General features: G+C 54.5%; 5 protein-coding genes across 20 annotated transcripts; 1 reads left to right on the plus strand and 4 right to left on the minus strand.

The window, feature by feature from the left end:
- Positions 1–3,218: 3,218 nt before the first annotated feature.
- On the plus strand, positions 3,219–118,591 carry OTOF (otoferlin). Of its 7 annotated transcripts, none has more exons than XM_065055469.1 (46): positions 3,219–3,868; positions 10,425–10,483; positions 22,098–22,186; positions 41,513–41,612; positions 47,888–48,099; positions 68,137–68,210; positions 70,747–70,873; positions 71,171–71,225; positions 73,972–74,103; positions 74,567–74,629; positions 75,669–75,753; positions 77,241–77,400; positions 78,605–78,791; positions 79,674–79,860; positions 80,478–80,701; positions 81,811–81,919; positions 82,391–82,574; positions 85,174–85,294; positions 86,528–86,628; positions 87,526–87,616; positions 88,885–89,001; positions 90,170–90,322; positions 90,801–90,990; positions 91,764–91,888; positions 92,392–92,526; positions 93,010–93,171; positions 94,133–94,252; positions 96,284–96,445; positions 96,738–96,900; positions 97,854–97,924; positions 99,943–99,972; positions 101,069–101,206; positions 101,545–101,611; positions 104,678–104,832; positions 105,471–105,605; positions 107,469–107,606; positions 107,956–108,083; positions 108,659–108,829; positions 110,111–110,271; positions 110,938–111,080; positions 111,561–111,649; positions 114,515–114,613; positions 116,288–116,529; positions 116,871–117,049; positions 117,223–117,323; positions 117,470–118,591. In XM_065055469.1, exons 1-46 carry the CDS (start codon positions 3,328–3,330, stop codon positions 117,648–117,650), a joined length of 6,456 nt encoding a protein of 2,151 aa, XP_064911541.1. In that variant the 5' UTR covers positions 3,219–3,327; the 3' UTR covers positions 117,651–118,591. The 7 variants fall into 7 exon arrangements, with proteins under 7 accessions (XP_064911541.1, XP_064911544.1, XP_064911538.1 ...); XM_065055466.1 differs by having other exon boundaries at positions 3,220–3,868; positions 97,794–97,924; XM_065055471.1 differs by having other exon boundaries at positions 3,220–3,868; positions 104,708–104,832.
- On the minus strand, positions 118,536–127,282 carry LOC110356082 (uncharacterized). Of its 5 annotated transcripts, none has more exons than XM_065055476.1 (8): positions 127,052–127,282; positions 125,842–125,929; positions 124,834–125,059; positions 124,124–124,252; positions 120,809–120,909; positions 120,513–120,701; positions 120,118–120,287; positions 118,536–119,848 (listed from the first exon to the last, which is right to left on the minus strand). In XM_065055476.1, the coding sequence occupies exons 5-8, from the start codon at positions 120,860–120,862 to the stop codon at positions 118,762–118,764; spliced, it is 1,500 nt and encodes a 499-aa protein (XP_064911548.1). In that variant the 5' UTR covers positions 120,863–120,909; positions 124,124–124,252; positions 124,834–125,059; positions 125,842–125,929; positions 127,052–127,282; the 3' UTR covers positions 118,536–118,761. The 5 variants fall into 5 exon arrangements, with proteins under 5 accessions (XP_064911548.1, XP_064911549.1, XP_064911550.1 ...); XM_065055477.1 differs by having other exon boundaries at positions 127,040–127,282; XM_065055478.1 differs by lacking the exon at positions 120,809–120,909 and having other exon boundaries at positions 124,834–125,929; positions 127,052–127,273.
- A 370-nt stretch (positions 127,283–127,652) lies between these two features.
- Positions 127,653–129,875, minus strand: LOC110356084 (uncharacterized). The gene is made up of 4 exons (XM_065055481.1): positions 129,689–129,875; positions 129,408–129,581; positions 128,164–129,184; positions 127,653–127,813 (listed from the first exon to the last, which is right to left on the minus strand). The coding sequence occupies exons 1-3, from the start codon at positions 129,845–129,847 to the stop codon at positions 128,183–128,185; spliced, it is 1,335 nt and encodes a 444-aa protein (XP_064911553.1). The 5' UTR covers positions 129,848–129,875; the 3' UTR covers positions 127,653–127,813; positions 128,164–128,182.
- A 17,018-nt stretch (positions 129,876–146,893) lies between these two features.
- On the minus strand, positions 146,894–178,891 carry SELENOI (selenoprotein I). 2 transcript variants are annotated; one of them, XM_065055479.1, is made up of 11 exons: positions 178,732–178,891; positions 174,203–174,496; positions 160,700–160,768; positions 160,324–160,432; positions 158,721–158,795; positions 157,994–158,256; positions 155,437–155,545; positions 154,492–154,540; positions 153,097–153,277; positions 152,359–152,541; positions 148,515–148,580 (listed from the first exon to the last, which is right to left on the minus strand). In XM_065055479.1, exons 1-11 carry the CDS (start codon positions 178,777–178,779, stop codon positions 148,515–148,517), a joined length of 1,446 nt encoding a protein of 481 aa, XP_064911551.1. In that variant the 5' UTR covers positions 178,780–178,891. The 2 variants fall into 2 exon arrangements, with proteins under 2 accessions (XP_064911552.1, XP_064911551.1); XM_065055480.1 differs by lacking the exons at positions 160,324–160,432; positions 174,203–174,496 and adding an exon at positions 175,365–175,638 and having other exon boundaries at positions 146,894–148,580; positions 178,732–178,848.
- Positions 178,892–187,208: 8,317 nt separating this feature from the next.
- On the minus strand, positions 187,209–200,129 carry LOC106146087 (interferon-induced very large GTPase 1-like). 5 transcript variants are annotated; one of them, XM_065055458.1, is made up of 3 exons: positions 198,968–200,129; positions 197,929–198,063; positions 187,209–195,338 (listed from the first exon to the last, which is right to left on the minus strand). In XM_065055458.1, exon 3 carries the CDS (start codon positions 195,334–195,336, stop codon positions 188,053–188,055), a length of 7,284 nt encoding a protein of 2,427 aa, XP_064911530.1. In that variant the 5' UTR covers positions 195,337–195,338; positions 197,929–198,063; positions 198,968–200,129; the 3' UTR covers positions 187,209–188,052. The 5 variants fall into 5 exon arrangements, with proteins under 5 accessions (XP_064911530.1, XP_064911531.1, XP_064911532.1 ...); XM_065055459.1 differs by lacking the exon at positions 198,968–200,129 and adding an exon at positions 198,550–198,831; XM_065055460.1 differs by lacking the exon at positions 198,968–200,129 and adding an exon at positions 198,314–198,516.
- Positions 200,130–270,193: the final 70,064 nt, after the last annotated feature.

The following is a 270,193-nucleotide window of genomic DNA, read 5'->3' on the forward strand; positions in this document are numbered from 1 at the left end:
TGTCCCAAAGCACATTGTCCCTAAAGAACACTGTCCCCAAAAATTATTGTCCCCAAAACTTTTTGTCCCCAAAGCTTGCTGTCCCTAAAGTCCACTGTTCCCAAAACTAATTATCCCCAAAGCACACTGTCCCCAAAGCACAGTCTCTAAAGCTCACTGTCCCCAAAACTTATTGTCCCCAAAGCTTGCTGTCCCTAAAGCTCACTGTGCCCAAAGCTCACTGTCCCCAAAGCACACTGTCCCCTAAGCTAATTATCCCCAAATCATGCTGTCCCTAAAGCTCACCGTTCCCAAAACTTATTGTCCCCAAAGCACACAGTTCCCTAAGCTAATCATCCCCAAATCATGCTGTCCCCAAGGACACTGTCTCCAAAGCCTGCTGTCGCCAGAGGACAGTGTCCCCAAAGCCTGCTGTCCCCTAAGATAATTGTCCCCATAGAATGCTGTCCCCAAAGCACACAGTTCCCTAAGTTAATTATCCCCAAATCATGCTGTCCCCGAGGACACTGTCCCCAAAGCCTGCTGTCACCAGAGCACAGTGTCCCCAAAGCTAATTTTCCCCAAAGCCTGCTGTCCCCAAGGCATGTTGTCCCCACATCCCACTGTCCCCCTGTTACGCTGTCCCGGGAGTGATCGGAGTGGATGTTGCCGTGACACGGGATCCGCTGGGACACCCCCCACCTGAGAGCCACCTCCTGTCCCCACCCGGCACGAGGAACCCCAGTGATTCCATCCAAACACCAAATTCCTGCTCACAGGGACTCAAGACGCATCCCGCGCTGATGCGGGGACAGGGGGTGGTTCTGGCGCCTGTTAAGGTTTTCTGTCAACTGGAGTAAAATTTGGAGCAGATGATTTGTCACATTGCTGGCGGGTTTGTCACTGAAGCAGAACTGCCTTCCCAGCCCGTGTCACCGCAGCCCGGCTGTCGGGATCCTGCGCATCTTCCGCAGCAGCCTGGATGGCACGAGAAGAAAAACATAGCGTGGGACAATATACAGCTCCGTATACACACACACGCACCCCCACAGTGCATTGTCACCCCCATCAGCATCTAAACAGCACTCAGAGCCTGTCCCAGAGGTTCTGGTTGATGAAGAGGGTCAGGATGGGCTCTGGGGGGCGATGCCTTTGACTCTTCAGGCAACACAGAAAGACAAAATCACAGCGACTCTCTGTAATGAATATAAAGGATTTTAGTGGTTTGCCGATGCGATATTACGATATTGCCAAGCGTGGGGAGAGAAAAGCTGGGGGAAGAAAATAGAGAAAAAGAATTAAGAAGAGAAAATGTCATTAATTTTGGACTTCACGGTCTGCAGCATCATCACAAGACTATTGCTCCAGCATGGGCAATTGGGCTTATTTTAATGGGACCCTGGTGGGCGGCATATGGGGGGGCGGGTTGGGCCTGATTCTGCCGCTGCCAGCAGTGTCTTTGGTGTAAACCTGTAGTAAATAAGAGCAATCAGCAGTGATTCAGAGGTGGGCGTGTAATTTTACTCACATGCGGCGATGCAAAAATTGCAGAAACTGTGCAAAAACGAAATGAATGTTTATCAAGGGCGTTTTCTCATCTTCTGTTAATCGCAGGCAGGTCTCTTTAGCTCTCGAGCTGGAGAGAACGTTTTTCAGCCATCGTACTTTGACAGTCCTTGTGCTTTGGTGACTTCGGTGCCATTGGGTTCCAATGCTGCTCCTGCTCATCCTCATTATCCAATTTATGGGTATAATGGGTGGATAAATCACCAGGGGTGCAAGTGCAGAGCGTTGAGCTCTGCAGGTCTCTTCAGTTATGCACAGACAAACTTTACAGAATCATAGGATTGAAACTTTGCTGGGTCGTGGCATCCTAAGAGGACGCTTCTGTCCAGCAGTGAAGGGCAGCAGGTCCTTGCACTGGTTTCAGTGATTACAGTCACCACATCGCAGCCAGATTTAATGCATTGTATTAAAGACCCATGTGTACATCATCTTCTGCCTTAATTTCTCCTTTCTTGCTTTGCTGTGCCTCTCTATTTAAATCTGGGAGTAAAACTATGGGTTCCCACTCCCCAGCAGCCCTCCACCTGTGCTTTTGTACTACAGTAAGAACAGTGAAATCATGGCTGGGATTTCCTATAGAATCAACTCAGGAGCAAAGAAGCCACAATCCTCATCAGGTCCTTCAGGCTGATGTTTTGATGTGGCCACGTAGCATCACTCCCCTACCACACGTTGCAGCTCTAAGTCAGCCGTCCTACTGCCTCTGGCAGTGAGTATCTTCAGTCAACACCCTTACGCTGGATTGTTTTACTTCATTATCCACTTTCTGATACTGAGTAAGAGGTTTACAATTAACTACGTAATGTAGAAGGTGCTGCTGCCTTATGGCCACCTCCTCCCTCGTGCTGGAGCGTCCTTGCCTCTGGGCCGTGCTGCCGGGAGCTAATTATGAACCTAATGAGAAACAGCACACACTGTTAATCCCACAAGTTTCTTCCCTCTCATGCACTTATGAATGAGCATAATGATCTTTTCCGCTGGCAGGGGGACAGCAATCCAGCCTCTCTGACAGAACCCGACGTGCTAGATGGAAAACAATGCCTTATTTCCAGTGTTTTATAATACATTTGTGAAGGTTTCACCTTTGTTTTTCTCTCTCTGATGCTGACGCAGCTCTCCTGGGCTCACACTTCACCATAGATGGATTTTTCCTGGAAGTGCCCAGGCAGGAAAGGAAGACATGCGGTGTCCGCAGACCCTTCCCCGTCCCAAATGCATGCGTTAATCGTCTTCCTGGAAACATAAGGCACGTTTAAGACCTCAGGAAATGCATCCACATGCAACCCTACGGGCAAGACCTGCTCAAAACCGAGCCCAGAAGTCCAGATTCTAAAGCTATTATTTAAACCTGGAAATACCACTTGAGCCTGTTGAGATTCAGCCCAAACACGGCACAGAGTGGAGCACGGGGCAGGTTGCAGCTCGGACAAGCGTGCAGCACCACGCGGCGTTGCCGGCGTTCTGGCCCTTCCAGGCTGGGATGCTGCAGCCCCGCGGTTGCACCAATGCTGCCAGGACCTTCCCACACCGTCCTCCAGCCCCAACTTGTTGATGGTCCAGCAGGGTTGTGATCTAGTGGTCCAACTGCTGTCACCATGCCGGGTAGTCTCGGTTCTGCCTCCCACCCCCCAGCTGGCATCGGGATAACAGCGAAGAGCCCCACCACCTCCTATACCTCACCCCAGGAGATGCTGTAGCAGTGTGGGATTCCCTTGGCGGTCCCGGGCGGTGGGGGGTGACTTCGAATCTTTCTGGGCACACCCCAACTCCCCTCCCCGTCACATGTTTGCAGGGGGGTTACACCCTCTTGTCCCACAGGCTCCAGCCGGGGTGTGGGGGGGGGGAAGGCCGTGCCTCAGTTTCCCCACCCACAACCCCCTGCAACCGGAGAGGGAAGCTCCGCGCAGCCCGCGCCCCCCCCCAAACACCCGCCTTCCCCGGGGAGCGGAGGGAGGGCGGCCGGTGCCGCTGCTGAATTATTCAGTGTTTAGGCGGGGAGGGGGGTGTGGGGTGTGCACCGCCCCGCGGGTTCGCGCTGTGCGCACCTCTCCGCGCATCACAGCGCACACCGCGCATCGCACCGCACCGCGCTTCGGAGCGCAATTGGGAGGGCGGCACCGCGCACCGCTCCGCGCTCCGCACCGCACAGCGCGCATCGCGCCGCGCATCGCACTGCGCACCTCACATCGCCCCGCGCTCCGCACCGCGGCCCCGCCCGGCCCGCTCCGCTCCACTCCGCGCACCATGGCTCTGGTGCTGCAGCTCCGCACCGTCTCCGGCCTCCGCGGCAGAGCCGATCGCGTCGCCAAGGCGGCGTTCCGAGGTAGCGGGGAGGGGGCGACGGGGGGTCCCGGGACGGGTTGTTCCGCCCCGTGCCTCAGTTTCCCCACCGCGGCCGCGCTTGGGTTGGGCGGGGGGATGCGAGTGTGCCAGCTCTAGGGGCTGCCCACCCCGCCCCGTCTGGGGCACGACCAACCCCCACAAAGCAGCTTTTCTGGCCCCCCCGCACCCGGACACCGCAGCCCCCACGTTCCCTCCCCCACGGGCAGCCCCTGCGGAGGGGGATTCGTCCAGGGGAAAGTAGGTGAAGTCGCAGGGTGGCAAATTTGCGCCAGCTGTGCCCCAGCTGCGGGGAGCTCAGCTCCTGCTGCAGGGTCAGGGGCTTGGTCACTGAGCGGTGCCACCAGCAAAGTGTCACTGGAGGGGCCAGCCGCAGAACTTGCCGTGTCCCGGGACCCGCTGCGAGCGCCTGGATTGTTTCTGAGGATGCTGCAGCTCTGGGTTTTCTGGTCGGGTGTGCGCCAGCTGCAAAGCTTTCCGAGGGGAGCTGCAAAAGGAGCAGGAGCTCTCAGGGGTTCGCACCCTCAGCAGCAGCCAAAGCTTTCCTGAGCCCCGCGGGGGCTGGGCCAGGCTCGGCGCCGGCTCCGTCCCCGATCGCAGTCTCTGTGCAGGCACAGGCGGGTGCGGGATGGTTTGGCAGCGCCGGGAGACAGGAATTGCGATCCCTTCTCTGGGCGAACGCGCTGCGGGAGAGCAGGGCAGCGGGGGTGGGCACCACCCCCCAGCCAGGCCAGCCCGCGCAGTCTCAAACAGACTTCCCTGTGCTGCCCTAATGACCAGAGTGTCATTAAAAAGGTGTCGTTACCTCCTTATTTCCCCGTCCCTGTGTCTCGGCATCAGCGCAGGGGCAGTTAAATAACCTGTGCAGGAGCAGGTCGTTTCCCTGGCTGACAGTGAAGCCTGGAGTGGTCCCGTCCCAAAGCCACCCCCAAGCAACCCCCCCTTCCTCTGGCAGTGGGGACAGGGGATCTGCAGAAGGCCCAAAAGCCACTACGGGTTTTCTTGGTGAGGACCCACATCTCCAGTCTTGAGCATCCCTGGCCCTGAGCCCAGCACACGGTGCTTGTTGGATGGGCAGGATCTGTCCCTGCCTCGAGACCTTTGTACAAGAGCCACTGTGGGACCCCACAGTCCAGCTGATGGGGATGACACCCACTTTGGGATGCTCTGGGGTCAGCGCTGCACCCGCTGTGCTCCTGCCTGTCCCCTTCTCAGAGCCCCCGTGGGGCACCAGGGTGTTTCTCCATTCCCCCCTTGGTCCTGTTCCCATCGTCCTCCCAGGTGTGAGCGGGGTTGTCGTTGCTGTCGCAGGGAGGACGATACGAAACTTCACAGTGGTGTTTCCATCCCTGGAGCTGAGCTGCGAAGAGCTGAGCTCCTCACAGATGTTTCTTCCCCAAGGAAGAAATTTGGTCTCATGTCTAAGGAGAGGGTTTGGAAATTTGTTTCCTGGTGGTTTGCTGCAGCTGATTACTGTGCAAGGAGGAGGTTTAGTCTCATGCTGTGAACGTTTAGTCTCGCTGCTGTTTAGTCTCGCTGCTGTATCACAGGCAGGGATGTCTCTCCCCTGCTCGTCCTAGGCAGCTGTGGAGCTGGTGACCGGGACACCCGGTGCCATGACCTTCTCCAGGCTCAGTCCTAGAGAGGCCCCGCTGACCAGACCCAGCAAGGCTGGGTCCTCAGGTCCTGGCTGGAAAAATCCTGTTGCTAAAAGGGTGGTGGAGGTGGATTAGAGGGTGATCTCACATTGGTTGGGTTGGTGAAGGCAGCAGCTGGGTGGGTTAGAACTGACCCATCCCTCAGGTGCAATGGCAGGTGGAGAGGGGTTTGGTCTTGTGTCCCATTCACGCCACTCTGTGTGTGTCCCCAAAGCCATCACAAGCCTTGTCTGTACAGGGGCCTGCAGTTTAACGCCTTATGTTAACGTTTAGCTCCAAAGCCTGTCTACATGTTACCCAAAGTCCTTGTCCCAAAAGAGGAACAAGCGGAGGCAGCTCCATGTCTGCCCTGCACATGGAGACGTCCAGGGACAGAGCCTTGGACATCACGTTGGGCCATGGGACACACTGAGCCTGGGGTCCCCACCAACATGAGACATCAGTCCAGGGCAGGACCTGGCATGGGGGACAGGACCTTGTTCTGAATGAGGGGACCAGAATTATCACTCTGTGAGGAGCACAATCTTCATGGAAAGGTGACCCACTGTGGAGTTCAATAGCTGTAGCAACAGTAAAGTAGGAGCTCTCACATGGTCTCAGTCTTGATGTGTGAGGGTCAGGTCATGGTGCTGTTGCACTAAGGGGTGTGTAAGGACACCCCGGAGATGGGGACAGGGTCTGGTCCCCACCGGGTCCACGCTGGGGGTGGCCGTGAAGTGTCCCATGGGATGGGATGCTGCCCCAATGGATGGGGCAGAGCTCCTCCGGTGTTCAGTGTCTCTGTGGCTCTGGCAACGCTTTGCTGTCCCCTTGTCCCTTGAGAATTTGGGAATCATGGGCAGCAGAGTCGTGCCACGGCAAGTTCAATGCTGTGGCGAACCTGCGTTATTTGTCCCACTGGCTGCCTGATCCTCTCCGACCCACTCATTAAGTCTCTGGCTGTATTTTTGGTGTTTAATTAAAATGATGCTGTGCCATCGCAGCCCTGATCCCCATCCAGGCTGCCCAGGGCCTCCTCCAAGCAAGGCTCAACCGATCTGCCCCTGGGGTGGGATGGGATGGGGTGGGATGGAGCCAGGCACGTTGTCCTGGATCCCCAGTGCCAGACCCAGGGGAACATCCCAGTGTGGGTCATTGGGTTCTGGTGCCAAGGTCACCATGGGGAAGAGTTTTTCTCCAGTGACTCTAGAGGGAGCGTTAGATGCCGTTAGCATGGAGGAGGTGACCTCCACTCCCCCGATGCTCCTCACAGCGACTCGGGTTGAGTGTTGTGCTGATACTCCTCAGTTCTCTGGTTCTCCAGGAGTTTGAGCGTTGCAGGGAGGGTGCTCTTCACTAGTCAAACCATTCAGCCTCTTCCTCCCTCTCCTCTCCCACTGGCAGCACAGCCTGGGGGTTCGTGCAGAGCTCCCCAAGTGGGTGTTTGCTCGTTCAGCCAAAAACATCTATTATTGCACCCAAAGGAATTAAAGAAAGAGCTCGACTGCGGTGTGACAGGCTGCCGCGTGCATTCCTGCAGGTGGGCAGCGCTCTGAAACGTGGCTTCAGCTCAGGTGGGAGACGAATAAATCACAACGGTGATAAAAGCGTTCCTGAGATAGGGCTGAGACTGGCAGGCGTGTGGGATGGCTACGGAATAACGCTGCTCCCCTTCTCCCAGGGATTCCACACTCCCAGCAGCCCCTGTGAGCCGTAGCCACACTATTTGTGCTTTGCAAACAGGAGAAACTGAGGCACGGGGAGGAGCTCTGGGTTTGTGTCCCATGGGAGCAGCCGGGTTATCCGGCTCCTGGTCTAGAAGCGGAGGGGAGAGGTGGGTTCCACCCAGCAGGGTGGCCAAAGATCCACTCCCACCGCTGAGCATCAGCGACGTGTTTCCCACCGCGGCGCTGGATTTGACTCACCAAAGTCCCAGGGGATGCTCCTACCCTGATGGGTTGGGGGTGGGGGTTCAGCAACAAGATCCTTTGCCTGTATGAGCCTCCCAGTTGTCCACAGGAGCTTTGGGGCTGGTTTCGAACTTCAGCGACTTGTCAGGTGCCCTCAGTCCCCAGCACCACCCTGTTCCTGCTCCAGCCTGGCTCAAATGGGCTCCAAAGCCCCACATCTGTTGCCATTGCAACTCTCCAGCTCTTTGCAGGTGAAACTCAGCTATGGGCACATTTGGGATTTTCTGCAAGCTCTTGCTCTTCAGGCTGGCTGCAGGGGAAGAGCAGAAAAGTGGTGAATTTTGGTCAGGCTGCCCATTCCGGGGGTGCCCCCTCCCGTCCCCCAGCAGGGTCTGAGCTCCCACAGCGTCGCTTGCCCATAGCAGACTTTCCACCCTTAGCCCAGCTGAATTGTGTTTGGGAAGGAAGGGACTTGTGCCCCGGTGCAATTAGAGAGCTTGTCAGCTAATTGATCACAGATGGAGTTAGAAAGAGCTTGTTGGCGAGGCTCCCTCTCTGGATTAGTGTGTGTAAATGAGGGAGATCATTCACAGATGCCTCCTGGAGCATCTCTAGGCACCAGGGGATAATGATACCACTGGAATGAAACTGCTGTGATGCTCGCTGGGCTGGGAGAGAACGGAGCAGGGTGACCCACCAGGTTGGCTTGTCTTAAGTCATACTCTTAGAAATATTTTGGGTGGCAGATTGTCCTCCTTGGAGTGTGTTCTCCAGATATTGCTTCCTACATGTGTTTGGTTAGAGCTGATTCACCCCCTGCACTGTGCACACCTCCTTGTTAGTTTGGTCCCATATCTACGTGAGGATGCTCTGCCGTGTCCCTTGAGCCACAGCCAGGCTGAGATGCTGGTTGTGCCTCTGGCACATGGGGTCTGTTCCGTCACCTCAGGGGCTGGGGGGTCCTGGAATCATCGATCATGGAATGGATTGGATGGGAAGAGACTGTTAAATCTCCCCCAGTTCCCCCTGCCATGACAGGGACATCTTCACCAGCTCAGGTTGCTCAGAGCCCCGTCCAGCCTGTCCTGGGATGTCTCCAGGGATGGTTCATCCACCACCTCTCCGGCCAGCCTGGGGCAGCTCCGATCCACCCCGTTTAAAGCAAGGAGAGAACCAGCACTTGCACTGGGAGGCAGCCAGTGAGGTTTGGGGGTCACCTGGCGTGAGATAAATACAGTTACTTACACATATCCCCAAGAAATCCATGTGTCCTTTGGTGAAGTGATTCATGGCATGGAACCAGAAGGGTGGTAGGGAACACAGAGCTCACCTTCTGGGCTTCCTTTACCCAGGTCGGATGCTGCAGACAGCAGAAAGTCCGACAAAATGATTTTCTGGCTCTCCTGGTGTAATAGTTAAATTAGAAAGGGATGTGGCACTCACTTGCAAGAGCTGTGTCACTGAGATATCTCAGTCTTTGGTAAGATCAAGTAAAAGCTGACCCCGCAGCAGTAAGGGGTGCCCCTGGCATCCCCGTTCCCCACCACAGCTTGTCTGTGTGATGCTGGGAGCATCACACACAGAGATGTTTTTAATTACCCAGGAGACAGTTTTCCTTTCTGGAAGGGCAAGTCTCACTGTGATTCAGTGATTAAATATTAGCATTTTTATAAGGTTTCTTCCTTCAGCGTTATGAAGTGGATATTAACTAGAAATATTGATTCGGCGGGTGTGGGTGGGGAAGGTTACCCTGCTGAGAGCTACCTGGGGCTCCTCGGAAAACCTGATTATTTCAGTAACTAATGCATGTGCTTGGCTGCTCTCCCTGGGCTTCCCTGCATGGCAGCTCCTCCTGTTACCCCATCCTGCTCCCAGCTGAGCATCCTGGGCTCCTCATCCTCCTCCAACCGGGAACAACTTCTGCCCCAAAGGGCTGTGGGGCATTGGAACAGGCTGCCCAGGGCAGTGCTGGAGTCACCAGCCCTGGAGGGTTGGACAGACGGACATGAGGTTCTCAGGACATGGGGCAGGGACAGGGCTGGGGAATGGTTGGACTCCATGAGCTTGAGGGGCTTTTCCAACCACAATGACTCTGTGATCCTCTGCTTTCTGGGGTGGTTTTCTTGGGGTAGCTGGTCCTAAATCTCATCCCTGGGGTTCAGACACGCTCCTGGGGTGTGGAGACCTGCAATCCAATAATCTGAAACTGGACGATCCTCTCTACAGCCAATGTAAAGGAAACACCTGTGATTCCCATCCCCTTGCTCTGTTTCACCTGCTTTTCAAGAGAACCACAGAATTGTTTTGGTTGGAAAAGACCTTTAAGACCATTGAGTCCAAGCGTTCCACATCCCCGGCACTGCCCCATGTCCTGAGAACCTCATGTCTGTCTGTCCAGCCCTCCAGGGCTGGTGACTCCAGCACTGCCCTGGGCAGCCTGTTCAATGCCCCACAGCCCTTTGGGGAAGAAATTGTTCCCACATCCAACCTCAACCTCCCCTGGGCAACTTGAGGCCGTTTCCTCTGCTCCTGGCGCTTGTTCCTGGGGAGCAGAGCCCGACCCCCCTGGCTCCAAGCTCCTTTCAGGCAGTTCAGAGATCAGAAGGTCTCCCCTCAGCTCCTGTTCTCCAGCTGAACCCCCAGGTCCCTCAGCCGCTCCCATCACACTTGTGCTCCAGCCCCTCACCAGCTCCGTTGTCCATTGTTGGACGTGAAATGATGGAACAAGACTTGAATGCTCCAATTAAATGCATTTGGAAAAACGCTCTTAATTAGCTCTTCAGGCAGGTTAACGTGGAGTTTAGCAGAGCTGAAGCTGGGTTCACCCTCTTGCCTGGGCTGTGTCCCCCCTGCACCCCCTTTGCACACCCAGCCACCCCTTGCAGACCCCAACCCCAGGTGTCACAGCCACCGGGGCTGTGCAGCCCCCCTGTGTCCCCCTTCCCAGCTGCCCCTTGCTCCAACCAACCTGTTTCTCCTCTCCCCTCTCCAGGTCTCTCATTCTACACCCGAGTGCTTGAGAACTGTGAGGATGAAGCCAGGTTTGATGAGGTAAGAGACGACGTGTTTTCCTCCTGGTCTGTCCCCCACATCGGGTTTGTTTTGCTGCGACTCCCTGTCGTCATGAATATCCCCCTTCCCTAATTTAAGTGTGTCGGCATCTTCATCGTCTGCTCCAGGGTTTCTCCTGGCAGGTACCAAACGGGTCTCTTGGCCATGGTCTGGCTGGGGCTGAGGACACGGGGTGTGCTGTGCCACGGGAGCAGCCCAACAGCATTTCCCCGTGGGGTAATTAATTGCAAAAAAATAAAAAATCCATGTTGTTTGCACTGAAATTTCAGGAGAAATTGCTGGTCTCCCCTGGGGAAACCCCGCTGGGCTCTTGGCTTTCCTTTTCCTCGCCCCAGGGGGAAAAGCTCTGTGTTTCGCATCCCTGGTGCTTCAGGTGATGCTGCTCCATCCTTCTGCATCCCTTGGCTCATGCCGGGCACCAAGGTGATGGATCTGCTTTGGGTGCTGATCGGATGGTGTATCGGCCTTTAGCGCTCAGCTTTGGGCTGGGAAAGGGAGAGAGAAGGAAACAAAACCCAGGCTCTGTGTGGTTTTAAAATACAGCCTTTTCTTAAGCAGTTACCAAGAAAATATGCTGAGATGATTGAAATAAGGTCACCCACACAAGCAGGGAACAGAGGCGCTGCTAAGAAGTCACATTAGAAATGGAAATATGCGTTCAGAAGGGAACGGATGTTTCCTCTGGTTGCTTTCCGTTTCTCCTAAAAGATAAACCATTCCCAGGGGCTGGAGAATAAAAGAAGCTAGGAGGAATATTAAGATCTTTGAATTGTTTATTGCTTTCTAAAGCTTTTTCTACCTTTAGAAAATAAGGTTGTGAGATGGGATGTGTTTGTGGGGTGATAAATCGCGTGGTGTTCCTGCTCAACCAACTCCTCTGTGTCCCTCACACGGGTTTGTCCTTGCTCCAGGTTTTAGAGGAAAAGCTTAGTCTCAGGCTCCCCTAAATAAGTGTAAGGGGCAGGGGAACCCCTGGTGTGGGCAGGGCGGGGTCTGCCACCGGTACCCCCAGGGCTGCCCGGGTCAGCGGGGACACGGAGCAGGTTGTTTGAGATGTGGCTCCAAGCAGGAGGCAGCCGGGGAAGCTGCTGCTGTTAGTGGGATGCAGGTCTCTATAGATCTGCCCACAGCAATTTGTTAGTCTGATGTCTGATTTGAATGACAACGGTGGCGGTGTGCACTGCTGGAGCTGCCTGCCTCTCAAAACTGTGATTTCAAGGGTGAGATCCTTTCCTGCCGGGGCTGGGGGGCTGGGGGCTCCGCTCGCTGCCTCAGGCTTGGTGGGTGTCAGGTGCCAGTTGCTCTGGGTGCTTGGTGCTGCACGGAGATCTTGGAGCATCCCAGCTGAGCTCTGGGCATCCCAGCTGAGCTCTGAGCATCCCATCTGAGCTCTGAGCATCTCAACTGAGCTCTGGGCATCCCAACCGAACTCTGGGCATCCCAACCGAACTCTGAGCATCCCAGCTGACCTCTCAGTGTCCCAACTGAACTCTGAGCATCCCAGGTGAGCTCTGGGCATCCCATGTGAGTTCTGGGCATCCCAGCTGAGCTCTGGGCATCCCAACCAAGCTCTGAGCATCCCAGCTGACCTGTCAGTGTCCCAACTGAGCTCTGGGCATCCCAGGTGAGCTCTGGGCATCCCATGTGAGCTCCGAGCATAGCAACTGAGCTCTAAGCATCCAAACAGAGCTCTGAGCACTCCAGCCGAGCTCTGAGCGTCCCAGCCGAGCTCTGAGCCCCCTGCAGTCCCAGGCAGCGTGCAGGAGAGGAGGGGCACTAGTGCATATCAGGACAAGGACTATAGAGCTTAAAAGCCAGCAGATAGAGGAGAGCCTTGAGCCACAGGTGTATACTGGTGAGCATCATAGCTCCTTCTAGTGCCTCTTACTGCATCTGTGGGGCTGAGCCGCCGGCTGTCCCCATCTCTCTGTTTAGATCATGTTTATTACAGTTCCTGCTGTGAAAGCCTCATATAAACCTGGTTTAAAATCAGCCTGATAGGATCTACACAGTGAATTGCAGTGAATTGAGGCAAGGTGATTTGGAGGAACCTGGTTTGCCTGGACCAAGCTTTGGGCTCTGCTCATCTCCTCGTGTTGGGCGATGGGTGCTGCTGGGTGATGGACCCAGCTCCCTGCTCCCCCACACCGCAAATACCCCGATTTTTCTCATCAGCCACTTGGTTCCGGCCAGAGGAAACCCCAGCATGAATCAGAGGTTCCTTTGGCACGGAGCCCTGGCAGGGATGACACGAGAGTGTGCAACGCCGGCTGCTCCAGGGCTTGGGACCTGCCCAAAACGAGTAATCCCAGCGGGCTGCAAGTTAAGCACATTCGTAGGTCTTTCCTGTGCCCGTAGGAAAGTGTTTGTACCGCAAGCGATGCCTCATCAGCCAGGTTTTTATCTTCTGGGTCATGCAAGGTCTTCAGAGCATCTAAGAGCTGAGCCTGGGTGTGCGCAGCCGCTGCACGAGACATTTGTTTACCTGGACGTGACAGACACGGCTCCTGCTGTGGCATCCGTGACGTGATACTGTCCCAACTGGTCCAAAACATGATAGACTGAGGTGTTCTGGGGCTAATGAACAATGCAGAAAACATGTAGGCAAACCGATAATTTTGGGTTCAGCTTTCCAGCTCTGCTGTGGACTCGCTGGGCAGGGGACGAGCCACAGCAAGAGGTGGCAAAGGTGCTGTCCTGTTTGTTCTTCCCTTATCCAATCTCGTTGTCTCACGCTGCTGAAGGGCTCCCCGATGCAATGGTCACGGACAGGACACCTGTGCTGAGCTAGAGAACGTGTCTGGTGCTGCCTGGAGTCACCAGCTGATGAGTCTGTCCGGGAAAGCAGACGTTTCCCTTTGAGCGCACGCACAAGGCAAGTCATCCTGCCATTGATGACGAGCCCTGCCGATGAGTTTTATTGAATAAAATTGTCCTATTGCATCGTCAAACTCTTCCCCAGCTGTTCCCCAGCACGGGGCTGTCCCAGGGGAGCTCCGATGGGTGCGTGTGCTCTGTAATGCTCGTCAGACACAACATTCAAGTGTCTTCCAGATGAAGGTCTCCCTGGGGACACTGAGTTCGGGATGGTTGGAGAGGAGTGGGAGGCTCTGTCTGCCCTCCACCGAGTCCACCTGAGGCAGCTTTATTCCCTCTCCAGCTTCCTCGCTCTCCTTGCATTTTGTGATGAATTTATCACCAGCTGGGAGAGGTGGGGGTTTATTTCATGTTACTGTCTGGTTACCTGGGCACCCTCCTGCTGCTCAGGTGGCTCCTTGCACCGATCATTTACGGAGCAGAAGCTTCAGAAATGACCCCATTTCGTCCTACTTTCCCCTCAAAATGGGGTAAAATAGTGGTCTCATCCCCCATCTGGGGAAGGTTTTTGAGGCTGATCTCTCATCTCTATGAGAGGAGATGAAACGGGCTGAGGATGCTGAGGGTGCTGAGGGTGCTGAGGATGCTGAGGATGCTCCTTGCCTCATCTCAGAGCTGGGGACAAGCAGAAAATTCATGTTAGCTTCACAGAAAGCCAAACGGTGGGGTTTTTTGACAGCGCTAACGAGGACATCAGCCTTTCTTACCACAGCTTAACATGCATGCGGACCTGAATTTGGGCTGCCCCAGTGATTTCCGTTTGTTTGGTTGCACTCTATTTCATTTGCAATTATTTTTATTCATTGCTTAATGAATTATGCAAAAGCTGTGCTTCTCCTGAGCCTGGGGAAGAGCTGCTGGCTATTCCGGAGGGTCGGTGCGGCTCTGCGGCTGTGTTTTATTTAGCCAGCAGCGGGTGGATTGTGTCCTGCCTGCACCCCGAAGGGTTTCTTCTTGGGGCGGCTTGTCCTGCGGCTCTCCTGCGATGGTGCTGGGCACAAAGAACTGTGGGTGGCTCCTGTGTGGTCTTCCTTGCCTGCATTTAGTCCCTCCCAAAGGGACCAGGACAGGCTGAAGTGCTGCTGTCAAGAGAGCGGAGACCCAGGGCTGCAGCCTTGACCCAAACATCTGGAAATGCCCCTGATGCCTCAGGCTTGGAGATGAGAGGCAGGATGAGCATCCAGCCAAGGCTGCCAGGCGCTGCAGGAAAAGCGATAACGTGGCTTAAAATAGGGTGACATGGCTTAAAAAGGGGTGACACGGACATTGGCCCAGGTTGGCCAGAGAGGTGGTGGCTGAACCATCCCTGGAGACATCCCAGGCCAGGCTGGACGGGGCTCTGAGCACCCTGAGCTGGTGCAGATGTCCCTGCTCATGGCAGGGGTTGAACCAGACAAGCTTTAATCATCCCTTCCATCCCAAACTATTCTATGATTCTATGAAAGAGGGATGACATGGCTTAAAAAGGGGTGACATAGCTTGCAAAGATGCCCTTTCCCAGGTCCCACAAAGCAGTCTCACTGGGATCATCTGCCTTTTCAATTCTGCTGAGCCTTTTCCCTGCCTCTATCTTTTCTTTTTTCCCCTCTGTTAGTAAAAACAGATACAATTGACCCAGCAGCTATCACTTGCTTAGCTCTGCACGGGGCTTCTAAATGGTTTTTAAGAATAAAAGCACTAAGGAGAATAAACAGACAATCAGCCAGAGGATGAGGAGGGTGATGGGAGCAGAGAAGTTGTCCCCCGGGGCTGGGTTTCTCCTGGTGTGTCCCGGGATAGGAGGGGGTGGCAGGGGCTCCTCCAGCCCTCCCACCGTAACACAAACCCCCTTCACACCAGTGGATGGTAGCTGAGGATTTTGTTCTTACGTTTCTGTTGTTCCCTTCAGCCTTAAATGTAATCTGGTTGCCTGTTTTCACCTCTTTGTTTGGTGTTTCATGCTTGTCTTTTCTCCCATGACCACATTGTCCATACCTTTCTCTACAAAAATGAGAAGAACAATTTCATAGGATCACAGAATCACAGATGGTTTGGGTTGAAGGGACCGTTAAATCTCCCCCAGTCCCCCCTGCCATGAGCAGGGACATCTGCACCAGCTCAGGGTGCTCAGAGCCCCGTCCAGCCTGGCCTGGGATGTCTCCAGGGATGGTTCAGCCACCACCTCTCTGGCCAACCTGGGCCAGGCTCTCACCACCCTCAGCACAAACAATTTCTGCATCATGTCTGACCTGAATCTCCCTCCTTTAGTTTAAAACCATCCCCCCTTGATCTGTCGCTATGAGTCCTACTGAAAAGTCTGTACCCAAGTTTCTAGGCAGATCATAGAGAAGGAACAAATATATAAAGGGTGAGTGTCAGGAGGATGGAGCCAGGCTCTTCTGGGTGACATCCAACAGTAGGACAAGGGGTAATGGGTTCAAATTGGAACACAAAAGGTTCCACTTGAATATGAGAAGCAACTTGTTGGGGGTGAGGGTGGCAGAGCCTGGCCCAGGCTGCCCAGGGAGGTTGTGGAGTCTCCTTCTGTGCAGACATTCCAACCCGCCTGGACACCTTCCTGTGTAACCTCATCTGGGTGTTCCTGCTCCATGGGGGGATTGCACTGGATGAGCTTTCCAAGGCACTTCAACCCCTGGCACTCTGGGATTCTGTGAATAAGATAGGCTTGTGGCTCATACTGTCACTTTAATAATGATGTAGGACTGGGATTGTGCACAGCTGGAGGAATTCCCAATGGATGTAAGATCATGAATCCCATGGGATCAGCTGTGGAGAGCCGGGAGGGTGGGAAAACGTGAGGGTCCTTGTCCACCACAGTGCTGCATGAGCGACCATCTGACTTGGAAGGAGATGGAAAACCTCACAGGTGGCACACTGGGGATAAACCACTGTCCCCACCCAGCGTCCCTTGAGTGCGTCCCTGGGTAGATGTATAGTCAGGGTTTATCATTATTTGCCTTGTTTCTCAGCTGGCACCTGCTGTGACATTGCAGGGATGGTTTGCAAAGTGCTTGGATGTTGATCTCTCTGTAAAAATGGGCTGAAAGTTTGAGTGGAGCTGCTGCCAGGGGAGGAGGAACAGATGGATCAGAGAATCGTGCTCTCAGATGTCCTCTCAGAGACCTTCCAGCCTCAGTCCCTCAGCTTCTTCAACACCCTGGGCCATCAGACCGCGTCACTGCATCAGATCAATGCAAAGTCTGTGGCTTTCACCCTGCAATCCAACTCTGGTGCTCGTGCTGAAGCTGAGTGGCCATCGCAAGCTTTTCTGTGGACACAAGCCACATTTTAGCAGCCACCTCCTGCCGCAGGAGCCCTCTGCCGTGGTCATGGTCATGGAGGAAGATGGTGAAGTGCGGCCTCAAGGTGGCATTCTCCAAGGCGAGCCTGGAAGGATGGAGGGGTCACCTCTGTGTGTGTCACATCTGGGAGCACTTTAGGGCCGGGGGTGCATCCGTGCCCCCGATGCTGCTGGTTTTAGTGGTTGGGTGGAAAGCGGCGTGGGAGTCCCTGCAGACACTGAATTACTCCGTGGCACAGTTGTGTTGGCTTCCCAGCTCCACACTGGAGCACAAGTGTGATGGAGCGGCTGAGGGACCTGGGGGGTTCAGCCTGAGAACAGGAGCTGAGGGGAGACCTTCTGATCTCTGAACTGCCTGAAAGGAGCTTGGAGCCAGGGGGGTCGGGCTCTGCTCCCCAGGAACAAGCGCCAGGAGCAGAGGAAACGGCCTCAAGTTGCCCAGGGGAGGTTGAGGTTGGATGTGGGAACAATTTCTTCCCCAAAGGGCTGTGGGGCATTGAACAGGCTGCCCAGGGCAGTGCTGGAGTCACCAGCCCTGGAGGGCTGGACAGACGGACATGAGGTTCTCAGGACATGGGGCAGGGACAGGGTTTAACAGTTGGATTCCATGTTCTCAAAGGTATTTTCCAACCAAATCTCTTGATTCCATGATTCCATACCACACGGTATTGCCCTTCAGCCCAGCACTCTGCACTGGTAACAACCAGTAGTCCCTCAGGGCCAGTTATAAATTAACCAAGCAAACTTCAGCTGCAAACCCCTTTTTACATGCAGGGCCGGTCCCTGCGAGGGCACCGAGGGAAGGAGAACCCGCCTGCACAGAATTGCCAACGCAGAGCAGCTCCCGGGTACCTGTGGCTTCAGTGCCGGGCAGGAACCTGCGGAGAGAAGATGCCCTGGCAGAGATTTCATTGGGGTCTCTGATCACCATTCAGGAGGTTGACAGACCAGGCTGGGACATTGCTTTGCCCTCCGTGTTGCAAAGGGCAGTTCCCTTGGTGCATCTCCACTGACAGCAAGGAACAGCCTCTAAAAAAGCAAATAAAACGATTCAGAGAGCGCCTGAGCTTGGTGGGAGAACACAAGGCAGAGGGCAGGGAGCTGAAGGCCATAAATGCAAAGAAATATAGTGCAAATGTTTATCGCTCAGGGCAATCAGCCGTGGAAGGCACTTCTCTGAGAGCGTCGTTAAATGTTGTTGCTTGAATTCCAGAAGGTCTTTTTTTCCTTTTGCCCTGTTAAAAATATGTTCTGACTGAGCTAAAACACACATCTGTGTTTAATTTAGGAGCCTTTGAACGAAATGCGAAAATCCATGGACTGGGTTGTTTAAGAGGTCAGGCTGAGCAACTGTGATAATCCTTCCTGGGCTTAAAAAATAAGACTACTGATAAAAAGATCTATATTCGGAGAGAAATGGTATCACAGAATCCCAGAGTGTCAGGGGTTGAAGGGCCCTGGAAAGCTCATGCAGTGCAATCCCCCCATGGAGCAGGAACACCCAGATGAGGTTACACAGGAAGGTGTCCAGGCGGGTTGGAATGTCTGCACAGAAGGAGACTCCACAACCCCCTGGGCAGCCTGGGCCAGGCTCTGCCACCCTCACCCCAACAAGTTGCTTCTCCTCTTTAAGTGGAACCTCCTGTGTTCCAGTTTGCACCCATTGCCCCTTGTCCTGTCCCTGGTCACCAGAGACACCAGGGTCACCAGAAGAGCCTGGCTCCATCCTCCTGACACTCCCCCTTTCCATCTTGATCCCCAGGAATGAGTCCCCCCTCAGGCTCCTCTTGTCCAGCTCCAGAGCCCCAGCTCCCTCAGCCTTTCCTCCCACGGGAGATGCTCCACTCCCTTCAGCATCTTGGTGGCTGCGCTGGACTCTCTCCAGCAGTTCCCTGTCCTGCTGGAACTGAGGGGCCACAACTGGACACAAGATTCCAGGTGTGGTCTCCCCAGGGCGGAGCAGAGGGGCAGGAGAACCTCTCTGACCTACTGACCACCCCCCTTATCACCTGGTATCACCTGGTTCCTTTGAGCTGTTTAGTTTTTGCTGAGGCTGAGGTGGCTGCAACTCGGAGAGACAAACACAGCAACATGTGTTTTCCTTTTGCCGCCGGGCTGGCCCGCCACTGTCAGACCTGCACACACAGGGTTCTCGAGGTGCTCTGGGTGCTCCGGATCCACCACCTGTCTCTCCAAAATACTCAGAATCATGTGGCATTCAGAGGAGCAATGCCCGGGGATTCACTAGTGCATGGGACAGCACGTTTGTAAAATGAAAAGGAGGAAAAATAAGTTAGTAAAACTCAGAGCTGGGTGCCACAAGGGCAGAGTGTGACCCCCTCCAAACGTGAGCCATGGCTCGGTTTGGATCCAGGACGTGCCAGAGTTTCTCCAGTGCTGGAGAGCCCAGACGAGGGGTGTTGGGTAGGCAGGAAACCTGCAAGTGGAGGAATCCCAGCCCTGATTCTTAAGCACCAAACTGAGATCATCTGCTCTGGATTCTGTCCTGAACAGCTCAGCTAAATCAGGGGACCTGCAGCAGAATTCAGATCTGAGCCCCTTTCTGAAGCTGTTAAGAAAGACAGGGACAGACTTTTGAGCAGGGCCTGTTGTGATAGGATAAGGGGTGATGGTTTTAAACTAAAGGAGGGAGATTCAGGCCGGACATGATGCAGAAATTGTTTGTGCTGAGGGTGGTGAGAGCCTGGCCCAGGTTGGCCAGAGAGGTGGTAGATGAACCATCCCTGGAGACATCCCAGGCCAGGCTGGACGGGGCTCTGAGCAACCTGAGCTGGTGCAGATGTCCCTGTCATGGCAGGGGGGACTGGGGGAGCTGTGAAGGTCCCTTCATCCCAAACCATCCTGTGATTCTATAAGCTCAGCCCTGAGAAACCAGGACTACACCACGAAGGTGAAAATGTTTCCCTGTGTTTCATTCCCCAGGATTTTAGGCAAAACTCCAAGTGCTTTAAACAAATTGCATTAGTGGCTCTGGACAGGAGGGTCCCTGTGGCACTGGGGGTGTATGAACACGTGTGTGGGGATGCTCGGGGGTGAGGGCTCGGCACAGAGCACAGCAGATGGGACCGTGCTCCTCCACCCTTCATCCCGTCTCGGCCCCTGGGGTTTGCTGCGGCAGCAGCGGATGGGCTGCGGTGTGAACATCCCCAGGCGAGCTTCTCGGTGCAGAAATCTGTCAGCAAGGCTGTTCAGGGGGGTCCTGGGAGCCTTTCTAGGCCAGCACACTTTCCAAATGACTTTATAGAATCATAGAATCATTTTGGTTGGCAGAGACCCTTAAGATCATCAAGTCCAACCATAACCTAAATCCAACACTAAACCGTGTCCCTAAGATCCTCATCTATACATCTTTTAAACACCTCCAGGTGTTTGTCTGTTGTGTTGCTTCCTGACAAAGCTTTAACCAAGGTGGGGGTGCTACACATCGTCATTTCTATACCTTATCTTGCTAGCCACACCTGAGTGCTGGGATCTGCCCTTTGGAGAGGATTGAACCATAGGGCAGGACATCCCTGTGCTCGGTGTGTACCCGGAGAGCAAGAGGTGCCCTCTGCCCTCTGCCCCGCAGCCCCAGGGTGGGCAACAGGGACTCACCCCAATGCCTTTCTGACCTCTCATTCCAGTTTCTCCCCCAAATCTGGTGTGTGCACAAATGGAGAATGGTATTTCTGAGGAAGGGAGAAAGAAACAAACCAAACCAAGACCTGGCTGTGTCCAGGAATGAGCTCTGCTGGGGTTCCAGGAGGTGCTGCCAGACTTGTTGGAACTCCCAGTCTATGTCAGATGTGTGTGAGAGAAAAGAGCCTGGACCTGGACCATGGTTTAGGTTTCTATGGGGGTAGCGGAGGGGTTTGGGTTGGTTTGGTGCTGGCCAGGGCTGTGGCCAGAGGGGTCAAAACTGGGACTGTGCTGGTTGGTGAGGTGCAGAGACACCAGGGATCAGGAGGGACCAGGAGAATCCTTTCAGTGCTTGAACAGGGATGAAAGGGGGATTATAAGAAAGATGGGGACAGACTTTTGAGCAGGGTCTGTTGTGACAGGACAAGGGGTGATGGTTTTAAACTAAAGGAGGGAGATTCAGGCCGGACATGAGGAAGAAATTGCTTACACCGCGGGCTCTCCATGGTGGGGATGTAACCAAATAAATGCAGCTGCAGAACGGGAGTGAGGCTGGACCATAAGCAAAATGCTGCCACTACCATGGAGCCATTTCTAGTTTTCTTCTATATTTCGGGATTTTAGTAATTTGCTTCCTTGACTCACTGCAGAAAACTTCAAAGTGGGAAAAAATAGCTTAAAAATGAGTGTTGGCATCTTTGTGAAGAGTCACTAATTTCTTCCTGTGAAGTTGCTTGATAAGCGCTTTCCTCTCCAGACCCTGAACGCGGTCCTGCCTCTCCGGGCAGCGCCGTGGGCTCAGCCGCGCTCCTCGGCAGTTCACCCGGCCTGCCCGCGGTGCACCGGCGCAGATCGGCCAGGGCTGCGCTTGGCTTCGGGGCACAAGTGGTGACCCGCGGCTTGGAAAACTGGAGGCAGCTCAGGTGGTTTAGCCTGGTGGACTGATTCCTTACCTTGGGAAGAAAAATAAACACAAACGGAGGGTTTTATATATATAATGTGTTTATATATATACTAAAAGGGGCTGAGAAGAAAGATGGGGACAAACTTTTGAGCAGGGCCTGTTGCGATAGGGTTTAGTAGTGGAGTTCTGTGTCCAGCTCTGGGTCCTCAGCACAGGACACACATGGAGCTGCTGGAGAGGGGCCAGAGGAGCCCCAGGAATGACCCGAGGCTGGAACAGCTCTGCTGGGGACAGGTGAGAGAGTTGGGGTGTTCAGATGGAGAAGAGAAGCTCTGGGGGGACCTTAGTGCGGCTTTTCAGTGCTTAAAAGGGGCTGATAAGAAAGATGGGACAGACTTTTGAGCAGGGCCTGTTGTGACAAATCAAGGGGTGATGGTTTTAAACTAAAGGAGGGAGATTCAGGCCGGACATGATGCAGAAATTGTTTGTGCTGAGGGTGGTGAGAGCCTGGCCCAGGTTGGCCAGAGAGGTGGTGGCTGAACCATCCCTGAGACATCCCAGGCCAGGCTGGACGGGGCTCTGAGCAACCTGAGCTGGTGAAGATGTCCCTGTCATGGCAGGGGGGCTGGGGGGCTGGGAAGGTCCCTTCAACACAAACTATTCTATGATGTATACTATCTAACTATCTAGAAAATATTTGGCACTGAGTCAGAATCTTAGTGAGACCCCTGTAAAACGGTCCTGCCCACCATTTTCCCGGGGAAAAGGCATAATTAGCCTTTTTTCTATGGTGATCTCAGCTCCATCCTCACCACCTCTGCAGCAGCTCCCTGAAGCAAGCCTGACCTCTCCCTCCCATCCTTCCTCCACAGACTTTCCGCTGGCCAGTGGCGAGCAACATCGACGGCAATGAGATCCTGGAGATCCAGGTCTTCAACTACAGCAAAGTCTTCACCAACAGGTGAGCCCGTGGTCTGTCCTTCCCTCCCAGCCACCCCCAGGTCCTGTCCCATGGGAAGCGGGAGCTCCTGCTTGCGCAGGATCCACGTCCCGGTTGGGTTTGGAGAGTGGGGGTGAGGAGGAGGTTGGTGGTGTCTCCTGGGAAGGGTGGAGATGCTGGGGTGCAATGGGACAGCTCAGTGAGCGAGGCTGGTGAGCACCAGCAGCGGGATGGTGCTCAGCACCATGTCCACACCGTGCTTTTCCTTGGTTCAATACCATTTGCATGCGACTAAGAGAAACTGAAATATTTTGGCTAATTATCAAGGTGGAATTTGATTCCTAAATGTAGTCTACAGCTTCTGCAAGTTCTGCATGTGTTTATTTCTTATTCTTGTAGTTTTTTCTCACATAGATACTGTGGTGGTTGCCAGGAATTATGTACGTTGTTATGAACATATTTAGAGGCTTATTACAGTCTAACTTCTGCCCCCACATTAATAATGAACATGAAAGAAGGAAAATGTGTCTGTCCCTTCTGTCATTTCTCCATGCTGTCCTTGCAAAAACATGGGAGCATTTCACGAAAGACTTGAGTGACATATGTGACTTGTCCTATAGAACATTTACACTGGCACCAAAGAGGGGAAAGGAGAAAAAGAGCCAAGAAAGGGCTATTGCTTGAGATTGGACTTCGCACTGACGTTTTCGCCTGAAACCCAGACTCCGGAGCTCAGCAGGGTCTCCTGAGCATCTGCCAGACATGTGTTGGTGGAAAAACTTGCTTCAGAGCCCCAAAAATGAGGAGACAGAGGGCATGCAGGGCAGGCATGCTAAATATACAACCAACACAAACCAAACCACAAACAAAAAACCCAAACTGAGAAAAAAACAATCCTGACCTTTGTCTTGCTCCTTGTCTTGCTTTGAAGTAGGAGCTTGAGTAGAGGAGAGGTGAAAAAAGCTGCTTGATTGAGTTGTTGTTTGGGAGGGGAAAGGCCAGGAGCCCCCCGAGGGTCCCAGCCCAGGTGGGTGTGTTGGGTGGGAAGGGGTGGCAGGTACAGGCAGGAGAAGTCCGGGGCTCGTGGGGACATCTCAGCTCTGCTGCAGGGTCCATACGTTGTATGAGCCACTTGGGTTGTGCTCAGGCACCTCCTACGGGCACCTGTGTTGAGATGGTGCGGTTGTGGTGGTCAATAAGTTCATGAGTGATGTGCCCATGGAGTAGGAGATCTGAATATTTTCTGCATCCATGAAGTGTCCCAGGGTCTGTGTGAGAAGGGGCCCCCGGGGGCTGCAGGCAGCAGATGGGCAATGGCAGCCTGAGATGGAGAGATGGAGACCTGGAGATGCAGCACTATCCCCTGCCAGTGCCAGATCCCACCCCTGGAATCTGCTCTTAGAACCACAGAATCGTGTTGGTTGGAAAAGCCCCTCAAGATCATTAAGTTGAACCGTTTCCCCCACCCCTGGCACTGCCCCATGTCCTGAGAACCTCATGTCCGTCTGTCCAGCCCTCCAGGGCTGGTGACTCCAGCACTGCCATGGGCAGCCTGTTCCAATGCCCCACAGCCCTTTGGGGAAGAAATTCTTCCTAATTTTTCCTCATATGCGATCTGAAAATCTGAACCTTCCATCCTCATGCTGTACCCATGGCAGCAGTGGTTCTCCTTGCCTGGACGCTCTTTCCGCGCTCCCCTTCATGTTGTGCTGCCCCGGAGCTGCCAGCCATGTGCACAGGCTGAACGTACCCGGCAGCCGGACGATGCGAAGGGACAGACCGTCCCTCCATCCACCACGGCTCGGAGCTCCAGGTCTGCATTACCCAGCAGAAGGGAACACAAACATGCCAGCCGAATCAGAAGCTTTTTGCTCTAGAAACGGTGCATCACGACGTACCAATTTACCTCCTGGGCAGCAATTCCACATGCTCTGCATGCAAAGAAACAATCACATCTCTGTCTTAAAATCTGAAAAAAATCCACTTGAAAGACGCAATGAAGTGCAGAAAGTGGTGTTTCTGTGTCTGGCAATGAAGAACCGTCGCTGTTCCCCCGTTGCACTGGGAACTGGAAAGGCCAGGACAGAGCAGCAGGTTGCGGTTGGAGGCTGAGGAGGGGTCGCTTGGGCAGTTCTTCTCACTTTCCAGGTGACTGGAGTCTCTTAGAAATTTCCAGATACCCAACACAAAATCCAGCCAATTGTGCTGAATTGCTGAAGGCAGCTCAGGTGGTTTCACCTTGTAGACTTGCCTTGGGAAGCAAAAAAACCAACAAATCAAAGTTTATATATATATAGCAATATGTGTTTATATACATAATAAAATGGGTCAATAAGAAAGATGGGGACAGACTTTTGAGCAGGGCCTGTTGTGATAGGACAAGGGGTGATGGTTTTAAACTAAAGGAGGGAGATTCAGGCCGGACATGATGCAGAAATTGTTTGTGCTGAGGGTGGTGAGAGCCTGGCCCAGGCTGGCCAGAGAGGTGGTAGATGAACCATCCCTGGAGACATCCCAGGCCAGGCTGGACGGGGCTCTGAGCACCCTGAGCTGGTGCAGATGTCCCTGCTCATGGCAGGGGGACTGGATGGGCTTTAACGGTCCCTTCATCCCAAACCAGCCTGTGAATCGATGACCTGCAGTGAGCAGGACTCTAGTTCCAGCTCCCCATGAGAACTGGCTTCTTCCACCAATTTATTTCCCCCTTGGCACAAAGAAACCCCCACATGTTGAGGTTTTGTCCCAGGGGCTCAGGAGCCTGAGCTGGGCCAGCTGGGCTCCCCCACCGTGCTGTCCACAGCACGTGAACCCCAGAGCATCCCTGCCCAGCTGTTCTCTGCCCTCCAAAGCTCTTGCACATCTGTTGTCACAGCACCTCCCAGTCTTGTTTTCGAGAAGGCCGTTCTTGGCGCCTCTCATTGCACAGTGGTTTTTAACATCTCAAATTGCCTTTGCAGATCTTTATCCCCCTAATATTCAACTTTCCGCCCCACGTCTCCCCAGGTCTGCACACTTGAAACAGAGAAATAAACCTAACGGCAGAGTCAATTCTACTCTTAAGTGGCATTCTTCATTTTATCAGTGCTGGGAACACCGGGGATCATCCTCCATAAGTGCTCCAACGACTGGATGCTCTTGCATTGCTTATATTCACATCATTATTACATATGCATTATAATTTTTGAAAATTTTGGTATATATCTATACTAAGAACTAATTGATGATGTTAGTTATAACTGTTTATTTTCTTACTTACAATACGTCTATTAATTATTAGTTAAATATAAGCTAAGCACTCTGCTCCTAAACATGTCTCACTCAATCTTCTGTCTCCTCTTGTCATGCAGAAGGATCTAAAGCTTGAAAAATATCCCCTTGTTTTGCAGGTGGTCAGAAAGCACAGATCACATCAATCAGTTAATGATGGGGATGTCTTTTGTAACTTAATCACAGTGCACATTAATTTAGCAGCTTCTCTTCACACTGAGGGTGAAACACATCTCCCTTCTCCCCATCCTCCTCCTTTCCTCCAGTTATGAATTATCTGGTTGTTTATTCACTGGGCTGGGTGGCCAGCGCACCAAATGCTCCGGAGCTCTTGTGTCCATTGGAATCTGTTCCACGTTCTCCCAACCCGAGGTGCGGATGCTGCTTTTTGGCGTTGTTTTTGGCCCGTGAGCGCCCTTTCTGTTTGGCCCAGGCGCATCCCAAGGTCCCCGCTCTGCGGAGCCGACTGCCCCCCTTGACTGCTCTGTCAGCTTTAACATCAATTTAAAACTTGATCGTAAGTTATTTTTACGTCCCAGTCACTCAAGTAGCAGTCATGGGCTCAGCAGAAAAGCTGCGCCGTGTCATTCAGAGCTGATTCCCAGCCGATGACCTGTTTTCTGAGTTTCCATTATCGTGCGCTCGTTAGCGTGCCGAGCTGACAGCAGGCAGCGCTCAGCCAAACACGGCGACAAACCCGCTCCTTTCATCAGTCGCCAAACAAACTGGCTCCAAAGAAGCAAACTGAGTTTCTTTTGACAGGCTTTACCTCCTCATAAACACGCCTGGGATGTCATTGATTACACACCTGTTTTAATCGCTCATTCATTGAATCCTGTACTATTTCCCCAAGCTCCCGCCGGGTCAGGCTGGCTCCCTCCGCCCACCTGGATGAACCCGGGGATGTGCTGGGCTTTCTCTGTTATTCCAGCTTTGTTAAATATTGATATCAGTGGACCAGAGGCTGCTGGTTCATTTTCAATGATTACCCATAAACTACCAACAGAAACGTTTATCCAGTATGGTGTTTGCATCATTAAGGGCTGGAACAGGAGCTGCTGCTCCTCTTGCTGGGGTGCGTTTGCCTTGAAATCATAGAATAATCTAATCAGAGAATGGTTTGAGTTGGAAGAGACAGTTAAATCTCCCCCAGTTCCCCCTGCCATGACAGGGACATCTGCACCAGCTCAGGTTGCTCAGAGCCCCGTCCAGCCTGGCCTGGGATGTCTCCAGGGATGGTTCAGCCACCACCTCTCTGGCCAACCTGGGCCAGGCTCTCACCACCCTCAGCACAAACAATTTCTGCTTCATGTCCGGCCTGAATCTCCCTCCTTTAGTTTAAACCATCACCCCTCGTCCTGTCACAACAGGCCCTGCTCAAAAGTCTGTCCCCATCTTTCTTACGCGCCCCTTTTAGGCACTGAATGCAGAGCTCATCCTACCCAGCAGCCAGACCCCAGTCTGGGATCCTCTTGCCCAGATGTGGGACACAGCTGGACCAGCAGCACTTCTGAGCAGCATCAGCGCTGGAGCCTCCGGCAGCTCCCTGCAGATGCTTCCCAGAGTTTAATTACCTGTTCCACCTCTCTCTGCTAAATTAAACAGCCCTTCAGGTTAGAAACAATTTCCTCACGCTGGCATTTACAGGCAGTGGTGGAACGTGTCCGCGGTAGCGCACATCCAGCCTGGCCCTCGGCAAATATCAGACCCGGCACAGTGCTCTTGGTGGGAAGTTCCTTTTCCCTGGGTTTCCTGCAGCAGGGACCCAGGCCTGGGTTCCAGAAATTCTTTGAAAGAAATCATTTATGTGCAAGGTACAGCCTAGAGCAGCTTGAGCTGGTGCCTCCTGAAGAGGGACCCTCAGTGCAACAACACTTGGACAATTCTACCCCCACACTCCAGCTTCAGCCCCCACCCCCCGGGCATCCCTTCAGGCCAACTGCAAAATTAGAGTCTGGGGTCTCCCCATTCTTCATTGTATCTCTTCATTTTCATCAGCTGGGCTGTCAGTCAAAGTCATGACCTTCAGCTGCTATTTTGCACCTGCAGCTGGAGAAAATTGGTTCTAAGCAACAGCCAAAACATTCTTCTGTTCGAGGCAGTTCTGTCCCTTTACTTCTCTCCTGGGACCAGCTCCCCCGATCTTCCAGCCATTTGAGTGTCCAGCTTCTGGAAGGATCCATGTCTCCTGTACATCCCAAGGTGTGTCTTCCAGCTCTGTGTTTGTCTCAGACATCCCATTGACAACCAGTGACAGGACAAGGGGCAATGGGTGCAAACTGGAACACGGCATGTTCCACTTAAATTTGAGAAGCAACTTGTTGGGGGTGAGGGTGGCAGAGCCTGGCCCAGGCTGCCCAGGGGGTTGTGGAGTCTCCTTCTGTGCAGACATTCCAACCCGCCTGGACACCTTCCTGTGTAACCTCATCTGGGTGTTCCTGCTCCATGGGGGGATTGCACTGATGAGCTTTCCAGGGCGCTTCAACCCCTGACACTCTGGGATTCTGTGACATCTGTGCAGCAGCAGGTTCTCATGTTTAGGTGATGGAAACGAGCCCCCAGTGCTGGAGAGGGGTCTGGGGGAGCCGGGAACACCCAAACGTGACCTGGCCCAGGGCAATGGGCTTTGGGCACAAGGATCTGAGAACTGGCTGTGGCTGAGGATGGGCTGAAGAGGATGAAGTTCCCTGAAGCAAAAGACAACCAGGAGCCCAAAGGAGGCAACAACAGGAGAGCCTTAGTTCAACCCTATAAGCTGCCTATGGATGGAGGAAAGAGTACATTTCAGATCATCGATGGCAGGAATCAGCCTGCAGAGTAGACTGCTCCAAGTCATAAATATAAAGGGATTATCCAGGGATTTCTGTTTGGACTCACGGCATTTCTCCTGCTGGATGAGAAATGTCCACACCAGAGTATCAGTGCCAAGACACGGGCAATGGCCACATCCCACCCCCCGCAGCTGATCCTCCCTCAGGGAAAGCGGGGGATCTGTGGTAAAAAGTAAATAAAATCAAAGCCCAGGGTCACAAGGCAGTGCTGTAAATACAGCTGTAAATACAGCTCATCCCTCTTGCACAGAAATGAGTTGGAAGAGGAGGATGGACAGACAGACAGAAACCTTGGAGAGGAGTGAGGAGCAGCAGAGCCCTGGTCTGGGGTTGGAAAGCTGAGCCACAGGCTCTGTGAATAATTGACATGCAGCTGATTAGTGCTGTTTATCAAAGCCCCAGATAAAGGCAGGACACCTGATGCAGGTCCACCCTGAATAATGGAGGGGCCGGTGCAGGGAGGTGGTTCTGTGGCTGGTTGACTTGCTTTTGTTTCCTGCCTCAGTGGCCATCAGCGTGCAGCTAATTAGCAGGTAAGATAATCCTTTTGTGGCCCAGCCAGGTGTCTCAGCCTCCTTACAGCAGCCAGGTGGGTGTTGGCTCCTCCTCTGAGCTGGGGGCTCTGGTGGGTCGAGGATGCTGAGGCGTCTGGAGCATCTTTGTGATGAGGAGACCGAGAGAGCTGGGGCTGTTGAGCTGGAGAAGAGAAGCTGAGAGAGATCTTATTTATGTTAGAAATTCACATTCAAAACCCACCTGGATGTGATCCTGTGTGATCTGCTCTGGTGACCCTGTGTTAGCAGGGGGGTTGGACTGGGTGGTCTCCCGAGGTCCCTTCAGCCCCAGCCAGGCAGGGATTCTGTGATTCTGGGGTTCCGTGGGTCTTGGCTTTGGGTCGTGGCTGTTCCGTGGGGCTCTGCGTGTCTGAGTGCCTAAAGAAAGGAGTGGAGCATGGAGGTGGGGAGATAGTTCATGAGAACAACTCCAATGGGCCAGACCAGTGGTTCCTCCAGCCCAGAAACTTTTCTCCAGCCCCTGACCAGACGTGCCCAGGCTGGGAAAGTCTCCCCGCCAGACAAGACCCATCCAAACCACCCCAGGGCTGCCCTGTCCCGGTGTGGGTGGATGAGGGGCAGTGACACATGAACATCCTGCCCATGGCTCATTTAGTGGTGTAGATGCAGACTCAAAGTGCTCCACACAAGAGAAGGACCAATAATGATGGGTCCTGTGCACCCATCCTGCAGATGTGAGATGCTTTGTCTAATGCTACATATCCCATCCTGGAAAGCAGGTGGTGAAGCCAATTAACTGCTGCATGGTGGGATGACCTGAGTGGAAAGACGGAGTTCCTACTGGAACTCAGTTCATCTCTGTCCTTTCTCTTCTGATCCCCTGAGGAGACCTACAAAATACCTTCAAGATGGGTGAAAAGTCGTAGCATGTGGTTCCACAGTGAAGGGCCCTGGGAGAAGACATGAGCAGGATTCGGGTGCGTGGCGATTTACACAGAGGGTGGTGAGAGCCTGGCCCAGGTACCCAGAGAGGTGGTGGCTGAACCATCCCTGGAGACATCCCAGGCCAGGCTGGACGGGGCTCTGAGCACCCTGAGCTGGTGCAGATGTCCCTGCTCATGGCAGGGGTTGGATTGGTCTTAGTCCAAGACGTCGAGATGTCCACTTTGTCCCTTCCAATCTCAACCATTCTGTGATTCTTTGTGAGGTCCCGGATGCGGATTTGAGTGTGCCTGAGCAGGAGAAGACACTGTGGGACATGTATGAGAGATGTGAGATGGAGAACCGTATGCACAGGGGAGGGTAGAGATACAAGAAGCGGGTGGAGGCAGCAGCCAGGGCAGCACGACATGCTGGTGGGACATCAGAGAGGATGGTTGTGTGGCCCAGCATCATCCCTGAGGCAGGAGCTCTGATCCTTCTGCTGCTCCCATTCTGCTGGGACAGCCTGGAGAAGCCTCTTCTGGGCCATGTTTTCCCTGTGCATAAAACAAGGACACCACCAGTCAGTGGCCGTATCCCTGAAGGATGAGGAAGGCTGCACAAAAACCCAAGAGCTTTTGCTTCAAGGTGGTTTGTTTTCCTCTGTGTCACCGTTTTCCTCTCCAGGGTGAGCAGCAGTAACTGGATCTGGCCAGAGGCCAAAAGTCACGTTCCAAACCCGTCATCTCCCCGCTGGCCTGATGGGCGATGCAGGGGTGGGGGCACAGATAACATCCCCCCCCCGAAAACCGATCCCCACGGGGAGGAGGCAGGAGCTGGCTCCTCTTACCTGACACAGACAAAGAGACTAATACCAAAGGCTTCTCATACCGCTCTGTGCTCTCTGGGATAAAAATAGAGCTTTGTTTTGTCCTTTGTACCCCGGCTTCTCCAGCAATTAAGATCTTGGCAGAATTCATGTCTTTTGTATGAAACTGCCTCCAACCTGCAGGGACCAGGGTGCTCAGCATTTCATCCACAGAAAATAATCCGCTGCAGAACTGCTGTGGAAAGAGTATAATGGAAACATTATTGACTTGCGTGCAGCAGGTTTCCCCTCTTGTCTGAGTGCCCTCCCCAAGCAGAGAAGATTCTGGGCAGGTAGGATGTTGCAAGAGCTGCATTTTGCAAACCAGAAGGTGCCTGGGTTTCCTTGCGATGGTGCTTGGATCACAGTGGGGCAAGCCCAGAGGTTCAGTTCCTCAAAGCATCATCAGGGATGCAGGAGGTTCAGTTCCTTGGAGCATCATTGGGGATGCAGGAGATTCAGTTCCCTGGAGCATCATTGGGGATGCAGGAGGTTCAGTTCCCTGGAGCATCACTGGGGATGCAGGAGATTCAGTTCCCTGGAGCATCATTGGGGATGCAGGAGGTTCAGTTCCCTGGAGCATCACCAGGGATGCAGGAGATTCAGTTCCCTAGAGCATCATCAGGAATGCAGGAGATTCAGTTCCCTGGAGCATCGTCAGGGATGCAGGAGATTCAGTTCCCTGGAGCATCGTCAGGGATGCAGGAGGTTCAGTTCCCTAGAGCATCATCAGGGATGCAGGAGATTCAGTTCCCTAGAGCATCATCAGGGATGCAGGAGATTCAGTTCCTTGGAGCATCGTCAGGTGTGCAGGTGACTCAGTTTGTCAGAGCATCATGAGTGATGTCAGAGGTTCAGTTCCCTGGAGCATCACCAGGGATGCAGGAGGTTCAGTTCCCTGGAGCATCACCAGGGATGCAGGAGGTTCAGTTCTCCCCAGTTTCTTCCCTCCTGGTGTGGAAGATCCCAGGGATACCCCGAGGTGGTATCCAGGGCTCTGTGTCCCTCTCACCAGGCCGCTGCACGAGTGATGCCTCTCTGCATGCGTAAAGATGTCCTTTTAGCCTAGAGAACTGGGAGAAGGCAGAAAGCAATAAAATATCTTTGAAAGAAATGGAATGTGCCTATAACCCAGACAAAACGCTTATGAAAGATTGTGCCATGCCAGCCTCATGCTTGGATCGCTTCTTTCTCGGTCCAAACCAATTTTTTAAAGTCCCTTTCTAATTTTTACCGTAAGCAAAAAAATAACATGAGAATATTTTAGCAGGATTTTGGGGCCTTCTGCACAATTTAAGGTTTATATTTGTCATTTTCTTGTGTGATTTGAGTCCCCAAACTTTATTAGATGAAATCCAGACCGGGCAGATCTCCTGGAGGGTATTTTACACCTTAGTAGCTGGGAGCAATCCAGTAACCGTGGTTATCCAAACAGCACTAAAACACGTTTTTCCACTGATCCTTTCAGCGCTGAGAAGACAGAAAGTTGCTTTTCGGTGTTGTTGTAGGCTGTCTGTGCAACACACTATTGCTCATAAGGGTCCTTTGGTTTTGTGTTGTTAACTGTGCAGGAGCAAAAAGGATCCAATAGAAGAGACGAAAACACTGGAACAACTTTTATATGAGGAACTATAAATTAAATTAGTCCTCTTCAATTCATAATCAATAGTCACAAGGTTAGAGTGGGGAGGAAGCAGTTTCTCATCATCTATTTCAGTAGGAAAACCTGGAGGACATGAAAACAAAGACAGTCCTCTTGATCATGGGCTGCACTCTTCATGTTTTTTCTACAAGCAACCCTTCTTTTCCTCTCCAGTGTCCATTGCACTTCTTGAGCTGTGGGATTATTCACCTCAGAGGAAGTTCCTAGTCCAGCTCCTTTTCCAGTTGATACAGACTGGGTGTGGTGGGGATCAGTCCAGTGGGCAGCATCCCCTCTCACATACCCCTCCACAAAGCAGGGTTTGTGGCAGGTCCTCCAGAGCCTGAGGTTCATAAAGCCCAGCTTAGCTTCCTGGTTCTAGGGACCGGCTGAGAGAGTTGGGGTGTTCAGCTGGAGAAGAGAAGCTCTGGGGAGACCTTAGTGTGGCCTTTCCAGACTTAAAAGGGGTTGAGAAGAAAGATGGGGACAGACTTTTGAGCAGGACCTGTTGTGATAGGACAAGGGATGATGGTTTTAAACTAAAGGAGGGAGATTCAGGCCGGACATGATGCAGAAATTGTTTGTGCTGAGGGTGGTGAGAGCCTGGCCCAGGTTGGCCAGAGAGGAGGTGGATGAACCATCCCTGGAGACATCCCAGGCCAGGCTGGACAGGGCTCTGAGCACCCTGAGCTGGTGCAGATGTTCCTGCTCATGGCAGGGGGACTGGGGGAGCTGGGAAGGTCCCTTCAACCCAAACTATTAGATGATCCATGACTGGTGTCTGTGGTACACATACAGCTGCCTGGTGCACAGGTGGACTGTAGAATGTCCTGAGTTGGAAGGGACCCACAAGGATCATCAAGTCCAGCTCCTGTCCCTTCACAGGACAACCCCGAAATTCACACCAGGTGTCTGAGATGTGTCATCTACCCGAAACCTTTCTCCTCCACGAAGCCCGTTGCAATGGGATGGCTGCACCAAGCTAGTCTGAAATCTCATTAAGAATTTCCAGCATCAGCTTCGGCGGAAAGTAAAAGAGAGACGGACAGGGCGTGCGTGGTTCTGACCTGAGAGGCCTGATGTCACCAGGGGCAGGAACCTGGAAAGGTAGAAGTTTCCATACCATGTCGGAGATGCAAGCTAATCAGCCGAGAAGTCTACAGAGGTATCAGCTCAGCCTTTCTGAGAGTGATACCGTGTCGTACAACTTGTCCGGTTGTGCGGGCAAGGCCGGCACGTGAAAAAGGAGCTGAAACGCTGAGCCCCGTGGAGGAGGGAGGGCTCAGAGACAGACGAGCAGAGTGAGGAGGCGCTGTAAATCATCTGGTTGGGTTAGTGCTTGGCCATGATGATCTTGACGGTCTCTTCCAACCAGATTGATTCAATGATTCGATGACTGGAGCAAAGCAAGGAGGGGAGAAGGCAGCTGGGCCGGGCGGCTCAACTCACGTTGGGCACGGCCAGCAGGCAATGACGGGGCTTGTGTGGTGTGGAGGAGCAGGTCTGACCCTTTTCTTTAATTTATGACCTCCTGAGGCAGGCTGGATTTTTGAGCCCTAAGGGAAATGATAAAATCCTTTGCTGGCTTGCAATCTGCTTGCTTTTTGTGCTGCTGGAAGTTCAGATCCTCTGCCTGCAGGTCTGGAGGGGTTTGTATTTGGTGCTTTCAGGAGCAGACCTTCCTTCTTCACACTGGTCCCCACCAAACTCATTTTGCATCACCAGAAAAACCCGTTTCATGGAGATCTCTGGCAGCAACAGGACAATCCCCCTGCCCAGCTTGCCCGTCTCTAACCTGGGCATTGGCTTTGGGTCAGCAGAGAAAGACCAGAACCATCCATGAGCATTTTCTCCCCAGCGCGGATCCATCTCAGGCATCTGGGGCTGGTTTCCCTTGGGCTGGGACAGAACCTTTGTCTGAGCTCAGGGACTAACGGTGACCTGCAGGACATGTAGCAGTGGGTGTGATGGACCCTTCCCTGGGGAGAGGGGAAAATGAGCAAAAAAACCCCAAAACGTGCATTTTAAACCCTGATGATTTTGAGCTGAGTCAGGGCTTTTTGCTTTTTGAGGTTTTGTTTAACAGGTTTTTGGTTGTTGAGCGAATTCTATTTTGGAGAAAGGGAGTCTTTGAAGATCCCTCAGCTTTACATTTAAGTTTTAAAAGCAGGCAGAGCATAGGTGGGCTTCCCCAAACCACAACAAGGACCAGATCTGATACCTCTGAACAACCTGGGTGCCTGCAAAAGGAAAAATGAAAAAGGAAGGGAACATTCCTGTTATTCTTTATGCAAAGACACAAATATACCTGACCTGACACCTTTTTTTTGCATCTAGGGTAGCTTTAAAATGACATGTTGGTGGGATCTCCATGGAGAAGGCTTGTGCAGCAGAGCCACACCAAGTGGTCCAGCCCTGGTCCCAGCGCGAGGGCGGTGTGGTTGGTCACTTGGAGGTGGCTCTGCGGTTCCTGTCATGTCCCGACCCTCTCACTGTGCACAGTTCACGTGTGATGGGTGTTGTGCCTCAAATCCTTCCCTGCTTCTTCAGAGCTGGGTGGGTAAAATGGCCTTTCACAGGTTGCAGTCATTTCCATAGAGCTTCTAGGTGTTTAAGAGACATGTAGATGAGGCTCTTAGGGACATGGGTTAGTGCTGGATTTAGTTGGACTTGATGATCCAGAGAAGAGCGGCAAGACTGGGGAAGGGACTTGAACACAAGCCCTATGGGGAGAGGCTGAGGGAGCTGGGCTTGTTTAGTCTGGAGAAGAGGAGGCTTAGAGCTGAGCTCAGCACTCTCTAGAACTACCTGAAGGGCAGTTCTAGCCAGGTGGGGATTGGGCTCTTCTCCCAGGCATCAGCAATAGGACAAGGGGCCATGGGCTTCAACTCTGCCAGGGGAAATTGAGGCTGGCTATTAGAAAGCAATTCTTTGCAGAGAGTGGTCAGGCATTGGAATGGCTGCCCAGGGAGGTGCTGGACTCACCGGCCCTGGAGGGTTTTAAACTGAGACTGGACATGGCACTTAGTGCCATGATCTAGTCAATGGACTGGAGCTGGACCAAGGGTTGGACTGGATGATCTCTGAGGTCTTTTCCAACCCAGTCCATTCTGTGATTCTGTGATCTCTTGGGTTTCTTCCAAGCAAAATGATTCCATGATTGTAGATGGATGCAATCGAAGCCCCAAGCCCTCCATCACCAAAAGTGAGCTGAAAAGTTGAAAAGAATGCTTTATTTTTCCAATCAATGTGGCACTTTCTAGCATTGTCATTCCTCTGTCTCCCAGAACGTGAGGATGCGTGTTCTGGTGGTTGCTGTTGGTTAGCTGGTTTCTGATGGTGTGTTTGGAAGCTGCAGCACTTGTGTTTATGTACGAAGCAGCATTTGGGCAATACTAATAAACGCAAAGCGCTTCCTCTCGCGGCTCCTGATGAGTGCCCTGGAGCTCGAACAAAAACCAAGAGCCTTTTTCACTGCTTAGACAAATCGCAGCTTCGTCTGTAATCATCTGAGTCTTTAAGTGAAAGCTTCCTAAATCTCTTCCCTCCTAAGTACCCCCTTAGCACCGAGCCTGTGCGGTCGGCAAGTCAAGCCTTACGCTGCAAGCCTATATAGCTATTATTGTTTTGTTACTGTGTGGATAAGATGGTGTAATGTAGGACACAACAGCGGTGCCAGCTCAGCAGCCTCGAGATATTAAAAGTTGTTTCAATGGATTGACTTTTTTTTTTTTCCAGCAAACTCTTGCAAAAATTCTCATTAAATATAAATGGATTTTCTTTTCACCCTGGAAGACAAGTGGAATAGCATAATGAGTGCCAGTCAGCCCTGGTGTATTGAAATATATCCTGTCAGGTAACTAATTTGGGATGAAATTACAGATCTGGTTGCTAAAGTGGTAATTGGGGTAGACGTTTGCACGGTGTTTGAACTGGTGTCACGCAATATTTTGATTAAGAAATGAAAGTTCTGTGGATATTTGACATGATGAGTGCTGAAGGTGTTACACGCGTGAGCAGCGCTCAGGGAGGGGTTTGTGACTGCGGATGCTGGTGGAGCCCTATGGGGACCAGTTTCAGAACCCACCAGCCTGTGCCCAGGTGGCCAAGAGGCCACCAGCATCCTGGATGGTCCCAGCACTGGTGTGGCCAGCAGGCCCAGGGCAGTGACCGTCCCTGTGCTGGGACCTGGGGAGGCCAAACCGCCAATCCTGGGGCAGTTCTGGGCCCCTCACGCCAAGAAAGGCCTTGAGGTGCTGGAGCGAGTGGAGAGAAGGGACCGGAGCTGGTGAGGGGCTGGAGCACAAGTGTGATGGGAGTAGCTGGGGGACCGTCCCTGGTAGTCACAGAATCACAGAATCCCAGAGTGTGAGGGGTTGAAGGGCCCTGGAAAGCTCATCCAGTGCAATCCCCCCATGGAGCAGGAACACCCAGATGAGGTTACACAGGAAGGTGTCTAGGCGGGTTGGAATGGCTGCAGAGAAGGAGACTCCACAACCTCCCTGGGCATTGGCCTGGCCAGCCCTGGCAGGCAGCACCCCGGTGTGGATGGGTGAAGGATGGTGCCCAGGCAGCACTTAATTCAATGATTTAAATGGAGCCAACAACTCCAGGTGGTTGAGGAGCAGGAGCCTGGCTCTCCTTGCTGTCTACCACTGCTTGGAAGGAGGCTGGAGCATGGAGAGTGTGGGTCTCTTCTCCCAAGGAGCAAGTCATTGGGCAAGAGGGAAAGGCCTTGAGTTGCACAAGGGGAGGTTTAGATTGGATATTAGGAAAAAATTCTTCATGGAAAGGGCTGTCGGGCATTGGAACAGGCTGCCCAGGCAGTGGTGGAGTCACCATCCCTTGGGGGGATTTAAAAGGCATTTAGACGAGGTTCTCAGGGACAGGGGTTAGTGCTGGAGTTGGGTTATGGTTGGACTCAATGATCCTGAGGGTCTCTTCCAAGTGAAATGATTCTACGGGGTCTTTAAGTGCAAGCTGGATCTTTCCTTGGGCATCTGAGCCTTCATTCCAATCTCCTGGGCTCTTGCAGGCCTGGCAGTGGGTTAAAAGCAGTGGCAATGAGTTAAAAGCAGTGGCACCCCTTCTGCTTTCCCACCTACCTTGTGAGGGGTTGCTGGAGGTGGCGACCAGAGATGCCACAATTTGCCTTTTGTTACTTCCCTGGATCTGATGACGGATGGATGGATGGATGGATGGCCACCCCCACACCATAGGCTCTCCCTGGCTACAGTAGGGACACTAAGCAGAGAAGAGGGGACGGGACTCCATGGGCTGGAGGATGCTCTTAGCAAAGGCAGACGCACATCTTGTCCGCGGAGCCCTTGCTCAGAGGGAACAGGCACTTCAGTGCTTGGCCATGCCTGGGGGGTCACTGTTCCCATGGCCACCGTCCCTCCTGAACCGCACCAGGGACACGGATTGATTGAAAAATGGCACGTGCCACACGGGCAAAGTGTGGCATGTCACAGGTGTGCAGCAGCCCCAGACTGCCCTGATCCAAGGCTTTGAACAAGCTCTAAGCACCAAACCAGCCAGGCTGGGCTGGAAGTAAGAGATGTTCCTACAGTCTGATAAAATTACGAGTGACCCAGAAAAAGTCCCGCTCTTTCCATCAGCAGAAATGCCGGGGAGGAGAGCAGGGTGCTTGATGAATTATGGAACACTTGGAAATGAAAGGCTATGTAGACAAGTGCTGAATATTTCATTCCCTTTTGCTTGGCTCTTGCCTGCCAGGGCAAGTGTGTCCAATGGGTGTGAGGAAGGAGCGGGTGATCCAAGCCCAACGCTGATCCGTCTTCCCAAAAAATCCACACTCTTGCAGATGAGCTGGGCTGAGGTCTGTGAGCAGAGCTGGGGGCGACAGGGGGTCTGGAGCATCTTTGTGCTGAGGAGACTGGGAGAGCTGGGGCTGTTGAGCTGGAGAAGAGAAGCTGAGAGGGATGTGATCAATGGATCAATAGCTCAGGGTGGGTGTCAGAGGATGGACCAGACTCTGTTCAGTGGTGCCCAGCGCCAGGGTGAGGGGCAACGGGCACAGACTGAAACACAGGAGGCTCCATGTGAACATGAGCAGAAACTTGTTTGCTGGAAGGTGCCAGAGCCTGGCCCAGGCTGCCCAGAGCGGGTGTGGAGTCTCCTGCTCTGAGACATTCAAACCCCCTGGACCCACCTGTGTGATCTGCTCTGTGACCCTGTGTTAGCAGGGCTGGGGCTGGGGGATCTACTGAGGTCCCTGAAACCCCAACCAGACTGGGATACTGTGAATGCACGAGCACCCAAATCAGGCTGAAAGTGTTGCAAAGATGTGCTAAGAGGATGGTGAAAGGACCTCCATCTCACCATCTTCAGGAGATGGGAACATCTGCTCTTTGCCTGTCACCTTCCAGATACTGCAGCTGGGGAAAAGCTGCCACAGGGTGGGACTGGCTCTGACATCCCAGCTTCTGTCTGCTCCCGTGGAGCAACAGCCTGCGATTCTGAGCCCTCACGGGCAGCGTGGGCTTTCGACTGGAGCTCAGCTGGGGAGAGCATCACCGTGCTGGAGATGGACGTGATGCTGCTCCATCCTCTGGGCTTCTCTTGAGTGACCCTGTCCCAGACAGAGGCAGCACCGCAGCAGGTCACAAGAGCAGGAGGTGTCTGACAAGTCTTTTTGGGGGGTCAGGAGGGTCTCCCGGCTCTGCTGCAGCTGGGACACGTGCTCTCCTGATGGGTCCCTGTGCCTGGGACATCCCCATCTCATGCGGAGATGTCGCCTGACTCGGGGGTTCTCCATCAGCCCCAGCTCCCCCATGCCACGGCCACGCTCCAGAGCAAGCACAGGAGGGCTGTGCATGAAATGCCTCTTGGAGATGTTCGCACTCTCATTCCTGTTTGGTTTTTGTTTGTTTGTTTGTTTGTTTGTTTGTTTGTTTTTTCCCCACTCTTTTTGCTATTTGCTGTGACAGGACCAGATCCAGATGCTCTCAGGTAGAATCATAGAACATGTTGGGTTGGAAGGGACCTTCAAAGCTCATCCTCCCTCAGCCTGAGGTACTGAAGTGGAAGGAGGGCTGAAGTCTCATGTAAATCAGGTTTTCTAGAGCATTAAATTGGTCAGTAAAGTCCAGTTATCTGTGTGAACCTGGTGCACACACTCCTGGTGTCAGACACAAGTTTGGTTTATGGCAGGTGAGCTTTGAAGACTCTCTGTATACTCATAGCCCACTGCAAAACCAGGTGAAAACTTGGCTGTTCCTGGGTCCCACGGGTGTCACACCGTGTCCTTCAGCAACATGCCTGGCCTGGCAACCATGGCGCTTCCTGAGGGTGATTCTGGAAACCAGAGTTGCTGGCAGGGAGCCTGAGCCCGGGGCAAGTTCTCTGGAGATCCAGCTGGTTCCAGCTCAGTTTGCATTTCCCATCACAGCAGTGGGGACTTGCTTTGTGTCTGAGAGGTGTTTCCACCTACAGACACATCTGCCATTGCTGTGTGCATGCAGGAAACTTTCGTGCCTTCCTGAGGTCACTCTGGGGCAATCTGGTGAGACAAAGGTCCCTGAGTCTTTCTTGAAGCACCTCGAATCCTGGGTCAGTTCTGGGTCCCTCACGCCAAGAAAGGCCTTGAGGTGCTGGAGCGAGTGAAGAGAAGGGACCGGAGCTGGTGAGGGGCTGGAGCACAAGTGTGATGGAGCGGCTGAGGGACCTGGGGGGTTCAGCTGGAGAACAGGAGCTGAGGGGAGACCTTCTGATCTCTGAACTGCCTGAAAGGAGCTTGGAGCCAGGGGGGTCGGGCTCTGCTCCCCAGGAACAAGCGCCAGGAGCAGAGGAAACGGCCTCAAGTTGCCCAGGGGAGGTTGAGGTTGGATGTGGGAACAATTTCTTCCCCAAAGGGCTGTGGGGCATTGGAACAGGCTGCCCAGGGCAGTGCTGGAGTCACCAGCCCTGGAGGGCTGGACAGACGGACATGACGTTCTCAGGACACGGGGCAGTGCTGGGCTGGGTTATGGTTGGACTTGCAGATCTCGAGGGGCTTTCCAACCAAAATGATTCTCTCATTCCAATATCCCACCTCACAGCATGGGGAGTTCTTGTCTCCCTCTCTGAAATCATGTCTCTATAAATCAGCATCACAGTAAGCGATGCCTTAATGTTTGCACAGAACGAGTTTGATCAGCAGCAGCTTTTCGCTGGCCCAGTTGGCAGAGCAGTGCTGACGTGGTCCTGGTGTGCCGTGTAATGGCTTCTCTGTCACCTGGGGTCACAGCGCTAGAGGTGACATCCAAGGCAGGTGTTGTAAGGCAGCTCTGCATTCACTGTTTCAGGGCTTTTTCTCAGGCTGGGAAGGTCCCTCTGGTGCAACAGCAGAACATGAAGAACATAAAGCCACAGCTCCTTGACAGGCTGGCAAATAAGTAATGACTTTTATTAGAGAGCGCCAGGCTTCTGCACGATCTGTGGTAACTATTTGGACCTGTAATTTAACAAATGTGACTGATTTTAGTGCGCACGGGGCTGCACTCCCTGGCTGCAAGAGCAGGAGGCTGCAGCGAGCTCGGGCAAGAGCCACTAAAACCAGTTAGATCATAGAATCATAGAATCATTTTAGTTGGAAGAGACCCTCAAGATCATGAGCAGGGACATCTGCACCAGCTCAGGTTGCTCAGAGCCCCGTCCAGCCTGGCCTGGGATGTCTCCAGGGATGGTTCAGCCACCACCTCTCTGGCCAACCTGGGCCAGGCTCTCACCACCCTCAGCACAAACAATTTCTGCATCATGTCCGGCCTGAATCTCCCTCCTTTAGTTTAAAACCATCACCCCTTGTCCTGTCACAACAGGCCCTGCTCAAAGGATCCATTCTTTTCAGTGCTGATGACAGCAGGACCTCCCCATCCATGGTCCTGACCATGTCCTGGTGCAGGTGGGTGAGGGACATTCCCCTGGTTCATGCCATGTTGGATTTACTAGTGCAGACAGAACTGCAGACGTTCATGGTGGAGGAGACCAGTCTGGGGTCCGTTAGTTGCATCCCAGTAATTCAAGGGTGCCGTCCCAAAGTCTCTTTCCCTCCTTGTCCCAGCAGTGTTACCTTGAAGTGGCTTCTCTCCTGGCTTCTCCTTTGCTCACCATCTCAACTGGTGGAGCTCCTGGCCACGCTCTGATCCTGCATCTCGTGTCTGTCGTCTCCTCCTGTGGCAAATGGGAAGCAAAACCAAGCTCTGGTGATTTGGCCAGCAAAGAAAGCCCTTTCCCGTTAAAAGTGAGCGGTGATGGGCCCTCAGCACAGCTCGCCTGATGTTTCTTCTCTTTGCTCTGTAGGCTCATTGGCACTTTCCGGATGGTCCTGCAGAAGGTGGTGGAGGAAGGGCAGGTAGAGGTGACGGACACGCTCATAGACGACAACAATTCAGCCATTCAGGTGGGTCACAAGGAACAAGCAGCTGCTGCTGCCCTTTGGTCGCTGGTCCATCCGTCCGTATTTCTGCTGCTGCTGTGGGAACACAGAATTCCCTGTTACATACCTGAATCCCCAAATCCTCAACCTTTCCTTCATCCCTCTGTCCATCCATCTTGCTCTGAAGGACAAGGGCTGTCCTGAGGGTGCAGAGCAAAGGCCGGTTGCTCCCCACGCCGTGACCAGCGTGGGACGGGGCAGAGCAGGGAGGGATCAGGTTTAATCCGCACACGGACAGGGTGCAAATGCTCTTGCACAGCTCAGAAATAGCCTGAGAATGTCCTGTGGCAGCTCAGAGCCCAGCGTGGTCCTCAGCTCCTGGCAAGGATACTGAGCAGCTGCTTGGACCGCAGTCCCATGCTGGGCTTGGCTCCCAGTGCTCCCAGTGCTCTCCTGCACCTGAGCAACCCTATGCTGGCTCTTCCCCGGCCACTGGTGTGTCAGATTTAACCCACACCAGTAGTGCTGGGTGTTTGAAATGCTCGACATTTACAGCATTTGATCTCAATGCTGCTTTTATCTGAGCCCTGGAGCACATGAGCAATACCTGGTGCAGCAGCTCGCCCGGCGTCCTGCTCTTCATACCCCTCTGGGTAAATCAGGATAAAAACTGCCAGCGGGTGGGGGTCTGCACCCCCAAACAGAGCCCCTGATGCTGAGGAAGAGGCTCGTTGTCCGCGGAGCAGCTGCTGTGCAACCCACTGCGTTTCCATCTGCTTAACGCACCCCTGGGAGCCGCGTCCGTGGAGACTGAGTTTATAACGCACGTGGACATACAGCTCCTTCTGATCTTTCTGGCTGTCAAAACACTGGTGTTTTCACTGAAAAAACAGAAACTCAGGCTCTCCCCTCCCCCTGCTATTTATTCCTTTACAGGCGGCTTCCTGCACTCAGCATAAAGGAAAAATGCAATTGTGTGTGACCCTCTGTGCTGACAACGAGCAATTAGCAGTGAAAAGAGGAGTGGTTTCATTAGGAAGAGACAGGAGGTGACTTCTGTGAGGGAATGAAAGCAGTAAAAGTACAAGGAATACAGTGCTGAGGAGGGAGAAAAGAAATGGAGGGGATGCAGACCTGGGGTGCAACAATATTATCAGGAAAATAGCTCCTGCTGTTCTCTTGGGTTATCGGACTGAGAAGGTGCCTGATTAAAGTCCCTGGGACCCTCCAAAGGAAGAAGATCCCCTGTTATTAAGACCCTTCAGTGCCACAAGGGGGGACAGAAAAATCAATGGATGGAAATGAAATACATGCAACTTCTTGATGGTGAGAATGATGAAATTTTTAGAAGGAACTAACGCAGGACTGAGGAGGTACCTGCCCTGCCTGGCGCCTTGCAGCCTGCCCGGGAGCTTGGAGTAGTCGTGTAGTAAGTCAAGGCAAATGTTTTGCTACCCGTCGCCTCTTTATAAGCCATTTGTTCCTATCTGGAGGAACCTGGAGGAGAAATGACCTTCCCCAGCCCATGTCCAACGTGCTGGACAAGCTGTGCTCGTCACCGGCCCTCTGAGGACCTCATGTCCCCGTCTCCTCTGTGTCACGGCAGCTCTGCTGGAGTTGGTTTAGTTGGTATCCACAGAGTGCTCTGGAAAACAGAATTACTGAGCGTTGTCTGTTGGGGCAGCCTAGGCAAGGCAGGTATTACAGGGGTTCGGATCTCCCATGGATAAGACCATAAATCCCCCTGTGTTCTGCACGCTGCGAGCCATATGGATCACATGCACAAATCCTGCATTTCTAGTGCTTGATGTGGGCAGAAATGCCAAATCCCTCGATTTCTCCGCATTTCTGGGGCATCATCTTAGCCCCAGGTCACCCGTGTTCAAACCAGAGCTGGGAGGTGAGGGTACACGTTTGCATTTTGGGCTTTCAGAAAGGTTTCGGGTCCCTTCTCCCATGCACCATCCACCGCAACTTCACGGGCACAGCGACAACTCTGCTTCATAAATTCTATCTCCAAACCACTCACTCGCTGCCTTTGCTCCAGCACGAGGATAAATTTGGACTGAAGGAGCCTTGAGAAAAGAGAATCCAGACGGTGACATCTGGGACATTTTGCATGGGGCAATGTTAGTGGAAATATAATTGTGGGCTATCTCCTGATGGGCAGCAGCGTCAACCCTCCTGGAGATGTGACCCGCTTTCTCCTGGACTCAAAAGATGCTGATTGTTTAGTGGGCACAGGAGCGGGCCATGGCCAGTGAGGGCTGTTGCAGGAGGAGAAATGATCAGAATGAAAAATGATCAGACATGTGGAGGAGGCAGAGGTGGGCAGGCAGGGAAACCACTGCCTGGCAGATGAGGTGGGACAACCGGCCAACTGCACTGCTCTTCCTTTGAGCTGCATGGAAAAAGATTTTGCTTAGAATCATCAAATCGTTTTGATTGGAAAAGCCCCTCAAGATCATTGAGTTGAACCATTCCCCCAGCCCTGTCCCTGCCCCATGTCCTGAGAACCTCATGTCCGTCTGTCCAGCCCTCCAGGGCTGGTGACTCCAGCACTGCCCTGGGCAGCCTGTTCCAATGCCCCACAGCCCTTTGGGGAAGAAATTGTTCCCACACCCAACCTCAACCTCCCCTGGGCAACCTGAGGCCGTTTCCTCTGCTCCCGGCGCTTGTTCCTGGGGAGCAGAGCCCGACCCCCCTGGCTCCAAGCTCCTTTCAGGCAGTTCAGAGATCAGAAGGTCTCCCCTCAGCTCCTGTTCTCCAGCTGAACCCCCCAGGTCCCTCAGCCGCTCCATCACACTTGTGCTCCAGCCCCTCACCAGCTCCGGTCCCTTCTCTCCACTCGCTCCAGCACCTCAAGGCCTTTCTTGGCGTGAGGGACCCAGAACTGCCCCAGGATTGGCGGTTTGGCCTCCCCAGGTCCCAGCACAGGGACGGTCACTGCCCTGGGCCTGCTGGCCACAGCAGTGCTGGGACCAGCCAGGGTGCTGTGGCCTCTTGGCCACCTGGGCACATGCTGGCTCATGTTCAGCTGTGGTAAATGAACGTTTCCAAGCATAATTTGATCTTTCTGTAATCAAACACAAAGGAAGGGTTGGAAATTGTTTTCTGGGCTGGCTGTAGAACATCACCAGCAGCTCCAGCCAGCCCTGATCTCTTGACCTGCCTCAGCAAAGGGATTAAAAGAGCCAGGAACTGTAAAGCCAGGAGGGACATGACAATCATGTCACTGGGCTCCTACAAGAGAGGGGCTGGGACATCTCAGAATTTGTTGTTATCTCCTGTGGTGAAAAAACAAGCAAACAAAAATACCCCCAACACCCCCCACCAGCAAAAAAGCCAATTAAATGATTTTGACAGCGCAATCCACCAGCCCTGCATTGAACCATTCCACCCCTTCATTTTCTTTGCTTTGAAAAACAAGGGGTTTGTTTCCAGAGTGAATTTCTCTTGGTTTCAGCTCACACCTACTAATTTTCCTTTGCACAAGTCATGATTTTATTCAGCCCAAACCGAACTCTTTCAGTTCATTACAGCCACAATGCTTAATTTATTTTGAAGGATTTTTAAACCTTTAAATATAGTTTAAAGGTGAGATTTCAAGATCAAATGTTTCACGACAGAGTTGAGGCGGTTTGAGAAAAATGTGAAAACTTGCTGTTTCCCCATGGACCTCTGTCTGTCCTCTGCATTTGCCTTTTTAAACGACCCGAACCAGCTTGGTGGGGTCAGCACAGCGTGGCAAATCGTTCTGATTGACTCCAGTTTGTATGTTGCTGCACAAAGAGAAGAAACAGTCTAAACCTTCCACAAAGCTCATGGTTTGAGTCAGCCCTTGGCTGGCGTTTGCTGAGTAAACAGCACCTTTCCAGGCCACATGTTGTGTTTTCCAGCCCTCCGTGGTCCCGCTGACAAGCTGCGGTTGGAGCAGGTCAGGATGCTGCTCCCCTCTATACACATACATGAACAAGAGGAAGATTTGGTGATAAACCTCCCCACTCGCTCTTTGACAACCTTTTTGTTCTGTCCTCGTGTCCAGAAACAATTGCCTTTGCATATTAAATAACTTATAATTTCTCAGTGGAAGCCAAGTGGAGGCTGTTTCTGTTTTGCTTTGATCTGGTTTTTGGTTCTGCTTTGATCTTTGTAGCAGCTGTTTGCCTTTCAAAAGAGTTACGTTTCTTAGCAGAGGTATTTTTCCGGCTGTTTTGCCCAAGGCGGTGGTTTTAGAAGGGCTTTGGACTTCAGGGCTAAGGTAGGGCCAGTGGCTTTTTGCAGCAAGATGAACTCACAGCTTTGATTTGTAATTAGATACAGAGAATGATTTTTCAGGGAATTTGATGCAGTACCCTGGTGCAATCTTGGGTGGGTAAGTGGAGCACGACCATATAGAAGAGTGAGAGGACCTTCTCTTGGTTCGTTCAGAAGAGGCTTGAGATGAAGCTTGGCCAGACCCAGTGGCAGGTCCCTCCTGTCCCCATGACCCAGCCAGGCTGGTCATGGCGAGGCAGAGACACCCCCTCCCCAAACCAGGGTCTACCCAAACCTCCCCAGGGACGCCCATCACTGGGCAAACCCTGCCCGGGGTTGGGCCAGGTAGGAGCAAGGCACCAAGTATAGAATCGCAGAATCATTTTGCTTGGAAAAGACCCTCAAGATCATTGAGTTGAACCGTTCCCCCAGCCCTGTCCCTGCCCCATGTCCTGAGAACCTCATGTCTGTCTGTCCAACCCTCCAGGGCTGGTGACTCCAGCACTGCCCTGGGCAGCCTGTTCCAATGCCCGACAGCCCTTTGGGGAAGAAATTGTTCCCACATCCAACCTCAAATTCCCCTGGGCAACTTGAGGCCATAGAATAATTTTGATTGGAAAAGACCTTTAAGATCATCAAGTCTGATTGTTAGCCCCACATTGCTGAGTCCACTTCTGAACCACATCCCTAAGAACGTCATCCATCAGTGGGGTTTGGCAGCCCAGCACTTCACAGCAGGGCACAAATTCTTCACAAGGTGATGCACTGCAGAGGAAAACCCACCAACATGATGCGGCTTCATCTGCTCATGGTGCCTTCAGCTGCTTGAAGGGTTTGTCTGCTGGTTGAGGCTTTTGGTGTCTCTTTTTGGTGTCTGTAGGTCGAGAGAGGTTCTCCTGCCCCTCTGCTCTGCCCTGGGGAGACCACACCTGGAATCTTGTGTCCAGTTGTGGCCCCTCAGTTCCAGCAGGACAGGGAACTGCTGGAGAGAGTCCAGCGCAGCCACCAAGATGCTGAAGGGAGTGGAGCATCTCCCGTGTGAGGAAAGGCTGAGGGAGCTGGGGCTCTGGAGCTGGACAAGAGGACACTGAGGCGGGACTCATTCATGGGGATCAATATGGAAAGGGGGAGTGTCAGGAGGATGGAGCCAGGCTCTTCTGGTGACAACCAGGGACAGGACAAGGGGCAATGGGTGCAAACTGGAACACAGGAGGTTCCACTGCAAGAGGAGAAGCAACTTGTTGGGGGTGAGGGTGGCAGAGCCTGGCCCAGGCTGCCCAGGGAGGTTGTGGAGTCTCCTTCTGTGCAGACATTCCAACCCGCCTGGACACCTTCCTGTGTAACCTCATCTGGGTGTTCCTGCTCCATGGGGGGATTGCACTGGATGAGCTTTCCAGGGCCCCTCAACCCCTGACATTCTGGGATTGTTGTGTGTGGTGTAGCTGGTCTGGGATGCACCAGCAACTCCAAGTGAATCCCTGAGCAGGAGAAAGGCTGCAGCACCGTGCCAGGTCAGACACAATCACAGAATCCCAGCCTGGTTGGGGTTGAAGGGACCTCTGGAGAGTTCCCCCAATCCAATCCACCTGCTCACACAGGGTCACAGAGCAGATCATGTGGGGTCACCAGAGCAGATCACACAGGGTCACCAGAGCAGATCACACAGGGTCACAGAGCAGATCACACGGGGTCACCAGAGCAGATCACACAGGTGGGTCCAGGGGGTTTGAATGTCTCAGAGGAGACTCCACACCCGCTCTGGGCAGCCTGGGCCAGGCTCTGGCACCTCCCAGCAAACAAGCTTCTGCTCATGTTCACATGGAGCCTCCTGTGTTTCAGTCTCTGCCTGTTGCCCCTCATCCTGGCATTGGGCACCTCCTGAAGCCAAAGACCTGCTCTCCAGCTGTCTCTTGCATAAGGAAAGAAGAGACTTTGGGGTCAATAAAGCTCAGAGATCAAACCAGCTCTTCCTGCCTTCCAGATTTTGCAGGACCTTCCTTCCTCCCTTTGGTGGCTGATTGTGTCTTCCTTGTGTGTTGCAGACCAGCATCTCCATAGAGATCAGGTACCAGGCTCTGGACGGGACCGTGGGCGCGTGGAATGACAAGGAGTTCCTGGAGACCCCCAGTGTCCACTCAGAGGGGGACGGCAGGTACCCCTTAGAGACAGACAGCCTCCTCTCTGGCCACCGGCAAGGCTCAGACATCTCTCCGGGCAAATCCAACCAGCAGTCCACGGAGAGGAGCTTCAGAAGGTAATGTGGGGCTGATCACTTGGAGATGTGTGAGGGCAGCGGGCTTGGGGAGGGCTTGGCTTGTCACAAAAGGACAGCGTTGCCCCAGGGCTCTTCTAAGGTGGGTCACATCTCCTGGCTGTCAGAAGAGCCATTAGCACAGCTCGAGGTGAGGTTGGGCTGTCAGTGTCCAACCCCGGTGCCAGCAGGTCCTCCACACCTGCAATGCACTCAGTTGAACCTCCCAGGAAGTGCTGAGGTTTGTAGCATGATGCAAATGTAATTAACTATAGATTCGGAGAGGATTAAGGGTCTGGTTTTTGGTCAGGACTTGTATTGGATGGGATTAGAGCCACATGGGGAGTAGAGCCATGTGTGGGGTGTAGAGCCACGTGTGTGGTCTTGCATCTAGATGGAGCTTGTGGTGACCCCAGAACTGAGCTGCAAGCGTGCTGAGGGGCGAGTGCATGTTGGCCAAAGAACCACACCAGTGTGGTGCTTCTGGGGTGGAAGGTGACAGTGCCACTAACCTGTGTCCCTGTGCTGGGGACATCATGAGTGCGCACATCCCATGTCCCTGTGCTGGGGACATTCTGAGTGTGCACATCCCATGTTGACATGGTAGAGGCTGGGACGCCATGGCAGGAGGAGGGGACGAACCCTTGCTCCTCCCTTGCAGCATTAACGCTCAGACAGACAAGCATGAGGCTTCTCTGAGATATTTCCATGGCAGCATGTCAGGACCTCTGCACCTCACCAGCCTTGACTGAAATCCTGTCCCGAAGGCAGCACCTGGACCAGAGCCCTGTTGGGGTTACCTGAGGGACCCATCACCCTGTGGTGGCAGGTGGGGACACCTCCAGTTCTTCTGAGGGATGCTGCTACCAGCTTTATATTAATTTAACAGTCCTTAGCATCACCCTTGTGTCTTCCTAAGCTCATGGGACCTGACACTGGAAGAAGACAAGCTCAGGGACCGTATCCTGCTGTTCTCTGACCCAGAGCTGCTGTAACCAGTTGCAAACCCTCCTGGTGACTGGGACGGGTGGAGAGGGCTCAGGACTGGGGACGCTGCAGTTGGCTGTCCATGGGATGACGTGCAAGCTGGGACCAGTTCTGCCACAAGCTGTAGCTTTTGAGGCCTCGGTGGGAGGAATGACCCCTTCACCACCTCATATATAACCATGAGGCCAAGGTGTGCATGGGCACTGAGTGATGCTGGGCCAGATCCAGCCCAGCCCATCATGGATACTCTCAACCCCGTGCTCAAATCCCCACCCAGCTCACCAGACAATAGAGTTTTGCAAGTGTAAAACCACTTGTCTGTAAATATATTGGGCTCCCGGGCTGCTAAGCCAGATTTTCAAGCAGGTTTACATAGTTTATGCAGTTGTGTTGTCCACAATAGTGACTTTTTTTCTTTCCACTCCAGTAGTTCTTCAACTCATTGGCTTCTTTCAGTTGGCAGAGTGGAAACATCAAAGTCCTGAAGTTGCTAAAAGTCTCGTGGAAAGAGATAAACTGGTGGAGAAGAGTGACTGTGAGTGGGACAGGCAGAGTCCCCAGGTCACCCCCGCTCTCCTGGGGTGAGCACAGCCCTTGTTCAAGGGCTACAGTCCCAAAGGTGTCCCCAAATCCACAGGGGATCCCAGCCGGAGCTGTGATTCCAAACACGCTCCTCGGAATCGGCTGCTTTTCACGCAGCATTTACAGGGCAGGCGCTGCCGCAGCCATACATCCCTCCATGGGGTTATGCAACTGTGTTCTTCAGCAGCGTTTGCTTTCTGCCTGCGTTTAGCACTTCATTGTGGCCATATAAGGGCAAAATTTCTCTTTCCCCATGGTGTGGAATTGAGGGAAGATATTTCCAGCCCCTCGCATTGCTCTTAGGCAGTTAATTAACTGTGTGAATTGGGCTGAAACCTGTGAATTTTCAAATTGCAAGTGCAGTTTGGTTTCCTGGCTCAGCGGACCGCGATGCTGCTGAGCAGGGAAGATGCTGAAGGATTTAAGGAGGAGCAGAGCCCAGCACAGCCCGGCTTGCAGAGTGGCTTTCAGTCTGTCTGTCCACCCCATATGCTGGGAAATCATTTGGAGACGCGGGCAGCAGGATGCGCACGTGGCTTTGCTGTCGCTGGCGATGCCGTTAATGGCGCGCGGCTGATGCAGCGCTTGCAGCAGGCGGGCGGATGAATGGAGGCTCCGGATGAGGTTTCCAGCGATGTAAAGTAAATCTATAAAGCTCAGCTCAGCTGGAGGTTGAGCACAGATGTGTTTAGCCTGGAAGATCCCAGCTGGGTGTGCAGTTTGCTGAGCTCTCCTGCCCGGGTGCATGTTGTGGCTGCTGAGCTGTGCTGGAGCAGAAGGACTGTTTGAGTTAGTTTGTACATCACTGGTGAAAAATCCTTCCTGTTGGAGACATGAAATAATGCAACAGTTTATAAGCAGGCAGCGGGGCTGTGGGGAGGTTGAATACCACTGTGGTGTCCGCATGTTACTGTGATCCTTGCACTGCATTTTTCCACAGGTCAGCAGCTCTTGGCATGTGGGTGAGTGGCTCCTGGTGGTCACAGTTGGGTGAAAGTCCCTTGATATTTGCCTTCAGTGTCTCCTTCAGATCCCTGATGCTTTAAAAAATAAAATCCCTTTGTACACAGGACTTTTCCACCACTGTTTCAAAGGAGGAGAAAGAGGAGAGTCCCTTAGCCAAAAAAACAGGCATGCAAGTCCTACTGTCCCAGGCTTAACTTTGCATGTAGACAATGGCCTCAAGTTGCACCAGGGGAGGTTGAGGTTGGATGTGGGAACAATTTCTTCCCCAAAGGGCTGTGGGGCATTGGAACAGGCTGCCCAGGGCAGTGCTGGAGTCACCAGCCCTGGAGGGCTGGACAGACGGACATGAGGCTCTCAGGACATGGGGCAGTGGTGAACTTGCCGGTGTGAGGTTAACAGTTGGATTTGGTGACCTTAAAGGTCTTTACCAACCAAAATGACCCCGTGATTCTGTGAATTGCACTAAAACAGGTTTCACCTGCTGCTTTTGTCCCAAGGAGCTTCCCCAGGTCCTCTGCTTTGGAGCCTTGTCCCCCAGGAGGTCATTTGAGCTCAGGGGCTGTCAGGCTTGGCTGGATCTTGCTGCCCTGCCAGCCCCAAGGGACCTGCTCATTAATGTCACCACCGCGTCTGTTCCAAACACTGACGGAAAGGGCTGATGTTTTCTGTGTCACCGCCCTGGCAGGATGGAAGAGGACGAGATGTATTACCACAGTGAAGACGAACTTTTGGGAGAGGGGGACACCCTTAGCCAGGGATCCCTCAACACAAGGTAGGGAGCTGGTCAGCACCCACTCTTGCTGTGCCTGTGGGGTTTGCAGTGCTGTGTTGCTCCTGCCCTGTCCCTTTGGATGGCCCACAAGCGTCACCCCTGGATTTCCATTTCTTGGCCGCAGGAGAGCTGGTGGGGAGAAGAAATGGAGCGGCTGGAAAAGCATCCTTGGAAAGGATGCTCAGGAGGGGTGCTGGGATCCAGGATGGAGGAGGGGCTGGGGTACCACGTCACCTTTGAGGTCCTCATGCTTCTCCAGGTCCCACCACACACCAGGCACAGTTGTCCCCAGCGCCAGCTCGGCCGTGTCCAGCTCCTGTCGATGTGCTGGGGACCCCAGTGCTGTTTGCGGTGGCTGATCTTGCGGTGCGGGGCTGTGTGTCCTTCCCACCCCGTGCCAGGAAGAGCTTGAGGAGCAACTGCACAAAAGAGTTCAGGCAAAACCCAGGGACCAACCCGATGAGTTGGGAGCAGCTCAGCCAAAGGAAGGAGCATTTTTGGAGGGGATTCTCAACTCGTGTGGGTCCAGCGATGGCAGGAAGCTCATGGGGATGGTTTTTCCTACACACGGCTCTTCTGGGGAGCTCATTTCTCACAGCATCTCCCCACACAGCCTGTTGCCGGGTGCCTCAAGCTTCACTAGCATGAAGATATTGACTCTGTGTCATGGGAATTGACGGCCACATCTGTACTGGTGAACACCTCTGTTGAGTCTCATTAATCAGACAGTGCCAGGCCAAGCACCTGAAGTGTCCGCAATGTTAGTAAATTATTAGGACGGTCTCTGAGAAGGTTTTGACTGCCTGTCCCTGACCCAAATGATCCCCGCTCAGGGTTGGGGGGTACAACAGTCCCAGAGAGCACATTAGGGGTTGCCCATCCAAACCCGTCTTTGGGTTGGAAGCATTAGCATGGGTGTGATGCATGCCAGGGAGTTTGGCTTCAAAGGCAGGGTGTGTGGCATTGAAATTGTAATTTCATAGTGCACAGGAGGCTGTAGCACACACCCCATGAGCAGAACACCCCAGAACAACAGCTGTTCCTGCACGTGCCCCGGGCGGTAGCTGCATCTGGGGTGTCTGGGTGCCTGGAGATGGAGGGACAGTCAAAGAGCCCTGACAAGGCTGCTGGATGCCTGGGGTCCCCAAATGCTCAGATGCCACTTGGGCCAAGCCCAGATGCGGGAGATGACACACCATGCGTTGAATGGGACATCGAGAGAGCAGCGCCCAGGAGAAAGACTTGGGGTGCTGGGGGTGAGAGATTGGCTAAAAAAACACCCGTGTCCTGGGCTGCGTCCCCAGCAGTGTGAGCAGCAGGTTTGGGGGGGATCCTGCCCCTCTGATCCTGTAGTGACAGGACAAGGGTGATGGTTTTAAACTAAAGGAGGGAGATTCAGGCCGGACATGATGCAGAAATTGTTTGTGCTGAGGGTGGTGAGAGCCTGGCCCAGGTTGGCCAGAGAGGTGGTGGCTGAACCATCCCTGGAGACACCCCAGGCCAGGCTGGACGGGGCTCTGAGCACCCTGAGCTGGTGCAGATGTCCCTGCTCATGGCAGGGGGGACTGGGGGAGATTTAACGGTCCCTTCAACCCAAACCATCCTGTGATTCTGTGATCCTGTGGTTCTATGATTGCTGTGCAATGCCTTCAGCTTCCCGTGGTACCACTGCTCAGTTTGGGGACTGAGATGGGACAGCCCTGCTGTGCCACACCAGCCGTTGGGCCTGGCCATGCTGTGCAAGTCCAGTTCAAAGCCAAGTCTAGCTCCTGCTTCGCCTTCAAGGTTTGGGTCAAGTTGGGAATGAACTGCTTATCATTTTGGCATAGGACAGCCACAAATTCAATGTCTGTGAGGGGCAGTGAGATGAGCTGTAAGGACAAGGGGAGAGAAACCCCAGGTGGGACTGGGAGGGGGTTCAGCTCCCAGCCCTGGAGATGCTTAAGTACAAGCTGGATAAATATCTGAGGAATGGCTTGGGGTGAGCTGATCCCCCTTGGGAGAGAAGTTGGACTTGAAATCTTCTTGGCAGCTGCTTTGCCTGTAATCCCGTGTGTTTGTTCCCATCCTCTGTGTCCCCCTGGGGGGGCTTTGAGTCTGAATGAAGGTAGTAGAAAGGTCACCCCAGATTTCCACGGGCTCTCTGTCATTGTCCTCTCCATCACAAAGCTGTTTACCTCCTCCCCTGGCTCATTAGGGACGTTATTGTGTTATTCCCTTTCCTGAGGGGATGGAAAAAGGGAGGGAGAAACAAACAGACCTTGAAATGGGAAAAGCAGCAGCAACAACAAGGAATAATATATAAAGAGCGCGGGGCTTGCCAAGCACTTCTCAGCCATTCGCTTGCAGCCTGATCGAGGTGCCGGCAATGCTGGCGAGACGCGTGTCGGAAACTAGTGCTGGCAGTGGGGTTATAGCAGAATTATTTGCAGCCAGGATGAGTCCCCGTGTTCCAAGATCCAACCTCACCCTCCCCTGGGCAACTTGAGGCCGTTTCCTCTGCTCCTGGCGCTTGTTCCTGGGGAGCAGAGCCCGACCCCCCTGGCTCCAAGCTCCTTTCAGGCAGTTCAGAGATCAGAAGGTCTCCCCTCAGCTCCTGTTCTCCAGCTGAACCCCCATGTCCCTCAGCCGCTCCATCACACTTGTGCTCCAGCCCCTCACCAGCTCCGTTCCCTTCTCTCCACTCACTCCAGCACCTCAAGGCCATTCTTGTAGAAGATATTTGGGATGTCACAGCACTGAGCTGTGGGAAAGGGATACTTCATTTCCCTTCTCTTTGTCACTCTGGGCTTTATCTCCCTTAGCAAAGTGAGACCCACAAGCCCTGAGCTCAGCCTGCACTCGGCAGCAGGAACAGATCCCTAAGGGATGGTAACTCACTCCCCATGCAGGATTCCTGGCAAGAAAGTGCAGATGCGAAGCTCCTTTTGCAATTTTTTCCTCCATGACAAGGAAAAGTGTCCCTCCCTGCTAATGACTGGGGCAGAGAGAAAGAGCACGTTGAGAAATAAGGCTGCAGTCGATAGAGCTGCGGGAAGCAGCGCGGTGGAGGCTGCTGCCTCGCTGGGAATACTCTCCTTAAAACAGCCATACTGGATTGGGCTGCCCAGAGTGGGTGTGGAGTCTCCTGCTCTGAGACACTCAAACCCACCTGGACCCACCTGTGTGATCTGCCCTGGTGACCCTGCGTGATCTGCCCTGGTGACCCTGTGTGATCTGCCCTGGTGACCCTGCGTGAGCAGGTGGGTTGGACAGGGTGATCTCCAACCAGTCTGTGACATGTGGGAATGACTCAAAGCTGCACCAGGGGAGCTTTAGACTGGACATTAGGAAGCATCTCTTCACTTGAGAGGGTGGTCGAACCCTTGAACAGGCTCCCGTAGAAGTGGTTGATGCTCCATGGCTGTCAGTGCTTAAGAGGTGTTTGCATGATGCCCTTAACAACATGATTCAGCTTTTGGTCAGCCCTGAAGTGGTCAGATGGTTGTAATAGTTGATTGTTGTAGGTCCCTCCCAACTGAAATATTCTATATTCTATTATATTGCTTTCCATTCAGTTCTGTTCTATTCTACAGATGCTTTAAAGAAGCTTGGAGCCAGGGGGGGTCGGGCTCTGCTCCCCAGGAACAAGCGCCAGGAGCAGAGGAAACGGCCTCAAGTTGCCCAGGGGAGGTTGAGGTTGGATGTGGGAACAATTTCTTCCCCAAAGGGCTGTGGGGCATTGGAACAGGCTGCCCAGGGCAGTGCTGGAGTCACCAGCCCTGGAGGGCTGGACAGACGGACAGGAGGTTCTCAGGACATGGGGCAGTGCCAGGGCTGGGTTATGGTTGGACTCCATGATCTTGAGGGGCTCTTCCAACCAAAATGATTCTATGATTCCATTCCATTCTGCCTTTGCCTGCCTGGGACCAAGGGCTCTGTCTGCAGAGCAGAACGAGAGCTGGACCTTCATGACCTGCTCCAGGACGCCTGGGCAGCGCCACCCTTGCTTGGTCTGGCTGGGCAACTAGTGAGGATGTGAAGAAAAGGTTGGAGAGAGGGAGATTCCAGCAGTTGAGGCGGGTTTTTCAGGGATGATGGGGCTGGATCCATCCACACGAGCTTGCGCAGGAAGGGAAAGATGCAGAAAATATTGGCGCGACACCTCCCAGGGCCAACCCCCAAACCAAATCTGCTTTGGGATCAATCCCCAGATGGATTGCAGCAGCTCTGGAGGCGTTAATGGCATTTTAGCACTGTCTGTGTTTCAGCTGAGCTCCCCTGGTGCCAGGAGGGTTTTGCACAGGAGGACACAATGCCCAAGAAATGTCGGAGGAATTGAGCAAATCCGAGCCTGGCTTGGGCTGCGGCAAACCTGCACCGGAGTTTAACGTGAATCAAACGGGGAAAAAGGAAAAAAGAGAAGATGTTTCATATTCAGGTGTTTGGAAAGAATCGAAGAGCACTTTGATGTGAACCATCCTCTTAATTCAGAAAAAAGTACTTGTTCTTCATATAGAATCAATCAAGATTGGGTGAGGGCAGGACGTTCCGAGGGAAAAAGAGCTGATAATTCGTCTTATGTCCTTCCAGGCAGCCTGGCACAGGGTACAGCACCGACCCAGTGAGCCTTTTCCAGCCTAGACTGCTTCTGAGCAAACTCACCCCCAGCAGAAGGGAGGAGGAGAATTGGGATGTTGGGGCGAAGGGGACCAGTCCCTTCCACACTTGACCGGTCCCCAGGCACCCAGATAACCACAGCAAACCGGTCTGGGCCATAGTGGAGCCTGCAGGCACAGCGGGGGGTGGCGGAGCAGGATCGGGCCCGTGTGGGGTGGTGGTGGGTTTGCAGACGTGCATGGAGTGCTTTGCTGTGCTGGTGTGTTCTGATGTTCTCCTCATACTGAAGCAAATCATCCTGGTGTGTTTAAATACTGACACAGTAGAAGAGCCCTTTGTTTTTATATCACAGAGGTTTTTTTCCTCTCTCTGTAAACGCCCCAGCCTTGGAGACGATGCAGAAGAAGATCAGCACGTTAGGTAAATACCCACCTCAGCCCTGAAGTCCTGTCCCTGCGGTGCTGAGACACCTTCCAAGCCTTGCTCTCCAGAGAGCGCTTCCTCAAAGCCAGGCTTAAATGTCAACACTTGGAGGCCCAGATCTGTCAGGTCTAGGTTTATGCATTTCACTGGGGCTGGTGTAAGAACCTGCTCACCCTGTGGAGCATCCATGTGAGGAAGGAAGCCTGAACACGGGGTGGCACCTTCCCATCTGTTGGCTCATTAGCGTGGTCCCTAATGAGGCTTTGGCTCAGTAGATGCCTGGGATGGTTTATGATAGACCAGGGACTATGATGATGTCTACAACTACCTGAGAGAAGGTCATAGCATGGAGGGTGTTGGTCTTTTCTCCCAAGGAACAGGTGACAGGAGCAGAGGAAACGGCCTCAAGTTGCGCCAGGGGAGGTTGAGGTTGGATGTGGGAACAATTTCTTCCCCAAAGGGCTGTGGGGCATTGGAACAGGCTGCCCAGGGCAGTGCTGGAGTCACCAGCCCTGGAGGGTTGGACAGATGGACATGAGGTTCTCAGGACATGGGGTAGTGCCTAGATGTAGGTTATGGTTGGACTCGATGATCTTGAGTATCTCTTCCAACCAAAACGATTCTATGATAGAGCAGGGACCACCCCCAGCAAGTTGCCTGGATGCAGTTTGTTGGGAGAATGGACTTTACCTGTGGGACACAAGCCCTGTTATGGCCAGAGAATGGGCCTTGGTCCATTTATTTACCAATAGAGATGTCTCTTTACATCCCCTCTATGGCCAGTATAGAGAATGGGGACCCCACGGGATGGCCACAATTTGTGTGGGACAGGGCTGTGCACGTCATGGCTCCCGACCAACGTGAAACTGAGATCCTGGGAAGCATCACCCGATAGCTGTTGACCTTGAAATATTCATGGGCAGGACAGAGCTCCACAGCCGAAAGCAATCTGGTCACGGTGAATTATTGATGGTGTCTTTTCTTGTGGGGACCTGGTCGATCCAAAATGTATCTGACTGGGTTCAACCCTCCACCTGCCACTGAGGATCCCCACGGGTCACTGGCTCCCGAGCTGGGGTTGTTGCCAAGCACTGGAATTGAACTTAGTGATGGAAATACCCCTGACAGGACTCTGGGAGCAGCAGAACTCCCTTCTTCTGGTCAACCTGGGCTGGTCAATGGTGCAAACATGTTTGCTTGGTACTATTGCTGCTCACAGTGGCTTTCCAGAGCTGCTGTGTCCATAAGAACGAGTGAGGTGCATCCCAGCACCATCTTCCATGGCCCCGGGAAGCTTAGCAAGGCTCTCGTGATGATCCCGATCTTCCCAGGTTGTCTCTATAGTCAAAGGAAAGAGGGATCTCCTAAGGGATGGTTACCCACATAGGACTGTGTGTCTCCATCCTTGGCTGGCATGGGAGACCGGTGTAGACACGTTCAGAACCTCCATGGCCAAGTAGATAAGGAGGGTCTGAAATTGCTACCTCAAGTGTGGCATTTGGGCACATATCTCAGGGATGTCCCACACCGGACCAGTGCCTCCATCAGCACAACTGGGCAAGTCTGGGGTCCTTTTCATCCTGAGCAAAGTGAAATCATCTCCTGAAGACAAGCAGCCCCTGTCAATTTTCTCCCATCCTTCTTGCAACCCTTCCAATGTACCATTCAATTGCTGGGTGCACACAGCTGAAGTCACCCCCGTCATCTGCCACAGCACCCTGGTACCACCGCCCCCCCTTGGCAGGGATGTCCCTACACCCACCAGGTCCCTGTGTCCCTTGCTGCTGTGAGTAGCCTGACACTGTGGTATTTTACATTATTTCTTTTCTCTCTCCGGTGCCTCTCTCAGGATTAAGTTTAACGATGGATACAAGTCAGTAGCAAGGTACTAAATGTCATCACTGGCGGGATCTCGGTTTTTTGGAGGTGGGGGTTGCCCTCATCCCAGCTCATCCCCGTCACCCATGTCCCGTGAATACGTGACTGTCCAGGCATAAACCAGCCCAGGATTTGGGATACAGGCCAGTCTGATTTACACTCCAAATCTTCCTTAATCCCAATTAATTCCCAGTTCTTGAGCCAGGAGAGCAGGGTGTGTGGTCCAGAGCTGGATGAAGCCAACGCTTCACGCACCAGCATCCCTGCAGGTGCAGGACAACAGACGTGAGCACATGAGCCCTGGTCTCCAGGAGCCTTCTGTGGGACCATCCACACCTGCAAACCTCCTCCGGGTCACGTCACAAAGGGGAGGCAGGTCCTGTGCATCCTCTACAGCCAAATCCCACAAACCAGGGTGATGATCGCGCTGTCTATAGGGCTAGTGGACTCCCAAGGGCACCATGATTAAGAATACATCTGCATAAATACATTTATCTGGCATGGGTGAGTCCAGGACAATGGTGCCAGCCCCAACCCATCCCAGTAAGTCTGATTTTCATTGCTGCTGCCTAGTATTTGGGGGGAGGTGGAGGGGATGGAGCAGAAACCCCCAGAAGAGCGCTGTGGGACCTGGGTGGTGGCAGAGCTGTGGGACAATGTCCCCTCAGTACCTGGCCACGCAGTGTTGGCCAAGGCTCTGATGTGCATTGCACTGAATGAACCTTCTCAGCACCAGCCCAGGAGGATCCTCCCAGGGGGTGGTGGCAGCCGTGAGCCCCTTCCCCATCCTGGCTGCTCCCCATGTGCCATTTTGGGGGGTATATCTGGGTGGGTTTGTTTCTTCCTCACATTCATCCTCCTGGCCGTGTCTCTTCCAAACAGCGAAGATCCTGAAGATCTCAGGTACTGGGCATGGTGTCCCCGCTTGGCTCAGCCCTTTGGGCATGGTGTGTGCATGCGTGTGGTGCTGGGTACTGAGCCCTGCATGGCATTTGGACCCAGGAGAAGGTCCTAACAACTTCCTGTCCTCTTCTTGTCAGGGGGTAGAGCTTTCCTTTGTTCCCCTTGTCCCAAAAGAGCAGGGCTTCTTTGAATTCAGTCTGTTCTCCCCTGTGCTCAGCAAGACACATTTCCTTCTACTCAGAGGTCTACCAAAGGAGTTTTGAGGATAATATTTGTTTGCCTGCTTAGCTACCCACCCATCCACCCATTCATCCCAGTGCAGTTCTCACCATCCACCAATCTGTCTGTCCATCAGTCCATCTCAATACAATCCTGTGCATCCACCCATCTCACTGCATTTCCATCCTTCTATCTATCACTCCCATTCTCACTACCCACCCACCCATCCATTCATCCCAATGCAGTTCTCACCATCCACTAATCTGTCCATCTGTCCATCGGTCCATCTCAATACGATTCTATGCATCCACCCATCTCACTGCGTTTCCATCCATCCATCCATCCACCCATCTGTCCATCCATCCATCACTGCCATTCTCAGCATCCATCCATCCATGCATTGCAGTACAGATCTATCTCACTGTCTGTTCATCCCAGTGCTATTCCTTCCTTCCATCCATCCATCCATCCATCCATCCATCCATCCATCCATCCATCCTGCTGTGATACTCTCTGTCCATCTGCCCATCCCTAACACCAGCCAGCCTAATGCCCTACCATTTATCCATCCATCCATCCATCCATCCATCCATCCATCCATCCATCCATCCACCCATCCCAAAGCAACTCTCTTTTCCTGTCTGTTCTATCTTGTTCACGCACCCTCTCTTCTCCCTGCTCATCCCAGCACCACCAGTACTGCCACTGTCTCTGTGCCCAGTTCCCTGGGTGCTGGTGGGTTAGCCAGTTGTGTTGCAGCAAGATCTCACTCGGGCCCATTTGCGAGTTGGGTTTGGGTGGCTGCTTGATGCATGTTGGTGATGGGGGCTTGGGGGAGAGAAGGTGGGCAAAAATGGTCTTTGTCACCACAGCCGCATGAATCTCGTCTGAATGAATTGCTCTTTGTGATTACAGAGCTAAGGCCAAGGGGAAAGAGAAAAGACACCTGGCATTACCGTTCAGGTACCCTGGCCCCCATCCCTGGGCTCACTTCCCAGCCCCAGCCTCCATCCCTGCTTTGCTGCTCCCCCTGACGCGGCTGCAGGACCACACGTTCCTCTGTGCCAGGCAGGGTGTCTAAACCCACGTTGCTTGAAGGCATAAAATGAGAATTCTCTGGGGGTGTGGGGAAACTGTGCCCTTTTCGGGCACCCAGAGCCCAGCCCGCAGCTGTTTGCAGTCACAGAGGCACCTTTTGCAGGGAGGGTTGGAGTGGAAGGCGCCAAGGATAAAGGAGGGGAGGGAGAAAGGGTCATCTGGTGTTAGACCCCAGTGCCCAGGACCAGCAGCACCATATATTGCTGCACGCAGGAGAGCGGAGTTGCATGAGGAGGGGGATGCTCAGAGCAAGGGGGCAGCTGCAGATACATCCCTGCATCCCTCCCCCAGCCCCATGGGCAGATGAGCAGGGGGATGCAGGCTCAGGCACTGCCCCGTCCCAGCCCCTGGGGATGCTGCTCCCCATCCTGGCGTGGGGGGAACCAGCCACTCCAGCATCCTCAGGGCAGTTTGGTTTGGCACAGTTTGGTGTGGAAGGGAGAATTTCCCAGCCGTGGCAGGGAAGGGTCTTGCGCCAGCGAGACAGTTGGGGAGATGCAGCTGCTCGTCCCTCCAGGGTTGCAAAGGGCTTGTGTGTCCAGAGCGGTGAACCAGCCACATTGCAAGGTGACGAGCCGCGGCTTTGCAGGGAGCTCTGACCGCGTCCACCAGCTGCAGGAGAAAGTGGGGAGTGATTTAAATCCTCTCCCTGCGCTGGGCAGGGGCACTAGGGCAACTTTTACAATGCAGATGAAGCAGCTGAGCCTCGGTGTTTGCTCTCCCCTGCCAAGCTCAGCTGGCAAGGGGATCATTGCTGCTGGTTTGCTTTCAGAGCAAGTGTGGGTGCAGGGAGAGAGCAGGGCTGCTGCTTTCAAAGCAGCTTCTGCATGGGTTTCTCTGGCTGTCTTCCAGCCCAGGCTCTGAGCTGATCGCTGCCCGTGCTGGGCTGAAACCAGCTCTTCCAGACTCCCGCCCATGCTGGCTCCTGCCTCTGTCTTCTGCTGGAGCTGCTTTTCTGGGCTTCACCTCCCAAAAAACCCATCCAGCAAGACATTACACTTTATTTTCTGGGTGGTTTTCCATCACCGGGGTCCATGCTCTGCAGCCTCATGTCCCCAGCACAGGCACGGCCATGGGGTGGAGTAACAAGCCACAATTAAGAAAACACACCTCCTAATTACTTTCTAGAGGTGGTTAATTGCTTTCTTCTCCCCACTTTGCTGATGCAAAATGGGGGAGATTAGCCAGGAAAAAAAAAGGAGTGACTGGGGATGAAAACAGGGAGGCATGAGCCAAGTGGAGAGATTTAGGAGCCATGAGAGAAGGAAAATGGGTTTGAAATGCCAGAGACAGAGCAGAGGTCTGCAAAGCAAAACAAGGAGGTGAGGAGCTGGTGCCTCCTGGGTGGTGTCAGGGCAGGAGGAGCCCCAGACCCAACCCATCTCCAGCTGAGCCCTTTTGGGAGAGAAGATGTGAATACATCTTTGTGGGAGGACAAGACTGCTCACCTCTGTTAAAAAGAAGCCTCGTCTCCTGCACCAGGAGCATCTCTGATCTGTGCCCATACCCACTCACTCGCGTGCCTGTGCAGCTGCTTTCCTGGCCGCAGACCTGCACCCAGGGGTCGCCCATCACCTCCAGAGGGTCCCACAGAGATGTTACCCACCCAAATCACAGCTGTGGGCAGGACAGGGCTGCTCGGGATCAGCCCCGCTGAGGGGAGATGCCGTGAGCACAGCCTGGGGATGGGGCACTTGGAGCTCTGGTGAGGAGCAGGGAACTGCAAAGGGAAGAGCAGCTTTGGATTTGATGGTCTGATTTGAAACACTCGGTGTGCACTGAAGCTTCTTTGCCTTTTGTTCCCTTGACGCGTGGCCGCCGGCTCCAGCAAAGGCAAAGAGAAGACGAAGGAGCACAAGTAGGTTTGCTCTCCTTGCTGCTTCTCCTTCCTCTTCTTTATTTCCAGCTTTCCATGCTTGTGTTGCATCTGATCCGGTCGGTACCTGGTGTGCCCTCCCTTTCTCTAAAGCTGAGCCTATCAGCCCTGGAGGAGCTTGGCTCTCTTGGATGTGTGGCCTGAGACCTCGGAGCCTGCAGACAATATTTATCTACAGCAAAAGCCAAATGTTAAAGAGGGGCTTGGGCCAGTCCCTGGTACAACTGGAAAGGAGCAGTGAGGTCCTGAGAGAAGCCTGGCTCCTGGCAGGATGGGCTGCAGGGCAGGAGCAGCTCTGGGTGCAGGTCTCAGCTCAGGGCCGAGCAAATGGGACTTAGCACCAGCTTTACAGCTCCTGCTGCCACATCATCCATGTAGACCAGTTTCTTCAGCTCCTGCCTTCCTTTTATCCCCAGCTGCTTGCGTTGGCACCAGCCCAGGCTGTGTCTGAGCTCCCTCCCAACAGCAGCATCCTCTGGCTTAACAAAGCGGCTCAAAGTTAAGCTCGAGTCTCCTGCGAGCACAGGCTAATGCCCCGCTGCCCAGGGGACAATTCCCAATCCATGAGGTCTTTTCTGGCTCGTATTTATTGCATTGCAGCCGAAGGACCAGTTTATGGTGGTATCTGACTGATAGACCCTCCTAATTAATGGTGTAAAGCGAGGAGGAAATGATGAAGTGGGGAAAGGAGAAAAATGGGGACAGATTTTTTGAGCAGGGCCTGTTGCGATAGGACAAGGGGTGATGGTTTTAAACTAAAGGAGGGAGATTCAGGCCGGACCTGAGGAAGAAATTGTTTGTGCTGAGGGTGGTGAGAGCCTGGCCCAGGTTGGCCAGAGAGGTGGTGGATGAACCATCCCTGGAGACATCCCAGGCCAGGCTGGATGGGGCTCTGAGCAGCCTGAGCTGGTGCAGATGTCCCTGCTCATGGCAGGGGGCACTGGGGGAGCTGGGAATGTCCCTCTGACCCCAACTATTCTGTGATTTTATGATTCTAAATGTCTTCAAGCTGTCAGTGAGGAGAGAGCAGCATCAAGATGGGGAGAGACGTCCCTGCACCCAGCAGCCTGGTCCTTGCTGGTTCCCTCCCCAGTTTGGCTGTGTGGGAAGGGGAAGAGGCAGACTGGTCTGCGGGTTTGTGTGCAGGGTGACCCATGGGGTCTGTCCCCAGTATGGGTGGCAGAACTGGAAGTCTCATTAGCACGGGGGTGACAGAGGCAGCACCCACCTGATGGGAATAATTCCTGTAAAGAAATGAGCCGTGGAAACCTGTTCCCTGCTCCCCAGTAAACAGCAATGATTAAAATGTTCTCTTTAGCCATGAATAATTAACCAATAACCTGCAACCGTATCTTTAACTAGGAGCTGGCCAGGAGAGAGACTGCTTCCACCTCCCAGCCCAGGTCTCAAACCTGCCTGTCCGTCCGTGCTCCCCTCCTGGAGAACCACATGGGGGAACCCTAAAGGACAAATCCAAGTCCTTCTGGGAGCAGTGAACTAAGCAGAGATGTGCTTCACCATCAACTGCAGATAATTAATCTGCTTAATCCCACCTTACACACCAGAAAGCCCAAGTGGGGAGCACTATGGGAGGCTGGGTGGATGCTCTGTTGTCTAAGACAGGTTTGAGCTTGCTTGGTGGCCTGTCCCTATCTTGGGAACACAGGTGACATCTTCAGCCCCCTGCTGCCAAACTGGTTTGCGGTGGGCCAGCACCTTGCAGCGTTTTGGAGGGGAGCAGATCACAGAATCCCAGAATGTCAGGGGTTGAAGGGCCCTGGAAAGCTCATGCAGTGCAATCCCCCCATGGAGCAGGAACACCCAGATGAGGTTACACAGGAAGGTGTCCAGGCGGGTTGGAATGTCTGCACAGAAGGAGACTCCACAACCCCCTGGGCAGCCTGGGCCAGGCTCTGCCACCCTCACCCCCAACAAGTTGCTTCTCCTCTTGCAGTGGAACCTCCTGTGTTCCAGTTTGCACCCATTGCCCCTTGTCCTGTCATTGGTTGTCACCAGAAGAGCCTGGCTCCATCCTCCTGACACTCCCCCTTTCCATCTTGATCCCCAGCAATGAGTCCCCCCTCAGTCTCCTCTTGTCCAGCTCCAGAGCCCCAGCTCCCTCAGCCTTTCCTCCCACGGGAGATGCTCCACTCCCTCCAGCATCTTGGTGGCTGCGCTGGACTCTCTCCAGCAGTTCCCTGTCCTGCTGGAACTGAGGGGCCACAACTGGACACAATATTCCAGGTGTGGTCTCCCCAGGGCAGAGCAGAGGGGCAGGAGAACCTCTCTTGACCATCATCTCAGTTCTTTAGGAAACCAGGCTTTGGCAAAGGGGGGGCTCTCGGTGCTGCCACAGCCTGTGTCAGCATCTCAGGTTCGCAGGTCCTCATGTAAAATTCATGTGGGGCCGGTGTCAGCTCTCCGCCGGCTCTGTCTCCCCATCTGCGCCGTGGGGTGCCTGGTGGGAGCAGCGCAGGGTCGGCACCACCTTTGCTTAATGCTGCAAAGACCCCACTGTGCTCGGAGAGGAGGTTTGGCCGGGGTCCCCGTCCCTACTCGGTCCCCACCGGGATGGTCCCCCCATCCTAGACCCGCCACCGGCCGCTCTCCTGCCTCGGCTCAGCTCTTCCAGCATCTGCTCCTGGGGAAGCCAGGTCCTGGATGGCCGGCGGGTGAAGGTACCACCCCAAGGATGGGAAGGGGGGTTGTACGGGGTGTGTTGGTGCTCACCTGGCTTGGAAAACATGACTGTGGGGCTTGGGAAGGGGCTGGGGGGTGAGGGTGGGTCACTGGGCATCTGTCTCTGAAGCATCTGCAACTGCTTGTTCCTCAGCCTGCGTTTGCTTCTTCCCTTCTTTTCAGCATTTACTGAGTATGTTGTCAAAATCTGCTTTCGTTTTTATTTTTATTTTTATTTTTATTTTTATTTTTATTTTTATTTTTATTTTTATTTTTATTTTCTCAGTGATCTCCACACTCCATTGTTTCCTGGGTATTTGCCTCCCCTTGTAGTAACACCATTAAAGGCAGCACTAAAGGAAGGAGGGGGCACCAGGTGTTGCAACTGGGGCTGGGAAGAGCATCAGGGGCATGTGGTATGGGGACAACACCAGAGGTTTTATGGCACCGAGAGACTCTGCTCTCCAAACTGCAGCTCGTCTCAGGGATGTGCCAGAGGCTGTCGGGCTGCCTCCCATTGCTGGGGCCTCTTCTGCAGTAAATCTGCCTTTGGGGACACGCAAGAGGCTCATGCAGCCGATGTCCCCATAGCACGTTGACCAAGGCTGAGCTCTGGGAAGGGACAGGGGTGACACAGCTCCCATGCGCACCCTCTGGAAGGAGCTGGGTGGGACTGGTGCTGCTGGGATGGGTCTCTGTGCGTGTTGCTTGGACCAAGTGCTTAATCCCGGTCTTGTTCAACATGGCCCCAAAACAGCTTTGCTGTTTTATGCTAGGGGCATCACTTGCTGTGCTAACCCAGTCCCAACGCATGCTCAGGATAATAACAGGACCCTTGTTATTTTGGGTCCTGCTTGAGGGCCAGCACAGCCAGTATCTTCCCCGCAGAGTCCCACTGGCTCGGCACCAGTTGCTCTTCTGTTTTGTTTGACTTCCCAAGGAACCTCAGTAATTCCTGGGACAGATACAGGGATTTTTCTCCCCAACCACGTGTCAGTAAATTGCCGGTTCTGGGGCTGCTGGGATTGTTATTTATTTTTCTCCAATTTTAAGAAATTAATTGGGAAGGAGGGAATGTGATGGAACTGTGTTTCTTTTTGCGGAGGGACTGTGTCTGCTGGGTTTCCCACAGCTCCTAGAAGGAAACTCAGAGCTGAACAGTGAGCTCGGAGCAGAGTTTCACGGCCTGAGCTGTTATTACAGCATTTACTCATAAAAAAATGAGTTTGCAAATAGCTTAAAAGTGTTACTCTCCCCATAGCAGGAAAGCCGGCCCTTGTCTTTCCTTCTCCTATCCATTCAGAAACTGCCCTTTCACCGAGGATCCTGTGAATTAATCACGGCTGCCTGGAGACCCAGACATCGCTTAGTCCCAATTAAACCTCACCTATAAATAGTTCCTATACTTTATGCTGGCTTCATGCCCCAGTTGAATTCCCCCTCCCTTGGTGAACACATTATCTTCCTATTCTCCTTAATTTTCTTCTTGTTTGCTCCAGTTCCATTGTCAGCCTGCAAACTCCCAGTTCTTACAAGACAACACAAGCATCAGGCTGGCTGCCATGCCAGGATTTATCGGCTTTGCACAAAAAATATAATAATAATAATAATAATAATAATAATAATAATGATAATGATAAAAGGTGCAACTTCATCCGTTGGCCCCAGGCAGATGTGCTCAGAGCTGAGGGATCCGAAGTTCTGGCGCCTTCGCTTGGCTCACGGGCAGCACATCCCAGTTGTGTTTCTGCAAAGAGCAAAACTTGCAGGTCATGGGAATTTTCCCATTAAAAATTCCCCCCTTAGGCTCCCGCTCTGGGCACAGTCACAGCCCGTTGCCTTCACGTTGCTCCCCAGCTGTTTGCTCTTTAATGATCTTTAGTTATTGCACGCTCTGGCTTGTGCTTCGCGCTGGTTTCAGTTTTACAGATGCTACGGAGTTTTAGATGCTATGGAATCTTAGATACTGTGAAGCTTTACATACTACGGAGGTTTTTTGCTACTGAGGATTTCAGCTTGGTCTTTGGGCTAAAAATGCACATTATGTGCAGACTCCACAGCTTTCCCTGGGGTAACAGGACCTCCCGCCTCCTGCAGCGTGGACGTAACCTCCGAACGACAGGGAACAGTCTCAGGGCTCTTATTGACTTTAACAATCTCTGCCCGTTTGCTGGAGCTGCATTGGAGAGCAATCCCGTTTGCAGTGCAGAAATCCTGTCACTTACTGAATGCTTTAGTTCTATATATTATGGATGTGACAAACACCAAGTAACTCAGGAGCCCAGACTGTTGAAGCTCTTGTGGTTGCACGGGCTGATTTCTGCAGCATCTGGAGCTAGAATCTAAATTGCTTAAACTTACCTTGAAATGATGGGTATTTTTAGAAAGCAACCAGCAAGCCATTTGCAAACTTATTTTATCAGCTGATCAAGCCCAGACTGCCCTGAGTGCATTTGATCCCAGCCTAGATTGCAGGCGGGGAGCTAAAGCTGACCTGACACTGGTATTTACCGCACTGGAACTGGAAAAATCGTGTTGTTTTACTGTGCTGGAAGGGGAAAGATGTTTCTGCAACGGGCTGCAGAAAGACCGTAGGATCTGCACAGGCTTGCTGCTGGTCTAGCCAAAGAGCTTATTGATTTTTCACAGCAAGGCGGTGGGGGAAGCGGTCGGATGCTTTCATTTTTAGTTAATGGTTTTAGGTAGCTGGGGAGCAATCGCACAAATGGGTCGGGAGAGGTGGGATGGCTGTTCGCAGCGGAGGCACAGGCTGCGGGAAGTTTGTTGGCTGCTAACATTATTCTCCAGCCCTGCATTTTATCCCAAGTTGGGGCATTACCTGAGAATAAAGCCGAGACCCAGGGCTCCCCGTGGCTGCGATCTTGCCCCTGTGCTGGGCATCTTTGCAGCAACCCCGGCTTCGTCTTTCTGCTGATATTTCTTCTCTCGCTGTCGAGCTGTGGAAAGGTTCCTCTTGATCCCACCCCCAAGTCCCAGAGAACAGCACTAAAAATACAGTGATTAATGGTTGGGGTTTTTTCTCCTTCTCTTCTTCCAGGGCTGGGAAAGGAGTATTTTCAGCCATGAAGCTCGGCAAGACGCGTCCATCAAAAGATGACCATCGAAAACAAGGTACGATGTTCCTGGGGGGACGTTGTTCCCTGCCCTGGTGCTGCTTTCTGGCTGCCCAGAACATCACAGGGAAGCACAGGAATTATACACAGAGTCACAGGATGGTTTGGGTTGAAGGGACCGTTAAAACTCCCCCAGTGCCACCTCTGCCATGAGCAGGGACATCTTCACCAGCTCAGGGTGCTCAGAGCCCCGTCCAGCCTGGCCTGGGATGTCTCCAGGGATGGTTCATCCACCACCTCTCTGGCCAACCTGGGCCAGGCTCTCACCACCCTCAGCACAAACAATTTCTGCATCATGTCCGGCCTGAATCTCCCTCCTTTAGTTTAGACCCATCACCCTTTCTCTTATTGCTGCTGTGACTCAGGGATTAGATGGGGAGCACTGGGAGCTGGGCAGGAGAGCTGGGCCTCCACAGGGAAATGAGAAATAGGAACTGATGGAGAGTCTCCAGCCAAAAGCTGGATCAGATATCACCCACCTTGAGCAATGGTGGCAAAAGCAGGGACTCACGCGAGGCAGCTCCTGGCTTATTTTGAGGGAAGATGTGCAAATGTGACGATGCAAAGCGGGACTTTGCGCTCGCCCTCACTGGGCACGCGGTGCAGCAGCTCAGCGGGAGGAAGGACTCGGCTGCGGCAGCGCTGCGTGTCCCTGCGCCCGGCACCGCGCTGAAACCAGACGCCGTTCTGGAAACGCACAAAAGGGTCAGCGATCGGAAATTTGCTGTTGTTTCCATTCGGACCAAAGGATTGGGTTTCAACAGCAAAGAAATGGGGGAATGGATGTTTGCAGGTGAGGACAGAGCGTTGCTTTAGGCAGTGTCTCTGGGTGAATCTCCACCGCTTTTAAGCCATGTTTGAGGATGGGAAAAGGGGAATTTGGCTTGGGATGCTGGTGTGGGTAGAGGCACTGACAGTGACCGTCCCTGTGCTGGGACCTGGGGAGGCCATACCTCCAATCCTGGGGCAGTTCTGGGCCCCTCACACCAAGAAAGGCCTTGAGGTGCTGGAGCGAGTGGAGAGAAGGGAACGGAGCTGGTGAGGGGCTGGAGCACAAGTGTGATGGAGCGGCTGAGGGACCTGGGGGTTCAGCTGGAGAACAGGAGCTGAGGGGAGACCTTCTGATCTCTGAACTGCCTGAAAGGAGCTTGGAGCCAGGGGGGTCGGGCTCTGCTCCCCAGGAACAAGCGCCAGGAGCAGAGGAAACGGCCTCAGGTTGCCCAGGGGAGGTTGAGGTTGGATGTGGGAACAATTTCTTCCCCAAAGGGCTGTGGGGCATTGGAACAGGCTGCCCAGGGCAGTGCTGGAGTCACCAGCCCTGGAGGGCTGGACAGACGGACATGAGGTTCTCAGGGACACGGGGCAGTGCCAGGGGTGGGGTAACAGACTCCATGATCTTGATGGTCTTTCCCAATCAAAATCCTTCTATGACTCCTACCCTTGTTCTGGCAGCTGGTGATGGGATGTGGTGGATGTGTTGACACTCTGCCTGTTGGCCAAGCCGCCATCTTTTTGTGCCATGGTCTGCCCTGCTGTGCAGGCTGCTGGTCCCGCCAGGTCAGACAGACACTGAATCCCCAAAACCCAAGCTGGGAGGGGCCGAGTGGGTCTTTCCCGGCTGGTTTGGGTGTAACTCAATCCTCAAAACTCCCAGTTGAGTCAATGACACCCTTTCCCCACCCAGCCTGCAGCCCTGGGTATCTCCAGCCTGGTGGAAAGCTTTTCCCAAAACCCAGCCTAGATCTCCCTCGCTTCAGCTGAAGCCCATATTCTCTCAGAAAACCAGGCTAGACTATGGTGAAAAACCTGGTTTCTGGTCTCCTGGAGCACATCAATCCCCTGGAGCACACTATGAGCTTCCCCAGCTTAGTGAAGAGACGAGGAATGTGTTTCCCAGGAGCCACATCTGTGCCATATGAATGGATTTGGTGCTACCCTGCTGTGCCACCTGAGCAAACCAGTGACCCAACAGCTACACTGGCATGTTTGGCCCAACAGAATAAAACCATTGCTGCTTTGTGTGATGTGCACATGGGAACAGCAGCATCTCAGCAACTTCTTCTGGGAGAAACACAGATGGAAGGGCAACTCAGCTGTGTCTCAGTGCCGGTGGGATCTGGGGTCTCGACCCTTCCTGTAGCAATTTTTCATCATGGGAAATGACCCCTTTGTCTTGTTTTTTTCGGGCCTAGGTGGCTGGTTGTCTTTGCAGCTGCTCGTCTGGTAGCTAGAGCTGCAACGCTTGCTCAAATGCTCTTTCACCCCTTGACGTCTGGGGTGTTATTTTCCATTTTGTTTCTGCCTTCACAAAGCCGTATCCAGGCACGCTGCCCTGAGGAATAATGTGTCCCATGAAGCAAAGCTCTTCTTTTAATCCCTTTTTAGACCAGGTTGCCTGTGACCTGACCTGGTGACCATTGTTCTTTGTATTATCAGGTGAGGCTGATAGGATGCATTGGTTACCTTTCTCTTCGCCTTTAATTATTCACCGAGTGGAAACCATAAGAGACGTTTCTTTTGTCTCCTTTGTGCAGACGAACCTGCTGTTTTGGAAGCAGAAGACCTGGACCGAAAAGCCATGAGGCTGGGAGGCAGACTGGAACCAGACACCATCTCCTTGGCCTCCGTCACCGCTGTCACCACCAATGTCTCCAATAAGAGGTGAGCTCCAGATGTGACCTTGTGCGAGCCAGGAGGTGAGGGCACCTTCTCCTAACCCTGACCCCACAACCGTGTGTCCCCCAAGATGGGGTATGTTGGAAGTCACATTGCCCCGTGCCAGAGGTGCCTTTTTGGAAATACCTGACGTGCTGCAAAAAGCACCGATGTTCAGTATTTTGCAGCCCTCGGGGTTTATGTTCCTCAGGCTCAAAGAGGGCAGGAGCTTCAAGGGGTGACCTTGCAAATGCTCCGTCCCAGACCTCTGGTTTGACTGGGCTTTCTTCTGCCCCTCCACAGGTCCAAGCCTGACATCAAAATGGAGCCAAGTGCTGGGAGGCCAATGGATTACCAGGTAGGTGACAATGTGGTGGCCCCAACTTCAGCTCACAGGGGTCACTACCTGGGGGTGGGGGGACAGTTTTGCAGGGAACATGTTCACACTGAGTTTTAAGGCGCTATATTTACAAAGCTCGACTTCCCGAGAGCTGGCATTTAAATGTTGGAGCAACAAGTTTGAAATTAAGTAATTAACTGGTTTTGCTCTCCGTGGTGTGGAGCCCAGGAGGCACAGATGAACCTGCGGTTGAACCAGGCTGTCTCCAAGGCATTTCTCTTGCCTCCCAAGAGCTGTCAGGGTGCTGTTTAGCATTCAAGATGGGTGAGCCCTGGCTGGCAGTAGGTTGCTCACTGGCTTTCATCAGGCTGGTACGTGGCTGCTCATACAAACATTGAGTCGCAGAACAGTTTGGGTTGGAAGGGACCTTCAAAGCTCATCTAGTCCAATCCCTGCCATGAGCAGGGTCATCTTCAATGTTAGCGATGCTTCATTCCTGCCCCTTCATATTGAGTCAGAAGAACTGCACATGTAGTTCCCCAAGGCTCAGACGCTCCATGCTGCTCCTTTCTCCCTTACTAGTCGGTGCCAGCGTTTCATAAATTGGGTCCTTTTCTCATTTTCAACAAGTCGTGCTGGTTCAGCAGAGATTGAGCTTTATGTCCTCACCTCTCAGCACAGCAAAATGTTCCTGGGGATAGCTCGGAACAATGCAAATAATGATTTTTTTGGTTAGAGATTTATTGCAGAACATTTGCAGCATCCAGTACAGACCAAATTGTGAGGATTACAGGGAAGGAGTCTGCTTGGTTCAGGAGGGAGAACATAAAGAACATAATGAGGAGGGGGAAGACGCAGAACAAATGCCAACCAAGGGGCAGAAGGAACACAAGGTCCAGTTATTCGGCCACTGCAAAGAGGAGGATCCCAAGGCCAGTGTTGATGTGGAATGGCTGATTTCTGGAGTATAACAGGATTTGCAGCGCTAGGCTGGTTCACGAGTGACGTACGTGCCTGGCTGACCTCCATACATCTGCTTTCCTTTGGCAATTGGCTCTTGGGGGACATCTGAGAATCATAGAATCGTTTTGGTTGAAGAGACCCTCAAGATCATCGAGTCCAACCATAACTCACCCCTGTCCCTGCCCCATGTCCTGAGAACCTCATGTCCGTCTGTCCAGCCCTCCAGGGCTGGTGACTCCAGCACTGCCCTGGGCAGCCTGTTCCAATGCCCCACAGCCCTTTGGGGAAGAATCAGAGGAAAGTACTTGATCTTCCATCCCTGGGAAACCTCAAGACAGCGCCTGGCTCTGCGGCAGCAGAGGGCATGGAGGGACAAAGTGTTAACGAAGGTGGTGCCCAGCAAAGTCATCTCCAGGGGCTGAGGAGGCACAGAGGAGCAGTCTCAGTGCAGAGGAATGTGTTCAGAAGTTCTTTGGGGTGTTTCCATGCTCTTTACCAAAAATTTCTCCCCGCAAAGGGCTGTGGGGCATTGAACAGGCTGCCCAGGGCAGTGCTGGAGTCACCAGCCCTGGAGGGCTGGACAGACGGACATGAGGTTCTCAGGACATGGGGCAGGGACAGGGCTGGGTTATGGTTGAACTCAATGATCTTGAGGGGCTTTTCCAACCAAAAGGATTCTGTGATTCTGTGCTGTATGTGAGGAATAAACCTGAGCTGAGTTCTCTTTTCCATTATGATGTGATTTAAGGTAAAGCTAAGTTCAAGTTACAAAAATAATGAATGATAGCTGGAGAAGACGTGTGTAAATTAACTCATCTGTTGGGCTTCAAGGCAGCCAGGACTGAGAGCTCAGGTTATTTAAAACAACAAGAGTTTTAAAGGATACCCCAGTTCACTGTGCTTTGAAACCTGGAGGTTACCTGTCCCACCAGATTTTAAAGAGATGAGTCTGGAAAAATGGCTGCTGGGAATTGAAAAGATTTGGTACCTACATGAAATTACACCTTGTAGTTTTTAGTTACATTAAGAAATGTTGGTGTAATCCAAGCGCGAATTCCTAATAGGAATTGAGTATTGCAAGGAAGGAGTTTAGATATGATCTAAATCCCTATTATGAATTTAATGTCGCAAGGTGGATTGAATTGTGAATGACAAGCTTCTGTGTCATAAATACATACGAATGTTGCATCTGAATGAATTGCTCATGTTCTGTTGAAAGCAGGTGAGTTTTCATAGGCCACATACAGGAGGACTTCCTTCAAATAAAATGGGATGTGTGTAAGGATGCAAATAGGAGCTTCGAACCATGAAATGGTGGAGAATGCTCTGTAAATAGCAAAGAATGGGATGGGATGGGATGGAATGGAATGGATTGGAACGGAATGGATTGGAACGGAATGGAATAGAACGGAATGGAATAGAACGGAATGGAATAGAACGGAATGGAATAGAACGGAATGGAATAGAACGGAATGGAATAGAACGGAATGGAATGGAATAGAATGGAATGGAATAGAATGGAATGGAATAGAATGGAATGGAATGGAATAATATTTTAGTTGAAAGGGGCCTATGATGTGTTTTCTAGCAGAAGCACCAGGGATGCCCAGGGTCTCCACACTGCGTTGCATCTTGCTCAGGCTTGTCCGAGCATCCCGGTGTCTCTGGTGTGACCAGTGAACCCCGGAGCTGCCACCATTGCACTGAAAAAGCCTCAAACACCCAGAGCTGGGGAGCCAGGGGTGCAGGCAGCACCTGGCGCTGCTCTGGGGGCTGAAGGTGCGTGAATCCCTCTCCCCAGGTCAGCATCACCATCATCGAGGCCCGGCAGCTGGTTGGGCTCAACATGGACCCCGTGGTCTGCGTGGAGGTCGGAGAAGAAAAGAAATACACGTCCATGAAGGAATCGACCAATTGCCCGTACTACAACGAGGTGGGTCTGTCCTGCGGTGATGCTCACGGTTACGCGCTCCTCAGGGTCTACACTGCCGTTGATCAATTAAATGCAATTTCTTGTCACTTGGGGTTTTTTTAATGATTTTTTTCTTCTGTCGCCTCTTGTCGGAACACGATGAAGTCTCAAACCATGCAGACGGAGAAATGAGGCCTTTGCCCTCTGCTATTTGGCAAAATGGTAAAAAGTGCACTTGCTTGATCTGTGCTAAATTCTTCTACATTTTCCCAAGAAGTTAGTGCTGCTTCCTCGCTCCTCAGACTGCAGAGGTTGTTGGTGTTGGGGCTCACGCGGATCCGTCCCTGCTGTGCCGTGTGCTCCAGGATGCTCCTCTGGGCACTCACAGCTCCTCCAGCTGCAGCGTGCACTGCAGTGTTGTCTTTCAACCCCAAAGGAGCCCATCCCGCCTCTCCTGCCTTCACGACTGTTCTTTCCCTTTCAGTACTTCGTCTTCGATTTCCATGTCCCCCCAGATGTCATGTTCGACAAAATCATCAAGCTGTCGGTAAGTGAGCGTGGTTGTGTTGTCCTCTTGTAAAATCACAGGATGGTTTGGGTTGAAGGGACTATTAAATCTCCCCCAGTCCCCCTGTCATGAGCAGGGACATCTGCACCAGCTCAGGTTGCTCAGAGCCCCGTCCAGCCTGGCCTGGGATGTCTCCAGGGATGGTTCATCCACCACCCCTCTGGCCAACCTGGGCCAGTGTTTCACCTGTATTTACCACAGGGCTTTGGAAGAAACCAGCCCATTTTGCATATGCACTGGGCATGGCTTAAAGTTCCTTGATGTGAGACCCAACAGCAGCCCAGATGTTCTGTCTTACAAGCATTGCCTCTTATGCAGATCCCCGGTCCCTCTTTCCGTCGCTGACCTTCATGTCTGGGTCCATGCAGCTCCACTCCTGCATTCACCACCTCCCTCGGTGGCTGATCTGGTATTCCAGAGCCAGGCAGAACTCAGCCTGTCTCGGGATGTGTTTAGGCTGGGCAGAAGCCAGACCTTCCCGAGCCTGCCAGAGGATCTCCCGTGGCGGCACCTGCAGATGCGGAGAGCAAAGCAGGGCCTGCAGCCCTCCCCGCGGCCACAGAGGAGGGCGAGGATCAGGATTTTCACATTAACTAACCAAACCACACTAATTAGGAGTATCCATATCTCTCCCATGCACAGAACAGCTGTACAATTTCTCCCACAAAGGGCGTTAGACCATAGATTTCGAGCATCCTAAAGACCCTTCCTTCAGGTGAATGTCCCAGTGGCTGTTGCCACAGTGGCTGGAAAACTTAATCAAGTTTCAAATATTAATTTGTTTGTACTATTTTTCTATTCAGTCCGAGTCTGCACTTGCTTGTAATACTGCTAAACAAGAGCTGCCAACCCCATTGTGCCTCTTAGTGTCCTTATACAGACCCAGGTCCTGCACAGACCAAGGAAAATGCATCAGCTTCTGTCCCATCTGACACCGAACACCCTGGAAAGAGCCTTATGGCTCCCAGGGCATGGAAAAAAACCCAAATCTGACCTGTTTTCCCCTCTCAATTTCCAGGTGATCCACTCAAAAAACCTCTTGCGCAGCGGGACTTTGGTGGGTTCCTTCAAGATGGACGTTGGAACCGTTTATACCCAACCTGGTATGTAAACGCTGTTTGCAACCAGTCCTGTGTGCCCACCTGCACCATTGAATGAATGTCCTTGCAAGGCAGCCGGACAGGTCCTTGGGTGATGCTTATCTAACATAATTTTAGTGGCTTTAGTAACTTTAGTAAGTCAGTCACCTGGGCTACCCTCTGCAGTCAGGAAAGAGCATTCTGGAGAAGGTTGTGTGTCCCCTCCTAAAATAAGGTGTCCAGCCAAAGGGTGAAGTTGGTTGGAGCTGCTGGTGTGTTGATTGCTGATGACAAACAGAAGAGGTGGCACCACGCTGGAGCTGAACACACAACCCCCTTCAGACAAGACACCTCCAAAATCACATCGATTCTTGTTTCCCTTGCCCCCATGTCACACCCGATGCTGTGCTCTGCCTCCATGCATAACCCCAAGAGCTAAGAAGTAAATAAAGGCTCCAGAGTTTGCACTTCAGGGGTGCTCAGCAGATGATGCTGGGGGGGTCTTAAGGGAGCGACTAGTCTGGTTCCCTGCTCCACAGGAGGATGAAGCCTTTCTAACACCATCCAAAAGGCACATAAGGCCTTAACGACTTAAAATCATAGAATCATTTCTGTTGGAAAAGACCTTTAAGATCATAGAGTCCAACTGACAACCTCACTTTACTAAGTCATAGGATCACAGGATGGTTTGGGTTGGCTGGGACAGGATGGCTGGGACCTTCCCAGCTCCCCCAGTTCTCCCTGCCATGAGCAGGGACATCTGCACCAGCTCAGGGTGCTCAGAGCCCCGTCCAGCCTGGCCTGGGATGTCTCCAGGGATGGTTCATCCACCACCTCTCTGGCCAACCTGGGCCAGGCTCTCACCACCCTCAGCACAAACAATTTCTGCATCATGTCCGGCCTGAATCTCCCTCCTTTGGTTTAAAACCATCACCCCTTGTCCTATCACAACAGGCCCTGCTCAAAAGTCTGTCCCCATCTTTCTTCTCAGCCCCTTTTAAGTCCGGAAAGGTGCACTAAGGTCTCCCCGGAGCTTCTCTTCTCCAGCTGAACACCCCAACTCTCTCACCTGTCCCCCAGCAGAGCTGTTCCAGCCTCGGGTCATTTCTGGGGCTCCTCTGGCCCCTCTCCAGCAGCTCCATGTGTGTCCTGTGCTGAGGACCCAGAGCTGGACACAGAACTCCACCACTGATCCATGTCCCTAAGCACCACGTCTATACATCTTTTAAATACCTCCAGGGATGGTGAATATCTCCCGAGCTGGTGACTTGCAGTGATGGAGGCTCCACCACCCTTCAGGCAGTTCATCCCACTGCTTCCTGATCTTCAACATGAGACACATCCTCCTAATGAATTTTTCAGAGGTTTCTGTCTGAATTCCTCACACCTAAATATGTGTCTCTTACACATATGTGCAGGTTCCTCCACTCGAGTGGAAGGATGTTTCCAGTCCTCACAGTAATTGCTGTGTCTCATTCTGATAAGTGACTGTCCTGTCCCTTGGCTTCCAGAGCACCAGTTCTACCACAAATGGGCCATCCTTTCTGACCCTGAGGACCTCACCGCCGGGCTCAAAGGCTACCTGAAGTGTGACATTGCTGTGGTAGGGAAAGGGGACAACATCAAGACACCACACAAAGCCAACGAGACAGAGGAGGATGATATTGAAGGGTAAGGGTCTGCAGAGGCAACCTCACACAGCCTCTTCACTGTCGATTGAGCAATGAGGGCAACATCCCTCCTGGATGGGGCTGGTAGCCCTTCTGGTAGCCATACTTACCATCCGCAATGAAAACAGAGGGACTAGAGAGGTTGCTGAACTGGCAGCAGATCACTGGTGCAAATTTGTGTCATCTCAGCACAGACCAGTCATTTCTACCAGGTCAGACCATCTGCTGGTTGCTGAGCTCTCTATACCAGCACCAGCCTGACGACAACCAGCCTGATGTCCCCCGTGTTTACCTACTGCTCCTGTTGGTGATTGGGATGGGATGGGATGGGATGGGATGGGATGGGATGGGATGGGATGGGATGGAGTCAGGTCTCATCACCCGTTGCCAGGATGGAGCAGGGCTGTCAGGACGAGCTTCCCCAGGCTGTGGGGGTGAGCAGGGCTCTTTGGCTCCCCAGAGCATCTCAAAGTCTGTGGAGGAAAAATCAGGAGAGTTTAAAACTCAGTTCCAGCCTCCAAAGGCTTCAGACTAATTAAATATCTCTAAGTACAACCGTGCTACCTCCGGCCTCTCTCCACACAGTCAGAAACACAAACTAGCAGCAAAACACCTGTGCGGCTTGCTTTTCTTCCTGGGGACCAGTGAGCTCGAGGCAGCACCTGAGCTATTTTGGGTCAGTGTTCCACGCTGTAGTGGTGATATTATCCCACTTTTTCACTGACAACTCCAGCAATTCGTCTAGAAATTGTTCTGTTCACAGCAACTCCTGTGGCTCTTGTTTCTTCCCCCAGAAGACAAAAGCCAAATATGCCAAGAAAACCAATTTGGTGGAGCTGCCCTTGTACCCTGGTAAAGATAAAAGGCTCTTCTAACATCTTGTTCATCTAACCTGCTTTAGATGTCTAAATTAGGCCGAGTTTAATTGTTCCCCAGACTCCACTGACAATAATAATGATATCTCTTTAGTGGGATGTGCTTTGTCCCAGGGGCATGTCAAGGGACTCCTCTAAGACTTTGCTTATGAAACACCTCTCCCCACCCCAAAACAGGATGGGCAGAAACAGAACAGCAATAAATCATACAACTGCAGAAATTATCATCTTTCTACGTCCACAGAACCGCTGAAAGTGGGGCAGCAAATCACTCCTGACAATCCTGCCAGCCCCAGCAGCTCTTTGCAGCTCTGTCTGTTGACATTGCAGGAACCTTCTCCTCCCGGACGGGGTCCCTCCAGAGAGGCAGTGGGCTCGTTTCTACATCAAGATCTACCGAGCGGAGGGGCTGCCCCGTATGAACACCAGCATCATGGCCAACGTGAAGAAGGCTCTCATTGGGGAGAACAAGGACTTGGTAGATCCCTACGTGCAGGTGGTCTTTGCCGGGCAGAAGGTGAGCAAGTTGTGTGCAGTACCAGGGTGACCCTAGGAGGTACCATGAGTGGGACCAGCTGTTGTACAGGTGGCCAGAGATGATTCAGAATATGATTCAAAGAGTCAGAATAGATTTAAAGAAGAAATTTTTGACACTGAGGGTGGTGAGAGCCTGGCCCAGGTTGGCCAGAGAGGTGGTGGCTGAACCATCCCTGGAGACATCCCAGGCCAGGCTGGACGGGGCTCTGAGCAACCTGAGCTGGTGCAGATGTCCCTGCTCATGGTTGGGGTTTGGATTAGGTCATAGAATCCCAGCCTGGCTGGGGTTGAAGGGACCTCCAGAGATCACCCCGTCCAACCCCCCTGCTCACGCAGGGTCACCAGAGCAGATCACACAGGGTCACCAGAGCAGATCACACAGGTGGGCCCAGGCGGGTTTGAATGTCTCAGAGCAGGAGACTCCACACCCGCTCTGGGCAGCCTGGGCCAGGCTCTGGCACCTCCCAGCAAACAAGTTTCTGCTCATGTTCACATGGAGCCTCCTGTGTTTCAGTCTGTGCCCGTTGCCCCTCACCCTGGTGTTGGGCACCACTGAAGAGTCTGGATGACCTTTGAAGGTCCTTTCCAATCCAAACTATTCAGTGATTCTATGACCTCAGTTGTCCAGCACGTAGATGCTGAGATGCATGGCGAAGCCACCTTGTTTGCTGCGTGTCCCCCGTTTTGTGCAGACAATTACAGGCTTGCAGCACTCTTCCAGGTGAAGAAAGGAGCTTAGTATTTGGGAGAGGAGGGTCACAAGATGGAATTCATGTTTCAGTGGTCATTAGCAAGTTCAGGTTGTGCAGGGTGGCTTGGGAGCTCAAAGCCATGTCGAACATCTCTCTCCTCCCACTCACAGGGGAAGACGTCCATACAGAAAAGCAGCTATGAGCCACTGTGGAACGAGCAAATCATCTTCACGGAAATGTTCCCCCCGTTGTGCAAGCGGATCAAGATCCAGATCCGAGACTCGGACAAAGTCAATGATGTGGCCATTGGTACCCATTTCATTGACTTGCGGAAGATCTCTAACGAAGGAGACAAAGGTAAAGCAAAGGCAGGAGGCAGGCTGAGCCACCATCCCTCTGGTAGAGAGCTAGCGAAATAGCCCGGGCTCCTTCCCCACGCCTGGAGATCACTGCTCCTTGGTGCCCAGCTGCAGAGAGGTCACTGGACACGCTCTCTTTGCAAACCAAGCCTCATCACAAGCCTCCAGTCCAATACCAAAAGCAAAGACACCCAAGAACAATTTACCCTTTCAAAATGTTCATTGCCATGAATGGATTAATATCTGATAGGTTCTCCTGTTCACACACACATGAACACACCAGCAAACACAGGCAGAACCAACGTGAAACCAAAAATGGTTCTAGAAAAGGGACTGACAGGAGGTTCTTTTTTCTTGACTCTCACATTGGGAGACTCACCCAATGGGAGAATCACCTCCAACTTTGGGCTGGCAGACTGCACCTCCCCATCACTGTGAAATGGTCTCCATGTATGATTGCACACATATTTCCACACACGTGTGTGTATTCACACCTGCATCACCTTACACAGCCCAAGAAAGCGATGCCAACCCATGAGCGAGTTTGTACCCTGGGGCAAAGAAGTGCCCTCCTCCTTGCACATCCCACCTACATGCACGTCCGATCTCCTGCAGGTTTCCTGCCCACTTTCGGCCCCGCGTGGGTGAACATGTACGGCTCCACTCGCAACTACACCCTGATGGACGAGCACCAAGAGCTGAACGAGGGGCTGGGCGAAGGCGTCTCCTTCCGGGCCCGGCTTCTGATGAGTCTTGCTGTGGAGATCCTGGACACCACCAACCCGGAGATCAACAGCTCCACCGAGGTGCAAGTCGAGCCGGCCACGTCAGTTGCTGATGTAAGTCACCCCTGACCCCACAGCTTTCAGTCTTGGGGCTCGGGCCTCTTGGTTCATTATCTTTGGTCTCACAAACTGAGGATTTTGTTTAGTGTTGTCCTAAGTGCTTGGGATTCCTCAGCATGGTGAAAGCAAATTTTGCAAGGATTTCAGATTTTATGATGGTTCAAATGCTCACCTCTCTTAGGAAGGAATATCCAAGTGAGGGAGGACCCTGAACATTGAGATGTTTCTCCAGTTGGGAGTTACAAAAGACAGAGCCATCTCCTAATGCCAGCTGTCTCCTATCCTGAAGATGGGTTTCAAACAGAAGCCAAGAATCCAATCCATTTCCCAACCAGTCCTGGTGGGTGGAAGTGGCCAGAGGGGCTGAGCGGCTGTGTCCTGGCAGAGGAAGCCCCACAGCTTCAGTCCTGATGTGCAGAGCCCACAAGGGTGTTGCTAGTGCTCCCCATCAACAGGCCCACCCAGGCTTGTCCTACCTGGGGCTGCCCACACAAGTCAGTCCATATGAGCCACGGGTGTGAGGCTGAAATGGAGAAATCTGCTGGCAGTGGGCCCTTGGTGTGAAAGCTCTCCTGCAGAAGTAAATCACCTTAATTCATAGAGTCATTTTGCTTGGAAGAGACCATTAAGATCATTAAGTCCAACCGCAACCTAATTCTAGTATTAAACCATGTCCCTAAAAGCCTCATCTATACATCTTTTTAGCACCTCCAGGGATAGTGACTCCACCACTTCCCTGGGCAGAAGCAACTGAGAAATAAAGCCATCCCAAGAGCATCTAAGCAGATGGTTTGGTGTGGTTTGATTAGTTCAACTGGTGAATGAACTCAGGCTCATATTCCTGAATGTCCCTCGGACAGTCCCTCGCATGCAAGGGATGACTGAGCTCAACACATTTAAAAGTTAGGCTAAACATATGTAATTAAACTCTTTTTGCAATGAACCCAGAGATGGCTCAGGGAGAGAAAACCCTCGTGGTCCTCCTGAAAGCTGGAGCAGTGACTTCTCACCTTCAAAAAGCCCAGGAGGGTGCTCAGAGGTGCTGGGTGATGTGCCGGTCCCTCTGGCCAACCTCAACCTGCTCCCCGGCATTCCTCCTGCAGAACTGCACCGGGAAGATGGAGGAGTTCTTTCTCTTTGGAGCCTTCCTGGAAGCTACCATGATCGACAGGAAGATTGGTGACAAACCCATCAACTTCGAGGTCACGATAGGTTGGTTGTGTTTCGAGGAGGGTGGTTTGGAAGCATATTTGGCAGGGGATTCAGGGTATGAGGCCAAGAGCCGGGTTTCTTCCCCATTTCCCATGCTAACACATGCAGGGCTCTCAGCTGAGGGAGAAGGTGGTGGCTACTTGGCTGGCACACGCTACGTGAGGCCCTAAATCATCTGTTGTGTTTGTGCTGTGGCCGGTGGAGCTGCTCCCTCATCCACCCTGGCTTTGTGCCTCCTGAGGCTGAGCACCAAAGGATGGGGGTGTGTTCCTACGAGCTCAAGAGGGGACATGAGCAGAAGACAAACACCCATCACTAATTTATGGTTCCTGGGCATGGTTGCAGAGATTTGAACTCAACTATCCCACATGGTTCCTGCAGAGAAAACTTCTCCCCAACCTGAATTAAAGCTGAGGTTGAGCCCAACTGGAGTTATAACTGTGACTTAATTCCTTCTTCTCTTTCCTTGAGGTAACTATGGGAACCAGCTCGATGGCATGAGCAAACCTGTCCTGCGGAGGAAGAAAGACGGAGGGGATGGGGATGAGGAGGAGTCTGAACTGCTCCAGAACTCAAGCGAGGATGAAGGTGATGAGGATGGAGAACTGGTCTCCGTTTCCTCATCTCAACCTGTGAAGCCCCTGGTCACAGACAGGTACGTGTGTCCCTCTGGCCACCGAAGTGTCACTGGGCAGAGCCGTGGCTCTCGATTCAGACGTGGTCTGGTTCTCACATGCACTGGCTGTCCAAGCTGAGGTGAAGCCAGAGGAGAAGTTGGAGCCGTCACGGGGCCTGGAGTCATTTGGCCAAACCAGACGTGGGAGCAGCAGTGGGGACCAGATCTCTGTGCCCTGTTAAGGGGGATTAGATACCACGTGTAGATACCTCACCTCAGATCCTGCAGTCTGCCACCTGTACCCCCACCCCGTTCCCCACAGTTCTGAGCACTCCTGTGTGTTCTGTGATGTCCAGCAAGGGCTGAATTCACCTCCTGGGCTACCCTATGAAGGACATCATCCTTCATCCACCCGGCCAGACGTGCACCCAAAACTCAAGGCTATGTGATTCCTTCGGTGTTCTTCTCCTATGGCAAATAGGGATGAAGCTAATCAGTGGATTAAAAAAATCATTGTTGAGCACTGAAAAAAAACCAGTCTCACTCCTGTACATACAAGTTTGATACATTTAGGAAACCAGTCTACAAACAGGTCCTTAGGATCGCTGCCGGCCTTGGTGGCACAACCCAGTCCTGCACATACAATCATTTTAGGTGAAAGAGACCCTCAAGATCATCGAGTCCAACCATAACCCAGCCCTGGCACTGCCCCATGTCCTGAGAACCTCATGTCCGTCTGTCCAGCCCTCCAGGGCTGGTGACTCCAGCACTGCCCTGGGCAGCCTGTTCAATGCCCCACAGCCCTTTGGGGAAGAAATTGTTCCCAAAATCCAATTTTTACATCCCCTGGCACAACTTGAGGCCACTTCATCATTGGGAAGGTGATCTGGGCTTTGCCTCTGTGCTCTCTCCAGCTGCTTGACATATAGAGATCTCATGGGCACCATGTGGAGAGAGGCAAAGTCCATCTAGAGATAAAACAGCTTTCAGCAGGGAAGGTAATTTGTGCTGAGATGAGGTGCAATTTCTTCATCACTTTGGATCTTAAAGCCAGACAAGGTCACAGACACCCGCAGAGGAAAGGATGCAAATAACTGCTGGAAAAAGGTCTTGAGAAAGCGTTAGGCAGGAGACTGGGGTACAAGACTTAAGGCCTTTCAGGCTCCCTAAGTTGCAGTGTCCCTCTTTCGGTCAGTCTGTCCATCCCCATTGCTTACAGTCACCAACAGCCACACTGGTGTTGAATAGAGCCAGGACTGGGGAAACTGGTTTTACACCAGATCTGTTGGTGCACAGCTGGTGGTCAGTGGACACATTGCTTCTGTTTTCTCTGCCTCAGTTTCTCCAGCTGTAAAATCCTGAGAATTTTTTTTCATCCGCTTTACAAATTGCTTTGACGTGCAGGGAGCCCCCACCCTAAAGCACAGACAGGACCCAGAGAGCTGCTCGCTATTCTGGTGGGTGCTTTGTCCCCCAGGCAGCTGGATCAGAAAGCCCTAAACTGAACGGGATCAGCTCAACGTGTCTTGGGATGTCTGGGCTGCCATCACAGCCGGGATTTGAATACAAAGGACTAGTACTAAAGAAAGCTAATTGGATTGAACCTGATGAGATACACTTCAAGTGGATTTTAAATGTTAAATGAGTAGATAGTAGAGTTAACTGGCTGACTTAATTCAACTGGGCAACGAATTGAGGGTGTTCTTGCTCCAGACAGAAGTGTGTGCCTGGGTTCCCTCCCTTGTTCAGCAGCTCCTTCTCAGGGGAAAGTCAGCGGAGATGAGAAGCACCGGCGTGTTTCTGACTCTCCTGCTGTTCACGCAGGTGTCTCCGGCCCCTGGGTGCCTGGAGCCCCATGCTCAGTGTGGGGTTCTGCTGACACCTCCTGGCTGGAAGTGTCCCCGTGGCTTCGGAAGGATGAGCTGAGGCTGGTTTTTAACTAAGGCTGATCCCGGGTGCAGCAGGATCTGCAGCGGGTGGGTCGCAGCTCACAGGCAGTGCTTTGGAATCTTAGCATAGAATCGGAGCATCGTTTTGGTTGGAAAAGCCGCTCAAGATCATGGAGTCCAACCATTAACCCCCCCGGCACTGCCCCATGTCCTGAGAACCTCATCTCCGTCTGTTCAACCCTATGTGGATGGTGACTCCAGCACTGCCCTGGCCAGCCTGTTCCAAGCAGCGTGAACCTGTTCTTCAGCCTTATCCTCCCTTTAAGTGTCCCATGACTGTTTCCCCTTCGTCCCACCAGCGCATGTAAACCTGTCACCTCTGCAAAGGGCAGAGAGCTCTGCCAGGGGACACAGGAGATGCCCACCAGGCTTCGGTTTCCCTCGTGCCCCTGCTCGCGCTGGGGATGTTTCCTCTCTGCTGGGCTATGGGTGAGACCATGAGATCTTCCCTAATTTATCCCCGCGCCACCAGGTCTGAGATGGTAAATTTGCCGTCCCTGGGCACCGCACACGTCCACCCTGGGTCTGGGTTGGGAGGGGTGCTAGGAGAGCTGGGGCCTCTGTTCTTCAGGGTGCAATTCACATCAGCCCCCTCTCTCCCACCCCTGGCCTCCTGTATTCCCCTGTGGGGAACGCTGTGTGGGACACGAGCGATACCACCACGGAGCATCTTCTGCCTCCTCTTGCAGGAACTACTTCCACCTGCCGTACTTTGAGAAGAAGCCCTGCATTTATATCAAGAGCTGGTGGCAGGACCAGCGCCGCAGATTGTACAACGCCAACATCATGGACAAGATTGCGGACAAGCTGGTCAGTACGTGCTGGGAGATGGGATGGAGCATGGGCCTGGCATGAGGCACATCCAGAGTCCTTGTGCCTCTCTGCAGTGTGTCACAAAACGGGGACAAATGGTGCAAGGACCCACTAGCAAACTTGTGACAGAACAGGGGAAGTTTCCTGGTGCTAAATGGTCCATGATTTGAATGTCCAAAACCTAAGAGCTCATTGAGTTTTCTGGGGGTTGGACCCGGGTGTCCCCAGCACAGGGAGCAGGAGCAGGGAGGCTTTGTCCCCCTGGACTCCTGGGACTGAACCACTTGTGTGGCAGAGTCTCCTTTATAGTCTCAGCTCATTCTCAAGGAGCTTTTGTGACAGCTCCACATTGGTGGGGTCACAGCAGGAGCAAAGGGAGAGCCTGGCAAGTCCAGCCAAAGCAGTGTGGACATTGGCCAGCAAGTGTCATGGGGAGTGGTGGAGACTTTTCCATCACCCCGAGCTGGTTCCCCGCAGCCAAATATAGAAACATGGAATTGTTTTGGTTGGAAAAGCCTCTCAAGATCATTGGGTCCAACTGTTCCCCCAGCCCTGTCCCTGCCTCATGTCCTGAGAACCTCATGTCCGTCTGTCCAGCCCTCCAGGGCTGGTGACTCCAGCACTGCCCTGGGCAGCCTGTTCCAATGCCCCACAGCCCTTTGGGGAAGAAATTGTTCCCACATCCAACCTCAACCTCCCCTGGGCAACTTGAGGCCGTTTCCTCTGCTCCTGGCGCTTGTTCCTGGGGAGCAGAGCCCGACCCCCCTGGCTCCAAGCTCCTTTCAGGCAGTTCAGAGATCAGAAGGTCTCCCCTCAGCTCCTGTTCTCCAGCTGAACCCCCAGGTCCCTCAGCCGCTCCATCACACTTGTGCTCCAGCCCCTCACCAGCTCCGTTCCCTTCTCTCCACTCGCTCCAGCACCTCAAGGCCTTTCTTGGCGTGAGGGACCCAGAACTGCCCCCAGGATTGGTGATTTGGCCTCCCCAGGTCCCAGCACAGGGACAGTCACTGCCCTGGGCCTGCTGGCCACACCAGTGCTGGGACCAGCCAGGATGCTGGTGGCCACCTTGTCCTGTGTGCCAGACCTGAGCCCTGAGGCTGACAGCTCTGGAGAAGCAGCAGATGTTTCCCTCTGGCAGCCCCCCAGGGCTGCTCTCTGTGGGGCTGGACCTCAGGGGGGCCTTGTCTCACTGCAGGGCTCTGTCCCAGCACCCCTCCATCGCTGTTGCAGGAGGAAGGTCTCAATGATGTGCAGGAAATGATCAAGACAGAAAAGCCGCATCCTGAGCGCCGGCTCCGAGGGGTCCTGGAGGAGCTGAGCAGTGGGTGCTTGTAAGTAACAGATGGGCAAAGGTGGCACACTGCAGAGCCCTGCACCCCTTGGGGCTACGGGCAAGGTTTTGAGGTCACCTTGCCATTTCCTCTGGATGATGGGAAAGCATTTCATCACATTGGCACAACATAGAATCACAGACTCATAAAATGGTTTGTGTTGAAGGGATCTTCCCAGCTCCCGCCAGCTCAGGTTGCTCAGAGCCCCGTCCAGCCTGGCCTGGGATGTCTCCAGGGATGGTTCATCCACCACCTCTCTGGCCAACCTGGGCCAGGCTCTCACCACCATCAGCACAAACAATTTCTGCATCATGTCCAGCCTGAATCTCCCTCCTTTAGTTTAAAACCATCCCCCCTTGTCCTATCACATCAGGCCCTGCTCAAAAGTCTGTCCCCATCTTTCTTCTCAGTCCCCTTTAAGCACTGAAAAGCCACACTAAGATCTCCCCGGAGCTTCTCTTCTCCAGCTGAACACCCCAACTCTCTCACCTGTCCCCAGCAGAGCTGTTCCAGCCTCGGATCATTTCTGGGGCTCCTCTGGCCCCTCTCCAGCAGCTCCACGTGTGTCCTGTGCTGAGGACACAGAGCTGGATGTCATATCAGCTGCTTTCTGGCTCTGAGCATGGGAGAGATGGTGCTCACATCCGTACCCCAAAGACCCCAACCCAGTGGTGAAAATCTTGATCTTGTGGCCTCCAGAGGCTGGTACATGATCAGCAGCTACTCCCACGCATGACACTCAGCTGTGGGTTCAAACAGGCCACTTGGGCATGGTTGCATTGTAGACTGGAGGGAACAGGGACATTCCCTCTGATGGCAGCGATGCAGACGGCAGTGGCTCCTTGGGGAGAGCCCATGGGCCACCATGGGATTCATGCTGCTGACCCTTCCCACCAGGCGCTTCGTGACGTTGGCTGACAAGGACCAGCACCACTCGTCCCGCACCAGGCTGGACCGGGAGAGGCTCAAGTCCTGCATGCGGGAGCTGGTGAGTGGGATCTGGCCGGGCAGGGAGGAGGATTCATGGACAGGAGCTGGACCTTGTCACTGCAATGGGGAATTTGGCCCTTGGGAGAGCTGACTTCCAGTCTCTGTGGACTGAAGGTTTGGGGTTTATTTCTGAAATGAGGAGCCCAAGAGCATTTGGGTCCTAGAATCATAGAATCATTTTGGTTGGAAAAGACCCTGAAGATCATTGAGTTTAACCATTCACCTCATACTGCCAAGTCCACCACTATCCCATGTCCTGAGAACCTCATCTATGTGTATTTTAAGCCCCTCCAGGGCTGGTGACTCCAGCACTGCCCTGGGCAGCCTGTTCCAATGCCCCACAGCCCTTTCATGCAGACGTCTTGCACAGGTTCCAGGTGGCACTTGGGTCCGCGCCGCTGCCTCCCCATCACCACCCTCTGCTTTGCCTTGGAAGGAAACCCAGGAGTGCAGGGGAATATTGCTGTCAAACAGCTGATGGAACTGGGAAGGAGTAATTTGGGGAACCCTGCAGAACACAGAGGTACACGGAGCCCAGATGTTTGGGACTGATGGCCCAGTCCTTTGCAAAGGAATTACAGTTGTACAAAGAGCAGGTGGCTTATGCAGCTGGCACAGCCAAGGACACCGGCTTAGCAGCAGCTGCATACTAGAGAGTGATGAATTTAACACGTGGAAGCCTCCACATCCCCTCTTCTGAACTGCTGGGTGCTGAATTACAGCAGGGTCAGCAGAAAGGGAGAGACTATTCTTAACAGCAGGCTTGAAGCCACCCCAAAGTGCCCTAAGCACACCTGACGCTGAGGTTTAGATTCGTTATTAGCAACAATTTCTTCCCCAAAGGGCTGTGGGGCATTGGAACAGGCTGCCCAGGGCAGTGCTGGAGTCACCAGCCCTGGAGGGCTGGACAGACGGACATGAGGTTCTCAGGACATGGGGCAGTGCCACGGGTGGGGGAACGGTTGGACTGGATGATCTTGAGGGGCTTTCCAACCAAAATGATTCTGTGATTCTATGACACGTTTCTGTCCTGCGTATCTTCCGCTGGAGCAGACGTCTCTGCCCTGTCAGGGCCTTCCCTGCATCCTTCCAAGGTTGATGAATGGTGTCAGAAGTACCATCACCAGGATGCACATGGTGGGATTAAGGCATCTGCCTCCTCACCACCCCTTCCCAAACGTCGGGGACCTCCCTGGTGCTGCTCCCTTCTCTGTGTTCCTTTCTGCTCTTGCTAACGTGGCATCCTGGGCTCCCCTTTAACCACAGGAGAACATGGGCCAGCAAGCCACGACCCTGCGGTCGCAGGTGAAGAAAAACACAGTGAAAGACAAGCTGAAGCTAGTGCAAAACTTCCTGCAGAAACTCCGGTTCCTGGCGGACGAGGTGAGTCCCTCTGCAGGGAGAGCGGGCGTTGTTGGGGTCAGAGCATGGCGACATCAGCCTGGGATGGATGGAGACCTCTCTGCAAACCCTGTTAGTGGGTGTCCCTGGTGTGCAAGGAGCCATCCAACCCTGCACGCTGCCCTGTGCCCCCAGCCTTGCCCACGCACGGCTGGGCTGGAACGAGTCAGCGCTTAAACAAATTAAAGAGCTTTTCCCGACTGGTGACAGAGCTGGGTCCTGCTGTGGCCCAGCGGGAGGCACCTCTGGCAGCCTCAGCCATGGCAAGGCCACATGGTTCCCTGGGGCATTGGTCATCAGAAGGTGACACGTGTCCACACAGCGTTAAATCTGGCAGCAGGGAGCCCTTCCTGATCCTGGGGGCGGAACTGTTAAAGCCATTTTCAGAGGGCTGTGGGACAAAGCCCTGGCCTCTTGCAGAACTCAAACCATCTAATTTCTATCAACACACTGTGTTCTTGCTTCACTCCAGCTCACGGCTAAGAGATAACAGTCCAATACGTTAGAGTTGCTCACAGCACTTGCAAAGGGATGCTCTTTTTCTGCAAACTATCTTTTCCTTCCTTTAGAACCATTACTCTGGTATTTTTACCTCTGAGGACTGGCACAGCCCCTGGGGGTTACTGGCCCTGTGGGAGCTGTAGTTGCCCCTCCTGTTCTCATTGCCCGCACAGGCTCCACCCCAACTGCACATCCCTCGTTACAGCAGCGCTTTCCTTGGCTTTAATCACCACAGCAGAACACGAACCAGACTATAAGGTGTGATGGCACCTGTCCAGTCAGGGAGCATCTTCTGTAGTAAGGAATGAAGGTGTGGGCCCTGCCCTGCACTCCCTGTGGCCACTGAATGAAAAGGAAAATCTTTAGTCTTCTCATCTAAAATTATTATTTTTCTAAACTACAACCAATGTAAATCCCAGTTTCTTTCCTGCTAGGCACCACCCCACTGAGTTTAGCTCTGTGCAGCTTTTCTTAGGCACAAATTCTTCCGCAGTGGGAGGCTCAAAACCATTTCAGTGGCCCAATGTGGCACCAGGTACATCCATCTCCTGTGGCATCTGCTGGATTTGCCTTCAGGTCTCCAGCCCCGCTGGTGCCTCAGTGGTCAGAAAGAACTGAGGCGCTAACAGGGCTCTGGTGGTGTCCACAGCCCCAGCACACCATTCCCGACGTCTTCATCTGGATGATGAGCAACAACAAGCGCATCGCCTACGCCCGCGTCCCGTCCAAGGACATCCTCTACTCCATCGTGGATGAGGAGATGGGCAAGGACTGCGCCAAAGTGAAGACCATCTTCCTCAAGGTGCTGGTCTGGCTTCTCTAGGGGACCGGCAGCCAAGAGGAGGGAGGTGGAGGATGGAGATGAGAGAGCTGGGTGTCCAGTTTTGCTGGGGCTTGAATACCAGGCAAAACATGCTCTGCTGGTAGGGGTGGAATTCTGCTGCTAGGAAGTGCGAACCACTGGTCGTACCCAGTCTGGTAAGTGAGAAAAGTCTGGAAGAAGAGAGATGTTTGATCCAGCTGGCCATGAAGGAGATGTTTGATCCAACTGGCCACGAAAGAGAATGCTGTCTTAGAAAAGAGCAAGCCATCATGGTGGGATGATAATATATGAGCCAGACTAGTGTCACCATCCCAAACAACGAGGGCTGGGTCCCTGCTTTTAAGGGGCAGTGGCACAAGGGATGCACCAGGAGGAGTTGAATGCTGCAAGAGGTGGTCTGGCCATCTCCAAAGCCTTCCCTATGTCCATGTAAACTCTTCTGTCACTTTGTCCCCAGCTGCCTGGGAAGAGGGGCTTTGGACCTGCTGGCTGGACGGTTCAGGCCAAGATGGAGATGTACTTGTGGCTGGGCCTCAACAAACAGCGCAAAGACTTCCTGAGCGGCCTGCCCTGCGGCTTTGAGGAGAAGAAGACCGCCAGAGGCCAAAACCTGCCATCCTTCCCACCCATCAGCCTCCTTTACACCAGTAAGAGTGTCCTGCCTGCTGTGGGTCTGGGGACAGGGAATGGAGAGGGCAGGGGGAGCCTGGCCTGACACCACATGGACCAAGGGCTTCCAGGAGCTAAGGGGAAAATCACAGAATCATAGAATCATTTGGTTGGAAGAGACTCTCAAGATCATCAAGTCCAACCATTACCCAGCCCTGGCACTGCCCCATGTCCTGAGAACCTCATCTACACAACTTTTAAACCCCTCCAGGGCTGGTGACTCCAGCACTGCCCTGGGCAGCCTGTTCCAATGCCCCACAGCCCTTTGGGGAAGAAATTGTTCCCACATCCAACCTCAACCTCCCCTGGCGCAACTTGAGGCCGTTTCCTCTGCTCCTGGCGCTTGTTCCTGGGGAGCAGAGCCCGACCCCCCTGGCTCCAAGCTCCTTTCAGGCAGTTCAGAGATCAGAAGGTCTCCCCTCAGCTCCTGTTCTCCAGCTGAACCCCCCAGGTCCCTCAGCCGCTCCATCACACTTGTGCTCCAGACCCCTCAGCCTTGCTGCCCTAAATCATTCCAGTTGTCCCAGTCTGAGGTCCCCCACTGCTCCCATGGGGAGCTGGGGTGTGGGAACGGTGAAACCCTCCCATATCCTGTTCATAGCTGTCATTCTGCACAGCAGGATGCCGAGGAAGTCTGTATCCATTCAGGAGTCATGTTTTGAGCCTGTGTCCTGCATCAGTGCTGGCCCTGAGCAAAAATGTGCCCCGGGGACCTCGTATCAACCTGTCTCACCTCCCCTCTCTCCTGCAGAGAAGCAGGTTTTCCAGCTGCGAGCCCACATGTACCAAGCCAGGAGTCTCTTTGCAGCTGACAGCAGTGGCCTTTCGGACCCCTTTGCACGAGTCTTCTTCATCTCCCAGAGCCAATGCACCGAGGTAAACACCATCTCCTCACCTGCGGGGCTGGGTCCTGGTGTTGCGTGTCCCATCAGGTCCAAAGGTCTCCTGACTGCTCGTGAGTCGTGGATTAGGTTGGTCACGGGGTCCTGGGGTGGTACTGGGGCTTGACTGTCTCCAGGAGCCCCTTCTCCAGGAGCACCTTCACGACATGTCCCCCCACACCAGCACACAGCTGTCCTGTGTCCCTGTGACTGTGGTTCATCTGCCTGGTTAGGAGCATATTGAAGTGGGTTTTGTGTCTTCCCTTCTGAGCTGAGGGCTGCCAAGCTTTAGCAAGCCTCGTGGATGTTGGGAATAATTGGTGTCTCCTTGTGCTGTTGGGTTTTTGTCTCAGAAGAGTCCTTGGGAGACACCCCGTGCAGCAGAGAGGCAGCAGCCCACCAATGGTGCCAGGCAGCTGAGTCCAACACCTGCTCTGCTGCCCTTGCAAAGGCCTTAGCCCTGATCTGAAGCAGTAAATCTCTCTTCCATTCTTCCAGGTTCTCAATGAGACCCTTTGCCCGACCTGGGACCAGCTGCTGGTCTTTGACAATGTGGAGCTGTATGGAGAAGCCCATGAGATGCGGGATGACCCTCCCATCATTGTCATTGAGATCTATGACCAGGACACAGTGGTAAGATGAGTGCCAGCAAAGGGAAGTGTTCATTATTGAGATGCTGCAGCCACTCCTGAGTTGGAGTCCAGGCAGATGGTGGAGAGGGTGTGAGAAGCAGCTTCTCTCCTGACCCTTGGAAGATGTTCCCCCTGACATCTCCCATGGCATGAGCAGCCTCTTCTGCTCATTAGATCTCAGCCTCAATGATACCTTATTTTTGGAGAGTGAAGCAAGAGCTTTTGTGAGGCTTGAGACAAGGAGACATTACCCGAGTCTTTCCCTTTAGAAAAGCTGCTCAGCCCTGGCCTCCTTGCTGTCCCAGCCCTGGGCCATCTCCTTTACCTTATTTGAAGAAGCCAGGAGAGCAAGCTAGCACTGAGCTTTGGTGTCCCAGGTCCACTGGGCTGGTCCCAGTCTGACCATGATGGGGAGAGCTGTGGGATGAACTTAGGAGACCTCATGTTGGGTCAGCAAACCCAAGTGCTCTCTTTACTTCTCCAGGGCAAAGCTGACTTCATGGGCCGCACCTTTGCCAAGCCGGTGGTGAAGATGTCAGATGAGCACTATTGCCCCCCACGCTTCCCCCCACAGCTGGAGTACTACCAGATCTACCGGGGCAACTCCACCGCCGGGGACCTGCTGGCTGCCTTCGAGCTGCTCCAGGTGCCTGCTGGCCAAAGCCACCCCAGAGCCAGGGAGGGAGAGGATGCGTGGGATACAGGGTTGCAAGGTGGTTCAGCTGGAGAACAGGAGCTAAGGGGAGACCTTCTGGTCTCTGAACTGCCTGAAAGGAGCTTGGAGCCAGGGGGGTTGGGCTCTGCTCCCCAGGAACAAGCGCCAGGAGCAGAGGAAACGGCCTCAAGTTGCCCAGGGGAGGTTGAGGTTGGATGTGGGAACAATTTCTTCCCCAAAGGGCTGTGGGGCATTGGAACAGGCTGCCCAGGGCAGTGCTGGAGTCACCAGCCCTGGAGGGTTGGACAGACGGACATGAGGCTCTCAGGACATGGGGCAGTGCTAGGGCTGGGTTTATGATTGGACTCAATCATCTTGAGAGTCTCTTCCAACCAAAATGACTCCATGATTCTGTGATCTCCATTGCCTGCCAGGGCAGGTGCTCACCCAAGCCCTTTTTTTCTCTAACCTGCCTTGCAGTGGGCTGGTTTCTCTAGGACTGGCTTATGTGGGATAATTTATATTCTTCATGCCCTGGTTTGGTAACAGGACCTGAAAAGTGCTCCTGGGCTCAGCTCTTGGGCCATTTCTGCATCTCTTCACACTCAGCCCAGGGAGATGAAACTCCTTGCAGGAATAAAGGGAAAACCCTGGGCTGGGGTGGGTTGATGGGCTGAGAATTTCTCTTTGCTGCTGGTTGTGTCCTGCGTGGACACAGAGCACTGCCCAGCACCTTCTGCTCACACATTTGCCTTTTCCCAAAGCACCTGCAGGGTTCAGTCAGCTGGATGCTCAGCAACCCTTGTTGCTCCTGCACCTTCTGAGACAACCCAGGCCTAATGCCCAAGGCCAGGCTGTGCCAGTTACAGCCAAGACTAAGAAAAACCTGCTTCTTAGCAGCTGAGCACCAGCTCTAAAGAGGGAATCCTAATCCATGCTGTCTCTCTTCCAGATTGGCCCTGGGGGCAAGTCAGACCTGCCCCCAATCGATGGACCCACAGACGTGGACCGAGGCCCCATCCTGCCAGTGCCGCTGGGAATTCGGCCGGTGCTGAGTAAATATAGAGTGGAGGTAATTGCCCTGAAGCACCAAATGTTACTGTTCAGTATTGTGTGGGGCAGGAGAGCCTGTGCGTGGGGGTCTGAAGGCCAGGAGGGTCTTCCCCTGAGTAAGAAGTGATAGGATGAGAAGAAATGGCCTCAAGTTGCCCAGGGGAGGATGAGGTTGGATGTGGGGAACAATTTCTTCCCCAAAGGGCTGTGGGGCATTGGAACAGGCTGCCCAGGGCAGTGCTGGAGTCACCAGCCCTGGAGGGCTGGACAGATGGACAGGAGGTTCTCAGGACATGGGGCAGGGACAGGGCTGGGTTATGGTTGGACTGGGTGATCTTTAGGGTCTCTTTCCACCAAAACAATTCTATGATTCTGTGAACTTTGAGGCTCTGATGACTGGTTGGGCACTGAGACCAGATGTCTGCACTGCCAGGATCTGTCTGCACTGGTTGCACTGGGACCTGGGCTGCAGCAGCTCTAAAGGAACAGGGAACTGGGTTGCTCCTGGCTGTCTTAAATGTGGGAGGCCAGAGAAATGATCTGAGGCTGGAACAGCTCTGCTGGGGACAGGCTGAGAGAGTTGGGGTGTTCAGCTGGGGAAGAGAAGCTCCGGGGAGACCTTAGTGTGGCCTTTCCGGACTTAAAAGGTGCCGAGAAGAAAGATGGAGACAGATTTTTTTAGCAGGGCCTGTTGTGATAGGACAAGGGGTGATGGTTTTAAACTAAAAAAGGAAGAAATTGTTTGTGCTGAGGGTGGTGAGAGCCTGGCCCAGGTTGGCCAGAGAGGTGGTGGCTGAACCATCCCTGGAGACATCCCAGGCCAGGCTGGACGGGGCTCTGAGCACCCTGAGCTGGTGAAGATGTCCCTGCTCATGGCAGGGGGCACTGGGGGAGCTTTAATGGTCCCTTCAACCCAAACCACCCTGTGGTTCTGACGCATTTGGGCTGAGGTGCACCGCAGGGCATATTAGGGATGTATGTGTCACACGTCCCCACCCGCAGCAGTCGGGTGAGCTGCATCCCACCGGTCTAAAGCATAAAGGGCAGAATCCTTCTCGTCTATCTGTAGGCATCTAAAGGTTGATGTATCCGGTCAGGGTCCCTCTCCCTTAGTTGCCTTCGTGGTGATGCAGGTGATACAGCAGTGACGTTCTGTGCACCATTCACCCATGGCTGTAGGTATCTCTGCTCAGGTGAGATGCTGCTGACCAGATCTCCAGTTCTCTGAAAGCATCCTAGCTCCCGGTGTTGCACACCTTTGCAGCTGGTTAAATATATTTCTCTGATGTGCAAGGTGAATACAGCCACGGGGGTCAGAGCGTGGAAATATCTCAGTTTAGGGTTTTTTCTGTGGTGCCCAACGCCAGGGTGAGGGGCAACGGGCACAGACTGAAACACAGGAGGCTCCATCTAAACTTGAGGAGAAATTCTTTGCTGGGAGGTGCCAGAGCCTGGCCCAGGCTGCCCAGAACAGGTGTGGAGTCTCCTGCTCTGAGACATTCAAACCCGTCTGGACCCACCTGTGTGATCTGCTCTGGTGACACTGTGTTAGTGGATGGGTTGGACTGGATGATCTCCAGAGGTCTCTTCAACCCCAACCAGTCTGTGACTCTATGATTAGGGGAACTGTTGGTCATGGTGACCATCTGTTATCCCAAGAAGGGAGAGACAAGTCTCCCCAGTGATGCTGGTATCATTTTGATACAATTATGCCAGCACTGAATCAAGAGCCACTGTGGGTGGACACAGGTGCTCTGGTCCTTCTCTATGGATTCCCATGGCAGAAAATGTCTCGAAAGGGAGAAAGGCAGAAAAGGAGTCAGGGGGCAGCAGGTTGCAGACCTTAGGCTGCTGCAGATCAGGTGTAGGATGGGTTATGTGGCGTGTCAGAGAGGTTCTGAGCCAGAGGGAGGAGGAGGAGCTACCTCGGGTCCACCACTGCCTGGGTGATGACATCTGCAGTAGGTCCCTGCTCCTGGGGGATATGGAGAACCAGCCAAGGTCAATCCGTCTCACATTCATGTTCTCCCTTCTCCTCCTCCTGCCCTAGATCTTGTTTTGGGGGCTGAGGGATCTGAAGAGAGTGAACCTGGCGCAGGTGGACCGGCCCCGGGTGGACATCGAGTGTGCTGGGAAGGGGGTCCAGTCAGCCCTCATCCAGAACTACAAGAAAAACCCCAACTTCAGCACTTTGGTCAAGTGGTTCGAAGTGGTGAGTGTCTCCTCTTCCCCCTGAGCGCTCAACCAAAACCCAGATCTTCTGGAGCCCGGACAATGGCTCCCAGCCCCTTGCCTCAGTTTGCCCACAGCAACAGAAGATATGAGCTCCATCCCAGTTGGTGATGGCCTTTCTCGGAGGGCTCCCAAGCCATGCTGGAGCTGCTCCAGCTCTCTTCCTCCAAAATGATCCCTCTTTTAGTCCCTGCTGGCCTCTCCAACCACCGCAGTAGACATCCCAGAGCCCACATCCAACCCGTGATAACCAGCTCACCTTTGCTTCCCAGGACCTGCCAGAGAATGAGCTTCTCCACCCACCACTCAACATCCGCGTGGTGGACTGCCGGGCTTTCGGGCGTTATACGCTGGTGGGGTCCCACACCGTCAGCTCCCTCCGAAAATTCATCTACCGCCCCCCGGATAAGAAAGCCCAGCACTGGAATATGACAGGTACTTGGGCCACGGGGACCTGGCTGGTGTGGGGCATCCATGGGGCATCACCCATGGAGAGGTGCATGGAGGGTTGTAAGGGTTATTGGTTATTGCCTGCTCGTTGGTGAAGCAAGGGGTGATGCAGGTTTTGGACCAAGGGTTTGAGAAGGCACAGGGTGTGAAGCTGATTCCCCTTTGATTTGTTGACCTGTGGGTCTCACTGTGATATCCGTGTGCTCCCCCTGAAGCCTGTAAGACAAGAAAGTCTGGTTCACCTCTGACACCTCTGCGCCTCCATGGCTCTGCGTTCCCCAGTTGTTCCTCCAGACTGGGAGGTGAATTTGCCGTGGTCCATGCCTGCTGCTGCTATTATTTGAGTAAAGACTAAAAAGCCACAGACTGAGGCCACCTCCTCAGTCCCAATCACAGCCCCATCGATCAGCACCCACAGCAAAATCCACCACAAACCCACCTTCCTTGCACCCAACACAGCAGGCGAGGGCTCGGGGAACCGCAGGAGCTGCTCATCTCCTCCCAGTCCTTGGCAGAATTGGAGGCAGCCTTGGTCTGGGGGGATGGCCAAGGGCCACCCCTGCTTCCAGCCACAGGTCTGGACCTGTGGTTGTGTCCAAGCCAGCAGATAATTTCAGGACAATCATCTTCTCTGCCTCTTCTCCTCTGGAGACTGGTGCTGGTGAAAAAACCAATCCTTTCTCATCCTCTGCTTTCCTTTGCTAGGGAAGGGGGTTTTAATCACGCTGGAAGGGTATGTGCTCATTTCCACCTCTTCTCTGGCCAAGGTGGTCACACATCACTCCTGCATGAATCCTGTAGCATCTCACCTGAGCTCTCAATTTCTCCTCTACACTGTCCTTCTCTCTTCTTCTTTTTCTTCTCTGTCCTCTGTCCAGCTAAACACCTCAACGGCTGTCTGGCAATGGCCAACAGGGCCCATCGCTCTCGCCCCACAGGGGAGATCGTTGTCAATATGGAACCCGAGGTTCCCATCAAGAAGATGGAGACGATGGTGAAGCTGGAAGCTGTGAGTATCTGTGTGTCAGCACCACTTTAGTGTCTCTTTCCTCACTGAACTGCCAGTCTCTGAGGGATTCCACCTGAACGGGGTCCGCCTCGTCCTGTTGAACATGAGGTTGGGCTGCTGCCTGGAATGAAGCACTGTGGGTCACCGTCAGTCCTATAAATTGTTCTCTTTCTGTCCTGGCTGAGATGAGCTGGTACTTTTTTCCTTTTTACAACAGTTTTGAGACATTCAGATGGCTACATCAGCAATTTGAAGTGCCCGTTCAGCAGCCTGGATGGGCGGCCGCTGTACAAGTCTGAGCCACACGTGGCCCATGGCCCATGCTCATGGCACAGGGCTGATTCACACACACAATCTGAAGCAGCCAAAGCTCTTTACACCTGTTGTGCTCGCCCTGAAAATTTGGCACTGGATGTGCTGGACAGGCGATGTGTCCCAGAGGCATCGGGCTTTCTTCGAACACCAAATGTGCCTGTGCCAGTTTTCTTGCTTAGAACAGGACTTTCAGCTCCTCCTCACACCCTTCTGCTCCACAGCTTCCTCCACAAAAGGAAACAGATTTGTTTTTGCAGGAGGCTCTTTGCAGCAACATACTCTCACAACCCCAGACCAGCAGCGCATGTGCACACATGTGCCTATAGGTATTGTGTGGGCTCCAAATACACACGACCCCTCACACGTGCGTTTACAGAAAGGCTGCAGCACATACAAACCCTCAGAAGCACACATGTGAAGATCCACACACACCCCCCACAAGGTCCCTGCTGCATTCACATGTGCACCTGGATGCAGAGTTCCTCCTCTGTGCACAAGAAGCTGTATCATGTACATCTGCTCGCACAGCTTCATAAAATCATTTCGGTTGGAAAAGACCCTCAAGATCACAGAGTCCAACTGTTACCCCAGCCCTGGCACTGACCCATGTCCTGAGAACCTCATCTCTGCATCGTGCAAGAGGAGCTGTACGTGGGTATGTCTGGAACACCCCAGCACCCACACCCTTCTTGGGCTCTACCACAGTAGCTTCCAAGATAGAATCATAGAACACTAGGGTGGAAGGAACCACAATGACCACCTGATCCAACCTTTCTTGGCAAAGCCTGGTCTAGCCAAGCTGGCCCAGCACCCCATCCAGCTGGATCTTCAAAGTGTCCAACGTTGGGGAATCTACCACTTCCCTGCAGAGATTATTGCAACGGCTGATTGTTCTCAGCACGAAAAATACCCCTCTAATGTCCAATTGTAATCTCCCCAGAGTAACTTGTACCCATCGCCCCTCGGCTTTTCCACATGACTCCTTGTACAAAGGGAGTCTCCATCTGCTTTGTAGCCACCCTTTTTTAATTCACAGAAATACAGAATGTATCCTGGAAGGGACCCACAAGGATTATCGAATCCAAACCCTTTCAATACTGGAACATGGTGATGAAGTCCCCTAAGCCTTCTTTTCTCGAGGCTAAACAAGCCCAGTTCTCTCAGCCTTTCCCAGTCCTTGGGTCGTCTTTGGGTCCTTCTCTGGACCCTCTCCAGCCTGTCCACAGGGTTTTTTTGTACAGTGGGTACCAGAACAGACCACAGTGTTCCAGGTGTGGCCTGACCAGCGCAGAGCAGAGCAGGATAATGACTTCTCTGTCTGTGCTGGTGATGCCCTCGCTGATGCAGCCCAGCACCCTGTTGGCTTTCTTCACATATAGACAAGAGAAGCTCCAAGAGAGCAGAAAGGTGTTGTCTGAGCTGAAGGCCAAAGTGTCTTTCCAGACCCAATCCCTTGCTGTCTGGGCTGGGGTTCTCCCCTAGCAGAGCGACATCTCCCATGTGGAGATGGGTTTGGTGTGTCACAGAAACATGCCCCCTGCATGCAGAGCTGTCCCAGGCAGGGCTCTTCATTCAAGGCATTATGTTCCTCCATCCCTTGGGAGCTGCCTGTGACTCCTAATGCGTGTGTGTGCTGGCGTGTATTCGTACGGGCTGAGGCCGCGCTAACCTGCTCTCCCTGTTCCCTTCTCCCCGGGCGGCAGAACTCCGATGCGGTGGTCAAGGTGGACGTGGTAAGTGATGGATCTGCTCTGTGTCCCTGCTCTGAACCTCCCACACCCCGTCCTGCTCTTCTGTGCGGCTTTCAACGCACCGTGCAGCCCCACCAGCCCCGAGATGGGTCAGGACCAGCATCCGTTTGTCCCGAGGCAGAGCAGCTTTGTCTCATAGAATCATAAAATCACAGAACAGTTTGGGTTGGAAAGGACCTTCCCAGCTCCCCCATGAGCAGGGACATCTGCACCAGCTCAGGGTGCTCAGAGCCCCGTCCAGCCTGGCCTGGGATGTCTCCAGGGATGGTTCATCCACCACCTCTCTGGCCAACCTGGGCCAGGCTCTCACCACCCTCAGCACAAACAATTTCTGCATCATGTCCGGCCTGAATCTCCCTCCTTTAGTTTAAAACCATCACTCCTTGTCATGTCGCAACAGGCCCTGCTGAAAGGTCTGTCCCTTTCTCTCTTATCAGCCTCTTTTAAGTACAGAAAGGCCACAATAAGGTCTCCCCTATATCTATATCCGTCGATACAGCAGTGACCTGGTCCTTGCAGATGGAGAAGCTCTTCTGGGCCAACAGTGCTGTGCCAGGAGGAGCAGGGCAGGCAGCACCTTACAGAATAGTTTGGGTGAGAAGGAACCATTAAATCTCCCCCAGTCCCCCCTGCCATGAGCAGGGACATCTGCACCAGCTCAGGTTGCTCAGAGCCCCGTCCAGCCTGGCCTGTGGGAGACATGCTGGTTCTTCCCACCACAGCCACACATGGGCTGCAAAAGGCTTTATTGCAGCACTGAGGGCCCAGGGTACTTTGCCGGGCAGAGGGGAGGCTGCTACCATGTGAGATTCAGGTGCTGTAGCCTGGAAAATGCGTGGATGAAAGGGATGATGGAAAGGAGGGGATATCTCGGGACTCTGGATCCTGGGGCATCTTCCTTTGCTGCTCTGTGCCTCAGTGTCTGCGGCTGTCAATGGGGAAAAGTGCTAACGAGGCCACCCAGCCTGGAGGGTTCTGCCTTCTTAGGTGCTTCACCCACCACCTTTGCACTTCGAGAGCCGTTTCGTTTTCATCTGACCACTCTTCTTCTCTGTCTTTGCTCCCCTGGTCCCTGCAGACTGAGGAAGAGAAGGAGAAAAAGAAAAAGAAGAAGAAAGGAGGAGGAGGAGGGGAGGACGCAGAAGAGGAGGAGCCAGATGAGAGCATGCTGGACTGGTGGTCCAAGTATTTCGCTTCCATTGAGACTATGAAGGAGGTGGGTGCAGAGCAGAGGAGGGGTGCACATAGCGGGAGGGAGGAAAATACTTCCTGCCTGTGAGGTCTCACGTGTTCCCAGCTACATCCAAAGGCTTTTTCTGACCTGGCAGAGCTGAGCAGGATTCCTCTTTCCTGGCTGGACAGGTTTGTACTCAGATCCAGGTATTTAACAGCATCGGTGCTTGAGGCTGCACCGGGCAACCCTGATTTGTCCAGCACCACCAGAACCTCGGTCGGGTGGAAAGAGCGAACTGTGACCCTGAATTAGGCACTTCCACGGGGCACAGGGACCTCGGCACGAGCACCCACTCCCTGTTCGCTTCGTTTCTCCCCCAGCAACTCCGGCAGCAGGAAGCAGCCGCGGCAGAAGCAGAGGAGAAGGAAGAGATGGAGATCATGGAGGGTGAGCATGCTGCGGGCAGGAGAGGGAGCGTGGCAGGGAAAGCTGGGGCCAGGACTCCTTTTGGAGCATATTGTGGCTCTTCTGCCAAACCAGGTGCTCACGGCATGTTGCATTTCCCCATGTAGGATCAATATTTGCGAATGCGAGGCTGTGGTGGGCTAACGTGTTAATGCCACGTGAACCCAAATCCAAGCGTGGTGGTGTGGCAGCCTCCGACCCACCCGCACTGGGAGGAAGGTCATGTGCAATATAAGTGCATAGGTGAGGTTCTTAGGACGAGATATAGTGACAGTGTTGGGTTGACGCTTGGACTTGATGATCTTCAAGGTCTTTTCCAACCACAACGATGCTATGACTGCAGACTAGTGACCGGGAGCACGTCCGAGGACATTTTTGTGCAATCACAAGTCAGTGTGTCATTAGAAGTCCTGTCGCCTTGGCCGTGCAGATGTTTTAGCTGTAGGACTGTGTGCTTGAAGTCTGTTGAGCATGCCAAGTAATAGATACTTCTAGATCACCTTCATGGGGTTTTCCATCCTCGTTTTGCTCCAGTTTTGCAAGGGAAGATTAAACCAGGCAAAAGGTCTGGGATTCATCTAATCTGGCTGCTTTAACCTGTATGTACAGGCTTCCTTGTCTGCTGTTCCAGCACAGGCAGCGAAGAAAAACATGCACTTGTAGGACAAGTTTTCTGAGCTATTTTCAATACCATGCTAAGATGAATTGTGCCCTAAATGTGTTTTCTCTGGAGGAAGTCAGGGGGTCTGTAGCTCAGCGGGATGTTGCTCAGGTCTAAAGTTGTGTGAGACAAATTCTGTACCACAGATGATGTGGGCCGAGAACAATGGTGAATTGGGACCTGTTGTCTGATTGAAGCCTGGAGGGTCCTCACCAGTCCCACCAGTGGGTCTTGGGGGGGTTTCCCTGAGGACTTTCCCCCATGCTCTCCATGTGCCCCATGTCCCCATGACAGCCAGTTGCTCTTGTGCCCAGGCAATGCAAAAACCATTAGCTAGAACAATACAGATCGTGGTTTCTTTGGGAAGACTGGTCTTTATACGACAAGAAAGATGAATCTGGGTCTTGCTGAGCTTGGAGACAACTCTGAGCAGCTTTTCCCTGGGCTTGCTGCCACAGGGCTGCTGGGGGGGTCTTGTGTCCCTCGTTGTTTTCTGTCTTCTGAGAAAGGTCCATTTCCCCTTGGCCCTCCCATTCCTTCCCCCTTTCCTCTTCCACGTTGTCTTTGTCTGTTGTCCCCTGTCTGTCCCCACCTGCATTGCCCAGCACTCATGAAAGCCGGCAGGACAGCAAGGACAGAGAGTGTAGAAGGGTGGAAGAAGTTCTCAGGATGTGGTTTAGAGGTGGACTTGGCAACATGAGGTTAACAGTTGGACTCAATGATCTCAAAGGTATTTTCCAGCTAAAACAATGCTATTATTCCATAAGTTTTCTTTGACCGTGCCTGTTCCCAGTGCAGTCGATGTCCATGGCTGGTGGTTGCTCTGAACAGAGACCTTAACAACCCGTTATTGCAGCTGGTCATGGGCAACACCTCCAAGGGCAGCAGCCTGTGCTCTGGTGCTGAGCATCAAGCACAGTCCTGTTTGCACTACCTAGGCCGGGGTTTTGCTCTCCAGGCTGGATTCAGCAGCAAAAGTCTCCAGTAGAAGGAAGAAAAGGAGATGCTGTGGGCAGGATCAGGTGCATTAGGAGGAGTGTGAGCAGCAGGTCGAGGGAGATGAATCCTCCCTGTCTGCTCTGCCCTGGGGAGGCCCCATCTGCAGTTGTGGGTCCAGTGCTGGGCTCCCCAGTTGAAGAAGGACAAGGAATTACTGGAGAGAGTCCAGGGAGGGACACAAAGATGCTGAGGGGTCTGGAGTATCTTTGTGAGGAGGAGACTGAGAGAGCTGGGGCTGTTGAGCTGGAGAAGAGAAGCTGAGAGGGATGTGATCAATGGATCAGTATCTCAGGGTGGGTGTCAGAGGATGGACCAGACTCTGTTCAGTGGTGCCCAACGCCAGGGTGAGGGGCAATGGGCACAGACTGAAACACAGGAGGGTCCATGTGAACATGAGCAGAAACTTGTTTGCTGGGAGGTGCCAGAGCCTGGCCCAGGCTGCCCAGAGCGGGTGTGGAGTCTCCTGCTCTGAGACATTCAAACCCCCTGGACCCACCTGTGTGATCTGTTCTGGTGACCCCACGTGAGCAGCTGGGCTGGACTGGGGGGTCTGCAGAGGTCCCTTCAACCCCAGCCAGCCTGGTGTTCTGTGACTGTCACTGCTGTTGAAGCCAGACAGGGCCAGCACTCTCAGTCCATGTTTTGTGGTCCTCCAAGTGACTTCTGCTCAGGTCAGCTCTGGAAGTTCCATGCACAGAGACCTCTGGGCTCCTGGAGATGCTATGACCTGGGCAACAGTGGCTGTTGTCCCAAAACCAGGGTTCTTTACCCATTTTGCATACAAATGAGTCAAATTCAGCACACAGAGATGAGATATTGTTTATTACAGAGTTATGCAAGCCTGGAAGCTGGAACAAAGCCAGCACGCCAGCAAGAAAAGTAAGAGCCATTATATACAAAATCTTATCAGTGTGTTCAAACCCTGAAGAGCTGATTGGGTAAACATTTGCATATAGCATTACATAATCCTTATAGTGGGCAACGTTCAGCTAAAGGACACTTTATCCAACAGTCTCGAGATGTGCGTTAAAGTCACTCAACTGCTTGTGTGGCCTCAAAATGTTTAAAGCTGCAAGGTCAGTATTGTCTGTAGTTCATGATCAGGTGTTTTGCAAGTCACTCTTATCTTTGTCAGACTGACCTAAAACTGAAAGGATTTATATATCTATAGGTTAGCAACTGCAGACAGGATTCATTCTTTTGAGTGATGACAACATGGCCAGTCAGTGAAAGGCGGGAGAGGGCTGGGATGGGAGCTGCAGGCCGCGGCAGCTTTCATGTTCCTCCTGTTTGAAGGACTTGGATCCAGTCCCCGCTCCCTGTGTCCTCCACCCCTCCTCACCCTCATTTCCATCTCCTCCCTCCCCGCCGCTTCCCCTTGGACTCAGAAATCAAACTCGATGACTTTCCCATGAAAGGCTCCAAGGGCCAGGCGAAGAACAAGGAGAAGTCCAAGGTGCCCAAAGACGATAAGAAAAAGAAGCAACAGTCGGCCCCTGAGCTTCCTGAGAAGAAGAACAAGCAGAAGATTGACGAGCTGAAGGTGCGTGTGTTGGCAGGGGAGGAGGAGACCCTGCTCGGGTGGGCTGGAGGGCTGGCAGGACGACAGTCCTGGCCAGCTGGAGATCAGAGCAGGATGCATCAACCCCATCGAGGCACCTGATGGGTGTCTCACCCTGGGTGAGATGTGCCTTGGGCTGCCAGCTTCTCTCCATAGTTTGGAGGAGCCAGAGGTACAAACTTTAGAGAAAAGGGTCTGCCCTGGGATAGGATCATCCTTGGGGCAGCTTGGACGTGCCCTGGCTGGAGGGGAGAGGTTTCCAGCCTGGCCATGGCTGGTCCAGCAGGACCTGGGGCAGGGATGGGCTCTGGGTCAATGTACTGGCCCGTGGTGTTTATGAGGATGAACATCATCTGTGGTTCTGGGGCTCAGAGGGGGTTTGAACCTGGGAGGACAGTCACCTCTCTCATTCAGCTGAGCTTCCCTCTTGTGTGTTAACACTTTGGGGAGGTGCTTGTGGCATCAAGGTCCAACCCAATGACCCTGGAGACCTTTTCCCTTCCTAGAGAACTGGGCATTGGTGTCCATGGTCCCTCTGAGTTGCCGCACACAGTCACCATTTCTTTTCCTCACTTATTTTTTTAAACTAATTGTCCTCCTTCAACTTTCTGTGGTCTCAGGTCTTCAACAGAGAGCTGGAAACCGAGTTCGATAACTTTGAGGACTGGCTGCACACCTTCAACCTGCTCCGTGGGAAGATCGGGGACAACGACGACAATGCCACCGAAGAAGAGCGGATAGTGGGGAGGTTCAAAGTGAGTTTGGTTGCCGAGCCAGGTCAGGGTGGAGGCAGCTTGGGGAGAACTTGCCAACAGGTTTCTCTGCTGAAGCTGGTTTAGCAGGAAGGGGATGGATGGAATAGAAATGAATCTACGTTGTCCTAGCCGCAGGCACCTTGCGGGGAGGAAAAGGCTACAGGGTTAGTCCCAGAAATCAGGTGGCTTCAAAGAACATGTCCACAGAGGTGCTCATCTGCAGGCAAGGAGATCCTCGATGATTCTTACAGAAGGCCAAGGGATAAGCAGCTCCTCTTTCGTGCCCAATGTGGCAATAAATCATGCCCTGGGTTATCTCTGTGAACCATTTCTCACTAATAGCAGTCACCTGGGTTGACGGTCCAGTTACACATTGCCAGTCCCCACATCCATCAGCTGGAAGATTCTTGGGCAAGGACCTTTCTGAGGGTGTGATCATGGCCAGGTGAAGTGCATTGGTGCCAGTTTTGCCCTTGGTTTGCATAGCAGAGGAGCTGTGTGGGCAGTTCCCACCTTTGCTGGGATCCGATGCTGAACTGCTGCAGAGAGTCCAGCGCAGCCACCAAGATGCTGAAGGGAGTGGAGCATCTCCCGTGTGAGGAAAGGCTGAGGGAGCTGGGGCTCTGGAGCTGAACACGAGGAGACTGAGGGGGGACTCATTCCTGGGGATCAATATGGAAAGGGGGAGTGTCAGGAGGATGGAGCCAGGCTCTTCTGGTGACAACCAGTGACAGGACAAGGGGCAATGGGTGCAAACTGGAACACAGGAGGTTCCACTGCAAGAGGAGAAGCAACTTGTTGGGGGTGAGGGTGGCAGAGCCTGGCCCAGGCTGCCCAGGGGGTTGTGGAGTCTCCTTCTGTGCAGACATTCCAACCCGCCTGGACACCTTCCTGTGTAACCTCATCTGGGTGTTCCTGCTCCATGGGGGATTGCACTGGGTGAGCTTTCCAGGGCCCTTCAACCCCTGACACTCTGGGACTCTGTGGTATGTCCTCCTGCCAGTTTTACGCATGGAATTCCCCGTCCATGAGTACCCTGCTGGTTTGATTCCTCTGCAGATCTCCTTCCGTCTCTCCAGTTTCCCTGCTCGTGGTTACAAGCCCTGAAGAGGCGCTTGTGCTGCAGAGCAGCAATTACTTTACAACCTGTGAGATTGTAAAGAGGTGTGTTTCTTTACAGCCCTGGACACACCGGGGATAACTCCGCCTAAGGCGTGTGTAGATTTCCAGTAGCTGTGAGCTTGGTTAAATGCTGTAAAGTGTTACATATTCATGAAAGCTCTAGGAACGCCTGTACATATTCATAACCTGTCCCCAAGAAGGCGGTTCTTATTACAATGAGTTCTAGGCAATCTTTTCCATAGTCTGCACCTCCGGCCCCTCCTGGTTGCGCCTGCGCAGTGACCGTGAACCGGGATCTTCTTGGCTGTACACGGTTACCTGGGGTGCTGAGCTGGCTGGGACTCAGACTGCTGAGCTGGTTAGAACTGGCTTATCTCCCATCCTGTGCCCAAGATTCTGTTCTCTAGCCCACCCAAGGATGCAGCTAGGGGGTTTTTATCTTTGCAAGGCCTGTGAAGCCGTCAGCGAACTCCTGTTTCTCATACAATAAGTTACACAAAACTCCAAGCTAGACAATCCTATGTGGGTTAAGGGTTAGCTCTCCTAGTGTTAGTTCCTTAGTTCTTTAAGTGTCAGTCAGTTAGTTCCCTGTATCAGTGCACTGGAGAAGTTTTCCAGATCTGGCACGCAGCTAGAAATGAGGATATGGACCCCTTATGGCTCATAAGGGTGGTTTGGGATGGGTCTGCTGAGCCCCTGGGCAGCAGGACGCTCATCGGGCCCTGCGCTCCCTCTCCCCAGGGCTCCATGTGCGTCTACAAAGTGCCGCTCCCTGATGATATCAGCAAGGAGGCAGGATACGACCCCAACTTCGGCATGTTCCAGGGGATCCCCAGCAACGACCCCATCAACGTGCTGGTCCGAGTCTATATCGTGCGGGTGAGTGGAACTGCGTGGTGTGGCAAGGCGCGATCCTGCGCCCCCTGCCACAGCTCAGACCCAGGAGCTGTCCCCAAAACTGTGGGGACGTTGGATTTTAGGGATCAGTGCATCAGGGCTGAGGACGCAGCACGAGGACTGAGGCAGCTCTTTGATGGGGACCTGAATGGTGTCCCCACAGCCATGTGCTCCAAACACTGGGCGCAAGCCAGATCCAAGCTGCTGCCTGATCCAGAGACTTTTCTTCTGGTGTGTAGGACGGGCAGGCGTGTCTGTCCTAGGGCTGAGCTCAAGTGAATAGTTTAGATCAGCTTCCAAATCTTGCTTCTGTCTCGTCTGTTCTCTGCAGGCCACGGACCTTCACCCAGCTGACATCAATGGGAAAGCTGACCCCTACATTGCCATCAAACTGGGGAAGACGGACATCAAAGACAAAGAGAACTACATCTCCAAGCAGCTGAACCCTGTCTTTGGGAAGTGAGTTGGCCAGCCCTGTTACCTGTCTGCACCTTTTCCAGGGTGAGCTAAGCCTGAGCTAAGCTTGCCAGCCCTTGGACCTGCACCCCCAGTGCCCCAGAGCTGCTGCTTGGGCTCGAAAGATGAGACTCAGCACACAGAACTTCCCTTGCGAGCAGTGTGGACAACCTCCTTTCAGCCGTCTGTCCTTCCTTGCCAGCCGCATGGTCAATATTGTAAAGGGTGTTTAACAGAGGTCCATATCTGATTAAGTACCTAGTTTAGGAACCATTAGGCCTAGAGTTGAGTGAGATTATGGCCCGGCTCTCCAGTGACACACAGACTTAGTTCCAGGCTTATTGACTTCCAGGTCAAGCACTTGCTCTGTGCCACCTCCTGTCCGGGGCTGCTGATCTGAAACAGCTCGAGCAGAGGTTTAGTTAAAACCCCTCCCTCGAATGTCCTGCAGTGGGAGATGCAAATTAAACCCTGTCCACCAATGGAGCAGACGAACCTCACCCATGTTTGTGTCCTGAGCAGCAGCCAAACCCTTCAACAGCTTTTGTCTTTCCCCTCCCCTGCTCTCCCTGCCCTAGATCCTTCGACATCGAGGCCACCTTCCCCATGGAGTCCATGCTGACAGTGGCCATCTACGACTGGGACTTGGTGGGGACTGACGACCTCATTGGAGAGACCAAGATTGACCTGGAGAACCGCTACTACAGCAAGCACCGAGCCACCTGCGGGGTGTCCCAGACCTACTCCATGTACGAGCAAAGATTTCTCTGCCCAGCCTTCTGCCCGGACCCCTGTGCCTGTCTCATCTGCCACCTCAAGTCTGGATGTCCTGCAGGAATCTCCCTCCTTTATTGTCTGCTAATGAGGGGGTCGGTGCTGTACCCTCCCTGCTCTCGTGACCATCACAGCACGGCAGCAGCGGAGTGGGTTGTAAGGAGCCCAGGGCAGGGAGGAAAGGACTAAGGGGCACTGGTGGGACTGGGGAGATGGGTGAGGCTGAAGCTGAATTATAACAGCAGGACCAAAGGAGCAATGCTGGGCAAGTGAGGTTCATCAAGGCCAAGTGCCAGGTCCTGCACTGTGGGCACAACAACCCCATGATCACTGCAGGCTCAGGGAAGAGTGGCTGGGAAGTGCCCAGCGGAAAAGGCCATGGGGGTGTTGGTGACAGTGGCTGAACATGAGGCAGCGTGTGCCCAGGTGGCCAAGAGGCCACCAGCATCCTGGCTGGTCCCAGCACTGGTGTGGCCAGCAGGCCCAGGGCAGTGACCGTCCCTGTGCTGGGACCTGGGGAGGCCAAACCTCCAATCCTGGGGCAGTTCTGGGCCCCTCATGGCAAGAAAGGCCTTGAGGTGCTGGAGCGAGTGGAGAGAAGGGAACGGAGCTGGTGAGGGGCTGGAGCACAAGTGTGATGGAGCGGCTGAGGGACCTGGGGGTTCAGCCTGAGAACAGGAGCTGAGGGGAGACCTTCTGATCTCTGAACTGCCTGAAAGGAGCTTGGAGCCAGGGGGGTCGGGCTCTGCTCCCCAGGAACAAGCGCCAGGAGCAGAGGAAACGGCCTCAAGTTGCGCCAGGGGAGGTTGAGGTTGGATGTGGGAACAATTTCTTCCCCAAAGGGCTGTGGGGCATTGAACAGGCTGCCCAGGGCAGTGCTGGAGTCACCATCCCTGGAGGGCTGGACAGATGGACATGAGGTTCTTAGGACATGGGGCAGGGACAGGGCTGGGGAATGGTTGGACTCAATGATCTTAAAGGTCTTTTCCAACCAAAATGATTAAAAAAATGGGGTGCACTGGGAATTTCAGGTGTGAGTGAGCACAGAGCAAAGGGGCTGGGGTGGGCGTCAGCAACGTGCAGAGAGGGGGCACAGAGGGGCCAAGTCTGCTCTGATATTTCACAATTGCTGCTGCAGATCCTTTCCCTGCCAGTCCTGGGTCCTTCATGGCAGCAATATTTACTTTGCTGGCAGAAATCGCTTTTTCCTCCAAATTGTTTTACTGCTTCACTGACTTTGCCCCTCCTGTTCACAGACATGGTTATAACACCTGGCGTGACCCCATGAAGCCGTCCCAGATCCTGTCCAAGCTGTGCAAAGAGGGCAAGGTGGACGGGCCGCACTTCGGGCCAGGAGGAAGAGTCAAAGTTGCCAACAGGGTCTTCACCGGCCCCACGGAGATTGAGGACGAAAATGGTACCTGTCCCCATGGGATGGAGGCTGTGGAGGCGGGAGGGGTCTGGAGTTTCTCCTCGTCATGCAGGGTTGGAGACAGATGTAGTGGCCTTGTCACCATAAAGCAGCAGTGCAATCACTCTCTGTCCATCACCTGAAATGGACCTTCCAGTATGTGACCAGTGAAACAGTGTCTTCTAGACACCCAGGCCAGTGGGTCGCTCTCGGAATCACCCATGGGCGCCTGTGGCTCAGTGCCACCAAAGCTGCCTTGAGAACTTCCTCCTGGAAGTGTTTGTCCAAGAGCAAGGAAAGGTGCCCACCTTGGCCCTTTGGGGGTTTAGGAAGCCATTCTCCATGTAACTGCATCCCAAATCAATGGTTGTGTCCCAACACACTCACTTGTGCTCAGGAAAGATGAAGGCAGAACAGGAAGGGGGAGGAAGAGGAGAACATGGTCAATGGATATGGAGCATGTTCAGACTGGGGACATGCAGAGGGGCAGGAGATCTGGGTCTTCTGTAAACGACTGGGCTTGGAGAGAGGAGGACGAGAGCAGTGAGGAGGTGTTGGCCGAAGGACAAGGTGTACACAAGGAAATGGAGAGGAGTAGCTAGCAGGCCGTTTGCTGTCGCTGGTATCTCTCTGCCCCGTTCTCCAAGCTCTGCCCTCCTTTTGCCCACGCAGGTCAGAAGAAGCAGACGGACGAGCACCTGGCCCTGACCGTGCTGCGTCACTGGGAGGACATCCCGCGGGCAGGCTGCAAGCTGGTCCCGGAGCACGTGGAGACGCGGCCGCTGCTGAACCCCGACAAGCCGGGCATTGAGCAGGTCCCCAAAGTCCCCGAGCAGACGTGGAGGCAGCTCATGCTGCAAACCCTCCAGAGCCTCCCAGCTGGGAGCAGAGATATCTACTGGGCAGGCCGCCCATAACCCATCTTGTGGGCAGCAGAACCTGCAAAGGGTGGCACTTGGGTGTCAACCAGCTTAAGAATCACCTGGTGACCCCAGCAGGCTGGATTTTCAGCGCCTCTCCTGCTCCAGCCTGCATCTGTTTCATATCCCAATGGCCCTGGTCCTCTGGATGAGCCTGTGCACCCCGACCTCACACCATGCAAAGGACGCTTCTGCAGGGGGTGGGGAAGGACTCGTGACACATCTGGTGGGGTTCAGTGCTGCGGGCCCTGCCCCACATCTGGCATGGCCAGACTGATGTTGAAGGGCAAGAGGAGCTGGGGAGGGGAACATTGCCGGGTGGGTAGGGGGACGGGAGGGACAAGGGGAGCTGACTGCACCTCTCCAACCTTGCAGGGTCGCCTGGAGATGTGGGTGGACATGTTCCCCATGGACATGCCAGCGCCCGGCCCTGCCATTGATATTTCCCCCAGGAAACCAAAGAAGTAAGAAACCTCCCAGCCAAGCAGCCCCGGGGAAAGGTCCAGGCGGGATGGAGCGATGGAGACCCGCTTCTCCCCAGCCCTGCCCCTCCATGGCCCAGCCCGGCCCTCTGCCTGGGTACCCCGGCCACACTGGCACACCCAGAGACTGGAAGCATCGAGTGGTGTCTTCCCCTTCCAGAGCTGCTCCTGGAGGGTGGTATATTTCCCGTTCCACCCCCTGCAGCTCCTGAGCTCTCTCCTCTGTGCAAACTAACTAGGAATTTAAATTGTTCTCCAGTTCAACCCATGGCAAGGCACCCCAGGGCAGGGGAGGTTACTGGGACAGAGCGGTCAACCCAAGTGGGACAGAGCGGACAACGAGCAGCATAGTAGAGTTCTTCCCACCCCACCCTGCCCTCTCCTGATATTTAAAGAGAAGAAAGACATTTCTTTTCTCACCATCCTTCCCAGCCCTGCCTTACCCTGCTCCACTGTGTCCCTGGGCCCCTTTTCCCACCCCCAAGGCTGGGATACAGAGACAGCACTGGGCATCCTACTGGGGCCAATATTATTCAATATATTCATTAACGATTTAGACGAGGGAATAGAGTGTACTATCAGCAAGTTTGCTGACGACACTAAGCTGGGAGGAGTGGCTGACACACCAGAAGGCTGTGCTGCCATCAGAGACCTGGACAGGCTGGAGAGTTGGGCGGGGAATAACCTGATGGAATTTAACAAGGGCAAGTGTAGAGTCCTGCATCTGGGCAGGAACAACCCCAGGTTCCAGTATAGGTTGGGAAATGACATATTAGAGAGCAGTGTAGGGGAAAGGGACCTGGGGGTCCTGGGGACAGCAGGGTGACCATGAGCCAGCACTGGGCCCTTGTGGCCAGGAAGGCCAATGGCATCCTGGGGTGTATTAGAAGGGGGGTGGCTAGTAGATCGAGAGAGGTTCTCCTTCCCCTCTACTCCGCCCTGGGGAGACCACATCTGGAATATTGTGTCCAGTTGTGGCCCCTCAGTTCCAGAAGGACAGGGAACTGCTGGAGAGGGTCCAGCGTAGGGCAACAAAGATGATTAAGGGAGTGGAGCGTCTCCCTTATGAAGAAAGGCTGAGGGAGCTGGGGCTCTTTAGTCTGGAGAAGAGGAGACTAAGGGGGGACCTCATTAATGTTTATAAATATATAAAGGGTGAGTGCCATGAGGATGGAGCCAGGCTCTTCTCGGTGGCCAACAATGATAGGACAAGGGGTAATGGGATCAAGTTGGAACACAAGAGGTTCCGCTTAAATTTGAGAAGAAACTTCTTCTCAGTAAGGGTGGCAGAGCCTGGAACAGGCTGCCCAGGGGGGTTGTGGAGTCTCCTTCTCTGGAGACATTCAAAACCCGCCTGGACACCTTCCTGTGCGACCTCACCTGGGCGTTCCTGCTCCATGGGGGGATTGGACTGGATGATCTTTTGAGGTCCCTTCCAATCCCAAACATACTGTGATACTGTGATACTGTAATGATTTCCTGGAAAGGGCTGTGGGGCATTGGAACAGGCTGCCCGGGGCAGTGGTGGAGTCACCATCCCTGGAGGGGTTTAAAAGGTGTTTAGATGAGGTTCTTAGGGACACGGGTTAGTGCTGGAGTTGGTTGGGTTATGGCTGGACTCGATGATCCTGAGAGTCTCTTCCAACTGAAATGATTCTGTGATTCTATTAATCTCTTGCACTCCCGTGCCCAGCAGACGATGCCGTGGCTGGAGAGAACGTCCCCTGATGGCAGCGGGCTGCACATGGGGTCTGGACAGCAGGGCGGGCAGCTGCTGGAAAGCTGAGGCCAAGGACAATAGCCAGACAGCAGCGTGGACTGGAAAAGCAGAGGGCTGTCACCAGTGCAGCCTGGGACAGCCCTGCTCAGTGCTCACCCATGAGCTGGGATGTTCCTACTGATGGGCTGAGAGAGGGTTGGCAGGTCGATAGCCTGTTTCAAGCAAGGTTATGCCTGGTTATCAACGTTTTAGCCTGGAAAAGAGGAGCTCTGGGGACACCTTAGTGCAGCCTTTCTGGACTTAAAAGGGGGTCATAAGAAAGATGGGGACAGACTTTTGAGCAGGGCCTGTTGTGGTAGGACAAGGGGTGATGGTTTTAAACTAAAGGAGGGAGATTCAGGCCGGACATGATGCAGAAATTGTTTGTGCTGAGGGTGGTGAGAGCCTGGCCCAGGTTGGCCAGAGAGGTGGTAGATGAACCATCCCTGAAGACATCCCAGGCCAGGCTGGACGGGGCTCTGAGCAGCCTGAGCTGGTGCAGATGTCCCTGCTGAGGAAGCTGTTATTCCCCTTCTCCTCACCTGTAGGACGCCCTGGTACCCGCAGCCATGTGTTGTGTTGCTGCCTTTCTCCGTCACCGTCCCCCAGTGTTCCTCCAGCCTTTCCACATGGCAGCTGCACCCTGCGAGGAATCCAGCACCAAGTTTCCCAACCAAGCTGCACACAAAAGGCAGTGCTGGGAATATCTCTGAGTCTCTGAATGTGCTGCAGTCCCAAGAAGGACGGTGATGCCCGTTTCTAGCAGGGGACAGCCCTGCCGGGGGGTAAACCAGGAAGAGAGTTGGGCTCAGATTGTTCTGCAGACCCATTTTAACCAGAAATGTACCCAAGGCCAAGCCTGGGCTGTGCCCGCAAGCCTTTGGCTTGGGCCTTGCAGAGGTGCAGAGCAGAGGGAGGTGAAGCTCCCTGTGCTGCTCTGAGCTCGTGTGGAGATCCCCCCTGCTCCTGCGCTCCTGTTCCCTCAGATATTGTCCCCTTGAGCAGTTCCTGGCAGCGTCACCCCCATTCCCTCCTGTCCCTTCGCCTGCCCCCATGCCTCACGTCCTTGTCTCCCTTCCTCCTGCCAGATATGAGCTTAGAGTGATAGTGTGGAACACAGACGAGGTCATCCTGGAGGACGATGACTACTTCACTGGCGAGAAATCCAGTGACATTTTTGTCAGGGGGTAGGTACAGTGTGGCGTGCCAGCACCGCCCCCTCCGCTGCTCCTTTTGGGGGGTTGCTTGTGCTTGCTGGGGTCCCCAGGGTGGTTTTGGGGTGGGAAGGGGGGTTACAGCATGGACCGGGCTGCAGGGTCAGATAGTGCCAATGTTGCTGTTTTCTGTGCTGTTTCTTGCCTCTCTGTCTCTCTCTCGCCTGGCTGCCCAGCTTTGAGCTGCGGGTTTTAATCTGGAACACTGATGAGGTGCGTTTTGGAAGATGATGCTTTTCTGGCGGGAGAGAAGAAGTCTGACATCTATGTCAGGGGTGATGGCCACGGCCTCGCTGCTTGGTCCTGTCTGCCCCTGTTTTCCTTGTCATGTTTGTCTTGATGTCCTGACTTGGCTTTTCAGCCCCGCAACTTCCAATTCCAGCATCTGGAGCCAAAGGGGTTAGTTCCCATCTCCGCTTCCCTGTCACCCAGCCGCAGGGGGAAACCCCTTCCAAAACTCACCCAGTTCTTCAAAGGACCTCAAATCAACGCAACAGCACTTCAGGCTGGTGTGGTGATTTCCCAGCCATGGTTAAACTGCTCGGTGCTTCCTCTGCAGCTGCACCAGCTCAGGCCAGGTCTCCTCCATGTGCACCTCTCAGAAAACTGGGTCTGTTTTGGCACCTTGGGTCCTGCCAGCACAGCAGATTTTCTGCAGTGGTTCTCAATCTGAAATGCTTCAGCCCTTCCCCATCAGTGTGAGGGGGGAATCACTTGATCTTGGTGTTTTGTGGAGCAAAGCAGGGGATCAGAGGCCGAGAGAATGACCCTGCATTGGGTGCCCGAGCATGGAGTCGTGTCCTGCTGGCTTCAGGACAGACACACAGAAACCTGGGGAACGGAGGTGCCTTGGCTCATCAGAGAAAGGGGCTGGCAGTACCCACAGTCTTTAAAACAAAGCTGTGTTCCCCTGGGGCCCAGACTTGCTCTTAGGGACCATTCTCTGTGTCCCTTTTGCCCTGGGAATCCTGCTTACTGGAGACAGAAAATTAGGGGCACAAGCCCACATGATGGCAAGTCCCATGGCCACCCGCTCCGGCAGGGCTGGGATCCAGTGACACGGTGCCTGAGCTGGGCACTGCCGGTCCCTTCAGACGGGGTCAGCAGAGCCAACCCCACCCTCGAGCAGAGCCGGCAGGTCCTAAATACCTGAGACAGGTCGGATAGACGTGCCCTGACACAGGGAGCCTGCGGTGACCAGCACAGACCGAGCTGCCATCAGGACAGGCCAACCCCTGCCATGGTGGAGCGAGGTCTCTACAGCCTCCCTGGGCCTGTTGGCTCCACAGGCGTGGGATGGGGACGTCCTTCCAGCACGCTCCGCTCCAGACTCCCCAGCAATGCTCCTTGCTCCTGTCCACCTCTTTAACACCTCCCTGCCCAAAGAAAGACCTCTGACAACCCGCTTGTGTTTCTTGCTGTCCAACTGCCCCTGTTCCCTCTAGGTCCCTTCTGTCCCCATGTCACCCCTCAGAGATGCTGCTGCAGTGATTTGAGCAGCCCCAGCCTGTTGCTGACGCCTCTCAGGTGCTTGCAGTCCATCCTGGAGACATCCTGGCTGCACGGGCAGGATGGTCCTGTGCCTTGGTGCCTTTCTCCTCCCTCCTGTAACGTGTGCCACCTCTCTCATCCCTCTGGGCTCTGCAGGTGGCTGAAGGGTCAGCAGGAGGACAAGCAAGACACGGACGTCCATTACCACTCACTCACTGGTGAAGGCAACTTCAACTGGCGCTACATCTTCCCCTTTGACTACCTGATGGCGGAGGAGAAGATCGTCATCTCCAAGAAGGAGTCCATGTTCTCCTGGGATGAGACCGAGTACAAGATCCCAGCCCGCCTCACCCTGCAGGTCTGGGACGCTGATCACTTCTCGGCCGACGATTTCCTCGGTGAGTGGGGGGTCCAGCGAGCTGGGGCAATGGGCTGGACAAGTGGGGAGCAGTGTGGGATGAGACAAAGCCTATATAAGAGAAGAACCCAGAAGGGCAGCTCTGCTCTTCAAGTCCACAATGTCCTACAAACCTCTTTAGATGCTGCAGATAGGATGAGAGCCCTTGTCTCCACTGCTACTGTTCAAAAGCTGCTCCTGAAGCAAAGATGTCAGCTTGTTAATTCACAGAACTAGCTCAAAGCTGCTCTCCAGGGCAGGACATGCTGGTCCAGCCCATCTCCAGCCAAGGACTCAGCATTTTGGGGGTGCCAACATCTGTCCTCCCCTTTCTCCTGCCAGGGGCCATCGAGCTGGACCTGAACCGTTTCCCCCGGGGAGCAAAGACATCGAAACAGTGCAGCCTGGAGATGGTGACGAATGAGGCAGAGCTGCCCATGATCTCCATCTTCAAGCAGAAGCGGGTGAAGGGCTGGTGGCCGTTCGTGGCCAGAGATGAGAACGATGAGCTGGAGGTCACTGTAAGGATGGGGAAAAAGCAGGGATTTTGCATCCTGGGGCTTGCGCTCTTTGCAGAAACCCCCAATCCCTGCTCTTGCCTGTGTCCCCTCAGGTCCCCTCTTGTCACCACGTCAGGAGGGGCTGAGGCGGGGAGCACTGCCTGGGTCTCAGCACAAGTCTCTGCTCCTTGCAGGGGAAAGTCGAGGCTGAACTGCACCTTCTGACGGCAGAGGAGGCGGAGAAATCCCCTGCTGGGCTGGCTCGCAACGAGCCTGACCCACTGGAGAAACCCAAGTGAGTAGGAAACCCCACTCCCCAGAGGACACCGGGGTCCTGGGACGTGCTGTGGGGTGGTCCCTGGGGGGACAGCAAGGCATGGGGAGGTGAGGAGGGGCCACCATCGCGTTGGCATTAACAATGGGTATTTGTTTCCTCTGCAGCCGCCCAGACACGTCCTTCATCTGGTTCCTGAACCCACTCAAGTCCATCAAATACCTCATCTGCACGCGCTACAAGTGGCTCATCATCAAAATTGTCCTGGCCCTGTTGCTCCTCATCATGATCGCCCTCTTCCTCTACAGCATGCCAGGCTACATGGTCAAGAAGCTGCTGGGAGCATGAAGCACGGGAGCCTCCCGTGTCCCCAGCGCTGCGCCAGCACCTCCCCCGGTTCTGTGCCCTTCTCCTCCCCACAGCCTCAGGGGACATCTCCTCCCTGCTGCTGGGCCCCCCCTTTTCCCTTCCTCCTCTGTGGGCTCCATTTGTGGCTTTAGTCCAAGAGAAACAAGGCTGGAGGACAGTATCGATCTGGGGCTTGTGAAGGTGCCCAGCTGGCTACTGCGGGGCAACCAGCCTGGGAGGCTTGGAACCCTTTGCCCACCAGAGCCATGGCTGGTGTAACCCCAGGAAAATCAACCCCCAGCGCCGGGGGAAGGGGAGCGAGAGCTGGGGCTGCATGGCTGGGGCGGTGGGGGTGCTCCCGAACAGCTCCTCCTTGGAGGGACATTCAGAAACAAGGATGGAGCAGGGACCTGGGACAGCTGGGGACGTGCCAGCCCCCGCAATGCCTGTCCCCTCTGCCAGCACCGTCCCTGCTCCACTAATAGCTCTGGAGGTCACTGTCCCCCCATATGGGTGCCCATCCCACCACAGGGACATGAGGTATTGTGTCCTGGCAGCCACCAAGGCCCTGCGCTCCCCTCCTGTGACTCTGGCACAGGCGGGGCAGCGTCCAGCAGCTAAAACATCTTCCGAAAGTCACTGACCAAGCTGTGGTGGCGGCTGGACAGCCAGAGGGCTCACAGGGAGCCACGTTCTCTGGCAGCAGGAGCTCCCCGTGGCCTTTCTGATTCTCGGTTTATTTTTTTTGGATTGATGCATATTGTGGCTGGAGTCTTTCTTGCCACGTATATTAGAGAAGGGCTCAGTATACAGCTGTCGAAAAGCCACCTTTCTCAGCTTCAAGTCTGCAAGATCCTCTTAGAAAAACTGAGGACATCTCGGGAATGGTTTTAAGATACTACAGTTTTAATGAGTCAATAAAAATCGGCTTTCACTTCTGGGTTCTCTGCTGAGGCCTCACATTAGTGGGGAGATGTCTCACTGCTGCCTGCTTTTCCAGACAAGTCCTTTCCTCCTCCACTCTGCCCCACTGCTTCCCAGTCCCAGTCTGTTCTGCCGCTGCCTCTCCCCAGTTCCCCATGCAGGTGGGAGCAGGTGTGCAGCCATGTCCTCACACCACCGCCTCCGTGGTGCGTGTGAGCGCGCCAGCCCTGCGCTCGAGATCCAGCCGCACCATCTGCTCCCACTCCGCGGCATCCCAGGAGTGCTGGATGCGCTGCTGCAGACTGAGCGCCGGCCCCAGGTCCTTGAACCACACCGCGGGCAGCGGCTCCAGCCCAGCCCTGCGCAGCCGCTCCAGGGCTGCACGGGAGAGGGGCTGTGCCCATGGGGGCCAGGGATATTTGGTGACCGCACTGGGGAGAGACTCCCCCTGCCCAGCCGGTTGCAGGTCTGGAGCAGCCCTTGTGTCCTTCTTGCCCAGTCCTATCTGTCCCTCTGGTGTCCCCTGGGTGCTGAGGATGGGACATGACACCTGCGAGGTCTCACTGTCCCCAGGGCTCCTGGACCGCGTGGAGACCGCACTGTGGAGAGACCCCCCCTGCCCAGCTGGCTGCAGGTCTGCGCTGCCGGCATCGCTGCGTTCTGTCCAAAGCTGCTGTTCAGGAGCAGCCCTTGTGTCCTGCCCATCCGGTCCCATTTGTCCCTGTGGTGTCCTGAGGACAGAATGTGGGACCTTCAAGCACTCGCTGCCCCAAAGGCTCGTGGGCAGAGAATGGTCACAGTCCTTGCAGCTCATCTCGGGGGCAGATTCAGGGAGCACCTGCATTCTTTCCCATGTGTAGACCATCTCCCCACAGAAGAACAGCTCAAACTTCAGCTCCAAATCCATCTCTACCAGTTTCCCCTCGACCATCATCATGTCCAATCTGTGGAGGATGACAACCAGCACAGGCAGGTCCTCGGGTTCATCGCAGTGCGGGCAGCTGCTCGTGAGGCATCGACGGCACCGCAGGCAGACCAGATACTCTCTACTCTTGGATTTGTGCAAGACTGGAGTCCTGCTATTCTGAGATGTTTCCTTCAGCTCCTCCATCAGGTCATAGCAGATTGAGATGATGTCCAGGGAGTCCACGAGGGATCTGCTGAGCTCCTCCATGTTGCCGATGGAGTGCCGGTTCCTGGGGAGCTGCCTTGTAGAGGCTGCTTCCCCATCGCAGCTGCTTCTCCACAATTCTCCTTGCCGGGGAATGCACTGGCTGTGGGGGAAATAGCGGCTGGACTGTGGGGGCTGCTGTGGGGCAGGACAGAGCCAGCACCCTCTCTCTGCCTTCTCCCGTCCCATGGGAGATCTCCCAGCTCCCCGGTTCCAGCCCTGCCAGCTCTGGGGTGGCTGGCTGAGCTGGGGACCTGGGGACATGGGCCAAGCCCAGCCCAGCAGCGCGAGGGCAGAGCGAGGGGCTGGGCACCTGCAGCTCAGGGCTGGGGCTCCCGAGGGGCTGCCCCTGCAGGGAAGGGCTCTCCTTACCCAGACCTGGAGCTCTCTGCAGACACCTCCTCGCCTTCACAGGGCTCCGGCTGCGATGGGCTCCCTTGGCCGGGAGCCGCAGCGGAGCCCCGGGCAGCTCTGGGACAGGGCTGCTCCCCCATGGGGTCCGTCCCGCTGCTGCTCTGCGGGCTCTTGCTCACACAGGTGCCCTGTCCGCAGGAAGCAAAGCCCGGGTTAGTGCAGGGTGTCTCCTCTCGGCCAGGAAACAAGGACCCGGGAAGGGGGGCTGGAGTGACAGGGACAGGAGTGGCCCAGCCCCAAGCCTGGTGCCCAGCGGAGGTGGCTCGGTGGCTCCAGGGCAGGGGCCCGGCTGGGTGGGCAATGGCCACTGCTCACTGTTCCCTCCCAAAACGGGGCCCAGGACAGACACTGACCTTCACCTTGGTGGTGTTGGCCCAACGGGCCATGTAGATGCTCACACCCATGATGCCCAACGAGGTGATGGTGCGGGGCAGCAGGATGTTGCACAGGACCCAGACAGTCAGGAATAAGATGAAGGTGAGCAGGGTCAGCTGCCATTCCCCCATGTCCCTGACACAGCTCCAGAATCTCCTCTGGGGTCTCTGCAGGACGAGGGAATGTGCAAAGGATCAGCTGGGGAGGCCGAGACACCCGGCGAGATCCCCGGGGTGAGGAGAGGTTGGGGTGACACCGAAGCACCCGCTCCTACCTGCGCCTTTGCTTCTCCTTCCATCTCTGATGTGTTTTCCACACACTTGCCCATCTCGCTTGCTCGCTTGCCCACTGGCTCGCGCACAGTCAAAGTGACACCTGAGCCTCCCCGAAACCAAGTGAAATAAGGGCCACGTTTGTGATGCAACGGTGACATCACATTGACACACAAGGGCTGCCCCGGTGCCCCAAGTGCCACAGGGGATGGTGCAGCCGCCCCAGAGAGCCCCTGCGTCAGGGTTTGGGGGACACAGCCCAGGGCCTGCAGGGAGCAGGAAAGTCCTTCTGGGCCACCCACCTGCACCCCTGGGCACAATGGGCCACTGTGCCAGCCACCTGGGCCTGGAGGCACCACCGGGCTCTGTGTGTCCCCAGCCGGCCCCGCTCGCCCCAACGCTCCCCTGCACTTCGGACCAGCAGTGCTGCTGCAGAACATGAAAAATCTATTTAGGCTGGTGATAAGCACCAGACTTTATTCTAAACAGGACTGTTTAGTTGAGAACCAAATAGAAGTGGAAAAGGAAGGGAAGAAATGAGAGAGAAAGCAACAGAAAGAAAAAGAGAAAGAAAGAGGGAGCGAGAGAGATAGAAAGGAAGACAGAAAGAGAGCAAGAAAGAAAGACAATGAAGGAAAGAAAGAGACAGAAAGACAGGAAGAAAGACAGGAAGAAAGACAGGAAGAAAGACAGAAGGAAAGAACACACCAGCCCTCCATCAGCAACGCAGAGAGCTCAGCAGATCCCATTTTGTCAGCCCCATTATTGGTGCTGAAATACGGCCCCAGGGGCCCTGTGAGAGATCGCTGGGTGCTCTGCTCTGCTGGTCCTGGCTGAGTCAGCAGAACCCCTGGTGCGTCGTGTCAGCCCCATCCAAACCAGCACCAGCAGAGGCCACCCCGTCTGCCAGCGCCACCCCAACGCTCCACAGGACCTCGTCCTGCAGAAACACCTCCTGACCAACCTGGCTCCAACAGCCGCCCGGCACAGCCCGGCCCTGGCCTTCCACGCTGCGCTGCCCCTGCCCACGCTCCTCCTGGTCCCACCTTGTCCTGCCGGAGCTCTACGCCACCACCTCTGCGGTGTGCAAGGGCGCGTGAGCCCTGCGCTGGACACCTAGATGCACCATCTGCTCCCACTCCACGGTGCCGGTGGAGCTGTGGGAAGCAGGAAGGTCCTTCTGGGCCACCCACCTGCACCTCCGGGCAGACTCCAGAATTTATTCTAAGCAGAACTGTTCAGTGAAAAGCCAAATAGAAATAGGGAAGGAAGGGAGGAAGTGAGAGGGAAAGGGAGAGGGAAAGGGAGAGGGAAAGGGAGAGGGAAAGGGAGAGGGAAAGGGAGAGGGAAAGGGAGAGGGAAAGGGAGAGGGAAAGGGAGAGGGAAAGGGAGAGGGAAAGGGAGAGGGAGAGGGAGAGGGAGAGGGAGAGGGAGAGGGAAAGGAGGAAGGAAAGAAGGAAAGGAAAAAAAGAAAGAGAGAGGAAGACAAGAGAGGAAGAACGGATTACCAGCCCTCCATCAGCAACGCGGAGGAGCTCAGCAGATCCCTCAGGGAGCCCTGGACATGACCAAAATCTGCCTTGAGGTGCTGGAGGAGCTGCTGCTCCAATATCAGTGTGTCAACCCTCAAACCCCATGAGACACCAGGAGGAGGGAACATCCCGTGTGCCTGCGGCGCCGCCGATGCCTCCCCAGCAGCTGCCCGCCCTGCAGCGAGCCCGAGAACAACAGGACCTGCCCGCGCTGGTCGTCGTCCTCAACACCCCGGACATGGAGGAGGATGACGAGGAGCAACTGGACGTGGAAATGTGGGTGGAGCTTGAGCTGGCCATAGGTGGGGAGCTGGTCTGCAACTGGGAGACAAACGAGCTGATCCCTCGTTCCCCCCAGGCAGCGCTGCTGGGGCTGCGACAGACGCGTGATCAGATATGTCGGGATAAGGCTGGATGAACAGCAACCGGGCCAACGGGACAGGTTTCGCAGGAGAACACGGAGGCTTCTGCAAAGGCACCTTGCACAGGGGGATCTCACATCATCCGCTTCCGAAGGGGATTCTTTTGACCCTTGTTTTCCCGTTCCCTTGTTTTCCTTGTTGTCACCAGAAGAGCCTGGCTCCATCCTCCTGACACTGCCCCTTTCCATCTTGATCCCCAGGAATGAGTCCCCCCTCAGTCTCCTCTTGTCCAGCTCCAGAGCCCCAGCTCCCTCAGCCTTTCCTCACACGGGAGATGCTCCACTCCCTTCAGCATCTTGGTGGCTGCGCTGGACTCTCTCCAGCAGTTCCCTGTCCTGCTGGAACTGAGGGGCCACAGCTGGACACAATATTCCAGGTGTGGTCTCCCCAGGGCAGAGCAGAGGGGCAGGAGAACCTCTCTGACCTACTGACCACCCCCTTCTAACCCACCCCAGGTACCATTGGCTTCCTGGCCACAAGGGCCCAGTGCTGGCTCATGGTCACCCTGCTGTCCCCAGGACCCTCAGGTCCCTTTCCCCTACACTGCTCTCCAACAGGTCATTCCCCAACTTACACTGGAACCTGGGGTTGTTCCTGCCCAGATTCAAGACTCTACACTTGCCCTTGTTCTAGTTCATTAAATTTTTCCTGCCCAGCTCTCCAGCCTGTCCAGGTCTCTGGTGGCAGCACAGCGTCCAGTGTCACCACTGCTCCCAGCCTGGTGAATCACGGGGAGGAAGAGCAAGCCTGGACATGAAGCCAAAGCTCAAACTGACTGCAACTGTTTGACTGTAGAGGTACTGATTTGCATCAACACCTCTATTCGTTTTAGAGGCTGTGAGGTATTGAACAATAGTTGTTGCTGACCTGTATTTTTGACCATGTATGATCTAGTTTTAAATATTTCTAGAGGCAGTTTGTTTTCCTTTATAAACTTAGCAGGTGTTGTTCCCGTTGTGGTTGTACCCGGTATGGTTGTGCTCAGCTTATTGACATCTGTTCTACCTCTGACTCTTCTCATCACCCTCTACCATTGGGATTCTCTTCACAAGTTGCAACCGCAGGTTTCATTACAATGAAACTGCACCAACGGTGCGGCTCACTTGTAAAGATAAAACCGTTTTCACATTCAGCCTCCCGTTCGTTTGGAACGTAACTATGGACAGCTATCCGAAATGCCTTCTCGTGATGGATCCAGGGATCCTCCCACATTCTATTTTAACTTTGCATCCTGCTCCTCCCCAAAGCCCGGGCACTTCAATAGCAGCCTCATTAAACCCCTGTCTGCCTCCCACTACCCACCTCCACTCATTATTTAAGTAAATCGCATTTCCGTGCACGAGTGCAGTGGCAAGATTCATACCTGGCTCATTGGGGGGAATTCTTAATTCCTCCCCAGCTGGAGTTCAAAGCCGTGGCCATTTCAGAGTTGACCATGGGCTGGGAAGAGCTGGACCAGCAACTTGTTTCTTGTTTGCCATTCCATGGGGTGCTGTAAGAGATAATAAATAGACACTGAACACGGACTTGTCCCCCTTTTTATTTTCTTTACCTATAGTCATTGGTTAGCTGGTTGGCTCTTCACTATTCACTTGGTATAGCCAATTTTCTATGCCTAGAACTTTAACAGCAGAATGAGATCACAGTTGGACAGGATACAGCCAGCCCAGCCCGTTTAGGTTCTGATTTCTATTTGTATGTGAACACTCTGACACCTCGTCCCAGCGCCTGCGGGGAACATGAAGGGAAGGTGCCCCTGGGCCACCACCTGCACCCTGGGCACGATGGGCCAGTGTGACAGTCGCCTGGGCCTGGAGACACCGGGCTCTGTGTGTCCCCAGCCCCCGGCGATCCCCGCACCCTGTGCACAGTAACACAGACAAGCTACCCAGGCTGCAGCAAGCTCCAGACTTCATTCTGACCAGAACCACTTAGTGGAGAACCAACGAGAAACAGGGTTTACGCAGAAGTACTCAACACTCTGACAACACTAAACAACACAGATTCGGGTACTGGTTGGGAGTTTAATTACTAAAGGTGAGGAATCTCAAGGATCCCCACAAGATCACTCACCACATCAGTGAGATGGCTGAATCCTCAAGGAACATTCTCCAGATGCCATCCCGCTCCAAGCACAATCTTCCATCACAAACGCACCGCTCCAAGGTCATCGACTCACAGCAAAGGCTGAATCTGGCAGCTCCATTTATACCCTCAGTCCAACCTAGGCTGTTGTCACTTATGGCAGTTGTCCAGAAACTTCTCTCAGCTCAGGAGTTTCATTGGGCAAGGGCCCCGTCTGTTGACCAAGGGGCGGGTACATGGCCATAGTGGTCTATGGGTGAAGAAGCTTCTGGTGCTTTCAGGGTGGTGGTTGGGGGGGTGAACCTGCCACAAATGGGCCAACCCTGGAGACATCCCAGGCTGGACGGGGCTCTGAGCACCCTGAGCTGGTGCAGATGTCCCTGCTCATGGCAGGGGGAACTGGGGGAGATTTAACGGTCCCTTCCCACCCAAACCATCCTGTGATTCTGCGGTTGCTGGTTGTCTCTGCCCGTTCCCCACTCCACCTGCTGCAGGTCACCGATGAGCTCGTTCTTTTCCAGAAGCCGCGTGAATTCATATCCCCACACTGAGGTGCCTGTGCAGACCCAAACCCCTCGTGTTTCCACACTATGGTGGGGTTCGATGGGCACTGCAAGGACATCCATACCCTCCGGGCTCGTCCCTGTCCTGTCAAACCCTGCAGGGCAGCAGCACCAAGAGGAATGTGCTGAGAGCACCTGCTTATTTTGCTTCCCCTGCGTGTGCGGATGGGGCTCGGGATTTGGGCTGGGGTTTGGATGCACAGCGACAGTCCCAGATCCTTCCAGCCCAAGGGCTGTTTGTCCCAGGGGACTCATCTCGCAGGATCCAGCCCAAGAATCACCCCCCACTCAGTCCTGAGGAGTTTCTGTCCCTGCTTCTTCTCCCATAAGCGCTGCTGTGTGACACTGAGCACCGCACGGAGCTAAAAGGAGGGTAAGGCCGAACATCTAGAGGTCAGGGACACGAGAGGACCTTCCCGTCCTCCTGCCGCACCTGCCCGCTCTCCTCTATCTCCTTATGGCTCCTTCTCTGCTCTTCCTCCTCAACCGCCTTGGGCTCCGCATCTTCTCCAAGGGCCGCCCTGGGCAGAAAAGGGGAAAACACAGAACATTTTGCACCCTGCCGCTCGGAGATGCCCTTGGATCTGGGATCCCAGCCGGGCTGCACGTTCAGCACAGCACAATTCGCTCTCTGTCCCCCCCGCTGGGTTCAGTCCCAGGTGTGGCGGGTTCACTCGACCCCCAGCCAAAGCAGAGCAGTTTGGTCCAGGCTCCAGAGGAGGGAACGGCCTGAGCCGCAGCCAGGCCAACAACTCCCGCCAGGAGACCCACGGGAAGCAGAACGGGAACCGAACCCCAATAACTTGTGGGCTCAGGGAGTCCCGTGCAGACTTTTCCTACCGTGTGCAATTTGGCTACGAGTCAACTCTATAAATACAACCCTTTACTCTATAAATACAACAGCCTGGATGAGCTACTGTGAGCTCTCCCTGCTGAATAAGTGAGCTGGGTGGCCATGGTTTTACTGCTCACAGGTCAGTGGATGAGCCCAATTTAAGTGTAACACTAATAATTTAGCTTAAGTAGATGCACACTAAATATAATGAATTATTTAGAGATATAAGGTTGTATGATTTTTAATACACTCCCTGCTTCATGTTACTTACTAGGCTGGATGTGCCTCCATGACAGAAGTCCCTGACTTTGGGCTGAGCTGGGATTGCGGGGGTGGTCCCTGACCCGCTGCCATTCAGCAGGGAGTGGGGGGGTCTCTGCCTGGCTCAGGATTCAGGGTGGTCCCCGGCCCAAGGCCACTTTGGGGGGAGGTCCTGGGTGCCAGGAAGGCTGGAAAGGCCACGTTGGCTCCCTGCCCCCCGCCAGTTTGTGGTAGGGGTGCTGACCCAGGGCTGGTGTGGGGCGGGGCTGCTCTGAGCCCTGGGGACGGTCTCCCAGCCTGTGCCGGTCCTGGGGGCAGCTCGGCACGGGGTGCCACTTTGGGGTGAGGGGACTGTTTGGGGGTGGGGGCATGAACTCCAGTGGCAGTTTGGGGAAGAGGAGATCACCTGCGAACAGACAGAGTCTGGGGAGAAGGAGCGGGACCTGGTGCCGGCGTGGGGCAGGGAGCGGCCTGAGCCCGGCTCTGATTAGGCGGTGCACGTGGGTGTGCAGGCGGGGGCGGGGGAAACACGAACCCCGTTTCTCACCGGCGCTTGGCATCAAGGCGGGCAGACATGCGGCGGCGGCGGGCGGCGATGCGCTCCTGGGGCCCGGGGTCGCTGGGGGCCGGGCCCGGTGCCCGCCATCCCGCACCCGCGCCCGCTGCCCGGCTCATGGAGCCCCGGCCCGCCCGGAGCGGCGGCTGCTGCGCATGCGCACGGCGGCTGCGGCGTCCCTGCACTGCTTAGCAACGCCAACACCGCGCATGCGCGTCGGCGCTCGTTCCCTCGTGTAAAAACGTCGCAGTGCGCATGCGCGGCGCTTTCCTGCCTACTCCCAGCGACCGTTAGGGACGGGGAACGTCTGCGGACCCGAGCTGAGGGGAAGCGGCGATAAAGGGGGTCAGGGCGGAGTTCTTGGTGCTGCAAAACGGCCCCGAGGGCCCTTCGAGAGCTCGCTGGGTGCCGTGTGCTCTGCGCGGCTGGTCCTGGCTGGGTCAGCAGAACCCTGTGAGGCAGCACGGGGCCTGTGCCAGGATCCCGCTGTGCCCAGCGCCCGCCCCCCGCCAGCCCCGCGGAGCCAGGAGCTTGTTCCCCCGGTTTAGTCCACAAATGAAGAGCTCCGGAGGCTGTTTCAAGGATTGCAGAGTTTTATTCTGACAGAAGCGTGGTGTCAGCGCTGAGCTCTCCGCTCACAGCTGCTCTTCGGGGCTCTGCTGCTCGAGGCCTCCAGGGGCGACAGGCGGGTCTTTGCTCCATCCCAGCAGAGCTCCAGGCGCTTGGGGGCTCCTCCTGTCCTTGGTCCCGCGGCTGCACAGGGAGCAAACGAGTCGGGGGTGTGAGCAGCAGCATGGGACGTCCCCTGGACCCCAGCAGGGTGGGGGCAGCTGGCTCAGCGCTCAGGGAACCAGCTGCCACCTGCTGCAGCATCTCCATGGGCCAAGGGGGCCCAGCCAGCGGGGAGTCAGCACTTTGTGTCAGCCCCATCCAAACCAGCACCAGCAGAGGCCACCCCGTCTGCCAGCGCCACCCCAACGCTCCACAGGACCTCGTCCTGCAGAAACACCTCCTGGCCAACCTGACTCCAACAGCCGCCCGGCACAGCCCGGCCCTGGCCTTCCACGCTGCGCTGCCCCTGCCCACGCTCCTCGCGGTCTCACCTTGTCCTGCTGGAGCTCTTCACACCACCTCCTCCGTGGTGTGCAAGGGCACGTCAGCCCTGCGCTGGAGATCCAGATGCACCATCTGGTCCTGCTCCACGGTGTCGGTGGGTTCCGAGCTCCCTGTGGTGCACAGACAGCCCAGTGCGGCCCCAAGGCTCCTCATCACGGTGGCCCAGGAGTGCTGGATGCTCTGCTGCAGACTGAGCCCCCGCCCCAGGACTTTGAACCGCACCGGGGGCAGCGGCTCCAGCCCAGCCCCGCGCAGCCGCTTCAGGGCCGCAGGGGAGGGGGCCTGTGCCCATGGGGGCCAGGGATACACGGAGACTGCGCTGGGGAGAAACTCCCCCTGCCCAGCCGGCTGCAGGTCTGGAGCAGCCCATGTGTCCTTCTCGGCCAGTCCTGTCTGTCCCTCTGGTGTCCCCTGGGCCCTGAGGATGGACTGTGGGGCCTTCGAGCACTCGCTGCCCCAAAGGCTCGTGGGCAGAGACCCGTCACAGTCCTTGCAGCTCGTCTCGGGGGCTCTTTCTGGGAGCATCTGTATTTTCTCCCATGTGTAGACCGGCTCTCCACTGATGATGAGTGCAAAGATCAGCCTCATTTTCACATCCAGTTCTGGCTCCAGGCCACCAATGTAAGACACCAGGCCCATTTTTTGGAGAACAACAACCAGCACGGGCAGGTCCTGTTGTTCCTCAGGCTCGCTGCAGTGCGGGCAGCTGCTGGTGACACATCGACGGCACTCCAGGCATACGGGATATTTGCTCATCCTGTCTTCAGGTGGGACATGAGACTCGCCATCCCGAGATCTTATCCTCAGCTTCTCCAGCAGGCTAAGGCAGACTTCAGTCATGTCCAGGGACTGCATCAGGGATCTGGCGAGCTCCTCCGTGTTGCCGATGGAGTGCCGGTTGCTGGGGAGCTTGGAGCTGCTGTCAGCACAGGCGGCTATGGGACAGGGCTGCTCCCCCATGGGGTCCGTCCCGCTGCTGCTCTGCGGGCTCTTGCTCACACAGGTGCCCTGTCCGCAGGAAGCAAAGCCCGGGTTAGTGCAGGGTGTCCCCTCTCGGCCAGGAAACAAGGACCCGGGAAGGGGGCCTGGAGTGACAGGGACAGGAGTGGCCCAGCCCCAAGCCTGGTGCCCAGCGGAGGTGGCTCGGTGGCTCCAGGGCAGGGGCCCGGCTGGGTGGGCAATGGCCACTGCTCACTGTTCCCTCCCAGAACGGGGCCCAGGAGACACTGACCTTCACCTTGGTGGTGTTGGCCCATCGGGCCTTGTAGGTGTCCACACCCAGGATGCCGAACAAGATGCAGGGCAGCAGGATATTGCAGAGGGCGGCAACAGGCAGGATTACGATGAAGGTCAGCAACCATTCCCCCATGCTCCTGACACAGCTCCAGAATCTCCTCTGGGGTCTCTGCAGGACGAGGGAATGTGCAAAGGATCAGCTGGGGAGGCCGAGACACCCGGCGAGATCCCCGGGGTGAGGAGAGGTTGGGGTGACACCGAAGCACCCGCTCCTACCTGCGCCTTTGCTTCTCCTTCCATCTCTGATGTGTTTTCCACACACTTGCCCATCTCGCTTGCTCGCTTGCCCACTGGCTCGCGCGCAGTCAAAGTGACACCTGAGCCTCCCTGAAACCAAGTGAAATAAGGGCCATGTTTGTGATGCAACAGTGACATCACATTGCCACACAAGGGCTGCCCCGGTGCCCCAGGGCTGAGCTGGCGCAGGGGATGGTGCAGCCGCCCCAGAGAGCCCCTGCGTCAGGGTTTGGGGGACACAGCCCAGGGCCTGCGGGGAGCAGCCCCACGGGGAGCCAGAGCGGCCATCCCCAGGGGCAGCGGTTCTGAGCAGCCAGGGACCCTGTGCTGGTCTCTCGGCTCCTCTCCTGCCCCAGGGATCCTGGCCAGGCCCTGGGACACCCTGTTGGGGCCGCAGGGAGGCCCGAGGGGGAAGGATGGGGGCGGGTTGGGCCAGATCCCCTCAGGTCTCCTCAGGGCAATTCCCGTCTGCCCACAGGAGCCGTCAAGGTGACTTTTCGGGCCAGCGCTCCCTACGCTGCCCTGGCCTGGCTGTGGAAGAGCCCGTTGACCTGGGACCGGCCATGGGCCGGGGTGGCCGGTCCCCTCCCGCGGTGCCGGCGGGTGCGAGTCTCTGTGTCCCCAGCTGAACCAAATAGAAACGGGGTTTATGCAAAAGAACTCAACACTGACAACATTAAACAACACAGATTTGGGTACTGCTTGAGAGTTTAATTACTACATAGCTGGTTGAGACTCAAGTGATCCCAAAACTCTGGGATGATGGTTTGAAATGTGTGTTTTTCCCACTTGTACAAAGGGAGAACTCTCAGGGGTCCCCAGGTCAGCGAGATTGCCGAATCCTCAAGGAACGTTCCTTAGATGCCATTCCAGTCTGAGGAGGAGAACCTTGCACTGCAGACCTGCTGCTCCAAGGACACCAACTCAACGGTGGTCTCCAGCACCTCCAGTCCCTCCTCTGCTGCCACCACGCGATTTTGGAGGGGACAGAACAAGTGTGCCCATCACCGTGAGCCAGGCCTTGCCCTGTGTCCCTGCCTGTCACCCATGGATGTGCACAGGTCATGGGTGACGCAGCAATGCGGGAAGAGGCTGGGCCACTGTGGTGATACAGGGAATTGACAATTAACTAATTTAACACTTAAAGAACTAACCCTACCCCACATCGCTAAAGACACTTAGAGAGCCAACCCTTTAACCCACATCACTATTGCCCAGCCTTGCTTAGCTCTGTGTAACTTATTGTACGAGAAACAGGACTTCACTTGCGAGGATAATAATCCTTGGTGCATCCTTGGGTGAACTAGATTACAAAAGCTTGGGCACAGGACAGGAGATAGGCCAGTTTTAACCAAGTTAGCAGTCTGAGACCCAACCAGCTCATCACTCTGGACCAAAGGTGAGCGTGTACAGAGAAGAGGACCCGGGGTCACGCTCACTGCGCAGCTGCAACCAGGAGGAGCCAGAGTTGGAGACAATGGTCTCCTGAACTCATTGTAATAAGAACCGCCTTCTTGGGGACAGGTTATGAGTATGTACAGGCGTTCCTAGAGCTTTCATGAATATGTAACACTTTACAGCATTTAACCAAGCTCACAGCTACTGGAATTTTACACACGTATTAGGTGAAATGATTCCCCGTGTGTCCGGCACCGTAAATAAGTACATACCTTCCTTATAACCTCAAGGGCTGTGAGGTCATTCCATGCCTCGGTGGCCAGTGGGAGCAGGAGAAACGCAACCAAGGAACAAGTTTTGGAAGGACGAAGGGAAAGTGTAGAGTCCTGCATCTGGGCAGGAACAACCCCAGGTTCCAGTATAGGTTGGGAAATGACAGAGAGCAGTGTAGGGGAAAGGGACCTGGGGGTCCTGGGGACAGCAGGGTGACCATGAGCCAGCACTGGGCCCTTGTGGCCAGGAAGGCCAATGGCATCCTGGGGTGTATTAGAAGGGGGGTGGCTAGTAGATTGAGAGAGGTTCTCCTTCCCCTCTACTCCACCCTGGTGAGACCACACCTGGAATATTGTGTCCAGTTGTGGCCCCTCAGTTCCAGCAGGACAGGGAACTGCTGGAGAGAGTCCAGCGCAGGGCAACGAAGATGATTAAGGGAGTGGAGCGTCTCCCTTATGAAGAAAGGCTGAGGGAGCTGGGGCTCTTTAGTTTGGAGAAGAGGAGACTAAGGGGGGACCTCATTAATGTTTATAAATATATAAAGGGTGAGTGCCATGAGGATGGAGCCAGGCTCTTCTCGGTGGCAAACAATGATAGGACAAGGGGTAATGGGATCAAGCTGGAACACAAGAGGTTCCGCTTCAATTTGAGAAAAAACTTCTTCTCAGTGAGGGTGGCAGAGCCTGGCCCAGGCTGCCCAGGGGGGTTGTGGAGTCTCCTTCTGTGCAGACATTCCAACCCGCCTGGACACCTTCCTGTGTAACCTCATCTGGGTGTTCCTGCTCCATGGGGGGATTGGACTAGATGATCTTTTGAGGTCCCTTCCAATCCCAAACATACTGTGATACTGTGATACTGTGACAAGGTGCCAGGCAGCACAGAGCGCAGCGAAGCAGCAGGCGGGGCCAGGGGCCCGCTCCGCAGCCCCTCGCCGGCTCCCGCGCCCAGGACGCTCCTCAACACGCTCCCAGGAGCTGCTGCACGGGGCCACGGCCCCAGAGAGACACGGGACACGATCCAGCCGCCCACGGGCACACTCAACCATCTTAAACGTCTTTTCCAGCCAAAATGATTCTGAAGAGAAGCTGCTCAATTAACGTACACTGTGATGAAGTTATAAAAGATGTGCCCGTCATTAACCAATTGACATGATCGATGCTTTCTGCAAAACAAGGGGATGTTTTTCAAGTTTTAGATCCTTCCGCATAACAAGGGGAAGACAGAAGATGGTGACACATTGTTTAGAAGCAGAGTGCTTAGCTTGTGTTTAACAATTAATAGATATATTTTAAATAAGAAAACTAATCAGTTATAACTAACTTCATCAGTTATTTCTTAGTATAGAGGTATGGTAAAAATTTCTAAAAATTGTAATTAATATGTAATAATGATGTGAATATAAGCAACGCAAGATCAGCCAGTCGTTGGAGCGCTCATGGAGGATGATCCCCAGCATTCCCCAGCGCTGATAAAGTCAAGAATGCTGCTTAACAATAGAACTGACTCTGCTGTTTGTTTTCTTCCTTCGTTTCAGTTCCAAGATTCCATGTGCTGCCACCGGACCAAGCGCAGCCTGACCCCTCAGCACCACCTCCAGGGTGTGTGGAAGTCACGGCTGGGAGGCCCTATCGGAAGCTCCGTCTCTAAATTTCACAGTATCACAGTACCACAGTATCACAGTATCACAGTATGTTTGGGATTGGAAGGGACCTCAAAAGCTCATCCAGTCCAATCCCCCTGCTGGAGCAGGAACACCCAGGTGAGGTCGCACAGGAAGGTGTCCAGGCGGGTTGGAATGTCTGCAGAGAAGGAGACTCCACAACCCCCTGGGCAGCCTGGGCCAGGCTCTGCCACCCTCACCCCCAACAAGTTGCTTCTCCTCTTGCAGTGGAACCTCCTGTGTTCCAGTTTGATCCCATTACCCCTTGTCCTATCATTGTTTGCCACCGAGAAGAGCCTGGCTCCATCCTCATGGCACTCACCCTTTATATATTTATAAACATTAATGAGGTCCCCCCTTAGTCTCCTCTTCTCCAGACTAAAGAGCCCCAGCTCCCTCAGCCTTTCTTCATAAGGGAGATGCTCCACTCCCTTCAGCATCTTGGTTGCCCTACGCTGGACTCTCTCCAGCAGTTCCCTGTCCTGCTGGAACTGAGGGGCCACAACTGGACACAATATTCCAGGTGTGGTCTCACCAGGGCGGAGTAGAGGGGAAGGAGAACCTCTCTCGATCTACTAGCCACCCCCCTTCTAACCCACCCCAGGTACCATTGGCCTTCCTGGCCACAAGGGCCCAGTGCTGGCTCATGGTCACCCTGCTGTCCCCAGGACCCCCAGGTCCCTTTCCCCTACACTGCTCTCTAATATGTAATTTCCCAACCTATACTGGAACCTGGGGTTGTTCCTGCCCAGATGCAGGACTCTACACTTTCCCTTGTTAAATTCCATCAGGTTATTCCCCGCCCAACTCTCCAGCCTGTCCAGGTCTCTGATGGCAGCACAGCCTTCTGGCGTGTCAGCCACACCTCCCAGCTTGGTGTCATCAGCAAACTTGCTGATAGTACACTCTATTCCCTTGTCTAAATCGTTAATGAATATATTGAATAATATTGGCCCCAGCACTGCTCCCTGAGGCACTGCACTAGATACTGGCCTCCAACTGGACTCCGCACCATTGACTACCACTCTCTGGCTTCTCTCCTTAAGCCAGTTTGCAACCCACCTCACTACTCTATTGTCTAGACCACACCTCCTCAACTGAGCTGTGAGGATGCTGTGGGAGACTGTGTCAAAGGCTTTGCTGAAGTCAAGGTAGACCACATCCACCGCTCTGCCATCATCCATCCACCTTGTTACATTCTCATAAAAGGCTATGAGGTTGGTCAAGCACCACTTACCCTTGGTAAAGCCATGCTGACTGCCCCTAATAACCCTCTAATCCTTGATATGCCTTGAGATGGCACCAAGAAGCTGTTCCATTACTTTCCCAGGGACAGAGGTGAGGCTGACCGGTCTATAATTACCTGGGTCCTCCTTCTTGCCCTTTTTGAAGACTGCAGTGACATTTGCTTTCCTCCAATCCTCGGGCACCTCCCCCGTTTCCCAAGACTTGGCAAAGATGATGGAGAGCGGTCCAGCAGTGACTTCAGCCAGCTCCCTCAGCACCCGCGGGTACATCCCATCTGGACCCGTGGATTTATGGATGTCCAGACTATTTAATTGCTCCCTAACCCAGTCCTCATCGACTAAAGCAAACTCCTCCATTTCGCTGCTTTTTTACACGTAGCCACAAATTCCACAAAAAGAATCACTTCTGGCAAGTATCCTGTGATTAAGAAAGTCAATATATGTGCATCAAGCTATTGCCAAGTATTATCAGCGATCAATAGTGTAGCAGCAATTATTTATAGCAACAGTTAATTAATAGCAAGAATAATAGCAGCAATTGAGAACAGCAGCAGCCAAACCCAGCAGCAATCAAATATAGATAATATTACAATATTACAAAAGATTAATACAATCTTAGCACTGGAGAAGCAAAATTGTCAATAGTATAGCAGTAGATACACTGAGGATGGATGACTTAAATGCATATAAATATATGTATGTTTGCTATATCAGGTACCCCAGACAGAGCCCAGAAGGGGACCTGCCTGTCCCAGAGGGGACGGAACAGACTGACCCGGCCCCAGCGCGCGGCCCAGCGGGAATTGCAGCTGCGTTTGGGTAAGAATTCAGTCGTTTTTATAACAGCGACAAGAGAGGGCGCAGGAAACCACCGCTCCGAGCAGCTAATACCTGCTGTTCATTTCGACTTCTCACCTGCAACAGCCAATAGACGACTTTTCTCTCTGACCAATTTTATTTATCCAGACCGTTTTCCCATTCCAGCCATTGGAACAGCTGGTCGCAGTTACCGATTCTTACTTTCTCAGGATGTTTCCCCGTTTTTCCAGATCATCTTTCACCTTTTCAGGCCTTAAGTCCCTTGGTTTTGTTCTTACCGGTGCTGTCTCAGGACCTCTGTTTGCTCGGCCCCAGCGGCACCTCTCCGGGATCCCCGGGGCCCGTTCCAGGCTGGCAGCGCCCGGGACTTCGTGCTTCCTCGTACTTCCTCGTGCTTCCTCGTGCTTCCTCGTGCTTCCTCGTACTTCCTTGTGCTTCCTCGTACTTCCTTGTGCTTCCTCGTACTTCCTCATACTTCCTCTCCTCGTACTTCCACAGGCAATTTCTTCTCATCAGTGTTTTCCCCTTCCAACCAGGTCACTTTTACAGCTGCTTACATCAGCCCAGCCTCACCCAGCTCCCGCCTTCGGGACCCTGCACCTGGTTCACCTGCGCACCAAATAACAACCAAAATGGGGCAAATTCAGGTCTGGGCTGCAGACAGGTCCCTCTCCAGCACCTGAACGTCACCCATGTGGCACAGAGGGACAGGGCAGAGGGCTGCACATTTCACCCTGTTTTATGGACTGATATTGAGTAGTTGCAGAACCCCAGGCTGGCTGGGATTGAAGGGACCTCTGGAGATCCCCAGCCCAGCCCTGCTCACGCAGGGTCACAGAGCAGATCACACAGGTGGGTCCAGGGGGTTTGAATGTCTCAGAGCAGGAGACTCCACACCCGCTCTGGGCAGCCTGGGCCAGGCTCTGGCACCTCCCAGCAAACAAGTTTCTGCTCATGTTCACATGGAGCCTCCTGTGTTTCAGTCTATCACAGAGAGGTTTGCCCTCACCAGCGTGCCGGGAGGATGCAGGATTTGCTTTCTGCCTCTCCCAGAGCTGCAAATGTCTCTGCACAGGCAGGACCGAACTCCATCTCCCCCGTCACCCGCCCATGACGTTCCTGCAGCCCCAGGTCTCTGCAGCTCTTGGACCCGCAGTCCTGGACACACACCCGTGAGCCCAAAGGTGGGTGAACGCGCAGATTTTGGTGCCCTCGGGGTGGGGGGGCAAGGGTGTCCCCCCTGTTTTGGGAGGCTGATCCCTACTGATGGGGAGTGAGTGGAGGGATGTGAGAGCAGCTGTCGGGCAGGACTGTGCCCATCCCCATGGCATCAGGGGCCGGAGGAGACCACGGCTGGGTCGAGAGAGGGTCTCCTGCCCCTCTGCTCTGCCCTGGGGAGACCACACCTGGAATATTGTGTCCAGCTGTGGCCCCTCAGTTCCAGCAGGACAGGGAACTGCTGGAGAGAGTCCAGCGCAGCCACCAAGATGCTGGAGGGAGTGGAGCATCTCCCGTGGGAGGAAAGGCTGAGGGAGCTGGGGCTCTGGAGCTGGACAAGAGGAGACTGAGGGGGGACTCATTCCTGGGGATCAAGATGGAAAGGGGGAGTGTCAGGAGGATGGAGCCAGGCTCTTCTGGTGACAACCAGGGACAGGACAAGGGGCAATGGGTGCAAACTGGAACACAGGAGGTTCCACTGCAAGAGGAGAAGCAACTTGTTGGGGTGAGGGTGGCAGAGCCTGGCCCAGGCTGCCCAGGGGGTTGTGGAGTCTCCTTCTGTGCAGACATTCCAACCCGCCTGGACACCTTCCTGTGTAACCTCATCTGGGTGTTCCTGCTCCATGGGGGGATTGCACTGCATGAGCTTTCCAGGGCCCTTCAACCCCTGACATTCTGGGATTCTGTGGTTCTGTAATACAGGTGGGCAGGCGGCCATGGTGCCAGGGGCAGGTACAGACCTTCCCCTCCAATTAAGTGAGTTCTAATCTTAGCCCAGTCTGTACCAAGGGACTCGAGCCCTCATTTGCTTTCTTTCCTAATAAGCATATAAAATACAGTTTAATTTACAGACGGTGTTGTCCTGTAAACCTGAGATGCAAAGGGCGCGTGGCAGCAGCCTGCGCTGCCGGCACAGGGCGTGCTCCCCAAATGCTATTGTTATTAACACTCCCTTAAGTATATTACACCTACCGCAACAATCCTCTTAGGGGAAGCTGTTGAGACGCTGATAAAGGACGAAGCATCGTTTAAATACACCGAGGCTTTAGTGCAGCACCCGGGACGAGGCCACAGGGCTCCTGGTTCTGCCCAAGGCTTTGCCACCAGCCTGCAGCCTCCTGTGCGCTCCCAGGACAGCTGAGTCCTCAGTTCCCTGTCCCTGCTGTCACCCTGTGTCCCCCACGCTGCTCTTTGTCCTGGACAGAGATGAGCTCCCCCAAAGCTGGGGTGCCACAGCCCAAGGGTTTCAGACCCTCTGCAGAAGCTCAGGGAGGTGTGTGGTGGGGCAGAGCCTGTGACAGCTGCCATGTCCCACTGGCTGGGGGACGGTTGTGTCCCAAGGAGCTGGGGGATCACAGAATCACAGGATGGTTTGAAGGGACCTTCCCAGCTCCCCGAGTTCCCCCTGCCATGACAGGGACATCTGCACCAGCTCAGGGTGCTCAGAGCCCCGTCCAGCCTGGCCTGGGATGTCTCCAGGGATGGTTCATCCACCACCTCTCTGGCCAACCTGGGCCAGGCTCTCACCACCCTCAGCACAAACAATTTCTGCATCATGTCCGGCCTGAATCTCCCTCCTTTAGTTTAAACCATCACTCCTTGTCCTGTCACAACAGGCCCTGCTCAAAAGTCTGTCCCCATCTTTCTTCTCAGCCCCTTTTAAGCACTGAAAGGCCGCACTAAGGTCTCCCCGGAGCTTCTCTTCTCCAGCTGAACACCCCAACTCTCTCAGCCTGTCCCCAGCAGAGCTGTTCCAGCCTCAGGTCATTCCTGGGGCTCCTCTGGCCCCTCTCCAGCAGCTCCATGTGTGTCCTGTGCTGAGGACCCAGAGCTGGACCAGCACTGCAGGGGGGTCTCACCAGAGCGGAGCAGAGGGGCAGGATCCCCCCAAACCTGCTGCTCACGCTGCTGGGGACGCAGCCCAGGACACGGGTGGTTTCTGGGCTGCCGGCGCACATGGCCGGGTCATGTCCAGTCTCTCACCCAGCACCCCAAGTCCTTCTCCTGGGGCTGCTCCCCATCCCTGCATCCCCAGCCTGGACCGACACCGGGTTGTTCCAACCCAGGTGCCGGGACACAAAGCAACCCCTGCCCTTTGCGGGTAAAACGGCTCCTGGGGCTGTTCCACACTCACAGTTTCACAGCTGGGAGAACCGGGTTCCTGTCCCAGCAGCACCGTCCATCGCACACCTTCATTTAGAGCAATTCTCGCTATTTTCCACGGACATGCCAGCGGGTGGGCTGTCACCGGGGTCACTGCACACCCCGTGTCCCGGTGCAGGGAGGCAGAGCTTCCCCAGTGCACAAAGGTCCCGGGCACGATGGCATCGGTCTGAAGGGCAGGGGCACGGGGTGACCTGCAGGAGGGGGACGCTGGGGCTGAAACCCCCCCCACGCCAGCCCTGTTTTCCCTTCAGCCAAGCAAAGGGCACAGAGGGGGAATTGGGGCATGGGACGTAAATCCTGCACCTCTCAGCCGCTGTGCTGAGACTGAACAAGCTGCTAAATTAATGTAGACTGATGAAGTTACAAAAGATGTCCCCGTCATCAACCAATTGACGTGATCAGTGCTTTCTGACCACCTGCAAAACAAGGGGATATCTTTCAAGTTTTAGATCCTTCTGTGTGATAAGAGGGAGAGAGAAGATTAAGTGATACATTATTTAGAAGCAGAGTGTTTAGCTTCTATTTAACTAATAATTAATAGATGTATTCTAAGTAAGAAACTAAGCCATTATAACTAACACCATCAATTATTTCTTAGTATAGATGCATGTCAACATTTTCAGAAATTATAATGCATATGTAACAATGATGTGAATACAAGCAACGCAAGAGCATCCAGTCTTTGCAGCGCTTATGGAGGATGGTCCCCAGTGTTGATAACGTCAAGAATGCCGCTTAACAGTATAATCAACCCTGCTGGTAAGTGTATTTCTCTGTTTCAAGACCCCCAGGACCTCCTGGAGCGGCAGCATCGCTTTCTGCCCTGGGACACCTACCTGGAGACGGCCACAGGTGCCACCAGCCCGTCCCTGCGCCCCCGTGTGCCTCCCCAGGCGCTGGAGCTGCACACGCGGAGCAGCGACTCGCACCTCCATGTCCAGCTGAAATGTAACACAATTTGGTGGCCACAAACCTTTCACAGAATCACAGAATCACAGAATCGACTGGGTTGGAAAAGCCCTCAGAGATCATCCAGTCCAACCCTTGGTCCAACTCCAGTCCATTGACTAGATCATGGCACTAAGTGCCATGTCCAATCTCAGTTTAAAAACCTCCAGGGCCGGTGAGTCCAGCACCTCCCTGGGCAGCCATTCCAATGCCTGACCACTCTCTCTGCAAAGAATTGCTTTCTAATAGCCAGCCTCAGTTTCCCCTGGCAGAGTTGAAGCCCATGGCCCCTTGTCCTATTGCTGATGCCTGGGAGAAGAGCCCAATCCCCACCTGGCTAGAACTGCCCTTCAGGTAGTTCTAGAGAGTGCTGAGCTCAGCTCTAAGCCTCCTCTTCTCCAGACTAAACAAGCCCAGCTCCCTCAGCCTCTCCCCATAGGGCTTGTGCTCAAGTCCCTTCCCCAGTCTTGTTGCTCTTCTCTGGACCTGCTCCAGCACTTCAATGTCTTTCCTGAACTGAGGGGCCCCCCAGCCTGGGCCACCCGCCGCTGCGAGGACCGTGTCCCAGCCACCCCCCGTCCCCGCGCAGTCCTGACCGAGCCCGGGTGACCCAGGAGGGCCGTGACTCCACTTGCCCCCTGCAAAAATCCAGTCTGGGGCTCACGAGGCTGTTCTTCCTAATTCCTGAGCTCAGCCTGCCGGGCTAAATCGGGTGCGTGTGGTGTCCTGCACCACCCAGAGCAGCTTATTCCCCGTGCGCAGCCCCGGCCGCGGGGATAAGACGGGGATCACCCCGATTAGCGCCGAAGCCGACAGCGCTGGGAGCTGCTGTGATGTGGGGCAGATTTGCTGGGGCAGAGCCGAGTCCGGGCTTGTCAGGGCGGCCACGCTGCCACCAGGAAACATCATTCCCAGTGACGTTTCTTGGGGCACCTTCCCCAGCATCACATCAGATGAGCTGCGGTTGAAGCAGAACATGATCCCGGCTCCAAGGATGCAGGAGAGGGTCGGCGTCACCCACTGAAATGCAGCATCGCTGCCCGCTCCATGTTTGAGGCCCCACATTTTGGGGCAGATCATCCTCAGCACATTGTGGCCACAGCCCCAGCTCTGCCCGTGGGAACGCAGCACCGACTCTAAGGGTGCTTTAGAGATTTAATCCCTGTGTGGGGTTTAGGGCTGAGCCCAGCGTGTGATGCAGAGCAGGACCCGCAGCAAGGACGGATCCAGCCCCCGCTGCCCGAGGATGGAGCTGCCCAGGGAGCAGCTTCACTGCAGGGTCTGGGGGTCCGAGCAGCAGCCAAAGCCCTGAGAAGAGGCTGGTTGGGGACAGGGACTCTGGTCTCCTCCAAGGAGCCCCAATTCCTGCCCTGGGCAGGTCAGAGGTGTCACCTCTTTCCCCAGAGCCCAGCCGGGCACAGGCAGGGACAGGGCAGGAGCTGCTGCCCCCTTGTCATAGAACCACAGGATGGTTTGGGTTGAAGGGACCGTTAAATCTCCCCCAGCCCCCCCTGCCATGAGCAGGGACATCTGCACCAGCTCAGGTTGCTCAGAGCCCCGTCCAGCCTGGCCTGGGATGTCTCCAGGGATGGTTCAGCCACCACCTCTCTGGCCAACCTGGGCCAGGCTCTCACCACCCTCAGCACAAACAATTTCATTATATCCATCCTGAATCTCCCTCCTTTAGTTTAAAACCATCACCCCTTGATCTGTCACAACAACCTTGTATCCCAGAATCCCAGAGTGTCAGGGGTTGAAGGGCCCTGGAAAGCTCATCCAGTGCAATCCCCCCATGGAGCAGGAACACCCAGATGAGGTTACACAGGAAGGTGTCCAGGCGGGTTGGAATGTCTGCACAGAAGGAGACTCCACAACCCCCTGGGCAGCCTGGGCCAGGCTCTGCCACCCTCACCCCCAACAAGTTGCTTCTCCTCTTGCAGTGGAACCTCCTGTGTTCCAGTTTGCACCCATTGCCCCTTGTCCTGTCACTGGTTGTCACCAGAAGAGCCTGGCTCCATCCTCCTGACACTCCCCCTTTCCATCTTGATCCCCATGAATGAGTCCCCCCTCATTCTCCTCTTCACCTTTCACGCCCACGTCCTGCTGCTTCCCCACAGCCGCCCCCTCCAGCTGTGACCGACCCCTCGGTGCTCCCGGCTGCTCCACCTGCCTTGCTGCCAAGGAGCGGCCGGCAAGCGAAAGAGCAGCTCTGCACGCCGGCCAGGCTGACCTGCCTCCCGCCACCTCCTTCCCCTCCACGTGCCCCCCAGTCTTGCTGCCGGGGTACAGGATGACTCCCAGGGAGCCGGGGGTCAGCGCTGGTTGCAGAAGTGGCAGAGCAAAGGGGAGAAGCCCACGTGTGAGAGCAGAGCTGTTGGGATGGCGGCGGTTCAGCTAAAGGACGATGCTGCACCCCCTGTGCACCCCGGGCCAGGGTCCCGTTAGCCCCGGAGGGGGGTCCCTGGGCCAGCGCTGCCCATTCCCCGCCACGTCCTCCCTTCCCCGCGGCACAACCGCAGCCGGGCAGCGGCTGAACAAACCCCATCGCTGCGGGGAGAGCGCAGGGAGCTTCTCCACCCGTGCCAAGGAGAGAGGGTGCTCACAGAGGGGCTGGAGTTCCAGGGGAGGTCCCGCGGCCCAAACCTGCCCCTGGTGCTGGGCTGCCCGCTCTGCAGAAAACAACGAGAAACACCATTAAAAGACTTGGAAAATTTTATTCCTTACTGAACTTGAATAGCTTGTTGTTTGGTTTAAACACAATAAATATTTCAGTAATAGCATTTCAAACCCACTGCAGTACCGAAACTCCCAGCGCCGGGACTCTGGGAAGCCAGGGGGGTCCCGGGGCTGCTGCTCACGGCCGGGTGGCTTCACCTGGTGTCTTTGGGGACAACCCTGCCCAGAGGGACCTCGGCTGCAGGGGGGAGCCCAGCAGAGCCCCCCAGCCCCAGGGGAGCCAGGACAGAACTGAACCACAGCAGCAAGCGCATCATTTCCCGGCCCCGGGAAGCCGAGGGCAGCGGCAGCGCCGGCTCTGCAGCCCCGCTGTGCCGGGGGCGGCGGGGACCGAGGTGCAGAGTCCCCTTAGTGCCCCAAAACGCGGCTCTAGAAGGACGAGGCAGCATCAGCAACTCCTTCCCCATGAAAACTGAACAGCAGGTGGACACAGATCACTGAAGATGCCCCAAGGGTTGCAGAGAATCTCCCTGTCCTGTGTTAATAGTGGTAGGAGCCCAGAGGGCAGGGACTGTTTGCAAATCCACCCGGTGCAAGGTTGGGGTGTGAAATGCTGCGGCTCACCCCGTGTCTGCGGTCGATGCTGCTGCCTCAGGTGCAGGGGCAGAGCTGGAGAACGGGGCGATGCAGGACTCGGGCAGAAGCCCAGAGTCAAAACCAGGCTGGGACCACCACCCCTCCCTTCTCCCTTCCCGAGGGGCTGGAGCCAGCGCGGCGGGACCCCGGCCCAAACCAGCGCAGCACAGACCCCGACCCCAACCAGGGTGGCAGGGACCCGGACCCAAACCAGGGCAGCGGGGACCCAGACCCAAACCAGGGCGGCGGAACCCTGACCCAAACCAGGGCAGTGGGACCCCGACCCTAAACCAGGGCAGCGGGGACCCAGACCCAAACCAGGGCAGCAGGGACCCAGACCCAAACCAGTGTCCGCTCTGGTTGAAAGCTTGAGGATGGAGCAGGTCAGGTTCTGGGAGGGAGGGAAGGGGGAGATTCTGGTTAACAAGGTCTCCAAACCTGAAACGCAGCACCAGCTCCTACCAAAGGTCCAGGGCAGACACCGCTGGCTGAGGTGAACGGCACCTTGGAGGGCAAGCGGCGAATTTCACCGAGAAGCTCCGCTCCTGGGGCGCTGACGTCCCAACCGCCTCCTCCAAGACCAGCCTGGAGCCCTCTGACCACACCAAAGGGTCTTCTAGGAACTAACAGAGGCCTCGTCGGGCAGCACAGAGGTCAGCGCAGCGCCCGCCGACACCGCGTCCCACCACCAGCAGCCTCCGCGTCACCGCGACACGGCACAGCGAGGGGGGCAAAAGCAGAACGAGCCAAGTTGGCAATGCCAGGCCAGGGCTGCAGATCCGCGTTCAGCAGAGAATAACGGAGCTCTTAGGTGACCCAGCTCTGAAACCCCCAAGGCGAGGCCGACACACAGCACTGGAAGGTTTGGGGATTACGGTTGCACACGGGGAGGCTGCTGAGCCTCCCACTTCTCAAGCGAGCGATGCACCACAAGCAAAAAGGGACAACTGGGAAAAAGCCTCCACCATGGGGAGGTTCCTGCAGGTCTCAGGACACAGAAACCCCCTGCAGAGCTTTGCTGTGAAAGGAGGTGCCCAGAGCTCAGCTACAGCTTGTGTTTGCAGCACATCAACCGCTCCCTTGGATCTGGGCAGGGAAGAAGAAAGTTCTGAGCTGCTTTCCACGCAGCTGCTTCTCAGAGTCGCCAGGTCTGTCACGAGCGGGCGCAGACGCTCTCAGGGGCTTTGCCAGAACTGACCTGAGCTCAGAACGGCTCCGGGAGCACAAAGCGCAGAACGCGGCGCAGCCGGGAGGTAACGCCAGGCCAGCGCTATTTAAGGAGCTGAACGATCTGTTTCAGAGGCTCAGGAGCTCCCGCTCACACCACGCTGCGCCCCGGCCGCACCTGCGCCAGGTGGCCGATGTTTGTGAGCGGAGAACCCGCTGCTGGGGATGGACGAGGGAGAGAAGAGTTCATGGTGGCACAGACACGCCGGGGGAAGGAAGAAGCTAAAACCACAGTTTGCATTGTGTTTGCACAGCCACGGGTCGGCCACAGTGTTTGGACAGAATCCCAGAGTGTCAGGGGTTGAAGGGCCCTGAAAAGCTCATCCAGTGCAATCCCCCCATGGAGCAGGAACACCCAGATGAGGTTACACAGGAAGGTGTCCAGGCGGGTTGGAATGTCTGCACAGAAGGAGACTCCACAACCCCCTGGGCAGCCTGGGCCAGGCTCTGCCACCCTCACCCCAACAAGTTGCTTCTCCTCTTGCAGTGGAACCTCCTGTGTTCCAGTTTGCACCCATTGCCCCTTGTCCTGTCACTGGTTGTCACCAGAAGAGCCTGGCTCCATCCTCCTGACACTCCCCCTTTCCATCTTGATCCCCAGGAATGAGTCCCCCCTCAGTCTCCTCTTGTCCAGCTCCAGAGCCCCAGCTCCCTCAGCCTTTCAATTATTGTTCACCAACATTGTAAAATGTTTTCAGGGTGACTGCCGCTCTTACCCAAACCCCAGGAGGTTGCAAAACCTGCGCTCGATCATCAGCCCCGGCTCCGCTTGTGAATCCCTGAGCTCGGTCCCTGCGCTGGCACAGAGGCCGGAGCTGTGACACGACCCACGAGAGCGAGACGGCGAAGGCTGCGAGCGAGGCTGCCCCTGCGGCCCACACCGACGTGCTGGGGTGTCCCAAGCCCCCCAAACCCTGCTCCAGAGCAGGGGTGGCGGCACGCGGAGCTGGCAGCGCTGTCACCTCTCCGTCCCAGCGGGTGTGCGGGGGCCGCAGCCCCCCACAGAATCACAGAATCGACTGGGTTGGAAAAGACCTCAGAGATCATCGAGTCCAACCCTTGGTCCAACTCTAGTCTGTTTACTAGATCATGGCACTAAGTGCCATGTCCAGTCTCAGTTTAAAAACCTCCAGGGCTGGTGAGTCCAGCACCTCCCTGGGCAGCCATTCCAATGCCTGATCACTCTCTCTGCAAAGAATTGCTTTCTCATCTCCAGCCTCAGTTTCCCCTGGCAGAGTTGAAGCCCATGGGCCCTTGTCCTATTGCTGATGCCTGGGAGAAGAGCCCAATCCCCACCTGGCTAGAACTGCCCTTCAGGTAGTTCTAGAGAGTGCTGAGCTCAGCTCTAAGCCTCCTCTTCTCCAGACTAAACAAGCCCAGCTCCCTCAGCCTCTCCCCATAGGGCTTGTGTTCCAGTCCCTTCCCCAGTCTTGTTGCTCTTCTCTGGACCCGCTCCAGCACTTCAATCTCTTTCCTGAGCTGAGGGGCCCAGAACTGAACACAACACTCCAGGTGTGGCCTCCCCAATGCAGAGCACAGGGGAAGGATCACTGCCCTTGTCCTGCTGACCACGCTGGTTTGGATACAGGACAGGACACCATTGGCCTTCTTGGCCACCTGGGCACACTGTTGGCTCCTGTTGAGCTTCCTGTCCATTAGTCCCCCCAGGTCCCTTTCTGCCTGGCTGCTCTCCAGCCACTCTGTGCCCAGCCTGGAGCGCTGCAGGGGGTTGTTGTGGCCCAAGGGCAGCACCCGGCACTTGGCCTTGTTGAACTTCATCCCATTGGAATCAGCCCCCGCGCTGGTTCTGTCCTGGTCACGCTCTGTATTGAGATAAAACGTGCAAAACGGATTTAGGAAAGCGTAAGACAGTCTTATTATCAACTCACCGGATCCAACAGTAATTAAGGAAATATGATTAACGCTGTCCCTGGAAGAAGAGACAGCGCAGATCAGCCCTCATACACGGACAGGGGACACGTCCTACCCGGCCTGTCCACAACCCCGTCCCACCGCAAGGACGGAGTCTCAGCAGCAAGGCAGCCACCGTAATCCATCACCCTCAGGCGCTGCTAGCCAGGAATACATTCATTCTTAAGACTTCAAACCATAATTATTAACAAAGAGTTTGTTCCTCAGCAGGCCCCAAGACAATTTGGGCTTTCAATCAAGTTTTTCCATCCCCCCCCAGATTCTGGGAGCAGAAATCGCTTGATTTCTCACAGCCCAAAGCAACCACCCCCCCAGCTCCGCAGCACGAGCGGAGAACAGTCGGGTGTGCTGAGACCGGTTCTGCTCCCGCCCCGCTCTGACGCTACAGACAACAAACCTGGTTTCCAGCACTGACTCCAGGACATATTGTTCTAGTTTCAAGGTACAATAAACGAAGGCACCACAATCTCAGACTCTCCAAAGATAAAGCCCGTGCGGATAAGAAATGGTTCCAGTTTTTAAAGGAGATCTCTCTCCTACAGCACGACAAATTTGCTGCTTTTTGGAGGGGAAGCGCTGCTTCCACACGGTTGCAACTTCACAAAGGGGTTTTTCGGGGTATATTACGTGCCACAAACCAGCTCATTGCCAGGTGAAACAACGGACAACCAGCGTGTGACCGGGCAAAGCCACAGCCGAAACTTTGAGATGATCCACCCAGTGACGGATGGGACGGGACACACTCAAGTCGGGGCTCAGCGATCCCCTGGTCCTGCAAACACACAACTAGAAAGTGAACCGACCAACCTCCGCTTTTTATCAGTGCTGGGCGCACGACTTGGCGACCTGAACGCGTCCCGTGGACAAGCACTGCGTCCCGTTTTAAGACTCCCTGGAATTCTTGTGCGTGACTTGAGTTCATCTCCCTTCACCATTATCACATTTCATTAACCCACAATAGTGAAAAACTCAAGCGCAGCCCGGTTCGTTTGTACACTGTTTGTTTTTTTTTCTCTGTACAACATCAGTAAAATAGGAGTAAGCTACTTTATCAAAGAAACTCTGGAACCCGCTTGTCCCCTCTCCCGGCTGAGGCGCCGGCCCCGCAGGACGTACCGTGACCCAGCAGCGTTTCAAGCCTCATCGTCTGCGCGACAACGATGCCGATTTACAAAAGAAAACACAAAGCATTAAATAGTAGTTACAGTTGGAAGGTTTCCCGAAGCAGGAGGAGCCTTCACCTGCCGGAGGAAAACGCAGCGACCAAGCGTCTACGAGCCACGTTGCACAATCATCAGTGTATAAGCGACTTTGTTCCCATGGTAGATTATACATATGCACAATCTGCTGTGCTTGTTCGCTTCGGGATGCAGCCGTTCCAGAGCCTGGGTTTAAGCTACACTCTTCATTCAAGCACAGGTCTTCATTAAATAAAGCGAATAGAAAAGAAAATCAGCATTCGGTCTTCACCACCCCACTCTAACTCAATTACAAAAACTAATTAATTAAAAAAAAAATAAATCAATGCAAACATGTCTGTTACAAACGCACAGTAAACACATCTATCCCTGGATGAGACGTGCAGCCGCCGAGGACGCCGCCTGCGAAAACAAAAGCGGTATCTGGAAAGGACCCCGCGACGCGCGCCCGTGACTCTCGGAAGGTGCACACACGACACTTAAGGTGCTTCTCCACGCGGGGAACTTGCTGCCCTGGGTGGGCGGTGGATGGAAGGGGGATGTGCGGCCCCAGCCCGGCTCAGGCAGCGCCTAATGACCCGAAACAGCGAGTTCATCCTGGTGGGAAGGGGGGCAGGCTGGTGTAAACCAATTTCTGCCGCTGAGCCCCCTCCCAGGCGGGGAACACAGACAGACGGACAGGAACGCGGCCAAGATGTGGTCCTGGGTACCCACAGCTTGAGCTGGGGAGCCAGCAGCCGCCTTCCCCCTGTTACAGGAAGCTGAGCCCTGGTGTTTCTAAGCCCAACAAGTAGAATATTACTAGGATTTTTTTGTGTGTTCTTCTTTAAAAAAAAAAATAAGAGGCGCAAGTATTTCCCCGAATAGGTGAGTGCAGGAAGGCAGAGACCGGAGAGGGTGGGAGAACTGTCCCCATCTGCTCCCGAAGCCGGGACCGGGGCTGTCTCGCAGGATTAGGGACAGACAGGACCCCCCGAGCGCCGGGACGTTCCCCTGACCCTGCACACATCAGCTGTTCCGTTGGGTTCGGTGACAGATCACGACGCTTCGCTCAGGTAAAGCCATTTGCACCCCCAACCGGCTTCACCTGAGCGAGAGCTGCAGTTTGAGGTTTCACTGGGAACATTCAGCTGGTCTAATATACAGTAATAGTGACCCGAAAGGCTACCCCTCCTTGTCCAGTTTCACCAAAAAACGACAGTTTGCATTCATCGAAGAGCAGCGGAGGCTGCGCCGTACCAGTCCTGCCCGGCTGCACCGGGTACCGTGCGGACTTTGCCCTGATGTCTGTCCAGAGGATCGGTTTAGATCTGTGGCGATGGTTGAAGTTATTTACAGGTATTTGCAGCAGTTATTTACAGTACTTCTGCGGATCGCAAGCCGATTTTCTCTTCTTCCACTCCTAGTCAATCTGGCGTGGGCTTCTTTAGCGAGAAGGGCCGTATATTGAAGTGCCTGCTCAGCTGGCTCACCTGGGGACAAAGAACACAACGGGACGGCGTTAGAGAGGCTGGAGGGATGAGCAGGAATCACAGGGCGGTTTGGGTGGGAAGGGACCGTTAAAGCCCCCCCTGCCATGACAGGGACATCTGCACCAGCTCAGGGTGCTCAGAGCCCCGTCCAGCCTGGCCTGGGATGTCTCCAGGGATGGTTCATCTACCACCTCTCTGGCCAACCTGGGCCAGGCTCTCACCACCCTCAGCACAAACCATTTCTGCATCATCTCCGGCCTGAATCTCCCTCCTTTAGTTTAAAACCTGTCAGGGATTGGCTCAAGGAGCGTGGACATGAGTCCACCGAGCAACTGTACGAGCAGAGCCCATTTTAGTTGACATAAGTGGGCCTTAGTTAGCTTGTCTATTAGGCCATGGGAAAGGGGGGAACAGAAAAGTACTAACTAAGGCAGGGTCAGGATATCCTTGAAGAGATAAGAGTCAGAAGAATGCGGGATGCGCATAGCTAGCTAAACCCAAGTAGGTGGAGTAAGTAAATGTAAGCTTTTAGTGCTTAGCCTATTAGATAGAGACAAGTATGCATAATTATGGTATTTGGTATAAATGCACACTATCTCGGGCAATAAAGTTGAATCATGCTTTATCACTCATATTGAGTCGGCCTGCATGTTTTCTTCAGCCGCGTACTCGCAAAAACCATCATCCCTTGTCCTATCACAACAGGTCCTGCTCAAAAGTCTGTCCCATCTTTCTTCTCAGCCCCTTTCAAGCACTGAAAGGCCGCACTAAGGTCTCCCCAGAGCTTCTCTTCTCCAGCTGAACACCCCAACTCTCAGCCTGTCCCCCAGCAGAGCAAAGCGAGCAGAGCACCAGACCAGTTCCCTGTATGGCTGACAAAGCTCTGCCACCTTGCCATACCAGCTTCCCCACCATTGCCCACCCCACATGCACAGCAGACCTGGACCTGTGCTCTGGGGCCAGCCAGGCTGCCCTGCCCCGGACCTGAGCCCTGTCCCAGTGGGGGACAAGCAGGAATGTGGCCCCGCGAGGTGCAGCTTTGCTCCCCCAGCTTCCCAAGGGACAGGCCGTGCTGCCCAGGACCAGACTCACCTGCACCCTGTGCTCCTCAAGAGCAGGAGGCAGAGACATCAGAGCACAGGGTGAAACCCTGCGTGCCCGGGCTGCTGCTCCCTCGCTGCCCCTCCCAGGAGAATTGTTAATATTTTGCATAAATTAATTTGCTAATCTCAAATATGAATGTGAAAAAATGCTCCCTGACTCCATTTACTCCCCTGTAGTGACAGGACAAGGGGTGACGGTTTTAAACTAAAAAAGGAAGAAATTGTTTGTGCTGAGGGTGGTGAGAGCCTGGCCCAGGTTGGCCAGAGAGGTGGTAGATGAACCATCCCTGAGACATCCCAGGCCAGGCTGGACGGGGCTCTGAGCAACCTGAGCTGGTGCAGATGTCCCTGCTCATGGCAGGGGGCGATGGGCGAGATTTAACGGTCCCTCCAACCCAAACCATCCTGGGGTTTTGCAATTTGATGATTTGCAATTCAAACTGGAGGTCGAGTACTTTGCATTGCCCATGAACACACACGGGAGGGTCACAGAGCGGAGGTGACCCCGGCGCCAGGTTTTTGGAGCAGCAGCAGCGGCTGAGCTGGGCACAGCGTCCGGGCAGGTTCATCCCCAGTCGTTACTCCCAAAGTCAGAGCAGTTTGGGATTATGTTCCACTCACAGAGCCTTAGAAGGCTCTTCAGCTCAATAAAAGCTCTTATATCCTAAAATAGAAGACCGCCCAGATGGGCACTTGGAAAACTGGAGGCAGGGGGAAGGAGAGGAACAGAAATTCATGGGAGCAGAGCACCCAGCAGCTCGCGGCAGCGGCCGGGCGAGCCCGGGCAGGCAGGATTACACCACCCGGTCATCCCTGTCTCCAGCTATGATCCCGAGACCCAATTTATTTAAGCTTCTTAGCTATTCAAATCCTTCTTGCATAGAAACCTCATTACGCTAATTGGAAAGACAAGACAACCTGGCTATTACTTCTTTGCTGTAATTACAGTTCAAACTGGACTCTGGAGGGTCCACATTAAGAGCTGGGGGTCCCAGGGGATGGGGCTCCCCAGGAGGGTGTTGGTCACAGACCCCCAGGCTGGCTGGGGTTGAAGGGACCTCTGGCGACCCCCCAGTCCAACCCAGCTGCTCACACAGGGTCACAGAGCAGATCACACAGGTGGGTCCAGGGGGTTTGAATGTCTCAGAGCAGGAGACTCCACACCCGCTCTGGGCAGCCTGGGCCAGGCTCTGGCACCTCCCAGCAAACAAGTTTCTGCTCATGTTCACATGGAGCCTCCTGTGTTTCAGTCTGTGCCCGGTGCCCCTCACCCTGGCGTTGGGCACCACTGAACAGAGTCTGGTCCATCCTCTGACACCCACCCTGACATATTGATCCATTGATCACATCCCTCTCAGCTTCTCTTCTCCAGCTCAACAGCCCCAGCTCTCTCAGTCTCCTCAGCACAAAGACGCTCCAGACCCCTCAGCATCTCTTTTAAGCCTTGCCCAGCTCCTCAGCAGCTTCGTGGGACATTCCTAATGGGACTTGGTCTCCTCTGAGTTTGTTTTCTCTCTTAATCCAAACTCAGGTAGTCAGCATGGGGAGCAGAGCAGTCCCTGGATCTCCACGCAGCCCTTGCAGGAGCCACTGCAGCTGCGGTGTCCCCATGTCCCCTTGCAGGGACGCCCCCCATCCGTCCTGGCTCTCCCAGTGACTCCAGCGCAGAGCACGTCTGCGAGGTCACAGATTGGACTCAGCAGCCAGAGTAACAACAACAGACATTTAACTTTTTATACCAAAGCTCCCAAATTAAGCTGTCCTGCCCCACGTGCACACATGGCATCTGCTGGAGCCGCCCCTCCCATGGCCCAGGGTGCGGGTCACCCACGCTGGCTCAAATACACCCACGCTGTTCCCCAAGCTGCAGCCAGACCAAGTTAAACACGGCAGCAGAGATGTGAGTGCTTCTTTTCAACTAATATCCGATACTACAGCCTCTCTGTCACACAGTGTGAAGTGTCTCTCAAACCCCTGTGACAAGCACAGCACGGCCAGCCGGGCAGGGGGGATTGTCCCGCTCTGCTCTGCGCTGGGGCGGCCTCACCTGCAGCATTCACTGTGTGCAGGGCTGGGGACACAGGAGAAAAGGAGATACAGCTGCTGGAGAGTGTCCAGAAGAGGCTGCGAAGTTGGTGGAGGTTTGGAGGGGAAGCCGTGTGAGCAGCGGCTGCAGTCCCTGGGTTTGCTCAGCTGGAGCAGAGCAGACTGAGGGCAGAGCTCATGGGCTGCAGGATCCTCAGCAGGAGCAGGAGGGGCAGGCTGAGCTCTGCTCTGTGACAGTGACAGAGCCCAGGGAACGGCAGGAGATGTGCCAGGGAGGGGCAGTGGGACATGAGGAAAAGGTTCTTCCCCCAGAGGTGCTGGACACTGAACAGGCTCCCCAGGGAGGTGTCACGGCCCCAACCTGACAGTGTTCAACAAGAGACTGGACACCGTCCTCAGACACACGGGGTGACCTGTGGGGTGTCCTGTGCAGGGACAGCAGTGGGACTCCATGATCCTGTGGGTCCCTCCAGCTCAGGACATTCTGTGATTACACCTCGTGTCAGGAAGCAGCTCCGGTTTTGCACGGCCACAGCCGGCACGAGCAGAGCTCGGCGCTCCCAGTTATCCTCCGCAACATTCCCATTTTTAAGCACCAAGCCCCAATCCCCCGCGCTGAGTTCACCTACCACGACCACCCCGTAGTGGATGTGCGCCAGGGTGAGGAAAGCGGTGAGCAGGTAGAGGAGAAGCGTTTCGCTGTTGGGCGCGAGCCCGGCCAGCACCACGGCCAGCACGGCCGCGATGGGGAGCAGCATCCAGTTGAGAGGCTGGCAGCGCGTGCTGCTCATCTGACAGACGATCAGTTGGCACTGCGGGAAGAGAACGTGGTCAGAACTCACGCCCGGAGTCGATTCTGCAAGCCCAGAGCTGTCCGGAGCGCAGAGAGGCTGGTCGCACACCTACACGTATTGATTGTCAGTGCTTACAACTACCATCACGCGGTTTCCCCGAGCTTCTCACTTTCTTTGCTTTGTTAAGGCCTCCAGCAAGCACAGGCGCAATATGCAGCAAAATCACATTTGTACTAAAGCTTTAGCCCCCCAGTTTAAAGTTTATACCCCAAAAGAAGCAAGAAGTCCTTCTGTATTAGCAGTTTGCCATTCACAACACAACGCATGTGTGTGTGAACACACTCAATTTAACCAATTCTCTGGTTTCTCAAGAGAGAACTGCAGCACAAAATTTGCAGATCCCAAGCCCTGTCTGCTTCCCGGTTTGTTCTCTCAATCATAGCAAAAGAGAAGTTAGATAAATCTTCACATGTCCCCTCCTCACATTTGAGCTGGTCCTTTTTAATCCCTGCCTCCCGAGGGTCCTGACACTTGTCAGGGGATAAACCGGAGCAGAAAGCAAAAGCCACTTACAGAAATGTTAGCGAAGGCTGTTCCAACCATGAAGTAGAAGAGCCTGGGATGGACCTCCAGGATGTCTGTGGGGGACATGAAGATCCACGTGGTGCAGAGCAGGAAGAGCAACACTGGGGACACCAGCGGCAGCATGATCTCATACACAGAGTGGTGCTTCAAGGTGTTGTTTTTATAGGCCCTGAAATGCAAAGGAGTGAAAATAGATGGAGCCGCAGCCCACGCTGCCTTCAGAGAGGGCTGCAAAGTGTCATCGGCTGTTCTGCTGCAGATCATAGAATGATTTTGGTTGGAAAAGCCCCTCAGGATCGTCGAGTCCAACTGTTCACAGAATCCCAGAGTGTCAGGGGTTGAAGGGCCCTGGAAAGCTCATGCAGTGCAATCCCCCGTGGAGCAGGAACACCCAGATGAGGTTACACAGGAAGGTGTCCAGGCGGGTTGGAATGTCTGCACAGAAGGAGACTCCACAACCCCCTGGGCAGCCTGGGCCAGGCTCTGCCACCCTCACCCCAACAAGTTGCTTCTCCTCTTGCAGTGGAACCTCCTGTGTTCCAGTTTGCACCCATTGCCCCTTGTCCTGTCCCTGGTTGTCACCAGAAGAGCTTGGCTCCATCCTCCTGACACTCTCCCTTTCCACATTGATCCCCAGGAATGAGTCCCCCCTCAGTGTCCTCTTGTCCAGCTCCAGAGCCCCAGCTCCCTCAGCCTTTCCTCCCACGGGAGATGCTCCACTCCCTCCAGCATCTTGGTGGCTGCGCTGGACTCTCTGCAGCAGTTCCCTGTCCTGCTGGAACTGAGGGGCCACAACTGGACACAAGATTCCAGGTGTGGTCTCCCCAGGGCAGAGCAGAGGGGCAGGAGAACCTCTCTCGACTATCACCCCACCCCTGTCCCTGCCCCATGTCCTGAGAACCTCATGTCTGTCTGTCCAACCCTCCAGGGCTGGTGACTCCAGCACTGCCCTGGGCAGCCTGTTCCAATGCCCCACAGCCCTTTGGGAAAGAAATTGTTCCCCAGACCCAACCTCAGCCTCCCCTGGCACAAACTGAGGCTGTTTCTTTGTGGCTGTTCTCCAGGCTGACCCCCCAGGTCCCTCAGCTGCTCCCATCACACTCATGCTCCAAATTAATGAAGCACCTGCTTGTCTGGCTTGTGACCAACAGGACAAACCCAAAAAAGCTGGAGGCCCTTCTGCAAGACCCAGCTGAGCAGCCCGCCAGCCCGCTGCTCCCAGTACACCCTGCAAACTGGGACTTGCTGGTGCATCAGAGCCACTTTACGACACTGAGGACACTCATCTGGAAACGATTAAGGAAACCGAGTTCTCAGAGGCTTTGGAGGCTCTCACAAAGGTGCTGGGGCAGGTTGGGAAGCTTGAGGGCAGAAAACACTCACTTGTAGAAGTTGTAGAGGCTCATGGGCAGCGTCACGGTGAGCGCACAAGCTGGAAGAGAAAGAGCCGCGTTAGTGGCCCGTGACACAGGCAGCCCATCATGTGCAGCCGCAGCCGGCTGGGTGTGCTCTGCTCTGCAACACATACAGCTCCGAAGCGCACCAGGAACAGCTCGGCACGTTTAAAAGCAGGCGCTCGGAACTCTTGTCCAAAGAGTTTTAATTACAAGTTAAGGTCTGCTGTAAATGAAAGACATTGCCATTTTTAAAAGTTGCGTTAATGAGCCCAGTATTATGCTTCAAACAGTTTAATTACAACATTGCCTTCAATGAGACAAACTCCACAAGTGGCGTGGCTGCGCACAACAGAGTTTTCAGCCTTCACAATAAAGCCCATTTGCCATTTCTCCCACAGTTCTCGTTGTGCAAAAAAAGGAGTTCTTGTCATTTAACTTGACAAATGATACAAAGAGTCTTAGACTTGGAAGTTCTGGAGCTCAATAGGAAACATCTGCTACACTCAAACCCCTCAGAGTCTATCGCGACCCTTTCCGTGTTTATCTGCCTTTAAGTGTTTTACCAGAGCTGCAAATAGTCCTGGTTTTAATAACCCAGCTCCTACCCAAGCGCACAAGAGCAGCCAGTGTAGGCACTGTGCTCTTTCATAGGGGAAAAGTGTGTTTACTATTAAAATATGATGTTCTTCAGCTACCAAAGGCAAGCTGGGAATATCCACCTGATTAAGAAAAGTGCAAGCATTACATTTAACACAACAATTCAATTCGATTTGAGATTAAGTAGTTACAATTAACGCCTAAAAAGGCAAACAGATGAAGCAAAATTAAACAGAGCAAGAACATCTGAATAAGCGTTATCATAGAATTAAGACATTTGGTTGCGTTAAAAAGGTGGAGTTTAAAAGACAGGCTTCAACATGGAGTTTCTTACCAATAATCATTGTAGTGAATAGGTCTCTATATAAGAAATTAAACAGGAAAGGTGCATACCAGGCCTCAACTCCCACAACGGCTGTCACTATGTAGACAATTGAAATGGTCTGAAAGAGAACACAGGACAAACCGGCGTGAGTGAGAGCACGGGACGCCGGGGAGCACAGCAGGACAGGGGCTGCGGGAAAGGCAGCTCCGGGAGCGGGTTCTGAGCTGCACCGGGGCAGTGCTAACCTAGGGCAGCAAGGAGAAAATAAAACACAGAACTAAAAATCCACAAACACCCCATGTTACAAGATGAGGTCTAATAAGTGCAAGAGCTGCTGAGAAGGACATAGAAACACACGATGGTTTGGGTTGAAGGGACCATTAAAGCTCCCCCAGTCCCCCTGCCATGAGCAGGGACATCTGCACCAGCTCAGGTTGCTCAGAGCCCCGTCCAGCCTGGCCTGGGATGTCTCCAGGGATGGTTCATCTACCACCTCTCTGGCCAGCCTGGGCCAGGCTCTCACCACCCTCAGCACAAACAATTTCTGCATCATGTCCGGCCTGAATCTCCCTCCTTTAGTTTAAAACCATCACCCCTTGTCCTGTCACAACAGGTCCTGCTCAAAAGTCTGTCCCCATCTTTCTTCTCAGCCCCTTTTAAGCACTGAAAGGCTGCACTCAGGTCTCCCCGGAGCTTCTCTTCTCCATCTGAACACCCCAACTCTCTCAGCCTGTCCCCAGCAGAGCTGTTCCAGCCTCGGGTCATTCCTGGGGCTCCTCTGGCCCCTCTCCAGCAGGACACGAGCAGGAGCTGCTCCTTGAGCGGGAGCCAAGATGCCCTCGCACAGCTCCAACTCACGAGGTGCCTGAAGCACAGAGAGACACAAATTTTATATCACGAACTGCAGTGACCAACTCTGGCGGCTTTGTCTGGGACTCTTTCTTATCCATCTGCTGAAGCAATCCCAGGGAAAAGCTCACGAGCTTTAACAGGAGCCCTGCAGCGGGTGAAACTCGCTGTAGGGTGGCTTAGCCCCCCAGCCCCTGCCTTTCTGCAACAGGGAGAGAGCTGAAAGCATTAGGGTTAAGCAATGTTTTTGGAGAAAGGGGTCAGAGCATAGTCAGAGGGGACAAGCTACAGTCTCTTGTTACTAGCAGAGATGATTACTGCAATTAATGCAATTGTTGCAGTTCCTGGCTAGGAAGGACGGCCATCAGCAGTAAAGGTGAACTGTATCATCCAGAGCTTATAAGCACAGAATCAATTTGGTTGGAAAAGACCCTCAAGATCATCGAGTCCAACCATTCCTCACTCCTGTCCCTGCCCCATGTCCTGAGAACCTCATGTCCGTCTGTCCAGCCCTCCAGGGCTGGTGACTCCAGCACTGCCCTGGGCAGCCTGTTCCAATGCCCCACAGCCCTTTGGGGCAGAAATTGTTCCCACATCCAACCTCAACCTCCCCTGGGCAACTTGAGGCCGTTTCCTCTGCTCCTGGCGCTTGTTCCTGGGGAGCAGAGCCCGACCCCCCTGGCTCCAAGCTCCTTTCAGGCAGTTCAGAGATCAGAAGGTCTCCCCTCAGCTCCTGTTCTCCAGCTGAACCCCCAGGTCCCTCAGCCGCTCCATCACACTTGTGCTCCAGCCCCTCACCAGCTCTATTCCCTTCTCTCCACTCGCTCCAGCACCTCAAGGCCTTTCCTGGTGTGAGGGGCCCAGAACTGCCCCAGGATTGGCGGTTTGGCCTCCCCAGGTCCAGCACAGGGACGGTCACTGCCCTGGGCCTGCTGGCCACACCAGTGCTGGGACCAGCCAGGATGCTGGTGGCCTCTTGGCCACCTGGGCACACACTGGCTTGCTCCCAGCTCTGGTGGGCTCTTCAGAGCTTCGCGCAGACAAGGGAGAGACGGACACACCAAAGGGTTCATCACTGTCAGTCCCAACAGCCACTGCCCGGTTACTGCGGCACAGAGGGGCAGCTCCCCAGGAGCCTCTGCTCCAGGCACAGTGATTAATGTGCCAATTAGTTACTGTACTTCATTCTGACACACATCCTGCTCGGCCCACAAGATACCCCAAACTTCTAGACTTGAATGTGTGCACGTTGGCCTAATGCAGGAAACTAATTAGAGCAATGATTTAGGTGGCCAAGACCTGCCTCTTAGGGCAGCAGAAGCCAGGCAGAGGAAACACAATGCAAGATCCATTCTTTAAGCTTCATTCTTTGTCGATAGCTCACCCACAAAAGCTACTCGGAACAAAATGAAAATGCACAAACCTCCTAGGATTTAATGGGTTTTGAGCAGTCGAACCGTAGTGCCACGTGACATGTTTCTGAGCAATTTCAGCTCAAAGTCACGCAAGTCTTGGAGAGCTCCTCCTCCTCCACAACGCCTGGAGACAGACACCCACCTCCAGCCAGCGTTGCCGTGACCCAGTTCTGAGGTTTCGGGCATGTAGCAGAGCTGTGGGCACCCCTCGCACCCCTCGGCCAGCACTACTGCACCCCAGGCACGTTACTGGTTTATTCAGGCTCTGCGGAAGCCGAGGAGCGGCCGTGGTCGGTACTTACCACCTGGCTGATGTCGTATCCCCAGGGCAGGAAGAGAATCCCTGTGTTATACTTCTCCCAGTGGGAGAGGATGAATGAAAACAAGACCACCCATAAGAGGAGGTAGAGAACGAAGACACTGACACCCGTGGAGCCCCGTCCGAAGGTGGAGTAAACCGTCACGACAAAGTACACGCAGGCCCAGCTGTCCAGGCCGTGGTCGAAGAGCTCTCCCAGGGGCGTGCTGGAGTTGGTCCGGCGAGCCTGTTTCCCATCCACGCCATCTGCAAAGAGAAAAAGGAGAAACGGGGTTTCGCTGGACACCCCCACGCAGAGCAAGGGGCCAGTCTGCGCTGACGAAGGGTGCAGCCAGCGAACAGCAGCTCTCACCACCTCCGTCCTCTAACGGGGAGGGCACTTCCCAGCCCTTGCTCTACTTGAAGCTGAAAAATGCAATGAAGTCTGGCGAGATTATATTTATTTATTTAAAACAGACTAAAGACAGCATTTCACAATTCATCTTCAAGTCAGCTCCAGCATCCTCCTTTCACATCAGCTGCTCTGGTACAACATCCTTTATCCACTTTGCAAAGTAGCTCCCAAAAACTGCTCCAGCAGCTCGAGCAGGATTGGATTAGTGGGTGGCACAAGCCCAGACTCCGAGATTTCTCAGCAGGCTCAGACATGAGGTGCAGCCGCAGCACGGACAGACGACAGACACAAACCCCTCAATCCGCTGAAGTCTTACCTAACGTGTAGGCCATGAAGTTGAGCAGACCCACAATGATCCACACTCCGCTCGGAACGTGCTGGTGATCGGGAGCTGCGGAGATCAGAAAGACCCAAGTCAGGACAGCTCAGTACGGGCTTTCCATGGGTTTATTTTGGCACAGGAGGCACAGCAACACGGACCGGAGCTCACCGAGACAAAGCACCTACACAACTCAGTGAAACTGAGACGTTAGCTTAGCTGTCTGCAACTCGGGGAGCCCAAGGGTGCATTTGGAAACAGAAGGAAGAGGCACAGCTTGTTGGCAGCAGCCTCACAGGAGCCCATGGAGATCTGCGGGGAACAGCGATTCTGTGAAATCACAGAACACCAGGTTGGAAGGGACCTCAAGGACCATCTGGTCCAACCTTTCTCGGTAAAGCCTCGTCTAGCCAAGCTGGCCCAGCACCCTGTCCAGCTGAATCTTCAATGTGTCCAATGCTGGGGAACCCACCTGGGGAGATTATTCGAATGGCTGATTGCTCTCAGTGTGAAAATGTCGCCTCCTGTTTCCCTGCAGCAGCACCACGGTGCCTTTCCCGTGACAAATGGAGGGCATCACCTCCACGAAACCACCCAAGGAGGAGGGAAGGCACAAGCTTCTGCGGGCCAGCAAGGTGAAAGGTTGTCTTTCCAAACAGGACATGTGTAACACCTATGGAAAAGGGTCCCAGAGCACAGCCCAAGTTTCTGGACATCTGATGTCCTGGGGATTCTCCCACTGAGCTTCCTCCCCTGACCTGCCACTGTCAGCTTTTCTTCCTTCAGCTCAGGGACCAAGACCCAGTTTAAACCTTAGCTAACAGCCACGGATGCAACCCGAGCTTTTGGAAGCCTGGCATATTAAAAACCAATCCTTGTCTGCCTACCGATAAAGGCAACCACAAGAAACTGGGATTTCTCCCACTTAACTGTGTTTTGACGATAGGCCCAGTTTTAGAAGAACTAGAACTCTGAGCAACCTGAACTAAACGTGGCAGGGGGAGAAAGAGGAAAATATAGAGAGGAAGCTATTGATAAGTGATGGATGTTCTCATGCTGTATTAATGTTTTTCTTGGGACACCCCCATGGGGAAGGGGACACAACTGAACTGTGGGATTCATGAACAGACGAACATGGGTCCTGTTAGAAAGTTCAAAGCTGTGCACATCCTTATGCAGAATGGTGAAAGGATTTTTGCCTTTGTTAGTCCGAATGTGGTGCTGGCGGGTTGTCTGCAAAAGGGCAATTAGCTGGGATGCAAAGAACCAGGCTCCACCTGCTGACTGCAGCGAAACAGGGTTTCCCACATAACCCCACCTGATTTTAAAATGAGGGCACTGGGTTCTTGTCTGCTCTGTAGGCAGAGATGATTCCTACTCAAGATCCCAGCCTTTTCCTCCTCTCTCATGTTCGGACAAGTCCTTATTGTGAAGCCCAGCGAGTTCGGCCCCTCTAAACTGTCCCTCCTGTGGCACAGCCACCTGCCTCTGGGAAGGCCCAGACTACAATCTTATCAATAGGAACCAGAAGTCACAGCAGAGGAGGCGACAGATGTCACCACTCCCATGCTTCACATGCAAACAGACCAGGCAGCCTTACCAGAAGCATAAAAGTCAGGGTCGAAGTATGCCATGAGGAAGAAGTTGAAGACAAGCAGCAGGAAGCCAGAAAACGTTATCAAATTTGGGGCCAGCCAGGTAGGGAAGATCTATGGGAAAGCAGCAAAAGAACACAGGAACTCGTTAAAACATGTAATAAGGGCCACGCGCTGGTCCCAGCCGCGGCAGAGCCCTGGTTAGAGCCGTGTGGGCGGCAGGAAGCTTTAGGCCGGGATGCGGTGAGCTGGGGGCGGGCAGCACCCTCTGTCATTAGTCGCACCACAGACAAGCAGGGCTTTCCAGCTGAAGGTTTTGGAGAGAAGGTTTTGTGGTGCCGGGAGTTCTGCTGTCCCGCTCGGGGCAGGGAGAGGTCTCACCTTCACTACTGTGTTCCAGAAGGGATGCATGACGTACAGAGACAGGGGGTTGCTGTCCACGGCGCTGTACTGCAAAAACAAGGGAAAAAACCAAATAGCAACAGTTAGGGCTCCAGCAACACTTGCAAAAAGCCAGAGATCCTCAATATTGAGCTTTCCCTGAGGACACCTGCTACTTGAGTCTTGGTGCTGCAAGAATCCCAGAGTGTCAGGGGTTGAAGGGCCCTGGAAAGCTCATCCAGTGCAACCCCCCCATGGAGCAGGAACACCCAGATGAGGTTACACAGGAAGGTGTCCAGGCGGGTTGGAATGTCTGCACAGAAGGAGACTCCACAACCCCCTGGGCAGCCTGGGCCAGGCTCTGCCACCCTCACACTCTGCTCAGGGATGGAGTCTCACCAGGGACGGTGTTAAACAGCCCAAAAAGCACCAGGAGCTCCAGCATCACAAGAACAACGAGCAGCGTGTCCACCGCAGCGGTTCTTGGGAGGTGGGGAGAGACTTGAGGACACACTTTTGCAGCCAGCACTCCCCACAGAGCCCACAAAGGCCACACCGCTGGCCTGATGGCACTCTGCACAAGCACAGTGACAGCCCCAAGCACCACGGGACTGACCCACCAAGGACTCAGGCACGGACGTGTTGCTCAGGCAACGTGGAGAGTCCTGCCCCACAAGATGAGCAGGGTGAGGGACCTTGTCAGCTCAGCACCCAAAGGAGCTCCATGACGGCGAGGAGCTCCTCTGGTGGGGTGCTCACCACGGGAGGCTGTTCTGTGGCAGACGCGGTGCTCCCGCGAGCTTCACGGGGCACATTCCTGTGCTGGCAGCTCTGAGCGACCCAGACACAACCAGCGAGGGAGCCCAGAGGTCCTGCAAAGAGCTGGTGGGCTCCAGATGGCACCTATCGCTGACTCACCCATCTCCAGTCACTTGGAAGAGACCTTCTCGTCCCAGAAAGAAACCAGATATTTATGAGCAAGGTCTTCAACCACCTCCCTTGTCCTGCAGATGCTCCGAAACACCACACACGCCAACATGCAGCCCCAAGTATCTCCATATGCCACATATCCCAACGCAGTTTCAGGCACGGAGGGTCTTTGGGCACTAAGAAGAGACGCAGAGGCCCCAGCTTCCCAGCGCAGCCCCCAGGTGACCTGGGCTGGATTGTGGGGACAGAGATCGGGGCCAGCAAGGGAACAAAGCGATCGGAGCAGAACAGGCGACGGATTTCACTGTTTGCAGGTAGGATCCACGACACTTTTAAATTCTTCAGTCTAGAGTAGAGCAGTTTGAAGCAGCTGCCCGCTGACTTAGTGAAGGATCAGCATCTTGCTCTGTGACCTGGGGTCTGTGTTTCCAAGGAGGCCCGTGGGTGCCCACGTGGGACGGGCTCGGAGGGCTCATCAGAAAGGCTCCTCTCCTTAGGGAGCTGCGACTTCTGCAGAGGCAGCTGCTGCCCTTGGGACATGGGGAGGAAGAGCTCTTCCCCCTCACCCCAACGCTTTTACATCATGGAGAGGCTGGAGAAATTAAAAGAAAAAAAACCCAAAGACCTAGATAAATCATGAAACAGTTTCTAGATAGAAAGTTAAAGTTTGACATCCTTTGGCTCTCAAGGGCACCATGAACTGTTATCTGCCCTTCCTAGCAAAGATCACCTCGGCTAAAGTCCTTGTCCCCAGGTAACACGTTGACAAGAATTCCAAGAAAAGCTCCATAGGTTACAGAACTGCTCAGGTGACGTGCCCGGTGCCAAGCAGGGCAGCACCCACCCCCCAGGCAATGAACCCGGGGCTGGGTCAACACCCACTGAGTCCCAGCACCGGCGTCCGCCACATCCCACGCCAGCCTCACCGCAGGGGCAAGGCTGGGAGCAGCGCTACGGAGAGCAAATCACAGCCACGCACCCTGCACCGCCACGGACACAACCGTGCGCCCCTCAAGATAAGGGGGTTTGGTTAGCAAGGGAAACTCATCAGCAGAGAGCAGCTGCGGGTCCCATCCCGCGGCCTTGAACGAGCCACCGTCTCCGCACCCACGGCTTGTTCCTCTCCCCGTGCTCCTCTCCTCGTCTGGAAACCCTGGAAGGGAAGGGGACAGCCTGCCCGTTTCAAAATCTGGGAAGAAAGAGGTGGGAATCGTAGAATCATAGAAAAGTTTGGGTGGGGAGTGACCTTCAAAGCCCATCTAGTCCAAGCCCCGGCTATGAGCAGGGACACCTTCACCCAGATGACAGAAAAATGGGGGCAGCTGTTGACACTCTGGAGGGCAGAGAGGCCCTGCAGAAGGGTCTGGACAAACTGGAGAACTGGGCAATTGCCAACTGCATGAAGTCCAGCAAGAGCAAGTGCCGGATTTTGCACCTGGGACACGGCAACCCCGGCTGTACAGACAGACGGGGGGACGAGATGCTGGAGAGCAGCTCTGCAGAGAGGGATCCGGGGGTTCTGGTCTACGGCCAGTTGAACATGAGCCACCAGTGTCCCTGGAGCCAAGAGGGCCCCGTGTCCTGGTGCACCCAGCACAGCACGGCCAGCCGGGCAGGGGGGATTGTCCCGCTCTGCTCTGCGCTGGGGCGGCCTCACCTGCAGCATTCACTGTGTGCAGGGCTGGGGACACAGGAGAAAAGGAGATACAGCTGCTGGAGAGTGTCCAGAAGAGGCTGCGAAGTTGGTGAAGGTTTGGAGGGGAAGCCGTGTGAGCAGCGGCTGCAGTCCCTGGGTTTGCTCAGCTGGAGCAGAGCAGACTGAGGGCAGAGCTCATGGGCTGCAGGTTCCTCAGCAGGAGCAGGAGGGGCAGGCTGAGCTCTGCTCTGTGACAGTGACAGAGCCCAGGGAACGGCAGGAGATGTGCCAGGGAGGGGCAGTGGGACCTGAGGAAAAGGTTCTTCCCCCAGAGGTGCTGGGCACTGAACAGGCTCCCCAGGGAGGTGTCACGGCCCAACCTGACAGTGTTCAACAAGAGACTGGACACCGTCCTCAGACACACGGGGTGACCTGTGGGGTGTCCTGTGCAGGGACAGCAGTGGGACTCCATGATCCTGGTGGGTCCTTTCAGCTCAGGACATTCTGTGGTTCTATGAGATCAGGTTGCTCAGAGCCCCGTCCAGCCTGGCCTGGGATGTCTCCAGGGATGGTTCATCCACCACCTCTCTGGCCAACCTGGGCCAGGCTCTCACCACCCTCAGTGCAAACAATTTCTGCATCATGTCTGGCCTGAATCTCCCTCCTTTAGTTCAAAACCATTATCGTTGGTGGCTCACGTCCAATCTCTCAGCCCAGCACCCCAAGTCCTTCTCCTGGGGCTGCTCTCCACCCCTGCATCCCCAGCCTGGACCAACACCGGGGTTGCCCCGACCCAGGTGCAGGACCTTGCCCTTGGCCTTGTTGAACCTCATGATGTTCACATGGCCCCACTGCGCCAGCTTGTCCATGTCCTCTGGATGGATCCCGTCCCTCAGGTGTGTCCCCTGCACCACTCAGCTTGGTGGCACCTGCATATTTGCTGAGGATACACTCAGTCCCACTGCATCACTGATGAAGATGTTAAATAGCACTGGGAAAGGGCAAAGCAACACCCCACAAGACAGTCGCCAGCGCAAAGAAGGACCAGCGGTTCTCACAGGGCTCTGACACACAGGTTAAGATCTCACAGCATCTGTTCCCCAGTGAATCCCATCCCTGGCAAACACTTGTGTACCTCCAGCAGCCCCTCCCCGTGACAGGTCTGTCCGTCTCGCTGCGCTCCCGTCCCCATGCCCCAAGCCCGTAGGAGCTGCAGAGCAAGTGGTAACAAAACCTGCAGCTCGATGCCGTACCGAGGCGAGGTTTAAGCCTCGAGGAATTTCCATCCCAGCTTAAAGCAGTTTTGGAGGACAGAATTCCAAACGCTTTACAAGATAAGAGGATTTAAACCACTGGTTAGGCAAGGAGGAGAGTTGGAGGCTGATTAAATCTCATTATCCCCAAAACAGCCGGATCAAGCAAATAGACGCAGCGTTTGCAGCAAGGCAGGGGAATCGCTCTGGAGTCTCTATGCTTGTGTTCGGAGGTACCTCGGGGAAGCTCCCCCAGGCCCACATCCTGGGAAGCTTGGGGATAATAGTCAAAAAGCAGCTTTTTCCCATGGTCACTCATGTTCCCACCTTGTTCACAGGACTCAAAGACTTGGGAACGAGACATTTCTCAAGGGGGAAAGCAGCTGTTTTGCAGAGCTTTGCTGATACAACCACCCCGGTCTCAGCCCGTGTCCTGGAGGGAGGGAGGTGGGTGGGTGCTCTGCCCACTCAGGGGACACCAACAGAGCAAAGGGACCGAGCTGGGGCTGGGCTGGTGTCACCCTAAGGGACAGCACTCCCAGCAGCCAGGACAAGGCCACCTCCAGAACACCAGCGACCTGCCGGGCACCTCCTGCAGCGCACGTGTGATGGGAGCGCCAGGGGAGCCGCGGGCTCAGCCTGGAGAACTGGAGCTGAGGAGGTTGAGGTTGGATGTGGGGAACAATTTCTTCCCCAAAGGGCTGTGGGGCATTGGAACAGGCTGCCCAGGGCAGTGCTGGAGTCACCAGCCCTGGAGGGCTGGACAGACGGACATGAGGTTCTCAGGACATGGGGCAGGGACAGGGGTGGGTTATGGTTGGATTCAATGAGCTTGAGGGTCTTTTCCAACCAAAATGATTCTGTGATCTGGCTGTTCACACACACTTGCGTGTCGGAGCAAAGCCGAGGAAACAGCCCAACTGTCCCCAGGAGCACCAGGCTGAGGCTTGGGGCTCGTACCCCCAAACTTGCTGCTCTTGCTCTAATGAAACACTCCTGAGGCCACAAACCCCGTGGTGTTTAACTCACCACACTCAGCACCACCACCATAACTCACCCACCTCATCCTCACTGCAAATTAGCATCACCTTTTCAATTTGGATCCCTATGCACCGGTCTAGTGACTCACATATGTGACTATTATCCTTCTCCAAGTCATCTTTCTATCACAGTCCATGAATAGCACCAGCCAGGAGTCCTGATTTCTCCCTCATTTCCAGGGAGATAAGGTCAAACAAAAAGTGCTAACGCACAGAAGGAGTTTTGTACGCCCCAGAAGCTGCTTCTCAAAGCAGATAGGCATTTGTAAGGACCCTGCTCTAAAATAGCACCGTGCATGTGGACGTCGCTTCTCCTTATGATCGCAGGAAAGAGCCAGCCCAGCCCAGCCAGTCCCCTCGGGATTTGGTTTTAAACTTCTTAAGAAAAGAACAGAGCAAATAGCTCATACAGCTTAAAAACAACATTAATCATGCAACCAGGACATCTCCGGAAGATCCAATTATGTGTCCAAGGAGGAAAAGCAATACAGATTTACAGCCCTGATTCTACCAACAGCCGTCCTGTCCAGAAAAACAATGTCGCTTTTATGTAATCCGGTCACCAGGAGCCAGCGGCAGATCAAACATTGTCACCTGCTGTCACACCTGAATGGGCCCGGGGCGGGCTGGGGAGGACAGAGGTGGTGGCACAGCAGCCAAAGATGCCTTTGGACACCCTATTTTGCTCGTGGACACCCTGGCGAGCTCCACGAGCCTCATCTCTCACCACCCGCACCGGCAGCGGGAGCAGAGGGAGCTCGGCACAGCAGCTCCGCCACGTCCATGCGGCTGTTTCCTATAAATCTCCTTAAGCATGGCAAGGGCACAAGGCTAAGAACCTTCTCCCAGCAGGCTCGAGATAAGCCAGGAGGCAGCGAACTCAACAAACCCCCGTCCACGTCGCTGAGCGGAGCCGTGCCAGTGCAAACAAGTCACGCTTGCACTATGCCCACGATCTGCCGATGCAGAAGCCACATCGGGCTTTAATGGTACTTATTAACTCCAGGTGTGTTTGTCTTTTCTAAGGTCGTTCCTCGGCTGGCACAAGAAGGGAGCGCGTTGGCAGTGGCAAACCCGCAGGCACCGCGGGGTCGGGCTCCCGGCTGCTCCTGTTCTTCACCATGCAGCTTTTAGACATTTAGCAATTACAGGCGCATCAAAACACGGCACGTAGGGGACCTGGCAGGGTCAGAGCCCGCTCCTCCAAGAGCGGACACCGCGCTGAGCACAAGGCTCCTTCCCGCTCCCCGGGCCCCGCAGAGCGTGGAAATTCATTTGAAAACCAGATTCCTGCCCTGCCGACGCTCTCGCGTGTTCAGACCCTCGGCTCTCGCTCTACCAGCTGGGGGATCGTTCCTGCCTTCTGCAAACACAGACGTGGGGTCACCCCTCCAGTAAAGCCCGTGGTGATGAGTGTTGGGGAGAGGCTTGCTCTTCCTTCTAATCATAGAATCGCTTTGGCTGGAAAAGACCTTTAAGATCATCGAGCAACCATAAATCTACCTGGCACTGCCCCATGTCCTGAGAACCTCATGTCCGTCTGTCCAGCCCTCCAGGGCTGGTGACTCCAGCACTGCCCTGGGCAGCCTGTTCCAATGCCCCACAGCCCTTTGGGGAAGAAATTGTTCCCCACAGTTCTGGAGGCACAGGAGCTGTGTGGGACCACAGACGTGGTGACTGAGGAGTGTGCAGAAACGGCCCCGCTCCAGGAGGAGGAACTGGCTACAGGGAGAGCAATGCTCATGGGGACAACAGCTTGACCTCAGAGCTGAGGTAGCACAGAGGGACAGAACAAGGACACTTGGATGCAAAACACCAGCAAACAGCCCAGGCAGAGCTGACACGCAGCACGTTTGCAAATAGCCTGACCCAGCCCCAGCCCCTCCATGGGCCAGATCTGCTCTGCAGCACAGCAGCCCATAAAAGAATCATTTAATAGTTTGGTTGGGAAGGAAGGGATCTTCCCAACTCCCCGGTGCCCCATGAGCAGGGACATCTGCACCAGCTCAGGGTGCTCAGAGCCCCGTCCAGCCTGGCCTGGGATGTCTCCAGGGGTGGTTCATCCACCACCTCTCTGGCCAACCTGGGCCAGGCTCTCACCACCCTCAGCACAAACAATTTCTGCATCATGTCCGGCCTGAATCTCCCTCCCTTGGTTTAAAACCATCACCCCTTGTCCTGTCACAACAGGCCCTGCTCAAAAGTCTGTCCCCATCTTTCTTACAGGCCCCTTTTAAGTCCGGAAAGGCCGTGCTAAGGTCTCCCCCGAGCTCCTCCAGCTGAACACCCCAACTCTCAGCCTGTCCCCAGCAGAGCTGCTCCAAGGACCTGCCCGTGGTCACCCCAGGAATCCACCTCACAAAGACCCACCCGACAGGGAGCCCACGCTCCAGTCGATCCTGGGCTGCCCGAGCTGCTCTGTGCCAGCCCCTGAACGAGCAGCCGGCCCCACCACCCCGCTCCTGATGCCGGCCCCACCACCCCGCTCCTGATGCCGGCCCCACCACCCCGCTCCTGATGCCGGCCCCACCACCCCGCTCCTGATGCCGGCCCCACCACCCCGCTCCTGATGCCGACCCTGTCCCGTCATCGTGCTGGGAAAATCATTTCCCCATGGATATGCATTGTGGAGCAACACTTGGTGTTGATGGCAGGCTCCAGCGAGCAGCCTGCCAGCTCCGGCTGCATCCAGGAGCTCTCCCTCTGTTTGGGAGCATTAAATAGCCATGAATATGGGTCACCACCACTTGTGCTACAGTCCGAGGTGATCGGCTGCGGCACGGACACACAGATGGTGAGTACGGGAGTGGGAAAGATGAACCTTCGGGGAGCCGAGGCAGGGATGTGGTCAGAGAAGCAGCTGTGGAGCGGGAAGCGAGGGATCAGAGCAACCACTCTGGGGAGGAAGAAGAGGCAGGAGCCAAAATGCACAAACAGGAAACCCGTTACAATAACACTGTGACAGCCAAAAGACTTTCCTGCTGGTTTGGACTGCAAAACAAAGGGCTGGAGTACCTGCCGGGGGGTCAGGCTGGTTTGGTGATCCTGCTCCTGGTGCCCGAGGAGAACAGAAGGGAGCAGGGCGAGACGGCAGGAGCCACTCGCCACCCCTGGGCACACTTCAGCACCCACCCTGTGCCCCCCGAGGGCATTCAGGCCAAAAGACCACCCCAAAACTCTGTTTCTGCTGGTGATTTATCCTCTCCAGGTGCTGCGAGCCCTCAGGGAGCTGCAGACACCCACAGGACCACAGCCCCGCTCTCCCCTCCAGAGGACACGACCACGGCAGAACCGGGTCGAATCCAGCACAGAGCTGGGTTTGATGCCAACCCGCCAACCAGGGGAACATACGAGTCAGCGCAAGAGAAGAGAATTCGTTACAATCCCTAGGAAAAAATAAATCAACTTGAACTTCTAAGTATACGTATCAAAGGAAAGCACCAGCCCACGCACATCGGGAGCGATCGCAGACGGACGAGGCGCTGCTGGGAGCGGGGGGGAAGACGACCAAGTTTCAACAGAACCTATGCGAAGGGCACAAACAAAACAGTTGTTTTCCAAAGCACATAACCCTCTATAGCACATAACCCCCTATAGCACATAACCCTCTACAGCACATAACCCTCTACAGCACATAACCCTCTACAGCACATAACCCTCTACAGCACATAACCCTCTACAGCACATAACCCCCCATAGCACATAACCCCCTATAGCACATAACCCCCTACAGCACATAACCCCCTATAGCACATAACCCTCTACAGCACATAACCCTCTACAGCACATAACCCCCTATAGCACATAACCCTCTACAGCACATAACCCCCTATAGCACATAACCCCCTATAGCACATAACCCCCTACAGCACATAACCCCCTACAGCACATAACCCCCTACAGCACATAACCCCCTATAGCCCATAACCCTCTACAGCACATAACCCCCTATAGCACATAACCCTCTACAGCACATAACCCCCTATAGCACATAACCCCCTACAGCACATAACCCCCTATAGCCCATATCCCTCATCCTGCCTCATCCACAAAGAGGAAACTCACAATTAACAGAAAAAAAGCTGCATTGCTTTGCAAGCCCTGACACCCCGAATTGTGCAAGACTTGAAGCACAGCACGTCAGGTCAGTTCTACGAGCCCTGATAACGTGGCCATTTCCCGAGCCAGCTATGGAAAGTGATACTTCAATTACCACAACGCTCTCTCTCTTCCAAGCAGTCCCAACAGCCAAACACTTGCTGCTAATTAGTAAAGAGTGACTTTTATGATGAAGTTCATCGTAGCCAAGACTCAACACGCACCAACAGACATGGCAGTAGACTCTCAGCAATTAAAGAGACCCAAGACGGACTGACAAGCAGCCTGAGGTATTTTTAAGCGACTGCTTCACGCGCCTCGTGACACCGGGGAGCACTGGAGCAGAGCCGCGACACGGCTCCCCCAGCTCGTGGAAACGGCCCAAACAGCCAAATACCCCCACACGCTTATCAGTGTCACCCACCTCAACTGCTCCTTCCCTTCCACATCCCTGCGCTCATTTGTTTGGGCACCAGCTCCGTGCCAATGGAGACGGAGCGCTCTACAGAAGGTGTGGGACACCTATACAACCAGCGCAGCAGGCTCCAAAGAGGAAGGTGTGTGCAAAGATCTACCAGATATCCAAAGCAAAAACACAGAGTAAATAACAGACTTTTTCCTTTCCAAAGGGAATCTGGAGAGCCAAAGGCTGCTGAGCAGCTCTGCATTCCCAGAGCTCCATTGCGCTCGCACCCATGAGAGAGGCACCTGGGTTCAGCTGATGGGACAGGAACCTGCTGCTTCAGGTGGGGCCGAGGATGCGGAGGGATCTTGTGTCCTTCACCTGCACGGCAAGAGAAGAGCTGGGAGGGTTCCTGCTGCGGGACAGGACAAGGAATCTGCTCATCGCACACGCAAGCTGCCCAATTCACACCCTGCAGGGTAAGGACTGCAAAAACAACCCAGAGAAACAGAGCGCGGAGCCAAACAGCTCCGCTCCCAGGAAGGAAGGGGCAGACAGGGGGTTTGCAGCAGCACAAGCATCACCCCATGAGCATCAAAACAGCACCTGGAGAAGAGCAGCCCCGGCCCGACAGCCGTGCCGCTGCACCCGCTGTTGGCAGCCAAGTCCCCAAGAGAGTCTCCTTCTCACACCAAAACCCACAGAGGTTTGAGGTTCCTTCCCGGAAACCCTGCAGGACCCACTGCGGAGTGGAAGAGCAGCAGGTTCCCGGCCACAAAAGGCTTCATCACCGCCACTGTGTGGCTAAAAACAGAGAGTCTGGGGATCCCCCACTGAAACAAGGTTCGGTATCTTTGATTGCCCGTAGAGCAAAGGTCACCGCTCAGAAACCAGACCTGTGGCAGCAGCAAACAGCACCCCGAGATCCAGCAGCTGTTTCAGGATTGTTGGAGACGATGAGATGTAAACGCACACAGATTAGGTCCTGGGAGTGGGATTAGCTCATCACTCACCAAAACCTTACAACCCACATCAGGAGTGTCTCTGGAAAGCAAGATAAATCCCTTACCCTCGTCTCATTGCTTAGCACACACACAAGTTCAGCCAAAGCTCATGAATCAGGTTGTTTCTAGTTCATTATAAGAGCTGCTGCTGTCTCCTCCAACCATGGCAGATTTTGTTAGGGACACACTAAGCTGGGCAGAGGTTCAAACCCCTGAATTTCACTGCAGAGAGGGAGAAGAAAGAAGAAAAACACCTCTGACTTTTGCGGCTGCTCATGTGAAGTGTCACGAAGTCCAGGAGGACTTGTGCAGCTCCTCAGAGCAACCTCTGCAACACAGGGCGGCCGAGTGGCACCTCGGGAAGCTGTGCCTGCTGAAAGGCTCAGAGCAATTTAAAGAGTCCCTGGGGAAGGAGTTAAGTGATTCGGGAACAGGGCTCAACAGCTTCTCCTCCTTCACAGCCTACCTGCTCAGGACTCTGCAGGAGAAGACAAGCTGTTAGTCTGGGGACAAGACTAGCCTTGGAATCACCGTGGCCTCAAGCCTCCCATCACATCGCTGGCATCCCAAAGCCTTCCCTTTCTGCTGCTCTCCCGGTTTTGTTGTTGTTCCACCGGTCTGAACCGCCACTTTATGTCTCTGCTCGGCAAAGCAAACCCTGCAGAGATCTCTTTAGGGCTGTAAAATCCTGCCAGGGGCAGCCTGCAGCCATCCGCCTCCCGCAGCGCAGCAGCCGCACGCTGCTCTCTGTGCCGCTTCGAGCCTGAGGCAAGAGGATTTCTCGAGGCTGGAGGAAGGGAACAGCAAGCTCTTCTTCAGGGTAGAGAGGACAGCACGTGGGACCGGCTTAAGGGACCTCGAAAGCCTGTTCAATCAACAGGTGAAGCGTGATACACGCCTGACTCGTGGAGCTGCGGCGCCTGGCAGGTTCGCTGCTGGTGCTGGCTTGGGCTGCTGACAGCCCAGAGGTCAGGGACAAGGATGCAGGGAAGGGAGAAGAGCATCTGGGAGGAGAGGACTTGGCACAAAACAGAAGAAATCCTTTAGGCTAGGTGCCCAGCTCTTCGGGGCATTGAGCACACCGGCTCTCCCCAGCTACGGTCTCGCCTGACACTGCGGGAGAACCTGGCCCAATGTTCCTGCAAAGCCAGCGGCTGCAGTGACCCCGACCAGGAGATCGCTGTACGTCAAGGAGTCAGTGACCCCTGAGATCAAGTCCAACCCTTCACCTCACACTGCCAAGGCCACCTCTAGCCCACGTCCCCGAGAAACTCATCTCGGGTCCGTTCAACCCCCAGACACACGGTGTGAACTGTGGGGTGTCCTGTGCAGGGACAGGGGTTGGACTCGATGATCCTTGTGGGTCCTTCCAGCCCAGGACACTCTGTCATTCTAAGATAACCCCTCCAGGGCTGGTGACTCCAGCACTGCCCTGGGCAGCCTGTTCCAATGCCCCACAGCCCTTTGGGGAAGAAATTGTTCCCACATCCAACCTCAACCTCCCCTGGCACAACCTGAGGTCACTTCCCCTTGTCCTATTGTTTGTTACTTGGGAAAAGAGAAGTGCAGCAAGAAGCCCTTAAGAACATCCTTTCCATCTGACACCAGAAATGACAAATAGAGTTGTTTTCCTGCAAGAAAATCCTATAATAGCTTGAATGATTAAAAAGTGGGAAATACCTTCTACAGACAGGGGCTGTACACGGACTGACACCCCATTTGACGTGACACCACTTGCTATTGCTGCCATCTAAAAGAGATGCAATATTATCTATACTGTTCTCTCCTTATAGTGTTAGCTCTAACAAATAGCATTTTAAATGGCACCTTGCAGAACCCAAATATCTTTCTTACTGGCATAATGGACCAGCATCTTCTGGTGCAAAAATCTCCGCTACGGATGAACCCACCACAGGGTTTCTCGCTCCCAGCCACACATCCATGCCCGGTACCAGGTGCCTTCTCCACCCGCAGGAACATGCGGTTGGAGAAGATCCCTCGTTTCCCGAGGCAGGGGATGCCACCCCCGCGGTGACACGGGCTCCGGGCAGCTCTGCGCCGCGTGTCCCAGCAGAACCGCGATGCCGGGACCTGCCGAGCTCCTCCGTGCTGGGAGAACAGAACCAGCTCGCAGCAGATCGACAGCCACATGCACAGCGAAGCGCGGGTCGCTGCAGAGAGAACGCGGGACAAGCAGCGAGTCCGGATGCTTTGTGTAGCGGTTGAGTGATGCCGGCTGCTCCCGGGCCTCGGCCCAGCAGCCGTGTGGCAGCTGACACCAACAGGACTTTGTTTTACTGCCCACACAGGTAAAAAGACAAAGAATGTCTTTGCGAGAGCCACTGGTGAGCAGGCTGCCGCCGGCCGGCCCCGTGCCGCTGCTGGCCGCGGGCTCCCCACCGGCTGCCGTCACCAGCTCTGGCTCAGGAGCGAGGACACGGAACTGGGAATGTTTGGGGGTGCAGTGGTTTTGCTATAAAAGGCATTTCCCAAGCCCCAATTCACCTTCCTCTTACTGAGCCCACAGCGGCTCCCAAAGCCTCCGGGGTAAGACACCAGCCTGGCCCACTTTGTACCCAAACGTGACATGAGTTTTTGCCTTCCCTCTGGCGTCTCTGCCGTGCCACACGTGAGAGGCAGCGCTCCCGCGTCCTCCTTCGCCGGCATTTCCCCCAAACTGGTTCTCCTGAGAGTGACACAAGCTCGAGGTTCAGACGGCATCACAACATTGTACCTGCACACCCACACAGCGAGGAACACACACAAGCAGAGATGCTTACACGTGGGGCCAGGGCCCCGGACACAACACACAGCACTCGAGTACCTTCCCCGCTCCTACGTGAGCTGGATGAAAGAGCCACGCAGCGACCGCTCATCCGGCGGCAAGACATGCCCCAGGAACAGTCACCAGCGGCTCCATCCCAGAAGACACCAGGACGGCGTAGGACCCCACAGAGAGCTGGAGAAAGCAGAAGCAGAAGCACAAGCAGCTCACACAAGAGCAGGCAAGGAGAAGCGATGGAAAACACAGGGCACGCAAATGGAACACAAAAAGACAGTGACAAACCATGGAAGCTGCCTGTAACAAAGAGGACACGTGAAGCTGCAGCATCCTGCCCTCCCTTGCAGCCGGTCTCACCTCCCGCAGCTGCTCTTGGCACCGCGGCAGCTGCCAGCGCAGCCTCCCCGACCCACCAAAGCGAGCCGCGAGAGTCACGACACCGCAGGAAGCGACGTGCAGCCTGTTGAGATGGACGAGCAGAGGTAACACCAGTGCTGAGTGCAACGCACGGAGCCGTCCTCCCCTTCTCCGCTGGCGAGGCTGCAGCTCGCGCTGCATCCGGCTCCGGGCACCGTGCTTGGGAAAGGCAGAGACAACCGCACAAGTGCGAGACGTTGGGGTTGCTCTGTGAAAACCCGACTCGGAGGCAGCCTGGAGGGAAGAAAGGGGGAGGTCTGTCTCCTAGAGAAAGCAAAGTAGGAGCAGAAGCCCCTGGGAATGTTCCAGACGGTCTCATTTCCCCACCCCCCATAACTCATAGGCAGTTGCCCAGAAGCCTGCCAGAAAGCAATTTGCAGACAGGTTTTTAAGCAGCAGATCATGACCTCTGGCATCCAGCTGCAAGGTTTTCACTCCGTAACAGCAGGGCCTGGCTGTGTCCTCCCTGGCAGAGGGACATTCCACGCTCAACACTCACACAGCGCCTGGTTTTGGCAGAGGACATTCAACACTCGCCACCAGCAAAGCATCTGGTATGCTTTTCTTCAGAAGGTTGACACACGCATCCTGCTTTACAGCCTCAAAACAAGAGATTTATTTCTGATATCAAGACCCCCAAACCCCCATCTCCTACTGAAGAAGCGTTAGAGCTACAAATAAAACCTTTCTGACAACGTGGCGCTGTTTGCTGCACAGGTTCCTGAGTCAGAGGAGCTCTTGGGTGTCCCTTCCCGAGCGGATAAAGGACGGTTCCCCCGAGGCCGCGCCACCCGTGGCACCAAGCCAGCGTCTGCCAGAAGGAGCCCACACCTCCTTCTCCTCCAGCCAGGAGAAATGTGTGCTTTGCAAAGCTAAAACCATCTGGACTCCTGACACGCCGCTTCCCATCTGCGCTCCTGGCAGCAACGCGAGGGGAAAACCAGTCTGGGCTGGAGAACACTGTGGATTGTCTTGCATGGAGCTCTCCTGCTCCACCAGCTCCAGGGACACCAGCTCCCCTCTGAGAGCAGGGACACATTCCTTCCCTTGGACACGTTGCCTCCTCCATATCTCCCTGAATCTGCTTGTTCTCCAAATCTACCGCGTGCGGGCTGGAGAGCTCCTGCCGGGCACAGCTCAAAGGCTGCGGCAGAGTCATTTGCAGCAGGAACCGGTGGAGTCTTCCCGCAGAGGGTTTGGTTCTCACCACGCATCCATCACCTTTGCGGATGGTCCCACCTCGGAGCGGTCGCTCGTCATAGCAGCGTCCCAGGTACGCTGTTCTTTGGGTACGTATTCAACGTGAGCCACCTTCTGAGGTGACCCGCTGTGCTGCTGCCACACGCCGACCCCTTCCACGAAGGACAAACGCAGCCCTGCTTTGGGGACGAGGCAGAGAAAGCAGCTCAGCAACAGCTAAATCACTCTTCCGTTATTTCCCATTGCCATCCACACACACTCCACGCTGTTCATTCCTTGCTCTGCCCATGTGGGACAACAGTTTATGCCGTTGCAGAAGTTTTTTGGGCAAGAATAGTCGGTTGCACACCCAGAAGGTCAAGCGGCTTTTCACCAACAGTGACGGTGACGGATCTGGAGTCGCACATCAAGGGAAGGGCAGAGCACGACAAGCCCCAATGCCTAAAGCGATGCTGGAATTTGTGACCCGGTCTCACAGATTTGTGCCTGAATCAGTTGCTTTCTCAAGGCTAAAACAGCAACAAAACCAAAGCTCCCCAAGTGAACAAGACCCGTAGGAAGGGAGCCCTGCAGAGAGAGCGACTGGGGGTCACTGCCCCACGTGCCAGCGCTGACTGCTGCTCTCAGCACAGCTCGTGGGATCTCCGCCAAGCGCTGTTCATGCTGTTGGTGACCAGCACCCAAACACACCAGAAATGATGTTCTTTGAGCGCCAAGTGTGAACCTGCCCTCCCCTATCAAGGTCCCTGTTGACTCAGGAAAACCACAATCTCTTGGAACTCCTGCCCCCGGGGCACACGCGGCTTTATTGGCCTGTGTTGGTTCAGCTGTGCCAGGCTGGGAGCGATTCCTCCATCCAAGACCTGCTGCCACATCTCAACCGTACACCACCCGAAACCAAGGCCAGGAAGCACAACAACAGTGTGCAACCAGTGCCAGTAAGCGGCTGGCGCTGCCCATGCTGTGCTTTATGTGCTAGATGGGACTCTCCTCCTCACCCCGGGCTGCATTTGGGGTCCTGTTCATAGGTTTAATTGCGACGGCTTTTCCATCAGGGGCATCCTCAGAGGGACCATGACCTGGGAGCAGGTCTTTGGTGCTTGCTACAGAAACAAGAAGGCTGCTCCAGGCGTCTGGAGCTTCCCAAGTTCAACTGCCAGCACCCCCTGCAGAGGGCGGAGAGCCTGTCCTCAGCGCACAGGTACCCAGAGGGAAGGCAGAACGCCACAAATCCCTCCAGGTGCTACTGGAAACAGGCTCAAGGTGTGACAGGCTCCCTCTTCAAGCAAAAGCGTTGTCTTTGTAGGAGCGAAATTAGTCACTTGGGGAGGTGTGGCTCAAAGCTGAGAGCGTTCTGCTTACCTTTGCCCGGCACCCACACAAAACCGCTACCTTCCACTGCATTACAATCCGCCTTCCACAGGGAACCTCACGCAACCTGTCACATTGGTTGGACTCGCTCTGCCAAGTGCATTTATCTCCACCTCATCAGCTCTGAGCGTGCAAAAGGAGAGCGTGAGCCACCCCTGCCCACACAGACTGCGCCAGGAGGAGCCCAGGGCCGCGCAGACAGCCTCACCCAGCCCTACAAGACAGCACGTCACCTGCTGCGCTCCCTGAACGCAGACTTGTCCCAAACGTCCTGCACGCTTAAATGACACCCTGCATGCCCCCCGGATGGTTACCTGCAGCGTGGCCCCATGTGACGGATCCTAGAACAAGAGCAAAGCAAACACTATGAAGTGAAACCTTTTAACTTCACTGCTGGTGTGGGAGAAGGAAAAACATGGCAAACACCCTGCCCTCCACATAAACACACAATCTGGTGTTGAGGATGCCACACACTTGGGCCCAAAATCATCCCCTAGGGATTTAAACTGTGGCGGCAGAGTCCGCTGGCACTTACAGCAGCTTCCTCCAAAGGTTTCCAGGGCTTTGAATGAGACACAAACTGACACACGTGCAGGAAACAGGGACGAGGTCTGGCACGTTTCTGCACGTCTGACTGTGTGTGGAGCAGCCACGGGGCAGGAGCAACATGGTCCTGAGCTAAATGTGAGGGCGTCTCTGGGCTGACCGTGATCCCTCCACAACACGGACCTGCACGCATCCAGAGCTCCCTCCTCCACGGCCCCTTCGCAGCACGAGCAGCCACAGCACAGGCCGGGAAGGCACTGTCCTCGTTGCCTGCAGTGACAAGCCACGGTCACCTCTCTTGACCACGTTGCTGCCAGCCCAGGAAGGGGTGGGGGGACACATGGCATCCAGCAACGTCCCCCACTCACAGGGACAGCCCAGGGGGTGAACACACCCACAGGGACAGCCCAGGGGGGTGAACACACCCACAGGGACAGCCCAGGGGGGTGAACACACCCACAGGGACAGCCCAGGGGGGTGAACACACCCACAGGGACAGCCCAGGGGGGTGAACACGCACTGAATGTGATCCCAGCCCCGTCAGTAACACTGTAGGATACAAAGGTGCGTCCCCGCCCCAGGAGCACGGCTGGGGGTGCACAGCTGGCAGGCGATGGCGCTGTCACCGCCGCTCGCTCTGCTGTCCCCATGCCAGACCCCACAACTGGGGGGGAACAGCCCGGGGGTGCCCACCTGACACATGGACACACTCACACTGTGTCACGCTGGATGTTGCACCCCACAGTGTCCTCGTCCCTGCTGGGGTGCCCAGTTTGCAGGAGGACACCCCCGACTTGCTGCGGGGCACACGGCAGTCCCCTGTTCCCTCCTGTGAGGAGGGGGGTCCCACATCTCCCACGGTCACAGCTTCACGGGTCCTCCCCCCGCACCCCCACCGGGAACAGCTCGGAGAGGAACGAGGCGGGAAGAAGGAAAAATCATTTTATGACACTGTGTTAAACCGGCTCACCCAGGGACCCACGCGTGGGGTGAGGGGGGACCCGCAGCCGCGGGGGCACGGGGGGGGTCCCACTCTTCATACAACCAACCCTCCCCACACGGCAACCCCTCCCCGGCCCCGGGCCCCACGGAACCGGCCCCACGGCTGCCCCTCCATGGGGACAGGGCCTCTAGCAGTCCCCTCGCTCCAGCGTGTCTTCCCCCCAGCGTCCCCCGGCTCCGGCCTCACTGCAGCCCCGCCTTTCCCCGTGTACCTCCCGTCAAACGGCGGCCCCTGAGCGCCCCGGCCCCTCAGACCCCCCGCACGGCGCCAGGCCCCGAGGCGCCCCCCGAGCTCCGGGCCTCACGGCTCGGCCCCCGGCAGTCCCCCGACCCGCCCGGCGCGCCGGTACCTTGTACTTGCTGAAGCCGGCCAGCTGCTCGGCGGTCACGTACTCCATGGCCGCCCGGTGCCGCTGCTGCCGGTGCCGCCGGTGCCGCCGGTGCCGCCGCCCGAGGCCCCGCCGGAACCGCCTCCCGCCGCCGCATCGGCCCACCCGGCGTGGCCGTGACGTCACCGCGCCCCGCCCACCGCGCCGCCAGGGAGAGGCGAGTGGGCGGTAGCGGGAGGGCGCCCCCTGTGGGGCGGGAGGGCAACGGGCTCGGTGGCCACGGGTGACAAGCGGTGACCCTCGGGGGTCTGTGCTGGGACCAGCACCGTTTAACATCTTGACCAGGAGCACAGACAGTGTAATCGAGAGCAGCCTCAACAAATATGCAGGTGCCACCAAGCTGAGTGGTGCAGGGGACACACCTGAGGGACGGGATCCATCCAGAGGGACCTGGACAAGCTGGAGCAGTGGGGCCATGTGAACATCATGAGGTTCAACAAGGCCAAGTGCAAGGTCCTGCACCTGGGTGGGGGCAAGTCCGGTGTCGGTCCAGGCTGGGGATGCAGGGATGGAGAGCAGCCCCAGGAGAAGGACTTGGGGTGCTGGGCTGAGACTGGACATGAGTCAACAACAACGATGCTTTTAAACTAAAACAGGGGAGATTCAGGCTGGACATGATGCAGAAATTGTTTGTGCTGAGGGTGGTGAGAGCCTGGCCCAGGTTGGCCAGAGAGGTGGTAGATGAACCATCCCTGGAGACATCCCAGGCCAGGCTGGACGGGGCTCTGAGCAACCTGAGCTGGTGCAGATGTCCCTGTCATGGCAGGGCTGGCACTGAGTGAGATTTAACAGTCCCTCCCCACCCAAACTATTCTGTGGTTCCTCATTCCGTTATGTGTGTGTGTGCACACATACACCTGTGCATATGTGTATGCACATATATGTGCATATGCTTGAGTGTGCACATACGTGTTCCTGGGCATTTGCGTGTGCAGGTGTGTGCATCTGCACGTTTGCCTTTATCTGCAGCTGGTCCAGCAGCACCGCGAGTTTTACCGGGACAAGAGCGGGACGCTGTACCCTGTTCCCTACTTTGTGCTGCCCATGAAGGAAAAGGAGAGATGCCCTCATCCACTTGACCTGTGAGTACCGACGTCCCCAGGACATGGTGGCACTCAGTGCCCAGGGCTGGTGGGATGAAACCAGAGAGGTCTGGGGGAGAGCCAGCGCCTCACCTGATCGTCCTTCTGTTCTTCACCCAAACCTTCTGTCCTCAGAAAAATGAGAGCAGAAGAAACCAGATTAACCTGAAAGGGGAGAAATAGGTGGGCAATGTGCCAGGATTTGAGGTTTTTTTCCTAATTTGGAAATCTCTGGATTGGTTGGTTGGCTGGCTGGTTGGTTGGCTGGTTGGCTGGTTGGTTGGTTGGTTGGTTGGTTGGTTGGTTGGTTGGTTGGCTGGTTGGTTGGCTGTTTGGCTGGTTGGTTGGTTGGTTGGTTGGTTGGTTGGTTGGCTGGTTGGCTGGCTGGTTGGTTGGTTGGCTGGCTGGTTGGATGACTGGTTGATTGGTTGGTTGGTTGGTTGGCTGGTTGGTTGGCTGTTTGGCTGGTTGGTTGGTTGGTTGGTTGGTTGGTTGGCTGGCTGGTTGGTTGGTTGGCTGGATGACTGGTTGATTGGTTGGTTGGTTGGCTGGCTGGCTGGTTGGTTGGTTGGCTGGCTGGTTGGTTGGTTGGCTGGTTGGTTGGTTGGCTGGCTGGTTGGTTGGTTGGTTGGATGACTGGTTGATTGGTTGGTTGGTTGGTTGGCTGGTTGGTTGGTTGGTTGGTTGGTTGGTTGGCTGGTTGGTTGGTTGGCTGGCTGGTTGGTTGGTTGTCTGGATGACTGGTTGATTGGTTGGTTGGTTGGCTGGCTGGTTGGTTGGTTGGCTGGTTGGATGGTTGGCTGGCTGGTTGGCTGGTTGGCTGGCTGGTTGGTTGGTTGGTTGGTTGGCTGGCTGGTTGGTTGGTTGGCTGGTTGGTTGGTTGGCTGGCTGGTTGGTTGGTTGGCTGGCTGACTGGTTGATTGGTTGGTTGGTTGGCTGGCTGGTTGGTTGTTTGGCTGGTTGGTTGGTTGGTTGGTTGGCTGGTTGGTTGGTTGGTTGGCTGGCTGGTTAGTTGGTTGGTTGGCTGGCTGGTTAGTTGGTTGGTTGGTTGGTTGGTTTCTAAAGCAAGTATCCTCCTGGCTGCGTGTTTGAAATCCTGGATGTTTCTACATTTCAAAGCCCTCATAAAAACTGGAGCAGCATCCCATGGGCTCCGTGTTCCACCTTCTCCTCTCTTTGTACCTGTGGGACACACCACAGGCTCTGCTGCTCCCTGGGACCTTTTCCACCATCGGTGTGGCCAAGGAGAGCTGAGGGCTGCAACGGGAATATTATACCAAAGTGGCTGCTGAAAAGACTTGACTTCAACAACCAGACATGAGCTGGCCAAAGGTCCAGCTGCCACCCCAGGGTGCCCACCGGCCACCCAAACCGTCTCAGATAGACGAGGTTTCCAAGTCACCATGGCCATGAATTGATGGGGGAAGCACCAATTCCATCCCACAGCTGCCTCCTGCCTCCGCACAGCCAGGCTGGGCATGGGCAGCGCTGGGGCTCCTCTCCTCTGAGCCGGTGGGTCCAGTCTTCTGCTGACCTGGTACCTGCAAAATGTGAGGTTTGGAGAGGGCAGGAGATCATCAAAACCAAAAGGAAAAATGTGCCCTTTTGTTAGTGTCCAAGTAGCCATTTATGGAAAACAGACATCAGAGAGTGATGCTCCTGGGTACTTCTGGAGTCATCTCACCCAGCCGCTCGTGGACCTCACGTGTGGGTTTCGTCTGCTCTACCCCTGGCTGTGCTCAGCACACCCGATGGCAGAGCTTCCCAGCTTCCGTCCTAACGCCTGCAGCAGGGCCGCTGAGACCTCAGAGATGTCCTCCCTAAGCCACCAGCGTCAGGACAGCTCATCCTCACAGACGTCTCACCACAACATCTGTTATCGCCCAAAATGAAACCCTTCTGTTGCACCCCCAGCCCTGCAGCCCGTGAGTGGAGCTGCAAACCAGGACAGAGCAGTACTGTGGCCATGGCAGATAGGAACCATCGCTCTTTTCTTGGCTACCGATCTGCCCGTGGCAAAGGGAACGTGTCCACTTAAACACCACAGAGCCCTGTGCACGCAGCCTGGGCTGCGGGTGATGAAGTGATGTCGAAAGGACCCGTTTAAGCTCCCCCAGCATCACCCAATGTGCACGTGGGCTGAGTAACCCCAAAACCTCCTGGGAACATCAGGGCAGATGCTGCAGATGTTAGAGCGTGTGAAGGAGCTCAGCAGCATCTCTGGGGCACAAAGCTGGGCAGAAGGATATACAGCCCTGCTGAAACGTGGATTAAGTGGATGGATATTTCTCTCCAGCACTGACACCACCATGGGTATGTTGGGGGTGGAAAGGTAGTGATAAATAATTTTTAGCAAGAATGAAATGAAAGTAAAACTCAGTGGGGACACAGAGTAGCAATTCCCTCTTGCCTCGAGCTCTGAGCATGACACTGACCTGGGATCACAGAATCACAGAATCATTTTGGTTGGAAAAGCCCCTCAAGCTCATTGAGTCCAACCGTTCCCCCAGCCCTGTCCCTGCCCCATGGCCTGAGAACCTCATGTCCGTCTCTCCAACCCTCCAGGGATGGTGACTCCAGCACTGCCCTGGGCAGCCTGTTCCAATGCCCGACAAATGATGAGGATGATGACACTGGATGTGAAATGGGCTGAGAAAGTCCGGGGGCTGAGCTGCCGGGGGAGCAGCCGGAGCCGGCGCCAGCAGAAATACGTGGGTGCCCTCTAGTGTGATACGGCCGAGGCTCCACAGGGTGTAAAATCCAGGAGGAAAAAAAACCCAAACAAACCTCCAGTCATCCTCATAGGGCTTCAGATAAAATATCTTAATATATTTTCCTTATATCTGGCTGGATCTGCCGATGTTCTAACCTGTGCCCATAGCTGCTCCTGTCACCTGGCACCTCAGAATTCAAGGTGCATCCTCCAGCTTCTCACATCTCTACATCCTCTCGATCCTCTCTTCTCTGCTACCTCCCCTTAGGTAGCTGTAGACTATGAGAAGATTCCCCTTTGCCTTTTCCTCTTGAGCGTGAATAACACAGCTCTCTGCCTCTCCTTGCACATCAAATCACAGAATCACAGATGGTTTGGGTTGAAGGGACCGTTAAAGCCCATCCAGTCCCCCTGCCATGAGCAGGGACATCTGCACCAGCTCAGGTTGCTCAGAGCCCCGTCCAGCCTGGCCTGGGATGTCTCCAGGGATGGTTCATCTACCACCTCTCTGGCCAACCTGGGCCAGGCTCTCACCACCCTCAGCACAATTTCTTCCTCATGTCTGGCCTGAATCTCCCTCCTTTAGTTTAAAACCATCACCCCTCGCCCTGTCACAACAGGCCTTGCTGAGAAGTCTGTCCCCATCTTTCTTATCCACCCCTTTTAAGTCTGGAAAGGCCACAATGAGGTCTCCCCGGAGCTTCTCTTGTCCAGCTGAACACCCCAACTCTCTCAGCCTGTTCCAGCCTCAGATCATTTCTGGGGCTCCTCTGGCCCCTCTCCAACAAGTCCATGTCTTTTGACTTGACATTTGACTGTCACCAACCCCTGGAGGGACCGGCAATGTGTCCTCGAAGGGGCAGAAGCGGTGGTGGCCTTGAAAGTCGTCTTTATTTTCCCTCTATCCCGTCAAACTCTTCCCCATCCCCAGGTTCCTTCCTCGTGCAGACGTGTGACTGAACCCACCTGGATAATAGCAAAGTGCAGAGCTACTTCTGCACTAATAGTTGTGTCCTGGAGGTCGTGGGTGTTTGCAAACTGGGGAGCACGGGTTGGTCTTGCAGCATCAGCTCTGGACACGGCACAGACAACATCTCCCCATTCTGCCTGTGTTTTCCTTGCAATACCCGTGCAATCCGTGACAGCAGGACTTGGGGTGCCCGTGTGGGGTGCTGGCGCAGGCAGAGCCAGCGGGGACTCGGGATTTGGGAGCCCTGGGGTTGTATCAGCCCCGTGAAGACCCAAATTGGACAAATCCTTTTGCGGGGACAACGCTGCAACCTCAACCTGCTTCTGCAGCTCTGCTGGGTGAAAGTGCTGGGCTTGTGGGTGCCCCAGTGCCCTCGGAGCACATCTCGATGGTTGAGCCCAGTCTGCACCCGGTAACCTCTGCCTGCACCCGGTAACCCCTGCCTGCAACCCAGTAACCCCTGCCTGCACCCCTGGATCCCCTGCCTGTGCCTCTGTAACCCCTGCCTGCACCTCTGTAACCCCTGCCTGTGCCTCTGTAACCCCTGCCTGTGCCTCTGGAACCCCTGCCTGCACCTCTGGAACCCCTGCCTGCACCTCTGGAACCCCTGTCTGCACCTCTGGAACCCCTGCCTGTGCCTCTGGAACCCCTGCCTGCACCTCTGGAACCCCTGCCTGTGCCTCTGGAACCCCTGCCTGCACCTCTGGAACCCCTGCCTGCACCTCTGGAACCCCTGCCTGTGCCTCTGGAACCCCTGCCTGCACCTCTGGAACCCCTGCCTGCGCCTCTGGAACCCCTGCCTGCACCTCTGGAACCCCTGTCTGCACCTCTGGAACCCCTGCCTGCACCTCTGGAACCCCTGCCTGCACCTCCATACCTGCTGCCTGCAGCCCGGTAACCCCTGCCTGCACCACAGTAACCCCTGCCTGCACCTCCGTAACCCCTGCCTGCACCTCCGTACCTGCTGCATGCACCCCGTTAACCATCCTTCACATTCTTCTGCTCCCCAGCCCACCACTCAGCGCCAAGACCCGCTGGCATTTGCTGCGATTGTCATCACTGGACGTACGGACCTGCCAGACCTTCCCCTCGGGGAAGAGGGTCCCCCCCCAGGAGAGGCAGAACCGAGACGTCTATTTTGCGTGCCGAGCCTAAGCGATGGCACCCACCCTGCCCTCAGTGGAAACCTGCTTTGTCCAGCTGTAGGAGGAGCAATGGGAAAATAAAGGAGACGGAGCTGCTTGCTGTCTGGGGCTCTGTGTGCGACAGGGACCTGCCCACGTGTGTCAGGGATGCTCTTTGTCCCTGTTTTTCAAGGAGAGGGTGCAGCTACACACCCCGCAGCTCCTCCTGCCATTGGGGATGAGCCACGAGCTGAAAAGACACTGAGGACAGGTGGGAAATTAGCTGGCTTGATGGTGTGACCGTCCGGCAGGTGAAATGTCCCCACTCTGTCCTGCCCGCACAGGCTGGTGCCTCCGCTCAGGTGGGAGGGCGGCTCTGCCCCGCTCCAGCCTCTGCTCACGGTGCTGGGAGGTCACCCAGGACCCTCTCGCCTGGGCCGGGACAGCTGCTGAAGCGTTGCAGTGGTGGGGAAGAGCATGGGGACTTCAGCATCGCCATCAGTGACCTCAAACAATTCTGTGCCTGGCAGTCTGCTCCTGGACAAGGTGTCCAGCGCACAGCTGGGTAAGCACGCAATGCAGCTGGTGAGGAACAGGCTGACGGGCCGGGCTTAAAGGGTTCTAGTAAATGGGGTCATGTCGGGCTCAGTCACCAGTGGGTTCCACAGGGATCATCTTAGGGCCGGCACTATTCAATGTCTTTATAAATGACTTAGATTCCGGACTTGAGGGATTAATTAGTAAGTTTGCCAATGACACGTAAGTGGGAGGAGCTGTTGACACTCTGGAGGGCAGAGAGGCCCTGCAGAGGGATCTGGACAAACTGGAGAACTGGGCAATCGCCAACTGCATGAAGTCCAGCAAGAGCAAGTGCCGGATTTTGCACCTGGGACACGACAACCCCGGCTGTACAGACAGACAGGGGGACGAGATGCTGGAGAGCAGCTCTGCAGAGAGGGATCCAGGGGTTCTGGTCTATGGCCAGTTGAACATGAGCCACCAGTGTCCCTGGAGCCAAGAGGGCCCCGTGTCCTGGTGCACCCAGCACAGCACGGCCAGCCGGGCAGGGGGGATTGTCCCGCTCTGCTCTGCGCTGGGGCGGCCTCACCTGCAGCATTCACTGTGTGCAGGGCTGGGGACACAGGAGAAAAGGAGATACAGCTGCTGGAGAGTGTCCAGAAGAGGCTGCGAAGTTGGTGAAGGTTTGGAGGGGAAGCCGTGTGAGCAGCGGCTGCAGTCCCTGGGTTTGCTCAGCTGGAGCAGAGCAGACTGAGGGCAGAGCTCATGGGCTGCAGGTTCCTCAGCAGGAGCAGGAGGGGCAGGCTGAGCTCTGCTCTGTGACAGTGACAGAGCCCAGGGAACGGCAGGAGATGTGCCAGGGAGGGCAGTGGGACATGAGGAAAAGGTTCTTCCCCAGAGGTGCTGGACACTGAACAGGCTCCCCAGGGAGGTGTCACGGCCCCAACCTGACAGTGTTCAACAAGAGACTGGACACCGTCCTCAGACACACGGGGTGACCTGTGGGGTGTCCTGTGCAGGGACAGCAGTGGGACTCCATGATCCTGTGGGTCCTTCCAGCTCAGGAGACTCTATGACCCTCCACCCCCCTGACACCCCCGCCTGCACTTGAGACGCCCAACTCACCCGCTGGTCCAGCTGGAAGTTTGCTGGTGGGTTCCACACTCGCCCCACGCAGCCCCGGTTTGGGGACACAGACACTCGCTCCCCCAGCAGCCGGGACCAGCACGTGGGCTGTGACCCACGGTCCTGCCCCAGCTGCCGCTGCTCAGCCCGGCACCCGCCTCCCTCAGCGCTGCCCAGGGAGCTCATGGGCAGGAGAACATCCCCACCCGGGGGAAAAGACCCCACTCGCTGTACTGGGACCCCAGTCACTCTCTCCTGTAGCTGCACTGGGACCCCCCTCACTGCAGTAACTGCACTGGGACCCCCCTCACTGCAGTAACTGCTCTGGGACGCCCCTCACTGCAGCAGCTCACACCACAGGCCAGGGCCACCCAGAGCCCCAGTCTGACTCCAGTAGCTGCCCCAAATCCACTCACACCCCACAGGCCTCACCAGTCACTGCCCCCAGCCCCTGCAGCTCACACTCCCCACACGAGCTTTGTTTCCTGCCGTTGTCTCCATGGAGGTTTTGCCAGATATTGGGGGTTGCTTCCCCTTTTTTCCCTCCGTTTCCCAGCTGACCAGCTCCCCGCTGAGATAACCTCACTGGAATAAACCTTCTCAGCCTCCCAGCCACCATCAGTGGGACTGACCAGGCTGGGTTCCCACCACCGCCTCCCTTCTCATTTGCGGGGCACATCTGTCTAACTCCCTGTTCTGCTCTGTGGCTTCCTCCCCTTCTTATTATCCCTTGAGACGCTCAAGAAGGTCCTTGAGCAGACACCCTGAAAGGAGCAGACACTCCTTCCACACACCTTTCCACAGACCACGGCCCAGCTGCCACCCGCCTGTCTTCACAGCCCAGACGCTGAAGTCACACACAACTGGGGCTCACCTGAAAATAAAGGATACAGAGACCAGCCCTGTCCAGCTCCAACACTTTATTAGCAAAGACTATGGGGGATTATCCTGACCCACGGCTTTGGGCAACTCTCCAGGGGGGCTCGGGCCTTGGGTTTCCAGCGGCGTTGCAGGAACTGTGCAGAAAAAACCTCCGACCAGCCCACGGGTGCAGGCCCAGCTGGTCACACGTTCTCCAGACCACGGCTCCGTTGCCACCAGCCTGTCCTGGCCGCACAAACACCAACGTCACACACGGCCGACGGCTGCCGGGGAACACGCGGAGGAACGTAATTCTCCACGTTGGTCACACAAAGGCTTTTGCTTAACAGTGAATCAACGGCAAGAGCAGTTGCAGTCCCGGCCGAGAGCTGGAGGAAAGCTCCCCAGGTCCAGGCACCTGCGTGGGAACGGCTCGGCTCAGTGATTCTGTCCCACAGCCCTTTCTTTAAGTGTGACAAGTGCTCACTGCAGGAAAACTATTGCCTTGCCGTGTCACTTATTGTCTTGCAGCAGCTGATAAAACCGGTACTTTCTAATGCTGCCTTTGCTCTTCACCTGGCTCTTGGTCTTAATCTTGGCCGTAGGACCGCTCGCTGCAGGAAGGTTTTTCTTTTTTGCTCTAAGGCACAGCGGAGGTAAATGCTCATGGCAAGAAGGAAAGAGGATTCTGAACTTATTTTGAAGCAAGGGAACTTCTGAGCAATGGCAGGAGTAGCACACCTCGTTTCACCCATCTTTGTGAGCAGCTAGATATAGTTTTCTTCATGTGGCTTGAGATCATAGTCATTATAACAATATTTTGTGGACAGACTTGTACTATGGTCATCTAAAATGCAAAGCAGTTGCGGTTCTTCATGTCAACTTGACCTAAAGCTTCTTCAGTTCCTCAAGTGCTTCCTGCTTTGTAATTCTGTGCCACGACTCAGGGATTTCTCCTGTGTCATGAAATTTCATATTGTGTCGTTCTTCTATCTTTGTCCTGAAACGACACACAAACCATTTCCAGTACGCCAGCATGGATGGATCAGGAGGAATGCTCCAAGAGGAATAAGGAGGTCCTGCATCCCGGTATCTCTTGTAGGGGGTCCATGTGCCTTCACCAGTCCTGAATTCACGGTCACTTGCAACACTACTAGAACAAATATCAATAACTAGATTGTCTGTATTAACCCGGTGCCATCCCGTCAAACCTTGTGTACGATGGTAGACAACGCGATGGTCTCCATCGTGATTCGGCATGGTGTTTGTGCAAACCGCCCCACAGAAGGGACACTGCTCCCAGCACCCTGAAAACTGCTCAGCCAGGATCGTGTGGGGCGGCCTTTCAAACCAGCTCATATTAGCTCCAGCAAACTCCTCCCTGAGCTGATCTTTCAGAGGAGCCAGTGCTTGTGCCATGGCATTGTTCAGGAACTCCATGTCTGTTACCTCCTGATGCTCAATGCCCTTCAGGTCCCTTCTGGGCAAGCTCAGCACCTCTCCAAGTGCCCTGCAAAATTCATCCAGCCAGAGAGAGATTTGGTCTTTTCTGTCTTTTCTGTCTTTGACAACGTTGGTTGATGCAGAAACAGCCGACTGGATTCTCTCATAGCAGTGAGTAAGGGAGTCATCTAAGAACCTCTCCAGCCTCCTGTTCTTGTCTAAGCAGTAGGTCTCAACACGTGTCTTGATGTAACTCTGGAAAAAGTCTCTTGGGAAATAAAGGTACTCCTTGAAATTCTCAAACTTTTCTTCTTCTGCCAGGTATCTCAGTATGCAGACCTCCAGAGACGATCTATTGCCATTGAAGTCTGGGATTTTGCCCTTCATGTCTCGAGCTATGGCCAGGGCTGTCCTCTCATAGACCGCCTGGCGAAGAGCTGGGCTGATCTTCTCACACAGGAAAAGCGCAAATGTTGTGACAGAAGTGGCTCCTTGGCAGGAAATCTGGAAACATGTGAAGAAATCTTGTTTCTTGCTCTCCAGGTAGACGACTGGATCATTTGCTCTTTGGAACGCTTCATGCATGGCTTTAAACCTTCCAGCTGCCTTTTGGCACAGATACAGTGATAAATCTATTCTGTAATCTTTATTAAAAGTGTATTTTGCATTGTCAGGGACAGAATTCATACCCTTCTCTACTTCATTTAGAATTTCATGAATAAAGCTTGGACTGTAATCCCTTTTCTCCTTTTCCTTCTTATCAATGTTTGCCCACACATTGGCTATGATGTTGTCTGTAATGCGGTGTATGCTGTCCTCATCAGCATTATCCAAACTCACAGTCCTGAGTCCTAGCCATTTCTTTTTCTTAGCGACATGTTTCTCCAAGTCAACAGAAAACTCTCGATATCTGGGAAATGTCCTGATTCGTTCATGTAATTTGAGCTCCTTAAAGCGATCTAGAAGGACATTTTCTATTTGCACATCGATATCAACCTGTTCTGGAGGGGGAGCAGCAGAGGAGACTTCAGCAATCCACTCTGCCCATAGAGACATGAAGTTGTCTCTCAGCTCCCTCTCGCTCAGGCTCTGGCCTTTCAGACGCAGAGCCAAAGCCCTGCTCCTTGCCAGGAGCACCTTTTCATATTCTGACCTCCTTTCCTCCAGTTTACACTGGTTCTTCTTTAGTTCTATAAGGTTCTCACATTTCTTTCTAGTCTCAAGAAGAAGAGATTCTTTCAGGTCTTTCAGCTTCAGTTCCGTGTTGCCTTTCCACTGGACCAGTATCTCACAGTCTCTGTCTTCCCTGAAAAACTTTTCCATGTCTTCACTAATGGCCTCACTCGTCTCTCGCACTTGATTTTCAAGGTGTTCTCTGCTGACCTCCTGCAAGTCCCCGTTCCGAATTCTATTGTCCAGTTTCATTTGCAGGTCTAAGAAGTGGCTCCTCAGCTGCCAGGACCACTGACCGAATGCGGTTTCCAGTTTCCTGTAGGCAGCAATCTCCACTGAATTCTTGAAGCTGAAAACAAAGTTTTCATTCAGCAAAGCATTCCAGAGGTCACTGATTCGAACTTTCAAGCCCGAGAGCCTCAAAATGCTGCCGTGTGCCTCCTTCTTGGCTGCTCGGAGGAGTTTGCTCTTTAATTCCTGGACGTTCTGGCTGTAGGTGGGATTGGGTGGTGCCATTGGGGGGTTTCCTTCCCACAGGTGAGCAAAGTAATGGATGTGGGTGTTCACGTCAAAGCGGATGACATCGCTGAAGGAGGAGACATCACAGAATTCCTGCTGGGCAGCTGTCTGGGTCATCTCATCCAGCTTTTCCTGCAGACGTCTTTGTCCTTCCATGTTCTGCTCCCTGGCAGTCGTTTCTCCCACATTTTGGTGCACAAACACGCAGCCTGGAGAAAGTTTTACTTGCTTCATCCTCAGAAAAGCCTGCACAGCAATCTGAAGGACATCTTGCATTTCGGAAGGATTTTCTCCAAAGATATTGATGAGAGTCATGTTGCCGATGCCAATGACAAAGGTGGCCAGCTCGTTGTCGTGGTGGAGAGACTGTTTATTGGCCACCTCTATGGCGCGGAGTCCCTCTGTGTCAACAACCAGCATGTAATCAAAGCCCAGATCCTGTTGCGCCTTCTTGTCCACTTTAATTAGCCGCATAAACGCTCCCCGGGTGCATCTCCCTGCACTGACGTTGAACTGAAGACCAAACATGGCATTCAACAGGGTTGACTTCCCTGTGCTCTGGATGCCAAGCACTGACAGAACAAATACTCGTTTGTCCCCCAGCTTCTCAATTAATCTGTCAAAGATTGCTCCGACCCATTGTAATGGTACGTAAGAAGCATCACCATCCATCAGCTCAATGGGATACCCGGAAACCATCAGATCAGCTGCAATTTCAGGTAGTTTGACAACATATTCTTCCTTTGAGTTCGTTGATTCCAGAGCTTCATAAATCTGCCCGACCTCTCTCAAAATATGCTCAAGGCCAATTGATGAATCGTCCATTTTATTGGAGAGGGCCTCTAAATCTCTCTGCAACTGTTGTTTCAGATCATTTTTTTCATTGCTCTTCTTTATCGCCAGGACTCGAGACCATAACTGGTGGTATTGTCTCTTCAGGTCACCAAGGCTATCAGAGGAGAGGTCATCCATAAAGACCTTCATCCACTGCAGGAAGTATTTCTTGGTATCTGCTGGCTGTGAGTGGAGAAAGACAAGGACTGATTTCATCAGAGGATTGAGGGGGAATGCTTGCTCTAGTTGCTCTCTTCTTATCGACAGCTTCTTTGATTGGATTTCACTCCGATGATGCTCTATGCTCTTGTTCCGCTTTTCCTGCAAGCGAGTGAGCTCTTTGTCACTTTTGCACCACTGGTACCACAGTTTTCCTTGAAGAGGCAGTAGCCGGGACTTGATCTCAGACAACGGTTCTTTCTTCAGAAGCTTCACCAGCGCCGTTGCCTCTTCTTTGGCTCTCACACACGCCTCTGTATCTTCATCGACTAAGAACCCGAGCTTGCGAGCTTTGTCCAGGCAGGCGTCGAGGCTGAAAAGCGTCTTAGACCCTGCCAGGAGACCCCTGATTGTTTTTGTCAGCTCGCCCATTAATTCTGCCTCGTTTCTGTTCTTGATACCAATTCTTATGTTTTGGCTGGATCGGCCAGCTGCAACGCTCTCCTTTTCGGTGAAAAGACAAACCAAAGGCCTTTGCGACTGCCACAGCTCACGTAAAATTTTCATCCCTTTCTTGTCACTCTGATCAGTCTCGGATACGAGAGCCACGGTCACAGCGGATATCTCCTGTAAAAACTGCAGCTGTTGTTCGTGATCCCTTGCGTCTCCATGCAGGTTACAGAAAGCAACACAGCAGTCAAAGCTGTCATCGTCACTGCCCCGGGGACAGTACCAGGAGATCTCCACAACACCCTTCATCAGCAAACACTCTCTGGTGCTGCCTTTGCAATGGCGGTGGAAAAAAGTGTCATGTCTTTGTTTGCTCAGCAGAGCATTCAGAATCTGAGACTTGGAAGAGGAGGGAGAACTGCCAATCCGCAGGAAGGACACGATGGGGGTCTCGGCCTGATACATGAGTTTGTTATTGTAACTGTTACTTTGGACCTGTTTTCCTGACTTCTTGACTTCTTTCCAGCTCCTTTTGATTTGGCTGAGGGACCAGAGGGGGAACTCTATGTGTGAAGTGCAGGGGTGTGGGACCAGGAGGGGCAGTGCAAACTGGCAGAAGGCAAGCTTTGTTGCAATGGACTGTCTCATGAAATCATCAGCGCAATGGAAAATTGCCATCTGGAGGTCCATGGGGTGCACGTGACTCTCCCTGCTGGCACATTCAGGGACTTCTCTCTCCAAATCCATGAAAAAGTCGTCAAAGGAATCCGAGGGTTCGTGCTCTTGCTCTGTGGGTTCTGGCACAGATGTGAGTCCTGGGTCGCTCTCGTCCTTGCAAGTCAGGTACCTCACCCGATAATCCACGGTTAATAGCTTTTGTAAGAAGTAAAAGGGTAGTTCACTGTCCTTGCTGGGCTGGCTGTCATGTAAAGATGTCTTGTATATGATGTGGAAATCTTCTGTCCCCATTTTTCTTGGATACCAACTTTCTAGTCCCAAGCGCTTAAGTAAGTGGAGGAACTCTTGGTTTGCAATGGATTGATTTGCTTTGGATTTGCTGCTGTCTGATTTGGATTTGGACTGACTGGAAGGTTCTACTCTTTGAAAAGTGTCTTCCATGTCTTTGGTTATATTGTGTTTCTTGAGATCGTCACACGTGTCTTCCACGCTCCCATCGATGACGGAACACGAGTCCCGTTCCAGCACCTCCCAGTCTGTCAATGAACTGTGCTTTTCAAGGAGAGTTTTTATCTCTGTGCTCCATAGGGCTTTCATGTGATCTTCCATGAACACTAGACGCTCAGTCTTCTCCTCAGGGGACACCCCTTTGTAGTTGGGTGTTACAGTCAGGCCCGTCAGCAGCAGGAAGGCCTGAGCTCTGTACACATCTCGCTCCTTCAGACTCAGATACTCTTTCTGTCCCTTTTCCATTTCATTTATCATGAAGTTCAGTTCTGGATGTCCAAGGAGGCGCTGAAAAGTGCCCCTTTCCACCTGGTATCCTGTGCTGGTTGTAATGACGTGCACCAACAGTTCCATGTCTTTCTGTGCCCTGTCCTGGAGAAACTGCAGTAAGGAATGAACAGCCAGGCTTGCAGTCACGGTGGCTTTTATCTTTGCTTCATGAATGGCAGATGCAGAGGTTTCTGGCGCGTAGGTGACTTCCTGGATGTAGTCCTTCATTTGCAGCAGTGTCTTGGTGAGATCTTCAGGCTCAGACACACGGGCAGTTTCAGGAAGCGGGTGCTCAGTATGGAAGATCCATTGCATAATGAGGGAAGAGTTGGGGAAGTCCTCGACAGAATAGCTGTGAGGATCCAGGAGGCACCTCAACAGGGACTTGATGTAGATGGTGTTTTCTGGAGGTGACTTCTGGTAAAACCGAACAGTATTCAGCAGGAACTCCTGCAGCGTTTTGTCCGACAGGCACACGTTGATCCAGACACTGTGGCTTTTGGTTTTCTCATTCAGACTCTGTTTGAAATCTACCAGCGTGAGCAGTTTGCTTTCATCCCCCGGCACCTCCCAGGCCTTCACGCGCTCCATGAAAGCTCTGGCCTCTTCCACCGCACTGGCCACTTCCTCCCCAAACATGGTGTCGACACGGAGGCTCGTTAGCGCTTCGTACGCGGCCCTGAGGCTGCTGCTCACTTGATAGCTGGACTTAAAATCACTGCTGTGATTGGACAGGATTATATCCCACACTGGGATGAGCTGAAAGCCTCGGTCGATAACAGACCAGGTTCTGTTGTTACTTTCAAGTCCCGCTTTCCACTGAGGAAGAGAATCCGTCTCTGATGGGCCCCCTGTGTTGGTCACATAGAGCTGAACAGCCGTGTGGTTCTTTCTTCCATCTCTTCCTTGAAAAATAGCCTGTGAACTGGATTTCGAAACGTCAACACTGCCACTGAAGATGCCATAACTGGCCACAACGTAGGAGTCCAGCGCTTCAGATACCTGTTGCTTCATCTCTTTCCGATGCTCAGCTCTGAAACCTTCTGTAGATGCTTTCCACCAGAATATCCCCCCAAAGTGGAGGGGACCCTGGTTTATGTGGGACCCAAACCTCTCAAAGAAGCTCCCACACCTGCTCTTCAGCATGTCAGGCCTGTCTGCTTCCTCCGTGATGCTCAAAAGATGCTCGATGTCTTGCAGCTCCCGCAGGGCCGCATCTGAGAGGTGAAGCTGATGCTTTTGGAAGTAGCAGGAGGCCAGAGGGATGTACAGGTACTTGGTGGTGCAAATGTAGCTCTGCTCAGAGCAGGACCGACGGGTGTCCTCTGACTGCAAGGACTTACTGTAATCTGTACCCGTTTCAACATTAAACCCCCAGAATCCGGCTTTGGCAGAAACGCTGATGCTGAACCCCAGCTGCTCCATGGACTTGGTGAAAGTGGCTTCTGCTGCAGAGGAGGAGAACTCCTTCCTATCGAACAGCGACCCTTGCTCCGGACCTGCCAGCTTGAACCCACTGGGAACCCTGATGAGCTGCTCTCGCTTTGCCAGCACGTCTGCAGTTCTGCTGGTTTTGTAAATGCCCTGCAGGGCCAGTCCCCCCGACGCCCGCATCAGGACCTCCGCGTCCGAGACGTTCTCAGCCCTGCCCACTGACGACTCCTGCTGCTCCAGCTGCTTATGGATGTTCCCCAGCACCTCCATCATTGAGTTCTCTGGTAGGGCCCAGGACTCTTTGGGAATCCCCATGGCTTTCCACAGAGCCTCCTCTTTCTGTCTTACAGCGTCCTTGCTGTGGCTGCAGCTGTTGTGCATTTCCTTCAGCTCCTTCAGGAGCAGCTTGACTGCTTCTTGTCTCTCCTTTGCCATCTTCTCAGAGGCTGCTTTCTTGTCTGTTAGTTCCAGGAGTTTTTGGAGCGCCTTTGTTTCCCATGGTTGCCGTACTGCGCACTCCAGCTTCAGGTAGTCTTCATATTGCAGATGTTTCAGGGCTTCTCTGGAGTTCACTCCCAGTAGCTCCGACAGTTTGGGCAGCCAGTATCCAGCATCCAGTCCTTCCTTCTCACATGCTTCTGCCAGCAGTTTTTTAGCAAGACGTGCCTTTTCTTCATGCTTTTGTGTGTCCTCCTGTGAAGCCATGGCTGTGGAAGAGGAAAACAGTTTGGCTTTAAGGTATGTTATGATGGGCCATGGCCCAGGGGATTCCTTGGGGGCACCCAGCTGACCCCAACTGACCCAAGGGATATTCCACACCGTGTGACGTCAGGCTAAGCATGGAAACTAGGAGAAAGCTGGTGGGGTCATTTCTCAGGCACATGCTGGGCATCAGTCAGTGGGTGGTGAGCGATTGCATTGTGCATCACTTGTTCGGTACATTCTATATTATTATCATCATCATTATTCCTTTCTTCTCCTTTCTGTCTTATTAAACTGTCTTTATCTCAATCCACGAGGTTTACCCTTTTGTCCCCAACTCTCTCCCCCATCCCATGCAGGAAGGAGAGCAAGGGAACAGCCGTGTGGTGTTGAGCTGCCTGTGGGCTTAAACCACAACTTCCTAAACGCACATACCCATTGTGTACATTAGCACAGGGACAGAGGCAAAGTACGAATCTGCTGATGCAGAGTCTCTTCTGCACACAACAAAAGGTGCCCAGGAGTGACTCCAGACAGGGCTGAACGCTTGTGCACCATAGAGCATCACGGGGAGGAAGAGCAAACCTGGACATGACGCCAAAGCTCAACCTGACTGGAATTTCAAAAGGATTCCCCAGTACAGGGATCCTCTCCCAGTGCCCTCCTACCTGCCGACCTCTGGAATACTGGTCCTGCTGCCACCACCAGCAGCCACCAGCAAGGGAGGGAGCAGGCCCCAGGCCTGCTTTCTCAATAGGAGAATCACAGCATCCTGTTGGTTGGAAAAGACCCTCAAGATCATTGAATCCAACCATTAACCTCACACTGCCAAGTCCATCACTACCCCATGTCCCTGAGAACCTCATCTCCTCATCCAACCCTCCAGGGCTGGTGACTCCAGCACTGCCCTGGGCAGCCTGTTCCAATGCCCCACAGCCCTTTGGAGAAGAAATTGTTCCCAGATCCAACCTCAACCTCCCCTGGCGCAACTTGAGGCCGTTTCCTCTGCTCCTGGCGCTTGTTCCTGGGGAGCAGAGCCCGACCCCCCCTGGCTCCAAGCTCCTTTCAAGCAGTTCGGAGATCAGAAGGTCTCCCCTCAGCTCCTGTTCTCCAGCTGAACCCCCAGGTCCCTCAGCCGCTCCCATCACACTTGTGCTCCAGCCCCTCACCAGCTCCGTTCCCTTCTCTCCACTCGCTCCAGCACCTCAAGGCCTTTCTTGGCGTGAGGAGCCCAGAACTGATCCCTGGATTTGGGGTGTAGCCTTCCCAGATCCCAGCACAGGGATGGTCACTGCCCTGGGCCTGCTGGCCACAGTAGTGCTGGTACAAAGGAGATGTGGAAGGATGGAGAGCAGGCTAACGGATTGTCAGAGTCTGATAAGGATAGTGGCTGAAACCTTGTGGAAAAAACAGTTCATGCAGCCACAGGAAGATGGTAAATTCAGTATTGGGTGAATTGTCATTTCCATATCAATGACAAGCTAAGGAGCCATGTACTAGGCTGGCCATACAGGAGGTGGGGAACGTGCTCGAGGTCACAGAGCTCCACCTTCTGATACGCCCAGCATGGATCAAATTCAACCTAAAATAATATAAATTCTTCTGCCAACAAATCAGGCACCATTTGGGCAAAGTTGCAAAATAAAAGCCTTTTGTTTGTGGTCTTCAAGTATTGTGTGTACTGCTTTCCAACCAAGCAGACACACCAACCTGAGTCACTCCTCTCCCCAACTCAAAAGCCTGGGCCACTCCTTCCAGTTTGGTGTGACCAGCAAACTTGCTAATAGTCACTGTATTCCCTCGTCCAAATCATTGATGAATATATTGAATAGCACAGGTCCCAGCACTGACCCTTGAACACTGCACTAGATCCAGGCCTCCAAATGGACTCTGCCCCATTGGCCACGACTCTCTGGCTTCTCTCCTTCAGCCAGTTCACAGTCCACCTCACTACCCGATCGTCCAGACCGCATTTCCTCAGTTTAGCAGCAAGGATGCCGTGGGACACTGTGTCAAATGCTTTACTGAAATCAAGATAGACCACATCCACCACTTTGCCATCATCTCTCCACCTGGTTATGTCCTCATAAAAAGCTATGAGGTTGGTCAAGCCACCCACCCCCTGCCCAAAACCCCCTTTTTTCCTTCCCTGGCATCTCTCAATCAACAGGAAGGAAAACATGTGAAATACAGAGCAGAAGACAAATGAGATCCCTGCTCTCTGCTGATCCCCGGCTCCCCCTCCCAGAGCTCATCCCCGAGGTCCTACCGTCTCCCTCGGGTGCTCGGCAGCTCCCAGGCTGATCCCAGCACTCCCCAAACTCTCTCTTTTATAGTCCCCGCTCCCCAGGGTGGGCTGTGGTTTCCTGTTTATCGAGGCAGCCCAGAGATTTTCCTGTAAATCGCACCATTGCCTGTAGCAGAGTATGAAAGTGAAACCTGGCAAAGCTGCTGCTTGGGATGGGGAGAAAAACAGCAGGCCCTGCTCAAAAGTCTGTCCCCATCTTTCTTCTCAGCCCCTTTTAAGCACTGAAAGGCTGCACTCAGGTCTCCCCAGAGCTTCTCTTCTCCAGCTGAACACCCCAACTCTCTCACCTGTCCCCAGCAGAGCTGTTCCAGCCTCGGGTCATTCCTGGGGCTCCTCTGGCCCCTCTCCAGCAGGACACGAGCAGGAGCTGCTCCTTGAGCGGGAGCCAAGATGCCCTCGCACAGCTCCAACTCACGAGGTGCCTGAAGAACAGAGAGACACAAATTTTATATCACGAACTGCAGTGACCAACTCTGGAGGCTTTGTCTGGGACTCTTTCTTATCCATCTGCTGAAGCAATCCCTACTGACCACCCCCTTCTAACCCACCCCAGGTACCATTGGCTTCCTGGCCACAAGGGCCCAGTGCTGGCTCATGGTCACCCTGCTGTCCCCAGGACCCCCAGGTCCCTTTCCCCTACACTGCTCTCTAACAGGTCATTCCCCAACTTACACTGGAACCTGGGGTTGTTCCTGCCCAGATTCAAGACTCTACACTTGCCCTTGTTCTATTTCATTACATTTTTCCTGCCCAGCTCTTCAGCCTGTCCAGGTCTCTGGATGGCAGCACAGCGTCCAGTGTCACCACTCCTACAGCTTGGTGTCACCAGCAAAGTGGCTGACAGTCACTCTATTCCCTCATCCAAGTCATTGATGAATATATTGAATAGCACAGGTCCCAGCACTGACCCTTGAACACTCCACTAGATCCAGGCCTCGAACTGGACTCTGCCCCATTGACCACGACTCTCTGGCTTCTCTCCTTCAGCCAGTTCACAGTCCACCTCACTACCCGATCGTCCAGACCGCATTTCCTCAGTTTAGCAGCAAGGATGCCGTGGGACACTGTGTCAAATGCTTTACTGAAATCAAGATAGACCACATCCACCGTTTTGCCGTTATCTGTCCTCCTGGTTATGTCCTCATAAAAAGCTATGAGTTTGGTCAAGCCACCCACCTCCTGCCCAAAACCCCCTTTTTTCCTTCCCTGGCATCTCTCAATCAACAGGAAGGAAAACATGTGAAATACAGAGCAGAAGACAAATGAGATCCCTGCTCTCTGCTGATCCCCGGCTCCCCCTCCCAGAGCTCATCCCCGAGGTCCTACCGTCTCCCTCGGGTGCTCGGCAGCTCCCAGGCTGATCCCAGCACTCCCCAAACTCTCTCTTTTATAGTCCCTGCTCCACAGGGTGGGCTGTGGTTTCCTGTTTATCGAGGCAGCCCAGAGATTTTCCTGTAAATCGCACCATTGCCTGTAGCAGAGTATGAAAGTGGAACCTGGCAAAGCTGCTGCTTGGGATGGGGAGAAAAACAGCAGGCCCTGCTCAAAAGTCTGTCCCCATCTTTCTTCTCAGCCCCTTTTAAGCACTGAAAGGCCACACTAAGGTCTCCCCGGAGCTTCTCTTCTCCAGCTGAACACCCCAACTCTCTCAGCCTGTCCCCAGCAGAGCTGTTCCAGCCTCGGGTCATTCCTGGGGCTCCTCTGGCCCCTCTCCAGCAGGACACGAGCAGGAGCTGCTCCTTGAGCGGGAGCCAAGATGCCCTCCCACAGCTCCAACTCACGAGGCGCCTGAAGCACAGAGAGACACAAATTTTATATCACGAACTGCAGTGACCAACTCTGGCGGCTTTGTCTGGGACTCTTTCTTATCCATCTGTTGAAACAATCCCAGAGAAAAGCTCACGAGCTTTAATAGGAGCCCTGCAGCGGGTGAAACTCGCTGTAGGGTGGCTTAGCCCCCCAGCCCCTGCCTTTCTGCAACAGGGAGAGAGCTGAAAGCATTAGGGTTAAGCAATGTTTTTGGAGAAAGGGGTCAGAGCATAGTCAGAGGGGACCAGCTACAGTCTGTTTTTACTAGCAGAGATGATTCTGTCCTATTAAACTGTCTTTATCTCAATCCACGAGGTTTACCCTTTTGTCCCCAACTCTGTCCCCCATCCCATGCAGGAAGGAGAGCAAGGGAACAGCCGTGTGGTGTTGAGCTGCCTGTGGGCTTAAACCGCAACATCCTAAACGCACATACCCATTGTGTACATTAGCACAGGGACAGAGGCAAAGTACGAATCTGCTGATGCAGAGTCTCTTCTGCACACAGCAAAAGGTGCCCAGGAGTGACTCCGGACAGGGCTGAACACTTGTGCACCATAGAGCATCACGGGGAGGAAGAGCAAACCTGGACATGACACCAAAGCTCAACCTGACTGGAATTTCAAAAGGATTCCCCAGTACAGTGATCCTCTCCTAGTGCCCTCCTACCTGCCGACCTCTGGAATACTGGTCCTGCTGCCACCACCAGCAGCCACCAGCAAGGGAGGGAGCAGGCCCCAGGCCTGCTTTCTCAATAGGAGAATCACAGCATCCTGTTGGTTGGAAAAGACCCTCAAGATCATTGAATCCAACCATTAACCTCACACTGCCAAGTCCATCACTACCCCATGTCCCTGAGAACCTCATCTCCATCTGTCCAACCCTCCAGGGATGGTGACTCCAGCACTGCCCTGCTCAGCCTGTTCCAATGCCCCACAGCCCTTTGGGGAAGAAATTGTTCCAGATCCAACCTCAACCTCCCCTGGGCAACTTGAGTCTGTTTCTTCTGCTCCTGGCGCTTGTTCCTGGGGAGCAGAGCCCGACCCCCCCTGGCTCCAAGCTCCTTTCAAGCAGTTCGGAGATCAGAAGGTCTCCCATCAGCTCCTGTTCTCCAGCTGATCCTCCAGGTCCCTCAGCCGCTCCCATCACACTTGTGCTCCAGCCCCTCACCAGCTCCGTTCCCTTCTCTCCACTCGCTCCAGCACCTCAAGGCCTTTCTTGGCGTGAGGGGCCCAGAACTGACCCCTGGATTTGGGGTGTAGCCTTCCCAGATCCCAGCACAGGGATGGTCACTGCCCTGGGCCTGCTGGCCACAGTAGTGCTGGTACAAAGGAGATGTGGAAGGATGGAGAGCAGGCTGACGGATTGTCAGAGTCTGATAAGGATAGTGGCTGAAACCTTGTGGAAAAAACAGTTCATGCAGCCACAGGAAGATGGTAAATTCAGTATTGGGTGAATTGTCATTTCCATATCAATGACAAGCTAAGGAGCCATGTACTAGGCTGGCCATACAGGAGGTGGGGAACGTGCTCGAGGTCACAGAGCTCCACCTTCTGATACGCCCAGCATGGATCAAATTCAACCTACAATAACATAAAACCTTCTGCCACCAAATCAGACACCATTTGGGCAAAGTTGCAAAATAAAAGCCTTTTGTTTGTGGTCTTCAGGTATTGTGTGTACTGCTTTCCAACCAAGCAGACACACCAACCTGAGTCACTCCTCTCCCCCACTCAAAAGCCTGGGCCACTCCTCCCAGTTTGGTGTCACCAGCAAACTTGCTGACAGTCACTGCAGTCCCTCACCCAAGTCATTGATGAATATACTGAATAGCACAGGTCCCAGAACTGACCCTTGAACACTGCACTAGATGTTAAGGATGTACCCGTGTGAGATAAGGGAGTAAAAGAGTAACATTGATGATAACAAAGATAGCCAACCAGATGTTACTGCTATAACCTGTAACCAATAGTGAAGAGACACATGAATTGGTAAAACTGTATAAAAATGCACTTGGGGCAATAAATGGATCTACTGCTTTCATCCTGGAAGAACACGGTCTATGTCGTTTGTCCTTCTCAACCACAACACACTTCCTCAATTTAGCAGCGACAGGAGAGAGAAGTGGAAAAGCAAAAGCAAGAACCACTCCTGGTCACAACAAGGAGAGCTGAGGAAGCGGCAAAGGCTGCGCTCGCTCGCAAAGCCAAGGAGGGTGTTTGCTCCCCACTGCCCATGGTCGGGCAGGCGTCCAGCCGCTCCCTGGGAAGCAGAGCCCCAGCGCGCGGGACGGCTGCTTGGGAAGGGAAACGCCGCAGCCACCAGCATCTCCCCTTCCTCCTCCTCCAGCACATGCTGCTCGTTACCCCAGCGCTGCCACGCTCTCTAACGAGCGGCACAGCAGACAGAGACACCACCCAAGCTGCCCGCGCTGCCAGCCCCAGGACGGCTCCCCAGCACCCATTGCTTCTGCACCCCGTAACGCTGACAGAGAGCACGCCACGGAAGAGGTTCTTACCCATGACATTCCCCATATTATCCGTTCAGCTCCCAAGGCCACGGGCTGCCGTCCCACCTGCCCTTGGCCCGGAGTCTCGCTCACACATGTCCCAGCCCCGTCCCTGTCTCCAGAGCGGGGAAGCAAATGGCATCAGTGTGCAGGAGTGTGCACGGCTCCCGGCCCCCGGCACGGCTGGGCTTCAGGACAGCGCACCCTCCCAGCTCAGCCCCAGCACGCACTGCTGCCCACAGCTCCGCAAACGGGCTGGCGAGCAAGGGCTGCTTCCTCCAGACACACTCACAGCACAGACACAGAATCACAGAATCACAGAGTCTCAGGGGTTGGGAGCGACCTGGAAAGCTCATTTAGCCCAATCCCACCGCCAGACCAGGAACACCCAGAGGAGGTTACACAGGAAGGTGTCCAGGCGGGTTGGAATGTCTGCACAGAAGGAGACTCCACAACCTCCCTGGGCAGCCTGGGCCAGGCTCTGCCACCCTCACCCCCAACAAGTTGCTTCTCCTCTTGCAGTGGAACCTCCTGTGTTCCAGTTTGCACCCATTGCCCCTTGTCCTGTCACTGGTTGTCACCAGAAGAGCCTGGCTCCATCCTCCTGACACTCCCCCTTTCCATCTTGATCCCCAGGAATGAGTCCCCCCTCAGTCTCCTCTTGTCCAGCTCCAGAGCCCCAGCTCCCTCAGCCTTTCCTCACACGGGAGATGCTCCACTCCCTTCAGCATCTTGGTGGCTGCGCTGGACTCTCTCCAGCAGTTCCCCGTCCTGCTGGAACTGAGGGGCCACAGCTGGACACAATATTCCAGGTGTGGTCTCCCCAGGGCAGAGCAGAGGGGCAGGAGAACCTCTCTGACCTACTGACCACCCCCTTCTAACCCACCCCAGGTACCATTGGCCTTCCTGATGAGTACATTGAATAGTACAGACCCTTGAACACTCCATTAGATCCAGGCCTCCAAATGGACTCTGCCCCATTGACCACGACTCTCTGGCTTCTCTCCTTCAGCCAGTTCACAGTCCACCTCACTACCCGATCGTCCAGACTGCATTTCCTCAGTTTAGCAGCAAGGATGCCGTGGGACACTGTGTCAAATGCTTTACTGAAATCAAGATAGACCACATCCACCGTTTTGCCGTCATCTCTCCACCTGGTTATGTCCTCATAAAAAGCTATGAGGTTGGTCAAGCCACCCACCCCCTGCCCAAAACCCCCTTTTTTCCATTCCTGGCATCTATCAATCAACAGGAAAACATGTGAAATACAGAGCAGAAGACAAATGAGATCCCTGCTCTGTGCTGATCCCCGGCTCCCCCTCCCAGAGCTCATCCCCAAGGTCCTACCGTCTCCCTCGGGTGCTCGGCAGCTCCCAGGCTGATACCAGCCCTCCCCAAACTCTCTCTTTTATAGTCCCTGCTCCCCAGGGTGGGCTGTGGTTTCCTGTTTATCGAGGCAGCCCAGAGATTTTCCTGTAAATCGCACCATTGCCTGTAGCAGAGTATGGAAGTGAAACCTGGCAAAGCTCCTGCTTGGGATGGGGAGAAAAACAGCAGGCCCTGCTCAAAAGTCTGTCCCCATCTTTCTTCTCAGCCCCTTTCAAGCACTGAAAGGCCACACTAAGGTCTCCCCGGAGCTTCTCTTCTCCAGTTGAACACCCCAACTCTCTCAGCCTGTCCCCAGCAGAGCTGTTCCAGCCTCGGGTCATTCCTGGGGCTCCTCTGGCCCGTCTCCAGCAGGACACGAGCAGGAGCTGCTCCTTGAGCGGGAGCCAAGATGCCCTCGCACAGCTCCAACTCACGAGGTGCCTGAAGCACAGAGAGACGCAAATTTTATATCACGAACTGCAGTGACCAACTCTGGAGGCTTTGTCTGGGACTCTTTCTTATCCATCTGTTGAAGCAATCCCTACTGACCACCCCCTTCTAACCCACCCCAGGTACCATTGGCCTTCCTGGCCACAAGGGCCCAGTGCTGGCTCATGGTCACCCTGCTGTCCCCAGGACCCCCAGGTCCCTTTCCCCTACGCTGCTCTCTAACAGGTCATTCCCCAATTTACACTGGAACCTGGGGCTGTTCCTGCCCAGATTCAAGACTCTACACTTGCCCTTGTTCTATTTCATTAAATTTTTACTGCCCAGCTCTTCAGCCTGTCCAGGTCTCTGGATGGCAGCACAGCTTCCAGTGTAACCACTCCTCCCAGCTTGGTGTCACCAGCAAAGTGGCTGACAGTCACTCTATTCCCTCGTCCAAATCATTGATGAATATATTGAATAGCACAGGTCCCAGCACTGACCCTTGAACACTCCACTAGATCCAGGCCTCCAAATGGACTCTGCCCCATGAACCACGACTCTCTGGCTTCTCTCCTTCAGCCAGTTCACAGTCCACCTCACTACCCGATTGTCCAGACTGCATTTCCTCAGTTTAGCAGCAAGGATGCTGTGGGACACTGTGTCAAATGCTTTACTGAAATCAAGATAGACCACATCCATCACTTTGCCGTCATCTGTCCACCTGGTTATGTCCTCATAAAAAGCTATGAGGTTGGTCAAGCCACCCACCCCCTGCCCAAAACCCCCTTTTTTCCTTCCGTGGCATCTCTCAATCAACAGGAAAACATGTGAAATACAGAGCAGAAGACAAATGAGATCCCTGCTCTGTGCTGATCCCCGGCTCCTCCTCCCAGAGCTCATCCCCGAGGTCCTACCGTCTCCCTCGGGTGCTCGGCAGCTCCCAGGCTCATACCAGCCCCCCCAAACTCTCTCTTCTATAGTCCCTGCTCCCCAGAGCAGGCTGTGTTTTCCCGTTTATCAAGGCAGCCCAGAGAGCTCCAGACTTCCTGGAAATCACACCATTGCCTGTAGCAGAGTATGAAAGTGAAACCCGGCAAAGCTGTTCCCTGAAATTGGAGACAAAGGCAGCAGGTGCTGGGCAGCACTTGGAGACCTTTGATGGGAATGTCCAAGTCTTGCTCCTCATACCCCAAAATCAGTGACTGAAAGGATGGTTTGGGTGGGAAGGGACCATCAAATCTCCCCCAGTCCCCTGCCATGAGCAGGGACATCTGCACCAGCTCAGGGTGCTCAGAGCCCCGTCCAGCCTGGCCTGGGATGTCTCCAGGGATGGTTCATCCACCACCTCTCTGGCCAACCTGGTCCAGGCTCCCACCACCCTCAGCACAAACAATTTCCTCCTCATGTCTGGCCTGTCTCTCCCTCCCTGCCAGGGTGGCAGTCGTGGGGGCTGAAGAATAACACAGCTCCAAATGAAACACACATTTTTTTTCTCGTTTTAGCTGTATGACTCTCCCTAGAACAAGCAGCAAATTAAAACCACCTCAAATTTATACCATTAAACGCTCTCCCAAGTATTCTGTGTCTTCCTTGTGCTGATGACGATCAGGTCCCTCTGCAGCTCCAGCATCTCACAGGCTGGGACGAGACCAGGCTGGTGGGGGGTGCTGCTGGTGGAAGGAGCCCCCCAAACCCACACTTTGCTTCCAAAGCAGAAGACGTGTCTTGCAGCAGGGTGTTCGTCCTGCTGCGGTTGGGGATGTTTCCCTTTTCTTCTCCCTTTAGAGGGCACCAGCAGCTCACAAACTGTGCTCCGCCGACAGCTGGGAGAGCTATGGGACCCCCTCGGTCCTTCGGGCTGGTTTCCGAGCTGGCTGCTTGTACAGATAACGAATTTACCTCTCTGCATCTCCACTCGTGTTTCATCCCACGCTGGCGCCACTGCTGTCCCTGTCTCACTTTCCCGTATCGCACCCCTGGCTGATTCGGATTGTGGAACCAAGATTTTCCTCGGCATGGGGGGAGGATGAGACACATGGGGACCATGGCTGCTTGTATGGGACCCGCACTCGGGCATCCCTCCTGCTCCCAACACGGGACTGGGGTGAGTGACAGGGAAAGGACAAGGTGACAATAACAGGGTGAGTCCTGCCTGGGTGGCAGAGCTGGATCAGGGGCAGGCTCCCTCGTGGCAGGGGAACGACAGACCAGACATGAAGCAGAAATTGTTTGTGCCGAGGGTGGTGGGAGCCTGGCCCAGGTTGGCCAGAGAGGTGGTGGATGAACCATCCCTGGAGACATCCCAGCCCAGGCTGGACAGGGCTCTGAGCACCCTGAGCTGGTGCAGATGTCCCTGCTCATGGCAGGGCTGGCACTTGGGGAGCTGGGAAGGTCCCATCAACCCAAACCATTCTGTGATTTGATGATTCTGTGATCCACCATAGCAGAGACGTCAGGGATAAATGACACGCTTGTTTACTGCCCTCTTCCCGCCCTCCAACATGTCCCATTAATTAAGTCAGGCTCAGTGTTTTCCAAATGCAGGTTGATTTTGTCCAGACTCAGCTTAGCTCCGAGCAAGCCCTCTCTCTGCCTTTGGAGAACCACTTCTCCCTCTGCCCACCGCTGCCCCTTCCCCAGCTTATCTGCTCCCAGGTCCCATCTCAGACCCCTCCTAACAGTGGGGTCCCCCCTTGCCACCAACCCAGCCATCAGGGGCCATTTAACCAGGTAAAGGTTAAGCCAGGTTGTCACCAGCTCCTGTCCTGATGTGTTTTTCCAGCTACAGAAGCGGGCAAGTGGATGTTTATGGGATCGATCCGATGATCTTTACCATCTTGACAACTTGTTTAATCTTTCCATGCTCCACCTCCCTGCGCCAGTGACATTGGCTTTTCCCCACTTTTCCGTGTTTAGACTGGAGCTCGTTTGGACTGGAAATGTGTTTTATTGCATATTCATCCAGCCGGTGGCACAGAGCAAGCAGGGCTGTTAGATCCTTCCATAAAACAGAAGATCCGTAATGAAAAAATGCTTGTTTTCTGCCTCTCAGAGTGAAAAAGAAAATCCCTTTCTGCCCACTACACCCGCAGTCCTGTGCAAAATCCATTTGTAGGAAGGTAAACCAGAGCTGGTCCCTGGTGGTGCTGGTGTGCTCGGTGCCAGATCATCTGCATCAGCAACCGAGGCAGGTTGCTGCTCCTGCTTAAATTATGGGAACATGCACAGTTTTGTCTTCTTTATTGTCTGTGGGGCGGGTAATGACTGCAGAGGCAGCAGGGAAAAGGCTGGCCGGAGCATTTTATAGCCCTCCCAAAATGCAAAGTGCTCATCTGCAATGATCCATGGCAGACGCATGGCGAGACTCCGGCTGCCTCCCGCTCACTCTGCGCCGGGGATGCCGTAGGAATAAATATGAGATTTGTTCTGGGAGGAGCAAGAGAGCTGCATGGGGTCAGGGACAGCACCCCAAAGTCCTGCGGGCTGGAAGGGGGTTTTCTGTAGATCAAGGATAAGCCCCTCTTAGAAGAGCCTGTTGTACAACACAAGGGGCCACATCATAGAGTCGTGGAATATCTCAAGTTGGAAGGGATCCATAAGGATCATCGAGTCCAAGTCCCTGCTCCTCGCAGGACTACCTAAAACTGATTCATATAAGTACATCATCCAGATGCTCCTTGAACTCTGTAGAGGAGTTTATCAAGACACACACAAATACAGTGTTCTCCGTAAATGACTGTACTAGACAGATGCATTTTTGGAAGTTGGCGTAGTTCTTGCAATTTGCAGACATTTTGGGATGAACTACTTGGCAATCCAGAAATCTGCTTAAGGAATTTTAAGAGTTTAGACTCAGCTTCCCCCAATTTCTGTTTTCTCCAACAACATTAGAAACATATATAGAGCAAATCAGCGCATTTCTTCTGTCTCTTTCATAGGGTAGTACCTGGTTTCCCTGCATGTGCAGAGCTACAATTTTATCAGCAGATTTTTGAAGAAAGGAAGAAAATTGAAGAGAAGCAGATGATGGAGGCATGAAATAAAACTTGCCATGAAGTACAAATATTCCCCAACTGGTTAAATATGGTAAGACTCACAACATTTATCCCTTGGAACAATCATGGTGCAAATCTAGCACAGGCAATAGCAGAAGCGGAGCTTTGAGATACAGCAGGTTGTAATTCCAGCTCACCCTTGGGGCTGTTTCTGGCTCTGCAAAGTGGGGACCCTCCTGCTCTGGAGCGTCTCCACCCCATGGAAAGGGACCCACAGCCAAGGAATGAGGGTGGTGGGAATGTCGTGCCAGCATGGAGCAGGATCCACCCCCAGCACCGCAATGTGTGCAGGGGGAACATCCTCATCAGAGCCACTTTTTGGGACAGGAGTCCCACGAATTCATTCAAATGGCCACTCCAGAAGGAGGTAAATCACACCTAGGAGACAGCTCTTTGTCCTCACCACCACCATCATCACCATGTTCCAGTACTCAAGAGTGGCTACAAAGCAGATGGGGATTCCCTTTGTACAAGGAGCCATGTGGAAAAGCCGGGGGGCGACAGGTACAAGTTACTCAGGGGAGATGACAATTGAACACTAGAGGGAAATTATTCCCAATGTGAACAATCAGCTATTGGAGTAATATCACAGTATCACAGTATCTCAGTGTGTTTGGGATTGGAAGGGACCTCAAAAGATCATCCAGTCCAATCCCCCTGCTGGAGCAGGAACACCCAGGTGAGGTCGCACAGGAACATGTCCAGGCGGGTTTTGAATGTCTCCAGAGAAGGAGACTCCACAACCCCCCTGGGCAGCCTGTTCCAGTGCTCTGTTACCCTCACTGAGAAGAAGTTTTTTCTCAAATTTAAGCAGAACCTCTTGTGTTCCAGCTTGATCCCATTACCCCTTGTCCTATCGTTGTTTGCCACCGAGAAGAGCCTGGCTCCATCTTCATGGCACTCACCCTTTATATATTTATAAACATTAATGAAGTCCCCCCTTAGTCTCCTCTTCTCCAAACTAAAGAGACCCAGCTCCCTCAGCCTTTCTTCATAAGGGAGGTGCAGGGAAGTGGTGGATTCCCCGACATTGGACACTTTGAAGATCCAGCTGGACAGGGCGCTGGGCCAGCTTGGCTAGACCAGGCTTTGCCAAGAAAGGTTGGACCAGGTGATCCTCGAGGTCCCTTCCAACCTGGAATTTGGTGATTCTATAATTCTACAATCACAGTCACAGCAGCCCAGCCTCCCTCCTAACAACCTCCTCCAGCCCTTCAGACTAGATCCAAGAGAGCGGTCTCAGGAAACTGAGATACTAAATAAAAAATACATTAATTAATTAATAAAAACCCTGTTAACCACCTCTCTGCTCATCATCTTAGTGCTAAGAGCCGGATGATGGGCAGATAATGGGAAGACAATCAGTTTTTGTCCTCTTTGGCCAATTTCTGCTGCAGCAACATCCTGCCTTGAAGCTCAAAGAGGGGTCTGGACACCTTCACCCCCATCCACTGCTGCCCAGAGCTGCACAGGGAAGGTCCATGGGGAAAACATCTTTCAGAGACCTCAACCCAAAAAAATGCCAGCCCAGGGGGTCAGCCTGTCCCTGTCCGGATGCAGGTCGCACATGCCATGGGAGACAGGATGCTGCACGATGTTCCTGCATCCCTCCCCTGGTCCCTCCTGTACCCCTTTCTCCTTCCCAGGGGCAGTTTTAAGAACAAAATCCCAGGCTGGTTTTCCCCTCTGCCCAAGAGCTGTTGGATAAATCCATAGAGCAAAATGCAGGTGTGAGAACTGGCCACACTTGTCCTGGTATCAGCACCAGGGAGGATGCAATGGCTGGGTTTTAAGCATCTCTTAGCAAACCAAGGACCAGGACTGGCCATGTATGTGTGAGCAGAGGCTTATTAGAGCAGCCAGGTGTTTGATGGAAAGCAGAGATTGCTGCAACAGGTCCCCAAAATGTAATTAGTGCTTTTAAACAGCCAAGTCCAGCTCATGGGGGTGGCTTAAGCTTCTGACAGTGATGCACAAGCCAGGCCCTGCAGCGCAAGGTTTGGCCTTTTGGATAAACCCTGCGGATAGTGTCATTGCGGTGTCACTGGGTAAGGTTTTGCAAGGGCAAGGAAGATTTTAGGTGGCAGTTTAGTGAGCTGGTGGAGCGAAAAAACAAGCACAGAGAAGGTTTGGTTACGAGCCGCTTGCAGATGGCAGGAGAAGAACAGAGGTCACCAGGGATGGAAGGAGACGAAGTCCAAGCACTTCAGTTCCCCGCTGTGACTTTGGAGAGCCATTCCTGCCAGGGAAGTGATGCTGCCTCTAAGCATAACAGCTGAGGGTCCTTCATCCCTGGTTTTGGGTCCTAGGGTGGTCTGAATTGTCACCGTCCCTTGCCTCCTTGCCTACTGCATGCAGGATGGGACCTGAGCAAGTTGCTGAGGTTGCTTTCCTTGCCCATCGCTATTTAACATGAGCAGTCCCGAAGCAGACAGGGACAAATAAATCCCTTTCCATTGCAGGTTTGTGTGCTGAGGGGATCAAGGAGCTCAGATCTTGCCCTTCTCCAGCATCTCTTGCATCCTGCACATCCCTTATCCACCTGCACAAGTGGGATGGAGATGGGGTTTGGGAACGGGCGGTTGGTGGCAGGAGGAAGACAGGGTTAACAGGTTTGAATGAAAGAAAATTAGGGCATGAAACATTCTTTTTCTGGTTTTCCCTTGACTTTCCACACCAGGTAAAAGACTCTCCAGTCCTTCATCTTTCCATGCGGTGCCTCACGGCAAAGCGCATCGGTCTCTTTCTCTGTGGCTTTAATTGGCATCTCTGTTCTGTGTCAGGTTCTTGGCTGCTCTCAAGAATGATGAGGAATTGATTTTTTGCCTTTGAAGCAATCAAAGGGCTTATTTTTAAACTCTGCTTTCCTCTGAAGAATCTCATTTTTCTTCTTGCAGAACCTAAATCCTTGGATAAATAAGATCCTTGCAAAGATAGTATTTCCGACCTGGCCTGATCTGGTTGCATCAATTTGAAGTGTAACTGCTCTGTGTTTGGCTGCATGGGGAGAATAACACCCATGTTGCAGAAATCAGTCCAGGAAGGTAGAAAGAGCCGTGAGAGCCAAAAAACACTTAAAGAAGGGGGAATATAAATATTCAAAGGCTGGGGTCAGCAGGATTTCATGTTGCTGCTACAACCTCAGCTCAGCCCCTTGGGTCTGGAGGTCACCACCATTTTCTGCTTTTGTTGGAAACCAGGGAAAGGGAGGCAGGTTCACCCAACCTATTGCTGCCGTTGGGACCATGCAAGCGTTGGTGCCTCTGCCAGGTCAGTCCCAGACAAACTGCCCCAAAACTGCTCCTTGGAGAACAGGGTTAGTTTGGCAGAGGGCAAGAGATGGTGCTCGTTAACTTTGCTTCCCGACTGCTGAAGCCAAAGCTGTTTGCTACAGCCCATTGTCCATCAGCATGGCCTTGGCATGGGCAAACCATGGCCAACACGCCTATTGCCAGCCCTGACCAAGGCAGGGGTTAGTTCAGGACAAGCATCCTCGGTGCAACTGTGCATCGTGATGGTATCATCAACCCTTTTCATTTGGGAGGGTGAAAAGGGAGCAGGATGTCTTGGTACAAATCACCTCCTGCCCACAAGAAGCTGCCCCCAGATAAGGTCTTTCTGCCCTTGGAGACCGCTAAGCTATTTCTGAGCTATATTTGCTTTACCCTGGGGGATACTAAGTTCTTACAAACTGCTCAGATCACTCAATTTTACGTCAGTGCTCCATCAACATTTACTATCTTATTGCCATGGTTATATTATTACTGCTTAATACTTGGTCAGCCACCAAAAACAATTCTTGATAATAATCACAAGTTAACGGCAATGTCATCTCCTGGATTCCCCATTTCGCTTGCAGCCACCCCGGCTTTCTGGGTAAGAGCCTAATTCTGCACTGTCAGCACATCGACACCCGGGACAGCCTGAGTTCCTCATTTCTGCAAGATGCCAGGACATGCAAAGCCCTGGGAGCAGCTGACATCTGGTCTTCTCTGGTTCTGGGTCTCACAAAGGCAGAAACCACCAGCCTGAGATGTGCTGCTGTGGATCCAGCTGTGGCATATGTGATGTTGGGGACAGTGCCCAGGGACAGTGGCTTCTAACCTCTGGTAAGCAAAGCAAATCAGCAGAACTGCTGCTGTGGTCCAGAGAGGGGTAATCTGAGCAAATTTGGATGGACATTTATTTTATACAAAGGTGCTGAAAGTGTCATAACTCCAGCTTTTTCATGACCCTGTGCTCCAAGTGAATGCCAAGTCACCTGGAAAGCAAAAAGACTGAAGTCCCCAGGTGAGCAAGTCCTCCAGGGCAAAGCCATCACAGGAAAGCAAAAGGAGCAACTTTGCTACCGATCTAATACGCAGATCTGATGGGCGATACGTTCAGTAAATGAACTGTTGTGGGACATCGCAGGTGTTGCTAAACTCTGAGATGTCCAACGGTCTCAGTGCCCACCTGGAGGTGAAGCCCCTTGTGCTCCTGTTACACAGACAGGGGAAATGAGCCCTTCCAGGAGGAGTTTACTCCCTTAGCTGGGATACATCTTTTCCTAGAAGCCCTTTTCTCTTTCCTCCAAAAGGAATCAAGGCTGCTGACCCAGAGAGATATATAGAGGTAGTTTATTTTGTCCAAGTGTCCTCCAGGCACTGTTTGTTTGGGTTAATCAGACCAGCAGGTCCCAGGCTTTTGGGGCCAACAGAACAGCTCAACCTCACCCCACCCACCCCAGAGGTAGCTTTGTCCCCAACAAGTGATGGGGAAACAGACTTTTGAGCAGGGCCTGTTGTGATAGGACAAGGGGTGATGGTTTTAAACTAAAGGAGGGAGATTCAGGCCGGACATGATGCAGAAATCGTTTGTGCTGAGGGTGGTGAGAGCCTGGCCCAGGTTGGCCAGAGAGGTGGTAGATGAACCATCCCTGGAGACATCCCAGGCCAGGCTGGACGGGGCTCTGAGCAACCTGAGCTGGTGCAGATGTCCCTGCTCATGGCAGGGGGGACTGGGGGAGCTGAGAAGGTCCCTTCAACCCAAACCATCCTTTGATTCTACAATTCTATGAACACCATGCATCTGAAGAGGGATGAGAGCTTTCAAGGAAGGCCCAAGACTTCTGATACAGTTGGTATCATGTCTTGTTGCTGATGTTACCAGGATACTTAGTGCTGATCTCAGCTGTGCATGTGTTTTGGTTTGGGGCTGCATATCAAGACCTCTCCTAGCACTTGCTCAAGTTGCATCTGAAGACACTCAGACTACACCAGCTCTGCCAGGTGAAGAGCAGGGGCAGATGCAGACATACCAGGGAACTAATACAGTTGATATGCAGACCCTGGATTCAGTCCAACCTGAATAGGGGCATGATCTAGAGAGCAGAAGATCCTGGCCTGGAGTAAGATGCTCCAGGTTGTGCTTCATCAGCCACATGGCCACCCTGGCCAAGGCCAAGCCACCGCCTCTGGCTGCCTTTAACTTTGGATTTAACCTTGATTGCACCTTTGCATTCTTGCGCACTGGGCAGTGTTGTCCACTTCTGTTTGATGTGGTCTCCCAAGTGCCCAGTGCCACAGTAAATGGCAAGTTTGCTTTGCAAACCGATCGATAATAAGCTATTTAAACAGTGTTGTGTTGAGGTAATAGCATTAGAGAGTCTATAGGGAATTAAGGAAATAACAACTGGCTTTATTAAGGAGCTTAATTCAATTACATAGGCAGGATGGTTTAAGCTTCAGTGCTGAGCTCCACACCCACGACTCTTGGAGCAGGATGCTTATCGGCAGCAGCAGCGAACAGGCAAATGAAACTGACTCTGGTCTCCTTGGAAAACTGCAGTATGGTTAAAGGTGGAGCCCATAGGACACATGAGAACCTCCCTTCACCTGGAGCAAGTCTGCTCGATGCTGGAGCGGTGGGAGAATCAGCAGGGCTGAGGAAGGTGTGGCTGGGAAAGGGCAGCCCTGCCCCAAATTGGGATCAACTTTTCACATGTCACCCCAGGTAGATATGACCTGACAATCCTCAGCCTCGTCCACCATCCTCATCCACCCCTCCCCGTCTATTTCACAGTTTCCCTTGCCTGAGGCTGTCCCTCCCGTGCTCAACATCACCATATCACATCACCTAACACAGAATCACAGAATGTGAGGGGTTGGAAGGGCCCTGGAAAGCTCATCCAGTGCAATCCCCCCATGGAGCAGGAACACCCAGGTGAGGTTACACAGGAAGGTGTCCAGGTAGGTTGGAATGTCTGCACAGAAGGAGACTCCACAACCTCCCTGGGCAGCCTGGGCCAGGCTCTGCCACCCTCACCCCCAACAAGTTGCTTCTCCTCTTGCAGTGGAACCTCCTGTGTTCCAGTTTGCACCCATTGCCCCTTGTCCTGTCCCTGGTTGTCACCAGAAGAGCCTGGCTCCATCCTCCTGACACTCACCCTTTCCATATTGATCACCATGAACGAGGTCACCCTCCTGTGTCGTATCACCTAACCTCACCATCCTGTGCTGCTCAGGACGCCCCATCCTTGCCCTGTCCTGGTGATCACCAAGGGAAGAGCAGGCTCTTTCCCTCTGCAGAGACTTCTCACCAGTGTGATCGTGCCCACCTGGTTACCACTTCTGTTTGCACACCTCCTTGCACATTGCAGTGTGCTTAAAGTACTAAGATGTCCCTTCACCCTGTCTCCCCTGTCCAGAGCTCCTAAACATGTAGGACAGGTCAGCACAGTCTGCAGGTGGTTTCAAGAGAGATGTCCTCTTGGGATCCTTCCTCTCTCACAGCACAGAGGCTGCCCCATGGGCTGAGAGCCACAGTGTGTCCTGGTGGGGCTGGGAGGAAGGAGGGATGCAGGCAGGGTGGAGTGGGATCCTGGGAAGTGTCAGCTCTTACCAGTCAATGTGGTGGGACATCATCATCACATATCATAGAATTACACAACAGTTTGGGTGGGAAGAAACTGTTAAATCTCCCCCAGTCCCCCTGCCGTGAGCAGGGACATCTGCACCAGCTCAGGGTGCTCAGAGCCCCGTCCAGCCTGGCCTGGGATGTCTCCAGGGATGGTTCAGCCACCACCTCTCTGGCCAACCTGGGCCAGGCTCTCACCACCCTCAGCGCAAACAATTTCATTATATCCATCCTGAATCTCCCTCCTTTAGTTTAAAACCATCACCCCTTGTCCTATCACAACAGGCCCTGCTCAAAAGTCTGTCCCCATCTTTCTAACGGGCCCCTTTCAAGCCTGGAAAGGCCTCCCTAAGGTCTGCCCAGAGCTTCTCTTCTCCAGTTGAACACCCCAACTCTCTCAGCCTGTCCCCCAGCAGAGCTGTTCCAGCCTCGGATCATTTCTGGGGCTCCTCTGGCCCCTCTCCAGCAGCTCCATGTCTGTCTTCAGGAACCTCTGCTGTAAAAAGGCAGAAAAATCTCCCAGTGTTGCCATTTCGGGTTTTCTGGCAGCTCTCCTGACCTCGCAGGGTAAGAGGGTAGCATCAGCACAGCAGTCTCTTGGTGAATTCCAATTTACGCTGCAGGGAAAGCGGTTTCCATTAGCAAGAGCATCTGCAAAATGATTGCACCCAGCAAGGCACAGAGCTGAGCATGTGTGGTACCAAGCTGTACCTAAAATCAAGACACCTGCATCCAACGCAGCACCCAGCGAGGGTGCTGGTGGCAGAGCCAGGGTGGACATCTCCAAGTCCCACCTCACAGCTGCCCCGGGCAGAGCACCGGGCTCTGTCTTTCCTGGAGCACAAACAGCAACAAGGAGGGCGTTTCATCTCCAGGACATGGTGGAGAGAGCTGAACCACCCAGCAGCAACAGCAGTTAAATAAACACTCCAGCAGGAGTGGTGAGAGACATCTGCCTGAGACACATAATTGAATTTTCTGGTAGCAAGTGGATTAAGGGATCTGAAACTGAGAAGTTTTGAAATCATAATAACGCAAGGCAAGAGACATTGCACAACCTGGTTCTGCTGTGGACAATGGAAACAAGCAGATTAATCCCCGTGAGGACAGGAACCAAAATATCTGGCAGGCAGTGAGAGGGGGTGATGTTTATACATCTTGAACTACGCTGCCTGCCTCTCCTGCCTCTGCAGAGCCGTTGAAAACCACATTTTGTGTCCTCCAAGTGATTCTTGACCTCGTTTGGTGAGGGAGGCAGCTCCAGCAGTTTGCCAACACCCTTCCAGAGCCAGAGGCTGCAAGTCTGCTTGATGTGACTGGAGATATTTGGGAGAGACTGAGAGCATGTGCTTCATCATAAATACAAGATGGGCTGCAGGGGCATCCTCCTGCCATGGATGCTGCCTCCAAGCATCACCCGTAGCAGAAACATGATACACATGATGGATCATTTATCTGGTCAGGCACCTCTGGCAGTCAGAAGGTCTCCTTGATCCAGGTGTTGCATGGATGATGACCAACCACAGAGAACCTGCCCTCCATGAATCAGTCTGGCTCCATTTTGAATGCACATCTACATTTGCCATCTTCAACACCATTTATTGACACACACGATATGCCAAAATACTTCCTTGTTTGTTTTTGAAGCCAGTTATCTTCTCCCCAGGTCGAAAGTCCAATCACTCTGGATAACACCAGGACATCCATCTGTTCAGGTTATTCTTCAGGACCAAAGTACTGACTGCAGGAAGGGAAAAGCAACTGCGAGAGATAAAGGGGCTGAGACTGGAGCACTCCTGGTCAGTGTGTGCTGCTGAGTACCAGGGTGTGGAGACAAGCTGTCCAAGCTACAGCACAAGAGTGATGGAGACACATTGAAAATGAGTAAAAACCCTGTGAATCAGAAGAGATTAATAACCTAAGAATTAATAATCTAAAAGAGGAGAGATTCATGCCAGATGTGATGCAGAAATTGTTTATGCTGAGGGTGGTGAGAGCCTGGCCCAGGTTGGCCAGAGAGGTGGTGGATGAAGCATCCCTGGAGACATCCCAGGCCAGGCTGGACGGGGCTCTGAGCAACCTGAGCTGGTGCAGATGTCCCTGCTCGTGGCAGGGGGGACTGGGGAGCTGGGAAGGTCCCTTCAATCCCAACTCTTCTGTGATTCTGTGATTCCAAGAATGGCCATTTTCAGCTCACACCAAGGCTCATCTCGACCAAATGTGTCCTCTCTAATTCTAGCAGTGATTCCTCAGGAAAAGCAAGCCAGACCAGGGTGTTACCAAGTGTCCAACCCCGTCTCTGGCTCCCTGAAACACAGTTCAGTAGTGGGTGGGTAAAAGCACCACAAACGTCACTGTGTCCCAGTTCTTAGACTTCTGCTGATGTCTGGGATGTGCTGGGATCTCATGACTGGGCCATGTGGAACTTGTTCCCACACTGCTGGCTGTTCTGTTCTTCATTACAGCACCGTCCAGCTCCATCGATCAGAGATCATCTCAGACCTTCCTGCACCACAAGTTGTACCTACATTTTTAATGCAAGAGGCCTTGAAAGGAATTTCTTTCGTGTCTTGAACATTTTTATTCTTTCAGCAAGAAAGGACCTGCATCAGTCTGTGGTGCTGGGCAGTGCAGGAATTCCTAAGGCTTGTTCCACAGCTCCCGTCAGATCATTTCACATAGACTATTTTCCTAATTCAGGCAGAACGGTCCTGGGGCAAGGGATCAAGAAATATCAAATAGTGTTTTTAAGGCTGAGTTAGTTCAGATGAGATGGGATTGGACAGGATGGGGTGGGGTGGGGTGGGACAGGATGAGATGGGTATGGGACGGGATGGGGATGGGATGGGATGGGATGGGATGGGATGGGATGGGATGGGATGGGATGGGATGGGGTGGGATGGGGTGGGATGGGGTGGGATGGGTGGGGTGGGATGGGATGGGATGGGATGGGGTGGGATGGGATGGGATGGGGTGGGATGGGATGGGATGGGATGGGATGGGATGGGATGGGATGGGATGAGGTGGGATGGGATGGGATGGGGTGGGATGGGGTGAGGTGGGATGGGATGGGATGGGGTGGGGTGGGGTGGGATGGGATGGGATGGGATGGGATGGGATGGGACGGGATAGCATGGCATAGGATGGGGTGCGATGGGAATGGGGATGGGGATGGGGATGGGGATGGGATGGGATGGGATGGGATGGGATGGGATGGGATGGGATGGGATGGGATGGGATGATGAGACGGTGTTGGGTATCAACAGGGCCCTTGAGTGTATGACCCAATTGTTCCATTCTGTTCTTCATCAAAAGCCCATCAAAGAGACAGAAACTACAGCAGCCAAAGGTGGCATCACTTGCCAGGAGGTAAAGCCCCTGGGAGCTGGAGCAGGGCAAGGATTCCCTGCCCTGATGAGATGACCCAGCTCTCCCAAACATCCCCAGTACACACCGGCCAAATATACTGAATCAGTAATTCTTGCCTGTTAGGACCAAGCTGGCTGAGCAAACTGAACACTGAAGAAAATATTTGTCCTGGTGAAGAAATATATATGTGCCATTTCCCCCCTTTTCCCGTCTGTGAGAAGCAGCAGCAGCTCCTACGTTTGGTGTTTGACAGGCAGAAATGATATCTTCACTCTGTTTCCTTCTGGAGAACTGCTTTGATAAGACGGGAGTTTGTTTCTTTACTAAAACTGGATGGAAAAAATAACAGCCCTGCACAGTTTCATTCTCTGGAAAGAAAACATCTCAGGGAAGCTGCAATTTATTTTATTTTATTCTTTTACACTCTTAGCGGCTCGTACAACAACCTAATTAGGAGAGTCCTCGCTTCCTTTCACGCGTGGAGGAACAGCAAAACAGGAGAGAGAAACAGTTGTATGAAATTATCTCATTCCAGCCTCTTTTGAGCTGGAGAAAAGCAAGTTTCTCCTCCCTGGGTTGTATAGAGATGAAGAGGTTCAGGCTGTGTGAGCAACGGATGCTCAGTCGTTCTCTTTGCATCCAAATAGTCTTCTTATGCAAGTCCAGGACCAAGCTTGCATGGTGGAAAGGACATTGCTCACCTGTCCCAGCCCCTGAGAATATTTTGTCCTTAAACCTGCTGACACCTCTACCCGTGACTCCCACATCGGTGCCTGGGGAGCATCACCCAGGTCCCTGCTGCCCTGGAGCTCACGTGGCAGATTCTGCAGGGATGGGGGGAATATTTGACCCCTACAGCTTCATGGGATGGTCTGACGAGCCTTTTCCACCTCATCCAGCTCTGCCCAGCATCGCCTTCCACTGAGGACAGGCTGAGTCATGTTCTGAGAGGAGGCAGCGTCTGTAAGTGCAGGGAGTTCTCATGTGCCCCGGCTCCTCTCAGCTTTCATCTCCAACACGACGTGAAATGGAGTCTCTAAGGGCCAGCTGATTACATTTTCTTGGAAATTTCACTGCCCAAATGTGTCTGATGATTGAGAGAACACAGGCAAGCCAAGCCAGGGCCAAAGAGGCCGGGGAGCGCCAGCGTGTCCAAGTAACACACTAAAAGGGCCGTAATTATCTACCCAGCTCCCTAGGGAAATTAATTCCTCCAAGTATGGCACTTGCAATGTATTACTCAGGCTGCTGGTGCTTTCCACATGCAGCCTTTAGGAGGGTGCTTGGGACGAAACTGGCAGGAGTGTCTTTCTATCCTGCTAAGCAGCCTGGAGCTGTTTCCCTCAGCAGATGCTCCGCTATTGGGGTGAGATGTCAGGGATCACAAGAAGAGGTGCCCATGGGTGTCAGGGACATCCACATGGGTCTAGAGGGTTTAAGGGGAGACCTCTGCCTTTCTCTGGACTTGGGGACCCATCCCAGAGCAATTCAGCCACCCAAGCATGGGGTCCAGCCCAAGGAGAGCTGGGTTGCTCCCTGGGTCAGGTCTCCGTGGGCCGCAAGGCACCAAGAACATGTGGAGATGCCAGGACACGGTGTGGGACCTGTATCTGCAGGGGACTCCTGCCCCAGCCGCTGCTCCCAGACAGGGAGGATGTTTTCAGGCAAGTGCTGATAACATTCCTCCTCTGTCTTTTCCAAGCAAGTCCTGGAAATGAGTCAACACACCAGCCCATCCATCAGTCTGTCCTCCAGCCGCCCGAGGAGGAAATGGATACAGTGGGGTGAAGTCTGTCTAGATTTGCTAAAAACAAATCCGTCTTCCTGCCTCACTCACTGTTTATGAGAGGGGCAAGGCAGAGAATCATAGAATCATAAAATCATTTTGGTTGGGAAAGACCCTCAAGATCATTGAATCCACCCATTCCCCACCCCTGGCACTGCCCATGTCCTGAGAACCTCATGTCCGTCTGTCCAACCCTCCAGGGATGGTGACTCCAGCACTGCCCTGGGCAGCCTGTTCCAATGCCCCACAGCCCTTTGGGGAAGAAATTGTTCCCCACATCCAACCTCAACCTCCCCTGGTGCAACTTGAGGCCGTTTCCTCTGCTCCTGGCGCTTGTTCCTGGGGAGCAGAGCCCGACCCCCCTGGCTCCAAGCTCCTTTCAGGCAGTTCAGAGATCAGAAGGTCTCCCCTCAGCTCCTGTTCTCCAGCTGAACCCCCAGGTCCCTCAGCCGCTCCCATCACACTTGTGCTCCAGCCCCTCACCAGCTCCATTCCCTTCTGTCCACTTGCTCCAGCACCTTAGAAAAGATGCACCTGGACTAGGACATGGAGACATTGGTGACAGCTCAGGCCTCTGGGGAAGCTTTTGACCAGGACAGTCTTACATCTGATGAGTAAGGATGCTCCTTACCCCAGACAAAACTCATTGCAACCTAATTGCAGAAAGAGAATCCAGGTCACATCTCCGTTCTCTTTTTCCCCAACCAAGATGCAGAGGGTTAACAGAGTCTTTCAAGCTGTTGTGCTTTTCACCAACAGCGTGAAGTTCTGGCTGTGGTCTCCCAGACCAGTGGCTGGATTGTCTTGGGGACGTCCCACTGCCACTCTTGTCCCAGGTGAAGCTCACTCCATCCCCTGGGCAAGAGCCCAGATTGCTCAGAGAGCTCAAGGAGGTGGCAGAGACAAGACAAGAACTATTAGAGTTTGTGTCTCCTAATGAAAAAAGCAATCAGGTAACCACAGCAACACCCAGCAGGGAAGCCATGGAGACCAAACTAATGGTGTGGGGCAGCAGGTTCCACTGGGAGGGAAGTTGCCCCTGTCCCAGGAGGGTGCTGGGTGTCCCAGCCATGAAGCCCCATGGGATGAGGTGGCTCTGCTGTGTCCCAAAGGCAGTGGAGATCCAGGTCCTGGGCACAGGCGAGCAGGGTCTGGAGGATGGTCCCACCGCAGGACGTGGTGTCAGGCAGAGCAGCAGGTGGTGACAGGACCACGGAGGATGTGCTCAAGGATGCTGCCAGCCTGATGGCACCGTCCCCGAGGGGTGACGTGTCCCAGTGCACAGGGAGCAGGGGTTTTGGTGCCATGTGGCTCTGCAAAGCTGCACAGGCTCAAAGGTCTCACCAGCCCCTTCCTCAACCCCTGCTTTTTCCAAACCATAGAAAAGGGCTAAGCATCACCTTTCACTTCACCCCCTCAGCACCGGCATCCTCCAGGGACGCTGCAAAGGCATTTTATGTCCATCCTCAACCCTTCACACCATGAGACTCCAGCTCTTAATGTGGGTAAATGCTCCAACTTCTGCGTTTCCCACGAGCAGAGCTTCTTATTTCAAGATAAAGCCACCTGCCTGCCCGTTAATCTCCCCCAAATCCATCAGAACCCTGGTGATCCCAGTTAAATGTGGTTGTTTTATCTGTGGCTTTGGCTCAGTGACGACCAGGACAGATGCTCCCTTTTAACTCCGCTGTGTACAACTGCTCATACTGATCTGTTTTGAGGATAAGTGTGATCTGCAGCCCCTGGTCATTAGTTGCCTCCCGCAAGTGGCAGGCATGAGGGAAACAAATGGTTTATTTTCCTCACATCTAATCCATCGCCCTTGGAAACCCACTGATCTCCGAAGCTGTCGTAATTGAAAGCGAGATGCTAACAAGAGCGATGCTGAACAGAGCAGGGTAAATAAGGTATAATTTGGTTTAGCAGCTGAATTGAGGAATCAAAACCCCGAGTTATTCTGCAAACAGGGAAATTCATTCTGCCAGAATACATGTAGCATCCTCGTGTTTGGATCTTCTTATGCCTCCCAATGGGGTGTGCAGGCTGTCAAAGATGGAAAAAGAGGAGAAACAAGGAGTTTTATTGTGTTATCCAAGGAGCAGCACATGCAATTGGGGAACTAGCCCCAGCCCTTTAAAACCCAGCAGCAGGTGGGTTCAAGGCAGGGACCTAAATGCAAAACCTGTTCCCATCCCTGGCACAAAGTCCAGTCCAAGATGTTGAACCGGGAGCCTGGGGAATGGGGAAAAGCAACGCATCCCCCACGGTGGTCTCAGGATCTGGAGGCTCGTGGAGGCTTCATGGGCCCCACCAAGCTCTGTCCAAGCCACACACTCAGGTCACACGAGGTGACAGCAGCAGCAGTGGTCCAGGAGCACAGCTTGTTCGAGACACCTCCTGCCTGGGAAAACATCTGTCCTGCCCGTGGTGACACACAAGAGCTTTGGAGCGGGATCTGAAAATCATTTTGAGCTCTCCGTTGAGGGTCTGGGGTTTAACACCTTTTCCCCTGTCCACAGAGAGCAACATCTTCAATGCAGACAGCCCAGCAAGGCCAGAACAGGCGGGTACCCCGTATTAACCTCTCTGCTACATTTCACCTGAAGGGCATTAGAAATGTATAGCATGCAGCCATGTCTTTCTTAAAAAAATAATAATAATAAAAAAATCCCTTTGTCATTTCCCTTTTTAATCATTTTGCACGCTTTAGGGATTAAAAGTCTCGTTAGAAAATTCATGTAGCGCATATCTCACATCCCTGAAAGAGAAGACACGCTGCTAGCAGTCTATATGCGTTGAGAATAATGTCTGTATTTTCTTACACAGAGAAACTACACATGTAAAGATTTTAGAAATAGCGCTGTTTTGTCTGCCCAGCGGGAAGGAAAACGCACATTCCTGCAGCGAGGTTAACGAATGGCTCCATCCCGCGCTGTTCAGTATTCCCCTCCACTCGCCCAGAGCCAACCTTAAACCCTGCCGGGAGCTTTTGCCTCCAACACGATGATGGATGAGAGGATAATGACTGGGCTGGGACACTGATGCAGAGTGGTGTTGGAGCGCTTTGGGGACCATTAAGCAGCCCAGGGTTTAAGGCAGATGAAATAGCAACAAGCCTGGGGTTTTTTTGGCAGCATCCCCATCTGCCCGAGGCTGCTGGGGTGCTGGGTGGATGGTCAGAGGATGGATGGGGACATGGACATCACCTCTGTACCCAGCAGAGTCCCTGTGTGCAAGGGAAAGCAAAGACCCAAAGTTCAGAGTTGCCGGAACATCCCCAGTCCTCAAAGTCCTTCCCAGAGTGAGCTCAGACTTTTTCACTCATCAAAATAAATGTGAGGGAGAAAACATGTCCCAGCATGTAATGACCCCACCTGGGGGGAAGCGGCTGGTAGCGGAGGGACTTTAATAGAGCAGGAAAATAACTGAGCTGAAAGAGTTGAAGAGTTGAAAGAGCTGGAGAATAAAGTTGGCGCGAGCAAGGATTAAGGTAGGAATAAGACCAGAGCTTCTTGGGGTGACATTTCTGATGGGACCAGCAGACCCCTGGGCCCCGAGTGTTCAGATGAAGCCTTCACATCCACTTAGGAACCTCCCTGAAGGCTTCAAAGGATGGATGGAGGGGCTCTGGGGGGGTCAGCTCAGGAGGTGCCTCTCCTGATCCCCATCAGGGCAGGGACCACCCTGGATGTCTGGGTGGGCACAGGGTGCAGGAAGGTGATAGGACCCGCTCCCCACCCCACTGCGATGCTCTTGGCACCCACAGCCCTGACCATGCTCAGCTCTCAACCTCTTATCTTCTCCCCACCACCCATGCTCAGACATGTGCTGGAGCCTGGCCTGGGGACTACAGTGAAATCCTTCAGGGCTGGGCAGGGTACAAACATTTTTTATCATCGTATGATCACCAAATATATTTTCCAGGGCTGAAGGCCGCGCAGCACTGCCAGGGAGGGGGAGACATCCCTGCTTGATGCGAATGACAATGGTCCTAAAGAACTTCCCCAACTGTTTGAGCCTGCACTGGGCCCTTGTGGCCAGGAAGCCAATGGTACCTGGGGTGGGTTAGAAGGGGGTGGTCAGTAGGTCAGAGAGGTTCTCCTGCCCCTCTGCTCTGCCCTGGGGAGACCACACCTGGAATATTGTGTCCAGCTGTGGCCCCTCAGTTCCAGCAGGACAGGGAACTGCTGGAGAGAGTCCAGCGCAGCCACCAAGATGCTGAAGGGAGTGGAGCATCTCCCGTGGGAGGAAAGGCTGAGGGAGCTGGGGCTCTGGAGCTGGACAAGAGGAGACTGAGGGGGGACTCATTCCTGGGGATCAAGATGGAAAGGGGGAGTGTCAGGAGGATGGAGCCAGGCTCTTCTGGTGACAACCAGTGACAGGACAAGGGGCAATGGGTGCAAACTGGAACACAGGAGGTTCCACTGCAAGAGGAGAAGCAACTTGTTGGGGTGAGGGTGGCAGAGCCTGGCCCAGGCTGCCCAGGGGGGTTGTGGAGTCTCCTTCTGTGCAGACATTCCAACCCGCCTGGACACCTTCCTGTGTAACCTCATCTGGGTGTTCCTGCTCCATGGGGGGATTGCACTGGATGAGCTTTCCAGGGCCCTTCAACCCCTGACACTCTGGGATACTGTGGTTCTGTGTTCCCCAAAAGGCATCTTTCGGACTGTCATGCAAAACAGCGAAACTTCTTTGGATGGAAAATCCCCCCCGACTGCAGATCTTGGGGAGATGTTGGGGTTGGGTCTCTGCAGCCAGACCCACCGTGAGGTTCCCGAGACCCCAGGCAGATGTGGAGGAGATAAAGCCACCATGTCCTGCTCTAACATCCATGAGGAGCTGGGAACTGGCACTGAACTCATGCGAACGTTGTCCTCTGCCAAATCAGCCCCAGGGGTAGACGTGGCCACCCCTAATCTCACCTCCACACAGCTCCCCAAACCTCTGCAGAACCCAGAGAGGATTTACAGGGATTTTCCCTCTTCTTTTGACTTGAAATACAAATGAACCAAGCTGGCGACCCAGCTCTTTTCATATGTTCCCTTTTGCATATTTTTTTTTTCTTTTCTTCTCTTTTTTCTTGCTTTGTAGTTTTTCCAGCTCTGGGAAAGCTGCAGAGCATCGAAAGGAGCTGTCAAAGCTGTTTCTTAGAGACAAAAGCTGAGAAGACCATCCACTTGTTTCAGAACGGTTCCTGGATTTTGCTTTCTTTCCCCCTGCCAGCTCCAATCGTCCTGGCTCAGTCTTGACCTTGCGTTCTCAGCTGTTGCCTTGCATGCTCCCCACCCCAGGGCAACTCTGCTCTTTGCAGCAGAGCTTCCTCCAGGCCCTCCCAGATGACTCCTGTGATGGGCAAACAGCTGCACTGGAGCTTGCTTGCCAAAAATATATATATTTTATGGGGTCTCCAAATTGCTCATCGCTCTGTAGCTTCAACTATGGTTTGCACCTTGCATCACCGGCAGCCAAAGTGCAGGTTCCTATAAGCAATGATGCACGTGGGCTGCCCCAAATAAGAGTTGGGCAGAGGAAAGGAGGGAAGAAAAAGGTCAAAGGGTGGTAATAAAAGATATAAAAGGATCACAATGACCCCAGAGTTTCTTTAACTGCACCTGTACGCACAGAACTCTGCAAGCCGTACACATAAAATTGTGTCACTCTCAGTGCTGCTGTTTAATGACACGTCCCTGTTAGGGAAGAGGTTTCTCCTTTCCCAGGGTGCTGTGGCATCAAGGACATATTAATGAACAGGCTCATTTAATTACTTCTCCTCCACAGGACAGATGGCAGGGGCGGGGGGGTGGAAGACAGATGTTCACCACGAGCCCACAGCAAGACATGGTGGTTCCCAAACCAAGCCCCAGCCCCAGTAAGCAACTGGGAGACACTGGGAAAGAGGATGTGCCAGCACAGACCCCAGCAGCTTCCTGGGACAACTGGGCACAAGCCCATCCCAGAGCCCAGGGTGTCCCAACAAGGCTCTGGCCATTCTCATCACCCATTTCTAGTGCCCCAATGGTGTAATTACAGGGATTACACTGATTAGAGAAAAGCTGGGCAGATGTAGGGGGTAAGAAACGTGTTTCGTTTAATACTGCTATTCCACTTAATACCGCAAATTTGCTTTCAGAGGCAAGAGAGGAGCATCTGGGGACAGCTTGCCTGGGGATGGAGACCCTCTCCGGGGGCATCTCTCCACCCCTCATCCTACTTCAGCCATGGACCAAAGCAAATCGCGCTGAGATGTCTCCCCCATGCTCATCTCAGGGGTATCTGAGCTCTGTCTAGAGCTCCTGCAGGGATTTTCAGTGCTCATGGTTAATTTCTAAGATATTTATAAACTTAAAAATATATTGTCTCTCTTGGAAGGTAAAACACGAGCAACCTTGCCTTTACTCCAGTCTTGTTGGGACCCATCCAGGTTTCCTCCTGACATCATGAGCACCCATCACCTGTCTGAGACTTAATATACGTGAAATAGTACAAATACAAATATCCAAGCAGGAAATGTGCTCCTCTGTCCCAAGGAACAGTGGAAAAAATTAGAAAGGAGAAATTATGTGCTGAAGGAATTAGACAATTGCTCTGGAGGACTTAATTAAAATCCAGTAACTAAATATATTTGGATACACTGTCAGTCTGAATTACACCAAGTATGTTTGACTTTCACGTTTAATTAAAGTTCTTTGCATGACGGGCTGCACAAATCTCACAGCTCAACTTTACAAGCTCCTGCAACAAATGTTGTGAGAGCAAAGAGCTCTCAGAGGCATTGAAAATTAAAGCTGCAAAAAAGGAGGAGCATTGCATCCCATGTGCATGGCGGGGTGGGACAGAGGGTGTGTTTTGAGGGGTTTTTTTGCTTTCTGGACATCGATTGAGATGTTGAACTGTGGGATCCTGCTCCAGACAGGGCTGCTGCAATGGGAGCTCGCAGAAGATCTCTCTTCTCCATCCTGCAGAGATTTTTTGGGGATGCTCCATTCCTGCATCCCCAACAGATGCTGCACTTGGTACCCAACAGCAGTACTTGCATCCCTTCACCCCAACAGCCCTGCAGTGAGCTGGCATCATCCTGTCCTCCCAAAATCCATCTGGGCCATAAGGATGTTTATTCAGGGCCAAGATGCTCATGCCAGGTACAGCCACACACCCGGCTAGGGGGAAAACCCAGCTCAGCGATGCCCAAACCTCCTGGGACAGCACCAGGAAGGTTCTGCCCCCACCAACCATCCCACGCACTATGTCACACAGTCACTCTCGTGCTGCCTGAGAGCCCGTGTTAATTAGATGGTGTTTTAATATCCCTTTCTGCTGTTTTCGCCTTCACCACTTGACATTTGGAGCTACGCAAACACGCTGAGCCGTGGTAGACTTTGTGCTTTTTTTCCATTCAATGGCATCGCTAAGATCACCTTTGTGACCGTGACAGCCAATGGCACATCAACCAGGAGCATTGCGAGTGTGGCACAGCTGTACCTTCCCCCAAAACAAGCTGCCTTTCCCCAAATCATGCTGCCCCCACTCTGCCCCCACCAGCCCGCACACATGTCCCACCAGCATCCTCTGTCATGGGTGGGAGAATCACCAGCCCCAGCTCTGCTGTACTGGGGGATTCTCACCCCAAAGTGCAGATTTCCTCTGGAAAATGCTCACTTGGAGCATCCCAAGGCTGCGCTTTGTCTGACGGGGGGGAGAGAAAAAAACATCCAGTCCTGACCCGTTGGCACTGAGCAATGCCTCCTTGCTCACTGATTTTTTCAAGCCCCTTCCCAGCAGCCAGGAATCCCACTGGCTCTTAGCAATGAGCCTTTCTTGATCCAATAATTAGGTTTCTTCTAGCAGAGGGCAGCTCTGCTGTGCTGTGCATGGCCACAAGCACAGAGGTTTTCTACACAGTGACCCCCCAGCCCGATTGCACATCCCACTGCTTGCTGCATCCTCAGCAGGATCTGAAATCATTGAATCACAGAGCAGTTTGGGTTGAAGGGAGCATTAAAGCTCCCCCATTGCCACCCCTGGCATGAGCAGGGACATCTGCACCAGCTCAGGTTGCTCAGAGCCCCGTCCAGCCTGGCCTGGGATGTCTCCAGGGATGGTTCATCCACCACCTCTCTGGCCAACCTGGGCCAGGCTCTCACCACCCTCAGCACAAACAGTTTCTGCATCATGTCTGGCCTGAATCTCCCTGCTTTAGTTTAAAACCATCACTCCTTGCCCTATTGCTACAGGTCCTGCTCACAACAAGGGAACAGCACCCAGGGGAACTATTTTCTACTGTCCTCTGTGTAATGTATCATTAGTAAACAACTCCAAAGAGCCCACAGGTGAGCCCACCTTGAGCACAACCTGCCTTCTCTTTCTCTTCGACACAGAAAACCAACGTCTTATATAATTCTCACATCTTCAAACCAAGCAGTCAGAAGATACTTTAGAAAACACATTTTCCCCCATGGCTCAAATTTGTACCTGTGCTCCTTTGTATCATCTTTGGTCAAAGCTTGGCATCTCAGGGACATGAAGGTGTTTTGTACAAAAAATAGACTGATTTGAGGCTGGAAATCCCCTGGCTGATCCTAAAACCTAAAGTAATAGAGCTAGAAGGGTGCTCAGGAGGTCACCCCACGCAGCCCTCCCACTACAGGAGAAGCTTCTCTTTCCTGCGCCATGAAGAAAGGTATTTCCCTCACTCCCCTCCCTGCTGGACAGGTTTAGCATCTTCTCAACTTCTTCCCAAGGTTCCCATGGCTTTCATGCTTTTCCTTTGGGTTCCATCCTCCTGGTGCATGTCCTCTTCCAAGCCAGGATGTCCCAGACTTGCTGTCACCCTCTGCAGAAGGATTCCTGCTTGGCTCTTGGATGTCATAGAGCCGATGAAGCTGATCACCAGCCAGCGTGGCTCATGGGACATTTTCTGCACAGATTTTCCCCTCCACTTGGTCCCAGTCCCAGCCTTGGATGGGTGCTTGCTGCTGCGAAGTGCTGGCCTGCCCCATCCTCATGTTCAGAAATGCGATTCTGAATCCCTCTCCTGCTTGCCAGCAGGACACGTGAAGGGCTTTTTGTACAACAAATAGACCAAAAGTAGACATCCCACTGTCCTGGTAAGCAAGATAGGAATCATCCAGGAAAGCTCCGACTGAGAGGTCGCTCACGAACACTGCTGGGAGCGTGGGCAGTGTGAGAGTCCAGATTTACGGGTCTTTCCAAGTGGTAGGAACAAAGAGATCACACAACCACAGAATCACCAAATCCCAGGTTGGAATGGACCTCAGGAACCATCTGGTCCAACCTTTCTTGGCAAAGCCTGGTCTAGACAAGCTGGTCCAGTACCCTGTCTAGCTGAATCTTCAATGTGTGCAATGCTGGGGAACCCACCACTTCCCTGGGGAGATTATTCCAATGTCTAACTGTTCTCAGCATGAAAAATTTCCCTTGTGTCCCATCACCATCTCCCCAGGAGTAACTTGTACTCATTGCCCCTCATATTTCCAAGGGAATCTCCATCTGCTTTGTAGCCACCCTTGAAATACTGGACCATGGGGACGAGGTCTCACAGAATCACAGAATCCCAGAGTGTCAGGGGTTGGAAGGGCCCTGGAAAGCTCATCCAGTGCAATCCCCCCATGGAGCAGGAACACCCAGATGAGGTTACACAGGAAGGTGTCCAGGCGGGTTGGAATGTCTGCACAGAAGGAGACTCCACAACCCCCTGGGCAGCCTGGGCCAGGCTCTGCCACCCTCACCCCAACAAGTTGCTTCTCCTCTTGCAGTGGAACCTCCTGTGTTCCAGTTTGCACCCATTGCCCCTTGTCCTGTCACTGGTTGTCACCAGAAGAGCCTGGCTCCATCCTCCTGACACTCCCCCTTTCCATCTTGATCCCCATGAATGAGTCCCCCCTCAGTGTCCTCTTGTCCAGCTCCAGAGCCCCAGCTCCCTCAGCCTTTCCTCACACGGGAGATGCTCCACTCCCTTCAGCATCTTGGTGGCTGCGCTGGACTCTCTCCAGCAGTTCCCTGTCCTGCTGGAACTGAGGGGCCACAACTGGACACAATATTCCAGATGTGGTCTCCCCAGGGCAGAGCAGAGGGGCAGTAGAACCTCTCTGACCTACTGACCACCCCCTTCTAACCCACCCCAGGTACCATTGGCCTTCCTGGCCACAAGGGCCCAGTGCTGGCTCATGGTCACCCTGCTGTCCCCAGGACCCCCAGGTCCCTTTCCCCTACACTGCTGTCCAACAGGTCGTTCCCCAACTTACACTGGAACCTGGGGTTGTTCCTGCCCAGATGCAGGACTCTACACTTGCTCTTGTTAAATTTCATCAGGTTGTTCCCTGCCCAGCTCTCCAGCCTGTCCAGGTCTCTGATGGCAACACAGCTTCCAGTGCCAGCCACTCCTCCCAGCTTGGTGTCATCAACAAACTCTCTGACAGTCACTCTGTTCCCTCATCCAAATCATGGATGAATACATTGAATAGTACCGGCCCCAGTACTGCCCCCTGAGGCACTGCACTAGATCCAGACCTCAGCTGGACTCTGCCCCATTGACCACGACTCTCTGGCTTCTCACCTTCAGCCAGTTCACAGTCCACCTCACTACCCAATCGTCCAGACCACACTCCCTCAGTTTAGCTGTCGGCCTTCTTGTCTCCAGGCTGATGGATGGCATTGCCCAGCATCCGATGGCGACTGAACCACCTTGCACAGGCAGAAACACGGTTTATTGCTCCACTGAGCCGCTCGTACAGCCCATGGCCCCGGCAGAGCCAGCACCGGCTCGTGATGATAAATGAAGAAACACGATCCTACTAAATAGGGTCAATAAGATAATGCGCAGCCAGAGGGACTGGCTGCGTACAGACACAGACATACAAATTTAAGCATTACAAGGATAAATGCTGGCGCTTGCCACTGTCTTATTTGAGAAGACGGATTGTTTTCTGTCCCGGGCTCACTGAGAAAGAGTCACAGAAGGAGTGGAAGGGAACGTTTCTGCCTGGAAGGGCTGGGGGCTGCTCAGGGGCGATGGTAGCTCTGACAGCTCACAGCTCTGGAGCTCATTTGCAGCGGTGGGGACACTCAAGGAGTTGTTTGAATGAGGATCAAATACAAGTTTCTGCTTCAGACACTTCCTTCCATTAATCAAGATGAAAAACATTTCATCTGAGGTACTCCTGAGGGCTAGAAACAGAGTCCTGGGTACCCCATCTCCATCAGCTGACAAGCGCTGCTCCATCATTTCCCTTTGCAGAACAGTCCCGAGGCTGGTGACAGCCTTTCCAGGAGGACTGAGTCAGCACATGAGCAGAGTTCAAGCAACCAAGGCATTCAAAGCTGAATTTCTTTCCCTCCTTGGGCTGCCTGAACAGATTTTCCACTACTGACCCCATCACCTGCAGATTAAATGTGCTGGCTGCTCTCAGCAGGGTCTGCAAGAAAATCCACAGCCAGAGGGATCAGTCGTGTGCAGGCATGGACATACAAATTCAAATTTTACGCTGAGGGTGGTGAGAGCCTGGCCCAAGTTGGCCAGAGAGGTGGTAGATGAACCATCCCTGGAGACATCCCAGGCCAGGCTGGACGGGGCTCTGAGCAACCTGAGCTGGTGCAGATGTCCCTGCTCATGGCAGGGGGCACTGGGGGAGCTGGGAAGGTCCCTTCAACACAAACCAGCCTGTGGTTCTATGATTCTATAACACACAACAAAGATAAGTGATGGCGCTTCCCGCCATCCTATTGGAAAAGACGGATAATTTCCTTCAGGAAATGGTTCAAAGCTGCACCAGAGGAGGTTTAGAGTGGACATGAGGAAGCACTTCATTATTGAGAGGGTGGTCAGACCTTGGAATAAGCTCCTAAGACATGGTCAATGCTTCATGGCTGTCAGTGCTTCAGATAAAATTTGGATGATGCCCTTAACAACATGATTTAACTTTTCTCAGCCCTGAAGTGGTCAGGCAGCTGGACTGGAGGATCCTTGTAGGTCCTTTCCAACTGAAATATTCTATTCTATTCTATTCTATTCTATTCTATTCTATTCTATTCTATTCTATTCTATTCTATTCTATTCTATTCTATTCTGTTCTGTTCTGTTCTGTTCTGTTCCGTTCCGTTCCGTTCCGTTCCGTTCCGTTCCGTTCCGTTCTCCTCTCCTTTCTCTTCCTGAAGAGCATAATTTCTTGCACCATGTAAGAAACCAAATACTTTTCAACACCGAATTGTCATTATTGGGGCAACAGGATAAAGATAACCCAGGTAATGGGAAAAATAGATAGTTTAGGGATAGTGCAATGATAAGGAACCCGGGTGCCTCTGCATGGACCCAGCTCAGGTCCTGGTGGGTTGTTGGCCCCAAATCAGCCCCTGAAGCCCTGCGTACCTCCTGAAGATCCAGGCAGGGTGTTTGCACCGGGGGGATGTCTGGAGAGGTTCCCCCTTGACCAAAGCACAGCTCTAACCGCTCTCCTGGCCCCAAAGGACAAACAAGTACAAACCCCAGCCCTGGAGTCCCACTCAGGGTGAAACACCCACGGCTGGCACAGTCAGAGCATCCGTGTCCGTGCCAAGACTGCTTGTTTATTCCCAGGCAGGGATCCTGCCAGCTCGTCCCAGTCTGGGGACACACACAGCAGCCACCGGTGTCCTGTTTCGGTGGCCGTGACCCTCTTTGTCCCCCGCAACCAGCGAGACAAGCGGCGGCAGCTGGATAAGCCCAGACACAGGATCACTTGGATGATTAAAACAAAAGCTTTGAGCACATCCCTGCACTCCAGCCCTGACTTTTGGGGCTGCCTGGGGAAAAATTTCTCAAGGACTGAGCAAAAAATCAGTTTTTCATAGGCATGTAGCTGCCGTAGCATCCCTGTCCTCCCCCTGGGTTTCTCCTTCTCCCCAGTCTGATAGTCCAGGCATGGTTCAGCTCATCCTGGAGCAAAGTCTGTCCATTCTCAGCTGGATTAGCACCTTTTGGCTGTTTTGGTCACCTCTGCCAGGAACCAGGTTGCCCAGTATCCATGTCCCAGCCCCTCCTGGCCACAGCTGTGCCCACCTGGAGTTGGCAGCATCCCACCCACCCCAGGGCAGCCGGCGGATCCATCCCATCCCCTCGCTGGCACAGAATGCATCTTGTTTTTACAGTCCTGACCTGCAGACAGGCCCCAGAACTGCTTCTGTTCTGGTAAAATAACCAGGACAGGATGGTCCCTCCATGTGCGGCAGATTCCTGCCAAGTGAGTCATGGACATGCAACAGCAGCCAGTCCTGCTCGGGATGGTTTCCCCCTAAATATCCATTAGTCCTCCCTTTACAAAGCTCCAGCAGCCAAGCCGAGCTAAAACAAGCCTGTGATTCAGGTGACCGGCCATGGCCTGCGTGTCTCCCTCTAGCCCTGACTGAAATAAACCCCAGCCCTGCGAGATGAGGGGATCAGCGTGTCAGAGGGGGTCCTCTAAGCAATCCCTAGAGAGGATCCGCTCTGCTTCCCATACACATTACTGCAAAAACGGAAGGAAAAGTGAAAGGCTGGAGGGGAAATGTGGGTGTCGGAAGCCCCCTGAGGTCAGAACTGGTAGATAAGTCATAGAAACGTAGAATCATGGAATTGTTTTGGTTGGAAAAGACACTGAAGATCATCCAGTCCAGCTGTTAACTCACCTCTGTCCCTGCCCCATGTCCTGAGAACCTCATGTCCATCTGTCCAGCCCTCCAGGGCTGGTGACTCCAGCACTGCCCTGGGCAGCCTGTTCCAATGCCCCACAGCCCTTTGGGGAAGAAATTGTTCCCACATCCAACCTCAACCTCCCCTGGCGCAACTTGAGGCCGTTTCCTCTGCTCCTGGCGCTTGTTCCTGGGGAGAACAGACCAACACCCTGGATGTTGCTGAACCAGCTTTACTCTCCCTGGAACCTTGGGAGAGCAGCAATTGGGCAGCTTTAATGTTCTTTTTTTACACCTCTCAGGGTCACCCCATGGGCTGAGCTGTGGGGCTCAGGACAGGGGGCACCAGGGACACAACAGCAGCTCCGTCCCCACTGCAACCTTTCCATGCTTAAAAGGGGGCAATAAGAAAGATGGGGACAGACTTTTGAGCAAGGCCTGTTGTGACAGGACAAGGGGTGATGGTTTTAAACTAAAGGAGGGAGATTCAGGCCGGACATGATGCAGAAATTGTTTGTGCTGAGGGTGGTGAGAGCCTGGCCCAGGTTGGCCAGAGAGGTGGTGGATGAACCATCCCTGGAGACATCCCAGGCCAGGCTGGACGGGGCTCTGAGCACCCTGAGCTGGTGAAGATGTCCCTGCTCATGGCAGGGGGACTGGGGGAGATTTAATGGTGCCTTCCCACACAAACTACTCTGTTATTCGATGATACTGTCGCACCCTCATTCAGACGAGGATTCTGGCCTCCAGCCCCACTCCATCCCCGGCATTCTGCACCAAACTGCTCTCAAATTGCACATGGCTCTGAAATTCAGGCTGTAACCCCCACCCTGTCGTGGGCTGCACCCCCATCTGACTCCAACCCCTCCTGCTGCTCTGGGAAACCTCCCGTTCTCACCCCCAGCTCCTGGTCTTTGCCTGCACAGCGATGTGACAGGGACACAGCTCTTGTCCTTGGCCAGCTCAAATCTGCTCCCAGCACAGACACAGAGGAGGCAGAGGATGAGGGTGGCAGGATGAAGCCAGAGCTGCCCATGCAGGAGACTGGAGCTGGGTGAGCATCCAAAGCACAGTCCCTGGCGTGGTCCTCACCTGGGTGAGTCACCATCCGTCACCGAGAGCGGGCAGCGAGCTGGCAGGCTGCCTGTGAGCTCTTACGTGACGTCTCCAGTGAGGACAGGGGACAGCAGTGACCTGTTTTGCCTCTCAGAGCAGGTACCTTCCCCAGCAGCGCTGGTCCCCAGCCCCTTGCTGCTGGTCCCCGCGATGCAGGGTGACAGGGTCCCATCCCCTCGGCCAGAGCATCCTTTCTGGCACAGTCCTCTCTGTAACAAAGGGGAAGGAGAAACAGAGCGATAATCTCAGTAGAGACAAACTGGGCTGTGGTGTTGTCCCTGCCAGCTCCTGCTCGCCCTGTCCCACTGCCGAGGGTCACACGGGGACAGGCTGGGAGGGCTGCCAACCCCTCTGATCCCCTCGGATGGGGAAGCATCAGCCCCTCTGCTCTGCGCTCCAGCTGAGCTTCCAACACCATCCCCGAGTCCCCAAGGACGAGACGGGGGCTCGGCCATGGCTGGGATCGAGCAGTTTGGCTCAGGACACCTTGGCAGGGCCACCGCAGTCCCTGGAGGGTTGTGTCCTCCGTGCCACCAGCTCTGCCTCCCTCCTGGCCCCCCCGAAAGCTCTCATCCATCACCATCCCAACCTCAACAGCATTTTGTGTTGAAAGCCCAAGTCTCCCTCTCTTTTCCCTGACAGGAATCCTAATTTTCAGGACGGAGAGTCTGGACGTGCAGTGCTGCATCACCAGAGGCACCAGGTACATCGTGCTCCCGGTCCTGGCGTCAGGACAAAACTGGGTCCAATAATGTTATTTGGTTTCTGTGCCGCAGCAGGACTTTAATACCAACCACGCCACAGGCTTTGGATGCCGCATTCGGTAGCTGTGCCCAATGAATTATTTATTCCCTGCCTGGCACTTTTATTCCCCAATCCAACCCCCCCCGGTGGGAGCAGGGTTTGGGGAGAGCGGATGCCACCAGATGGCAAGCGGAAAAGAAGAAAAAAAAAACTAAAAAGCACGATATGATGGAATTTTAAATAAAAGTTGCAAGCGGCTCTTGCTGGTGACTTTCTCACAGTGCTGAAAACTAGAGGAAAAGATTAAAACTCTTCAAGATGGGGGTGACTCAGCCTTGTGACTGTTGCTGCCTTGGGAAGGGATGGATGCGCCGGCTGGGTGCCCTTCCCTGGGCATCGCTGCGGGAGTCGGAGCCTCCGGTCCTCTGTGCCCCGTGTCCCCAGGAGCTGGTTGGCCCCAATCCTGTCATGACGCTTCTTTGGTTATTGGGCAAAAACTTGTTCCTGGCCTTAAGAGGGAGACATCATCCCCGAGGGGGCAAGACATGAGCTGTGGCTGCTCACGTCTCAGCTGTGATTGCTTCTGCTCCTCGGGTGAGCCAGGCCTCCTGCGGGCAAAACCCATCCTCCTCCGTGTTATTAGGGACTGAGTCATCAGACGTGCAGACATGGGGGTCTAAACTTGTTGTCTGGGCAACCGGGATTCTGGCGTTTCCTCCATTTCAGATGCTTTTCCTTTTTTTTTTTCGTTTTTGCATCATCAGTGATTTCTGAATGGAGTCACTGGGGATGACAGCATCTCCTCCCACACAGCAAAACCCTCTGACAAACGTCTGGGGATCTCCCAGTCTTCCCACTCATTGCAGGGGAAGCCAGTGATTCAAATGGGGTAATTCCAGGTCGAATTTACTGTTTCTGTAAGTGAGGATGAGCTGAGGTCTTCTGATCCTCTCTGGGCCGTTCCAGCTGGGTGGCACAGCTACTCATGGGTACCCATCTCTCCTCTCAGTGCTCAGCCTCAAGTTGCACCAGGGGAGGTTGAGGTTGGATGTGGGGAACAATTTCTTCCCCAAAGGGCTGTGGGGCATTGGAACAGGCTGCCCAGGGCAGTGCTGGAGTCACCAGCCTTGGAGGGCTGGACAGACGGACATGAGGTTCTCAGGGACATGGGGCAGGGACAGGGCTGGGGGAATGGTTGGACTTGATTATCTTGAGGATCTGTTCCAATCAAAATGATTCTGTGACTCTATGATTTGATTCATGGGGCAGCTTCATGCCTTTTTGGATACGGGAGAAGGGGAAGAGCAGGAGGAGGATCCCCAGTCTTCTCCCCTTGGACTTTTGGATTGACAGGTTTGGGCATCTCAAGGCTCCTTCATACCCCTGTGCTCCCCTTGGTGATGGTGCCTCCCCCAGAACAGCGGACCCTGAAAGCTGCCAGAGAAGATGGTCCACCATGGAAGGAGGGACTTGTCAATGCTCCACATGTAGGGAGTAGGTGCCCCAAAGAGATCAGAGCTTCAGCTTCAAATGCTCCCGATGGAGCTGGTAGAGCTGGATGGGGAGGACTGGCCCGGCAGGACCTTCCTGACATTTGGCATTGCCCACAGGGCCACCAGCTCATGCTGGTTTCTGGTCCCAGGACGGGGCTTTCAGCATCGTCGTGTGCAAACCTCAGATCACGGTACTGCAAAACTCAGGGTCAGGTTGTGTTCAGCTGCAAGAAGCCAAACAAAAATTCAAAATTCAGCCGCAAGAGGCCAAATCTCAGGCTCTGGGTGCTGCTCCCCAACCACTTGTGCACACACAAGGGAAACTCTTGCTCCTTCCAAGCCCAAACCGGTGTCCCCTGGGGACAGCTGGCTCCAAGGCAGCTCCTGTACAGACTCTGGACTTACCACGTCCCTGTCACCTGCCTCCCTTCCCGTGTCCCCTCCAGGCTTCTCTGCTGGCTCGTGGTGGGGATGTGTCTGATGGCGGGATGTCCACTCACATCCCAGAGGAGACGTCACATCTCACCAGGCTCCTTGCAGCACACAGCCCTGCAGGGCTGCATGGGCATAGGGAATCGCCTGCTCTCATTGGAAAAGTCACCCCAAAAATCCATGTTTGTGATCCCACAGGGACCAGCGATGCCCCAGGAAGCCAACGCTGCAGCTGGAGATGTTGTAAATCAGGGGGAGGAGGCTTTAGTTGTCACCACTCTGAGGCACGGAGGGTATTTTTAGCAGCTTTGCTTTGCAGGCTTCTGGTGACATTGTCCGGGCCGCTTGTACCACACTCCTCCCTCCCGAGGACAGTGGGGCAGGAAGCTGTGGGCTTGGGGACAGACATACCTGAGCATGCACCATGTGCCATGTGGCCGGCTGGGGCATCAGGGACTGTGCTGGTGGTGGCAGGGGACACTGGAAAGTGTTCAGGAGAGGACCCTGCTCTGGGAGGTCATTCATGCATAGTGTGACCCCATCAAGGGTGCTGGGTTTGTAGGCACCCAGCCCAGGGGCCCCCACACAGAGTCCTGGAGCTCCGTGGGACTGAGAGCAGACACAAGCTTTCCCCATGTGCCCTTCTGCAGAGTCTGAAGGCACCAAATCCAGGTCCTGTCTCTAACCGCAGCCCTCAGCAGGTGCTTCAAAGAGATTAGAAAACCCCAATGCAAGTGAAAGAAAACCCTGACCCCTGCCAAACCCTCTCTATCACCCCAAAATGGCCAAGCCCAGCTCTGCCCCATCCCTTGGCGACAAAAGTCCTGGGTGTTCTGCACCATCTCCCGATGAGCCTCTGCACTTCACGCTGCCATTCCCCAAGTCCTTCATTGAATCATCGAATAGTTTGGGTGGGAAGGGACCTCCAAAGCCCCACAGTGACACCCCTGTCATGAGCAGGGACATCTGCACCAGCTCAGGTTGCTCAGAGCCCCGTCCAGCCTGGCCTGGGATGTCTCCAGGGATGGTTCATCTACCACCTCTCTGGCCAACCTGGGCCAGGCTCTCACCACCCTCATCACCAGTGGAGGACCATCCACAGGGACCATGTGCTGCTGCAGAGGGGGGGTTGGTCTCTGCAGTTTGGGGCTGCTGGCTTTGCTTCAGCCTGGAAAGCATGATGGCAAACTGGGACATGCCAAGGAGGATGCAAAAAATCACAAGTGAAGCAGACTGCCATCTGCAAGAGCAAGGACCAATGTCACCCTCAGCTCACAGCTGATGGGACACAGACAAGGGCAGCAGAGAGGTCCCTGTTTGTCTTCCCAGCACTGTCATCGATCGTCTGCGCAGCTCTGGAAGAGATGGAGAGCATCAGCTTTCCCCTCTGCCAACCGCAGCGCAGCTCTGAGGGCCTTGTAAGTGGAAAAGCATCAATATTTGATGGCTTGTGGTGGCTGCTTTGCTCTCAAGGTGAGGAAGAGCAGACCCCTGTGTCTGCCCTGCCTGCATCTGTACAGTGCAGCACTGAAGGATCAGCACCATGTCCCTATGTGCCAGAATGTGGTCCTCTCCCCACAAAAACCCTCACCCCAACTCATGCAGAGCTACCGCCCACCCCATCCATCGTGGTGGGATGCAGCAAGGGGGCTTTGATGGGGTGCAGGACCACGAACCTGGCTGCAAACCACTCCTCCCCGCCCCATGGGCATAGGGCACAAGGCAAGAGCCATCGTGTCCTGTGACAGTGACAATCTGAGGAGATAGGTCTGGGAAAACCCCACAGTATTGGTCTCTGATGGCAAATAGTTTTGCCTAAATTGGGCATGGGGCTCGGTTTCAGGAGAAGCCAAGCGTGCCGCCGCGTCACCGTGCCATTTTGGCAGAAACGTGGGCTTTTTTGTGCATTAGGTTGTTCCCCTTAAAATAGCTGTTTGGAGTTTATTCTTCAAATCCCTTTTCATTGAAATGAGAAGGAAAGGGGGGGCGATTAAGCAAGAGTTAAAGTCCACTGGTGTGTCACCAACATGATCAGCCTGTACCGGAGGAGGGAGGTGGAGGCACTTGGGGCTTTAATCAGTGTCCAATTAGCAAAGGAGATGTTGGGCATCATGCTGGTGGGGATGTTCCATCTGCGAGCCACATCAGGGCCTGGTCCTGAGCATCGAGGGCTGCCCAGGTGCCACTTCCATCCTTCAAATGTGCTCCTTGAGCTCCAAAAGTGTCCAGGGGTCCAGAGCATCCTTGGGGCATTGGAGTAGAGGGGATGCAGGGAGGCTGGGAGGATGACAAAGTCTCCTGCAGCCTCTGTGGGGCAAGGCTGGCCAGATCCAGCAGATTAGGCCAATATACAGCTTTTCCACATTCATGTACAAGGTTTTCTGTGAGGCAGAAACCTGCTCTGAAAAAGATAATAATTAGAAGTAAATCTTTTCTACTGCGTTTGCAGGATTCTGAACACGACAAAAAGGGGCACAAAACTCTCATGGGTGCTGTTGTTGCTTGGTCCCTTCTTTGTCTACAGCCCCGATGCCTCCCAAAATCCCTATCCCTCCGCAGGACCCATCACAGATGCTCACACAGTTCCATGAGATGAAACACCTGCAAGAGCAGGTATTTTATCTGCAAGGTTGAACATAAAGGGAGTTGAAACTTCCAGAGTCTGGAGGGCAATAGCTTGTTTTCAAGAAAGCTCGTTCCCTGGTCCCCAGACACCAAAACCCTCCCGAGGGAGATGAGCATCTCTTGCAGCAGGTAAGTCCGGGCAGGATGCAGGTGCTGCCAGGCTGCATCACCAGCAGCGAGAAACCCAGGGCACAATTGTTTCCTCACAGGCAGGATGCTCGTGACCTGCTGGGAGCCGCCTTTGTGTGGTTATTTGTGTCATTAGAGGGGAAAACACAAAATAACAGCGTAAGTGTTAGGACTGTGCTGAGAAAAGTTCGATTAGAAAAGATGGTAATGAAGTATTGGGGGAGAGCAAGCAGGAGCGGTCCCCCCGCTCTCCCACATACTGCCTGGGGAAGGATTGTGCTATAATCCTGTTATTCCAGGTTCTGGCTCCAAGGTGAGCTATGGACCCAGGGTCCTTTTTCCATTAGGGAAGCACCTTGATCAATCAAAAGGAGAAGGAGAGATGGTAAAACCAGTGGCAGGACAGAGCCTGACATGAACCTCTTGAGGTTCAACAAGGCCAAGTGCAAGGTCCTGCACCTGGGTCGGGGCAACCCCAGTATCGGTCCAGGCTGGGGATGCACGGATGGAGAGCAGCCCCAGGAGAAGGACTTGGGGTGCTGGGGTGTGCCAACAATGTTAATGATTTTCGACTAAAGGAGGGAGATTCAGGCCAGACATGATGCAGAAATTATTTGTGCTGAGGGTGGTGAGAGCCTGGCCCAGGTTGGGCAGAGAGGTGGTGGCTGAACCATCCCTGGAGACATCCCAGGCCAGGCTGGACGGGGCTCTGAGCACCCTGAGCTGGTGCAGATGTCCCTGCTCATGGCAGGGAGAACTGGGGGAGCTTTAACAGTCCATTCCCACCCAAACTGTTCTATGACTCTGTGATCCTATGATCCTCACTGCTGTTACCAGGCTGGGATGGAGCCTGAACCCATCAGGGCTAATTAGCCCTGTCACAGCCCATCCCCAGTGCCTCTGGGCTCCTCACTGCCGGTCTCAGAGGGGTTGGTAACCACGGGCACCGTGCACAGCCCCAGGGTTGGTACCAGAGCCCTGGGAGAGGCAGAGCTGGCTCTGCAGGGGACAGCTCGGGGGTCCCCATGGTCTCTGGGGACCGTGACCCCAGGCTGTGGGGTGCGCTGGTGCCTGTCGGGTTGGGATGTGCGCATTTCCCCGGGACACGGTGGTTTCGGGAACACGCCGTTCCCTTCCTCCTCTCGCTTGTCAGAGTTTATTTTTTGCTCTCCGGTGGAAATTGGATTTTCTCTGATTTCATTCCTCTGCTGTCACATCAGGCGCTTGTGGCTTTCATGCCTCCCTCCGCTCCCCGGTGCTTTGCTGTTCTTGCTTCAAACAACTCCCGAAGCGACAGCTGAGAGCTCGGTCTCCTTCGTGTCTTTTATTCCCCTGCGCTCACTGCTGGGACCGGTGCAGATGCTCGGAGATCCCACACCGCTTCACCGGTACCTTTGCTCTGATGGTTTCCAGTGGTCCAGAAAATATGACCTGCAACAGCAGCCGGGAGGAATGGGAACTGCTTTAGTGTGGAGAAGAGACGGTGCCAGGGAGACCTGGCCCTGGCTTTCAAATGCGAAAAATATATCTGTAAATAGGAAGGAACTAACCTGCCTCTGGTGTCCAGCAGAAAAGCTCAGGCTCAAAATGCAGCTATAGAGGTGAAAGTTAAGGACAATCATTTTAGAAAGAAGAGTAAACTGCTGGTCATCCAAGGTCAGGGGAGATTTTCAAGAACAGGTTAACAAGGATGAGCCAGGGAGTGCTCAGGACAAACAGAACGTTCTGCCTGGGAGTAGGAGATCCCAATTTTATACCCTCTCTTACACTACAGACCACCCTTGGCCTCGGGGGCTTCTGATGTGTGGGGATCCAACAACAGCTCACAAGCCAAGAGAAGCTCAGCTGAGCCCGGACTGAGCTGCTCCCTGTCCTCTGCCAGCCCCCTCCTCGCTCATGAACATGTGGCATTAGCTCTGCCCTTGGGTAGTTGCTTGGGTCACTCTTTCAGGTCATCTCTAGGGCTGCCACCATCTTACACAGTCTGGTGACCGCCAGCGGTGTTTCAGTGTGCTCCACTACCTCCTGAAGACCCACTGTGATCTTCTCAGCATGATACAAGGAAGAAATTGTTTGTGCTGAGGGTGGTGAGAGCCTGGCCCAGGTTGGCCAGAGAGGTGGTGGATGAACCATCCCTGGAGACATCCCAGGCCGGGCTGGACGGGGCTCTGAGCAGCCTGAGCTGGTGAAGATGTCTCTGCTCATGGCAGGGGGAACTGGATGAGATTTAACAGTCCCTTCCCACCCAAAGTACTCTGTGATCCTATTAATATGATTCTATGCATGTGGGTCCACTAACCAGTAACACCAGCACCCAGCTACAGACTGACCTGTGGACACAACCCCCGTACAAGGGACTGTCGTCTTGACCCACCACTCAGTCCATTCTCCTCAATGCCACTTCTGGGTTGAGTTTACTTGAAGAGGTCCCATGTGGACTGACCCAGTGCACCCATCCCAGTGGCTGGTGCTCCTCATAAATGTATTTCTTGGGAAAGTCCAGGCCTGCAAGCCATTTCTTGAGCTTGGCAACACATTAATATGGTAACCTCCACACCCCATTGTGTGGGGTGTAACATCCACGTGCCTATTGTGAGTCCTTGGAGAAAAGCATGAACTTGAGATGCAACGATATAAATTCTTCGTGCCTTGATGAGACAAGATGAGCTGCTCTTCAGAAGTGTCCTTTAAGAAGAAAGTGAGTGTGAGCAACCTCTCATCATGTTACGGACTCAAGTCAGTCACACAAGCATAGGTGGCCAGATCTACCTGAGGTACCCAGGGGACCTGGGAGGGTCTCCAAGACTGAGATGGCAAAAGTGAAATCCATGGCTTTCTGGAGTGGCAGATGGGACCTGAGAGCACCATGAATGGCAGTAGATACCTGCCTGTGGGTATCTGGATCACAACCTGGCATCATCAAATACGTATTTTTGGCCTGAAAATGCCCCTGAGACTTCCCCAGCTCCTGGTTCAGACATAGGCAGGACATTTGGGAAACTACAGCTGCCTTTACCTTCAGGTGCTCAAATTCTGACAGCAGAAAGAGCAAAAAGACTCTTGGAAAAGCAGGTCCTCTTGAGTCATCTCCGTGCCATCTCCAGCTCATCTTGGCCTTGCTCAGAGCTCTATGTCCTGCAGACCCAGAGCAAAGCCATGGACATGAGCACATCTCTGTTCCCATCTTGCCAGGCATCGTGCTTTGCATTTCAACTTGGTACTTTGCTCCTCTGGCCTCCTGGAAAGCAGCCCCCGGTTGTACCCTACGATCCTCACCGCATCTCTGAATAATCCCTCTCTTCTTCATTTTTCCTCCTTTCTTTAAAGGAAAAAAAACCACAGTGATGATATATCACCTTGGCAGACTGTGGTTCCCAGCCTCAGACCTCAGCAGGACAAGTTGATTACAGATTTCAGTTCCATATTTCCCTGGACGTCCGTGCCCATGACTCACCTGTGATGCCTCTTGGCCCTTTTGCTGCTCAGAATACAAACACCAGGAGCGTCCCTGCTGCTGCAGGAGCCTGTGTCTGGTTTTTGGCTGGAGTTCCCCAGCTTGGGCCACACTTTGGGTGCCTGCAAGAGGCGAGGAGTCCCAGCCCAACAACCTTGCCCTTCTCTCTGCTCTTTCCCAGGCTTTTTAGCGCGATCCTTGGCTGCCGGAGCGAGGAGAAACCGCTGCCAACTGCATGGACCAATGCCTAGATTCATGGAGAGAGAAGAACTGGAAGAAAAATGGATTGGGGCTTTGCCCTTCATACACACGTGCGGTTAAACACCCGCTGTTGGCTGATGCCAGCACCAGATGGCACGAGCCACGGTGGCCAGAAGCCGCTGTGTTCCCGGCAAGGGCTCTCACGTAGCCAGGGTGGCAAAAGGGACATGATCTGGGTCACAGCATCCCGTGGATGAGCCATCTGGAGCTGGACGTGGGATTGGGTTGGATCCAGTCCTGCCTGTGGATGTGGTCCTGGGACACAACCGACAGGGCTGGATGCAAGGGCTTGTGCAGCCCAGAGACAACAATGAGGCAGCACAGAGCTGGGGAGAAGACTCATAGAATCGTAGGATGTCCTGTGTTGGAAGGGACCCACCAGGATCATGGAGTCCAACTGCTGTCCCTGCACAGGACACCCCGCAGGTCACCCCATGTGTCTGAGGACGGTGTCCAGTCTCTTGTCAGGTTGGGGCTGTGACACCTCCCTGAGGAGCCTGTTCAGTGTCCAGCACCTCTGGGGGAAGAACCTTTTCCTCATGTCCCACTGCCCCCCCCAGCACATCTTCTGCCGTTCCCTCAGGTTTTAAAGAGAAAATGGGGATTTTAGTAGGGCAGCACCATCCCTTCATCCTTCCCAGCAGCTGTGGGACCAGAGTGGTCCCAAAGCTCAAACCATTGCCAAGGATTGGCTGTTCCTAGAAAGGATGATGCTTGCTGGCTCCAGGGCCGGATATGCTGGTGTCCACAGTGTGTCTCCCCTGATGCTGCTCCGTCCCCTGTTTTTCTCCAGGGCTCTGTACCCATGCAGTACCCATTCCATGTGTTTTATTCCAGAACATCCCTCACAAAAATCATCTGGGGCCAGAGCCAGCCTCCCAGGGCAAGGGCTTGGTTGAGAAAACTCTGGGAAGGGAGTTGAAATCTCAAGTAGTCGTGACAACAAAGAAAACTATGTGGGAAATGGGATTAAAATGCTCAGCTCCACGAGCAGCACGATGCATTTCACTGCTGGGCTCTGGGGAAGAGGCTGCAGCCGCCTCCTCCTCCTCAGTTCCCCAGCAATAATGGGCCAGGGTGGGCTTTGCTTTTACATCTGCTCTCACCAGTATCTCCTGGGAGGTCAGAGAACTCACATGGGCTTCCCAGAGATAACCGGGATGAGCTTGGTCTAGGATAAGGCAGTGTAAGCCCACTTTTGTGGTACTGCCCCACATGCCAGCCTTCCCTCTTGTCTCTCCTCTCCCTTCATTGCCCCCAGGCTCATAAGGGAACAGCACCATGACCAGGATGATGCTCCTCATCCACGCCATGGCCAGGGAGCAGCTAGAGGTGCTGTCACTTGGTGGTATGAATTTGCTGGGTCTCAGCAAAGGGGGGTTCCTCACCCCAAACCAACCAGCAGTGATCAGAAAACACCAGTCGGGGATGCAAGAGAGGTCCCATGTGCCTTCACTGTGCTTCTCTTAGCAAAATACCTCCAGCTCAGCTGAGCCAGCCTTCCTCCAGCCTCTCCTTAGGCTGGGTCCATCCCCTTGAGCTGCGGCCCCAGCAGCATGAGCAGCAGGTTTGGGGGGATCCTGCCCCTCTGCTCCGCTCTGGTGAGACCCCCCTGCAGTGCTGGTCCAGCTCTGGGTCCTCAGCACAGGACACACATGGAGCTGCTGGAGAGGGGCCAGAGGAGCCCCAGAAATGACCCGAGGCTGGAACAGCTCTGCTGGGGACAGGTGAGAGAGTTGGGGTGTTCAGCTGGAGAAGAGAAGCTCTGGGGACACCTTAGTGCGGCCTTTCAGTGCTTAAAAGGGGCTGACAAGAAAGATGGGGACAGACTTTTGAGCAGGACCTATTGTGACAGGACAAGGGGTGATGGTTTTAAATTAAAGGAGGGAAATTCAGGCCAGACATGGGGAAGAAATTGTTTGTGCTGAGGGTGGTGAGAGCCTGGCCCAGGTTGGCCAGAGAGGTGGTAGATGAACCATCCCTGGAGACATCCCAGGCCAGGCTGGATGGGGCTCTGAGCACCCTGAGCTGCTGAAGATGTCCCTGCTCATGGCAGGATGGGCTTTGAAGGTCCTTTCCTACCTAAACCACCCTAAACCACCCTGTGATCCTGTGATTCAGAACGCAGTGTGGGGCTGGGACACAGGCCACGCCACCACTTATTTGGTGAGCAGAAATGATGCCATTCGGGCTGTGCACTGCACAGGGCGTCCAGACCCGATGTCCCCATGAGCTCCATTCACAGGGACCATAGTGGGGGCACGTGGGGTGTGCATGGGCAGCTGTGCCAACTTCTCCCAGATCCTGGTGGGACACAAGGAGCATCCCTGATGACTCTGGTCTGCATGAGGTGGCCCAAGCTGTGCTGGTCCTCCTGTGCCCTTTTCTGACCATGCAAGCTTGCACTTTGGACTGAGGAATCCAGACAGGGTGTTTTGGTCCTGGAAACCAGACTGTGTTTTGGGCTGGAAAGCCCAAAAGGTGAAAACAAGCCGTGTAGGTGACAACAAGCCACCCCCATGCCAGGGTTATCAGCCCTTTGCAAAGCTGTACCGGAGCTGTCGCTTTGTGTGTGGCTTAAAATCAGCACAAAGCCCGGCTTGCGATGTTTTGACTGCACTGCTCCGTATTTACATTGCTTTGCGTTTATTTGCATTCTTGGTGCTGTCTTTTTGGTGGCAGCAGAAGTGTGTGCCGCAAACGGATCACAGCAGGCATTTGGGAAGGCTCGCTGGTGGCTTCCAGCTCTGCGTCGGTTTGATCTCGTGTCTCGGCCCGTCACAGTGTTGCTTTTAGAAAAAGCGCTTTAGAAAAAGGAGAATTCCTCCGCTGGCTGGGCCTGCCAGAGCACAGCACGTGGAAAAGCTTCAGATCAGCTCTGACGAGTCCTCCCCCACCCCGTTTTAAAGCTGCATCACTTAGATTCACTTGCTCTATTTAAATAATGATAGATAAATTTAAATGTATCTATTTTTTTTTAAATATTTCTGTTTCTCTATTTTATATTTAGATAAATCCACTTAAATAATGATGATAAATCAATTTCTGCAGTGCATTGAATGTTTTACATCCATTTGAAGTCCAGCAACTTGCTTCCATCATCTTCAGCGAGCACTCAGCTGGTTCATCTCACCCCGGATTAAACACCGTGCAGAGGATCTGCTGAATCACCCAGCTCCTTCCCATGGCCGTGGGTTTGGGAGCTCTCCAAGAGGGCAATAACATCCTAGAGAAGGGAAGATCTAAGCAGGGTATGCTCTTCCTGGCATGTCCAGATCCAGGAGACAACATCCACCCAAAGCCGCCTTGTTCCTGCAGGACCTTGGCTGGGAAAGGTTCAGCAGAGCAGCGCCGTGATTTATCAGCAGGGCTCATAAATGAACGCCGAAGCGTGAGAGCTGCTGCCAGGAAAATGTTTTGCCTGTCAAACTATTAAAAAAATAAAAGGTTTATGACATCTCTGTGGTCACCTCACCCTGGGGTGGGATGGAGCAGCCTTGGCAAGACCCTCTGCCCATGGAAGTGTCGCTGGGGAAGCTGGACCAGCTTTACTGGGCTGGACCGGGGTCCGTGGGGCGGGTTTGCCCCGCACCTCTGTGTTCCATCCAGGCCAGCTCTGCTCCCACTCCTCTCAGCAAACAGCTCGGGGAGGGCTCGAACCCCACATGCTTTGGCACGGGATCTACCCAGGAGTGATGGGCTCTGGCAGCATCCTGCAGAGAAATTCCTCGCAGGGACCCAGGGCTCTTTTTTTGGGGGGTGATTTGATGTATGTGAACAGGGAGGATTTGAGTGGACAGGAGTGGAACTGGCCTCCCCGGCTCCCACCACCCGCTGGGAAGCAGCTAATCCACAGCGTGAGACCCTGAGAAGGACCTGAACAAAACCCTGGGTCTGAAGAACATGTGGGATGAAACTACTGTCCATTTCCTCCAAGAACAGGGACAAAATCCTGAGCCAGATGAATTCTCGATCCCACCCAGTGCTGTTGTCTCAAGGCTTTTCCCTTCCTGTTACTTCTAGATATCCACCATTAGACTTCAGGGTTAACAGGTCCCCTCTTCAGCTGAGGCAGTCGTAGGGGAGTCTGAGTCTAAATGCCCATCATTAGGTTTCAGGATTAATAGGTCCCCTCTTCAGCTGAGGCAGTCGTAGGGGAGTCTGAGTCTAGATGTCCACCATTAGGCTTCAGAGTTAACAGGTTCCCTCTTCAGCTGAGGAAGTCATAGAGGAGTCTGAGTCTAAATGCCCATCATTAGGTTTCAGGATTAACAGGTCCTCTCTTCAGCTGAGTCAGCCGCAGGGAGTCTGAGTCTAGATGTACACCATTAGGTTTCAGGGTTGACAGGTTCCAAGGCAGCCATAGGAGAGAGGGGGAGTCTGAGTCTCCTCTCAGCAGATGGAAGTGGCTGATTTGGGGGGCCCACACGCCTCCAGTTTGGGCTCTGTTACTGAAGCTTTAGCTGCTGGTTTGATCCCTGTGTTGTTCCCAGTGCTTGGAAAGAAGAAATCCAGGCCCTGAACTACCCGGCGTGATGTTTCTCTCCGCTGGTGCCGAGCTCTGCTGGCCGTGGCCCAAGGGCTGGCAAGCTCTGCTGGCCCCCAGCCCCACGGGCAGCGAGCCCTGTGCCCCCCAAAGCACCCAGCGGTGGGTGCTTGGGTGCTGCTGCTCGCCAGGGCAGGGAAAAGTGAGGGAGGGGAAAAACAAATAAACCCAGAAACAAAAAACAAATACAAACAACCCACAACTTCGCTCTTCTCGCTGAGCCCGGGATCAGACCTCCGTGTTCCTGATGGGTGAATAACTTACAGCAAGACGATGTATTTATAGCATCGAGCTCATGAGTTTTTAATTAAAATTCCATTTTCTTTTGCTCCAGATGGCATGAACAACCATTTCGGTGTTTTTGTTGGGTTTTTTGAGGGATCACGAGGCTCTTGCCGGGCTGGGTTTGTTTTGGGGGTGCGGGGAGGGGGCATATGGGGGGGAGGGAAGGGGGGCAACATGTCCTGCACAGCACATTGTCTGCATTTATGGATTTTCTGGGATGGAGGAGAAGGTGACTCGCTCCCCCCTCACCTCCGCAGACAAGTGTTGGGTCCTTAGGGACCGCATCCATCCAGCCGCCGCGGTGCAGAGAGCAGCTCGTGGGACAGGAACGGCTCCACGTCAGAAAATATCACATCAGGAAACCAAACCTTTTACCGGAGCTAAATGGAGCTGGCGGAGAGGCCAGGACTGCGTTGGGGAGCAGCGATGCCGGGACATGATCCCCGCCGTCCCCACCGAGATGCTCAGCTGGGATGCAGCCAGAGATTGTCACAGCCACTTTCCAGCCTAATATTGCCTCCTCGGGTCTATTGAGCTCTGCTCTGAAATTTGGGGGTGATGGGGCTGCTCAGGGATTGTCACAGAATCCCAGAATCCCAGAATGTGAGGGGTTGAAGGGCCCTGGAAAGCTCATGCAGTGCAATCCCCCCATGGAGCAGGAACACCCAGATGAGGTTACACAGGAAGGTGTCCAGGCGGGTTGGAATGTCTGCACAGAAGGAGACTCCACAACCCCCTGGGCAGCCTGGGCCAGGCTCTGCCACCCTCACCCCCAACAAGTTGCTTCTTCTCTTTCAGTGGAACCCCTTGTGTTCCAGTTTGCACCCATTGCCCCTTGTCCTGTCCCTGGTTGTCACCAGAAGAGCCTGGCTCCATCCTCCTGACACTCCCCCTTTTCATCTTGATCCCCAGGAATGAGTCCCCCCTCAGTCTCCTCTTGTCCAGCTCCAGAGCCCCAGCTCCCTCAGCCTTTCCTCCCACGGGAGATGCTCCACTCCCTTCAGCATCTTGGTGGCTGCGCTGGACTCTCTCCAGCAGTTCCCTGTCCTGCTGGAACTGAGGGGCCACAACTGGACACAAGATTCCAGGTGTGGTCTCCCCAGGGCAGAGCAGAGGGGCAGGAGAACCTCTCTGACCTACTGACCACCCCCTTCTAACCCACCCCAGGTACCATTGGCTTCCTGGCCTCAAGGGCCCAGTGCTGGCTCATGGTCATCCTGCCTGGATGTCCCTGGGAAGTAACCTGCCTAAATAATGAGCTGTGGCAGGAAAAGATCCCGCTTCATGGAGCTGCTGCTGCAGGGCTGGAGGATGGACAGAACCAGGAACGCCCCAACCCAGCGGCACGGGCATGTGTCCAGAGGAAAAGGTCGAGTTCAAGTCCTTGTTTTGGGTGTTCTCCTTGCAGAAGCCTGGAACCCCCTGGTCTGGGTTGAGAGAGACAAGGGCAGGAGGAAAAGGAATGATGGGCAGACAGACCTTAGATCAGGGCCTGTTGTGACAGGACAAGGGGTGATGGTTTTAAACTAAAGGAGGGAGATTCAGGCCAGACATGATGCAGAAATCGTTTGTGCTGAGGGCGGTGAGAGCCTGGCCCAGGTTGGCCAGAGAGGTGGTAGATGAACCATCCCTGGAGACATCCCAGGCCAGGCTGGACGGGGCTCTGAGCAACCTGAGCTGGTGCAGATGTCCCTGCTCATGGTAGGGGGTGGGAAATAAAGGACCTTCAAGGCCACTTTCAACCCAAACTATTCCATAATTTGATGATTCCATGAACCCCAGAGTCAAGCCCTGGCTCAACTCCTGCTCTCCAAGCCCCTTCCAGATGCACAATGCAGCCCCAGCACATGGTGGGAGCAGCAGCCCCAGCACATGGTGGGAGCAGCAGCCCCAGCCCAAAGCAGATAAAGAAACACCAAGAAGACTTGGCATCTTGTTTCTGCTGTGCAGCTGCTTTCTGCATGAACACAGAAGAATCGAGGAAACCTTCCAGCTCAGTGGACCATTAAAGATATCCAAGCCCTGTGAGCAAACACACTCAGTCATACGAAGTGAAGCACGGTGCTGCCACGGCTACTGGGACCTCCGTGTGAACCCCAGCAGCAGAAGTGGGCAAAAATACAGCGGAAGCTCTGCAAATCATAGAATCATAAAGAGTTTGGATGGGAAGGGACCGTTAAAGCTCCCTCAGTTCCCCCTGCCATGAGCAGGGACATCTGCACCAGCTCAGGTTGCTCAGAGCCCCGTCCAGCCTGGCCTGGGATGTCTCCAGGGATGGTTCATCTACCACCTCTCTGGTGACAGATGATGGAGGGGGACTGCACAGGCTTTCACCTTGGGGAAATAAAGCAGGATGCACCGGGTGAGGTGTAGCAGTCTGGATGTGATGGTCCCATGGATCTCAGAGCCCCAGGTCCTGTGCAGGATACTCCCAGGTTATGTCAGCACGCAGGAAGGAAAGCAAAGCTCCTGTCCTGCATCCCTGGTTCCTCTCCAGCATGAGGTGGGAGCTGGTCCCTGCTTTCCTCTTGAAATGTGAGGATGGGCAACCTGAGCACGTTCCCCTCCCAGTCCCCAAAAAACATCCCACAGAGCAGTGGGAGAAAGCAAATCTCCATGTGTCCTTCCCAAGGCACGGACCCCGACCACGGGTAAGGAGGACGGTGCTGCCTGGAGCATCCTTGGCAGCTCAGCCCTTCCCCACAGGACGCGGTGTCTGGGGCAGAAATGCATTAGGATCCCGCGAAGACAAAATAAAAAGCCTTTTGGGAGTGACTCGGCAGCGCAGCCGGAAGAGAGACGGCACAGTTTGCTTTTTAGGAGATCTTTTTGGTTTCTTTTTTAATTTTATTTTCTTTTATTTTTGGCAGCTGAAACGGCAGCAGGGAGGGAGTAAATGGCCTTGCCCGAGCCCAGATGCATTTGTGGCTTTCAAGAGGCAGAAGTGGCCGGAGTATGAGAGTCTCTGTGCTGCAAAGGGCATGAGTCACAGCCAGGCAGTGGTGGGGAGGGCAGAGGGGGAGGCTGTGAACCCAGTTGGGTGCCAGGATGGAGGAGCAGGATACTGGGATAGAGGAGAAGGGTGCTGGGATAGAGGAGAAGGGGCGGGGGAAGAGGATGCAGGATGGAGGAGCAGGGTTGGAAGAGCAGAAATACTGGAATGGGGGAGCTAGGAGCTGGGATGGAGGACCAGGATACGAGGATGGAGAAGCAAGATGCTGGGATGGAGGAGCAGGGTTGGAAGAGCAGCATGTTGGGATGGAGAAGTGAAGTACTGGGTTAGAGGAGCCAGGAGCTGGGATGGAGGAGCAGAATTCTGGGATAGCGGACCAGAATGCCCAGAGAGAGGAGCAGAGAGCTGTGATGGAGGAGCAGGATGCTTGGATGGAGGAGCAGGGATGCAGGGATGGAGGAGCGGGGATGCAGAGATGGAGGAGCAGAGATGCAGGGATGGAGGAGCAGAAGTGGAGGAGCAGGATGCAGGGACGGAGGAGCAGAGATGGAGGAGCAGGGTTCAGGGATGGAGGATCAGGGATGCAGGGATGGAGGAGCAGAGATGGAGGAGCAGGGATGCTTGGGTGAAGGAGCAGGGAGGCAGGAATAGAGGAGGAGGGATTCAGGGATGGAGGAACAGGGATGCAGAGATGGAGGAGCAGGGTGCTGGGATGGAGGAGTGGCTGTCAGGGCAACCCAAGGGTCCATTGCAAGAACCCTCACCAGTCTGATGCCAGAAATGAAGGTACCAGCTCACACCCCGCATGTCGTCACGCCAGGCAGATGCAGTCAGGCAGGGCCTGTCTCTGCTGCCCTTCTTCAGGCTCCTTTCAGCACCTTCCTCTTCCTCTCAGTGCTATCTGAAGTGACTGGGGGGATCCAGTGACCCCACACAGCTCCCCCCTCACAGGGATCCTCTCCTTTTCCATTTTCTCCAGAAGCAGAGAGCTCAATCCCTTCACGGAGCCAAACCTCACCCCCCCAGCATCCCCAGTCCCATCTCTGGCAGCAGGAAGGTTCTTCATCTCCCTGCCTGCACTCGGCAGTGGCCTTGAACCCCTCTGCAGGGCGGTGAGATGTGGTCTCCTGGATGAACCCCGGAGCAGCCCTGGGGGACACAGAGCCATGGCAGGCACGCTCCGGGCATCTTTTGCAAGAGGCAGCTGGGCTCCCCGGTCTGGGGTGGAATAAGGCATGAGAGCCCCTTACTGCTGCTTTCCCACGTCTGAAGAGGTCCCCGAGCAGGACAGAAGCTGCTGATGGTGCCCCGGGGCTCATCTCAGGGGCTCAGCAGGGAGCAGCGAGTGTTTGGAGTAGTAAAGAGCCATGGGATGCTCCCCAGAAGGAGAGGTGGCCTCTGCCTTTTCCCCGGGGCTGCGCTGGTGGGCGATGCGGCAGCTGCCGGCGACAGCTTGTGTTGTGCTCTGTTTGCTGACGGCTGCGGCTGCGGTGGCGAAGAACAGAGCTTGTGCTGGGGAGCAGCAGCACCCTGCCAGACACAGCACCCATGAGCCACAGCACCCATGAAACACAGCACCCATGAACCATAGCACCCTATGAACCACAGCACCCTGCCAGACACAGCACCCATGAGCCACAGCACCCATGAAACACAGCACCCATGAACCATAGCACCCTGCCAGACACAGCACCCATGAGCCACAGCACCCATGAAACACAGCACCCATGAACCATAGCACCCTATGAACCACAGCACCCATGAAACACAGCACCCATGAACCATAGCACCCTGCCAGACACAGCACCCATGAGCCACAGCACCCATGAGCCACAGCACCCATGAACCATAGCACCCTATGAACCACAGCACCCTGCCAGACACAGCACCCATGAGCCACAGCACCCGATGAACCACAGCACCCATGAGCCACAGCACCCATGAACCATAGCACCCTATGAACCACAGCACCCCATGAACCACAGCACCCCATGAACCACAGCACCCTGCCAGACACAGCACCCTGCCTGACACAGCACCCATGAACCATAGCACCCCATGAACCACAGCACCCATGAGCCACAGCACCCTGCCAGACACAGCACCCATGAGCCACAGCATCCCATGAAATACAGCAGCCCGTGAACCACAGTGCCCCATGAGCCACAGCACCCATGAAACACAGTGCCCATGAACTACAGCACCCTGCCAGACAGAGCACCCATGGACCACAGCACCCATGAGCCACAGCAGCCATGAACCATAGTGTCCCATGAATTACAGCACCCATGAATTACAACATCCATGAATTACAGCACCCATGAACCACAGCACCCATGAGCCCCAGCACCAATGAGCCCCAGCACCCCATGAATTACAGTGCCCCATGATCTACAGCACCCACGAACTACAGCACCCCATGATCTACAGCACACATGAACCACAGCACCAATGAGCCCCAGCACCCCATGAACCACAGCAGCCATGATCTACAGCACTCCATGAGCTACAGCACCCCACAAGCTACAGCAACCCGTGAGCTACAGCACCCCATCATCTACAGCACCCCCTGAGCTGCAGCACCCCAGCAGCTACAGCACCCTTGAACCTCAGCACCCCATGAGCCGCAGCACCCCATAAGCCTCAGCACCCCATGATCTACACACCCCATGAGCCACAGTGCCCCATTAGCTACAGCACCCCAGGATCTACATGCCCCATGACCTACAGCACCCCATAAGCCCTAGCACCCCATAAGCTGCAACACCCTATGAACCGCAGCACTTCATTATGTGTGCACCCCATGATCTATGCACCCCATAAGCCGCAGCACCCCCTGAGCTGCAGCCCTGGTGAGCAGCCACTGGCACAGCTCCTGTAAATGATCATTCCAGCTCCTCTGTGTGATGCAAAGAGGAACCCAAGGGTGACATGGTCCCGTCCGGACAGCCGGGTACAACCATCGCCCTCCCGGCAGTGGGTGATGCCAATGGCCGGAGCCTGGCAGAGGCTTTCCCTGTCCCCAGGGTGACGGTGACACCAGCACATCCGCATCACCTGCCCCTGAGACGCTGAGCTGCTCTGTGCACCATGGGCTCCTGCTTCCTGCAGAAATCCTCCCCAAACCCAAAGTTATTTTGCTTTACCCGGGTGAGGAACCACCCTGCCCTTGGCACTACCTGTTGGGTACGCACACAGATGCTCGAAAGGACCGTGGATCTGGGAATTGTGCTGCTGAAGGCAGAGAAATCACAGCTCTGCCTCCTGTGTGATTATTCTTTCAGCTTTTTACACCCTTCACCTCCTGTGAAAATCTTTGGGTTTTCCTCCTTTTGCTTTCACGGGGTGCAGAACAGATGCAAAGTGCCTTCTGGATGGGCTCAGTGAGCCTCTCCTGCTCCTTCTCACCTGCACGACTTGAAAAACAAACAGAAATGTTGCTGGTGTAGGGGGCAGAGGAGCAGGGCTGGGAGCCAGGGGGGCACCTGTCACCTCCTGGCATGGGGGAAGGTCCCCTCAGCCCACACTGAGAGCTAATTTAGTGTGGCCACGGAGCATCCTCCCTCCCGTGCCTTGCGGCAGAGCAGCAGAGACTGTGACATTCAATAATTCCTGTCCCCACGAGCACTTTTGGGATCTGCGTGTCCCCGCTCCTGCATCTGGACATCAGGGCAGAGCTGGGGACAGGACGCCGGGGTCCCTGCAGCGATACTGCGGCAGGAACCCCCCGGGGACCAGAGGGACCTGGGTGTCCCGCTGCGGTGACACATGTCACTGCTCGCTGGCAGCCTGCTTGAGGTGCCAGCACATGTGCAAAGCACAATTGTTCCTCGTTTCAGGTGTCAGCGGGTGGTGAAATGTGTCCCGGGGCCACACGGGCAAGCCGAGATTATTCCCTTTCCCAGATGGCAGGACCCATTCCTGCTGCCACCCAGGAATTCTGTATTTTGGGCGTTTTCTCCCAAAGCTCTCCCCGGTGAGCACAGCGGGTGCCTGGGATGGAGCAGGGACAAGGGGGTGACAGCAACACAGGGCTGGGATAACCCTTGGTGGCCCTTGGCCAGAGCAGAGGCCACAACGCTGATGCCAAAGCACAGGCTGGCAGCAGCACCCCTGGAGTGGGGCCCACCCTGTCTTCATGTTTGGGGTGCCCCACATGCACCCCTGCAGCCGTGTGTGTGTGATGCACAGCAGAGCTGCACACACATGAGCATCCATGCAGACAGAGGGGCTGCAGGGCCATGTACGATGTGGGAGTGTGTAATGGGGCATGTGCGTGTGTGTAAATACATGTGTGTGTGTGTGTGTAAATATGTGCGTGTGTAAATATGTGCATATGTGTGGCTATGTTGGGGCGTGCATGTGTGCATATACATACAAGTGTGTGGGCAAGGGGGTGTGCGTGCACACAGGTGTGCATGGGTGTGCAAGAGCGTGAGTGTGTATATATGTGCATATATGTGCACATGTGGTGTGTACAAGTGTGGGCAAGGGGATGCACACGCGTGTGCCTGAGTGTGAGTGCGTGTGCATACACAGGGTGTGCTGGTACCGGCATGTGGTGGTAACAGAGGTGGTACCGGTGTGGGTGTGGGTGTTGGTGCCAGTTCTGATGTGTGCCAGTACCAGTGTGGGTGCAGGTGTTGGTGCTGGTGTGTGCTGGTGTGGTTGTGGGTGTCCATGCCGGTGTGTGCTGGAACCAGTGCAGGTGTGCATGCTGGTGCCAGTGCTGGTGGTGTTGTGGGTATCGGTACCGGTACCAGCGGATGTGCGGGCGCCAGTGTGGGCACCAGTACCAGTGGAGTGCGGGTGTCGGTTCCAGTGGGGGTGCAGGTTGGGGTGAGGGTGCTGGTGTGTGCCGGTACTGGTTCCAGCAGGGCTGTGGGTGCTGGAACCAGTACCAATGGGGGTGTGAGTGTCTGTACCGGTGCAGGTGAGGGTGTGGGTGCCATTTGGCATGAGAGTGTCAGTGTCACTGCCAGTGTGGGCGCAGGTTGGGGTGAGAGTGCTGGTGTGTGCCCACACTGGTGACAGTGCAGGTGCTGGTGCCACATGGGGTGAAGGTGCCAATGTCGGTACCAGTGGGATTATGAGTGCCAGTACCAGTAACGGTGGGGGTGCAGGTGCCAGTACTGCTTGGAGTGTGGGTGCCGGTGTGTGCCAGACCAGTACCAGTGTGGGGTTACGGGTGTCCATGCCAGTGAGGGTGTGGATGCCGGTACTGATGGGGGTGCAGGTACCAGTGCAGCTGCTGGTACCAGCAGCAGTGTGGGATCACTGACGTTGGTACCAGTGGAGGTGCGGATGCCGGTACTGATGGGGGTCCAGATGCTGGTACCGGTGTGGGTGCAGGTGCCAATACCGGTACCGGTGGGGGTGCAGATGACAGTGCAGGTGCCAGTACCGGCAGCAGTGTGGGGTTATGGATGTCCGTGCCAGTGGAGGTGCGGATGCCGGTATCCATTGGGGTGCAGATGCCGGTGCCAGTGGGGATGCAGGTGCCGGTACTGGTACTGGGGGAGGTGCGGATGACGGTGGGGATGCAAGTGCCGACACCGACCCGGGTGCGGGTGCGGACGCCGGTGCCGGTCCCGGCGGGGCGCGGGGGGGCGGTGGTGCTGAAGGACAGCTCCGCCCCCACCCGCCCCCTCCGCCCCCCCCTCCTCCTCCTCCTCCGCCGCTCCGCTCCGCGCCGGTCCCTCCGCCGCCGCCTCCGCCGCCGCCGCCGCCATGCCCCAGACGGCCCCGCCGCCGCCTCCCGCCGCCGCCGCCGCACGATGAAGCGGCAGAACGTGCGGACGCTGGCGCTCATCATGTGCACCTTCACCTACCTGCTGGTGGGAGCCGCCGTCTTCGACGCGCTGGAGTCGGAGGAGGAGACGGCGGAGCGGCGGCGGCTGGAGGCGAAGAGCCAGGAGCTGAAAAACAAATACAACCTCAGCGCCGAGAGCTACCGCGAACTCGAGTGGGTCGTGCTCAAGCTCAAGCCGCACAAGGCCGGAGTCCAGTGGAAATTCGCCGGGTCCTTTTACTTCGCCATCACCGTCATCACTACTATAGGTACGGGTTGTCCCCGCCCCGGTGTTTCCCGATGTCCCCGGAGACCCCATCCCGCCTCCCGGCCTCGGGATACCGGCTCCGGTCATCCCCCGTGCAGACCGTTGCCGATGCGCCCCGTCCCTGCGATATCGGGGCGACCAGCCCGCCCGGCTCCTCCGCTACCAGGAAACCCCCCGCCCGTACCCGCGATATCGGGGCGACCCGGGAAACCGCCCCGCGGGTCCCCGCCCATCCCCGCGGTATCGGGGTGACCCGCCCGCTCGGCTCCTCCGCCAGCGGGAACCCCCCGCCCGTCCCCGCGGTACGGGGCGACTCTCTCGGCTGGCTCCTCCGCCACCGCGAAACCCCAGCCCGGATCGTCCCGAAGTCGCCCGTCCCCGTAGAGTCAGGGCGACCCGAGCAGCCCGCTGCTCCGCTGCCCTGGGAACCCCCCGCCCGGAACCCCCCGCCCATCCCCGCGGTATCGGGGATCCCCCCTGTCCCGGTTCCCCGTCCTCGGCGAACACCGACCCGCCCGTCCCCGTGGTCTTTGGTCTCCCGAAGCGCCCTCCTGCTCCCACCCCCGCAGCCTTTGCCCCCATCCCAGCATTGGGGACCCCCACACGGACCCGGGGCTCCCCTCTGCAGCTCGGGGGTGTCCAGGGGGGGAAGTCTGAGCTGGGACCCCCTTCCAGCTCTCCAGGGGGGATGCAGAGTCCAGCAGGGCTGTGGAGGCTGAAAATGCTCGGGGGGGGTCACAGTGAAACAGGCAATTTCCTCAGCTGACCCCTTCCCTGGAGGAGGAGGAGGAGGAGGAGGAAGGTCCCCTGGGGACAGGGTTCCCTCACAACCTGTCTCCTGCCCCTCCCAGCATGGTGGGACCCCCAGCCAGGGAGGGGACAGGGATGTGTCCCTCTGTCCCTGCAAGGGGGGCGCCACTGCTGCACCTCAGTGCTCAGGGTGGTGTCCCAACCCGACCTGACCTGGGGGTGCCCAGGGTGTCAGAAACCAGAGTCCCTGGGGAAGAACTGCTGGGGGGTCCCCCACTTTGAGAGGGGGCTTGCACAGTAGGGGGACTGCATGGCCCCCCTAGGTTGCAGACTGCTGCTCCATGCGTTCACCCGCTCACATCGTCAACTCATCTATCCTTTGGATCACCTCAATGGATTGCCTGGGGTCACCTACCAGCCCTTGGTCCCCAAACTGCCCCATCCTCAGCACACTGTGAGGGCCTGGAGGGCTTGGGGACAGCTGGTGGCTGCACCGGGGTGGCACATGCTGGCCTGGCCCTGGCCGGCATCCCTGGTACCGGTACAGCCCTGGAGAGGCAGAGGCAGGAGCTGGAGGGAGGGAAAGGCCGGTGGGACACCAGTTTTGACACACAGATGTTGGGGTGTCTCGTGGTTCCCAGGGCTGAGACACTGATGTTGGGGGTGGCTGTTGATTTTGGGTGCTGAGACATGGATGTTGGAGGTGTCTTTTGCTTCCCAGGGCTGAGATGCAGGGTGTCAAGGTGGCTGTTGGTTCCTGGGGCTGAGATAGGGGTGTTGGAGTGGCTGTTGGGTTTTGGGGCTGAGACACCGATGTTGGGGTGTCTGTTGGTTCCCAGGGCCAAGATGCGGGTTTCGGAGCAGCCGCGGGCTGAGCAGAGGCAGCGTCTGGGCTCTCCTGGCTGGCGGGAGCAGCTGGGAAAGGCTTTGAAAGTGAAGACAAGCAGCTTATGTTTGACGTGAGAGGGAGGAGGAGCAGGCGAGGGGGTGCACGGGGGGGCTGGGGAGGGGAGCGGGAGCGAGCGGCATCTCGCCAGCCGACACAAAGGATGCTGCAGTGACGGAGGAGGGAGACAAAGCCAGCAGGTGTGCAGGGTCCTGAGGGGCCGTGGGGCTGCAGGCAGGTGTTGGGGACCCTGTTGTGCCCCCCATGGGGACACCCAGCTCCCATGCCCTGCTTGCAGCTGCCTGGGTGGGAGGGATGGAGCAGGGACGGGGGAGCGTGGCTGAGCCCTGACACAAGCATTACACCCCAGGAGAGCATCCTCCAGCTGGGACTGGGGGTTCAAACCTTAAAACCTCCTCTTGGGCTTGATGTGGGAGCTCAGAGGTTGGGGTGTTGACACCCAGCCCCAAAAAATGTGTGTCCAGCCACAGCAGAGTGGGACGGAGTGCTCCCAAATTGGGATTTACTGCTCTGCAGGTGTCAACTCCTTCTCTCCCTGTAGCTCCAACCTCTCTGTAATGTCCGTGGGTGCACAAGGGGAAGGGGCATGGGCAGAAACACACAATACAATATTGTTTTTATCAAAATCTGGATGATTTCGAAGGCAGGTGTCTTAGCTGGCCCGTTGCAATGGAGCTGGGGGAGCTACTGAACGGGGCCAGCGTGGCCCAGCAGAGAGAGCAAAATCATCAAAAGCCGCAAGAGGGGAAAGAAAATCCCATTATTGCCATGAAATGGGATTTTCCAGCAGGGAAAAACAAACCAAAGAGTCATTTTTCCAGGAAATCACCAGCCAGCCCCTCTGTGAAGCTCCTGTTGCAGCTGGGGGCTCCTGCTGTGGCAATGGGGGTGCCAGGGCTCCGGTGCCCATTGGGATCCCCAGCTCAGGGAGCGGGAAGCAGGAAAACCCGGGAGGGTGAGAGGTGCCACTCGGAAAGCTTTTTCTTATATTTTGACACTTTTAAAAACATTTCAAACATTTTATCTGGGAAAAGAGCCAAGAGACGAGCTGCTCCGAAGGTCGTGACGTGCAGCCCCCCCAGGAGCTCCCGGGGACCCCCAAAGCACCACGGAGGGGCACAAGGATATTTTGGTTTGCCGTCGCCCCTGCAAAGCTGGGGACAAGGGGAGCGGCAGGGCAGACAGAGCCAGCTCTGGGGTCCCTTTCAGCAATGCCAGTGTCAGTAGGACATGTCCCCCGTCACCTTCATCCCTGTCCCCTATCACCTGCGTCCCTGTCCCCTCCCCATGGGCCTCCATGCTCCCGGGACGGTTCTGATGGCTCTTGCTGGATTGCACCCAAAAAACGTGTCCCCCCCCCCACCTCGCTGTGCGTGCAGAGGCGAGTGGCCACGTGGGCCGGGGCAGGTGGTGGATGCCACTGCGGTGTCACCATCTGTCACAGCCCTCTGCCCTCCCCACTTGTTTATCAAGGGAGCAGGGAACCCCGCCTAGGCCAGGAGACCGCGGGGTGACACTGGGTTCCCACTGACCTTCTTCTGCTTGTGGTGTCCCCACCAGTCACCCTGTCACACCTGCTCACACCTACAGGCTTGGCCTGGGGATGAAGGACTTGGGGACACCACAGGACATGCACCCCTGGTCACCTCTGGTGCCAGCGGTACCAGCACAACCCTCCCAGCACTGGCACCGGTGGGAGGGGAAGGACCCCCTGATTCTCTGGCCTTAGGGGATGCAGCACGGGAGAGCACAGGAGCCACTGCCACTGGGACAAGGAGGTCACGATAGTTTTGGGGCTGGTTGGAGGTGAGTGAGGTCAGGGATGGGGCACCCGCTCCCTCTGGTCATTTCTGTTCCCATCCTGCACTGGCCATGCCCACCGAAAATGATGGCAGTTGAAATTAGTGTTGGCACCTACGGACATGCCTTTGATAGGTTTCAGAGTTAACGTGCTGGAGGGGAAAGCTGTACCGCTGTGTTCCAGGGCTGGGACCCCAGGCGGCAGGAAGAAACTGGAGCATCTCACCTCTTTCTAACCCTGGGGATGCGCAGAGGCACCTTCCAGGCCGGTGGCTCCTTGGTTGCTGTGGGGGGCTCGTTTTGGTGCCCCCGTCGTGCTGCTGAGTGCAGGAGCTGATAGAGAGCAGTGCTGGGGGTCAGCACTCCTCCCTCCCCAGTTAGATATCAGGCCATCCCCTGCCACCTTTGCCTGTGGTATGCTGGGATTACTGGCTGGGGTGTTCACTCTGAAACCTAATGAGGGCATATGCAGCTCCCCCCGTACCAGGGACTTGCCCCTGCACTATCATCCCTCCCCCACATCCCACTCCCACTTCCCCCCATCCTCTCCTCCTGCCTGGGCTATAAATTCCGGCTCTTCTCCATCCCGGAGCGATAACAGCAATTAATACTCGCTCCCTCCCTGCCCCCCCGCCCGGCCTCTCCCAGCTGATGCCTCATTAAACTCAACAGCAAAGCCTGACTCAGAGCAAGGCATAAACACCACGTGTCGAGCGGGAGATGCTCCAAGGCGAGGAAGGTTCATCCCCCAGGCAAAAAGGACCCAATTTCTTTAGATTTTGAGGGTCTTTTTTCCCCAATTACCAAACCCCAGGGCTGGTTCCTTGGTCTCGGTGCTGCCAGGTCTGGTGCCAAGAGGCCAGAGCTGAGCCGGAGCTGCGGGAGAGCCCCGCTCTGCTGGCGTGTGATTTATGAGCCGGCTTAAATATTTATCAGGCAGCTCTCAGGCTGAAGTGACTGCGGTGCAGGATTTATAGCCAGCACCGCCGCCTCGGATAAATCACGGCCCGGGGGGGTGAATGGAAGGAGCAAGAGCGGAGCGAGCTGCAGCGGGGGGGTCCTGCCTGGCTGGCTGCACAGGAGGTGAAGGAGAGCGGCTGTGGGGCAGGAGGGCCCCACTGCTGCTGCAAGGTGCTGGTGCGTGGGGCTGGCTGCTGGTGCACAGTGCATGGCACTGGTGCACGGTGCAAGGTTCTGGTGCACAGTGCATGGTGCATGGCTCTGCACACAACGCTGGGTGCTGGTGCATGGTGCTGGTGCACAGTGCATGGCACTGGTGCACGGCTCTGCACATGGCACTGGACCCTGGTGCGTGGTGCTGGTGCACAGTGCATGGCTCTGCACATGGTGCTGGGCACTGGTGCACAGTGCATGACTGTGCACATAGCGCTGGGTGCTGGGTGATTGGTGCAGGGCACTGGTGGAAGGTAGTGGTGCACAGTGCTGAGCACTGGTGCACATTGCTGGGTGTTGGTGCAGGGCACTGGTGCATGGTGCTGTGCACTGCACATGGTGCTGAGCACTGGTGCACAGTGCTAGCTGCTGGTGCACAGTGCTGGTGTCGGTTACTGTTGCACAGTGCTGGTGCATAGTGCATGGTACAGGTGCACAGTACTGGGTGCTGGTGCATGGTGGTGAGCACTGGTGCCCTGTGCTGGGTGCTGGTGCATGGTACTGGTACGCAGTGCTGGTGCAGGGGGCTAGGCACGGACACACGGTGCTTGTGCACAGTGGTGAGCACTGATGCATAGTGCTGGTGCACAGTGCTAGTGTCCTGTGCTGGGTGCTGGTACATGGGGTTGGTGCATGATGTTGGGCACTGGTGCATGGTGCTGGTGCACAGTGGTGAGCACTGGTGCACAGTGCTGGGTACTGGTCCACAATGGTGGGTGGTGGTGCATGGTGTTGCTGCACAGCTCTGGGCACTGGTGCATGTTACTGGTGCATGGTGCTCGGCACTGGTGCATGGTGCTGGTGCACGGCACTGGGCACTGGTGCATGTTATTGATGCACGGTGCTGGGCACTGGTACATGTTACTGGTGCACCATGCTGGGCACTGGTGCATGTTATTGGTGCACGGTGCTGGTCACTCACGCATGTTACTGGTGCATGATGCTGGGCACTAGTGCATGGTGCTGGTGCACAGCACAGGACACTGGTGCATGTTACTGGTGCACAGTGCTGGGCACTGGTGCATGTTAGTGGTGCACAGTGCTGGGCACTGGTGCATGTTAGTGGTGCATGGTGCTGGGCACTGGTGCACGGTGCTGGGCACTGGTGCACCCCCCACCCTGCCGATACCCCAACTGAGCCAAGCACTGAGAGTAAGGAGCTGCATCCACTTTTCCCGGGGTGGGGGTGAAGGGGCCCGGGGGGGTGCAGAACTGACCCACGGGGCAGCCAAGGCCTGAGCCAAAAATTGGTGGGGAATAACCCCATTTTCTGTAAAGAAGGAGCAGCACAGCCCCCCCCCCATGCCTCCCGAGGAATGGGACATAAGGAGCTTTGCAGTGAGAGCTCAGGAGCTCTGGGGGGGGACACTGCATCATGTCACTCCCTGGGGACACAATGCTCCAGCTTGTGCTGCGTCCCCCTCAGCTGGGGTTTGGGGGAGCAGGGGGGTGCGTTTGCAGATGGGGTGGGGGGAGCCAGGGCAGAGGGAGCTGCTTGGGGGGCTGAAGTTTGCAAGAGGCTGCCGTCACTGTCACCCCTGGGGGGCTCCTGCGAGGTGATGCATGGGGGGGTCATGGTCTCTCTGCCCAGGTGGAACTGATGCAGGGGAGCAGCCCGTGTCCTTGTCCCCATCCCTACCCACCCCGGCAGAAATCCGCCCTAAAGGCTTTAAATGACTTCTTATTCCACCCCCCGGGGGCCCCTTTTCCCTGTGCGGGAAGGAGCGGAGCTCCTGCTCTCCACCTCAGCGATCCCAGGGCAGCGGGGGTGTCCCCCCCCAGGTCTGTGCTGTCCCTTGGCTTATGGGGTGTCCCTCCCCAAATAAAACCCAGCAGGACCGTCCTGCAGGTTGGGGTGTCTGTGTGTCCAGCCGTGCCCATCACCAGGGTATCCCGCCCTGCACCCCAGCACAGAGAGCAGCCCCGAGGGCAGTGGGGGGCCCGGCTGCACGCCCCCTTTAGTGGAAGGAGGGAGGGGGGTCAGAGGGGCCAAGAAGGGGCCTGGCGGAGCCCCAGGATGGAGGGAAAATTGCCAGTTTTGGCGCAAACAGGGCGCTTGGCCGGCGCCGGGATTTTCCATGACACCATCCTGACCCCCCCGCCACGGCAGCGTCCGGCCCCCGTCTGCGGGCAGCACCGCCCGGGGGGGACAGGCAGCGGCTGCACCCAAAAACCCTCCCTCTGGGCACCCCCGGGAGCAGGGAGGGGGGTGGCTCTGAATCCATTTGGGGGTGACACCCCACAAGTGTACAGGACAAATCCAAGGGAAGGGGTCGCGGTGACATGGGGAGCAGGGGGGTGGCGGGGGCACAGGCGGCAGGGGATGGGAGGAGGTACTGGGGAGGTTACCCCAATGCTGTGTTTTGGGGGGAGCTCAGGGTGTGGGTCCCACCTGCAGCCCCCCAGCTTACTGGGGAGGTGGTGTCCTGGGTGGGGGGTGGATGTTGGATGGATGGACAGATAAATGGATGACAGATGGAAGGATGGATGGACAGATGAAGGGATGGGTGGATGGATGGAAGGATGAATGGGTGGGTGATGAAGGGATGGATGGGAGGATGAATGGAAGGATGGATGGACAGATGGACGGATGGATGGATGGATGGATCGCTGGATGGATGGAAAGATGGATGGACAGATGGATGGGTGGATGGATGGATGGATGGATGGATCGCTGGATGGACGAAAGGTTGGATGGATGGATGGATCACTGGATGGATGGATAGAAGGATGGATGGGTGGGTGGGTGGATGGATGGATGGACAGATGGATGGATGGATGGACGGATGGATGGATGGATGGATCACTGGATGGTTGGATAGAAGGATGGATGGATGGATGGATGGACAGATGGACAGATCGCTGGATGAATGGACAGATGGATGGATGAACGGATGGCTGAATGGACAGATGGATGGATGGACGGATGGATGGATGGATGGACGGATGGATGAATGGGTGGCAGGGTGTGAGGACAGCTGGCTGGCTGCCCCTTCTCCTGCCCTGGTGAAGGCACAGAGAGGACAGTCCCTGCTCCAGGTGCAGGACCCAGCTGGGACAGGGACACCTGTGTGCTGTGGTCCCAGCACTCATTCCGGCTCCACATCTCCCAGAGTCCGGTCCCTCTGCTCCCGCTGCCTCCCACCCTGCCCTACCCAGGAGCTGTCCCCAGGCAGCACGAGCCCCTTCCCCGTCCTGGGGGGACAGAGGCACCGCAGGGCCCCTGTGTCCCCACGCAGCACCGTGTCCCCCTGTACCAGGGCTGTGTTTGCTCGGCGGTGCCGCTGGCTGCCACATGCTGCCTTTCCCAGCCGCTCCCCGCCTGCTTGTTTGCTCACTGTACGAAGACAAGAGATCTCCCAGGCAGCACCGAGTGGCACCCCGAGTGCCACCTGCATCCCCTGGGTCCCCATCCCCAGCTGGGGGGACAGCCAAGGTCCCCAGGCTCAGCCTGGCACTGGTTAACTGGTAGGACTGGGAACAGCCTGGGTTGCTCTTGGCCACAAGTGATGGAGAGCTTGGCACTGCCCATGTCCCGCTTGTGCCTTGGCTGAGCTCGTGTCACCCAGGGGACACAGCAGGAAACTGGTGCCCGTTAAACACTGAGCAGGTTGCTGGTCCTTACTGGGAGCGATGGAGCAGGCGATGCAGGGCTGGCACTTCTCAAAGGAGAAGGATGCTCCCTGGGGCACACAGCACCCCAGAGGATGGCCACCCACCCCAAGGGATGCCCACCCACCCAATAGGATGCCCACCCACCCCATGAGATGCCCACCTACACCATGGGATGCCCACCCACCACCTCCATCTCTGGGGGGCCCCAGGGGTCTCTCCATGAGGAGAAAGGGGTGTGCAGGACAAGCAACTGGAGGACTCAGGGTGTTGGTTGCTTTTGGGTGCTAAAGGGCTTTGGGAGCGGGGGGGTCACTGTGTGTTTGTGTCATACCAGCCAGCAGTGAGCATGGGGTCTGCTCGGGAGGGTGGTCTCCATTGGGGGGTGACATCTCCAGAGGATGAGGCTTTTCCTCCACCGGGGCAGCCTTGGGGCACTCCTGACTGTGGATCCTCTGGTGTCTACAGGTGCAGTTGTGTCCCTCCTTTTCCCCCAAAATGCATGGGAATGTAGTGACCTCAGTGGCTGCTGAACCTGCCAGGAAGGGGGACAGCACCCGAGGGCTGTGGGTTTCATGATCTGAAGCCAGGCTTGGAAGGACAAGAGCTGGTTTCATCCTGGGCTTGGAAGGATGAGAGCTGGGTTTGTCCAGGCTTGGAAGGATGAGACCTGAGCTCATCCCAGACTTGGAAGGACAAGAGCTGGGTTCGTCCTGGCTTGGAAGGACGAGAGTTGGGTTCATCCCAGGCTTGGAAGCATGAGAGCTTATCCTGGGATTGGAATGATGAGAGCCGAGTTCATCCCAGGCTTGGAAGGACAAGAGCTGGGTTCATCCCAGGCTTGGAAGGACGAGAGCTGGGTTCATTCTGGGCTTGGAAGGACGAGAGTTGGGTTCATCCCAGGCTTGGAGCAATGAGAGTTTATCCTGGGAATGAAAGGATGAGAGCCAAGTTCATCCAGGTTTGGAAGGACAAGAGCTGGGTTCATCCTGAGCTTGGAAGGACAACAGTTCACCCTGGGCTTGGAAGGATGAGAGCTGAGTTCATCCCAAGCTTGGAAGGATGAGAGTTGTGTTAATCCTGAGCTTGGAAAGATGAGAATTGGTTTTGTCCCAGGCATAGAAGCATGAGAGTTGGGTTCATCCCCAGAAACTGGGGCTGCTCCAAAGCACTGAAGACCCCCAGAGTGGTCAATGCTTTGGTGGATCCCCCATCAGCTGGGATGCCTGAACCTTCCTCATCATCCCAGCAATGGACAGGGAAAGCTGCAGCAGGTCAGACACCCTGGTGATGGGCTCTGCATCCCTCTGCGGGGACCAGGCTGCTGCGCTGGCATGAGGTGGCAGCTCCACTGGTTAAGGGGGAGACACCAGCACAGCAGACACCCCAGCTATGGGCCGTGGGTGACATGAGGAACCCCCCTGCTACCAGCAGGGACCCTGGAAGCATGCCCAGCTGCTGAACCACAGGAGGAGCAGCATGGTGGCTCTGGCAGCGTGGTGCAGGGTTCCTGCCCGGGCATGGGGTGATGAAGATGCTGAAGGGAGTGGAGCATCTCCCGTGTGAGGAAAGGCTGAGGGAGCTGGGGCTCTGGAGCTGGACAAGAGGAGACTGAGGGGGGACTCATTCCTGGGGATCAAGATGGAAAGGGGGAGTGTCAGGAGGATGGAGCCAGGCTCTTCTGGTGACAACCAGGGACAGGACAAGGGGCAGTGGGTGCAAACTGGAACACAGGAGGTTCCACTTGACTATGAGAAGCAACTTGTTGGGGTGAGGGTGGCAGAGCCTGGCCCAGGCTGCCCAGGGAGGTTGTGGAGTCTCCTTCTGTGCAGACATTCCAACCCGCCTGGACACCTTCCTGTGTAACCTCATCTGGTGTTCCTGCTCCATGGGGGGATTGCACTGGATGAGCTTTCCAGGGCCCTTCAACCCCTGACACTCTGGGATTCTGGGATGATGTGAATTTGTGTGTCCTGGCACCAGCCATGCCTTATGGCCACCAGCCCTCGCTCCTTGCCATCCCTGATTTCCTGCAGTGGTTCTGTAAAGCAGGGAGATGGTTTTCTGACTGCTTTGTACCCCCAAAACCCCAGTCCATCTCTTGTCATCAGCTGGCACTCCCCATCCCCCTGCCTGGGCTCCCTACACCCCCTTGTCCTGGCTGCCTGCACCCCCAGACTCCCCGCACTTCCATCCCCCTCCAGCACCCAGTCTCACCCGAGGGACCCTCTCCCTGCCTTCCCAGCCCTTTGCACCCACCAACCATCCAACACTTCCCTCTGCAAATTCCCCCCCTCCTGTCATCCCTGGCAGCTGCTCCGCTAATCCCCTCATCCATCCATCCCTCTGACAGCCCGGGATTTGCTCCAGGCTTGGGCCAGCCCAGACCTGCACCTGCTCCCCGGAGCCACAGCCAGATCCCCCCCCGCTCCTCCACAGCCCTAAAAAGGAGACAAGCCGGCCGCGTTCCTCAGGGACATGTCATGTTTTCTCCCTGGGGACATTGTGTTTTCTCCCCGGGGACACACACGCCTGCTTGCAGCACCCCGAGTGGGAGCCCGGAGCACCCTGACTTGGCAGCATCCCTCCTGGGACATCCCTTGGGTGGGGAGACTTGGGGGGGCTGCAGGAGATGGGGAGGAGCAGGGATGCTGAGCCCCTGCTGGTGGGGAGCAGAAGAAACCGCAGAGGGTTTTGGGGGATTTCACCCTTTGTCATCTTCCCGGGGTGTCCCTCTCCCCATCAGCAGGAGATTTGATGTCCCAGTGACCTCCCCACCATCCTCAGACATGCTGGAGATCAGGCAGCGCCTGCTAAAGCCAGGAAAGAGCACAGGGGCCCTGGTAGATTGACGGATGCTTGGACGTGCTGTGAGAGCTCATAAAAGTCCCTTCCCCGGAGAAACGGGGCTAAATATAGCGAGGGGAGGCTGTGCTGCTGCAGGCAGGGCAGGCAGGGCAGGCAGGGACGGGGCTCGCGGGCAGCGCTCAGGGCTCGCGTCCTAAAACCGCATCCTCGGCCGGCTGATGCGCCAGGACTGGGGACGTTCAGGCTGTTGGAAGGGGACGGAGGTGACAGGCAGGAGATAAAGGGCAGACAGGCAGGGTGAGGGATGGGATCCTGTTTTGAAAAGCAGCGCCCAGGCGGCACCAGTAACAGCAGCAATGATCTCCAGTGATGCTCTCCAGATGCTCTTTGGCACTGGGGAGGCCAAACTGCCAATCCTGGGGCAGTTCTGGGCCCCTCATGCCAAGAAAGGCCTTGAGGTGCTGGAGCGAGTGGAGAGAAGGGACCGGAGCTGGTGAGGGGCTGGAGCACAAGTGTGATGGAGCGGCTGAGGGACCTGGGGGTTCAGCTGGAGAACAGGAGCTGAGGGGAGACCTTCTGATCTCTGAACTGCCTGAAAGGAGCTTGGAGCCAGGGGGGTCGGGCTCTGCTCCCCAGGAACAAGCGCCAGGAGCAGAGGAAACGGCCTCAAGTTGCCCAGGGGAGGTTGGGGTTGGATCTTGGGTCGCAGTCCCCTGGGGTGTCCCCGTGTCACGGCTCTGTGTCCCATCACCTCGGCTCTGTGGGGACTGGGAAGTGTGAGAATGTCCTGGGGATAAACCTCTGTTTGTCCATCTCCTGACTTTTCCCATGGATGAGGAAGAGGAGGAAAGAAGGGGAAGGGGAAGGGGAAGGGGAAGGGGAAGGGGAAGGGGAAGGGGAAGGGGAAGGGGAAGGGGAAGGGAAGGGGAAGGGGAAGGGGAAGGGGAAGGGAAGGGGAAGGGGAAGGGGAAGGGGGGAGAGAAAGGAGAGGAGAGGAGAGGAGAGGAGAGGAGAGGAGAGGAGAGGAGAGGAGAGGAGAGGAGGAGGAGAGGAGAGGAGAGGAGGAGAGGAGAGGAGAGGAGAGGAGAGGAGAGGAGAGGAGAGGAGAGGAGAGGAGAGGAGAGGAGAGGAGAGGAGAGGAGAGGAGAGGGAGAGGAGAGGAAGGAAGGAAGGAAAGGAAAGGAAAGGAAGGAAAGGAAAGGAAAGGAAAGGAAAGGAAAGGAAAGGGAAAGGAAAGGAAAGAAAGGAAAGGAAAGGAAAGGAAAGGAAAGGAAAGGAAAGGAAAGAAAGGAAAGGAAAGGAAAGGAAAGGAAAGGAAAGGAAAGGAAAGGAAAGGAAAGGAAAGGAAAGGAAAGGAAAGGAAAGGAAAGGTGTCAGAGCTGGAGGGAGGGCAGCATCCCCATTCCACAGCTCCACCACCTCTGCCCAGCTGCAGGAGCCCAGATCCCATCAGGAACAAATAATCTGCTGGCACAGTGACAGGATAAATCCTGCCTGTGCGGGTTTTGTGCAGGCAGGAGATTAACT

This window comes from Columba livia, chromosome 3, assembly GCF_036013475.1.
Source record: "Columba livia isolate bColLiv1 breed racing homer chromosome 3, bColLiv1.pat.W.v2, whole genome shotgun sequence".
Taxonomy (NCBI): domain Eukaryota; kingdom Metazoa; phylum Chordata; class Aves; order Columbiformes; family Columbidae; genus Columba; species Columba livia.

Bases quoted from the DNA above. Each gene is read 5' to 3' on its own strand.
- OTOF (XM_065055466.1), top strand. From the start codon at position 3,328: ATGTTTGCAGGGGGGTTACACCCTCTTGTCCCACAGGCTCCAGCCGGG. The intron at 74,104-74,566 runs GTGGGTCTGTCC...TTTCCCTTTCAG, and splicing joins ATTGCCCGTACTACAACGAG to TACTTCGTCTTCGATTTCCA. The intron at 79,861-80,477 runs GTAAAGCAAAGG...GATCTCCTGCAG, and splicing joins CTCTAACGAAGGAGACAAAG to GTTTCCTGCCCACTTTCGGC.
- LOC110356084 (XM_065055481.1), bottom strand. From the start codon at position 129,847: ATGTCACTGTTGCATCACAAACATGGCCCTTATTTCACTTGGTTTCAG. The intron at 129,582-129,688 runs GTAGGAGCGGGT...CTCGTCCTGCAG, and splicing joins AAGGAGAAGCAAAGGCGCAG to AGACCCCAGAGGAGATTCTG. The intron at 129,185-129,407 runs GTCAGTGTCTCC...TCCTGCGGACAG, and splicing joins CCAACACCACCAAGGTGAAG to GGCACCTGTGTGAGCAAGAG.
- LOC110356082 (XM_065055474.1), bottom strand. From the start codon at position 121,246: ATGTTCTGCAGCAGCACTGCTGGTCCGAAGTGCAGGGGAGCGTTGGGG. The intron at 120,702-120,808 runs GTAGGAGCGGGT...CTCGTCCTGCAG, and splicing joins AAGGAGAAGCAAAGGCGCAG to AGACCCCAGAGGAGATTCTG. The intron at 120,288-120,512 runs GTCAGTGTCTGT...TCCTGCGGACAG, and splicing joins CCAACACCACCAAGGTGAAG to GGCACCTGTGTGAGCAAGAG.
- SELENOI (XM_065055479.1), bottom strand. From the start codon at position 178,779: ATGGAGTACGTGACCGCCGAGCAGCTGGCCGGCTTCAGCAAGTACAAG. The intron at 158,796-160,323 runs GTAAGGCTGCCT...TGATCTCCGCAG, and splicing joins CCCTGACTTTTATGCTTCTG to CTCCCGATCACCAGCACGTT. The intron at 158,257-158,720 runs GTAAGACTTCAG...TTCTCTTTGCAG, and splicing joins CTTCATGGCCTACACGTTAG to ATGGCGTGGATGGGAAACAG.
- LOC106146087 (XM_065055458.1), bottom strand. From the start codon at position 195,336: ATGGCTTCACAGGAGGACACACAAAAGCATGAAGAAAAGGCACGTCTT.